This window comes from Ceratotherium simum, chromosome 19 (assembly GCF_057802395.1).
Source record: "Ceratotherium simum simum isolate JZ-2026a chromosome 19, ASM5780239v1, whole genome shotgun sequence".
Classification (NCBI taxonomy): Eukaryota; Metazoa; Chordata; class Mammalia; order Perissodactyla; family Rhinocerotidae; genus Ceratotherium; species Ceratotherium simum.
In genome coordinates this window covers 38,082,743-38,362,917 of record NC_141918.1, presented here as the reverse complement: position 1 = coordinate 38,362,917, position 280,175 = coordinate 38,082,743, and the positions used below count along the sequence as shown (strand labels likewise).

The 280,175-nt window shown below is 36.3% G+C and overlaps 5 protein-coding genes, 1 long non-coding RNA gene, 1 other non-coding gene and 2 pseudogenes across 12 annotated transcripts; 5 read left to right on the top strand and 4 right to left on the bottom strand.

Annotated features, from left to right (window-relative positions):
* Positions 1 to 21,040: 21,040 nt before the first annotated feature.
* GPRC6A (G protein-coupled receptor class C group 6 member A) lies at positions 21,041 to 42,828 on the top strand. Of its 3 annotated transcripts, none has more exons than XM_087443750.1 (6): positions 21,041 to 21,234; positions 23,758 to 24,061; positions 26,743 to 27,054; positions 33,828 to 34,040; positions 38,686 to 38,809; positions 41,714 to 42,828. In XM_087443750.1, the coding sequence occupies exons 1-6, from the start codon at positions 21,041 to 21,043 to the stop codon at positions 42,826 to 42,828; spliced, it is 2,262 nt and encodes a 753-aa protein (XP_087299876.1). The 3 variants fall into 3 exon arrangements, with proteins under 3 accessions (XP_087299876.1, XP_087299874.1, XP_087299875.1); XM_087443748.1 differs by having other exon boundaries at positions 26,743 to 27,579; XM_087443749.1 differs by lacking the exon at positions 33,828 to 34,040 and having other exon boundaries at positions 26,743 to 27,579.
* A 26,028-nt stretch (positions 42,829 to 68,856) lies between these two features.
* FAM162B (family with sequence similarity 162 member B) lies at positions 68,857 to 76,962 on the top strand. Its single transcript, XM_014781283.2, has 4 exons — positions 68,857 to 69,028; positions 69,172 to 69,283; positions 72,661 to 72,769; positions 75,855 to 76,962. Exons 1-4 carry the CDS (start codon positions 68,857 to 68,859, stop codon positions 75,951 to 75,953), a joined length of 492 nt encoding a protein of 163 aa, XP_014636769.1. The 3' UTR covers positions 75,954 to 76,962.
* LOC147914534 (uncharacterized) lies at positions 68,964 to 90,433 on the bottom strand. Its single transcript, XR_015555264.1, has 3 exons — positions 90,288 to 90,433; positions 83,705 to 83,766; positions 68,964 to 69,969 (listed from the first exon to the last, which is right to left on the bottom strand). It is a non-coding gene; the product is annotated as an uncharacterized LOC147914534 (long non-coding RNA).
* On the top strand, positions 78,780 to 80,066 carry LOC101401809 (ribulose-phosphate 3-epimerase-like; annotated as a pseudogene).
* Positions 81,691 to 81,796, top strand: LOC147914535 (U6 spliceosomal RNA). Its single transcript, XR_015555299.1, has one exon. It is a non-coding gene; the product is annotated as a U6 spliceosomal RNA (small nuclear RNA).
* Positions 90,434 to 90,656: 223 nt separating the features above from the next.
* On the bottom strand, positions 90,657 to 138,674 carry KPNA5 (karyopherin subunit alpha 5). The gene is made up of 14 exons (XM_004422251.3): positions 138,520 to 138,674; positions 134,662 to 134,795; positions 132,440 to 132,541; positions 132,216 to 132,315; positions 127,823 to 127,917; positions 124,261 to 124,392; positions 122,481 to 122,569; positions 117,649 to 117,748; positions 107,914 to 108,077; positions 105,874 to 105,952; positions 104,166 to 104,291; positions 103,089 to 103,216; positions 100,297 to 100,475; positions 90,657 to 95,626 (listed from the first exon to the last, which is right to left on the bottom strand). Exons 1-14 carry the CDS (start codon positions 138,521 to 138,523, stop codon positions 95,439 to 95,441), a joined length of 1,620 nt encoding a protein of 539 aa, XP_004422308.1. The 5' UTR covers positions 138,524 to 138,674; the 3' UTR covers positions 90,657 to 95,438.
* Positions 138,675 to 141,624: 2,950 nt separating this feature from the next.
* On the top strand, positions 141,625 to 170,930 carry ZUP1 (zinc finger containing ubiquitin peptidase 1). 3 transcript variants are annotated; one of them, XM_087444029.1, is made up of 10 exons: positions 141,625 to 141,643; positions 143,160 to 143,735; positions 152,915 to 153,025; positions 155,082 to 155,203; positions 157,095 to 157,263; positions 162,079 to 162,267; positions 162,568 to 162,733; positions 166,450 to 166,601; positions 167,682 to 167,902; positions 170,686 to 170,930. In XM_087444029.1, the coding sequence occupies exons 2-10, from the start codon at positions 143,174 to 143,176 to the stop codon at positions 170,731 to 170,733; spliced, it is 1,740 nt and encodes a 579-aa protein (XP_087300155.1). In that variant the 5' UTR covers positions 141,625 to 141,643; positions 143,160 to 143,173; the 3' UTR covers positions 170,734 to 170,930. The 3 variants fall into 3 exon arrangements, with proteins under 3 accessions (XP_087300155.1, XP_014636673.1, XP_087300154.1); XM_014781187.2 differs by lacking the exon at positions 141,625 to 141,643 and adding an exon at positions 141,650 to 141,855; XM_087444028.1 differs by lacking the exon at positions 141,625 to 141,643 and adding an exon at positions 141,650 to 141,907.
* LOC106800563 (eukaryotic peptide chain release factor subunit 1 pseudogene) lies at positions 151,573 to 152,302 on the bottom strand (annotated as a pseudogene).
* Positions 170,931 to 173,070: 2,140 nt separating the features above from the next.
* On the bottom strand, positions 173,071 to 186,179 carry RSPH4A (radial spoke head component 4A). Of its 2 annotated transcripts, XM_004422248.3 has the most exons (6): positions 185,346 to 186,178; positions 181,873 to 182,107; positions 177,398 to 178,129; positions 176,145 to 176,298; positions 175,467 to 175,584; positions 173,071 to 173,649 (listed from the first exon to the last, which is right to left on the bottom strand). In XM_004422248.3, the coding sequence occupies exons 1-6, from the start codon at positions 186,020 to 186,022 to the stop codon at positions 173,412 to 173,414; spliced, it is 2,154 nt and encodes a 717-aa protein (XP_004422305.1). In that variant the 5' UTR covers positions 186,023 to 186,178; the 3' UTR covers positions 173,071 to 173,411. The 2 variants fall into 2 exon arrangements, with proteins under 2 accessions (XP_004422305.1, XP_004422306.1); XM_004422249.3 differs by lacking the exon at positions 176,145 to 176,298 and having other exon boundaries at positions 173,524 to 173,649; positions 185,346 to 186,179.
* Between the last annotated feature and the right edge of the window lie 93,996 nt (positions 186,180 to 280,175).

Genomic DNA, 280,175 nt, shown 5'->3' with positions numbered 1-280,175 from the left:
ATCGGCCCTGAGTTAACATCTGCCAATCCTCCTCTTTTTGCTGAGGAAGACTGGCCCTGGGCTAACATCCATGCGCATCTTCGTCTACTATATATGGGACGCCTCCCCAGCATGGTCTGACAAGTGGTGTGCTGGTGCACGCCCAGGATCCGAACCGGCGAGCCCCAGGCCGCTGCAGTGGATCACATGCACTTAACCACTTGCGTCACCAGGCCGGCCTCAATGATTGTGGTTTTAAGCCACTAAAATTTAGGGTGGCTTGTTACACAGCAAAAACTAACTGATACAGTAATGTTATAGCCTTACATATCACAAAAAGTTGGTTCAACTTTTAGAGACATCGGAATAGCAGTAAGTAGTGGGAAAAGCAGTTTAAAGGGTGAGTGTGGAGCAATTTTTTATTTTTGCTTTTGATTTTTTTTGTTTATTTTTGCCTTTTTAGATGAGGAAGAATAGAACTCAAAGGTGACAGAGATTTTGAATAATAAGACTTACTTCAAAAGGTTCATATAATGATCAAATGCAATAGCATACACAAAAACACCAAATGAAAAATAATTGTTACCTTATAAATCTGTATATGTGTAAGCTAATTTACTTTATTTTCTACTTGACTTTTTAAGGAAACAGACAAGTGGGTATATACATACAGAGACACATGCACACATCCCATTTTGAGGAGAAACAACTTGGGGTGCCCCGATGCACTCTAATACAGCTCCCTAAAGTTCCTGGCTACAGGTGGGATGTAATTTTCACAGGCATGGCTCTCCTTCTTCCTTCATACCCAGAGAATTCTGCAGTTGCTGCTTTGAAATGAAGTGTCCACACAGAGACACACTCGATGGATATAAACAGAATAAGATATTCCAGGTGTGAACCCTAAACCCTCCAAATAAATTAAGCTCGTTCGAGGTCCAAAAAAATTCTTCTTCATTTTTGAATTTTTTATTTACAGTATTATATCTACCACATATTTTCCTAGTGGTCTTGAGGCTAAGGTGCCTATTATTTCAGATAAAAAATTATGTAACAAGATATGCTATTTTATCAAGCATTTATTTTCAAAGCATAATGTGTAGTCTATATGATGAAGATAAACTGCTTCATGTCATATCAGCATTCATTTGGGAGAAATAGGCAAAATCAGAATGATTTTTAGTCCTAATATTCCTATCACAACAAGGCAAATAATTGAAATTAAAAGACATATTTTAAGTATGGACTTTTAGTCATATTTTATCTACCGACATAGACAATACAGAATACATAAATTAGATCATTAAAAATTTAAGGCAGCATGCATGATTTATCATAAATTTGGCCTTATTTTTTTTATAATCAATAGTTGGCTCCAAACCTGTTTTTATTTTCAGTGTACCTCTGTATTTCATTGCTTAGTTGTGAAATATACTCTAAATGGTTTCTTTACTTAGAATTCTTGTTTCATGAATATTGAAGATCATAGTTTTTATTTTTCTCAGCCTTCCAATTTTTTGTATTTTATAAAGTTGACATGTGAATATGCTGATGTAGTCACTTTGCTGTATGTAATAATTTGACTAATGATCATTAGGAATTTTGATGAATACATTGCCTTTTAAATATAATATTGAAATCAATGACTTTTTTCAGAACTCATGTAATTTCTTCAAGTTAAACAGGATTAGTTTTGCTTAAATCACTAGTTTTTTAACTTGTCACTGAGAGTAATGGATAACTATGCCCACTAACTCCAGTCTGTGGTTCTAAGACTGAGTGTACAATGCATTTATTCCTCATCCCTCACTCTGTCTGAAAGCTTTTAAGCCCAATATATTATCTTTACTGAACAATTTATCAATTGGAGGAGCTGAGTAAATGCTACTTTTTCCATAGCATATTGCTTTTGGGTGCCAGTGGAGGATAAATAAGGATAGAATAGCATAATGAGTAAGTAACATTAGGTCAAGAGAAGAGGTAGTTGGTTATATCTAATGCAAGAATTAAATGGTGCTTCTTGAAGTTGGACCATCTGCATCAGAATTATCCGACGTACAAGTGAAATACGCAGATACTCACCTCAGAACCAGAGAATCACTGCATGAAATGGATTTTATCAATATAGTATCATATACTATAAATTTCTCACATCAAGACAAGGAAAATTGCCTTTTAGAAGACAAGAGAGAGGATAAGGTGTCAGAGCCTAAGCCATAGTCTAAAATCTTAGACACGTAATAAAGGATGCTTTCAGCTGGATTATCAATTAGCCTTGTCTCATTCAGAAAGGCAGTTTGGAGGAGAGAGTTAAAGGAAGGAGGAGGGGGAGAGTATGGAGGGCAAGCTGAGGAATGAGAAGATGATCGCACTCTCAGTAGTCTCGGCAGCACTTTCCTGGTTTTTTGTACCATGGCATGTGTAGAGAATGATAATGTTATATCCATCTCACGGGGGTAAACAGATGAGGCTGCTCATAGAAAGAGGTAAGCAGACCAGAGACTCTGAACACCCTCAAAGAGACAGGGGATCCATGTCATCCCCTTGTGGACACCCTGTTGGGAAAATGCTCCAAGATATACCCATCACTCTCTCTGTTAGTGTGTACATCACTACACGCTCTTAGCAATGTTGGACACTGGTTTTTCTCTTCTCTACTTTGAAGAACAAGGAGGCAATACCAGGAAGTTGCTGGGCTATTCTCCAGCTCCTTGTAAAGAAGGACCTAGGATAGTTTCTTCATTTCCACAGTCAATTAGTGAATACTATTAAATGGATATGGCGCTACATGTGGAATATTTTTCCTGATTACTGTATGTTATTAACATTCGAATGAAATAAATAATTTAATAATTGTTGTATTAGCACGTATAATTTACATATCTGGTCTTTTTAGTTAGCCATTTATGATGATGTGAAGTAAAATTTCAAGAGAATTTTTATTACTCCACATAAAATAAGAAAATATAAATATAAAATAAGAAAATGCCACATATACAGAAAGGTGATAGAATCTATTTTTATCCTTAGTTGAAAACTGTTTACTGATCATGTTGGCATCTTTAAAAATAAAAAATCATGCATTCTGAGTTAAAAAAATAAAGGTACAGAGGAGGAGTCAATAAGAGATAGAGAAGTCAAAAAGTGGCCTTTATGTTAACTTTTAAAAAACCAAAAATAGCTAAAAACATCAAATGATTAATATTTCAAATAAAAATGCTTATTGATTATTTTTCTAAATTCTGTAGTACTAAAAATATGAGTTTCCATATATGCATAAGTCAAACTATGTTGAATTTTAGCAACATATCTTTCAACATTAATTGGATGCATCAAAATAAATCAGAACATAAAACTTTGAAAATAATACATCAACTTAAAAAAATTAAATGGCACAGAGTACCAAAAGTAAACTATAGTAACATTTACACGAACATAGAAAGCAAATAATTACATGTGATTACACATTTGGGGTTGATCTATTTGTAATTTCTGTTTGCTCACGCCTCCAGAAACTTAACTCATTGACAAGTAAGGCAACATAAAATCAGACGTAAAACCAAAGTGTATATTAGGCCTATTTATAAACTACAGTAAATGTGAACTAAGCTTCAGTTTTATGAACTGAATAAATAGCCATTTCATCCTTGCAGCATAGCTATTATACCTACTAATTTATAACTTAAATCACACCAAAAAGGTAGTTGATTATCTGTCTCTAACTAGGAGTTAATTTTGAAGGGAGACGTGAGACATAAAAGTTAATTGGTCCCTCCAGAGATAGCAGGTCAATTATCCAGGTCATTATATGACTTGCTGGTAGGCCATAGAAGGAAAATTAAACTAATGGAAAATTCTCCTACAACAAGTTTCCATTAAATAATCTATGGATTCCCAGCTGCCTTGAGCATTCACTTAGTGTTAGAAATAAGAGGACAGAGGAAGACTATAAAAAAGGGAAATTGCAATAGTTGAGACAGGAAGTGATTAAGGTAAAAAGAAAGATTTTAGTAGAATTAGGGTCATGATAAGGATGCTTTCTGTTGTGACCCTGTTCCGGTGTAATGATAATTACAAGCCTATGGAGAAAAAAACCTAATTCCACAGTGCCAACAATAGGCATATGTTAGACTTCCAATTATTTCAGCACCCACTTTATGAGAATGGATCCAAATTTTAAGCTAGAAAAAATGGTACTCATGAAAATTTGTGGAAATATGAATGCTTGTCATAGACAATGATGTTCTGAGTTTAACTTAAAAGTTAAGATTGTAAAGAGCTTTTTTCCAAATTCATGACCTTCCAATGTTTTATTAAGATTCATTGCACCAGAGAATAGAAGGATATGATGTCTTCACCGCTTCATTCAGTGAGCAGTAGGCATGAAGGGCTCTTTGTATGAGTAGCTTTGTGGAAAATCCTGTAGGAAGTGAAACTCCCTTCCTGTCTGGGATGCCCTTTAACTCTTGCAGTGAGAGGACAAACCCAGGCCTGCTGAGGAAGCAGGCTGCATAGCCTCACCCAACAAGACGATCTCTGCATAACAGATGGATGACTCCAAAGAGATCTGAAACTCATATTCACCTGTGCGCAGTCCTGAGGTCCAGCAGGACATAAGAAATACTGATGAAAATATGGAGAACGAAAGAAAATTAAATGGAAAACAACAAAAACTAAGTGTTTGATATATTTGAATGCAAATTCAAGACCCAGAGGAAATAACAGAGATAAACTGAAAGGAGTAGAATTTGGCATAATTGGGAAAAACACACAGTGCAATAATAGCACATTGAATCCTATGAGCTAGAACGGAGGTGCAAGTTCCTCAGGAATGAAAGAATAAATGTAAAACATTTATCCATATCTATGTCATTAATAGTAACACTTTGCTCATAATTGGTGTTCAATATTCATTATAGGATTTAATGAATTTATTGGGTTTTAAAAATAACACATCATATACCAAACTAATTATGTGCTGGGTACTATGTTAAGTATTTGATAAGTTATGTCATTTTATCCTCATTGATTCTATTAAGTAGGTGCAAATATGACTTTTTTTTTACAAATGAAGAAACTGAGACTAGAAAAATGTAAATGACTTGCCCAAGGTCTCATGGTTAGTAAATGAGGAAACAAGGTTGAACCCATCCCTGCTTGATTTAAAGGTTCATAGTCTTAACCAGTACAATGCAAAGCTTATTAGATCTCCCACCAACACAGGGGCCAGGTCTGTCTCATACATGCTCGGACTAGCGGTACTCAGTCCTATCAACCCACATCCCCGCACTCCGATTTTATAACAAATATTTTGTAATATTCTCTTTAATCTACCAAAAAGAAATTTACAGATAACTAGACATATGTATTTAATCAATGTAATGCACTGGCTCTAATACAATATAAATACACTTTATATATATTAAGTATCATAGTAAATATAATATATAAATACAAACAGTAAACTAATATAATATGAAGAGTATAACTAATATAAGTATATTATATATTTAATATCAATATACTATAAAGAGGAATATATAAAGAGTAAACTAAAGAAAGATAATTAATAATAGTATGCATTTCAATAGATACATGATCAGGCATGACTACACTGAAACACTTTATTAAGAAATCTGATGTTTGCATGTAAAAATAGAATCACCATGAATGGAACAGTTATATATGCAGAATGCTATCAGCCTGCGGCTTCTTTGGTAACTAAAATACATGAGAGGGATTGCCATTGATGATGCGATTTTCTGAAACGGTAAACAACTCTTGTCCAAGTTTTATACAAAATATAGTGGTTATATTAGCATAAAACAGTAGCATTCAGGACAAGGAATATTGTCAGAGATAAAGAGAGACATTTCATATTGATAAAAGGATTATTCTTTAAGAACTCAATATGTATGCATCTAATAACAAAGCTCCAAAATTTATGAAGTGAAAACTGAGACAACTAGAGGAAGAAATAGAAAGTCCACAATCATAGTTAGAGTTTTTGACATTCATCTCTTAATAATGGGTAGAACAAGTAGAGAAAAAATTAGTAAGGATATAGAAGATCTGAACAAAACCACCAGGAAATATGATCTAACTGATATTTATAAACCACTGTACCCAACAACTATATATGCATTCTTTTGAAGTGTATGTGGAACACTTACCAAATGTACTATGCTATTAAGAAACAAATCTCAATATATTTCAAAAGGTTGAAATCTTACAGAGCTTGTTCTTTGAATGGAATTAAATTAGAAATTTATAATAACAGATATCTAGAAAATCCCCATATATTTGGAAATTAAATAACACACGCCTAAGTAACACATGAGTCAAAGGAAAAAATCGCAAAGGAAAAAAATATTTTGAACTGAATGATAAAAAACATAATCTATCAAAATTTGATTTTGATCAAAATTCATGAGATTCAGCTACCACAGTACTTGAAGGGAAATTTATAGTTTTAAATGACTCCACTAGTAAAGAAAAAAAGGTTTAAAATCAATGATCTAAGTTTCCATCTTAAGAAGTTAGCACAAGAAAATCAAATCAAAACTAAGTAGAAGGAAAAGGGTAATAAAGATATGAGGAAAAAATCATTTCAATAAAAAACAAACATTAAATAATCTTCAAAAAGTTGATTCTTTGAAAACATTAGTAAAATTTATAAACTCCTAGCAAGAATAACAACAACAAAACAAAGAGTGAGATAAAACACAAAGGACCAGTATCAATTATAAAATAGTGGACATCACTATAGATCACAGAAATAGTAAAAGGATAATGAGGCAATATTTATGAACAACTTTTTTTTTTTAACCTTTTGACTGGTTTTTATTTTTATTTTTATTTTTTAATTTTTTGTTTATTACAGTAACATTGGTTTATAACATTGTAAAAATTTCAGGTGTACATCATTGTACTTCTATTTCTGCATAGATTACATCATGTTCACCACCCAAATACTAATTACAACCCATCACCACACACATGTACCGAATTATCCCTTTTACCCTCCTCCCTCCCCCCTTCCCCTCTGGTAACCACCAATCCAATCTCTGTCTCTATGTGTTTGTTTATTGTTGTTATTATCTACTACTTAATGAAGGAAATCATACAGTATTTGACCTTCTCCCTCTGACTTATTTCACTTTGCATAATACCCTCAATGTCCATCCATGTTGTCACAAATGCCTGGATTTCATCGTTTGTAGTATTCCATTGTGTATATATACCATAGCTTCTTTATCCATTCGTCCCTTGATGGGCACTTAGGTTGCTTCCAAGTCTTGGCTATTGTGAATAACGCTGCAATGAACACAGGGGTGAGTGTACCTTTACAAATTGGTGTTTTCAAGTTCAGTGGATAAATACCCAACAGTGGAATAGCTGGATCATATGGTAGTTCTATCCTTGATTTTTTGAGGAATCTCCATGCTGTTTTCCATAGTGGCTGCACCAGTTTGCACTCCCACCAGCAGTGTATGAGTGTTCCCTTCTCTCCACATCCTCTCCAACACATGTTGTTTCCTGTCTTGTTAATTATAGCCATTCTGACGGGCATGAGGTGATATCTCACTGTAGTTTTGATTTGCATTTCCCTGATAGTTAGTGATTTTGAACATCTTTTTATGTGTCTGTTGACCATCTGTATATGTTCTTTGGAGAAATGTCTGTATGAACGACTATTGACAAATAAATTTAAAAATCTAGATGAAATGGATGAATTTCTTCCAAAAGACAACTCACCAACACTGATTCAACAAGAAATAGAAAACCAGAATGCCCCTATTCTATTTTTAAAAATTGAAATCACAATCAAAAACTTTTTCATAAAAAATACTTCAGGTCTGAACGGTTTAATTAGTAATTTCTATCAAATATTTAGGAAGAAATAATATCAATATCACTCACACAAATTTTCAGAAAAATAGGGCAGAAGGAATACTTTCCAGCTCATTTCACAAGGTTAGCATAACACTGCTACCAAAAGCTGACAATCACATTATAAGAAAAGAAGTTACAGACTCTCCCTCATAAGCATAGGCACAAAAATTCTCAACAAAACTGAATCCAACAATATGTTCAAAGGATGATACGTTATGACAAAAGGGTTTTATCCGAGGAATGCAAGGATACTTTGACATTCTAAAATCAATGTAATTCACTATATTAACAGAATAAAGAAAAACAAACATCTCAATAAGCACAGAAAAGGCATTTGACATAATTTAGCACCCATTCATGTAAAAGCACTCACTAACTAGGAAAAGATGGAATTTAATTGGGCTAAAAACAGAAAACTTCTTTGTTTCTTTGGCTTTAAGACTATTGCCTCTGCTATGAAATATTTAAAATCTTTTTTTTTTAAGTCTATTCAGAAACTTATTTCCTTTCTTTGTTTTTAATCACCGTTAGAAAATTAATGTCACAGCGCAGAATGGACTGGCTTGAGGAGAAACTGGAGGCAGAGAGGCCGCACAGAAGGCTGTTGCAATCCTCTAGGCATGAGATAATGCGGGTCCAAGACCCTGCTTTGTATTGAGTCAGTGCTTTGTTCTCTTGCTCAATGGTAATGCTGAAAATTATTTCTTCCTTAGGTTATATTGACTCAATCCAAAGCATAGTTTATTATTCTGTGATTTACCATATCATGAAGCTCTTGAAAAGGTCTCTAACACCTAGTAATTGCTCACTACATGTTAATCATTATCATTATCAGTACTACTTTATATCTTTAAAACTAGGAATTTTCAGTTCTTCCACTAATTGAATAATATTATCTAGAGTTACCAGTAGGTGGGGATGTTGAACAATATTTTTCTAGGTTGTCACAAGCCTTGTTCCTGACTTTAAAAAAAAAATAAAGTAGGCCTGTGAAGAAACACCTGCCCTATTATATTACATAATTTCTTTTTAATGGAAATTTTTTTCAAAAATTATGAATAACTTTTAAAAATTTCAAAATAACTATAAAAATGATAGGATTCAGCCTAGAACGTGAATTCTGGGGAAGGGCTCTTTCACTGTACGGGGTCAACATTTCAGCCTCTTGCCTCTGGGCTGCTTAGTGGACTCTAAATCAATATCTCATCTCAATTTTGGACTCAGTGTTTCAAGAGTGGATTTACAAACTACAAATGATGAATAAATGCCTCTGTCTGACCCACGTGCTGAAAATATTAGGGTAGAGCCTGACTCTACTTATTCTCCTGTTATTAATAACAGCTATTAGGTAGCTAGGGGTACCAGGTGCTAAATTAGGTGCTTTCCATACCTGGTAGTATTGAATCCTCAGAGCGGCCTTAGGAGGTCAGTATTGTTAGCCCTACTTTACAAATAAGGAAACTGAGAAATTACGTTAGTTGGCTGGGTTCATTCAACTATAGGTGGTGGGGACAGAATTTTAACTCAGGCTTGGTTGACTCTCATGTTTTGCTTCTCATCTGCCTAATAAGATATCAAAATTCATTTACTGACTTTTAAAAGAGAAGCTAACTTAAACATGTGCACTGTTGGTGACACCTCAATTTAAGGTATCTAATTGATGGCCTGTCTATGTTTTCTCCTAGGAGTCAATGTTGAGTAAAAGCCTACAGGTTAAGTGAAACTAGCAAATAATATCTCCCCTAGTGTATTCACATACAGCATTCAACGTACCCCTTTGAAAATGCAACTTCAGTCTCCTTGTGGGGTTTTGTTGGCATCTATGGAAGCTGCCAGTTTAGCAACAACAACGTTTTCCTGACTTATCCATGAAGTGCTCTCCTTGGACTAGTCATTCTGACCTAAATGGGACACTATTTTTCTCTGATACTTAAGGGAATAACAATGGAGAGAGGTTTGAGGAGACAAGATACAGAGCGTTAGAAAATATTTGTAATTCATATGTCTAGCAGAATTTGTAAAGAACTCCTTCAAATCAATTAAAAAAAAGAGGCAACCCCCATTTTTAAGTGGGCAAAACACTTAGAACATACACTTCATAAAAGATATCTCCACAGGGCTATACAGACGGTCCCCAACTTACAATGGTTCAATTTAGGATTTTTTGACTTTACCATGGTGCAAAGCGATACACATTCAGTAGAAATCGTACTTGGAATTGTGAATTTTGATCTTTTCCCGGGCTTCTGACATGTGATGTGATCCTCTTTCGTGATGCTGGGCAGCTGCAGCGAGCCACAGCTCCCTGTCAGCCACATGATCACCAGGGTAAACAACCGATACACTTGTAATCATTCTGTATCCATACAGCCTTTCTGTTTGCCACTTTCAGTGCAGTAGTCAATAAATTACATGAGATATTCAAAACTATATTATAAAGTAGGCTTTGTGTTAGATGATTTTGCCCAACTGTTGGCATGTTTCAAGTAAGCTAGGCTAAGCTATGATGTTCAGTATGTTACAAGTATTAAATGCATTTTTGACTTCCGATATTTTCAATTTACAATGGGTTTATTGGGATGTAACTCCATGGAAATCAAAGAAGATCTGTATCTCTAGGCTGAATAAAGGCTGAAAAGTGAGAGCCCTGGGAGTGAGTAAAAAGAATCTGACTACTTAATTTAACCCAGTGTTTACCATTTTATTTAGATAAAAAATTCTTTTATCAAAGGACAGCTATGAACATCTTAAGGAAGTTTGGGAAACACTGATCTAGAGATATTACTCTTTTTCTCTTTCTCTAGTAGCTCACATAAAATTCTCAGATTTTCCTGGCACCCAAACTAGGAAGTCATCAGACACCTCTCTCTTGCTAGTGTTCTATCATTCACAAAATTGTAACTCATCAGTGTTTTGTTTTTCTCGTATCTCCTAGAAGATTTTTTCTTAAGTGGAGTTAAGTTTTTGTTTACTTCATAACCACAAGAAAATGCTTTCATCATCTCTTGTTTATTAAAACAAATTATAGAGGTTTTAAACTAATCATGAAAGTGAAATACGAAAATACACTAAGAGATAGTAACAGAGTTCAAAAGTTGAAAAATATAAACTCTTATTCTTTTCCTGTGTTCCCTTTGCTGTCTTTGAAAACAAATGGAGGAAACTCTTTGATCTTTTGCATTTTCCGAGATGGATAGATTCTATTATTGTTAGGTAAACACAAAGACAGAACCATGAAGTTCAAATTAAATGTTTCAGTCACACTTCATTAAAAATAATATTTACTACATAGTAAGAGAAGAGACAAACAGTTTGCATATCTTTTATCTCATTTTATCTGAACAGCCTAAGATAAATATAAAAAATAGCACAAAAATATTGAGAAATATTATAAAATTTTGTTGAACTTTTATCTACTTCAAATTATAGTTTCTATAGCCAAGTAATTTGACTTCCTGAACCTGCCCCAGCATCCTTAGTGTATCTGTGGATGGAAACTGAGAAAGGAAAAAAATATGAATTCTAAAGCTGGCAGTTTTTCTAAGTGATTATCTCAGTAAATTCTCTTGACTCTAGTTTTTAAATATATTCAGAATTGGAGTACTTCTCACTTTCTCCGCTGCTACCAGACTCATCAGAGCCAGCATCATCTTGCCTAGATTATTGCAACAGCTACCAACTGCTCTTCAATCCAGTCTCAACACAGAGACAAAATGATTCTTTAGGGCAGGCCCCGTGGCTTAGTGGTTAAGTGCGGGCGCTCCGCTACTGGTGGCCCGGGTTTGGATCCCTGGCGCGCACGGACGCACCACTTCTCCGGCCATGCTGAGGCCACATCCCACATACAGCAACTAGAAGGATGTGCAGCTATGACATATAACTATCTAGCGGGGCTTTGGTGGGGGGGTGGGGGGGAAGGAGGAGGATTGGCAACAGATGTTAGCTCAGAGCCGGTCTTTCTCAGCAAAGAGAGGAGGATTAGCGTGGATGTTAGTTCAGGGTTGATCTTCCTCACACACACACACAAAAATGATTCTTTAAAAATGTAAATCAGAATATATCACTCTACTACTCAAAACTTTCCAATAACTTCTCATCTCGGAGTGAAAATCAAAGTCTTTACATTGACTTACAAGGCCCTCATGACATGATTCCCTGTGGTCTCTCTAATTTATCTCTCACTATTATCCTCCTTGCTCATTACTCCAAATACACAGGCCTCCTTTCTATTCTGGTGTGCTCCCTCTTCAGACCTCTGCACTCACCTCTACCTGGATCACTCTCCCCTCCCGCCTCCACAAGGTTCCCTCCCTCACCTTCTTTAAGTCTTTGCTCACCAAAATTCCAACCCCGCTCTGGAAATTTCTATGCCTCTTCACTGCTTTATTATTCTTTATAACCTTCTTAATAACTTCTAACACATTATAGAACATGTATTTTTGTTAGTATAATTGTCTGCCTCCCTCATTAGAACGTAAGCTTCGCGAGGGATGGGTTTTTTCCTCCCGTTTTGTTCCCTTCTGTTTCTCCAGCACCTAGAACAGTGCCAGACACATAGTAGACACTCAATAAGTATTTATTGAATACAAATATACTGTAGGCATGGTTTAATATACCTCTTTTCCAAGAAAGGAAAGCATTTACAGGCAAGTGAAAAGTAACTCTGATCAGTTGTCAGGTAGTTGCCTGAGGCTAGATAAAGCAAGGCTCAGAGTAGAATTCCAAGTATAAATGATCCAAATTTTCCCTACACTTCTCCAAAGCATTGAATTGCTACATGATCAGTTTACCTTTGATAGTATCTCAGGAAATTTGATAATAGTCTATCAGCACAAATATATTTGTGATTCAACCTCATTTCTTTTTTCCAATTCTCATTTTTCTACTTTACAGCTTTAGAGGATTATATACATTTATTTCTACAGGATTTGAGGACAAATTGATGGATTCAAAGAGCTAAATGGAACTACTGGTCAACTGAATCTAACCAACTAGGATTCTATACAGCAGTCGTAAGTAGAATTGTTATCTTTCTAAATTAGTTTTCTGCTACAGTGTCTTTTTTAATCATAATAGAGAGATTTTCTACCTGTTTGTTTTCAATAGCTCTACTATCTCTTTCTATAAGTAAGCCTTGAAAAAAGCTTTCAATGATTGCTTGCCAACTGAAGCAGGAGATCTGCAATAATTCACCAACTTGGTCTGACTAAAGTTGTCTGCCTTTGTTTGAGGGATTAAGCCTGTTTGTCTGGCATCTCAAGGGAGAAGATCTGATCTTGTCTCTTACACAATGTCCTATTTCCCACTCAACATCACCAAGCTCTTATTTTTGCTTATATTGATGTGAAACTTACAAAGGCAAATACTCGTATTCCTGAGCAATCTTGCAGTCTTTTTACAGATAACCTGTCCTTATGACAGAGTTTGAGTTTGTTGTCTAACTACTTATCATTTACTTTCGCTTTTTCCTTGTTGCTGAATTGAACCTAAGAGCTGCATACGCAACATACAAAAAGTTATTTATCCTTAAAACACAAACATGTGACACTCACCACATGAGCTGCAAACCTGATGGAGTATGTTGAAAACAAATAAACAAGTCAGTAGTGAACAGACTGTTGGGTCTACAATCAGCCAGGTGCTTACTATACTGCCTCCTTAGGAGTGGAGAGCGGAGAATGAATAAATAGGGAAGCAGGTGTCACTGATTCCCCAAACAAATCTTCATTCTGATACCACATACTGGAGAAAACCAAGGTGAACTTGGACTTTCTGCATTTAGCTTGAGTGGTCTTTGTCAATATTCAGCTTTCAGAGTTCCTCCAGATGCTACATGCTCCTGAGCCACATCCACCCAGCTAAGAAGGGCAGTCTAAGCTGTAATCACCCATTTCTGTGCTCGCCTATGTACTCATTCATTTGTTCTACGACTAGTTATTGAGTGTCTACCATGTGCTAGATGCTGTATAAGATACCGGATATATTCAAGTAAACATATGGACATAATCTCTATCCTTATAGAGCTTTAAAATAAAGCGGAGGAGATGGACAGTGAACAAACAACTAACAGGACAGATGTTAATAAGTACTGTAAAGAAAATGAATAACTCCTCTAAGGAAGTGACATTTAAGCTAAAGTCAAATAGAAGAAGGTTAAAAACACTCTAGAATCAACATCTGCAGGGTAAAAAGAATTATTTTTATACTTTTTCAATTTTGAGCCCAACACAGCAACCTGGATAAGAAGGAACAGGTTTATCAACAATGTTAGCATCTGTTGTTTGCAGAATGTTTATTAGGGAAAGTGGGCATAAAGGGACACAGTTTGTAAATTCCTGAATAAAATTTATCTTATAAATTATGCATTATTTATTTACCACGGAGAAAAGAGAGCTAAGTGTTTGACTTGGACTGTATCTATACACATCAAAAAACTGACTGAGAAGTGGGAAGTTCACTCAATCGATTAATTGTATCAATAGCACTGAAGAAGTGATTTGGCGCATTTGTTTTTTCCATTGAATTTACAATTTAGCTTAATATTAAAAATGGCTTTCAAGCATATGCAACTTGTTATACAAAAGACTAAAGCCTTTTAGATTTTTTTATAGCTTCACTGAAAATAAAATATACTTTGCAATATGAGAGATTCAGTTAATGCATAAAAAGAAAGTTGAGGCAATGATTAGATACTGAAGAAAATCCTTTGGGATTTCAATTTCCTTGCCTATTTTACAATTAGTGATGAGATAAGTGAAAGAAGTACTTTTGTAACTGGAACTGTAGTCTCAGAGCTAAGGGAGATGATGAAATGCTGCATTACCATTCTATGTGGGACTATGAAAGGTAGATATTAAAGTTCTTCCCTTAAGAGATGGGGCCAGGAGAACTAGGTTATATATATACACACACTCATACTCACTATCAAGTTACAATAAAATTATTTTAATAACAGCATTTTTTGTATGATTGGTGGAAAAAGAAAAGGGAAAGTGAAAGTAACATTGGAAAATGAACACTTGGCTTGTTCTGAACTAATGAAACACTATAGTCTGCTTCTGCTTAACTTCACCAGAAAGCAACCATCCTTCACTTCATTTTGTGGTGAGTAGGGCTGGTCTTCTTAGGGTAGTGATCTAGTTGTGTTCTACTCTGAGATGGATGAGAAGAGATTTGTGGGTAATAATGCTTTGCTCACATAGTCCTTTGACTGGTGATATTAAATCGTGATGAGTATTAAGCAAATAACAAAGTTGTTGGTGGAAGATTAGTGAGGATGATTTGATTTACAAATGAGTAACAACAAAGGCAGGATCATTATCTTAGAAAACGTTCCTGTGTTTCCTAGGAAGCAAGGCTCAACTCTATTCTACTAGGCAGTTCTTAACTTTTCTGGGGGCAACAGACCCCTTTGATAATCTGATAAAAGCACCAAACACCCTACCCAGAAAGTGAGCATATGCATGCTCACTCGAAATTTTTATACAACTTTAAGGGATTCACAGACTTCCATGGAGTCCATGCATAGAGCTCCTGAGGTGCCCTACATAGGATAATATCCCTTGTGTTGAAAGTTAAAGAAAATTAATTACCTACTCTTAAAACTATATATTAAATCAAAAATGCTAGGAGAGAAATTTCAATTGCAGACAGGAGTACAGCAGAGCAGACGGTGTGTGATGGAGCAGAAGTGTTGCAGTAATAAATGACAATTCAACATGCCACAGCACAGCGATGGACTACTGAATGAAGGTCAGTAAATACAGGGGAACAGGGGATCTGAAAGGAGAAAGAATGCAAGAGAACCAAAATATGACTCTATTATTTTATAACCTTGTTAAGGACCAACCCTGATCTTATTGATATATTTGAAAACCGATTAAATGAAATAAGTTCTTGGCTATGCACCCAATTGGGTCCATTGGTGATTTATATATTTGTTGAACTTTGTGATTTACAGTACAATGGTATCCTTCTGGCACTCAATCCTGCTTAAGTAATATGAATTGATATTTTGATTTTTACAAGTGAATGACAACAGTAATAGACTGTAAAAGATGCTGATCGTGTCTAGTGAGTACTGTAGCTCGGATTAGCTTTCTGGGGCTCATTTATCTGCTATGAGCTTAATGAGGCCTTGGTAAGATGATCAAACTGAGCAATATATTTGTAATGTAGTTAAATACATCACAAAACTGTATTTTTTTTAGACACTGAATTATGAGATGTACAAAGGTCTATAAAACCCTATCTCAGCCTTCAATAAGATTCTATCTAGTTGAAGATAATAGTTAAGCACATGAAAAATTAGGAAACAATAAGAGAAGTAAGTAAACACGTAAGACATTAGCACAATAGATGCCAGTTGAAAGTGCCTAATCATAGGATTCATGGCTCAGAGTTGTGTTCTTAAGGCTACAATCTCTCCTCTATGACTTTTGGATAACTTGGAAGAGAAGCACACTACAAACATAAAAAGGCGTTCAAATTTAATGTTGATCAAATAAAATGTAGCCGTGGCATCGTGCTTTGAATAGCTGCTTGTTTAGCTAAATATAATTTTGTTTGTGTAACCCTAAAAAAAAAACAAACAAAAACTGAAAGAGATTGACAATGTGGACTGATGGATAAGAACTCATTCTTAGGCTCTGTTTATTTTTCCCCTAGGCTGTAGGTATTGGCACCTACCTTCATAACATTGGTGTTGGCTTCTTTTGTTTCAGAGTCAGCACTCTGACCTGTTCCATCAGGCTGTCTCTGTGTGCAGACAGTCACCAGCTGCCTGTGTGGTGTGGTCCAAAGGATCCCCCTGAACCCCTGCCATACGGAACACTTTCCCCAACTGCTCTTGCAGATTACTGAAATTCCACTGTTTAAATTTCTTCCTTTAATTTTAAAGACAGTTCTGTTTTCAAAATCTCATTGCAGATGCAAATAACACTGAAAACATCTTTGTGGTATCATTATTCGTATGAAATTTAATGAAGTGTGAAGGAAAGGTATAGAGTTGGGGAGGGTAGATGGGAAACTATGATAACAGGAGGGAAAACTAAAGTGCTAAAAGACGGCAGGTGTCAAACCTCACTAGTTAAAAGCTTCCTGGAGTGCTGATGCTGTATTCTGACCTCTGGTCCCAGAGTGCTATTCCCAGCCTGACCCAGTCTTCATTTGCCTTTCATCATAGGGGGAGTCATCCCATCGACAGTGCTGCAAACTAATAATAATAGAACAAAGCATCCTTACTCATTGATTGTATGTCCCTTCTGTACTTGACCAAGCAAAGTGGTGATGTCTTTACAAGAATTACTTGGGTAGTGATATCACTTCTGTGCTATTCTCTTTAAATCATATTAACCATTTACCTCTTCACATAAAGATAGTTACAAAGAAATACAGAACCTTGAGATCAAAAGGAGGAACAAGCTAGTGCCATCAGTAATTTATCTCTCAAAATTTTTTCAAAAGTTTTTATCCTCCGGAAACAGTTGCTTAAGGTAAAAGAAACCAAAAATCTTTTGGAATAATAACAGTTATTGTCATTTTTTTTTTTTTTTTTTTGGCTTAGGAATATTCTCCCAGAGCTAACATCTGTGCCAATCTTCCTTTATTTTGCATGTGGTTCGCTGCCACGGCATGGCCACCAACGAGTGGTATAGGTCCACGCCCAGGAACTGAACCCAGGCCGCTGAAGTAATGCATGCCAAGCTTAACCACTAGGCCACAAGGCCACCCCTATTTTCATTTTTAAGTGTTTTTAAATAGCAGAAAATATGTAGTAACTATAGATTCTAAATTATGGCTAAAAGTTCTGTCCCTGGTCCAAAATTAAATCTTGAGAATGATAGAAACTACAATAATGAAGATAATGTGTCCAATGGAATTCTGAAGTAATCAATATACAGTCATGCCATGCTTAATGATGGGGATATGTTCCGAGAAATGTATCATTAGAAAATTTCACCATTGTGACAGCGTCATAGAGCTGGAGTGTACTTACACAAACTTAGGTGGTATAGCCTACTGCACACCTAGGCTATGTGGTACCAATCTTATGAGACCACTGTCGTATATGCAGTCTGCCATTGACCAAAACGTCATTATGCGGTGCATGGCTGTACTCTGTATCTTCCTTCAAGCTTAACTCAGTAACAGATTTACAATCTAGGGAGACAATAACCAACTAGTGGTAATTTTACAAACATCATCATTTCTACTAGGCACGTTTTAAGGTGTTTGAGGAATTGCTTTAAACAATGGTGTAGCCAACTATTAGAAAGCACTCCAAATTTAGGAATTAATTACCTTAAGTTTGGTCTGGGGAAGGAAAAGGAGGGATCTGCTATCGTCTGAATGTTTGTGTCCTCCCGAAATTCATATGTTGAAATCTAACCCCCAAAGGTGATGGTATTAGGAGGTGGGGCCCTTGGGAGGTGACTAGGTCATGAGGGCAGAGGCATCCTGAATGGGATTAGTGCCCTTATAAAAACAGCCTTGAGAAAGCTCCCTTGCCCCTTCTGCCATGTAACGTTTATAGTGGGCAGACATAGAATCTGCTGGGGCCGTGATCTTGGACTTCCCAGCCCCAGAACTGCAAGAAATAAATGTTTGCTGATTATAAGCTATCAGTTTATGGTATTTTTGTTATAGCATCCCTAACGGACTGAGACAAGAGCTAATTGCTGAGTACCTACTAGAATATAGGAGCTTTTTTACAAATGGATTCAGCTCAAGTCTCAAAACATACCCCTGAGATAAAGTATCTTTCCTATTTTATAAATGAGAAAATTATTGTCCAGAAAAATTAAGTAACTCATTCATGGTCATATGTTAAGTGGTAGGCAGAGCCATGCAGATCTGTCAGCTTCCAAAGCTTGAGCCCTTTCTGCCACATGACACTTCATTTTACAGGGCAAGGGCTTTTGAAACCTTTTGTTCTCCTACCTTCAGAAAGCTCCTTTATAGAAATAGATTTTCAAATTTAGATTATATTTATTAAAATAAGAAAATGTGGTTTATTTTTGAGTTTTGTCAGATTATAGAGACCCTAAATATTGTTTAAATTGCACCTTAAGAGAAATCGTTGGTACACCCTTTGTCACTGATCTTTCAAGTAAATGTCAGGTCTGAGCAATATGGTCACATGAGAGTCATAGCTTCAGAATCACTCTGAGTTGCTTAATACCTATTATATACTTTTGCTGGGCAATTATCTGAATTTCTTATGTTTTAGTATATCTTTATCAACATTATCTTTGAACTTATAATTACATCAGACCTTAGAGGTTATCTAAGCAAAATAACTAAAGTCATGAAAACATAAATTTATCCAATTGCACACACACACACACACACACATGCACACACATTCACAAATGGATAATAAGATTAAGATAGGCAAAATGCAATCGTGAAACATTTGAAGAGTCTTCAAACTCATGTATGTTTATTGAAATTTTTGGACAACTGAAGTTAACTGGTTTGGGTCTTAAGGGGAAATCCTGCCACTGATTAAAATGGTAAGACTTAAGGAAACATGTGACACTGTGTAAAGAGCTGTGACTTCTCCACATTTCAATTGGGATAACCCCACATGTCAATGGAATCTAAGGCTAATTTGGATTATGAATAATGCTCTAATTGCCATTGTATTTTTTTTATTTTCTGAAATTCCTTTAAATGTGTCTGCTACCCATCAAACAAGCTGGATGTATTGGATTTGGAACTGCTTGCCCATGATATTCCTTCTTAATCCAATGTCTGAAAAAGATTGATTTTAAAAATGAAGTGAGGGCCGGCCCCGTGGCTTAGCGGTTAAGTGCGTGCGCTCCGCTGCCGGCGGCCCGGGTTCAGATCCCGGGTGCGCACCGAGGCACCGCTCCTCCAGCCATGCTGAGGCCGCGTCCCACATACAGCAACTAGAAGGATGTGCAGCTATGACAGACAACTATGTACTGGGGCTTTGGGGGAAAAATAAATAAATAAAATCTTTAAAAAAAAAAAAAAATGAAGTGAAAAACTTTCAACTTATTCTTTTTTGTGTGTGTGAGGAAGATCAGCCCTGAGCTAACAGCCATGCCAATCCTCTTCTTTTTGCTGAGGAAGACCGGCTCTGAGCTAACATCTATTGCCAATCCTCCTCGTTTTTTTTTCCCCAAAGCCCCAGTAGATAGTTGCATGTCATAGTTGCACATCCTTCTAGTTGCTGTATGTGGCACACTGCCTCAGCATGGCCGGAGAAGTGGTGCGTCCATGCGTGCCCGGGATCCGAACCCGGGCTGCCAGTAGCGGAGCACGTGCACTTAACCGCTAAGCCATGGGGCCGGCCCCCTCAACTTATTCTTAATGGTGCCTAAGTTACTGAAGTTTATCTATCTCCTGTTAAATTCCAAAAGATATCCATAAAGTCATTTTAGTGCAGATTCCTAAGCTTTTAAGAACATATAGCTTGAAATTAGTCCCAAATTTATAAAAATCAAATCCACAAACAACTTTGGAGATGTCAATTATCTATGAAGACCTTTCTTGTTCAAAGCAAAACACTATATCAGACAAGTTTCATCTCATAATTTTAGTTTTGCCCATCACCACAAAAACTACTTATTTCTAACACATGTAAACTGAAGGTGATAAATACCTAAACTTAATTGAATTTCATTTTTTTAGGTAGAGCTTTTCTGGAAAAATAAAAGCACGATGCTACTTTTCTAAACAGTTTATAAACTACATGGAAGTCTTTGCGCCTTGAATGTGATACCTTTGGAAATGCAGAAATAACCATTTCTTAGGTGGGAAAACTTTCCCAAACAGCTCCCTTGTAAGATTCTACATTCTGCTTCAAAAGAAAAGCCAATGTGACTCAAAGTCTTGACATATCAGTGGAGTGAAAGAGTGCTGTCACAGTGAGACCTATGTTTCTCATTCTACCAGCTAGTGTTACTGCTCTCGTACATCTCCAATGTTAGAGTGTTAGAGAGTCTGATATGTTCTTATTGGTGAAGAACTGTTTTGACTATCATCAAGTATCTGAATACTGAGTGTTTCTGGCCCTTACACTGTCCTATACCTTACATGGTGTTTACAGGTGAAATAGGAACCATGTTGTTGGCATTCTCTGAGCTTAGTGATTCCTAAGAACTCATATGAAATGAGCAGATGAGATAGAAACATGGCATTATTGATTATACTGATTACCTGCTTTGTGATTTTTCTTGTTACTTCCCAGCCTTGCCAGACCCCTGATGACTTTGTGGCTGCCACTTCTCCGGGACATATCATGATTGGAGGTTTGTTTGCCATTCATGAAAAAATGCTATCCTCAGAAGACTATCCCAGACGACCAGAAATCCAGAAGTGTGTTGGGTGAGTAAAGCCTCACAGAACGTGTTTAGTTTTCAAGCCTATACTGTGAGACTTGAGCAGAAATGATGTCCTGTATTAACATCTAAATAGTTTTAATAAAGTTTAAACTCATATATTTTGAATTGCATATAGTTAATCTTAGTTACTTTAAGGAAGCCAATCCTTCCTTACAAGAGAGATATATCAGCACTATATGTATAATCAATCTCCAAGTGCAGAGGAAATTAATGCTTTTCATTAATATGTTTATTTGGATTTTGCCTTAAAAAAAATCCCTGAAGTCACTTGAGAAAACCAATAAGACACTGTAGCCTGTCCACCACAGCATACATAGCACATTAATATTTCTGTCACCCACAACATACATTGTTATAAACATGGACCTGTTATTTAATTCTTTGTCTAAAATAGACTACATTAAAAAATTTTCTCTACACTAATATTTTTGTCAACATTGTCTTCATTTCATTCTTGAAATAATCTAATTATTTCATGATAAATTAAGACCACAACTAAACTCAAACTATTCCTTCTTCCTTCATGAACACTTTACATTGTAAAAGCTTAACTATAGAAAAAACATTTGGCACAGTGTAATATGGAAAAGTAAAGTTAGGTGGGGTGTGTTACAAATGGGTTGTCTTTAACAAGAGCAGGATATATGAATTCTAATTTCATTTTGGGGACAAATTAATTTTGTAAACTTAGGTAAATCACTTAAACTCTGAGTTCCAGTTTCCAATATTCTCATCTGTAAAATAAGGGCCTAGATAACCTCTAAGGACACAGGCAGCATCCGCCTCCATTGCTATGGCAATGTGCTCCTCATGCTTCCTTCTAACTCTAAAATCCTGATTTCCATCTTGAAGTTTTTGTATGTAAATTTAATCTCCTCTTTTCTCCTCCCTTTTTTTCTTTCTTTATCAAAAAGTATTTACCAAGCCCTTTAAGAATGCTTTCAGATGAAACGGGATCTCACATCACACCGAGATTCCTTCCTGGCATTCTCCCCAGAAGGTGGGCACATACGGTCCTCATAATTGTTGACTATCAGGACACCCAAAGAATGACTGAAAATTTAGACCCACAATTCTAAGCCAACAATTAAGGATGGAAAACAGTAAAGAATCATTTGATCTAATAAGCAAATTTATTCTGGAAAAAATCACCGAATCAAACATCCTTTCACCTTATTGTCACTCCTAGAGAGAAATAGTATTCAGTCAACATTAAACAAGTATTTACTAAATGCTGACATTACCTAAGCCCAATTCTAGGCACTGGGATACTGAGGTAAGTACACCAAGGAGGTTCAGACTGTCGTGGATCTAACATGTGTGAGACTCTGAAAATATACATTTTAATTGGCAGACAATTCTTTACTTCAACTTTTCTCTCTTTCTTTCTTTTTTTTTTGCGGGGGGGTTAAGGAAGATTGGCCTTGAGCTAACATCCACTGCCAATCTTCCTCTTTTTGCTTGAGGAAGATTGTCTCTGACTGAGCTAACAACTGTGCCAATCTTCCTCCATTTTGTATGTGGGATGATGCCACAGCGCAGCCTGATGAGTGGTCTGTAGGTCTGCACCCAGGATCCAAACCCATGAATTCCGGGCCTCTGTAGTAGAGCACGTACGCCATCAGGCTGGCCCCTCTTCTTTGTTTCTTTCTTTAAATTAGAAACTTCATGCTGATTTGTCAAACTTCACATTTAGATAGCCCACAATCGACAAATACTAGTGTTCAAATAGTTTTATTTAATTTGTCATAACAATGAGTTAAAAGGAAATCTTAGAATATCAAAACCCTCAATAATAATATCCTCCTTTATTCATTTAAAAACATTTATTGAACGTTTACTATGTATTAGGCACTGTCTGTAACCTTTTGTATACCATGTGGGATGAAATAAACTTAATAGTAAATCAGTAATCAAACAACTAGTGCTCTGGAATAATCACAAATCAAGAAGTCAGTTGGAAAAGCTTTCTAGAAGAGGGAATATATATGCCTTGGAACTAAAATAGTGCATTTTATCTAGAAGAAGGCTATTGGGCTTTTACCCAGAGTCTGTTTTATATGTAATTTTTAAAAGTCTTATTAATCTGATTTTCAGCCACAATAGATTAGAATCAGAAAAGTAAAAGATAAGCTTGTGGGTCTAAAAAGCCGGTACTTGGACGGCAGTAAAATACTGACATTTACCTACAAAAAGGAACAAAAATCAGACACATCTTCATACAGCAGAACGCTAAACTGGGTGAGCAAAATGATCCCAAAATTCATTAAGAAATGGTTAAATCCTGTTCCATAGACTCCAATTGAGAAACTGTGGGTTCACATATACCCTTTAAAATTTCCATCAGAAATTATTTTCAAATAAATAAAGTTTAGACTCATCAAGAGGTAAGCTTCACTGATCCAGAAATTGTCTATTATAAGGCAGAGACGTGGATAAAATGAGATATCACCATGTCTGGAGAAGGGTTATGTTCCAATTTCAAAAAATACTTGTTTCTCAACAGCTTTGACATATCAATCTTTCTTCATACTCTTGCCATGATACACAGCATTGAGATGATCAATAATTCAACACTATTATCTGGAGTCAAACTGGGCTACGAAATCTACGACACTTGTACAGATGTCACAGTGGCAATGGCAGCTACTCTGAGGTTTCTTTCTAAGTTCAACTGCTCCAGAGAAATCGTGGAGTTAAAGTGTGACTATTCCGGCTACATGCCAAGGGTTAAGGCTGTCATAGGTGCTGGCTACTCAGAAATAACCATGGCTGTCTCCAGGATGTTGAATTTACAGCTCATGCCACAGGTAGGTTTTGTTCTACCTCCATATATTGGTTTTTAAGGTCCCCCCCCTCAAAGCCCCAGTAGATAGTTGTACGTCATAGCTGCACATCCTTCTAGTTGCTGTATGTGGGATGCGGCCTCAGCATGGCCGGAGAAGCAGTGCGTCGGTGCGCACCCGGGATCCGAACCCGGGCCGCTAGTAGCGGAGTGCTCGCACTTAACCGCTAAGCCGCGGGGCCGGCCCCATATATTGGTTTTGATCATATTCTTTATTATGAAAGGATCAGGGTAACCTGGGAGACTAGATAGCTAGTTGCCTTTACTTTACTTTAACCTTCATTCTCCTCAGTCAAAGAAAGGATGTGCCCTATCATGGATAGTAAAGTGGACAAAGCACTAAGGGTATAGTCACCCCTCAATCTGTCAGGTCTAGTTTCTGACAGTTTTCAGAGTGATTTGGATAAGACACAAACCTCTGAGGACCTCAACTGCCTTGTTTCTGAAATAATGTCAGTCCGGTGCTATGAAGAAAACAAAAGAGAGACAGTGAGAGGTAAGGGAGTATGGAGGTCAAGGAAGACTTCTCGAGGAGGTGACATTTAGCCTGAAACTTGAATGAGAAGTATCAGCCAGTGGAAGAAGGGGGAGGGGAGGAGAGTGTCTAGGTCAGGAAAACGGCAAGTGCAACATTGAAATGTCCAAAGAATAACAAAAGGTCAACATGGCCAGATCAGTTTGAGCAGAAAGGAGAAGAGTAAGAGAGACATTTGTAGAGACAGGCAAGGGCTGGGTCAGGTGGCACCTTGTAAGCTGTGGTATGGTTTGCATTTTTTCCAAGTATGATGGGAATGCTTTGAGCAGAGACTGTGGAGCTACATATCTCCCGTAATGCCAGCCAATAACCAGGAAATAAGCAAAAAGGTCTCTGAAAGACCAAAACAGACACTAGAAAGCCCTGCACTAAGTGCTTACACATTACTCAGAGTCCAGCAAGTCCCCTTGGCTTTCATTTTGAGCCTACTTACCTTTATATCACATCACTCTGTAACTTACTAGGTCACTGCTTTCTAAGCTCAAGGAAGATTAGAAGCCAAAAGTTATAAAGGAAAAAGCCTTATAGTTGATTATCAAGAAATGGCCATTTGATAGAAGTTACCAGAGGGACAGGGGGTGGGAAGAAGGTGAAAGGGGTAAAGAGGCGCATTTGAATGGTGACAGATGGCAACTAGACTTTTGGTGGTGAACACAATGTAAGCTACACAGAAGGTGAAATATATACTCTCTGGAGCTAGCTAGAGTAAATAAATGCATATATCCATGAAAGACTCTGAGAGTTCCATTATATTATAGCCTAGTGACCTTGGTAATGAAAAATTTAAGTCCAAAATGACAAAACAAAAGAATTATTCCCCCAAACATCTCAGAGATAAGGCTTTGGCTCAAAATTTCTAGAATGTGTATAATGCAAGTTAGGTGATAAGTAAGAAAAGTAGACTATTTTTAACAATGCTAGTTTAAAAATGTAATTTCCATGATAGACAGCACAAAGGAAAGGAGACTCTCCATGGGTAACACTGATTTTACAGAAGCCCAGCTCTCACAATGTAGGTGAGTATTGCAATGTCAGGTACTGGGAAGGGAACTAAAGTTTTAGTGACTGTCCACCATGTGCTAATATCCATTTAAATTTTCTCCTTTAAGCTTCACAAGAATCCTATCACTTTATAGGTAAAGAAATGTTAACTAACTTTCCCAAATTTACTGAAGTCAGGATTCTAATGGTTTGTCTGACTCCAAAGCCTATTGTCTTTCTACTGCACCATGTGGCTGCTGTAAATAGTAAAAAAAAAAAAAAAAAAATTCACTAAGCAAGTGACACAGTGCAATTGCAACTATGGATGATAATAATTCTCCCTACAATAAAATCACAAAAGCTGTAAATCAGGCAAAACTCTGCACACATTAGGTAGGATTCCCAAAATGCTGATGCTTATTATACCAGATCAGGGGACAAAAACTATAGTCTGCGGACCAAATGTGACTCTCAACCTCTTGAGTTATCAAGCTAAGGATGATTTTTACATTTTTTAAAAGGTTGTAACAAAAAAAAAATACAAAAAAAAAAGAATATATAACAGAGACCATATGTGACCAACAAAACTTAAAATATTTATCTAGTCCTTTACAGAAAAAGTTTGCTGACCTCTGGACCAGATGATTATTTGGCTGGATGATTTATTTTACCTAGAATAAAAATCACCAAAGTTATAAATGAGGTAAAATTTTGAACATAGTAGGTGTCCCAAAATGAATTTTGCTTATTTGACTGGCTGTATTTTTTCTGTATTTATCTCTAAGTATTGAGATAATTTCACAATTTGTCCTGGCCTGAGATATAAGATAAATATAGATGGATATAGAAGTGTCAATGGGGATATAAGACAGAGCCTGAACCCTTGAAGGGCTTATGCTATACATGATATGAAATGATTGGAAAGCAATGACTGTAAACAGTCACCAGTACTGAATACCATGATGTAAGCTATTTGTAAAGTAGGAGTTCATTGAAAGGGAAGAATGGAAAGAATCAGAAAATTTAGGAAAAGGTTATGGAAACTCACCGAAATCAAAAAAGGAGCATCTACACAAACAGCCACCTGGAGTTCATCAACACCATAACTAAAAGATTCTGTCCATTTCCAGGTGAGTTATGAATCAACTGCAGAAATTCTAAGTGACAAAATTCGCTTTCCTTCATTTTTACGGACTGTGCCCAGTGACTTCTATCAAACTAAAGCAATGGTCCACCTGATTCAGAAATCTGGATGGAACTGGATTGGCATCATAACCACAGACGATGACTATGGACGACTGGCTCTCAACACTTTTGCAATTCAGACCTTGGCAAACAACGTGTGCATAGCTTTCAAAGAAGTTCTCCCGGCCTTCCTCTCAGATGATACCATCGAAGTCAGGATCAATCAGACACTTGAGAAAATCATAGCAGAAGCCCAGGTTAACGTCATTGTGGTATTTCTGAGGCAATTCCATGTGTTCAATCTCTTCAATAGAGCCATTCAAAGGAATATAAATAAGACCTGGATTGCTAGTGATATTTGGTCAACTGCCACCAAGATTACCACCATTCCTAACATTAAAAGGATTGGCCAAGTTGTGGGGTTTACCTTTAGAAGAGGGAATATGTCCTCTTTCCATGCCTTTCTTCAAAGTCTGCCTGTATTTCCCAGTGATAATAACAAGCCCTTAAATGAATATGCCACGCTCTTGTCTGCCTGTGCATATGTCAAAGACAGTGATTTGAGTCAATGCATTTCCAACCATTCGCAGGGGACTTTGGCCTACAAGGCTAACGAGGATATAGAAAGGAACTTCTCTCTGAGGAATGACTTTCTGTGGGATTACACTGAGCCCGGATTTGTTCACAGTATTCAGCTCGCAGTGTTTGCCCTTGGCTATGCCATTCGGGATCTGTGCCAAGCTCGAGACTGTCAGAACTCCAATGCCTTTCAGCCATGGGAGGTACTAGCTCACACATCCAAGAAAATCCCCCTACCCTCATTTCCTCCATATCCCTCCCTGCTTCGATTTGCAAGTAGTTATATTAACTGCTCTTAATCGTATTCCTTTTAGAAGTAGACACCTTCAGTGTTTGAATAACCTCCATTTCTACCATTAGCTCTTTGTTCTTGAGGATGATGGAGTTGTTATTTTACCTTCACCTCCTATTTTGACCCACAAAGTTATGTTCTTTTATTGTCCAAGAAGATACCGGTGATAGTGTTATTTTCCTTGAGTTTATGGATTTATCTGATATTGCAGTTTTTCAATGCTTCATATGAATTACCTCTTTTAATGCTCTTAACAAACACAAGACCAGGCATGTTTAATGATCCTTTTTATTATTACTACATATTTTGGACCAGGAAACTAAAGCTAGGAAGTACCAGAAATGTGACTCCAGTCTCAGCCTTCTGATTCCGTGCCCTTTGCTTCTCATGGTGTCTCTGGTGGCTGATAGTCCCAAAGCCTCCAGTTATGACCCTTACTTAGGGCCGTCTCCCTAGGACTCCGTTTTTCTTCCAATGAATATTGTTAGGTCAGTCAGAGTAATTCCTATGATATCTCACATTTACATGAACCACTAATTGTGTGTAAAAGAAGACTTTCCCTTTCTTCTCTTTGATTAATTTGAAAACCTCAAATTAAAGTTCAATGTGGCCCTATTCAGTGAAAAATCTCCGTTATGTTTTTTAAACGCCCATGAACAAGGCATTTAAAAGCAAATTGCTGCTTCATAGGGTGATAAATTTTACTCATTAGAAACAAATTCCTCAATAATGTGTATTCAAAGACAAATTTGAATGTCTTGAGGCAGAAGCATGTTCCAAAAATATATTTATTTTAAATTTGTAAGGAAAAAGAAGTGAAAGGGAATAAGACTCAATTCTCCTGATCATATAAATAAGTATCCAGGACAGGCTATTTCTGCTTTTGTCATTTTTACTTTAAACACCCACCAACACAAGCTCCAAGGTCTGAGGTGACCAGCTTATATTTGGGTGGATCATGTGATGGTCATAGAGTGTTTTAAATTGCTCATTTTAAAACTAGTTTTCAGCTTGTAAATGCATTGCCAAAAACCTAATGAAGAGATAAGACTAGAGATTAGGATCTTTTTTTAATTAAAACTCTCTTTTTAAAAAAATATTTACAGGCTTAATAATTTTAAGATGCCTATTTGAAAGCATACTCTTTGCAGTGTAAACTTTTCATGAAGGATTGGTAAAACTATAAATTAAGTGGATGACTATAATGAAACTATGACATGGAATTTTTAGGAATGAGAGACTGAGAAAGAGTAATGGAGAGAAAATAGACAATCATAGAGACAGACAGGACAAAGAGGAGGGGATATAAAGAGCCTCAAAAGGAAAGAGAAATACAAACAGCAAGAGCTATTTATCTGCTAAAGATCTGGGAAAGTATTTTAAGTCAGGAAGAAGTCTCAAACATTCTGAGGAAAAGACTTGAGAAAGTAATCTAAGCAGAGTCTTCTAAAATGTTTTATTTAAACACTAGGAGCGTGGGGTCGTTCTTTATGCCCTTGGGAGCCTGTTTATCTAGAAACAAACAGAAACAGTTTGGAAAGGAGGAATAGGGGAGTGACTTGCTCCTTTGATCTCCATGTGAGTGAGCCACATCTGTGCTAGATTCAGTAGGACAAATAAGGCAAACAACTGTTTTCATGAAGAAATCTCCTTAAACATTAAATTTAAAAGATCAGCAACCCTTAGGGTCACTAATCAAAGATGCATTTCTAAAGATTATTTTGTCCCCTGGCAAAATTCACTATTGTTTAAATGATAGTTTCTAAATGATTTTAGATTCAAATAACTTTAAAGGGGTTAGTTTTTCCCAATATTTGAGGATAGTCCTTACTTTGTCTCTATATTTGTTTATATCTGTGAGTGGTATTCAGGGGCAGCACAGTCATATTTGTTCTACTTTAACAGATTTTCAATGTTTCTCAGATGTGTGCAAGGATACCACCTCCTTGTTGTGACTAGTGCTTTTGGTTTTCTTCTTTGTCTTCGTTTACTTCTGAGCATATACAAGGTAGTAAGTAATGTGTGTGGGATGAGAGAATGTCTAATAGTCAAACTTCTATTCATACATTTATTTAGCAAATATTTATTGGATGTCTCAATGTTCCAGGCATTGCACTGAGTGCTAAAAATATTATACAGAACAAGACAGTTCTCCCCCTAAAGGAGTCATCTTTCTAGTAGGGTATACAATCAAACAATTAAGGAGCTGATTACAATGCAGGATGATGCGTTACAATGTTTCATATAAACACAAGATGGCAGAGAAGCACATAATTGAGGCAACTAATCCAGTATTAGCGATTCAGAGAACATTCTCCAAAGATCATGACATCTCTGGTGAATATGATGGATGGGTAGGAGTTAGCCAGGACAGAAATATTCCACCAAAGTCTCAAAAGGGAGAGAGCATGGCATCTTCAGGGAGCAGAAAATCATGCCATAGAACTAGAGTCTTTTGTGGAAACTATAAGCAAATGAGACTGGAGGGATTAGTAAAGAATCCATTGTTAGGGCCTTGTCAATCAGAGCATCTCAAACTTTGATGTGCAGTTGAATTTCCTGGGAATCTTATGCAGACACTAATAGTTCCGGGGGGACCTGAAAGTCTGTACTTCTAACAAGCTCTCGGGTGATGCTGATACTGCTGGTACAGGGATTATCCTTGAAACAGGAAGTCTGCAAACTATGTTTAAAGGTTTAGACTTTGTAGAGCAAAAGGGAGCCAATTAAAGACACTTTTACACAGGAGAGTAATGTGATCTGCTTTCCATTGTAGAAATAGCATTCCCACTGCAGTGTGCATTGATTAGAGGGACAAAGGGCTAGAGGCAGAAAGATCAATTTGGCAATCCAGGCGTAAGATAAGGATGCCTTGTACTACAGCTGTGACAGTGAGGATGGAGAAACATATACATGGATATTTAAGAGGAAGAAAGGGGGGTATTAGGAGAGAGATTTGATGTAAAGGATGATAGAGAGAAGCAAAGATGTTGCAAATAATTCAAAAATTTGGACAACTGGCGCCATTTGTTGAGATGGAAACACAGAGAAAGGTGGAGGTCTGGTAGGGAGAGGAAATATTAAGCATTCCATTTTGGAGATGTTGAATTTGAAGAACTTATGAGACATCCTAGTGTAGCAATGAAGGTTGAATATTAGTCCAGAAGTCAGAAGAGACATGTTCCAAGAAGAGAGTGATTTTGTAGTGATAGGGAAAATAATAAGTAAAAATTTGTAAGGCCTACTGTACTAGGCACTAACATATATGATCTCTAATCTTTATAATATTATGGTAGGTCTACAGGACTCATTTTCTTTACACTCCATCCTAAACAAGTGGCAAGAGGAAGTATTACTGGTTACTGAGACTTGCAGCAATTTAGGCACGGAGGGGACCTCAGCGATAAGGATCTGGCCCGCGGTCACCCACATAGTTAGCAATCTGTCCGAGCTTTAGTCCAGTGGGCTTTCTACTACACCACGAAAAACTTCACAAAAGAAAAAGACATAGGCTAGGCACCAGACAGAGATGCGAAGCTGCTTCCTCTGCTTTTCTCTAGTTTACTCACACAGATATTCTTTTCACAGGCACAGCTTACTTATAGAGATACAGCGGGCATCAGAGCAGCTATGGAAGTAGAAGCATCAATCACATCACCTTAATTGACATGGCCTCCTTGCCTTGTGCTCTCAAATACAGGTCATTACCAGACAGAGGTGTATTATATAATAATGGAAATGCAAATCCTACTCTCTACATTTTGCAGTGTCAATTATAGTGAATTTCAGAGTCTCAATGAAAAACAAATAAATAATTGATGGGAAAGCATTTAGTAGCTTAACAACTGGAGCGTTAATGTTCAAAATTTACCTTTATCCAAAGCAAATGTTCTATCATATTTAACAAGTCATGAATGCACTGTTTTATTTGCCTCCACCCTCTTTCCTGTAAGAACAAGCATAGAATTGTGCTAGTTTATTTATGTCATATAAAGTTATCATTATTTACAGAACATCTATATGTCAGAACTTTACCCTGTAAAACCTAATTAAATGCAGAGAAAAAACAGGTGGAAATTATAGCTCAAATGCAAGAGTGGAAGAGGATATGCTCCCTCTTACGTGTGTATATTGCTTAAGGAAGGAACAGAAGAAAAATCAATACACAGATAGAGGTGAGAACATTGATAGATAGAACATTGATAAGAAGGTTCTTACTTATTCTTTTATTTTTGTTCCCTCCGTTTTTATCTTCCAGGCAATTGCTAGAATAAGATTTTGTTGGTTAATCCCACCATGTTAGATTTGATATCCTGCGTCTTTAATGTAATACTAATTAATTTACATTCATTAAAAGAACTATGAAGTCTGTAGGGATGTATAATAAAATCAATACACACACTTAGACATTTTGCTAAAGTGACATTTGGTCATTGACATGACTATTATAGCTAATATATTTACCTTAAAATATAACTTGATTTTCTTATATTCTATTGACAAAAATTGAAAGAAAGAAACATTCATAAAAGATTAACTCAGAAGGAATAGAATAGGAATAATTCTATCCAAATAGAACAATTTGTGACTCATTCCATAGATTTTGCACTCAATAGAAGCCACATGGCCCCATACATTTAGATAATGAAGGGGCCTGATGTCTTCAGAAAGGATATTTACTTAGCCATGATTATATAGCAAGTTAACAGTGGAGCCAGAACGGCAATCTGTTTTCCTCCCTCCTGTTCCAGTGTTCTTCCTCTGCAGCACAAGCTGCATGTGGCTGCCTCATTGTCAGTTAAACGTTTCCTGTCCTAGCTGTACTACATACAAATTCTCACTGTACAATTGTGTAACAAGTAATTTTTCATTGCATTTCTTTTCTTTCGAGTCAAAAAAAAAATCATTTTATGAATTAAATTAGAAATAGAATTTACAAGTCATTTTACTATGCACTCAATCACTGAAACAGACTTGAAAACCATTGGAGATAATAAGATCCACACCTCCCACCAACTGAGTAACAAAGTATGGACTTAGATGGCAGGCTCTAGAAGCTACCTTACTTACGACCATCAACTAACTTCTCTGGGGGGGACGCTCTTCAGTACACGCCCAAGAGCAGGGTGCTGCTGTTACTGGACTGTCTCCCAGGTTGGTAGCTCTGTCCCGTCAGCCTTCATTTTGGGGATGATGGGCCTGACAACTATTGGCTTGGATTACCTACTCAGACTTGGCCAAAGACCCTGGCTGATTGTGACTCTAGAAGGAAAAGATGAATTTTCCTGCCTACCATAGTTCCAGATGGCACATTGATGATTGCTTTTGAGTCAGAAAGAAAAACTAGTGAGGAGATTTTGAATTAATATATTGTTAGGTGCAATGGAAAGGTCTCATAATGAAAGTCAAGGTGCTTGTCCTCAAATAAGTTCCTTCACCCCTTGCCTGGGGCTCCTCATCTAAGAAAAGAGGAAGATGATCCTTGCTCATCTTGCTTCACTGAGTTGTTACAGAGTAAAAGGATATCACAGATTTGAGTATTAGCAAGTAACATATGAATGTCAAGTGACATTATTAGTTGATAGACTCAAAGCATTTTTTATTTATTTGCACAATATCCCTATTAGCTAATAACAGGTATTAACAGATATTAATCTAACCTTTATTAATCCTTCATCTGTGCCAGATACGGAGCTAAACTCTTTACATGCATAATTACATTTAACCCTTACAATAACCCTATAGGGTTGGTTTCATTTACCTCATTTTACAGACGAGGAAACTGAGGCCTAGAAAGAAATTGTAACTGTCAAGATCACATCACTAATGAGGTATGGAACCAGAATTAGAGCCCAGACATCTGACCCAGAGGACGCAAAAATCAAGATGCTCAGATTTCAATTTTGTAGGCTAGAGAAACTACCCTCTATAAACATTTACTTGATTTCTCAAATTGACATAGCAAGACTTTGGCAGAAATGAGGCTAGAATTCTCAAATTGTTGCCAGGTAGTTAAGAACCTTCTCAACTAGTTACCATACTCACTGATCCAGAACATCCTTTTTCTAATGCTTAAGTGTTATTCTTATAAGGCAGTGTTATAATGGATACACTTACAATATTTCTATTAGTGTTTGTTTCTATTTTTATTTTTTGTAGTTACTTGATGTCCTGAAAAATGTGACATTCACTGATGGAGGGAATTCATTTCATTTTGATGACCATGGGGATATGAATACTGGATATGACGTGGTGCTCTGGAAGGAGATCAGTGGCCACATGACTATCACCAAGCTGGCACAATATGACCTGAAGAGTGATGTCTTCATTGTCGCAGACCAAGAAACAAAAAACGAGTTCAGGAATCTCAAGGTAATTTTGCTGTAACATTCAAATCAATTGGTACCTCAACTGCAAATGTCCTTGACCCCACCAGGACCTCCAGTGATTCTATGGCCTGTTCACTGTCCCCAACTTCTCTCCTTAAATTCCATGAACAACTTGTTTATCAATCTCTTGTACACCCTCAATTCCCTTCCCCTCTCTCTCCCTTCATCGTATTCATTCAACCAAAGCATAATCCTGGTTAAATTCAACTCTCTGTCTAATCAGTGTAGCCCCCATGTAGCTGAACTTGGCAAAAAAAAAACGAAAAACCTTGCTGACTGTTCTCATTTTAAATTCACGATCTCTAACCTCCAGTGGGCCCTTAATGCTGCTGGACAATCAGACTATCACTTTAGTTCATTCACTTGCCCACCTTCCTAGATGGCTATTTTATACTTTATCTTGTCTCCTCTGACTCAAGCACATTTTCCCCATCTTCCCTTTCAGTTGATCCTGCTTCCTGTTTCACTAACAAAACTGAAACAGTCAGTGTTCCCCCGCCAGCACGTCTGTGCCCACATCCCGGCCTTCCATCTGGCACTGTGGATGGACTGTCTGTGCTCCTAGACCAAGCCAGATCCTCCTCTTGATCTCCAGATCCCAACTGCGTTCACTTACTCAAGGATATTGCTCTGGCAATTCTCCACTTTCTCCTGCATCCTCAAGTATTTTCTCTTCTGCATTACTTAAATGATGATACAAATATGCTGTTATTCCCCCCTTCTTAAAAAAAAAAAAGGAAGAGGGGCAGATCCGATGGTGTAGTGGTTAAGTTCGGCACAGTCCGTTTTGGTGGCCTGGCTTCACAGGTTTGGATCCCAGACACGAACCTACACCACTCATCAAGCCATGCTGTGGCAGCGACCCACATACAAAATAGAGGAAGATTGGCATGGATGTTAGCTCAAGGCCAAGCTTCCTTAAGCAAAAAAAGAGGAATATTGGCAACAGATGTTAGCTCAGGGCCAATCTTCCAGAAAGAAAGAAAGAAAGAAAGAAAGAAAGAAAGAAGGAAAGAAGGAAAGAAGGAAAGAAGGAAAGAAGGAAGGAAGGAAGGAAGGAAGGAAGGAAGGAAAGAAGGAAAGAAGGAAGGAAGGAGAGAAAAAGAAAGAGAGAGAGGGAGGGGGGAGGGAGGGAGGGAGAGAGAAAGAGAGAGAGAGAGAAAGAAAGAAACTTTATTGATCCCCTACTTCTCCCTCCATATACTGCCCATCCCTCTATTTCTCTTTACAGCAAAACTCCTTGAAAAAGTTGAATATATTCACTGGCCCCAATTTCTCTCCTCCCATAATTCTTTTGAACTCTTTCCAATCCATAAAAATCCTTTCTGTCTAGTTCACCAATGTTGATAAATCAGAACAACATCTTACTTCACTCACGGGCCAATTATTCTTCCCTCCATGAAATGCTTTCTTTCTTTGTTTCCACAACACCACACTCCCTTGACTTTCTTCCTCCGTCTCTCGCCACTGCTTCTCAATCTCTTTTGCTGGTTCCTCGTCATTCCCACTGCCTATAAATATTGGTGTGCCCAGAGCTCAGAACTGCTCCTCTTTTTTGTCTGCACTTTTCCTTAGTGATCTCATCCAGGCTTGTGGCTTTAAAAAATGTCATTATATAGAAGGCAAATGACTCCCAGATTTTTATCTTCTGAATTTCAACCGAAATCAATATACAACTGCCTAACTGACATCTCTACCTGGGTGTCTAATAGTCAGCTTAACTGATTATTCCAAAACTGATTAGTTCCCAAATCTACCCTCATCTCAATAAATGGCAATACCCTTGTCTTAGTTGCTCATGGAAAAACCTGGTGGGATGTTTATCACTTCTCTTTCTGTCACACTTCATATCCCATCTAAGTTTTACTTTCAAAATGGGTCCAGATTCTGACCACTTTTTGTCCTCTACTCCATTGCTGCCACCCCACTCCAAGTGACAATCACCTCTCACCCAGATTAAGACAGTAGGTTTCTAAGTGCTCTCTGCCTCCACTCTTACCCACTTCAGTCTGTTCTTTTTTTTTTTTAATGAGAAGATCAGTCCTGAACTAACATCCATGCCAATCCTCCTCTTTTTGCTGAGGAAGACTGGCCCTGAGCTAACATCTGTGCCCATCTGCCTCCACTTTATATGTGACGCCGCCACAGCATGGCCTGACAAGCAGTGCATTGGTGCGTGCCCGGGATCCGAACCTGGGCCGCCAGCAGTGGAGTGCCAGAACTTAACCGCTACGCCACAGGGCCGGCCCCCTCTTCAGTCTGTTCTTAACACAGCAGCCAGAGTAATCCTGTAAAATATAATACTCTGCTCAGAGCTCTCCTTATATATATCCTAGAAATAGATATATCCTGTTTCTCTCAGCGTAAAAGCCAATGTCTTTGAAAACCTTCCAGGACCTGCCACCAGTCCTCATCTCCTACCACCTTCCGCTTACCCTTGCCACTTCCTACAACCCCACAGGCCTTCTCACTCTTCCATACAGGCTTTCCTTATCCTAGCTCAAGGCCTTTCATCTGCTGTTTCTTTTGCCTGTAATAATCTTCTCTGATGTCCACGTGGTTCGCTTTCTCACTCCCATTCTGTCTTTCTTAAAACGTCACATCTCAGGGAGGCATTCCTCCGTCACCCTATTTAAAATTGCAATGTCAACGTAATACTTCTTATATACCCTCCTGTCTTTACCTTTCTCCCTAACATTTATCACTATCTAGCATTCTGTGCATTTTGCTTATCTTTATCTTGTTTATTGTCAACCATGGTAACTAGAACTGAAGGTTTATGAGAGTGTGGATTTTTGTGTTTTGTTCCCTGCTGTGGCTCCAACAATTACAACAGTGCCTGACATATAACAGGCACTCAAAAAATATCTGTTGAATGAAGGAATGAATATAGTAATGCTTTAAGCCACTCTTTTTATTCTCATTTTCCCTGTGATAAGTTTCAGTAAAGCCAGAAACTTTTTCCTTGAAAGAGAAATGTAGCCATCCTTCTGTGTTCTCAAACTTTCATCATTGGTGTTATCATCACCACCATCCTCACAACCACACTGTGAACCCAGCACTCTGCTAAACACTGTAACTCATACTGGGTCTCTTAAATCATGCTGTGAGTCATTTTCTTATTGAATTCAGAGAGGATTCCCTATTATAATTTCTGCAAGAAGCACTGCTTTTATTGTTACCAAGAGTTGTCTTCAGACTTTGTAGGGGAGACAGTCAATGAGCGGGAGGTGATAGGAAGACAAATAACTGAGTAGGGCTTTTGGTGACTAAATGGAAGGGGCTGACCACCATGAAAAGAGAGACAACCTTTCCTTTCTGGTGGAAACAACCATAAATACTTCAAGAAGTTTGTAGAAACCAACAGTATCTGAGATCAATTAGGTCAGATTTCAAGATCTGCTTGTCAATATGCAGGCTCGTTGGAGTATCAGCATTCCTGGTAAGTCATCAAAAATCATAGTCCAAAACATCAGGTAATCCTAAATCTATTGCTATCCCAAAGTTATCAATACTAGACTTTAGAATGTCTTTGCTATCTCTTATGTGGGGGAGAGGAGGGACCGTGTTGCTGGAAAGAAAGGTTTCACTTTTATCCCCCTAATGATGTCCAGCTTTATCTCATAGTTAAATCCTTTTGTGTCCTCTGAGCACCCTCCAGGAGTGTGGATACTTCCAATTAAAAGTTTGCCCTGGGGAATCCACAAGGCAGATATGCTACCTGCTGAAAACCTAGGTCAGCAATAATTATGTTGAGAAGAAGAAAGCCAGTGCCTGTGGACACAGGGCTACTGAATCTTGGCTGCTCTTCTCTCTCAGCCAGACCATTTTAATCTCCCAGAAAAAACACTGGTTAGCTTAGTACTTAGACTGTATTCCAGGCTCAGGAATAGCTGTTAAGGGAATCGAGAGAAAGTCTCACTTACTTACCCATTCTGCTTTGGCTTCCCAAGGGTAAAAGTAAGACGATAACAGATTATCTCGCAAGACGTGCCATGAGAAAGGGACTGTGAATGGAAAAAATAACACAGCTGAAGTGCAAAAATTATTAGCTAGATTGGAAGCAGAGGGTTCCATGAAAGTAGAATGTTACGTGTGATCTACAGTGGAAAATGCAGAATTATGACCTAAATTCTCAGGATGATTTTGTCTTTTCAACTGATACTTTAATAGTTTTGAATTCAGAATTTTTCACTGTTTCATTTTTTAAGATTAGATTGGACATGGTCCTTGGACAGCATGATTAATAACCTTCTTCTAAAGAATATAAAAGTCCAACAATATACTATTTTCTTATATAGTTGAACTCTTTATACAGCACAGGATTGGAAATTTTTAAACCATCATTCCCTTCTTTAATTCCACCACTACACATTTCTCCCTCTGCCAGGGGCTTTTTGAAAGAGCTAATTTCCCTTGTTTGCTTACAGAAGTTATTAATGTGACAAAAACTGTGTTCTTCCTAAAGCAGTTTCACTGTCCGAAATATTTTTTGCCTCTTAAACTTGTTCACATTCCTCCAGATGACAAAATAATTCTATTATACTATGAAAAAAAAAGACCAAAATACAATGTTAGTTAAGATAAATCTTTTAAATATCTATTTGGGATTTCTTTTCACTTTACAGCAAGTTCAATCTAAATGCTCCAAGGAATGCAGGCCTGGGCAAATGAAGAAAACTACAAGAAGTCAACATATCTGCTGCTATGAATGTGTGAACTGTCCTGAAAATCACTACAGTAACCAGACAGGTAATTACAGTCACTACGACATGTACAGTGATACACCTGAACCATTCCTTTTAGGCTGATTTTTTTTTTACATGAATTCTTTTGGCTTATTTTTTCATTTGGGGGAAAAAAAAGCATCTCATGCTCTTGCTAGATTAAATTCCAGTGAGATTTCATTGTATTTTGAAATTTTCTCTATTATATAAGCAGATGCACAGCTAATACATAACAGAGATGTAAAAGGAACTTCACTTCCCAGGGACAAAGTCATGCCCCCAACTGGACTTCCTCTCCAGCACCTCTTAAAACAATGAGAGTTCTCCGTCAATTTGTGTCCACGTGTCCCCCACACAGACATGTGTGACTTGTAATTGGGGCACAATAACTCTAAATAAATAAATGCTACATTAACTAATCTGAGCATGATAGAAACCTAGAGGTGTGCACACCCGGGAGATCTCATTATTCCTACCAAGAGGCAACAGTGAAGCCTAAAAAGAAATAATTTTCTGTGAGATGAGGGGATGAACTGTTGACAGACATAAGATGCTGCTAACTGATTGTTTGTCAAACCTGTCTATAACAATTTGATGAGGTCAGAGCAAAATACACAAATTAAAGAATAAGAGTGAGGTCAGCAGCCTTCGAAGCCCTAAAAGGGGCCGTCAGCACTTTTCCTGGAGTTAAGCCTGCTTTAAAAGCATCATATTCCCCTGTTTATTGCAGCATTTCTATTCATCTTCTATAAAAGCTGAGAATCCCAGAGCCGGAATAGTTCCCAAATGCTTATTCTTTTTTCTTATTGGCTCCAAGGGAAGATGTATCCCACTGTAAACATTCCAATATTCGTGTTCGTCATTGTCTCACAAAAGTGCCATTTATCCCAACCTGAGATGGGCTGTGCTGTGTAAATAATTAGGTCATGGAGGGGAGGGGGTTTCCAGGCAATATGGTATCTAGCAACTGTCTACCAAGTGGATAAATAAAAACACCGAGAGAGTATGGAGCATTGATTTCCCATAAAGGTGTCCAAGAGTCCTTTAAGGTACAATCTGAGTTGGCTTTTGATAACCAGAGCAAGTTGCTTCCAAGAACAAGTATAGAAAAGTGAGGACAATTTTGGAGGAAAAGCAAGGATTTAGGGTAATCGGAAAGGACATAATCTATTCTCTATGGCTCCAGCACATGGACAATGCCAATAACTGTTCTTTGAACTAATGAAATGGCAGACATTAGCAGCAGTGGGTAAGGGGAGGACAGAGAAGAATGGGTATTTGTAGGGAAATAGGGTTTGGAAAGAGGAGGATGCTGGAAAGCTAGTGAAGTTTATAAACAGAAACGCAACCTGACTTTGAGGGTAATGAAGAAGCAAACACAGTCGCTGTATAAAGTTGAGTGGGCTCTGTGGCGTGTAATCAGATGGATGCCCAGAGAGAGGCTTTTTGGAAGTAGCTGGGACGCTATCTTTAAGGGGGTGGGAATGGGGAGCAAATGCAATTACACTCCCAGAGACTCCACTCTGATATCAACTATTCATGCCACCCTGCAGTCAGCATCAGCATAAATCATTTTCAAGCTTATTACTGCCTCTGTGAGAGGCTCACTTTTACTAGCCTCCTGGGGAAAAAATAAACTTTAATTCTTCATCAACTGTCATTGATTACCATCTTGTGATTATCTCACTTATGGAAAGCTTTTAGGGTGACATAGCCACATTGTCGCCACTTTTAAAAGAACTGCAGCTTTATTTATAATAGCAGCTCCCACCGTATTGAGTGTCTACCATGTGCAATGCTCCATGCTAAGTATTTTATATTTATGATCTCACTGAATGCAGCACCCAAATAAGGCAGTCTTTTTTTTTTTTTTTTTAAAGAGGTTCAGAAAGGGGCCGGCCCGGTGGCTTAGCGGTTGAGTGTGTGCGCTCTGCTACTGGCGGCCCGGGTTCGTATCCCAGGCGCGTACCAACGCACCGCTTCTCCGGCCATGCTGAAGCCGCGTCCCACATACAGCAACTAGAAGGATGTGCAGCTATGACATACAACTATCTACTGGGGCTTTGAGGAAGAAAAAAAGGAGGAGGATTGGTAATAGATGTTAGCTCAGAGCCAGTCTTCCTCAGCAAAAAGAGGAGGATTAGCACGGATGTTAGCTCAGGGCTGATCTTCCTTACCAAAAAAATAAAAAATAAAAAAATAAAAATAAAGAGGTTCAGAAATAGGCTCAGAAAATTCAATTAGCTTGTTCAAGATTACAAGAATCAGGGGCCGGCCCGGTGGTGCAAGCAGTTAAGTGGGCGTGTTCCACTTCAGCGGCCCTGGGTTCATGGGTTCGTGGGTTCGTGGGTTCAGATCCCGGGTGCACACCGATGCACCACTTGTCATGCCATGCTGTGGTGGCGTCCCATATAAAGTAGAGGAAGATGGGCACGGATGTTAGCTCAGGGCCAATCTTCCTCGGCAAAAAAAAAAACAGGTGGATTGGCATCGGATGTTAGTTCGGGCTGATCTTCCTCACAAAAAAAAATAAAAAGGATTACAGAATCATAAGTGATAGAGAAAGGAACTTGAAATATGTCTGATTCCAAAGCCCTTATTCTTAACAGAGTCGCTGAAGTGCCACCAGCAAGTTATTAAGAGGCTAGCATCTATCTTGTGTATATTAATTTCCTAAAGACTCACAGCCCAGCTGGCTTTTTTTCTTTCTCTTTTTTTCTCTTCCCCTCTTCTTCCCTCACCTTTACCCTTTCTCTCTTACCTTCTTTGAGTTCTGTGCATGCTTTATTTTAATAAGTAACCAATGTGTCAATTATCTATATCCATTTTCTAGTTGAGACTATTATGGGAAGGAGTCTCATTTGTAGCCTTGTGGACAATTACCTGTTTTAAATGTTTGCAGTGTAACTGAATCTCCTCTGTCTTTTAGACATGGATCGCTGCCTTTTATGCAACAACGAAACTCACTGGGCCCCTGTAGGGAGCACGATGTGCTTTGAAAAGGAAGTGGAGTATCTCAACTGGAATGACTCCTTGGCTATCCTACTGCTGGCCCTCTCCCTTCTGGGAATCATGCTTGTTCTGGCCATCGGCATAATATTTACAAGAAACCTGAACACACCCGTTGTGAAATCGTCCGGGGGACTGACAGTCTGCTGTGTGATCCTCCTCTGCCATTTCCTCAACTTTGCTAACACAGGCTTTTTCATTGGAGAACCACAAGATTTCACCTGTAAAACCAGGCAGACGCTGTTTGGTGTGAGCTTTACTCTCTGCATCTCCTGCATTTTGATGAAGTCTCTGAAAATCCTGCTAGCCTTCAGCTTCGATCCCAAGTTGCAGAACTTTTTGAAGTGCCTCTATAAACCGATCCCCATCATCTTCGCTTGCACAGGTATCCAGGTTGTCATTTGCACACTCTGGCTCATCTTAGCAGCACCTACTGTGGAAGAGAATGTGTCCTTTCCCAGAGTCATTATCCTGGAATGTGAAGAGGGATCCATCCTAGCATTTGGAACCATGCTGGCCTATATCGCTATTCTGGCCTTCATTTGCTTCATATTTGCCTTCAAAGGCAGGAAATTACCTGAGAATTACAATGAAGCCAAATTCATAACATTTGGCATGCTCATTTACTTCATAGCTTGGATCACATTCATCCCTGTCTATGCTACCACATTTGGCAAACATTTGCCAGCTGTGGAGATTATCGTTATTTTAATATCTAACTATGGGATCCTGTGTTGCACATTCTTCCCCAAGTGCTATGTCATTCTTTGTAAGCAAGAGACAAACACAAAATCTGCCTTTCTCAAGATGATTTACAGTTACTCTTCCCACAGTGCAGGCAGCCTTGCTATGAGTCATGTTTCACTGGACTCCTCTAACAGCAATATCCCAATGACCAATCCCAGCTCTGGTCATAAGTCTGCAGTCTGGCAGACAAGCAAAGATCTTCAGGCACGAGCATTTGCATACATCTGCAGAGAAAATGCTACAAGAGCATCTAAAACTTTGCCTCGAAAGAGAATTTCAAGTATTTGAATGAGTCCTTAAGAGATGGCACGTTCCTGAATAAAATGTTTCTAGGGTCTTTGCGTTTAAAATGTACATTTACTTTCCAAGAAAATATATCCTATGTGTTTCTTCACTGCCCTTACCTTCACCAAGTTTTGGTTGAACACTCTCTCTGTCCAACCACCCATTTAGCAAAGAAAATAGAGCCCTCAGCCTGAAATTCCCTTCATTCCTTCCCACCTCCATCTGTCTCCCTCTTTACCTCCTTCGTCTTAGGCACATAGTTAAAGGTCTCTCTTCTATTCAAAATTAGCCCATAATATATCATCCTTAGTCTATCCTCTACCACCTCTTCTCAAACCGCTTTGTATGGGGTCGCCTTCTGTCGTGAGCATCTTTACCTTCCCACCCCCACTGCTTAGTTCCGTTGAACAAGCATTCGAGCAGTTACCGTGTGCCAGGTGATATGCTAAATACAAAGGTACAAGAAGGATCAAGGCATCATTTCTGACCTCAAGGAGCTCAAAATCCAGGGGGAGACAGTCACATATGGATATCTTCCATTCAGTGTGGGGAATGCTATGATTGTAGTGTGTGAAGGGCAGTATAGCAGTATAGTGAAGTGGTCCTTAGCCACTCTGGGGTTTCAGAAAAGGCTAAATAAAGGGTATGATGTTTAGGGGAAGTCCTGAAAGATGACTAAGAGTTAGCTAAGCAAAGAGAGTACAGAAAGCTCTTCCAGATAAAGGGGGCAAGCAGGAGCAGCAGCAGAAAGTGTGTCGAGAAGATATATTCAGGGAAGTACAGTTGTTTGGGGATTACTAGAGAGAAGTCCTCTTTTGTTATGTTGAGGTTAGGTCATGAATGAAAGCCACAGACTAGAGTTCTTTTTTAAGGAACTTAGGTCTTTATCCTGTGGGCAGAGGGTGGCCAAGAAAATGTCTGGCAGAAATGTGACAGATTCAAAGTCCCATTTTAGGAAGATCACCTTGATACAGGGTGGAGGATGGAGTCTCGTTGAGAAAGAATTAGGATCTATACCAGGGGATAGTAAGGAGGATAACTATATGCATTTAAACTATACACAAGGTGGTCATTTATATGAAGTACTTGGTGAAGGATGAGGTATAGCCTTCTGGTTTGGTTTATTGAGAGGTGACATGGATATGGGAGGAAGACAGGTTTAGAGTAGAAGACGGAATACTGAATTTGAGGTACCTGGAGTAATTTCAAGATGTATAAAGCATTCAGATGGATATAAGACTGAGCTCAGGGGATAGGTCAGGGCTCGTGATAAGGATTTGGGTGCCACATTCACATCACTCCCATCTTTATAAAACAGATAAACATACAAAATAACATTGTCTCTGATCTTAACTTTCTCTTTCGCTACCACTCTCTTTCTCCCTCCTTTTCACAGCTGGATGTTTGAAAGAATAGCGTCATTGACTTATGACCCGTTAGTTCTGAGCCCATGAAATCTGGCTTTTAGTTGCACCACTCTGCCGAAATAGTTTACAGAAAAGTTACCTGTGACTTTTTATCTGTCTAATTCAATGGTCATCTTTATTTGTTCATCTCCCTTGAATCTTAATGGCATTTGTGGTATAATTCCTCCTCCTTGAAATTCTCCTTCTTCATTCCTTCCATTATTTTTTAAAGCTTTCGTTTATTCAGAACTCTTCAATTTGATGCAAAGGCTCTTCTGGTTCTACTCTGACATCCCTGGCCATTCAGTTTTGGTCTCTGTTGCTGGTATGTCTTCCTCCACTTGGCTCTTAAATGTGGGTATTCCCCAGAGATCCACCCTCAATCTAAATCTCTTTTTTCTCAACACACTCACTCAACATAATATTATCCATCTTTATGTCTTAACTTTGACCCAGACAACTTTCAAAACCACACCTCTGGTCCAGATCTCTCTCTAACCAACCCACCTTTAACACTTCAAAGCCAATATGCCTAAAATTTAACCCATTATTTTCTTCTCCTAACTCCTCCTCTTGTTTTTCATTTTTCAGCATGTGGTACCACCTTTGGACTAGTCGGAACCCTGGGATTCATCCTATTCATCCTTGACTCCACTATCTGCTTTGCCCTTCTATGCCTTTATTCATCATCTGTATTTTATTTTCTAACTCCTGCATTTTCTCAAAACTTTGCCATGATTTCTATCCCTGTCATTACTTCCTTTAACTAGGCCTTCATCACCTTTTTCATAGATTGTTGCAATAGCCTCCCAATTTGATTCTGGTCTCTCAATGTTTTATACTAAGTATAAAGAAGGTCTTGCAAAATCTTCTGCTCGTTTCCACTAGCTATATCTCTATAGTAAAAACCTCTTTATGTTACTCAATTGTTTTAAAAGCTGCAATAAGTCAAAAATCCTTATCCTGATGCCCAGGCTCTTCAAGTCAAGCACCATTGTCTACCCCTTCCTGCCTGGTGCATTACCCTGGAGAAATGGCCAACTGCTGGTGATTGTCTGTACACACACCATGCTGTTTCACGCCTCAGAGCCTGTCTCTTCTCTCTGCCTTGATTTCCTCTCCACTCCTTGTCCTCCTGGAACACTCTAGCTAATCCACCAGACACAATTCAAGCACCTCCCCTTCTACCATGCCTTCCTTTCTGCTTCTGTCACAGCACCTATTACACTTTATAGCATTTACTTGTTTTTATTTTAATTTTTTCAACTAACATTTATCAAGTGCCTGCTATATACCGGGCGTAATTCTATGCATGGGGAATATAAAAATGATAAAAGACAGACAAATTCTCTCCTCTCAAGGAGTTTACATTCTGGCGTTTTCACCATTTTGCAGCGAGCAGTCAAGTCTTCTTTAGTAACAGCTCTCGCAACTGTTCTTTCCTCTCTACTTCCACCTCTCTCATCACCACGATTGAAGCTTTTATGACTTCACACCTCTGTTGTTGAAAGATTCCAAACAAGTCACCTGCCCCGGGATTCCCCTTCTAATACACAGAATACATCATCACAGATCAATCTTTCTCAAGTTAGTTCCAAGACTATCATTCTCCTAGTCAGAAAAATTTAATGACCTCTTATGGCCTTCAGAATTAAGTTAAATTCCCCTACCTTGCTAAGCAAGACCTTCCACAGTCTTACCTCAGTATGGACTGAATGTTTTGGGGTTTTTTTTTTGTTTTTTTTTGTGTGTGTGTGTGAGGAGATCAGCCCTGTGCTAACATCTGCCAATCCTCCTCCTTTTTTTTTTTTTTTTTTGCTGAGGAAGACTGGCCCTGGGCTAACATCTGTGCCCATCTTCCTCCACTTTATGTGGGACGCCGCCACAGCATGGGACACCGCCACAGCATGGCTCGCCAAGCAGTGCGTCGGTGCGCGCCCGGGATCCGAACCGGCGAACCCCGGGCCACCACAGCGGAGCGCGCGCACTTAACTGCTTGTGCCACTGGGCCAGCCCCTGGACTGACTGGTTTAAAAAAAAAGAAAAAAATCCAAGATATTAATCCTAGTTTACTGCTTAGCCTAAATGTAGTCTCATATAATATGGTGATAATATCTCATAAAATTGTTATGGGTATACAATATTCTGGTGTTCATGAAAGTGTTAAGTAATGAGTATTCTGTTTGTGATTTCACTGATTCATTGCTCTGTTGATATGAAAACAGTTTCTCCTATTGACATGAGAGCAAAGTTGTAGGAGAGCTTCCAGATTCTTGATTGTGATCACACAAAACAGAAATCCCGGCACTGTTATGCCAATAGAACAATAAAAGAAATATTGTTTCATAAGAGTTGTGAGTTTTACTACAGTTACATAGCTTTCAACAATTATTCCAGAAGAAAGAAAATGCTATTCAATGTAAGAAATTAGGTTCTGAATTCCTTGAAGTCAAAACTACATCCTTGCCATCATGGAAAACAAACAACTAAGAGAATGACTATTGTACTTTTCATTTTTCTGTTAAATTTTTAGGCTTTTAAATTCAATTGAGTGTTAGTTAAATGATTTTCTTACTCTTTCTGGAATAAAGGGTTTCCTCTTTTTTAATATAAAGGCAATATCTAAATATTATAAAGAAATAAGAAAATAAAAATAAGCACAAAGAACTCACACAAAAGGACCCGTAATTTTATAACCAACCAACAATCTTCCATTATATAAGTAGTCAACTCTTTACAGTTTGCCTTAATCAAGTCCAAATCATTATTCAGACAGAAACTTTCCCATTGGTCAAGACAAACTGATCTGGGGAGGAAAAAAGGTATTTAGAGTTCAGTGACAGACTGATTCATATGGTTATCCCCTTACCCTGTACACAGAGACACACATACTAAAATATTTTATTGCTAAAATACAGGGTGAGGGAATAATATACACTGCACCACAGCCTTTACTGGTAGCATAAAATCAGACTTGAATGTTCTCACAAAGATTCTTGATATCTTAGTCAGCACAGTATCTCAATGATTTTCTTCCAACCTTCCCCTCTAACGTTAGAATCTCCACAGCTCTTGAGCTGTCTTTAAACTAAACTTTCAGATAGGCCCTTACTGCCATTGTCAGCAAAATAAGACTTCCAGAAAGTTAGAGTAGAAAACAATTAATTGCATACTTCTTAAAACTTAGATTAAAAGAAGGTGGAGAAGAAACATGTGAACAATTAAACATGGAAGTGATAAGTGGAACTTCCATTGTGACATAAAAAGGAAAGGAGTATTGGAGCTGGCCTGGTGGTGTAATGGTTAATTTCTCGCGCCCCATTTCAGCAGCCCAGGGTTTGCGGATTCAGATCCCAGGCAAGGACCTACATTGCACATCAAGCCATGCTGTGGTGGTGACCCACATACAAAATAGAAGAAGACTGGCACAAATGTTAGCTCAGAGCCAGTCTTCCTCAATCAAAAGGAGGAAGATTGGCAACAGATGTTAGCTCAGAGCCAATATATCTTCCTCACCAAAAAGAAAAAAAGTAAAGGAGTATGCCCTCCTCCTACTTCTTTTCCTCTTCTTACTGGCTGTTATACAGAATGACTATGAAATGGAATCTGCAAGTCGAAGATAGTAGAGCAACAAAACTGAAGAAGCCTTGGTCCCCAACACTCTGGAGCTGCTGTTTCAGCCCTGGATTGCTTATGCTTAGAGAATACGTAAGAAAAGCAAACAGCCTGATAAATTAATGTGTAGGCTGCCTGTCTGCTTCAATGAGAGGCCCAGCACACAAACAATGCAAAGAGTTGGAAGATTGAACACAGAAAGTAGATGCATTCACATCCAGAGCCCCTTGTAGGAAGATCTCAGGTGCCTGAAATTTCTCACATTTCGCTACTTCTTCTCGTATGTAATTTTTCTGGTACCCGGCATTACATTTCTAGCCAAAACCAGATTATCAGAAAATGAAAATTTGAGATTTCCAGACCTAAAAACAAATTAATCAAATAGCTTCTCATTTTTACAAATAGCTATTCTTTCACACCCACAAATAATTGTTTCTTGTTTGTTAGACATAGAAGGCATGACTAGAAAATGTACAAGCTGAAAGTGTGAAATCCAGTCTTCAGTCAACCGGGGGTCTGTGTTAGAGTAGTTCGCATCTAAAGAGCTATCCGTTGTAAATACGCAGATAAACAGAAAACCTGGAAGCCAGATTCTGGGAGTTACCAGCATAAAACTACTGGAATCCAGCATGTTAGAAAAATTGCTATGTCCTTACACGAGATGGAACAGAAGTGGGAACAGCTAGTAAGTAAGAGATCCTCATGTTGGTAAAAATCACATGGAAAGCGAGGTGTTGCTGGGTACAATTTATTTATTATATTTGCAGCCAACCCTTTCCATAAGGGATCTGAAGTGAATTTTATAATAAAATCTTCAAATCAATATTTTAAAAATCAAATATATAGTGGAACAAGGCAGATAATAACTTAAATTGAGGCAAGGAATAGTGGTTGCTCTTGTACAAAATTTAGCTCTGGGCGTCATGGCAGACAAGAGAAGTGGACACCATAGCCCTCAACAGGCATATCTTGCAGCAATGTTGGAAAGTTCGTAGTCCAGGAAACTGATTTTCTGGTCCCAGCTCCTTCTGTATTTATCATGTAACCTGATAAGCCCCCACCCCTCTTCGCAATTCTTGGAGGAATTATTCACTCTATGTGCCCCCTGAAGGATTGTCAATCCGGGAGCACCACAGTGGTGGGAAGGTGGCTCATGCTGAGCCCTGAGAGTATTTCTGGGTCCTCTCTGCCCTTGGAGGGAGACAGGAAGACCTTCCCTGATTTTGGTTTATGAATGACAGGGCTTCCAACCATCATCTTTCCTGTCACATGAAGGGAATGCAAAGTGAAGCAGAACCAAGGATGGAGAGGAGGAAGGGAGGTAGAGAGGAAGGGGCAGGGGCAGGAGGGGAGGAGACAGGAGGGGGAGGATGGGGGAGGGGGGAAAGGAGAGGGAGAGAATCATTTGAACACCTTGATCCAGTTGTGCCTAAAGCTGAACTATCCTTAGACTCTTGGCTGTGAGAGCCAATAAATTTTCCTCTTTTTTCTTCAGCTTATTTTTCTTGGATTTCTATTATTTGAAACTAAAGAATCATGACTAAAACACTTGTGCTTCACATCATTGGTTACATTTTTCCATCCGTAAAACGAAAGGGATGGAATAAATTCATCTCTAACTTCCCTTTTGTGTCTAAAACCCTACAGTTCTAACTAGATTAATATGTGAACTCCTTCTGGACAGGGGTATTATCTCACATATTTTGGTATCCAGATTTTCTGACACTTAGTAGACTCTCAATACTACTTCTTATAGTCAAATGAAAAACAGTCTGGCCACTCTCTAAACCTATCCTTTTATAAAGCATTTACCTTTGTTATTTTTGCTTACTTACTTATTATGATCCGAATCCCCAATAAAGCAGTGTCAGATACACGTTCACAGGTTTCTCTTTCCTGGGAAGGGAGCTAAATAATGTAGTTAAATTGCCAAATAATAAAATGTGTTTAATCCTCAAGTGAGAAATACACATGTACTGTAAATCTACTTCCATGGGAAATATAATAATCCAAAAGAATGATTTATTATTGACAGAGTCCAAGCTAGAGAGAAAAATTATTAATCATTCCATTCATAATGAACTTCAAGATTTGATATTTCTTGCTTTCTGTTTGTGGAAAACAGGGAAAATGTAAAAGGATTTATTGTATCAGTAGATTAAAAAAGTATAAGCCAAGTTTTGGAAGCTTAGCTCATGTTTTTGTTAATGTCAGGACTTTCTTCTCTTTCAAGTATCCCCCTCCATCAAAAAAAATTTATATATATGTATGTGTATAAAAATATATAAGTATATATATACACCACTTGACCCTCCAGGATGGGGGAGAAAATAACAAATCACTCTGCTAAGACACACAAGAGAGGATCCTTTTCCTGTTCTCCTCTAAGACACAGTGTTTATTGTGTTCTGGGGCTAACCTTAATAACCTAGTGAGCAACTCACCTAGAATGAGGTTAGCAAGGCCCCAAATCAGTGCTTGTAATAAAGTTTTAGTGGAGGCTGATAAAACAGAAGTTACAAGGCTCCCAATGGTGATGGAGGGAAGAAAATTTGACTTTCCTATTTTCATTGGACATGGTGAGACGAATTGCTATATAAAAGCAGACTATCCAATCATTTTCAGTATATATATAATGTAGACATATATAAATTACACACCCATTTCTGTTTTCTAGTAATTAAACTTTTCTTTACAACCATACACAAAGAATCTTGGTGGAAAATGTGGGGGGAGAAAGGTTGGTCACAGACCATTCTTTTCCTCATAGTAAACATCCTTAGGAACGTTGGAAGAAGAAATGCCGTACACGCACAGTATTCTCTGAAGCTCCTTGCCAGGAACTCTTATGTAAGTGTTTCTTTGTCCTTGGCATCATCTCTGTGTAGTAACTTTAACTTCTCAAAGAAACATTTCTTAGTATTGTTACCAAATCTTAACTGTGCCTTAGTTTTCTTTTGTGAAAAAATCACGATAAAAATGCTTGTCCCATCCCCAATATAAGGTTATTATAAAGATCAAAAGAGAGAATGCACATTAAAGTGCTTTGAATGCTGTAAATCACTATTCAAAATATTATTACTATTCTCATCACTGTTATTATTTGTTTTCACAACAATCTTGTGAGGTTGGTAACCATAACTAAGGAGGAAATTAAGGAACAGTAACATTGAGCGTCTTGCCTAAAGTCACACAGCTATTTGGCTGCCAGTTGATATGAATTCAGATGCCCTAACTTGCTACTAGACCATACATATGCATGTACAGTGAAAATCAGGAAGAGAAAAGATTTCCAGAGTTGTATTTGAACACTTTTTTTCATGCGTTGGACCTAAAATGTTTAAACTTTTAAAGAGATATATTAGATAATCTTACAGACATCCCAGTCAAAATATCAGGTTAGACAAGGAGGTGAATGACCTATACAATGAGAACTACAAGACATTATTGAAAGAAATCGATGATGACATAAAGAAATGGAAAGATATCCCATGCACATGGATTGGAAGAATAAACATAGTTAAAATGTCTATATTACCTAAAGCAATCTACAGATTCAATGCAATCCCAATCAGAATCCCAATGACATTCTTCACAGAAATAGAAAAAAGAATACTAAAATTTATATGGGACAACAAAAGACCCCGGATAGCTAAAGCAATCCTAAGAAAAAAGAACAAAGCAGGAGGCATCACAATCCCTGACTTCAAAACATACTACAAAGTAATAATAATCAAAACAGCATGGTACTGGCACAAAAACAGACACACAGATCAATGGAACAGAATTGAAAGCCCAGAAATAAAACCACACATATACGGACAGCTAATTTTCGACAAAGGTGCTAAGAACATACAATGGAGAAAGGAAGGTCTCTTCAATAAATGGTGTTGGGAAAACTGGACAGCCACATGCAAAAGAGTTAAAGTGGACTATCCGCTGTCACCATTCACAAAAATTAACTCAAAATGGATCAAAGACCTGAAGGCGAGACCTGAAACGATAAAACTCATAGAAGAAAATATAGGCAACACACTATTTGACATTGGTCATAAAGGAATCTTTTCAGATGACATGTCTACCCAGACTAGGGAAACTAAAGAAAAAATAAACAAGTGGGACCTTATCAGATTAAAGAGCTTCTACAAGACAAACGAAACCAGAATCAAGAAGAGCAGACAACCCACCAGCTGGGAGAGAATATTTGCAAAACATACATCTGACAAGGGGTTGATCTCCATAATATATAAAGAACTCACACAATTAAACAACAAAAAAACAAACAACCCGATGAAAAAATGGGCAGAGGAAATGAACAGACACTTCTCCAAAGAAGATATACAGATGGCCAATAGGCACATGAAAAGATGTTCAACATCACTAATCATCAGGGAAATGCAAATCAAAACAACACTAAGGTATCACCTCACACCCATTAGAATGGCTATAATCACCAAGACAAAAAACAACAAGTGTTGGAGAGGATGTGGAGAAACAGGAACCCTCATACACAGCTGGTGGGAATGCAAACTGGTGCAGCCTCTTTGGAAAACGGTATGGAGATTCCTCAAAGAATTAAAAATAGAGATGCCCTATGACCCAGCCATCCCACTACTGGGAATCTATCCAACAAACCTGAAATCAACAATCCAAAGAGGCTTATGCACCCCTATGTTCATTGCAGCATTATTCACCATAGCCAAGAAGTGGAAGCAACCTAAGTGGCCCTCGACTGACAATTGGATTAAGAAAATGTGGTATATATATATACAATGGAATACTACTCAGCCATAAAAAAGGATAAAATCGTCCCATTTGCAACAACATGGATGGGCCTGGAGCGTATTATGTTAAGTGATGTAAGCCAGAAAGAGAAAGACAAACACTGTATGATCTCACTCATATGTGGAATATAAACCAGCACATGGACAGAGAAAACTGTATTGTGGTTACCAGGGGCAATGGGGTGGGGGGTGGGCACAAGGAGTGAAGGGAGTCATATATATGGTGATGGACAAACAAAAATGTACAACCCAAAATTTCACAATGTTAAAAACTATTAAAACAGCAATAAAAAAAAATATCAGGTTAGAATCATAAACCTGTTTCTCCAGTGAATCAATCAAAACCAGATACGGAACAAGAGGAAAAGGTGTGTTCCACAGAGTGTTTATGCAACCAGAAAGAGACGGATATTCTCAGATCTTCAAAATTTGTTACATGGACTAGTTTAGAATAAGAATTATGATACATTGTAGACAGAAGGATAATTCAGAGCAACTTTTTGGAGGCCAATTTATCAATATCTATCACAATTAAAGGAACAGTCTCTGACTTAGCAATGTCCCTGCTAGGAATTTAAAAAAATTTAGAAATAATTTTTCAGCTACACAGAGATGTATTATTTACAGGACGTTCTTTGCAACAATCATTATAACAATAAAATTTTTTAAACTTCAAACAATTTAAATGTCCATAAAGAATCTGCTAAATAAACTATGGTACATTTGTTCAATAGAAGACTGTTAAGCCATTTGAAAAAGAGGAGTTAGGTTATAGGAAAAGATATTAAAAAGACCCTGCCATCCATTGTGAATGATGGAAACCAGTTGCAGAATAGTATAGGTTTTGCATATATGATGTATATAAAGATTGGAAAGACAAGTATCTAACTGATAATACTAGTTTAAAAATGCGTGATTGAGTAGATTGCACTTTCTAGGTTTCATTATTTTTTGAATTTTCATTACAATGTGCATGTTTTATTTCAGAATAAAATTTAAATAAAAATAATTTCTTAACCAGTCTGTTTGCTGATGTGGTGTTATCCCAATAAAAATCATAAGAAGATGTTTCATATAACAAAAATAGAAAAATAAATGGTAAAGAAAATTCTAGAAGAGAATAATAACGATAAAGGTGGGAGGAGTGCCAAGAATCACTAGTCCTTCCAGATAAAGTAACAATAATTAAATGATGCAATACTGACACAAAAACAAACATAAATAAAGTGGAATTTTAAAACCCAAATAAACCCTTTATATACTATATTTAAACATTCAATGAAATAAGAATCACATAATTCCAGGAAAGTGAACATTAATAGAGAGGGATAATTGTAGTACAATATAGAGAAAATTAGTTTAGATCTAAAACTCATACTCCTAAAGAACTCCATGTCTATTATTTGGTTATAGAAATGTGAAAAGAAAAAAAAGAAAAGCATTAGTTACAAAAAAGAAAGTTATGTTAACATTCCCAGAATTTAAATAGTGTATGAAGAAACATCATAACATTGTATTACTCAGACATTTGTTTTTGTTTGAACTAGTTCCTTAAGTCAATTTCCCAGAGTAAAACTGTTGGCAAACACACACACACACACACACACACACACACACACACACATTTACATGGTTCTTGACAAGTGTTGGGAATCAAATTCAGAACACGTTTTGACAAATATGAGAGTATTTACAAACAGAATGAAACAAAATATCTGAACTCAAGCCCATCCAGAACGCCATACATTCTGTAATTAATTACAACAGATAACATTAGGAAAAAACCTGTGTCCACCACAGAAATAAAATAAATTATAACATATCTTTATAACTAAATATTAAGATGCCACATAAAAAGATAAATATAAAGATTAAGCTGCAACATGGAAATGGTTTATGAACTAATTGAAAATTTTTAAATGTTATGGTACTCTAATTAGAACTCTGTATAAATGTGGATAGGAATTCTAAGGAAGCATGGAGAAATAGAAAACATTTGTGTTCAGGATGTGAGAAAGTGGGATCATTTTATGTTACCTTTAATGTTATTTTAACAATGTATCTTTCAATAACCTAACAGAGTACAGATGATAAGAGTAAGAGGATTCTCATCAACCTGCAACTCTATTGCCGCGGGGGCAAAAGCAGACTATAAAGTAGATGTAATAAATGTGAATTGGATGCCCTAAAAGCACAATTTCTTTCTAATAAATAAATGCCAGTTTCAAATGTCTGGAGGCTGAGAAAAACCATGAAAAAATGCAATGCCTGAAACCACATACATTTTTACTGGAAAGACTATCATAGAATGTCTATCAGATTAATGTGGTGTGGGGGGAGTGACACTAAGGTCATAATTTGATTCCAGGCGTGTCACACATAACCGCTGGGCAGCTCAGGCTCCACACGGGCGAAATGACTATAGGAGCCTCACCTTTTCTTCTGACACTTGAGAATAGTCTATACTTAGAATTTTTAACTACCAAAAGAAAAATTAAAAAGACAGAAGGAAAGTACATATATTTGAACTGCAGAATACAGACTGTGCGTTAGTTGAGGGCAAGGACAGAATTCATTCTCTTCATATCCCAAGAATTGGGTAAGGTGCCCCTACTCCGTAGGTGTGTTTGTAGAACAATTTGAAATCTGCTGCCACCTGGTGGGAAATTATTATATTTTCACTTTTGGTTATAGACAGTAGTATAACTGAAATTAACACTCTCATGGAACACTTTTAGAACAATTTCATGATTAACACTAATACTGATATTTCCATTTAGTCCAACACTGATGAATACAGGCATTAAACTAAAAACTATATTTTATTAGTTTACCGTACCTAAGTAATTCAGAAATGGTAATGTAAAGATATATTCTTAGAAGCAAAGAATTTGCTAATTGATTCTTTAAAAAAAATTACAATTTTTAATTTTGACAGGGCAATAATCTCTCATTTTCAACTTTTATACATTTTGCTTCCTTCGGGAAAAGTGGTTATAGAAATTGTCCTTTCTTCCCAAATATTCTAATTATAATGCATATTAAAAAAATCTTCACTGAAACATTTTAAACTTTTTCACCATTTATTCACTCATTCAACATTTCCATTGCTTACAATATTCACCCTTGGTGCAAGCAACAAAAAAAATTATTTCAAAATTTCAAACATGTTCCATAATTCATACCCTGGCTCACTGATTGTTAAAATAAACGTTAAACACCATCTGGTGTTCCTAGCTTAACTCTTTGTGCTAACTCAGAACTAAATCCAAGTGTTTGATGCTAAAGAAGCACCTGTGTTGTCAACATATAAATGAAAGAAAATTTAAAATGGCAAAATTTTTAACAATCTTTATTCTAAATTTTTTGCTTCTTATAAATTTGATTTCATGGGGGCAAAGCCTCAGTTGCCCCACCCTGATCGTGGCTATGATTTACACGGCGTCTAGGGAATTACGTGAGGTGCTGGGGCTTCAGAGACGAATAAGACCTGGTGAGAAACACAGGCTTATCTCACATCAGGCCAAAAACATGCTCCAGGTGCTATGGCACTGGTTACTGGGGATGGATCTACTCTCAGCTATAACCAGCTGAGCTGACGATACGGGACCACAAGAGAGTTTGCAGTTCCCCAGATGCAAACTCTGCTCTTCCTGGAGTATTAGAAGAGGAGCATAGGGCATAACCAAATGAAGAACAGATGTGTCTGAAGTATATATTCTCAAGTGATTTGCAGCTGGGTTCTCGATGAGCTAAGAAATATGCCTAGTGTTTGCCTTAGACTAGAGAAGCAAAGGAGAAAACTACTAAACTGGGCATCTATTAATCATTAATTACCAAAATTTAAGATTAAAAACAAAGTAAAAGTTGCTTATTTAATATTTGAGGAGTTTTCTGCTCTGTCACTTGTATTTAAAATTTCCTTTCAAGAGATATTTATATTCTCTGTCTCCAATTGCTCTCCTTTGGGGTAAACATACATTTTTTTCACCCAAACAGGAAGCTTATGAGAGTGAAAGAGAGCACTAATAATAATTACACCAGGAGAGTAGGCACCCCAAATTTTTCAGGGATTCTAGGACACTACCCACCTTCCACTCTCTCCGAAACCCACTTCAATCAGGCTTTATCCCCCACGACTACACCAAAAGCACTCTTGGTAAGGTACCATGTTGCTAAATACAATTATCAATTCTTGATCTTAATTTTATCTGACCTTTAGAAGCACAGTCATGTGCTGCATAAGGGTGTTTCGGTCAACGATTGACCACATGACAATGGTCCCACAAGATTGCTACCATATAGCCTAGGTGTGTAGTAGGTTAAACCAACTAGGTTTGATGTTAACACAACAGCAAAATCATCTAACAACACATTTCTCAGAGCATATCCTCATTGTTAAGCAACGCATGACTGTATTTAATACAGTCGATCATGTCTCCTCCTTAATACTTTCTTCACTTGGCTTCAAGAACACTACACTCCTTTTTCCTTCTTCCTCCAATCTAAGTAGATGCTTGTTTCACTTTCCTTTGCTGGTTCTTCCTCTAAACCTGATCTCTTAATGTTGGAAGTTCCCAGGACTCAGTCCTTGGTCCTCCTCTCTATCTACACTCACTCTTTCAGTGATCTCTTCCAACCCCTGATTTTTAACACCATTAAAATGCTGAAGCTCTCCCATTCATCTCCTAAATTCTAGACTTGTATATTCATATGTCTATTTCACATCTCCACTTGAATGTCTAATAGATATCTGTGATGGTTAATTTTATGTGTCAACTTTGCTAGGCTGTGATACCCAGATATTTGGTCAGACACCAGTCTAGATTTCACCATAAAGACATTTTTTTAGATGAGAATAACTTTTAAATCAGTAGACTTTGAGTAAAGCAGGTTACCCTCCATAATGTGAATGGGCCTCATTCAATCAGTTTAAGGTCTTATGAGAAAAAGACTCAGGTCCCCCAAACAAGAGGGAAATCTACCTCCAGACTGTCTTCAGATTCAAGCTGCAACATAAACTCTTTCCTGGGTCTCCAGTCTGCTAACTTTCCCTGCAGATTTTGGAGTTGTCGGTTCCCACAATCACATGAGCCATGAGCAATTTCCTTAAAATGAATCATTTTCTCTCTCTTTCATTCTTCCTCTGTCTTTTCTTTCTTTCTTTTTCTCTCTCTCTCTTTATACACACACACACACACACACACATGCATATGCATATACCTACATACATATGTATCATTTCTCAGGAGAACTCTAATATAACATCTCAAACTCAAAATATCCAAAACTGAACTATAGATCTTGCCCCCCAAAACCCTTTTCAACCTACAGTCCTATAGTCTTCCCATTTAATGGCAACTACATCTTTCAGTTTTCTTAATTTTTGAATCTTCCCTTTACCTCATACTCCATCACCATTCCATCCAGAAATTTTGTTGACTGAATATTCAAAATATATCCACTCTATGTAAAACTGCACTCGATCTCCTATCCCGGCATTCTGAATTCTTCTTAACTTTACATTTAAAATTTTTTTTCATAGTACTTGTAACATACTCATTTTCCTATGAGTGTTTATTTTTTTTACTGTTTGTCTCAACCAAATAGACTATGAACTTGAAAAGAGCAGAGATTTTTGTTTTATTCACTGATGTTATCACAGTGTTTAGAATTGTTTTGTCATATAGTAGGCAATCAATAAATATTTTAAAATAAATAGTAGAATTGAAAAATAAAGCTGAGAAAATCTCCAAAAAGTAAGTTAAAAGACAAAGAGATGAAAAATAGTAGAAAGAAAGTTAGAAGACCTTTCTAAGAGATCCACATCCAAATAAAGTCTCCAGAAATAGAGTACAGAGAAAATAATGAATGGAATTTATCAGAGAAATATTTCAAGAAATTGTCCATTACTCTCATTATTAAACAATACGGGTTTTCAAAAATAGAGTCCAAAAAATGTCAAGTGCTTTGGATGAGATGAGGTCCATGGCAAAGCACCTCATTTTGAAATTTCAAATCACTAGAGCCAAAGAGAAGATTCCAAAAGTTTTTTTGGAAAAAAAAAAAAAAAAAAAAGGTTTACTTTTAAAGATTAACAGCAGATATCTCAGTAGCGACACTGGATGTTAGAGTTTGATGGAATGATCTTCAAAATTCTGAATTTTTTTTCTATTTTAGAATTCTATGTCCAGCCAAGCTTTTGATTAAGGATAAGCATCCTTTTAAGAAATATATTGGTTAAATAAAATTAATCAGTGTATCAAAAACAATATAACATGACAAGCAGCTTTTAATCCAAGCATCCAAACTCTGTTAATGTAATACTCCCATTTTACCTGAAAAAATGTAGAATCTCTTTTAATGAGGTAATACTCTTTTATTATTTAAAAAATATCCTTGCAAATTTATAATAAGAGAAACAGTCTTAACCTAATCAAGTCTATCTACCCGTACTGGGTTGAACAGCATCCCTCCCTCCAAATTCGTGTCCATGAAATCTGTGAATGTGAGCTTATTTGGAAATGGGGTCCTTGCAGATGTAATCTCATTAAGACACAGTCATACTGGGTTACGGTGGACCCTAAATCCAATATGGCTGGTGTACTTATAAGAAGAAGGAAATTTGGACACAGAGACAAACACACAGGGGAGAAGGCCATGTGAAGGTAGAGGCAGAGATTGCAGCGAGGCATTTAATAAGCCAAGGAACACCAATAATTGCTGGCAGCCACCAGAAGCTAGAAGAGGCAAGGAAGGATTCTTTCCTAGATCCTTTGAAGGGAGCATGGCCCTGCCAACTCCTTGACTTTTAACTTCTAGCCTCCAGAACTGAGAGAGAATAAATTGCTGTTGTTTTAAGGCACTAAGTTTGTGTTAATTTGCCATGGTAGCCCTAGGAAACTAATATACCACCCAAACTTTCACGCTAATTGTCTTAGTCCACTTGGGCTGCTACAGCAAAAATACCATAAACTGAGTGGCTTATAAATGACAAACATTTATTTCTCGTAGTTCTGATGGCTGGGAAGTCCAAGATAAGGTGTTGGCAGATTCTGTTCTTGGTAAGAACCCAATTCCTAGATGGCCATCTTTTCACTGTAACCTCACATGGTGGAAGAGACAAGGGAGCTTTCTTAGGCCTCTTTAATAAAGGCAGTAATCCCATTCATGAGGGCTTCACCCTCATGACCTAATGACCTCCCAAAGGCCCCACCTCATAATACCACCATCTTGGTGGTTAGGACTACAACATATGAATTTGCAGGGGACACAAACATTCAGACCATAGAACCAATATTAGACTTCATGATGAAACTTTAAAAGTATTTGCGTTAAATTCAGGGACAAAATCCACTATCATGTCTTCTTATAAACATTGTTCTGGAGGTCACAGGCAATGATTACAAGGAGGTATGAAAGTGGGAAAGAAACAAATTGAAATGCCTTATTTTTTGATAATATAATTATATAAATAGAAAATTCAAGAATATGTACAAATCAATTAACAGAAATATAATAAAGTTCATCAGGATTGATGGATAGAAGATCAGCATAGAAAATTCAATAGCATTTCCATACATTGATAATAACCCATCAGAAACTATCATTGAAAAAATATTCATTTCCCAAAGCAACAAAAACTATAAGGAACCTAGGAATAAGTGAACTGAAGTGCAGTATTACTTTTATGGAAAAATAATCAAATGTTTATGAAGAATATAAAAGAAAACCTGAATAAATGGAGGCTTCTAATCATGGATTAGAAGACTAGCTATCATAGGGATGTCAATTCTCCACAAAGTAATTTCAACACATCTCCAATAAAAATCTCAACGGGACTGACAAACAGATTCTAAGATGTATAGGGAAAAACAAAGAGTTAAGATACTCTTGAAGAACAAGTTAAGAGAGCTTAAGGCAGCATGACGCTGGTGAAGAGATGGGCAACCTGACCAATGAAACACAGAAATGAAATAGATATATGTTTTGGCCACATCAAAAATCAATGCAGAAATATTGATGGTTCATTAAATGATGGCAGGAAAAATGACTCTCCTTATTGGAAAACATAAATTAGACCTCTAACTCACAACATATACAAAACAATAGATACTAAATATCTGCATATCTCAAAGCAAGGTGCTGGGCCATCTGTGAAGACATGAAAAAGAAATCAGCAAAAAGAACTTTATGTCTTATAGTGGACATGTGGACATACACATGCATACCCATTGTGAATGCTGCCTTTCTAAAATAAAAAATAACAAGAACATATATTACCCATTCTCCCTGCTGCTGCTATGCCCCCATATGAGATTTTGGTTTAGCAGTGACAAATGTGAAGAAACAGGCAGAGGCAATGTGTTCTGGGGTCAACAGTGGCTGCATCAGCTGCCAAACCAGGGCAGAGGCAGGGTGGCTCTAGGGTTGGAGGAGGTAGAATTAGGACCAGGCCAATTCCCTGGATGGTTCCAAGAGCAGTTACTGCAAATTCGGTTGACAGCCCACTCTTCCAGCATTCCCATGATACCATGAGTTTTATAATATCCTTACTAATCCCTCAAGTTTAGACAAATTAGAAAGAATTCTTTCATATGCAGAAGACATAGGATCATTATCACTTACCTTATAAATATTTAAGATGTTGGAGAAGCCAGGAGAGAGAGATGGTCTAAGAGAGAAATTTTTGGAGAAAGCTGTTGAAGTGCTTTGGAATTTCCCTCACTCCCATTCTGGGATTGGCGGGAGGGGGATAGGAGAGGGATTCTTTTCTCTCACCTCAAATCAAGAAAGAAAAGTTTTGAAAGAACCACTTGCAGAACTTGACACATGTACCCTGGGGTTTAACCCATGACTGCGAAATTTAAAGGCAAAAGGTTGCAACCAAAGTCCAGCAGCAGAGAACAGATGTGGCTGCACCAGGAGCAAGCTCTAATTCCATTGACATGGTGGGGGGCGGGGGAGGGTATTTCCCAGAAACCTACAAAAATCAGCCACCCTAAGAAAAAGAGTCATCTTCTGACACCGTTCAAAGACAAAGAATGTCAACATCAGATCAAAGGAGAATTTATCTAGTAAGTCCTTTCTTGTCCCTTTCCTCCTCCCACCGCTTCTCCTTTCCAAATTTGAGGGAGCCTAGAGGACCTAGCAAAGGGAGTGAAGGGTTAGGGCCAATCAGAGGTTGAAGAGAAGCATAAAACGGGGAAGTGATAGAAAAGAAACTGACCACACACTCCTTTCCCCATAACAAGTTTTCATCCTGAAATAGACTTGAGCTTAGAAAAGGAGGCAAGTTAGTTCAGAATATCTATCATTACACTAAATTAGACATTTAATTTCTAAAGTGAGACTATTCTTAAGACTAAAATGACTAGTGGACTCAAAAAATAATTTAAAAGGTTTAGAACCTGCCCAAGATTTCATCCAAGGGGAAAGAACAAATAGTCCACAGGATGGATTTAAAGGGATATCATGGGGGAGTTAGGAGAATAAAGTTACTTTATTACTGTGCCCTATCAGGTTAAACTTTTTAACCTATAATGGATACAATAAAGATTTTCATTCACGTTGATGCAGAAATTTCACTTCTAGGTAAAATACCTCAAGATAAGCTACTGCACATGTACCCAAAGAGACATGTCAAGAACATTCATTGCAGCATAGTTTATAATAATGAAAATTGGAAAACAAGATATTAGATAAACAATGGATAAAAAACGGACAAGTACACAGCAGGTAAAATGAATGAACTGCTGATACAGGTAGTAATATAGATGCATTTTAAAGAGATTGTTGAGTAATGAAAATATTTGTTAGAAAGTTAAGTACTCTATGATCTCACCCTAGGTGAGCCTCCTCAATGGAAAAATTGAGAGGAAAAAACTGAATCTGCCTGGCCCAGCTCCTTCCTCTATGAATCTTGCTGCCTGCAGAGAGCACACATTCTGTTCTGCTCCCACTGTCATATATCTCACAAGGTGGACTCTGGTGCAGTTGGGAGATCTGCAGGTCCAGGTGGCCTGGGATTTGATGAGTCAGTCCATTTAATTGTGGGGTTCACTATTAGGAGATCCACTTGGCTACAGATGGATGACATATCCTCCAATCAATGTGATGAATAATACAGGTAAAACTTTGGTGTCCTGTCAGCAGACTCTTTTATTTCTCAATTGGTTTAAAATTGGCAGGAAATCGAGGTGTCATTTATCGGGCCTCCTCAAATACCCTGATATTCTATAGTTAGAACAGAAGCCATAAGTCTGTATTTAGGGATCTGCTACTGACTTTAACATTTTTCTTTTTGTATTTTATTATATGATTCACATTTTAGTCTTTCTCTAAAATTTCATATTCTTCTCCTTTGTGAATTTTTTGTACATTTTTTGTGCATTTTGTACATATGATAGAGATTCATCCTGTGCTTAATTGCAGCCTATTACTAAACGAGGCAGGATATTTTTCATTTATATGTAACTAAGTTTATTTTATAAAGGCAATTGAGACAGTATATATAAAAGTGACCTTACAGTTCAAGTTTTTAATAAAACATTTACACGACTAGCAAATGCTGCAAGCACTTCTTTAACGGCCTCTCAGAGCAGTTTAGCTTTTTATGAACTAGCTTTCAAGATTTTAGATGACTACTAGAGGAAGCTAGGAAATGATTAAACTCAGAACATAATGCTTGTAACAGAAGTAAAGACTATTTAACACTTAGGTACATATGTCTCCATCCCCATTTAATCTTTTTGGCATGATCTAAACAGATCTTTATTATTGAATCAATACATCTCATCCCGTCACTGTTATAAATCCTTTTGTTTCAGAGTTAGCATTTAGTCAAAGTACACATACACATGCCAATAACAATTAAGTATACATTCACAAAGACTTTTTTTTATATTTTTAATGTTTGATTTTTGGATAGCCTAGTATGGATAACTCTTGGATATTTAGCAGAACTAAGCTTCTGAGAATAGATGTTGAAATCCACACTTTCGGGTTGAATGAAAGGAATTAAGGAACAAATAAAATAGCTGATTTTTAACCTCTATAACTTTCTGTTTCTTAGGTTATCCAGTTTCAACCTTAAAAAATTTCCCTAGATTTTGGTTCTTGAACCCAACCCAGACCTCTTGTTGGAGAGCCCTGATAATTCAAATGATTTGTGGTAATAGTGCGCTGCCAATTATCTTTAACAAATTCTGTTGTAAATCTTCATTATCATGATCATAAATAACAATTGTTTCCATTTGTAGATGGTAGTATAATGAGAAATATGCAAAAAAACTCCTTAGTCTCTGCCCTTTTAATAAGCTATGGCTAGATATTTTATATTTCACACTGAAAATCAGAAATCAGCATGAGTAGCCTCAAGTAAAATGGTTTGAAAGAGAAAAGAGAAAATTCTTTTGATAAGTTGATTTTTTTATCCCTAAATGGACAAAACATTCAAATAGGCCAGTTCCCAATTTCTGAGAAAACATGGCCACATAAGCCAAGAGAGTGGCAAGCAGCTGAGAGAAGCTGAATAATTATACAGGAACCAGCCTGGTGGTGCGGTGGTTAAGTTTTCACACTCCACTTTGGTGGCCTGAGGTTTGCAGGTTCGGATCCTGGGTGTGGACCTATGCACTGCTCAAGCCATGCTGTGGCGGCGTCCCACACACAAAATAGAGGAAGATAGGCACAGATCTTCCTCAGCGGGAAAAAAAAAAAAGAATTGTACAAACACATGTAGGATAAGAGGTAATTGTCTTAAGGGAATTTGGGGTAGCATCATCCACATCATGGTTGTGAAAGAACAACCTTCTTTAATTGTAACTATGCAAGTAAGGGATTATCTTGTACATTTATTATGGGTATGATTAATTTTGCAAGACCACTTCCTTACATGTGTATGAGGAGGATGGCGTGGGACAGGGAGCTGGAGAAGCACTAGTAAGTCATCATAAAATTCTATCGAAGCATTCAGATTTGAACCCTGTAAAGTCATTATTGGGCCTCAAGGGTGAAAATTCTGTAGCAGATTTAGTTCTTGGGACCATAAAATGCTAATTTAGTCATACAAAATTGTTATTAGGAACTCCAGAGTTTGAAATTGATCATTGGGGCCTGAGGCTCCTCCAACATCAAGTGATTAGGTGATTGCATATAATCTGACATACATAAAAATCTTAGTAGACATTGAAGTAGACTACAAATATAACCTTTCAGCCAATGAATGTGAGACATGGCCATTGCAGATGCCCCTTCATTGTCCTGGGGGCAGTTTGCATAAACAGTACTTCATAAGTATGCACACATTTCAGATGTGCTATTTTTAGAACAAATAAAAGCTTCGTGTTATTGAAAATAGAAAGGCTTTGAACAGTGCAGGGCAGTTAATCCAACCTGTTGTCTTCTTTTTTTTTTTTATGTAAGGAAGATCAGCCCTGAGCTAACATCCATGTCAATCCTCCTCTTTTTGCTGAGGAAGACGGGCCCAGAGCTAACATCCGTGCCTATCTTCCTCCATTTTATGTGGGACGCGGCCACAGCATGGCCCAAGCGGTGCCTCAGCGTTGCCCGGGATCCCCACCCGGCCGCCAGCAGCAGAGCTCAGGCACTTAACTGCTACGCCACAGGCCGGCCCAATCTGCTTTCTTCTGGATGTGATTCTAAGACTAATGTTTAGAACAATGGGACAACAAGCAACTCAAGCCTGATGAGGACTGGTTATACACATGGTGCCTACCCCGCCGTCCAAGCCAGAAATGAACTGTGATGTTAGTTGATAGCTGTTGTGTATCATTACCAGCACAGAGTAATTCAATGTAACCTACCTACCTGTGGTTAGACATTTTAAACGTCTAGGAATATGAGGATGGCAGAGAATTTGAATCAGACTACGCAAATTATCAAAGCAGGAGACTTTGAAAGAGTCCTCTCTGCCTCATTATGATTTTTTTTCAGGGTCGTTTTTGTAGTCTGTGGACAGGGATGTAGGGTACAAAGTTAGAGAAGGAATAGGGAAGAGATTGGCACCATGAGAGTCTTACGCGATTACATCCATGTTTTAGAAAACTATCTTTGGAGGCCAGGCAGAGGAAGAATTGGAGAAAGAATTGACCAGAGATGGGGAAAATATTTTGAAGGTTATTATAATAGGATGGTTGAGAAAGAACGAGACACTGAATTACAGCAATGAAAATGGGAATTAAGAGGAATAACATGAACATCTGTATGTAGGAGCTCATTAATGGTTTCTGAGATCTCATTTAGAGCCTTTACTGGTGTCCTAAGTGCATGCTTAGTACCTAGTGTGGAATCAGGCCCTCGCCTAGACCACCCACTTGGTAAGATTGCCCGTAGCACTGGAGACCACTGTGAGCTGGGTCTGCAGGTAAACTGTCACTTTACAACTTTCCCTACTGAGAGACTAGTAGGGGATTGGAAAACAAATTAGTTAAGGTCCCTCCCACTCCCTCCTTTGGGAGGAAGGCATTTCCTGACGAGTGAGTATCAGCCCAGCCAGACTGGGAGCTTCGCAGGGACAGCTCTGCGGCAATCTTTGCATCTCTTATCATAGTGCAGTGCTGAGCACACAGCAGCTTTCAATAATAAAAAAAATAAAAATTACCCACTCTCTCCACTCAGTCTACATTTATTTAAAATGTCTTCCTTGTTATAACAGTATATCTTAAGAAGTAACTAAATTAACTGTAGGAAATGGAAACATAAACCATACTAATAAAAACCAAGCTTTGAACGAACAAAACTGAAAATAGCATATACAAATTAGACGAACCATTGGATTGAACAATAATATAGAACTGAATGGGTAAGCTGAAACCACCATGGATTAATAATAAGCTCTGTGAGGTGCAAAGATTTTTGTTTGCTTTCCTGTTGTAACCTCACAGCTTAGAACTGTGCCCAGCACCTAAGAGGCACTCAATAAATTTTTGCTGAATCAATAAATGAGCTGTCCTGGTTTAAAAAAAAGAAATAAAAGAATACAATTAGTTTTTTCTTCTATTAGAAGTTGATTCGAGTTTGTTGTTGTTGTTGTTGTTCCAATTTTAGAACTAAAGAAAATATCTCTCATGCAGCTGTAAGTAATTTTTTTATGTAGACCACTGCCAAACAGTGATAGTTTAACCCCATTAGGAATAGAGAATAGAATGCGAATTGTTCTTTCTCTCATGACACAAGCCTGTATTCTCATGCCCTGTCGTTCTGCAATACGAGAGAAGCTTGAGACAGAAAATCATGTGTGGATGCCTCACATTTGGATATCTCCAGGGAAATAAACTTATTTCACTAGTTTAATATCCCTTGGTGAACTACTAATGATTGATTATTTCACAGAGATGTTTTCCTCTAGCTCTACGATATTTCTTCTCAGTGACGTGAAGAAAAATAAACTATTAAAAGAAAAAATAACACATTTGAATAATGGGAGAATTTTCAAGTAGTAAATTCCTAGAATAATCAGACATTATCTATGGCAACATTCTCTCTCAGGTAGTAATTCGTTTCGTTCTTCATGTAGCATATCCTCTAGTATTTCAGTCTTCTCTTAAACTAGCCCTGATGGAGTCTATTTTAGTATTGAAGACTTGCATTTATTTATTTAACAAATACTTATTAAGTATCTACTAGGTACCAATTTTTCAGCTATATCCTGGGGATACAGTGGTGAATAAGAGACAATCTTTACTCTCAGGGAGCTCATAGCCTCCTACAATTCCCTACAGGAGATTAAATGAATTCAAATGCCCTTGTGTTTTGGGACTAGTTAAACAAAGAATGTGAGGAGAAAGAAACGGTAACATCTTTTGCAGTGTTATTATGTGCCAGGCACACTTAGAAGGGTGTCCCTAACCATCCTTTCTAAATAACTTCCACCCATCCCTGCTTACTTTTTTTTTTCATCCTGCTTTTTTTTCTTCATCTACTAATCCCCACTTGACATTGTTCACTGCTCTATCCCCAGCTCTGAGAAGTGGCTGGCAAATAGTAGGTTTTTCTGTAGTCGTTGCATGAATGAACTTGAAAGGTAGGCATTCTTGTTTTATAAATGAGACCAAGGCTGATGACTTACAAATGATATCCTCATGGTTGTGCAACTCTTAAGTCACAACTCTGGGTTTTAAACGTTGGTATGACGGCAAAGCCCAAGTTCTTTCCAAAATCACTCCTCTAAATGCATATGTCTTTACAGACCTGTTAGTCTGTCTTCTTTTGTTAAACCCATTATGTGAAAGACACTCAGAATTACAAAGAAGTTCTTGCCTTTAAGAGCCTGACCATCTAGTTAGGAAGAAAAGCAATATCTGGAAATCCAACTAAACGTAGCAGTGTCTGGGAATGGCAGGAAACTCAGAGACAGTAGACAGGAGAGGAGGGTGAGCTGGTCTGGCGCTGGGTCCTGAAAACCACTTTCCCCCGGCTGGGGTCTGTTGTCCCTGGAATATGAGTACATAGAATAAATGAATTCCTTCAGAGTAGACAGATTTCCTCCAAGCCCTCTCTCAGACTCCCTCTTCCCATTTAGAAGCCAGGTAATAGCAGATCCCCCTTTTAGCAGATGGTGGAAGGCAGAAGAAGAAAGGCTCCTTTTGAAAGGAGTTTGGAGAGTCTGTGCTATTACTAAGAGATGAAAATGTGGAGAAAAACAATTGTAGACACTGAGACTGTTTTGCTTAGAAAAGAGAACAAGTATGGGAGTGGAGGCCGGGGTGAGGAGTTAACTTGAAAAAATCTCCTCATGGGAAAATGAGAAGTTTGCTGAATGTCCTTACACTAACTTGGCAAACATTTGAAGTGGCCTGCACTTGAAGGACTTTTGGCTCTTCCTGAAGGAGAGGGATTGGATTTATTCCCTTGGGCGCCAGACAGGAACCAAAGGGTGAGAGCCTGATGGAAACACGTTTCTACTCAATACAAAGAAATGCGTTTAAAATGAGCTGCAGAGAAGCTGTCTCAAGAGGTGGTGAGTCTCAGCGCCCGGAGTTTTCAAGCAGAGGCAGCAGCTCTCTGGGCCCTCCTAGGGAGGAGTCAGTCCCTAAGGTCGTGACTCTCTGGTCCGGGGTCGCCGGCCGGAAGCGGGGACCAGGAGTCGAGGATGCGCGTGTCAGAGGCTGCAGCTGCGCTGGGAGCTCCGCGGGGAGGGGCGGGGGTGGAGGGAGCTCCGCTCTGGCTCGGCACGCGGGGCGGGTGCAGGCACAGGGCGCAGCATGCTCGGGGCCGTCGGGAGCCTTCTGCGCCTCCGCCCGGGGCGCATCCTTAGCTGCGTCCCGGGGGCGCCTGGAGAAGCGGCGCGGTGGCCGTTCGCGCCTCTTGGGCCTCGGGGTCTTCCCCGCTACTCCAGCGACGGGGCCCCCAGCGGCTCTGGGCCCCAAGGACCCGGTGAGCCAGGACTGGGAATGGCCTGCGAGGGAGGGGGCTGCGGAGGAGCGGGCGAGGAGCCGGGGGTTGGAGGCGTGAGCGCGCAGTGATCCACTGTGCCATCGCTATGTCCGTTTCTCTGTCCGTCTCTGTCGCTTTCGCAGCAGGGAAAGTTCACAGGGTCCCCGCCGAGCACAAGCCTTCGCAATTCGACAAGAAAATCCTGCTGTGGACCGGACGTTTCAAAACGATGGAGGAGATCCCCCCTCGGGTGCCGTAAGTGTGGCCTGTGAGGCGGCGGGGGTATCGCGCGCCGGGGAGCGTCGGGTCGGGCCGGGCCTGGAGGGGAGCCGAGTCCATCCACCTCCTGACGCCGGCGCACCGTGGAGCGAAGGCGGCGCAGTGCCGCACAGTTCTTCACAGTAACACCGCCCACCTTAGGCACTTTACCTGAGCCCGCCTAGTGTGGGTAAATGTCAAGTTCTTTGACCGGACAGTGGGCAGCTAAGCTACAGGGAGCTGTTGAAGTTGGGTGAAAACCAGTTCAGCGGGCACTTCCACCAGCGCCCAGATACCAGTCCCCGGGGAGCGCCAAGGCGCGAGGCAGTGGAGCACTGAGCTGAAACAGAAGGCACGGTCCTCGCGGGGGCGCCAAAGAGGGAGAGGGGCTCTGGCCGGGAGGGTGGCGGCTCCCTCTTCACCCAAGGAAGGAGTCCGTCAATCATGGCTCGTGGGGCGCCTGGAGGGTCTCTGGGAAGAAGCTGCATCCACGCGGCCTCCTCTTCTGGGGCGGGAGACGCCTGGCGGACGCGGTTCGGCAGCGTCTGAGCGCCAGGTTTACTTGCGCTAGGACCCTCGGGGTTGGCGGAGTCACAGACCTCCTATCTGTTCTGAATCCAAGATAGAGGGTCGCTAAGTGATAAAACCAAAGCTACCAACTTCATCTCCAGGGTAAAAGTAACCTGTAAAAAAAAAAAAAAAAAGTAAATGCAACCTGTAAAAAAACCCATCTTTCTACGGTTTCCGTTTCTACCAAGCCCCAAATCTTTCCCAGCACTTTTACAGAGGGGTGGGTAAAAAGGAAAGGAAGGAAACTAACAATAAAATCAATCTACTTTTTAAACTGATCTTTAAAAGAAGGGATATTAGAACTATAATTATCAAATAACGATTGCAAATATTCTGTATATTATATTTATACAATGTAATCAATGCCTGTTAGAACGGAAAATGGAAACTGGGCCATCTTGTTTTGCACTTAGTGCCAGCACTTTTATGACTTACTAGTTTACCAGGTACCAAAAGCATCTCATATAAATGGAAAAAGGCATGTGGTGGGAAATGTTCACTCAATGACTTCTCAAACATTTTTATTCCATTCATAGATCAAATTATTTAATGAGGAATGGACATGGAATTTGAAATAACATGGAATTTGAAATCTGTTTTCAACATTAATCAACCACAGAGACATTTTTTAGTATTATAAAACAAATTTTGTTTTCCTTGAGATCTGTAGTCTCCAAGCTACAGACAGCCCAAGGCAGAAATGAGCCTCAGAAAAGCCTTTATCATCACAAGCTCTGGTTGTCAAATTTTAATTGATAAGTTTAATTGATGCGTGAGGATTTTATACTTTAAATGCAAAATGAAGAAGGAAAGAGAACATAAACAAAATGAAAAGTAAAACACCACCCTCAATTTGGGGGAATTTTGAGTTCTAGTGCTGTACCAGAGTAATCAAGAATGTAAAAAACCAGCATTATGATACATTAATGCTTGTGCAGAGACACTACTATGTCCAGTACTGCATTAACATAGCTGTATGTGTGAAGAGACCCATTTTAGAGAAATGGTTTAATTTCCACAGGATCACAGTCAAAAGAAGTATTAAAAGGGCGGGCCCCATGGCTTAGCGGTTAAGTGCGCGCACTCCGCTGCTGGTGGCCTGGGTTCCAATCAGGGGCCCGCACCAACGCACCGCTTCTCCGGCCATGCTGAGGTGGCGTCCCACATGCAGCAACTAGAAGGATGTGCAGCTATGACATACAACTATCTACTGGGGCTTTGGGGGAAAAAATAAATAAATAAATAAAATTATAAAAACAAAAAAGAAGTATTATAAACAGGAAAATATAACTATGAACAAGATGCCTATGAAAAGTATTGTAGTTCGGGGTTAGAAACATGAATGTGTTTGAATATTTATCATCTTATTATTTTCTATAATTTGTTAAAGCATTACTGTTTAGGAGAGAGATGCCTCCTAAGCTAAGTTTTAGACTTACAATGTGAACAGCTTTCACTTTTCATGCTCTTAATGGACATGTAATTAACAAGTGACCTATAATTTTTCTACCATACACTAATGATATTTAATAATAACGGTACTTTTTCTTGTTTTTTTCAGTGCTAAACTAATTTGATATAGCAGATCAAAGCCAGATGGATGGGTAAAAAAGATCAGATCTTTTGAGTTCCATCTGGAACAAAAGTCAACAACAAATATAATCTAATAATGTCTCCATATTCATGTTTGCAGCTAACATCTTAAAAGTTGGGTTAATCTGCCTAAAATCTAAGGAAAACAGGCAAAATATTTGGTTTTCTGTGCTTTTTCAACTAGTGGAAAAGTTAAAGAAAAAGTTTTTCATTTTTAAGAGAAATTGCAACTTGTCTTCCTGGAATTTTTTTTATGTAACTACATTCTATTTAAACTTGACATTAGATAAGAAAGATTGCTGCTGAATACATTCTCAAGAGTCACGTGCTTTAACTATGTGTATTTATAAACTGCCACTTCATATTATTGCAAATTGTTAAAGTTTATTTCAATATAAAAGGCTCACAGGCGTGATTACCTTTATAACACTACTTTGTAAGTAGTATTGCTAAAATCATGGACGACTTGCATATAACTTGATTAGTAAATAAGACTACCCAGTATTCGAATAAGCATATAATATTTCAGAATACTAATAACAAGAAAACGAAGATGACAAATTACCGTGATTTTGATCACTCCTTTTGAAAACCTATGCAAAAACCATGAAAGAAACACCCTTTCTCTAACCGTCATTCTCACAAAATGTATAATGTATAATAAGAGTATAATAACAGATATCCTCACAAAATGTATAATAGTCTCTTTAATCGGGATAGGACTTTAATCAGGGTGGGATGGGAGGGGGCAAGAAGAGATTGAAAGGCCAGTGAAAAAACAAAATGATTAAAATGAATTTTAAAAAATTAACTTGTTCAAAACTGAAAACAAAGCTTACTTAATAACACAGGGCCAAATGGACACAAGTCATAGACATGCATATGCTTTAATTCTTAACCTTTACCCCAATCAGTGAAAAAAAAAACAATGGGGAGTCAGGCCATAATCTCTAGTAGTTATAGTTTGAGCAATTAGAAGGTAAATATACTACACTGTGGCTTCATAGTGGTTAGAATTAGTTAAGACCTGAATAAATATCTGTTAATTTGGAATTGGTAAGATAATGGGCTAGCGTTCGAAATTCTTTCACATCAGCAGTTTGCATTCAGGGAAATTTTTGGAATATTTACATAACAAATCATTGTGTATTATCCCAGTGAGAAAATCATATTACTTTAATATAATTAATAAAATACACATCTTGGTTTAGGCCAGAAATGATAGACGCTGCAAGAAACAGAGCTCGGGTGAAAGCATGTTACATAATGATCGGATTCACAATTATCGCCTGCTTTGCAGTGATCGCGTCAGCCAAAAGGGTGAGTACCGCTTTAAAATAGAGACTTGTGAATTTTAAGAAATATTATGGGCTTTGTTCTCTGTTCAGGGATTATTGCCATTCTTATGATGTAAGAACAGTTTCGTCTTAGACACCTAGAGCCACCCATGCATAGCTATCATATTGAAAACAAATTTGCCCGTGAAAACTTGAGTCAACAAATTAACTATATGTCCAGGAGGGACAAAAGCTTGTTTCCACTTATAAGATAAACAAAAACAGGACAGTTTACAACCTGGTTAAAATCTGCACAAGAAGGAGAACTTTGTTGTGTGAAAGTTATCCAGACTAGATCATTCCCTAAATCACGAGCTCAACTAGCCATTGCATAGAATCAAGAAATATGCAAAAGCTGGAATGGATCACCAAAGTCAACTAGTTTGTCTATATCCTGTAGATGAGCCCTTTCCTTGCCATCTCCAATGTGTGGTTTCTGATTAATACCTCTAGAGAGAAATTAAGAGCTGATTACTCTCTAATTTTGGTTTCTGCTTCCCCAAATCCTTCCATCTGCTGATCACTTTTTACCACAAAGAGCAGCCCCACAAATATTGGGGAGATATCTAACACCTCCCTAGGAGTCTTCTCTTCTCCACTCTTAATTTCTCCATCCCTAACAACTTTTTGAGCTCTCCTCTAGATACACTCCAGTTTATCAGTGTTCCTCTTCATTGTGGCCCCTGCAGCTGAACCCATTAGGGTGTGGTTATAACTTCCTTATTTATGAACGTTGCATTTTAGTAGTGCAGCCACAGTTGAAACTAGATTTTGGCAGCCACATCATGCAGAACAGTTTGCTTGGATCCATACATCTTCACACTCTAGGCATGTTTAGCCAATTACCATTCTGCCTTGTCCTATGATTCCTTCTTTGCTTCTCATGTTTTCAAGAGTATTTGAGCCCAGTAATTTACATAGGAACTAGAGCCTCTGAGCTCACTAATGTTATGTACATGTCCATTCATTTCTGTTAGCTTGGCCAAAAACTTATGTTTTGAAATTGTTCTCATCAAATGGGAAGTTTCTTAAATATTTGCTGGGCTGAACACTTAAACATAGATATAAAGAAATTTGATCATCTCTTGGTTTTAACCTACCCTTGATAAAATGACTGCACACCAAGTTGATGATTCTCTAGCTCCTAAATGACAGATTGGAGCCTGACACTGTCTGGACCCTCCCTGTCCCATACCATCTTCTTTGTGTACGTTGTATGCTTCATCCACACTAGTTCTTTTCTATTTTTTAATACACCAAGCCCTTTCTCCTCTCTAGGCTTTCCTTCCTTCCACTGGTCTTGCTGTAGCTGGCTTATTCTTCTCCTCAGAAAGAGCTTCCCTGACCACCTCTTCTAAAATGGCCTTGCCCAGGTACTCAGTATTTTATCAACTTTCAAGCTGCTCCTGAGTAAGTCATCATACATCAGCAATCCTGTTGGCTCCACTTTAAAATATATCCACAATTGGACCACTCACTCATCACCGTCCCTCCTGATATCACCCTCGTGTAAGATAACCAACGTCTGTTGCCTAGTTTATTTGCAGTATCTTCTAAATGGTCTCACTGCTGTCCCTCTTGCCTCTCTCTAATTCACCTTTCATTTTGGATAATGAATGCATGTATCTTAAATTTTATTTATTTATTTATTTATTTACTTTATTTTCCCCAAGCCCCAGTAGATAGTTGTATGTCATAGCTGCACATCCTTCTAGTTGCTGTATGTGGGACGCAGCCTCAGCATGGCCGGCGAAGCGGTGCGCGCCCAGGATCCAAACCCGGGCCGCCAGCAGTGGAGCGCCCGCCCTTAACTGCTAAGCCACGGGGCCGGCCCCAGAATGCATGTATCTTAACTAAGATTGTGGCAGATGGAGATGGAGAAAAGGTTAGCAATTCGAGATATATTTGGGGAGGTAGAAAGGATAGAACTTGGTGGTAAATTCAGTGTCAGAGGAGGAGAGAAAATGGAAGAAAGAAACCAAAAAGCCTGGGTTTTTGACTTGAGTAACTAGACAGACGATGGTGCCATTTGTTGAGATATGTAAGGCTAAGGAAAGAACTGGTAGGCATGAAAGGTAAAATATATGGAGTCCTCCTTTTTGGTTATATTAAGTGTGAGGTGCATATTAGAAATCCGTCAACGTCTATTAAATTTTTATTTATTCTTCTAAGGACTTTGTATGCTCTTCAGTCTGAGGACTGGCTTTGCTCTCTTCTGAAAAAGTCTAAATTGTCATAATTTCAGATGTGGCCCCTTCTCCCATTCTATCTATTCTCTCCACCAATTATGAATATATGTTGGAACTTCTAATTCTATCCTCCATGACTCTTAACTTCCCTTTTCTATTTTTTGTATCTTTATCTCTGTGCTGCATTTAGATTATTTCTTCAGATCTATTTTCGAGCTAGAGGTCTTACCTCCTCATTATGATGCTGATTATCTTTTCTTTGCACAGGTGCTCTTTCCCCTAGATAAATGCCTAGTTTCTTTGCCAGTTCCTTGGGCTGCTGAGAGGAGTTTTAGTCATTTCATAAGAGTACCTTTCCCTGATGCCTCCAACTTTCTGTTGGTAGTTCCGCTCCATGCCCAAGATCCAAACTGGACTCCCCTGTTGGTGAAGAGATTAAACTCCCAGCCTACGGCTGTTAAAGCCAATGTTTTTCCCTAATTCCCTTGACTGAACCATTTCCTTCCATCCCGACTTCAGTCCTTCTCATTCCACATCAATTCACACCTTTTGAGCTCTTTCCATTTCTGTTACCTGAGGATTTCCCTTTCTCAATTTTGAGCTTAATTATTTGAAAACATTTTTGTTACTTTTTATCTAACAAATATGTCTATGTATGCCAAGAGAGGGTGGGCCCAGCTGTCCTGTTGGCTGGAAGTCTAGCAGCTTAAGTCATTTTTGTTCTATACCTAAAGACCATTTTTCTTGGATACTATCTGAGACAGATGTTTTAAGTTACTTTTATCCTTTCCTTTTCACAGAGTCTGCCCGATGAATGGCTACCTAAAACACACATTCTTTCCAGAGAGTCACAATGCTTTGCTTTGTTTTTTTTTGCAGGCTGTGGAACGACATGAATCCTTAACAAGTTGGAACCTGGCAAAGAAGGCTAAGTGGCGTGAAGAGGCTGCGTTGGCTGCACAGGCTAAGGCTAAATGATATTCTGAAGTGTTCATTGGAATATCATCACTATTATCAGCAACAATAAAAGATAGGTAAAATAGAATATCTAACAAAATATTTGCCATGGTTTTATTTTGGTGACAAGAAGTACAGAGTCTTTTATATTTTTGCTTTTTAGTAAACTTTTATTGATAGAGTGCACACATTTAGAAAAGTGCACAAAAGTGTATACAGCTTGATAAATTTGTACATAGTGAACACACCTGCGTAACCACTGCCCAGGTCAAGATGTAGACCATCAACAGCACCTCAGAAGCCTCCTTTCTGCCCTCTGTCAGTCATTACCCTTCAAAGGTAACCGTTGTTCTGAGTTTTATCACCATAGCTTAGTTTTGCCTGTTTTTGAACTTTATATAAATGGAATTACACAGTATGCGATTGTGAGTGTGGATTCTTACACTCAACGTTATGTTGTGAGATTCATCCACAAATTATGTGTAGCATGAGTTCATTCATTTTTATTTTGATACAGTATTCCATTGTACGACTATGCCACAATTTATCTGGATATTTGGTCCAGTTTTTGGCCATTACAGATAATGCTAAAATGAGCACTCTGTGCTTGTCATTAAAATAAGGTTGAACTAAATCACCAATGGCTCTTTAAAATCTAAACTAATTTTCAGCCAAAGTAGTACTGTATTTGGTAATTGGTCAGTCTCTCTGGTTATTCTTTTCATAGTTTGCAATTAGGTGAAATAGATTTGAAAAGTCTTACAAATCAAGAACTATTAATTTCAAAAGCTATTCTAAAATGATAAAAGTACTGAAACAGTGATTGCAAAAGCAATTTAAAAAAGACAAAAACATTAGAGAAAGAAAAATTTTGTGTATCAACAGTCTTCAAACTTGTTTAAGTAGGGCCCAAAGCAACTTTAAAATTATATATCTTCTCACACATTTTTAATTTGGCATCTATATTTTTTAAAATCATAAACATAAGTAGTGGAAAAGATACAATTTCCAGTTTATTGTATATTAAATGTTCTTTAAATATATTTTCCATCATAACCTTGAAGTTGCATAGTTAGTGCATTTGGTTTATGGAGGGTATTTGCTTTGTAATTTTAAGGACAAAGCCAGTCCTCATTGTCAAACTAATGAGCCAAATAAAACTTACACATACTTTCTGTTAGAAAAAGTCTTACTTTGATTTTGGAAAAAATCCATGAGCATTAGCTAACCACAAGTTTATCACATGGATTTGGAGCTAGAATTTATGCATCTGTGTTATCTCCACCCCTCAATAAATCTACACCAAATATTTGGTTAAAAGTGCTCACAACAGAACGTATTGAGGTGATGAAAGTGTTCTAAAACTGGATTGTAGTAATGCGCAACTTCGTAAATTTATGAAAACTCAAACTGTACACTTAAAATGGGTGAATTTCATGGTATGTAAATTACACCACAGTAAAGCTGCTAGTCTTTACACAACAGTAAAGCTGCTAAAAAAAAAAGGTGACCTGAACAACATACTGTGTTTCCAAGGTTGTGAGAAGGGAGGTATTCTCATATGTTGCTGTTCAAAATGAAAGATAATATGGTCCCTACAGAGGGAAATTTGACAATATCTAGCAAAATTGCATATGTATTTATTGAGCCATAAATTTACAGCGATATTCATTGCCACACTATTTACAATGGTAAAGACTGAGGACAATTTAAATGTCCATCAATAGGGGATTAACTGAATGGTGTGTCCACAAAATGGAGTACTATGCAGGTACAGTAAGGAATAAAGAACTCTATATTTTGCCAGGGAATGAGCTACAGAACATAGTTGAGTGAAAAAAGCACATTGGAGAAAGCATATGTAGTATGCTATTGTTTATCCAGTAAGGGAGGAGATATGTAAATGTATTTCTACATTAAAACATAATGGAAGAATAAACCAAAACAAATTTTTTAATGTTATTTATAGGAGAAGGGAGGAAGTATGTTGGAGGGGTCAGTGATAGAAGCTAAACTTTTCTGAATATATCTTGTTTTATATATTTGACTTTAGAACAGTATAAATGTTTTTTGGTTTTTCTTTGAGGAAGATCAGCCCTGAGCTAACATCCAATGCCAATCCTCCTGTTTTTGCCAAGGAAGATTGGCCCTGGGCTAACATCCATGCCCATCTTCCTCCACTTTATATGGGACGTGGCCACAGCATGGCTTGACAAGCGGTGTGTCGGTGCGCCCCTGGGATCCGAACCTGTGAACCCTCAAGCTGCCGAAGCAGAGCACACACACTTAACCGCTACGCCACTGGGCCGGCCCCAATATAAATGTTTTATATAATTATAACACATTCAGTTATACAAAAGGCAATCAACTTTTAAAAAGAAAATCAAACAAATAAACTTGTGTATCAAGTGGGCACATGGAGAGTAAATATTTCAAGTGATTTTAAAATATTTCTAGTGGAATATACTTAACCTTTAAAAAGAAGTCCCCTCCTTGGAACATCTGGCCATATCAGAAAATAAAGGAGCTAGTAAAGCTATGAGGCTATGACCAAGGATAAGAATAAGACAAGCAATCTATATTGGAAGATCTAAGGTTTAAAAAGGAATGAGTGAGAAAGAAAAAAAAAGTAAAAATGGTTAAATCAAAATAAACATTGGCTGTATAGTCTAAAAGTATCTAACTTCCGGGTCAGAAAAAAAATCTAGCATGTAAGTTGTAGAGGAGTAAGGATCTTGCATTGATTGAGAGGAAGGTAAAGATATCAATTAACTTTAGATTTTGTTAAGTTAAATATATATGTTAAAATTCATAGGGTAACATAAAAATAAAAACTTTCAACAAAGCAAAGAGATTTTAAAAATACAAAGGTGAATGAAATTAGTCAAAAGATAAGAAGGAAGAGAGAGAGAAGGAGAGAATAGAAAAAACAAGAGAAATATGACAAAATGAATCCAGATATATCAGTACTCAGAATAAGTGAACTCAGCTATGGTGAGTAAAGACAAAGACACTCAGAATGTATTAAAACAATAATATGCTGCATACAAAGGATACAACTAAAACAATAGAATATAGAGTTGAAGGAAAATGATGGAGAAAATATATAGCAGACAATTCTTAACCCAAATATTGCTACAACAGCTATATAACATCAAATGAAATAAACTTTAAGAGAATGGATTGCTGGAGATAAAGAAGGTCACAACATATTGGTAAAAGGTTCAGTTCATCAAAAGATACCCTTCTGTTGGTAACAAGTACCATGGTATCCAGCTGCAAGATTGGCCTGTCCAGCCTCAACAGCAACCGGGCAAATTTAGAGGCTGACAGCCCCTGGACGCCGGACTCAGTGGGCCGATTTTCTGCACTTGGATGCATTTTGTCGCCAATGTCACCTTTGGTCACCCTGTGGTAGGAAGCCTCCAGCTAGGCTTTGACATGCACATGATAGTGTCCAGCTTGGAACAGTGGGTAAAGCCAATGGCTATAGCAGGAACCAATCAATATACCTTTAATCTCAAAGTTACTGAGACACCAGGGGCTTTGGCTAAAGACGTTTGTGAGAACGAGATTAAGTTGAACTTGCCATCAAACCAGGAACTACAGGTGAGCATTTGGCACCTGGGCTAATCAGATAGAGATAGCCTTGGCTATGCAGTGGAACCTGGGTTTGGAAGGCAAAAATTCATGGAGGATATGATGCCACAGGTTCACTGGTTGAGGATCCAGTTCCCATCTTTGGACTTAGAGGTTGATTGTGAAGTGGGTCCTGACACAGTCCATAAATGTTCAGTCATGAGGTAACATGATTGTGTCTGGTAGTGTCATTTTGAGGAGTGAAGATATATCTGTGACCAATGTGTTAACAAATGTTTTCTCAGGGGCTGCCCAGAAACATTCTCTTGGTCAATGAAACATCAAAGAGCCCAATGTTTTTGCTCATGCTTCTGCTTTTAACTGGAAAGCAAGAATGTTAACTACCAAATCATATTGCAATCGAGGCAATGTTGCTTTTCTGAACAATTATTCATTCCAGTGACTAAAATCTATTTTACAGGATGTTCTGAGAGGTTGGAAATTGGTGTATATGTTATAACTACATTTTTAGTGTGGTGGATGTTCTGCTTTTACTTGGTGACTTGATTTTTATAAAGAGTAAATATATTGCTTTATTATTAAGGTTACAAACATTATGTCGTAATGACTAAGGAAGGCATATTAGTTACTATTAGAAAATTATTTTTCCTTCTTTCCTCAAAAGAATTTTGTTGTTTCTGAGATGTTTTCCAAAAGCAAAGGAAGTCCTTATGTTTTTTCTGTTTTGTGTCATTTGTGATTTGTCTACATGCTTGATAGTGGTTAGAATGAAACATGAAAAGTTAAGCTTGGACCTGGCTGGATGGGATACCATATTTTTATTGTGTCTAAAACATCTATTTTTTATGCATCTTACACTTGATGCATCAAAACTATTAAAAAATATATGAAGTACAGGGGTTTTCAGGTAGTGTGTGGTCTACTCTAAAATGTAAGTATAGGTTTTATCTGACAGCTTTATTGGAGGGGCAGGGTATTCAGTGATTTTTTTTCCCTTTTATTTAACCCACTTACCATTCTTAAGGACATTAAATAATGCTGTTGCCTTAGTTCTGAGTAGAAAGGAAAAGTAAAGTCTCTATTTGGAAGTAATATCTAGTTGAATCCTGACTATGCCCTTTCCAGCTATTTTACCTTAGCAAATCACTCAAATCACTCTGAGCTTCTATTAATTTATTTATAAGCAGAATGTAATTATAACAACCTCACAGGGTTGTGTGGAGGATTAAAAGAGGTAACATTATACATGTAAACCGTCCACTACTATTCCTAGAACTTAGATGATGTTCAATACAAAGTAGTTATTGTTATATAAATTTAAGTTTGGTAGGTTACAGAGTACTTTGATATAATTTCATTAAATCTATAAGTCACTCTTATGAGTGTTGGAACAGGTATTTTTGTCCCTATTCAAAAAATGAAGAAAATAAAAGTCAGCAACAGGCTGATACCCTGGAAAGGATATAGTGGACATAGGATTTTTGGTTTGTACTCTTTTTACAAATGGAGCCTTGGGAGGTGGGTTAGGCAAAGCAAGCTGCTTTTACTTAACATTGTCTTATTTCCAAACTAACTTTATTCTATAGCAGAAGCAGATAGCTGAGAATATTCTGGAACTATAGATCTTGGCCCCAAGGATATGTATTTTATTATTCCAAGAAAGACCAGGTAGGCTAGTAGATGACAGAGTTAATCTATAAACTAAAAGTTTTGTGTGTGTTCTAAAATATACTTAGACAACAAATATGTATTGACCCTTTTCATTTGTAATAAATATGGCAAGAAATAACAGGGCTGGTGTCCTTAAACTTCTCAAGATTACTATGACTTTTGAGAAATAAGATTTGAAAAATAAAAATGCTGACACTTAAGCATATAATAGAGCTTGCTTTTTTTTCCTTTAACATTATAAGGTAAAATTTTGTTTCTTAATATGTTTTTATTTAGGTCTAGGACAGGGTTGTATCATGAATAAGTGGCATTTTACCCAAATCAGACAATATAGGCATATAGAAACATCTTAACTTAAAAGTTTACACAGAAAATTATAATATCAGACATGGTAGAAAGATTTGAGTTTATTGCCTGGACAACTTGGGCTTTGTCCAGCTTTTGTTTTCTTTTTCTTTAAAAATAAATGTACAGTGAAAATATAAGAATGCTCGTTTGGCAGCATGTATACTAAAATTGGAATGATACAGAGAAGATTAGCATGCTCTTTGCACAAGGATGACTTGCAAATTCGTGAAGTGTTCTGTATTTTTTTGTCACAAGGAAAAAAACATTTTTTTCTTTTTTTGCATCTCTTTGAGATGATGGATGTTAGTTAAACTTGTGGCAATCATTTCATAATATATGTAAGTCCAGTCATTATGCTGTACACCTTAAACAGTGCTGTATGTCAATTATATCTCAATAAAACTGGAAAAAGTATTGAAAATTGAAAAAAAAAAGAAATCATGTCATAGGGAAAAATTCCAAGAAGTTGTAGAAAAGACTGAAAAAAACAAAAAAAAGGGACCAGTATAATTTCCAATCCCTAACAAAAACCTCACAGACTAGGCCAGCCAGCCAGGATTGTCAGTTACATGGTACAACTTGAATATCCTTTTTTACGTGAGAAAAACGTAGTTCATACAAATTGTCCTCAACTGTCACGTAGAAAAAGTGTTGTAATAGGCTCAAAAGGAATTCTCCTCAATGTATACTCCAGTATCCAACACTGAAGCATTATTCTGTGAGAAATTTTAACTCTAGGATGCAAGTAGGGATAGAGGTTTTTTTAAAATACAGTAAGCTACGGCGAGGACAACCAAATTAATTAGCTAGAAATAAAACTATTTTGTACTTTACACTAATGATATTTTTCTGTTTGTTGCTCATTTTAAATTGGTATTTTCTCTTTATGAGATATATCAAAATTCTTAGGACACAGTGAGAGCTGATAGAAAGCAGATAAAATCCTAGTTGAGTTTTCAAAGATGTGGTAGTTTTAAAACACATCAGCATTTGTCTGCACTCTTCTTGTCTTCTGTTAGGAGTAAACAGAAAATAGCCTGTGGTTAGTCCAACAGAAATCAGTGATTTCAAACAAAGGAGTATTGCTATCCCGTATAGGAATTTCCATAAATGACTTCCATTAATGATTTGGTTAAACACATTTAAAAGAAAAAAAAACAACTCCCTCTCCATAGTCAAGACTTTTAGATGTCTGTTATCAGTGGAAACCTGTGGTTCTTTATATTGCAGCTTACATTTTATGGGTAATTCATACATGCATTTTCAGAGTGAGTCATTGCCAGTATTTTTTTTAAAACTACATATATAAATGTGTTTATGTATGCATGTATGCAGGCATATTCAATATACACATAATATGTGTATTTTAATATATTTCTGAGGCAATTTTAATGAATTATCATATGTATAGAAAAAATAATAACTGTCATTTGACCTACAGGTGTGTGTGTGTGTGTTTGTATAACCTCTTAAAAGTTATTTACCCAGTAATGTGGTCTGACATCAAATTGCTGCAGTTAATTTCTTGGTGCTAGTGATTTGCATGATTAACACAAATGACTAGCACTTGTCTGTGGGTGAAAAGCTAGTTACTCCCGTGGTTCAAGAAGGAAAAAAAAAAAAAAGATTTATGGGGACCAACCCAGTGACGTAGTGATTAAGTTCACGCTCTCCGCTTTGGCAGTCCAGGGTTTGCAGGTTCAAATCCTGGGCGCAGACCGATGCACCACTCATCAAGCCATGCTGTGAATGTGTCTCACATAAAAATAGAGGAAGATGGGCACAGATGTTAGCTCAGAGCCAATCTTCCAAAAGATTTACCTTGCCTTTTTCATAGACAGCCTAAAGGATTAATACATGAAGTACATGTTCTTATTCTGGAATTGTGTGAGTAGGGGGAGTGGGGGATTGAGAACAGAGCTTTTTGGTTGTTAATCCTGTTTTCCCTTAAGTTACATCATTTTATTAACCAACCTGTTCCCTGTTATCTATTTTTTTTTAAACACTAGTAAATCCTAGACCAAAGGTTTTGTACACCTCCATTCCATCTACTAATGGCTGTTTTGGATGGTGGCTATTCTCTGGTGCACTGCTACAGAAGATTTCACCATGGAAAGCGTGACTTTTCAATCTGAACATACTTTTCATCTTACCGTAATAAGGCTGCAGTGTCTTCAACCTTCAGCAGAAAAGTCCATTGTTCCCATCACAAAGACTGAAAGGGAAAACATTTTCAGTTAAGTTGCAACTAGTTTGTTTTATTTAAATTCACCTATCACATAATCTGAAAATGCCAAATTTGTAATAACTATCATTCTGTTCTTTTAACACATAAATGTAAGAATTCTCATTGGAATCTGAAAAATGATATAATTCTAAATTTGTATGTACAAAATAATGTCGCATCTAAATACACAAAAATTGCCAAAACAACAAGAAATGGACAAACCCACCATCATCTTGGAAATTTTAACACACTTATCTTAGAAATTGACAAATTAAGTTGATTAGTAAAGATATAAAAGATGATTCAATTCATAATACACATTCTTTTCTAGCATGCATGGAACATTTCACTACAACTGAGCACATACTAGGCCATAAAGCATATTTCATCAACTTTCAAACTACATATTGTTATATCACAACTCAGAAATGATTGGTATAATGTTTTTAAAGTTTGAAGATTTAAAAACATTTCTAAATGACTCATAGGTCAAAGAGTAAATCATAATAGAAGTTTTAAAATGCTTAGAGCTGAATAAGAAAAAGCTATATATCAAAACTTGTGGAATGCAGCTGAAGTGATACTTCAAAGTAAATTGTTAGCCTCAAAAAATGCTTTTCTTAGAAAAGAAAGGTTTATAACAAATGTGTTAAACATCTCTAAGAAATCAGAAAAAGAAAAAGGAATAAATACAAAGAGAATAAAAGATTGGAAATTATAAAATTAAGAGCAGAAACTAATGAAGTAAATACAAACATAGAATATAGAAGATCAATATAACTGAATATGGCAAGACTTATTGAGATAAAAGTAAGAAGATACAAGAAAACAATATTAGAAATGATAAAAGGTATGAAAGCCAATGTACAGCAGAGATTTTAGAAAGAACATTATGAATTGGTATGCTCATCTTCCACTCTGGCCAAAATGGAAGAATAGGGACAAGATTTACTTTCCTGCCTGAAATAACTAAAAAATCAGACAAAAGTATGAAACGACAGTTTCCGGACACTGGACATCAGGCAATGAAGGACAATGATCCATGAAATACAGGAAATAAATTAGCTGGACCCTTTGATTCTTATACTTTACTGCCTAGAGAGTTTTAAGATTGCAGGGCATAGAGGGGAGACCCAGGTGAAGCCTAGAAGTCTCTCTGGGTTGAGGAGAAAGAGTTGGGCAGAGAAGATAAGACAATCAGATTTCACTAGGCAGATTACCAAGGTGACAGAGCTGCACAGAGAGCTCCAGAGATCTGCAGCTGAGTATTGATGATGACATGTGATCACTACCCAAGGCCATGAAAAGAACCACCTGAAACAAGGAGAAACAATTTGTGGAGCTCACACAACACCAAGAATAGTTTGACTTCCACTAGCCAAAGTGGAAACCCTTGTATTTGACAGAGTAGCAGAGCACTCAGAAGGCTATTGCCTCAGTAGTAAAATAAAGACTGCTCCGTGCCTGCCTTAAAAAGTTTAAAAGCAAGGCTGTAAAAGATCAATTGTCTCCAAGTAACTTAATTGTGTCCCATAACAAAGCTCAAGAATACATATATAGGAAATCCAATATCTAAGAACCAACAAAGTAAAATTCATAATGCCTGGTATCCAATAAAAAATTACCAAACATTCAAAGAATGAATGCAAATGGAAAATACAATCTATTATGAGGAGAAAAGTCAAAAAGAAATAGACCAAGAATGACACACATGATAGAATTAGCAGACAAGGACAATATAACAGCTATAATTATATTGACGTGTTCAACACAGTAGAGGAAAGTTTGAGCATGATAAGAAGAAACATGGAAGATATAAAACAGACCCAAACAGAACTTCTAGAGATAAAATACACAAAGTCTGATATGAAAAATACACTAATGGAATTAAGAGAAGATTAGATACAACAGAAGACAAGATTAGTGAACTTGAAGACAAAGCAATGAAAACTATCCAAAATGAAACACAGAGAAAAACAAGTGAAAGAGAAACAAACAAAACATCACTAAGCTGTATGGCTATTTTGAGCAGCCTAATATAAGTGGAAGTGAAACTGAAAAAATATTTGAAGAAATAATGGTTGAAATGTTTCCAAATTTGATGAAAACTATAAACTCACAGACCCAAGAAGCTCAGTTAACTGCAAGAACAAGAAACATGAGAAAAGGCACACCAATGCATATCATAATCAAATTGCTTAAAATCAGTGATCAAGAAAAAAATATAAAGGCAGCCAGAGAAAAAATTAACATCACATACAAAGGAACGAAGATAAGAATGACAGCAAAACTCCTGTCAGAAAGAAGGCAAGTCAGAAGACAGTGGAGCAACATCTTGAAAGAACAAAATGTATTTAGAATTCTATACCCAGTAAAAATATATTTCAGAAATGAAGGTGAAATAAAGACTTATTCAGGCATTCAAAAGCTGGCAAAATTCATCACTAGCAAACTTACAATACAAAAATATTAAAGTCCTTCTTGCAGAAGGAAAATGATACCAGATAGAAATCTAGATATACAGAGAATTGAAGAGCACTAGAGATGATTACTATGTAGGCAAATATAAAAAACTTTATAATTTTTTTAAACCTCTTTTAAAAATAATTGACTATTTAAAGAGAAAAATTTTAAAATGTATTTTGGAGTTTATAACATATGTAGAAGTAAAATGTAGGACAACAATAGCTTAAAGGCAGAGAGGGAGAAAATGGAAGTATTAAGCTTCTTATACCAGTGTTGTTGAATAGAAAAATCATGCCACATATATAATTTACAATTTTCTAATAGTCATGTTAAAAATTAAAAATAATCAGTGAAATTAAATTTAATAGAACATTTTATTAATCCAATATGTCCAAAATATTATTTCAGCAAGTAATCATAATATAAAAATTATTAATAAGATATTTTACATTATTTTCCTCTATACATCTTTGAAACCCAATGTACAGTTTACATCTCAACTCAAAGGCTAAATCTTGATTGAAAATACTTGGTCTATCTTTAGATTTCATAAAATTTATAATAAAAAAAGATTCCCATACTTGTTCCAAATATATTTAGGTTTTCTAATAACTGAGTAAAGTTATCAGTTTTTAATTTTAATTTAAATTAATTGAAATGAAATACTAAAACTTCAGTTTTTCAGTGGCATTAGCCACATTTCAAGTGCTCAGAAGGAAAGTGCGGTGTTATATGTAATATGCTTTTATATTACCTGAGAGTAGACTAAGTTAAAAATGCCTATTTTAAGCCCAAAACAACCAATAAAAAACAGAGTTATAGCTAATAAGCGAACAAAGTAGATAAAATGGAGTCATAAAAAATACTTAGTTAATCCAAAACTAGGCAGAAAATGATGAAAAAGAAGACAAAAAAATGAGACAAAAAGCAAAATGGCAGATCTAAACTCAAATCAATAATCACAGTAATTGTTAATGATTTAAACACTTCAATTAAAATAGAGATTGTCAGAATATAAAAGCAAGACCCATTTGTTGCCTACAAAAAAATCCACTTTATAAAGAAGCAAACTGATTAAAAGTAAAAGGATGGAAAAGACATACTGTGCTAACACATGTCAAAAGTAAGTAGCAGTGGCTATATGAATATCAGACAAAGTAGATTCCAGAGCAAAGAATATTACCAAAGAAAGTCATTTGAAAAAGAGGTCAATTCATTCATTTCCTCAAAATGTGGAAACAACCCGAATGCCCATGAATGAATGAATGAACTGATGAATGAATAAAATGTGTCATATCCCTACAATGAAATATTCATAATAAAAATGAAATACTGATATATGCTACAACATGGATGAACACTGAAAACATTATACTAATGAACGAAGCCAGTTACAAAATAAAAATGTTCTATAATTGATTGTGGTGATAGTTAGATTTCTGTGACTATAGAAACCACTGAAACCACTGAATTGTACACTTTTGAGTGAATTGTGTGGTATGCATGTGAATTATATCTCAGTAAAATTTTTTTTTAAAAAGAAAGCATGTCTCTCATATCTGAAAGGTCAGTATAAAAATGGAAAATTATATGCTAAGCTCATTTATTATAAATAATATGCACCAAGAATCCTACAAGAAAAATATTACATTAGCAAACCAAAGACAGCAACATACAAAAAGTATATACATCACGACTATGTTGGTATATCAGTCAGGATCAAGTCAGAAGACAAAAATGACAGTTATTTGAACAGGGAAAGTTTAATGTGAAAAGATTAGTAATAAGGGATTAGCTACTAAGAGATAAAAAGAAGTCTGATAAATAACAGGAATAGCAAATGTAGGGAATAGCCGCTACCTCTGAGACAAAATGAGCATCCAAGGAAGGAACAAATTTAGAAGACAGTCCCCTCCTCCAAGGCTGAGATTCAGACCCTGTTGGTGTGTAGCATTGACTGGATGACAGAAAAGTTCTTTGATGTGTCCCAGGCTGAGGCTGGCAAGCAGAAAACTGTCCCCCGGGGTGCCAACAATACTCACCAGGAAGCTGCTCTCAGGGGTGCTGGGAGGACTCCCTGAAAGTTACCTGCAAGGTGCTGCTTAACTTCACTGAGAAGTTGCCTACTGGGGTGCCTGTGAGGCTCTCTGGAAGCCAGTGAGACTTGCTGAGAAGCCACCAAATGGGTGCCTATACAACGTTAGAAAACCAGATGGGTCACTGGGGTAACTCGCCAGTGAGCTGCCCATGGAAGTGTCATTGAACTTGCTGGGAAGCTGATTGGAGGTGCCAATGAAACCTTACCATGAAGCTGCCTGCAGAGATGCCACTGAAACTACACTGGGGTGAGCCCCACTGAGTCTTCTGCACAATGACTGAGCATCACAGGAGCAAAAAGAGAGAAAAGCACACTAGGAATAGGTCGAGAAAACTCTTCCTCCTTCAAAGTCCCTCCAATGCCTTCTACTGACAAAGCTTAATATCATGCCACCTAGCAAAGGAGAACTGTTTACAGGGTCCAGTGCCAATATGACAAAGTAGGTTGATGAAGAGTGCATTTGGAGCTTAAAGCAATAAAATGATAAGTGGCACATTGGGTATATCTTAAAATGGGTTCAATGCTGAAAAGCCTATTTTTCAACACTTTAAAGGTGGAAAACTATATGCTTATTCATGATGCAGAAAAAACAATGGATGAATTTCAACTCCATTCAGGTTAAAAACAAAACAAAATAAAAATGTTATAGTAAACTGGAATAAAAGAGTACTTTTTTAATCTGATAAAAGTTACCTACAAAAATACAGTTGATTCTTATTATTCAGGGTAGTTATGTTCTATAAAGTTGCTGCAAATGCTGAACTAGCAAATACTGAACTATTATTGCTCCTAGGGGAAATGAAGGGTTAGGTTCCTGTGAGCCTCTGGTCACATTTTTGTCAACCAATCAATATATAACTTATTTTACATGTTTCTGTTTGAAGACACCTTATATATATTTTTGATTCATTAATGTTGAACTCACAGCCTACAGAACTATAACTCATGCCTAAATGAAGCCTAGCTAACATATGTATTTTCTGTTAAGAAACATCACAGCCTTCTTGCATTTTGGAGCACTAGACAGCACTTCAGCACTACACGTGGGGGCCACTTTAAACAGCAAAATCACCAACAAAAAGGAAAAAAAAAATTGTAGCCCTAAACAGATCACAAAAGATAGTTATCAGTATGAGAGCTAAAACAAGAAAGGAAGAGCATTGCCTGTTCAACCTCAGCTGGGAACACGTGCCCTGGGTGATTGCAATTTTTCACCACTCTGCACAATGTCCACAAATAACCATGACAATGCCCTGAGTAATGATTTTGGGAAGTAGGCAAATTTGATAAAACAGAATCTGCAAATAATCAAGATCAACTGTACCTACTATATTATATTCAATGGTGAAACATTAAAAGAATTTCTTTTTAAATCAGGAAGAAATTTAAAATGCCTGCCGTTATCACTTCTAATCAATATTGTACTGAGATCCTACCTAAGCAATAAAGAAAAAGAAATAAGGATTTGAAATAAATGCCACTATTCAGTTAATATTATTATCTACAAAGAAAACCCAAATCATCTACAAGTTGAAATTAATTTAGCAAGGCTGTTAGATAGGAATAATATACAAAAATCAATTACATTTCTATACCCCAGCAACAATTTGGAAAATTTTAGGTAATAAAATATATTGTTTACAATAATGAAAAACATAAGCATCCTACCTTGGAGTAAATGTAAAAGATGTGAATAATCTTTATGAAGAAAATTGTAAAATTTTGTTGAAATACAGTAAGGAAGATCTAAATAAATGGTGAGCTATAACTTGTTTATGGAAAGAGTATCATTAAGATGTTAATTCCTCCAAAATTGTCCTACAGATTAAATATAATTTCATCCAAAATCTCTGAGGCTTTTCATGGAATTTGACAAGTGGCTTCTACATTTATGTGGAAATGCAAAGAGGCAAGACAGTCTTGAAGAACAAGATAGAAGACTCACCTTGCCAGATATCATGATGTAGTCACAAAATGGAATAGTATACAGCTACGAAAATGACCCACAGATATATGCATCAATATGAATGAATCTCAAAAAATGTTAACATTGAGCTAAAAAAAAAATCACAGAACATATTAAATATTACATTTTATACATTTCAAAAACAGACAAGTGAAGCTATATATTTTAGGCATACATACACGTGAGATAAAATAATGAGGAAAAGCACAGGAATTATTAATAAAATCCAGAGTAATGATTACAAGGGACTGACTGATAATAATTTATTAAGCTGGGTGGTGAATACATAAGTGTTCATTTTATTATTCAAATTGTCTTCTTATACATTATTCTCTTTGTGTATACTTTATAATAATTTAAAAGATTGAATGCTTAGAAAATAGTGAGTCATGTTGAAACCCTAAATAAAGAGTATATTAAATTTTGCCATGCTGTTTTAGATAATAGTTCTAAAAACAGGTTAAATGTAACTGAAAGGGAACAGGAAGGATCCCTCAAACCTGAAACTGTCCAAAAGTTTAAAACATTCAATTTTTAAATAACAGGCACTTTTGGACATTACACAATAAATTCCCTAAATTGCCCGCTGTTTCCAAATTTAAATGTTTGTGCATTAGCTACTGAGGATTTCAAGTTCTTTACTTGGTAGGGTTGTCGTCCCTAACCAAAATTGCAGTTCTGGTGGTGCTGTACAGCAGCGCTTGTCAGTGCAATTATTTGAAATTTTTATTTCATAACAGAGTGGAAAATTGAAATGTTAAAGTGCTATTAATAATGATGCAATGTATATATCTCCTAAAACTTAAACTATTGAAACAAACAAAAAATCATTAGATGGATTAAAAGTGGGGAATCACATGCTCACTGAACTTAACTAGTCAACAGTTCAAATATGAAAGGAAAGAACATTAAAGAACATATAGAAAATTGAGCAAACACATCATTAAAAGGTGTAATTAGGGACTTCTGGGAAGGGAACTCCACTGCATATTTAAGTCTTATTGTCTGACCTGTACATTGTATTTTCAACAATTCATTTGCCATTAAAGGTGCAGACTGCCTAGACTCAGAGCAAGGTACTCTAAAGATAACTGATCCAATTACTTTCACTACTCTGTGACTAACATAGTTTCAAATAGTGAAGGAAATGAAGCCAGCCAAAGCAGAAAACATGGTAGCTAAACAAGAAAAAACAAAAACAAAAACACTAGGCTGGGGGGGCGTAGGCTTGGTTACTATGTGACCTGGGGTTCTAGAATACATTAAGAAAGTTAAATCAGACATTCCTTCCAATTTCTATTAGGCTTAAAACTTCACTCCTTAAATAAGTGCATTATATTGCATTAAAATAACCAAAAAGAAAAAAATAATCTCAATTTAAAACATGACTATCCACTAATTGCCAAGGCTTGAGATATGAAGATAAATTAGACATGTTTCCCATTATAGCAGAATATATAAGTTCTAAAGTAAAAGCAACATACTGCTTTATCTGATACACTACAAACAAAAATCTTACTGATTTTAGAAAGTGGGTGGAATTTTAATTGATGAGGGCATCTGTTTTTGCTCCGTTAGAAATATACAATCACAAATGAAATAGACACATTTATATAAATCCAATTGTAAAATAGTATTTTATTATTTTTAATATAGTGCTGTAACATTTCATAATATTGCATACTGCTCAAATGTTGGTTAATTTAATTAGGTAGAATATCCTTCCCTCACCCCACTCCCCAATCAGAATTTAAAGATGCATTATCCTTTTAGAGCCCTATCATATTGACTCCTAATATGTCACATTTCAGAAAACAGTAATGCTATGAACTGAGTAAAGGCTAACAACAATTACTTTGATTTCACAGTTTCACAAAGCAGCCAGTAGATTGCTGAATTTATAACAGCAAGAAAACTCCACTAAGACTTGGTTTTATAGTTACTTTTTCCATAATGCTCCCTTTTTAAGAGAAGAAAAAATAGGAAGGTAAAGGTAATGCTTTTTTTAGTCATTTATCCAACAAGTCAACCTTTAACTGCAAACAGGTTTTACAGTTACCAACTGATATGTTATTTCCGTGCCAGCAGATTTCATTACCTTTTTTTTTTTTTTTGCTTTCCTGTTCTGGTGCTACCAGTAAGTGAACAAAATGACACTAAAAGTTAAGTTCCAGAAAAATCTTTCAAAATAAACCTTATAGTAAAAAAACCAGGCCAGAGAGTCAAGTACTTACAAGTATAAAATAAGTAAGCATAATTGCATAGATTAACTAGTAAAAATTCAAATTCAGACAAAACACCGAATTTAATTAAATAAATGAAAAGAACTCTTTCAAGTATTTTCTTGATTTTTGCATTAATGTTGCCTGCATTCCTCTTTACAACGTGTTTTAATTTTTTTTTTTTTTTTGGCACAGTTTCTCTTGGATTTAAATGTAATAAATCTTAGGAAAGCAAGTTAAAAAAATTTTTTTCACAAGGGTCAGTGAAGATTAACGAAAATACATTTTGGAGCATTTTAAATAGCACATTTGAAAAGAGTGGTCATATTTAAAAAAAGTTTTTAAGAAGAAAATATTTGCTAGTCTTGGTTCAATAAAGTCATCACCACACCAACAGCTAGCCCCAACTAATAAATATACTCCTTGCATTTTAAATCTAATCAAATTAATTACCCAACTAACAGATCCAAGAAATTAAATATAATTTTATATTTAAATGCTTAAAATATGGTCATATTCTGTACTTAAGAGATATAATGTCTGTTTTACTGGCAAAAATTTAAAAATTCTCCCCTCAAAGGTCATTCTTTATGTGTGTATGGGTACACACACACACACATATTATTTTTCCTTCTATAAGAACTATTTTGTTTGAAAGACTTGGCTTAGAGATTCATTAATGTGACTACAGGGTCCTCAAAATAAAAGCAGGCACAGCTGGTTAGTTTATGAATTATGCTGCATTATCAAGTTCAATTGATTACAAAGAGTGGAATACCCTGTCACCTGATACTCAGAACCATCTGCACCACAAAAAAGCATTTATCTGATAAATTCACCATCAATTTGGTAATCTTTAATATAACTACCCTGTTCTTTTGAATATACATAATGCAAAAGAAAAACTGTATACTAACCTTCATAACTTCCACTACAATAAAAAGGGCACAGACACAATCCTCTACTTAACAATATAAAAGAGGTTTGGCATATGCAGTCAGCATTATGGACGCCATTTAAAGCTGTATTTTATCGCTGTAGGCTTTAAGTGTCTTGCCAAAAGCTTCGTTTCATGATATATAATTGACAAAGTGTCATATTATTTAAAAGTACTCCTACATACATTTTCTTCTTGTAACATGCCTCTGATTTCCAGCAGAAACATTATAAATGCTATCATAAATGAAATCTTTCTTTACAGAATAGACTATGAATCATATCAAAAATGCTTTAGTTCCCATCTTAAAACAGTTGTAAACTAACTTTAAATAAGTATATTAGGTATATAACTGGAAATGTAAATAGCCTGCATATAAGTATAAATGAAAAGACTGAGTTCAACAGTACCATATCTGCTTAGAAAACTCTACCAAGTATAGTACTGTAAAAATAACACATAGACACATGAATATACATGTATCTGTAAATAAATATATACATAATTTTTCTATTGAAACTTTTTTTTAAAGTTTCACAGTTTGAAGAGGTTTTTGCTGTTAATACATAAAATACACACATTATATTGACCAATCTGATACAAATGTAATTTAATACAATGGTAACAAGCAGCAGTATGATCCTCTGAGTATTACCAAAACCAAAAATTCCTAATACAGTCATGTGTTGCTGAACGACAGGGATATGTTCTGAGAACCGTGTTGTTCGGCGATTTTGTTGTTGTGCGAACACTGTAGGGTGTATTTACACAAATCTATATGGTATAGCCTACTACACACCTAGGCTGTATGGTACTTATGGAACCACTGTCGTATATGCAGTCCATCATTGACCAAAACGTTGTTATGCAGAGCATGACTGTATAGATTTCAATCATATTAAAGAATCCTTAACAATTTTCATTAATATCATCCTTTAGGGTCCAAACATTGTTTAAGTACATTTAATAAAATTTAACATATAACATGGTGATTTCTTCAGAATAATTTTGCCATTCAAGTACCTAAGTTCATTATAAGAAGAAAGTGAAACTTCAATTACTGCTCTGAAAAAATCAGAGACAGAATTACAGTATTTTTTGCTATACAGCACTACTTTAGATTCATAATGGCATCTCTATCATGATGCTTTTTAAAATGAAGAGTGAAAAAATAATAAAACTATTTCAAAAATGGTAGCATATTTGGTTGAAATACAAAATATACTAATATAATAGCATTTATAAGTTAAAAACACAAATATTTAAACGTTGTGTAATCATTTTAATGTGTTCAACATGAAGAACAGCTTCTCTCTTCACAATTGCCACATTTTAATTGATTATCAGTACAGTATTTCTTCTATGTTTTATAAATAAATTTTACAGGTTTTCTGTTGTCTTTTTTTTTTTTTTTTTGCAAAGTATAACCTACAGCACAGTGATTTATAATTTAAGGTAATAAATATTTTCACCTTCTAATTTAGCTTTTACACTATTTCATGCTTCTGAAGCTTTTTTGTTTTGTTTTTGCTTCAAGATAGAGGTAGATTTAGTAGAGATTGGGCATGTCAGACTTACTGCCAAAATGCAATTATCAATAGCTGTACTGCTAATGTGCAGTTTCCAAGAGTGCTAGAAAAAATTCAGAACCATTATCTAATACTTTACCAAAGTTCTCCTTTTCAAGCTTAAAATATTAAATAATTTCACATAATCTATTTAATTGCTCACAAATAGATACAAAAAAATAGATAAAACAGTAAAAGACAAAAATACAGGCACACCAAAATAAAAACAAAACTATAACGAAAGGTTGCATCTGAATGGAAACTTTTGTTTTGCTTTTTAAAAGTGCATCAACTTCTTTCTTTTCTGTTCTACATAAAAACACATCAAACATTCCTACTGACACTGCAACAGAGAAGATATCTGAAGCTACCCTTTTTAGCTATTAATATTTCTCCTACCAAGTTAAAGTTGAAACCCTTCCATTGGTGCTTCCTGCTGCTGAAATACAAACTGTTGTTGGTTTTCATCCACCTGAGGTGCAATGCTGGGGTCGTCGTCTTCTACACCAAAGTAATGTTCAATCAGATCAAAAGCCTTTTGGTATATTTCCTGATTTTCATGACTTTGTAGAAATTCAATTTTATCCAGACCTATTATACAAAGCATAGACATATAAACAAAATTCTTACTCAAGTTTCAACATATATTTAAATCAAAATAATCAACAGCATCCACCAGTCTATCAGCAGTGGGACTGTTATTTTTATCTAATTTTTGCACACACTGATAGCCAACACTTATACCTTATACTGCAAGAATGAGAGTAGGGGCAGTGTGGTACGAGGAAGTAGCACAGGCCTGGGAGTAAGAAGATCATAGACTCAATCCTGCTAGATGTGTGATTTTGCCCAAATAAGTTTGGTTCTTCTGTACTTTAGTTTCTCAATTTTAAAATGACAGTTTTAGATTATGTAACTCCACAAGTACTTTCCAGAGTAAATATGCTAACTAATAATCACAAAAAGGGAAAGAAACAAAAAAAACTAATGAACAAACTAAAACGCAAGCAAACTAATACACATACATTCTCTCATAGAATGAGCCAGAGGGTATCAATATGGAATAAATGAGTATATTTGCAAATCCAATATAGCTACTCTATAATTTACAAAAAGTACAATCTATAAGTGAAACAGAAAAAGCTCATTTTGAAAGTATGAGGAGAATCTATAGCACTCTATTTTACTGCTTACAAGAAAATAATCTACACAAGTCTGACTGATGCTGAAAGTATTTTTCATTTAATTACAGATAAACGTCTTCAATTATATTACTATAGGATAGGAAGAATAACCAAAGTAGTCATATCTATGTACAATAACAGAATAGCCCAAACTCTAGTATGGGGTCAAAATAACGACAGTAGTAAGGAAATATTCTTAAATCAGTGATTAATATCTTGTATTTATATAACATCTTAACCAGTGACATTATATAATTTGAAATAAAGGCAAGGCAAAGTGATATCCCAGGCTTGGTTTAAGAATCATCAATAAAAACTTGAATCAACCATATAACATAATAGGACTTAATAAAGACAGAAAAGTGAATATTTAATGGAAATATATTAAAAGGAAAAAAAATCAACTTAGATTCATGCCTTATCCTAAAATAAACTGATGTGAGTTAAGTTAAATGTTTTAAGAAACCAATCAGAAAAATCTAGCCAATAAAAAACATTAATTTTCATCAAATCTCTGTGGGGGCAATAACTGTAAACTTTGAAGGAACAGAAGGTTAGATTGAGTCATTTATTAAATATAAATGAACACAGTTTGTCTTATTAAAATAAAAAGGTAAAAAGGAATGGGAGAAAAGCCAAACTAAAATAAACAACTATAAAATAAAATTAATTCAAATTTTTAAGAGTCAAATAGGTAACTGGACAAAATACAATAAATATTCAATTCAGATGAAGAAATACATTAACACATGGAAAACACAACCTTCTACAAGAAATAAGTCAAAAACACATAAAAGCAATTTGGTGATACCATTTTACATGTGCTAAATAAACAAAACAAGTAAGAGACTGTGGAGTAGATTCATACAATGCTAGTGACACTGTCAAGTAATATGCCATTCGTTGGAAAACAAAATGAGAAAACATATCAAAAGTTTAAAAAGAAGTTTGTGCCCAAGCCTCAGCAGTAGCATTCCTAAAAATTTATATTCAGAAAGATACTTATTTTGGCATATGTTAAGTGGTAAACAAATTGGAAACAAACTAATGGTCAACTACAAGAGTATGGATAAAACTGTACTCAATATGGCTAAAATGGCATGCGATATTCGCTCAATATAACATTATGATTTTAATACAAATCATAAAAATTATGTAGAAATGTATAATTTCTCCAAAATGTTAGAAAGTAGAACATAAAACTACACATGCACTGCAATTATATCGATGTAAAGTATTTGTGCATAAGGATAATGTAAAGAAAGGCAAATAATGAAAATAAATTGTTAAGGTAATAGAATCAAAGGTAACTTTTAAAAAACATTTTTTAACTATTATACTGCTTTTACAACAAAATATTTTTATGGAATTAGAGGGGAAAAATGCCTTTGGCAGATAATTAAGAAGGGACTAACTCTCAACAAAGTGCGTATAGAGGGAATATCCCTCAACATAATGAAGGTCATAATGACAAGCCCACAGCTAACATCATACTCAACCTGGAAAGCTGAAAGCTTTTCATTTAAGATTAGAAACAAGACAACAATGCTCACTCTTACCACTTTTATTCAACATAGAATTAGAAGTCCTAGCCAGAGCAATTAGGCAAGAAAAAGAAAGAAAAGACATTCAATTAAGAAAGGAAGAAGCAAAACTGTCACTACTTGCAGACTGCATGATATCATATATAGAAAACTCTAAAGACTCCACCAAAAAACTCTTAGGGCTAATAAACAAATTCAGTAAACTTGCAGGAGGCAAAATCATTATTCAAAAATCAGTTTCATTTTTATACCTTAATAGTGAACTATCAGAAAAAGAAATTAAGTAAACAATCCCATGTACAATTGTATCAAAAAGAATAAAATACCTAGGAATAAATTTAACCAAGGAAGTGAAAGACCTGTACACTGAAAACTATGATGCAAGAAACTGAAGAAGACATAAATAAAATCGAAAGATATTCTGTGCTCATGGATTGGAAGAGTTAATATTGTTAAAATATCCAAACTACCCACAGCAATCTACAGATTCCATGCAATCTCTATTAAAATTCCAATGGCATCTTTCACAGAAATAGAACAAACAATCCCAAAATTTGTATGGAACCACAAAAGACCCTAAATAGTCAAAGCTATCTTGAGAAAAAAGACCAAAGCTGGAGGCATCATGCTCCCTGATTTCAAATTATATTACAAAGTAAGTACAAAACCACATGGTATTGGCATACGAAGAGACACATAGATCAATGGAACAGAATTGAGTGTCCAGAAATGAACCCACGCATATATGGCCAATTAATTTATGACAAATGATCAAAGAATATACAAAGGAGAAAGGATAGTCTTGTCAATAAATGGTGTTGGGAAAACTAGACAGCCATATGCAAAAAATGAAACTGGGGTTGGCCCCATGGCATAGTGATTAGGTTTGGTGCGCTCCACTTCCGTGGCCTGGGTTCATGCGTTCAGATCTGGGCATGGACCTACACCACTTGACAGCCATGCTGTGACCGCGACCCACATACAAAAAATAGAGGAAGACTGGCACGTATGTTAGCTCAGGGCTAATGGGCTAATAGTCCTTAAGCAAAAAAAGAGGAAGATTGGCAACAGATGTCAGCTCAGGGAGAATCTTCCTCAGCAAATAAAAAGAATGAAACTGGACCACTATCTTACACTATACACAAAAATCTACTCAAAATGGATTAAAAAGATTTGAATGTAAGACCTGAAACCATAAAACTCCTAAAGAAAACATAGGCATTAAGCTCCCTGATATTGGTTTTTGCAATAATTTTTTTGGATATGACCCAAAAAGCAAATGAAACAAAAGCAAAAATAAATAAACAAATGGGACTACATCAAACTAAAAAGTTTCTTTACAGTAAAGGAAACCATCAAAAAATGAAAAGGCAACCTACAGAATGGGAGAAAATATTTGCAAATCACATACCTGATAAGGAATTAATATCCAAAATATATAAAGAACTCACACAACTCAATAGCAAAAATAAACAATCCAATTAAAAAATGGGCAGAGGATCTGAATACACATTTTTCCAAAGAAGACATACAAATGGCCAAGAGTTATAGGGAAAGGTGCTTAGCATCACTATTCATCAGGGAAATGCAAATCAAAAGCACAATAAGATATCACCTGACACCTGTTAGAATGACTGTCATCAAAAAGATGAGAGATAATAAGTGTTGGCGAGGATGTGGGGAAGAGAGAACCCTTGCACACTAGTTGTGGAAATGTACATTGATGCAGCCACTATGGAAAACAGTATAGAGGCTCCCCCAAAAATTAAAAACAGAACTACCATATGATCCAGCAATTCCACTTTTACGTATATATCGGAAGGAAACAAAGTCACTAACTTCAAAAGATATATGTACCACCATGTTCATTGCAGGATTATTTACAATAGCTAAGATATCGAAACAACCTAAGGGTCCACTGAGGGATGAATGGATCAAGAATATATGGTGTATGTATATTATACCATGAAATATTATTTGGCCATAAAAAAGAAGGAAATCCTGCCATTTGTGACACAGATGGACCTTGAGGGCATTATGCTAAATGAAATAAGTGAGACAGAGAAAGACAAATACCCTATGATCTCACTTATGTGTCAAATCTAAAAAACAAAAACAAAACCAAGAGAACAGATTGGTGGTTGCCAGAGGCAGAGTGGGCGTGAGTGAAATGGGTGAAGGGGGTCTAAAGGTACAAACTTACAATTTGTACAAACAAATTTATTTTATTTATAAAATAAATAAGTCATGGTGATGTAATGTAGAGCAAGGTGACTATGGTTAATAATACTGTATTATATATTTGAGCATTGCTAACAGAGTAAATCTTAAAACTTCTCACAAGAAAAAAAAAGTTTTATAACTATGTAAGGTTGATGGTCGTTAACTTGTTATTGGGGTGATCATTTCACAGTATATACAAACATTGAATCATTATGTTGTACACCTGTGACCAATATAATGCCATATGTCAATTATATCTCAATTAAAAAAAGAATTGACTGTAATTATAAATTTTTAACTGACTGCTTACCATATGCTTCTTCAATGAGAGCGCAGTATGGATTAATGCCTATTCCATTCTGCTTAGATTCTTGTTCTCCAAGACGTAAAATATTTTCAAGTCCATTTAAAGCCACTTGGACTATTTTAGAGTCCATAACAGTCAAAAGGTCACAAAGTGGTTTAATGCAGCCTAAGGCTACCAAATACCTTCAGAGTAATTTGAAAAAGGAAAGTGAGGGGAAAAAAACATTTAAAATGACTTAAATAAATATTATTTATAGCAATGACATGAAAATATTTTTCATAGTGAAATGTTATATAAACAATAAAGAAAAGTATTCTTATACAAACTCAAACATTAAAAACATTTAAATTTGCATAGGAACCTGAAAATTTTTTTACTCTCTTGTTCTCATAATTTAACATAATTACTAATAAGTGGTATTGCATTTATTACAAAAATACATACACAAGCAAATTGGTACTTGGGCCTGTTTTTGCATGGCATATGAACACTAAGAATAGTGGGTTCGAGGTGTTTTGCTTTTTCTTTTTTAAAGATGAGCCTATGTATACAGATAGGGGTCACCTGGGAGTAGGTAGAAATAAAGAGGGAGAAGGGAGATCTAAATCAAACTTTAGGAAATTTCCCACAAAAATAATCAGAGCTAATGTTCAGAAACATCTGCTGTTACAAATAGGCCATGTTACAAATAATTTTAATAAATAATGTTCACAAAAATTACTCCACTCATTTCTTAATGCTTTGTCCTTTTCCATTAGCTCTTTTTCCAGAATGTAAATAAAGTAACTGATTTGTTCACTTAGCAAAAACTCCATATTAAGCATTAAAAAAACACGCTCTGAAGCCAGACTGCATGGTTCCAAGTCCCAAGTCCACTCCTTATTAGTTGTGTGACCTTGAGTAACTGCTTTGTGCCTCAGTTTCCCCATCTTAAAATGGGGATAATAATAGTACCAACCTCAGAAGGTTGCTGTGAGAATACAGTAGGCATTCAATAAAAGTTAGTTTCCATCCCTTTTTTTAAAAAAATGTACATGCCTTCACTGCAACACTCACTTCCCATATATACTTCACTGTAATTGATCAAATATATTTGTTGAATGAATAACTATCTTATAGAGTTATGAGGTTAAAGGAGATGAAATACACGAAAGTACCTAATACACTATTGGCACTCAATAACAGCAATGACTTAGCACAACAACTGGCAATATTAGATAGTCAATAAATATTAGTGGTATGCACGCTGAACCTAACCTGAGATCAAGAAGACCTCTTCCCATATATGTGGAGTTAATGCAATGGTGAAAATGGTTAGAAAAATAATGATCCTAGTTTGGACACTTGATTCATACTAATAAATTTAAGGAATAATACACGCAATAAACATGATGAAAATAAATTTTAAAAGTACAACTGTTTGTAGGTGAAGAAACTTTGGGCCCCAAAGCAGATAAAAGTAACATGAGTATTAAAAAAAAAACAAGCCAGAACAAAGAAAAGATCTTGTTTTGTTACTGCTTGTATTCATGAAACAAATGAAATGGAAATATTGTTGAAAGCAGAGATGTGGAATGGAAAGTAAAAAGCAGAGACAGATGTTATCAACATAGAGATATATGAATCTGAGAGAGCAAGACAACAGTACAAATGAAGGCAATAACAGACAATGATCTCACAATAGGTAGATTTCAAAATCTTCTAAGTGATTTGTAAAATAGCATAGTAGCCTGACTTCTTGATTCATAAATTAAGAAATAAATCAAATATTCATTGCAAAATACTTCCTAAATAGTCACTTCAATAAACCTAAAAAATCCTGAGTTTCATGGAGGGATCCTCTGACCAAGAAGATTCTGGTGGAAGTCAGGCTTTTATAGAAGTGCAAAGTGGAACTCTGCTATAGGGGAAAAAAGAATAAAGCACAAGATAGACTTAGGAAGCAATACTGATAATAAAAATTATGATGATTACAAATAATGATAATAGCAGCTAATCTTAATTGAGAACTTAATGTTTAGGCACCATACTAAGCACTTGACATGTATAAACTGCATTTAAGTGTCAAGATACTACCATAAGATACTATCCATTATAGAATCCATTTAAAAAATGAAGAAACCGTGGATGAGAAAGGTTAAATGACTTTGTCAAGGTCACACAACTTTTACCAAAGGAGTAGGATTTGAAAGCAGGCTGACTTCAGAGCCTATGTACCTACTATTTAGGTTGTTAGTAAAAGAACAAGTACATAAACAACAAAAGGCCTAGATTCAAAAAGCTAACATAAAAAAGAAAAAAAAAAAATACTATTATAGAAAAATAAAAGTAAGATACTATCCACAGCCAAGGCTAACAATCAAATAGGAGAACATCACTATATAAACAAATGTCTATTTTAATTTTATTTTAGATAAGTGGATATTCAAATTTATTAGCTACTTCTATATAATAAAGTTACATTTATGTGATTTTAATGGTCTAAAAAATAATGTCCTTGATCGTACATTTTTCAAATTAACATAAACTGTTCCTTTTTCAGATTTTTAATCTCTGATTTTTCATTAATAGTCTGCCCAGGAGAATGATGTTAATTATACGTTAAATGAAAAAAATAAACCACTGTGAATGAATGATATAACTGATATAACAAACACCATCATTTCACATTAGAAATACTTCTTAAACTGACTTAGAAACAATATTTTAGTTTCATCAACAAAAAAAATAAGTATTATTTCAAATTTTCTCCCATTTACATTTAAAAAACAATTTAAAAAAATCTGTTATCACACCTTATTTGTTCTGGAGTGCCTCCTGATGTTGCATTAGTTATAGCCCAAGCTGCTTCTTTTCTGGTGCGAAACTCCGCTTTCTGAAGAACCTCAATCAAAACAGGAAAAATATTTGCATCTATAACAGCCTGAGGAGGAAAAATGATATAGAATAAGCAATGCAAATATTGTTTTAAAAATATAAGTAAGTAGAGGAATCTTGAAACTCAATAGCTTTAAAATATCAGGCTTTTTGGAAATACCTTTGGAAATATTTTATTTCTAATCTATCAACAAACTTTCATATACTTTCCTTTTAAGACTAGAGAATATATTAGCAGAATATAAATTTATTTTTCCCCCCCGAGGAAGATCAGCCCTGAGCTAACATCCGTGCTAATCCTCGCCTTTTTGCTGAGGAAGACCGGCCCTGAGCTAACATCTATTGCCAATCCTCCTCCTTTTTTTTTCCTTTTTCTCCCCAAAGCCCCAGGAGATAGTTGTATGTCATAGTTGCACATCCTTCTAGTTGCTGTATGTGGGACGCGGCCTCAGCATGGCCGGACAAGCAGTGCGTCGGTGCGCACCTGGGATCCGAACCCGGGCCGCCAGTAGCGGAGCGCGCACACTTAACCACTAAGCCACGGGGCCGGCACCCAGAACATACATTTTAAAGCTGATAAAGCACAAGGCAGATGACAGATCAAAATGGTTAGGTAATTACCAGCTCAAGGAGCTTGACAGGACCCTAATAAATCATTATTTAAAATCTGTGAGAGGAAGATCATTGCCTAACTTATTTAAAACTAATGAAAATCAATCCCCTTTTAGAGACTAACCATTATGTGTCAGGCACTATTCTGGGCAATTATATACATGTAATTGCTATTCCTCACTAGAATACTACAAGTAAATGTCATTATTTTAGAGGAGAAAAGGCCATGTTCTTTAAAATCTTTAAAAAAGATTTGTCCAGAATCTTTTTTTTAAATCTTTTTCAGTAACTCACTAAAAAACATCACTGATAAAATGCTGATTTTTGTCCAAACTGAATTCTGAGATCTTCCAGTTCTATTCTCAGATCTGAAAGGTATTTACCTGAATCTGAGCTCTATTTCCAGCAGTGATGTTAGAAACAGTCCAGCAGGATTCTTTTCTAATTGACTCCTTTTGGCTACTCAATAAGTGTAAGAGACAGGGCAATGCAGAGCAATTCAAAATTACCTAAAACAAAAGTTAGAAATGGGAACAGAAAGTTTTATAGCAAATAAACTATACAAAAATATACTAACGAATTATTTAGAAATCCAAAAACCATTCTGAAAGACTAAATTAAGAAAAAAGTAATTCCTCTCAAAGTAAAACTTGGGCACTTAACGTCTTCTAATCTCCCACTTTGCCAAAACTTGTCTAACGTTGGTGTAATGAAGTGCCCTGTTCTCAATCCACCAAAACACGAATAAGCAGGACACTCAGAGGTGTGTCCCTCAAGTTTACAAATGCCCTCAGAGTTCACCTGATATAACTATTTGAAGAGAGATTTAGTGACTGGTCAGGATCTAACCTAGTTTTTCCAAATGAATTGATAAAAAAAAAAAACACAACAAATAGTTTAAAGTACCTAATTCCATAACTGTTAAGAGACGTTAATGTGTAGAATAAGTCTATTTGTTTCATCAAATTTTTTTACTGATTCACTTTTCTTTTGTAAAAAGTATATTCTGCTTTGTCCCTTTATATTCTTGATTTCATGGCAAGATTAATTATGTTCCTATTTGCAAAACAGCCACAATGATTCACATTAAATTTACTTGGTGAAGAACGTATGAAGCAGTGCACCGAAATTCTGCTGAAAACAGTGTGCTTAGAAGGGCATTTTCATTTAAAGAGCTATTTTAAATTAATAACTATCAATTACTATGAATTAACTTTAATAACTAAATAGGACTTTAAAAGATTAAAACTGAAAGAATAAAATGTTTACTTTATGGCAGCAAAGGATAATGTGTTACAGAGTTTAAGTTTCTATCTTCAAGAAAGACTGTACCCCAGATCTGAAGTCAGTCTTGACATTACACCTTTTTTTGATATCTCACCATCCTCCAAAAGACAAACAGAGAAAGACACAAACACACAGTTAATTACCAATCTGGGAAATGTTTCCTTGCTATCCTTCCTTCTATTCCCATAATCTCAGTCTTCAATCTACTATAAAAAGCCCTCCCATTTTCAAGCCCACTTCTAACCTATTTATAATCAAACACCTTCTCACTAACAGTTTCTTTTCCAGTCAAGTCTAATGTCTCTAAAACACATATCTGCCTCTGTACCTATCGTCACATAAATCTCTTCCAGTCTATTTAAATTGTTCTTTACTTTTAAGATCTAGCTTTAGTTCTAACTTGTTTATGGAATCTACAAAGATTTCTCAGCACACTGAATTCTTTTTAAAAATTTTATAGCATTTACTGACCAATCTGCTCACAGCAAACATATACTATCTTGGGTAAAATTTGCTTTGTTTTAATGTATATTTTCTCCCCAATTGAACTATAAATCCCTCAAAAACTGAACTCCTATCTTGTACTTCTTTAGACTGATATAGGTCTAGGATAGTGTTTTCACATGAATGTATTTGAGGTTAATCACTTATTATCAAGAATATGCTTACTGTCACATTACAGATGCTTGTATAATTATGGTAATGCTAAAGTCTTAATTAATATGTAATCAAGGGTATGAAACATGATAAACTTCTTAAAGTCCATTACGTTAAATAATTTATCATATTAAAGTCTGAACTCACCTGTGTTTGAATATCATCACCAGTCACAATATTACCAACTGCTCTTAATGCAGGTGATACAACTTTATAATCATTGTGCCTAAAAATAATAAAAACATGAGCTTACATACTATATAAGAATTTTAAATTTGCAGAAAATTTTCAAAAATAGTACAAAAAATTCCCATATATTCTTTAACCAGAGATCCCACTCAAGTTTCACTAATTATCGTAGTATAGTCTTTCTTAATTTTCATGATCTTGACATTTTTGACAATCACAAGTCAGTTATTTGGTTTTGTCCAATGTTTCCTCATGATTAAGACACAAGTTATATACTTTTAGCTGATATCACAAATGCTATATAGTCTTTTCATCACATAGTATTGGCTAGCATATGGTACCTGTTTTGTCCATATCAGTGATGCTGAACTCTGGTCACTTAATTAAGATGGTGTCTGCCAGAATTCTCCACTTTAGCATTACTGTTTTTCCCTTTATAATTAATATTTTTTGAGGAAATACTTTTAAACTATGTAAAATCCCATTTCTTAACCCACTTTCACTACTAGTTTTAGCATCTTTTGATGATTATTGTCTGAATTACTAATATTAGTATTGTTGCCAATGATGATTTTCTAATACTATCAATTCCAACTGTGTGCCTTATCTACCGCTTGATCGATCTGCTTATTTTAGTGTGGACTCATGGATCGCTATTTTATTCAATAAGTTGTAAAATATTACTGTAATTTATTTCAATGCTCAAATCATCCTAGGTTTGAACAGTAAGCAGCCCCCTTCAAGTGGGCTTCTGTGTCCTTTTGACATTTCTCCATTTGTTGAGGACTTATTAATTTTTGGGTTCATCTTATTTTTTCTCAGTCCCAGTCTGGAATCAGCCATTTCTCTAAGAAGCCTGGTTTCCTTTTAATGGAGAGTGGTATTTAAAAACCAAGATTTGGGCACTCAGTGTGTTCAGCTTATTAGTATAGATGTGTCACTGCTCCCAGGCCCTTTAAGACAGACACACACACATACACACACACATGCACATACATATTTATTTCTAAGTCTATTTCTTTACGTTGAAAGCCATGAGTTCACATTGATACCTTTAATTCTAATCTAATACTACAAGACTGTTCTGGCTTTCCTCTCTTCCATATTTATATCTCCATTCTCTGAGAATAAGAAACTGGCTTCTATTATCATCATGGCCATATAAATGGCCAATCTTCTGATCCAGCTATGCTGCTGTCCTGTAGTGTGTTGGCTCCAACCCTTTGCTGTAGCCGGCTTGTCTGCTCCGCTCTAGTGGGTGCCATCCTCAGGCTTGGGCCCTGATCGCCGCATTGGACCTGCCTGCCCACCCTCCTCTGATGCTGTCCTCACACTGGGGCCACAACTCCTTATTAGACCTCTCTTCTTTGTGCAATCCATCTTGTTTGGGCCTACCTAATAGCTTTCTGATGAAAGAAGAAAGGAAGGAAGATGATAAATTTTTTTAAATAAGAGGATGAAAAAACTATAATATCTTTTTAAAACAAGTTTTCTTACAACTTTTTAACTTCTTGGTATAGGAAATCTGTTCTTTTTAAAGACGGTAGCAATGAGAAATATATTCTCCTTAACACACGTGAAATGATTTTCACTACATGGACTTGCACACAAATTAATTATGGTAATGAACAATTAACTAGATTATTGGTTCTGTGAGAGCAGGAACTATGTTCTATACTTCATTAAAAATGTCTTATACAACACTCTAGCAGGTCACAGGCATTCCATAAATACTTCTTGAATTAAGTCCCTCTCGTTCATAAAGAAATCATATCAAATTAAGGAAATTCATTAACAAAATAATTAGTCCTAACTATAGGATATAAGATACACGTTTAAGGGTCAATTTTTCAGTATTATAGCTATTCTGCAAAGTTGGGTTGGTAGCTTTTCAATCCTTCCTGAAGACAGTGATTCTTGAGATGTTTATGAGGCCATTACCCTAATTGCTAAACTTAATACATAATCATACAATTATTAATCATAAATTATACTTACATCAAAAGTTCCACCAATCTTCGACAGACTCCAGAATCAATGACTGCTTGAATTTTATCATTGGGTCCATCAGAGAGATAAGAAAGGGCCCAACACACATCTGCTAATACATCTGGGTCACTGCTAAACAACAATCGTGACAGGACACTTAAGCAAGGTGAAACCTGGAAGGGAAGAAAGAGCCAATATTTAAAATTTTCTTCTATCTAAAACCAAGTTTCTTTAGGAAAATATGGAATTCATTTCAAAACAAAAATTTAATGCTACAAAAATACCAAAGAAATTAAAACAGTCTATTTTAATATTATGATCAGATATATGAACATGAATTGATTCCTATTATCTTATACTGAATAAAGTATGTAGTAATTTAAAGTTTTTTAAAAAATAATGAAATATGTATTTAGGATCCTCTGTCTATTTCTAAACCATATACACACATCTCCAAAAAAGGCATAGCAAAACTGAGAGAAGCCAAAATATTTCAGTTAAATGTTTAATATAATGATCATGGAATATGATCTAACTTAAAAGAACCTCACTTTACTTATTATATGTACCTTACTGGAAATAAATCTAATAATCATTTGATGACTGAAGGTATAGAAAATATAAAAAGAAATCTGAAGGGTTTTTAAATGGAAGTCACTAATAAACTGTACTTCCTCTTAATGTATTGAAACCCTAAATCTTCAATTAAAAAAATATACATATGACAATAAAGATTTTTAATCCCTCCGGCATTAACACTATAATTAATTAGTTGTGAGGGGAGTAAGTCACTTCACCTCTCTGAGACTCAGTTTCCAAATCTGTGAAACAAAGAGGGCTGAATTAGATAAAGTCTATGATCTTCCCTGTCTCAAATCAGACAGACCTAGGTTCAATCACTACTCACTAGTTGTGAGACCTTGGGCAAATTACCTAACATCTCTAAATCCCAATTTCTTCATTTCATAAAACAGGGATAACATGGTACTGTTAAATCAGTAAGCACGCACATGGCATCTTAGAACGGTGCCTGGCATATAGTAAGCACTCAGATGTTGGCTCTTTTTATTGCCATGATCAGTATTGATTCTACATTTCTTAGTTTTTTTTAAAATCAGCAACCAAACATATCCCTTAGTCTCTCTCCTCAGATAAGAGCTCTATGTTAAATGTTAGATATGCTACAAATAAAAAGTGATGTCTTATGTCTAACATTCTAGATAAATTTTCTCTTTACCTCTATTTTAAAGATTGCCCGTATATAAACTATAATCTTCTGAAAATACTTATCTTCTCTCCTGGGCCCTTCCTGTAAGGATGACTCTAGGGTCCAGGAATAGAAATCAGTTGTCTCACAAAGTAGATGTGTTCATCCATAAGTTAGTAAATAGAATCTGCACAACTGGAACCTTCCCTAAAAATCATGCCTCCACCCTTGCCAACTATCTCCTCCTCCTTGAACACAGAAATGTGAAAATCAGTTTTTTAAAGCAAATATAAAGTTTTGAGCAAAAAAAAAAAAAAAATCAGTGTAGTTGATACATATCTTTTTACTGATTTAAAAAAATAATGTACTACAGATTTCTAGTTTTAAGAGAGCAAAATAAAAATACTTCTGCCCCCACTGTCTTCTGAAAACAAGGAAAAGAAGAAATAGAAATACAAATCTCATCTTTGAGGAGACCAGTAGACATTTATAATCCTGCACACAATATATGAAGATGAAGGCGAATAAAGGGAGATAATCTGACTTAGGTAATTTATCCTCCAACCATCACCCTAAAGCGCCTTAGGAATCCGAGGTACCAGGTATTACAGAAGGCAGGGAAGAGGCGTGGTGCTAAAATAGAAGGAAAGATTAAAAATCTAAATGAGAAGCAGGTTAGACTCTGGGTCCCTACCACACAGGTAGGTGTCTAACATTCTCAATGCTACCAAAGACTAGAGGTTTATTTTAAGGAGAAACTGAACAACAAAAAGTAAACTACAGAAACTGAACTTTCAGGTATCAGGCATAGGAAAAGCTGAAATGAAGCACCGGAGTCAAAACTAGAGAGATTAAGTAAAAGTTCACATCTTGATTGATGAAAACCTCTAGCCCTCTTCCAATGCCCAGCTCCCAGAGCTCCAGGAGTATTACCTACTCCATACCTCACCCCAATCTACCCGCCTTCCAGCAGGAAACTGGAAAACCTGTCTCTGGAGAAACAGAACAGTCTCAGAAAACATAATGAAATTTGGAGTTCCTCAAACAAAATATGGTTTTGCTGCCCAATTACTCTACAACAAAGCCCAGGAGATGATGAGCATATACACCCACCTACACACATCTTCCTATCAGTTTTTCAGCCTGCCTCCTAAGTATGTCCAGAATGCCAGATGTATGAGAATCTCCAGCAGGAAAAAGACTAAGACAAACAAACCATAAACAAAACAAAAACGTACAAAGAAATAGAGACACCAGAAAAAAGAAAACTTCAAAAAAATTATCAATCCTCAGAGAGATAAGACAATTTGCTGAGTCTATAAAAGAACAGAATTCTATATAAAGGTGAGCAATCAGAGAACAAGAAAAATGATTCTGGAAAATATAAAAATATGATTGTGGAAATGAAAATTTCAAAAATAATTGAATGAGGGCCGGCCCCGTGGCTTAGCGGTTAAGTGTGCGCACTCAGCTACTGGCGGCCCGGGTTCGGATCCCAGGTGCGCACCGACGTACCGCTTCTCCGGCTGTGTTGAGGCAGTGTCCCACATGGAGCCACCAGAAGGATGTACAACTATGACATACAACTATCTACTGGGGCTTTGGGGAGAAAAAAGGAAAAAAGGAGGAAGATTGGCAACAGATGTTAGCTCAGGGCCTATCTTCCTCAAAAAAATAAATAAAAAAAAAAAGAAAATTTACCTAACAAAAGTCTTAAGCCCTGTTAATGTGACATTACACTGTAAGTTTGGAATACATAAGTAAACGAGAGACAAGGATCCTAACTCTAAGGAGTTTATATTTTAGTGGAAGAAAGATATTTTAAAAATAGTAATAAACAGAAAAACATACTATGTTAAAAGGTGATGAGGAAAATTAGAGTAAAGTGTGGGGCTCAGTGGCTGGGGGTAGTGACAGATTATATTATTAAATATAGCAGTCAGAATAGAGGTCACAGAAAAGCTGACTTCTAAGCAAGCACTTAAAGAGATGAAGGAATCAGGTAGATATTAAGTAGTGTTGTAGGGCAATGGTTCTCAAAGTATGGTCTGTGGACCCCTGGGGGATTGCTGAAACCTTTAGGTGGTCTCTGATGCCAAAACTATTTTCATAATTATACTAACACATAATTGGTCTTTTTCATTTTGTTGACATTTGCAATGAAGGTAAAAAAGCAACAGCAGGTAAAACTATTAGCAATTTAGCACAAATCAAGGCAGTAGTACCAAAACGTGCTATAGATCTTTGTATTCTTTACCTCCACACATCTGCAGTTAAACGGGAGGAAGGAAGCCAGTTTCATTTAAGAATTTCCTTGAGGAAGCAGTAAAAATTACTAATTTTATTAAATCTCAACTCTTAAATATGTCTTTTGAATATATTGCGAGATGAAATGTGAGATATGCACAAAGCTCTTCTGCATACCAAAGTATGATGGTGGACTCCAAGAAAAGCATTTGTTTGAGTTGCAAGCTGAATTAGCCATTTTTTCCCCATGGAACACTATTTTTACTTGAAAGAGTGACTTTTTTTTTTTTTTTTTTTTTGGTGAGGAAGACCAGCCCTGAGCTAACATCTGATACCAATCCTCCTGTTTTTTGCTGAGGAAGACTGGCCCTGGGCTTACATCTGTGCCTATCTTCCTCTACTTTATACGGGACACCACCACAGCATGGCTTAACAAGCGGTGCGTCGGTGCGCACCCAGGATCCAAACCAGCAAACCCCGGGCCGCCGCAGCAGAGCACGTGTACTTAACCGAGTGCACCACTGGGTCGGCCCCTTGAAAGTTTGACTTTTAATCTTTATTCAGTCTTAGATATTTAGCAGACATTTTATTTTTTTAGAAAATAAACAAAATGAGCCTATCACATCAAGGAAAATAGTTGAAATACTTGTTGCCAATGATAAATTTTGAGATTCCAAACAAAAATAAGAATTTTAGAAAATCTGTATCCACCATTGTTAAGTCTGACAGCTTCCTGATACTGGTGGTGATATTGTGATTTTTCAAAAATATTGTATAATGAAATGTGTCAACTTTTGGGACAGCTGCATAATTCAGTGAGGATATTTTCCAAACGACCAGTGTATGATGCTACAAAAATCATGCATGAGAAAAAGATCCATTCAAAGTGCAAGAAAGACCAATGGATTTTAATGTAAGAGCATACAAAAGGTTCAATGATATGTTTTCAGATTCCTTAATGCAACCAACCTTTAAAAAACTACCACCTAAATTTTGGAGTAGTATCAAAGAATATATATGATTATCTGAAAAGACTTCATCTACTTCCACTAAAACAACATATCACAACAGATTGAATGCAGAATCAGAAATCAGAATCCAGCTGTCTCCAGATATTAAAGAGATCTGCAAAAATGTAAATCAATACTATTCTTCTCACAAAAATTTTCTTGTTTTGAAAAACATTTCTCATAAAAATGTTACTTAACATGTAACAGGTTTGTTATTGTTATTTTTATTTTTTTCCAAAGATTCGCTCTGAGCTAACATCTGCCAATCTTCCTCTCTTTTTTTTTTTAATTATCTCCCCAAAGCCCCTGTACATATTGTATATTCTAGTCGTAAGTCCTTCTAGTTCTTCTGTGTGAGCCGCCACTACAGCGTGGCTACTGACAGATACGTGGTGTGATTCCATGCCCAGGAAGTAAACCCAAGCCACCAAAACGGAGTGTGCTGAACTTGAACCCACTAGGCCATCAGGGCTGGCTCTATTGTTATTTTTAAATGAATAAATATTTAAAATTTTTCTCAGCTTTAATTTCTAATATAGTAAATATCACTAGATATAAACCACATAAACAAAAACTTTGGGTCATCATAATTTTTAAGCGTGGAAAGAGGTCCTGAGACCAAAAATTTTGAGAACCACTGCTCTAGGCAGAAGGAACAACTAGAGCAAAGGCAAGAGCGTGCTTTGTGAATTTGAGGAACAGCAGAGGCCAGTGTGGCTGGAGTGAAATGAGATGGAAAAAAGTAGGAGATGAATAAGAGATAACAAAAGGGCCAAATGATGAAAATTCTTGTAGGATATTTAACAATTTTATCTTTTACTCTGAATAAAATATAGGTAGCCATTGCAGGGTTCTGAACAGAGATGTGGTATGAACCAACATTTTAGCAGGATCATCCTGGCTGCTACCTTGGGAATAGAAAATGATGAGTGAGCAGAGAGAGAGGCAAGATTTGTTAGCCTCCTGACAAATAACCCAGGTGACAGAGAGATGGTAGCATGGTCCAAGTGGTATCAAGGGAGGTGATTTATTTCCTTCCTTAGTATGCTATTTTTAAAAATTCAAAACCCATAGAAAATTTGCAAAAAACAAAAAGTACAAAGAACACCCAAATGCTACTCACCTAGATTCACCAGTTAACATTTTGTTACATTTGCGCTGTCTCTCCACATTCATATATATATATATATATATATATATATATATATATATATATATATATTTAAAAACAAATTTCTACTGGCCTATTTGAGAACCAACTACAGACATCATTATGATACTTCACTCCTAAATACTTCAGCATATATCTCCTAAGAAAAACGGCATTCTTCTACATTCTTTTATCACAATATAATTATCACAACCAGGGAATTTTACACTGATGAAATACTATTATCTAAGGTATAAAGCAAATTCAAATTTTTTAAGCTAAAACTTAATTTTGATTCATGATCTAATCAATAATTAAACATTGCATTTATTTGTTATGTCTCAGTGTCTTTTTAAAAAATCAGGTTTATTGAGGTATAAATTACATACAGTAAAATTAACTCTTTTCAGGTGTACAGTTTTGTGTTTTTTTCCTGTCAGGAAGATCAGCCCTGAGCTAACATCCATGCCAATCCTCCTCCACTTTATGTGGGACACTGCCACAGCATGGCCTGACAAGCGGGGCGTTGGTGTGCGCCTGGGATCCGAACCTGGGCCGCCAGCAGCTGAGCATGCGCACTTAACAGCTACGCCACGGGGCCAGCCCATCAGGTGTACAAGTTTTAACGAGAGTATTGACAAATGTATACAGTTGTAAGGCTACAACTCAATCAAGATACAGACTATTTCTATCACCCTGAAAAGTTCTCTTCTGCCCCTTTATAATCAATTCCTTCCCCTCAGGCAATCACCAATCTGGTTTTTTGTTTCTCAAGTTTTGTCTTTTCCAAAATATTGGAATCAATGTCTTTTCCAAAAAATGGAATCATACAAGGTGCATCATTTGCACGTGGCTTCTTTCATTTAGCTTAATGTTTGTGAGATTCATTCATGTTGTTGCCCGTATCAGTAGTTTGTTCCTTTTATTGTTGAGTTGTATTCCATCATATGAATGAACCATAATCTGTTTATCCATACACCAATAGATGTACATTTGGGCTGTTTCCAATTTTTAGTGATTATGAATAAAGCTGCCATAAACATTTACATATAGGTCTTTTTGTAGACATACTATTTCATATTTCTTGGGTAAGTGCCGTATTGCCAGAAATTATAGGAAGAAACTGCCTGTTAACAGTGTCTATACCATTTTACATTCCGATTAGAATATATAAGAGTTTCAGTTGCTCTGCATCTTGTCAGCACTTGGTATTGTCAGTTTTTCAGATTCTAACCATTCTAATAGGTGTGTATCTTTACTGCTTTTTAATCTTGAATAGTTCCCAGCCTATCTGTGGTCTTTCATAACACTGATATTTTTAAAGAGACCAGGACATTTATTTTGTAGAATATCCCTCAATCTTGATTTGTCTTGTTGTTTCCTCATTACTAAGTTCAGGTTAAACATTTCTGGCAGCTGTCTTACATAGGTAATGATGTGTTCCTTTTAGTCACATCACATTTGAAGGCACATGTCAGTTTTCCCTTTATTAGTGATGTCAAGTTTAATCACGTAAGGTTAAGGTGGTTGGTGTCTGCTGGAATTCTCAACAGCAAATATAATTCCCTCCTAACTCCTGTGTAATTAATAGATACTCTGTAGGGTGATATTTTTAGATTATGTGAATATCCAGTTCCCTAATAATCTTTCACCTGAAGGTTTTAGAACTCATTGATGATTTTTGCCTAAATCAATTACTGTGGTGGTTGTCTTTTCTAATAGTCCTTCTACATGTATAAGTTGGTATTTTTCTGTAAAAAAGAGCTTCCCTTTTTCCATTTTAATTTTAGTAATAGGAAAGACCTGTGTATTATTTTTTTGCCCAATCTGTTAAAAATCTTTCCTTTCTTTTCAAAATATTCATTTTGATCCTCAAATAGTACCAAATTTGGCTAGAGGGATCCCTACTTGAATATATTTCAGAAGTAGAGACAAAAGAATTTTCTGATGGAGTGGATGAAGACTGTGAGATAAAAGAAGGCGAAAAATTATAAAAGTTTTTCATCTGAGTAATGGAAGATAGAAGTGCCACTAACTGACACAGGAAAGACTGCTGGCAGAGCAGGATTTGGGGGGAAAAGAACAGGAGTTATGTTTTAGATATGTTGAGTATAAGATGCCTATTAGATATCCAAATAAAGATGCTGAGTTTGGAGCTCAGAAGATCTGAGCCAAACATTGAAATTTGAAAGTTGCTGGCATGTGGATGATATTTAAAGTCACAGAATGGATGAAATGAACAAGAAAGTAAGTGTAAATAAAGACAAGAAAAAGCTGAACCATACACTTTGTACTGTCAACTTTAGGAGGTAAAAGAGAAGAGGCAGAACTAACAAATGAAATTGAAAAGGAGCAGTCACTGAGGTAGAAGGAAACCAAGAGAGTATAGTGGCCTGAAATCCAAGTGAAAAAAGGTTGTATCGGTGGAAAGAGTGATCAGTTGTGTCACTTGCAGGCAACACACCAGGTAACATGAAGACTGAGAAATGACCACTGTACTTTAGCAAGTCAAGTAAGATGAGGTCTAACCATTGACCCCTGAACTTCACAATGTGGAGACATTTGTGTCCTTGATGAAGGCAGTTTCAGTGCAGTGACTGAGGGAAAATCCTGATTGGAGTGGATTCAAGAAACAATGCAAGGAGAGAAAAAGTAGACAATGCAAACAGAGATAAATAAGTAGTCTTGCTGTAAAATGGAGCAAAGAAATGGGGTGGTGGTTAACAAAGAAACTGATAGGAGCCCCCAGGCATTAAGAAAAGATTTAACGAGGAAGAAATAATGGCATATTTTTATAGGAATGAGAATGATGTAGGAGAGAAGAAAATAATTGTTAATGTTGGAGAGAGAAAAGGAAATTGCTGGAGTGATGACTCTGAACAGAGAAGACAGAAAATTATGCAGCATAGAAGCAGATGAATTAAGTTTATAGAGCAGCATGGGAAAAATAACCAACAATGACAAAAAGTATAATAAATAGGTACACATGATGACAGGATGGTAAATGTGGTGACAGTTACCTACGCAAGTTCACTTTTGAGTGCTTCAATTTTCTCAGTGAAGTAGGAAGCAAGGTCATAAGCTGAGAGTAAGGATGAAGGAGAAGGAAGTAGAGGTAAGAGGACAGAAGAGAAAATAAGAAACAGTCTCCCAATCGATATTCCTTTTTTTGCCAGCTATTAAATAATGTCTATTAACCAATATTATAAATATGAATTCGCCTGAAATCCAGATTACAACACGACTTTTCAAAATCTGTGTAACTTCTCTAAGTCCTTAATGTTCCATGAGATGTTTCACAAAGTTAATCACTTTAAAACAAAAGCCTAGAAAAATGTGGTTTAGACTATCACATAAGTATATAATTTATAAATTTATAAATTTCAGTATCTTTCAAATAATCAAATTCTCCAGGAAAACATACTAGATAAATATCAAAGGTATTATCATCAATATGAGAAAAACTTTTAAAAAATGAATTATTTATAGAAAGTGCTTGTTATTACAAAATTTTTCACTGCCTGCCTATGGGTAAAGAACTCGTAAAAACCATGTAATATAATTAAAACAAAAAGATCTCAAAATGTAAATATTTACTCAAATTCTAACAACACCTTATTGGTAAGACAATAGAACTAGATTGGGAATTTATTAATAACCTATTCTTCTAGCAGCAGAGTATTAGTAGATGAGGAAAAAGATATTCTAACAGATAAAAAGTACAGTGAGAAGGTACAAGCCACTCTGGACTAGTTACTATTCCAATTTTGTAACTAACAATGGACCAAGATGAATTACCTTAATCTTCTGGGGGGCTTCAATTTCCTATAAATGAAAAGAACTAGACCAGAAGATTGTTAAAGTCAACTCTAAGATACATAAACATCTAGTGACAGTGGTTGCCTCTGAGGACAGGAATTCATGGGGACTGGGGATAAGAGGAGAAGACAAACTTTCTTTTCACTGTATATCCTTTGATTTTATATATGTGCAAATACTTATTTATCTAGTCAATAAAGAAAATAATTACAAAAAAAAGAATAAAGTCCCTTCAATCTCTAAAAATCTATTATAAGGAGACTTAAAAGTTTAAGTAGACAGATTCCTTAATTTGTTTATTTTACTCATACCTTACTGAAGTTTGGAGGAGGGTTTTTGCCTCTACATAAATTTGAGAGGGCCCATACAGCATTTCTGGTTGTTGTAAGTCTGTTTGAATTTGTTAATAACCTGCCAAGAAAAAAAAAAAAGGAATTGTCACTTTACATTCATTTTTCCTCTTTAGCTATTTTCTACCATAATATAAAAATTCTCAATATATTTTATAAGGCAGTCAAACTGATCTGGCAAAACAGGAAAAAAAGTTTTTAAAATTCATTATATTTCCAGAAACAAAAATAAACATATCACAGCTCTATTTTTAAAATTTTGATTCTATAATAAGGATGAATTCTTAAAAGACATAAAAACATGTTCAAAATAAAGGGTGTCATGGGAAATTGACTTACTTATTTCTATATACTTTAAAAAGAGTATTAGATTACTTTTGCTTTGACCATAAAAAGAATACATTATACAAATTCAGGAAGAAAGGAATCGGTCAAATTGAATGAAAATAAGTTGTTGAGAAGGGAAATTGTTTTCTTTTGGACAGATTGCTTGTCTTAGTATGTCTGACCTGCAACCTGCTAGAAGTATAGAGAACTTAGGTTTAAAAAAAAAAATCTCGGTTCTGGAGTGATATCAGCAAAAACGGTAGAGAAGGGAACTCTGGGTCTATCCTTCCCCAGAAATATCAAAAAAAACATGCAAACCCTGTCAGAATCAACTTGATTGGAACTCTCAAAGATAGTCAAAAGTTTACAGTAACCAAGAAAACTTTTAACCAGGAAAAGTCTGAAACACGGTAGGATAGCTTTAGGTATTTTAACTTATCCTTGCCCAGCCCCCTCCCCAGTCTAGCAGCAGACAGGAAGACAACAGCCTGAGTTCCCACTGTGAGTTTTTGGTTCCAAAGGAAGCAAAAGAGTTTCTGTTTCTAAGGAATTGTGTGTGTTTGTTTTGACCTGCCTGGGGGCTCCCTGAAGGACTGATGCAAGGGGCTTGCCTTTGTTTTGCTTAACTGGGAACTCTCTCAGGGTGGAGAAGTAACTACATAAAGAATGTTCCTCAAAAATATTGAAAGGCAAATGAACAAGGTACTGAAACCTAGAGCAAAGGATATAGTTGAGGCAAACAATAGACACGCTCAAAGCCCAGGTGGAAAAGCTGGGGAATGAAATACTTTGGGGAATAAAGGATTTGAAAAGTTCTCACATATACCAGACAATCTAGAAGGCCACACAGATGCCCAGGGAAAAGTGCATACTCAGAAAAAACTTGACAAGACTGTAAGCTTTCACTCTAGCTGACCTTTAGGCTCAATGCAAGCAGTAAGCGAAGGCTAAGTCATAGTTGCTGGTCTTGTTAAGCACTGAAAGAATGGCCCAACCCAAAGCCAACCTGTAAACACCTGGAGAGTTTTTTCTCTTTCTCTCTCTCTTTTTTCTTTTGTTTCCAGACATTTAAGGCAATCTCTGCTGTCAAACCATTAGCTAACCACTAAGTTAAAGGACCAGAGACTTCAGAAACTGCAGATGACAAAGAATACAGGCTTTAGAAAATTCATTCAAAAAAGTTCCTAAACAAACAAACAACTACAACAAGCAGCAACAATAAACCCTGGGGAGAGGGGAGAATCTGATTTCCAAAGTTGCCACATTATAATAATCAAAATGTCCAGTTTTCAATGAGAAATTATAAGGCATGAAAAGAAATAAGAAAGTATGGCCTATTAACAGTAGAAAATATAAATGAAAAGAAACTGTCCTTGAGGAACCACAGACATTGGATTTACTACACAAAGACTTTAAATCCACTGTCTTAAATACGCTTAAAAGAGCTAAAGAACTCATTGACAAAGAATGAAAGGAAATTAGAAGAATGATGTCTCAGCAACTGAAGAATTATCAATAAAAAAATCAAAATGAAAAGGAACTAAATTATAGAGCTTAAAAGTACAATAATTGAAATAAAAAATTTACTAGAGAGGTTCAATAGTAGATTTGAGCAGACGGAAGAAATAATTAGCAAATTTGAAAATAGGTAAATTGAAATTATTGTGTCTGAGGAGGGGAAGGAAAAAGAATGATTAAAAATGAACACAGTCTAAGAGACTTGTGGGACACCATCAAACATACCAAATACACATAATAGGAGTATGAAAAGGAGAGGAGAAAAAAGAGTAGAAAGAATATTTGAAGAAATAATGACTGAAACATCAAATTTGATAAAAGATATGAATCTACACACTTAAGAAGCTAAATGAAATGCAAGTAAGACACTCTCAAAGAGATCCACACCAAGACACAATAATCAAACTATCAAAAGCCAAAGACAAAGAGAGAATCTGAAAGCAGTGAGAGAAGTGACCCATCATGTACAAGGATTCCTCATTAAGATCAGGAGCTGATTTCTCATCAAAAACCATGGAGGACAGAAGGCAACGAGATTACATATTTGAAGTGCCGAAAGAAAAAAAACTGTCAACCAAGAATTTTATACCCAGCAAAACTATCCTTCAAAAATGAAGGCGAAAGTAAAAGATTCCCAGAATAACAAAAGCTGAGGAAATTCATCACTAGTAGATCTGCTTTGTAAGGGTAACTAAAAGGAGTCCTTTAGGCTGAAATAAAAGGATAATAAATAATAACTCAAAACTAGACAAAGAAATAAAGAACACTGCTAAAGATAACTACATAGGTAAATATAAAAGGCAGTATCACTATACTTTGGTTTGTAATGTTTCTTTTTTTCTATATGATTTAAAAGACAAATGCATTATGAATTATAAATCTATGTTAACGAGCACATAATGTATAATGACGTAATTTGTGACAATAACAACTAAAGGGGGTGGGACAGAGGTGTATAGGAATAGAACTTCTGTATATTATTGAAACTATATTGGTATCACAAATTGGATAAGTGGATCACAAAGCAAGTCTGATATATTTAAAAAGACTGAAATCATACAAAGTACCTTCTCTGACCACAATGGAATGAAACTATAAATCACTAATAGAAGAAAAAATGGAAAATTCACAAATATGTGGAAATTAAGTAAACATACTCTTAAATAACCCATGGGTCAAAAAAACTCTCAGGAAAACTAGAAAATACTTTGAAATAAATGAAAAAGAAAACACAATATACTAAAACTTATAGATTTGCTATATTATAAATTAAATTTGAATTAAATTAAATTTGAATTAAATTAAAAAAACAAAGTTGTGTCAGTATATAAAATCTACAGTAGTAAAAAGGTTTACATTTACGAAGAATCAAATGATTTACAATAAAACAAATTAAAACTCAAACAGAATTGATAAAATCATACATTAATAGAAGTTTTATATTTACTTAAGCATTAGCTGAATGTGAATTTCAATGTGAACAACAGATAATCCGTAATCTTTAAAAGCTAATAACAAACTTTTCTCCTTTTGTCCAACTAAAGTGAGAGTATCTGGGAGCTAACTTGACATACTTTATTATCTTTCTCAATTTTTTAAATGAAACTTTGAAACTTTCCAACTTTGTAAGCCCACTCTTTCCTGATATGATATATTCATAACAAGCACTACATACCTGGGTACTGTTTGTTCTCCATTAGAGTTTTATTTTTTAGTTTGGTTTCTTTGGTCATGATTAAAAGCTCCTTAGAATATTTAAAAGAATTAGACGTAAGAAATGCTTACTTACTATTTCATAAACCATTACCAACTTGAGACATTAACAAATAATAAAATGAACTAGAGACAGAGAAGCAGAAATGAAAAGACAAACAAAGAGCTCAGTCAATCTACAAACCACAGAATCAGGCCAGAAAAATCTCAAATTGAAAATTTAAAAGATGTCTTTAATAATACAAACTTCAAAATGACTCTGATATTAAACTGTAAACCAGTATTTATATATTTCAGTTAAATTCTCAAATACTATGGAATGTTAACTTTGGATAAGCCCAAAATAAATGAAATTATAGTGAGTGGTTCAGTGGCCTGCACAAAGTAGGTATTCAATGTTAGTTGAATGAAATCTTGCTGAGAAATCACTTCTGTTCACAGGAAGCTACTCTCTCTATAAGAATAAAATCTCTCTTGCAAACTAGTATCTACAAATTACTCTTTCTACTCAATTCCTCAGCTTGGAGAGGCTGGAGAATGGCACAGAAATAATAAGAGTAAAATTTTTCTTTCAAACATCTCCCCAATTATTTCTTTTTTCCTACTACTTGCCATTGGCATTTAGCCTAAATAAAGATCCTCTTAGTGAATGATAACCAAGGTGGATAAAGAAACCTATCTTTCAAATAATTTTATGTCATTTCTGTAAAGGACTTTATATTGTAGAGTAATTTCTTTAAAAAAAATGCAAAGTATTTGAAAAAAACCACCAGATAAGTCATTTTAAGTAAAATTCTAATTTTGAAAAGAAAAATCTTTTATGATCTTTATTCTCAACATTTCAAAATCAAATATAAAAACCTACTGACATTCTAAATATACCATCTGTTCATGTATTAGAGTCTCCATTTTAGCAATATTTAAATTTTTATTGTATTAAAAACTACTACATATCCTTGTTTTGTAGAATAATTATGTTAGCACAGTAAGCATCAAGTAAGCAATGACCACTATGAGTATAGCTTAAGAGGACATAAAAGACACAGACATGATACAATTTGAAAAGTTTTTTTTGTTGTACCTACTTTCAAGCTATTGCAGGCATGGTTGAACATAAGCCAAATTTAAAAGCATCACTGAAGAACTTAATTGTATATGTAAAAATATAGTGGAGACTATAGTTTTCTTTTCCAAAAGTAGTAGTAATTTAATTATGATAAATTTAGAGTACTTACTCTAAAAGAGGTGGAAGTATGTCACAATTCAAAACAAAATCTCTGCACTCTGCATTGTCACCAGCAATATTACCAAGTGCCCAAACAGCCTTAGAAAAATAAGAAAAAGATATTCTCTTAGGACAATATCCTAAATAAGATGCTCTATGTTAAGAATGAGATTTTGGTACAAAATGAACCAAGTGATAGTTTTCAAGATGTGGAAAAAAATGCTAGTAGGGTGGTAAGAAAGGAAAACTTTAAAAATGCCATTTAATAATATTTTTAATCAAATTGAAAGAAAGCATTTTAAAAATTTTCCTTACATACTAGTGAAATGTTTATTCTGCTCAACAAAGAGCATAGTTTGTCGACTCCGAATCTACGTGGAGAGGCACAATATATCTATTTGGTGAACTTTCTAGTTACCTATACTAGAGGTTTGCTCCTATGCCAAGAAATCCACTCACTGGGAAGGGATGATTTGTAAAAGAAGAAGGGAAGGAGAAACAAAATGTAGAAAAGTGAGGTAAAGCTAACTTGAGAATTAGTTTGGATTGATCCTTGAAAATAAGTTTAGAATTAGTCCAGGTTCATTATAATTTTTAAAATAAATGGCATTAAAGATGATTCACTTATAAATTTCAATTAGATGAGAAATTATACAAATGCAAATTATCATTTTATTATATTCTCATTTCAAATTTTTCATGTAAGTACAAAATTAACACAAGTTACTTTTTCAATTGGGAAAATTCTGTTTTAACATTTAAAATATGAGTTAATATTTTTAACATCTACCCTAGACCTAAGTTGATTTTCTATTTTTTTATGAAAAATTTTGAAAGTAATGACATTTTCCCCCCTGTGAAGTCTAATATTCTGTTGGTGGGGATATCAACTGGTACAACTCTTTTGGAGGTCAACTTTGAAATATGTAATATGAACTTTAAAAAAATTTATCTTTTGACCAGGTAAAGTCATTTTTCCCTAATGAAATAATCAAAAGGCACATAAAGACTAATATATAATGATGTTCATCACAATATTATTAATAATACTAATAACCTAAAAATAACTCAAACATAAATTGAGGAATAGATAAATTATGGTACATACTTGAATGGATATTGAGTAATCAGTAAAATTTTCTTGGAAGAATAATTAATGCTATAAAACAAGGCTCCTAATGTTAGTGTTAAGTGGGAAAAAAATTACATAAAACTGAATGGATGAATGGAACAGTAGAAAGATCAACAGATCAATTTGCATAAAAATAATTCAAAACAAAAATACCAAAACACTGAATTTTCTTTAAATGGTACAAATTATATGTAATTAAATCTTCCTTCTTACAACAATTATGAGAATTTATTCACTAAGTTTATTTAAAAATGGTTCTATTTAAAATAATGTGATATTTTTAAAAGAAACAACAAAATAATCTATGCACATGCAAAAAATAAGGAGTCAGATGGGCCCAAGTTTAAAACCTGGTTCAGCCATTCACTGTGACTTTGAGTAAGCTACTAACTTTTCCGGGTCTCAGTATGCTCTTTTATAAATGGGAATAGTAATTCCTATGATAGCTGACATCGCACTTATAGAGAACACAGGATTATTCTGGAGACAGTTCATTTTTCCTCCCTCTAATTTGACGCTGAATAGAAATGACTGCATTTTAACAAATGCAATGATTAGGCAATTTGGCACAAAATGAATTTCAAATCATAATCACAAATGGTACTTTCAGGAAAAAATTAAAATCTAGTAAATATAACAGTTCAAATTAGAAACTTACCTGTTCCTGAACATCTTCATGCTCTGAATTAAGAAGTTTGATGAAAATTGGAACAGCCCCTGTTTCAATCACTACCTTGGTATGCAGAAAAGTTCCAGATGCTATATTAGTTAATGCCCACGCAGCTTCAAACTAAGGAAAAATAAAAGTAGAATAAATGAAAGCACCAAAGAAACATCAGAAAGGGGAAGAAGAGAGGGAGTAAAGACTGCAGTGGACAACTCTGAGAAAGACTGACTTATGATTAGTAAGATTCAATGTGAAATCAGATTTCATAGATGCAAATCTTTAAAAAAAAATGATTCCTCAATCTGGTAAAACAAGAACTGAGAAAGAACATAATGAAAATTTACAAAATCATTAACAATAAATGAACACATTTGAACTTATAATTCACAAAACTCCTAATGTTTACTATTAGAGAGCCAGGTGTTCTAAAGCAAGCAGTTTAAAAATAAATGAGACACTACTTAATAGAGCAATAGTAAATTTATGGAACTCAGAATCATAAAAGGTACTTCTATTTCCCTAGGGATCATCTACTCCTAACCTCCCCATTTAAGAAACAAGAAAATTAGAAGTCCAGAGATTTAGGTGATTTATTCAAGGTCAAAGAGTTAATTATTAGCAGAGCCAGGACTAGAACTTGTGGTATTCTTTTAAGCAGCAGAGCCTCTGGAAAGTTATTCATATCAATTCAATTAGAGTTTGAATATACTCATACATGATGAATTTATAACAGAAGCAACTGAGAAAATTCAACCCATGGCTCCCAAACAATAAATCAGCAAATTATTGAAAATTACCAACAAATCCACAGGCAAACTAAGGAGTTCTTATAGTTTTAAAAATATTTGACATACATAGCCAACTTTTCACATGAAGGTAGATATCATTATGATTCATAAAATTAAAATGCACCCAAAAGCATTACTGAAAGGCATGAAAACTACAGTTACTATTACGTATGAGACTGAGAAAAATATTTAAGGGAGGGATTTATATTAAAAAAAAAAAGGAGATCATAGTCCTAACCAATTGTAGATAATGAAATAAACTAAAGGACAAATAAAAAGTTACTCCATAAAATTATTCTTGGTATCCCCAGGAGAAAGCATTAGTGAAGAGTGGTGAATTCACAAGCCTAGAGAACAGACAATTAACATAAAAAGAGTGATATCAGTAAGCGGGGAACTGTGGCAAACTAGAAGAGCACGTCTATGATTAAAAAAGAAAAAAAAAAGGAAGGAGGGGCCGGCTGGTGGCGTACTAGTTAAGTTCACGTGCTCCGCATAGGTGGCAGGGTTCGCAGGTTCGGATCCCGCACGTAGACCTACACACCGCTTATCAAGCCATGCTGTGGCAGCCTTCCATATACAAAATAGAGGAAGGTGGGCATAGATGTTAGCTCAGGGCCAATCTTCCTCACCAAAAAAAAAAGGGGGGGAGGGATAAAGAACTTTCTAATTAAAAATAAACAGGCAGAGCTCCCATTCAGTGCCACTCGATCTCTACAATGTAGCAACAACATTAACTTTTCTGATTTGGCAAAAACCTAGATTTTCATTTGAAATTCCCCAATTTTTTAAAGGCCTATATCTAATTCATGTTTTAAAATATGTGCAGGCCAAACAAAACTTGTTTGTGGCCTAATCTGGCCTTAGGCCCCCAGGTGGCCGCCTATTAGTTAAACCAACGTTTTGAACTAGCATATTTCATATGAACTTGGGTAATATGGCACAGCATATTGCTGCTCTAAGACAATATTGATGAATTTCATTAGGTTTTAATTATAGTGATTAATAAATGCTCCAGTTCTCAATGTTCTTGAATATACTATACTCTCTACACATGCTATTCTCACAACCTGAAATTAATTTTCCTCTTTTCAGCCTGCCAAACTCTCATTCATTCTCGAGACTAGCCAAGCAACACTACCTTTGTGTAGTCTTCCTAGACTTCTCCTAAACAGATAAGTTGCCACAGTCTCTGTGCTCCCAAAGCACTTTATTTATTTATTTTTTTGTGAGGAAGATCAGCCCTGAGCTAACACCTGTTGCCAATCCTCCTCTTTTTTGCTGAGGAGACTGACCCTGGGCTAACATCTGTGCCCATCTTCCCCTCATTTATATGGGACGCTGCCACAGCATGGCTTGACAAGCGGTGTGTCGGTGCACACCTGGGATCTGAACCTGCGAACCCTGGACCCCCAAAGTGGAGCACAGGCACTTAACCTCTATGCCACTGGCTCGGCCCCCCAAAACATTTTATTTATAGTTCTGTTATAGCACTAAGCATACTATGTTATTGCAGATCTGTTTATGTGTTTGTCTTCCTCAACAAACAGTGAAGAACTTTTGCAGAGTGACAATCTCTTACTCAATATCGTAACTTCAATTCCTTACACAGTGTATGGCTCAAACTAGCATTCAATTTTATTTATTCATATTCACTCATTTCCTCTTTCATTCATTTAGAATTAAAGAGCCAAATAATAAACTAGATATCAGGAGGCTTCAATTTTAGTCTGGACTCAGAGCTTATATATAAAGGAAAGGGACTAGATGTCCTGAGCTCCAGTCCTTACAGCACTAACACCGAAAGACTTTGAAAACTAATTGACAGTAAGACTAAAACACTAATAAAGTGGGCTTTCCCTCAGAGACCCTTATTGTAAATATTCTGAACAATTTTTCAGCATAAAACTCATGATGGGTGACATTCATGTGTACAAGAGATTCCTTTGCTTATATCGAAAATGTGAGGACCTTTCCCAAATTATTCAGATGAGTGGAACACGATTCTAAGTTGTAATTTCAACAACTATTACTGGAATACCAGTTAACAGCTGTTCATTCTGACACCACCACTGATAAGTGAAGTGTAGGTCTTGGGCAATTCCTGATAAACAGATACAATTCCACTCCATACTCTTATTTAAAAATATATATAGCAATGAAAGTCAGGAATAAAAATCTTTTTATTAACAGTAAAGTAATTATAAACTTCAGTAATTTACTATTAGTAGCCAATTATTTGGAAGACATCTTAAAACTGTCACTATAGTATAATCGAGAAGCAACGCTCTTTTGGACAAACCTAACTTTGGTAACATTTTTAGCAAATTATACAAACTTGTTCTTTTTTTCAAAAAAAGAACTAATCAATCAGATAAAAATGTTTTAAGAGGTAAAAGAGTTGATACTAAAAAGTTACGACTAGTTAACTACAAGCCAAAATAAATTTAGCCATTAAATTAACATTTTAGTTTGAGATTTTCTAAAACAGTTATTAAAGGTTGACAACTACAAAATTTTCATTAAAATTAGGAATGATTTTATACACTTTTCCAAAAATTGTTTAATAAAATAACAGTTCCTAGAAGACACTAGCAGTGCAACCAGGATCAAGGAAAGACAGGTGACACTACCTTTTCCTTAGTTGCCAAGTATTTACTCAATGCTTACAATATATTCAGTATTGTAGAAGTATCACTTTCACTAGAAATTTAATCATATGTCATTTCTAGAAAGAGATTAAGAAAGAAAACTATAAAACTCACTTGTAAAGTACAATTTTCATTTCTTTCAAGAAATTTCACAAATCTCTGTACAACTCCTGGTTTCTGTATAACTTGATCTATTGGTGGATTAGGTTCTAAAAATTAAAAAAAGAATGAAGTTATTATAAAGACACAAAAAGACAACTATCAGGTCTCTGTGTCAATTAACAGGACACAGAAAATAACTCTTTCCTAGGTTTCACTGACTAAGTTTAAACCCTTAGCTGGATGTAACTGAAGAAGACAAATGTTCTCATAATTGTAATGCTTACTGCAAAGTAAATTATTTCTCATTAACCATAATGATAAGAAAATTCTAAAATATTTCCTACACAAATATTTAAATTTTATAAGTTGAAGGCTATTTAGGAGGTCACCTTCACAACATGAGAGTATTTCAGTCCAATACTCAAAACGCCAACTGAGGGCCGGCTCCGTGGCTTAGCAGTTAAGTGCGCGCGCTCTGATGCTGGCGGCCCGGGTTCGGATCCCGGGAGCGCCCCGAGGCACCACTTCTCCGTCCAACGTGAGGCCGAGTCCCACGTACAGCAACTAGAAGGATGTGAACCTATGACATACAACTATCTACTGGGGCTTTGGGGGGAAAAAACTGAATAAATAAAATCTTTAAAAAAAAAAAAAAAACGCCAACTGAGGGATATAGTTCCCACTAATTCTTTATAACACAAACCTCAGTTTCCAAGGATGTCTCCTTCACTATCAACCATGAATTGCTTGTCTCAGCCAAATGAGGTTTTATTCTGCCAGGGTATTTATTTACAGAATGCTACTGGACTATCTAGAACTCTTGATATGTCTTCATGAAATGCAGAGGGCTTTTGAAAATCAACAAATCTCTAAGAAATTTTAAAACAAAGATATGCAAAATTAAAACAAAGATATTTCAGCTACTGGCAATCTAAGGACCAAGAACTCTTTCTTCTCCCTTGGTTTCAGCACAAAGTATCCTCTTGTGGGTCTCCAATAACTTCTCTCTTGTGTTCCTTTGGGTTAGTTTTCTTTCCATCATTTAGTCTCTTCCTAGAACATTTACCTATTTTGCTAATTCAATTATTACTTATGATTATCATTTGTGACAATTCACAAATTTAACTTTCATAACTGACTTCTTCTCTCCTCGATTCTAGACCATATTTTTAACTGCCTATTGGCCATGTTTTTTTTTCACACCCTCTTTAAAATGTAGTATAACCAAAACCAAACTCATAATATCACTATGCTTATTCCTTCCCCTTGTCCTATGCCCACCACCCAAATCTGTCTATTACTGAGGTATGTGTCCACCTACCTAGACACACAAGAGAAATCTCATTTCCACTTTGACTCTTTCTTTTCTTCATTCCTCTGTTTGACTATGTTACTGAACGTAAATAACTCACATATAACCATTAATATATTGTGTTTATTCAGCAGAATGAATAAATAAAATGGTAACCATAAACCTCTGCACAAATCTTGCTTGTCTGATATAGAAAAACTTTATTATTAAGTTTTAAACAGGCTTAAATCTTAGAAATCATGTTCTCGATTGTTAAGAAAGGTTTTCTTAGGAATGGACTTATTTCTTCCTTTTCTTCTTTTTTCTACAAATTTGCTATCCTTCTAACTTGATCAAAAATTAGAGATTTCCACAAAGTTAGTAAAGCTATACCCATAAAGCTTTATTTGGGTGTTCTAAATGAAATATCTGGATTCTTCAAAACGCAAATTTCAGACCCTAGCTTAAACTGTTGTTATGGTTATAAAATAGCAACAGGATAAAACAATATATATTATTAATGCTTTTACTCCCCACCTTTAAAAATATCAAAACTAAATTATAAGGTTGTAGTTACCATCTTCACCTTCTAGTTTTTTCTTTTTCCAAAGGAAAATTCTAAATCTACTATCCTCTTTTTTTTTTTAAGGGACAAAAATTTTGTCTTGCTCTTTTTATTGGAGGGGAGAGGGAGGGGAGGTTGAGAGAAGGAAGTAAATGTAGGATTTCCTGGTTAGAGGGTGAGAACTGGGTATTGAGACTGTTAGCTATATCTATAATATAGATAGATATACAGAGATATGATACATACATAGATGAAAGAACTCAAATATAGTATCTTCCTGGAGAATTGAAAGCAACACATTTATGGTTACTTTCATCTAAAAGAAAACAATTAAAGTGCACTTGGAACATCAGCTAAACTAACAGGTATCATGAACTATTAACTTTCACATTGGCATTATACTGACAGAATAATAGCCTATATAATCGTATAAAGGTGATAAACTATTACAGAGAAGAGTTTTAGTCAACATGGCAATGTAAACATAAGTAATATAGAGGAATACCTGCTTCAGCACTGAAAACTAAGGAAGAGTCATCCACAAGAAAAAAGACTTGGAGAAATTTCTATAAAACTAGGATTGAAGAAAAGGACAACTTGTAATTTACATCCACAAGAGAGGCCATGACAGGGAAGTAAATAAGAGATTCTAGCAAAATGTCACTATCATGACTTAGAGGAGTTACATTTTAGCTCCAGTTCTAATTCTGGCTCCTTTCCCATGTTTTCTACAGAGATGGATCAAGTAAAATGACAGTAAATCTAATATTTTTCTAGGCCTGATGAATTTGACAGGAACACACATCAATCAGTAAAAGAAAACATCTATAACTCCTGTTGTATGCCCGACCTGGGCAAGCATAATCCCACTATGAAGAAACAGAAAAAAGTCATTGACTTATGAAAAGACAATACAGTTTAAAAGAAACAGAATATCCGGAGGAATTAGGGCAAATAAGGATAAAATTTTATGACCAAAGAATTCAGTAATAGGGGAGCTGTGGTATGAAAACACCAGTGGCAAATTGTAACATCCTTAAACAGAATTAAATCTAAATAAATTCTGTTAATAGGTTATAATATAATGCATATGTCAAAAAGAAATCTTGAAAGAGAATATGATTATGTAAAAAAGAATTTTACAACATTAATCTGACTCAAAAATAATCCCAATTACAAAAAAAACTGTGGAGTATGGTGAGGAAGAGGAAGCTATTCTTGAGTGTATAAGGATTTCCTAACACTGCTAAGCTACTTTAGCTTGGAAAACAAGGAAACAAAACTTAAAAGTATTTATGAACAAGAACTACAATGAGAAAGCAAAGGCAAAAGCCTTGTAACCTGTGCTGACCTGAACACAAGATTTCTTTCATTTCTCATGTGTTACTAAATTCTGTCTCTCTTAGGAAGAGAAGGCGGCTGCGCCAAGGCATTTTCAAAATCTTATTGGTTCATGTATACAACTCAACATAACTAGAATTACTAACTCTATAAATTCCACATATGAAACGTAAGATAAGAAATTTTTATAAACTCAATATAAAATTGAACAAATAACATAAATAGGCAATTATGAATTACAAGTCAATAATTAAAGAAAAATGTTCAACCTGAGTACCCAAAAAGTGCGACACAATGAGCTACCATTACATAAGCATTTTTTTCTTTTTTAAAGATAATTGTGTTGGTAAGAATATAGTGAAATGAATACCTGTCAAACTGAAGATTAGAGTATAAATTAATACATTGTTTATTCCCTTTGATACATAATTCACTTTTATGAATTTATACTAAGGAAATTTTAGGTTGTACAAGGATTTATGTAGCATTGTTTATGAAAATCAAAAATTGGGAAAAACTGATTACATTATTTTATTATTGTATAATAATGTAAATTATTTTACATTCATACTTTAATGTTATGCTGTCATTTAAAAAAATCACGTCTGAAAAATATTTCTACAAGAATTTAAAAATATGTACCCCTAACTTGGTTTCTTGGTAGCAGGACTAATGATTTTTATATTGGCTTTTTAAAATTCTTTTATCTTTGTTGGGACCAGCCCGGTGGCGCAAGCAATTAAGTGCGCATGCACCACTGCGGCGGCTCAGGGTTCGTGGGTTTGGATCCCGGGTGCACACTGATGCACCACTTGGCACGACACACCGTGGCAGCATCCCATATAAAGTGGAGGAAGATGGGCATGGATGTTAGCCCAGGGCCAGTCTTCCTCAGCAAAAAGAGGAGGACTGGCAGATGTTAGCTCAGGGCCTATCTTCCTCACAAAAAAAATTAAATAAATAAAATTCTTTTATTTTTGCAAATATTATACAATCAACATGTTACTCTGATAATATAATGTTTAAAAAATAGAGGTTATTTAAAAATATATTTTAAAGAAAAATTAAGACCTACCGGCAAAGAAAAGTGTCTTAAAATAAAACATATCTAATAATACTAAGTACAATTACTAAGTACTAAAATATCTAATAAAACTCTACTACAGAATCTTGTAATATCCAATAAGCATATTGAAAATAATTCTTGCCTTTAGAAAGGAGCTTTCTAAATTTCTGTGTTGCTGTTAGTTGTTGTTCAGCATTATTAGAAAAAATCATCTGAACCATATCTGTGGTGATAACTTCTTCCTAAAACACACAAAAGAAAATACAATTTATCATTTAAATATTTTGCATGAATAATATTTGCTGTATCCACTGTCTCTGAAATATTATTGAAGTATAATTTGAAATACATTTTTGTAATATCTACCTCTGGAACAGGTACAGTGGAACTGATATCCGGATCCTGGATAGGACTTTCTAGCATAGATTCATCATTTCTGGGCAAAGAGACATTTCTGCGTTTGAACAACTGTAATAAAGAGAAATCACTTTATACATTGAGCTTTCCATAAAACACTGAATTCCCATAAAATTACATTTTTCATTTAAGTGAACAAAACAAACTAATAATTTTATCATTTAAAATTCTGAATATTTCAGTATTTTCCAATCATACCAGGAAGACCCAAATTATCTATGAGAAGTTAAACTTTCTGGGCTAGGTTAGCTCCTGCCCTGCAGACTGCTTTGGGCCATTCTTTTTTTTTTTTTTTTTTTTTTTTTTTTTTTTAAAGGTTTTATTTATTTATTTTTTCCCCCAAAGCCCCAGTAGATAGTTGTGTGTCACAGCTGCACATCCTTCTAGTTGCTGTATGTGGGACGCGGCCTCAGCATGGCCGGACAAGCAGCGCGCCGGTGGGAGCCCGGGATCCGAACCCGGGTCGCCAGCAGTGGAGCGCGCTCACTTAACCACCAAGCCACGGGGCCGGCCCTGGGCCATTCTTAATCTCCAATCTTTTACCAACTGCCCGGCCCATAAGTAGAGTACACAATTACATTTTACAGCATTTGAAAAAGCACATATGCTCACACTGGATTATGAAATGTCTAAGAATTTTTCCAAGAAAATCTTAATTAAAAAGCAAATCTGTTCCATGAGAGAGAGAACATATGGTATCTTAACAAACTTAGTATATCAGATTAACAAGGAATAGAGAATAACTTGCAGGGAAAGATGGCCCTATGCTTATTAATTCAGTAGTGGATAAACACAAAGGAAAAAAGAGACCACAAGAAAAAAAATTTGTAACTATGTGTGATGATAGATGATAACTAGATTTACTATGACAATCATTTTACAATATATACAAATATTGAATTATGTTGTACACCTGAAACTAATGTAATGTCAATTTTACAGCAATAAAAAAATACAGTTTAAACATCAAGTTTTATTTAGCACTTTTTATTAAAAAATATAAAGCTGAACAAATAATATAAATAGGTAATTATGAATTACAAAGTTACTTTTCATTGAAAAGTCTGGAGGAAATGGTTATAGTTATCCTGTTTCCAAACGGTTATTTTTTAAGTAGTTCAGAAATATCCATTGATAATTTTTATTGTTTTTGCCATAATTTTAGTACCTAGTACAGTTCCGAGCACCTCATGGATGCTTAAGAACTAGAAGTTAAATCCACGAACAAATAACTGTTCTGTTTTAAAAAAAAAAAAAAAAGGAGAAAAGAGACATGGTAAGGTAACTGAGAGAGATTTATAGGTACATCTTCTAAATCAATTAAGGAAAAAAAATCTGGCATCATATTCTTTTTGACAGATACAAAAATAACTGCTCTTCAATCTGTACACAGTTCTCTTTCTAATCATTCATTCAACAGATTTTTTTTGAGTACCTACTATAATATAGTAAGGACTGTGCTAGATACTACAGATAGAGAGATGACAAATTATAATCATGTTTCTAAAACAGGCCTTCCTCCACTTTCTTAATTGCTAGTCCTTTTCATATACTAGATTTAATTTGTGTGAGGACAACACCCTCCTAATTATTTATGAATACTTCTAAATTTAAGTATATCCTAGAATGAAAAATGTTGAAATGCAATCTTTTAAATGACTTTTCTATTCCATATATTATAGATACAAAGTTCAAACAGAGCAGGCTGAGATCTAGATGATGACACTATAGGAGGAACAATATGAATAGCATAGGAAGATGCTTATAATTAACTTAGGGGCAAGAGCTATGAAAACTGCAAAGCAACAAATGAATATAAGTAATGTTTTTTAGGGGGCAAATTTTACAATGACAAATGGAAGTGACCTAAATAGGCTCAAGAGTAAAAATTTCTTAGCAGTGGGGTAGAAATATGATTAACATAAACGGTTTATCAATGCAACAGAAAAGCCATTCCTGTCAGTGATTAAAATAGCACAGGATTCTGATTCATGAATTTGCTAATGTTAATCCTGGAGACTAATAAATTAAAGAATAGATTTACGTATATTCAATGTCCTAAAATACTTTTTCATTTAAAATTATCCAAAAATTAACAACAATAAAACTTTTAAAATCTGTACATAATAATGTTTTGTATTAAACAGAATTAAATATTTTAAAACACCTACCTGTTCTTCTCTCTTTTGTTTTCGAAGCTGTATTCCTTCTTCTTCTCTTCGTCTACGCATTTCTTGAGGATTTAGGGCTTTATTCTTATAACTTTTCATTCTGTAGTTATCTTTCCCTGGACTAGCCATGGCATCTTAAGGTTAGGAGAGAAGAAAACAGATACTGATAACTCTGAAAGCAACACGGAATATTTACTGTAGGGCTGCTAAACTCAGGCTCACGGATTAAAGAGATCGGCAAAACCCACTCTGAAAATGAGGCACAAAGAATATCCTCTCACTCCCATATCAAAATTGGAACAAAACGGCAAAATATTTTAGGAATAAACTATCAAACAAATAATAGATTTTCTAAACACAAAGTCATTATCTTAATTTCACTGATTCTAAGATGCACTCCCCCATCCCTGGTATTTTAAACTTTCTGAAGTGGAATCCATCTTAAAATCACTGTCAGCCAGGAAATAATCATGACACAGTTGGGTAAAAAACTTCTCAATTACAGCTTCAGGCAAGATCAGGAAACAGCCAGAATTGAAGTGTCTTAAATTCAGTGAAATATGGTATTAGGCTTCAATAAGCACACCTCAAAGATTTATTGAGGTCTGGCTTCTTTCATTTACTTAAGGCCCTCAGTAAATAAGGCTACACGGGTCATGATGTGAGTCATGACTTTGATACCGGTTTTCAGAACTTTAGTATAATTACTTCTTTTTAAATATTGAAATACTTCTATACTGTATTGTTAAACAGTTTTATTACAGATGTATTTAAAAACATTAACATTCACATAAACATTATATTGTTAGTATATTTAAAATATTTATTTTATATAAATATGAAATTTTATATTTGAAATATATGTAATTTTTACTTTTAGAAAACGAATTATAAACACTTTTTAATAATAGTATTATACTGATATTTTGCTATTATCTGAAATGAATACTAAATTACTGATATTATAACCTATTCTAGATTTACACATAAAAAAATCAATCTAAAGCAGGGTTTCAACTTGACTTTAACATGAGAGATAATTAGTGGCTACCTAGAATGTTACTCTGATAAATTCTGAGGACAAACCCATGTCCGTCCAGAGAGAATGCTGTGATCAATTAGCACTTATGAAGTAAACACAGGAGAAGGAGAGGCTGACATTTATCTGCCATCTCTGACGTAGAAGAGATAGACTAATGAACTTGCAAATTATATTGTTAGTAGTAAAGTACACTAAAACATATGCATTAAATCCTGTGAGAGCACAGAAGACATAGCAAGTAACTGTGCCTTAGGGAGCTCTGAAAGGCTTCATAGTTATCCCATCTTAAAAGACAAGCAAGAATTTGCCAGGGAAAAGCATATAAAGGGAAGGGGGAAGGAACAAGCATTTCAAGCAGAGAGAATATATGCAAAGGCAGAGATCCTGAAAAAGCCTAGTAGAACTACACAACAGTAAGTAATTGAGTGTGCCTGAACAAGAGGATGCACGGCAGAACGGACAGAACATAAAGCTAGAAAGGTAGGTAAGATCACATATGGTTCCTGTAATCTGGTTGAGAAATTTGGACTTGAGGCTAAGGAACAGAATTAAAGAAATTAAAGAGATGGTTGTTGATGAAGCCCTAAACTAAATTAATAGTTGCATTGCAGATACAGAAGACAGACTGGATTCCAAAAACACTTCTGAACTTAATTCAATAAGAATTTTAGGCCAAATGAATATAAGGCATATGTGGTGAAGAAGAAAAGGGAGTCAAGGATGACTCCATGGTTTTTAGCTTGAACTATTTCAGCATGATGCCAAATAACCCAAGACAATGAATACAAATGGAGGATCAGAGTGGTGGGTTTGTTTGCTTACCTGCTTGTTTTTGAGACAAGAATAATGAATTCAATCGTTTTATTTTTTAATTTACATACAGTAAAAATCACTCTTTTGGTATGCAGTTCTATGTATTTGACAAACGCAAAGGCATATAACCATTATCCCCAAAAGACTTCCTCATGCTGCTCCCATTAGCCCTCCTCCTACCCTTAATACCTGGCAACCACTGATTTGTTCTCCATCTCCATAATTCTGCCTTGTCCTGAACTTCACATAAATGGAATAATACAGTATGTAGTCTTGAGTTGGCTTCTTTCACTTAATATAGTGTATCTGTGAGTCATCCATGTTGTTGCTATTTATCAACAGTTCATTCCTTCTTAATGTTGAGTAGTATTCTATTGTATGGATATACCACAGTTTATCCATTCATTAGTAGAAGGACATTTAGGTTGTTTCTCGTTTTGGACAATTATGAATAAATCTGCTATAAACATTCATGTACAGGTTTTTGGGTAAATGTAAGTTTTCATTTTTCTCGGGTAAATATCTAGGAGTAGAACTGATGGGTAATATGGCAAGTACATGCTTCACACTATAAGAAACTGCCAAACTGCTTTGCAAATTCCACCTGTGCCCCCCCCAACATACACACTAGACACTACTTCTAAGACCATTAATCTAGGCGACTACACTAAAATCTTTCAATATAAATGTTAACCAAATAAAATCTAGCCCCAACAACTCATATTATTTGTTCCTTTTTCTTCTATAGACTAACTTCCTGCCTGTTATTTAACTTGCATCCATTCTCACTGCAGCTGCTTTCAAGGGGACGTTAAGTCCAAGGAAAATGATCTCTAAAGATACCTCACCCAATGAGATTGTTTCGTTCTCTGGAAAATAACGTTCAAGACTGTATTCAAAGGCTGCTGTCTCATACAAGTTATTTTAAATATAAGAAATGCTATTCAGACACTTCAAAGTTGCAGAGCAGAGAAATTTTTTTTCAGTCATAAGCTTGTTTTTTACCCAGCTCTTTGAAAAGCTGTATTGACGTTAGGCACATAACTGGAATCTGAACTGGATTCTAATATCTATTAAAGGAATTTCTTGTGTCCATCAAGCCTCCATTTCTAGGGTTTGGGTGCCTATTAGCAAAATTACAAGACCACACAAAGAGGGGAAGTGTGCTGACTTGAGCCCCTGCAACCAAACTAGCAGGGGACTTAAAGATCTAAAGGACAGAGCTTTTTCTTGTTTACCAGGAAAGAAAGTCCCTTTCCTACAAACTATGAATCACTGAGTGTTGTAATTAAGAGACATCAAGTCAGAAGTCTTTGAATGTGTTCAAAAAGCCACGAGTAAACGCCAATATCATATTCTTTTGAAGTATCACGATCCCGTTTCCCAGCTTCCAAATTCTTTTCATGTCTTATGCATTATCGAGGAAACACTATTAACTCTTCACCTTGGAAGGGACCTGACAGGATAACCGTCTAACCCCGGCGTGGGGACGTCGGGACCGAGCTCTTCGAGCACCTGCCTCGCGGTGGAGGAGTGCAGCTGGCGGAGAAGAGGGTGCGGCATGTAGGCCCCCGGGGCCGGACCTGCCCTATTCTGGACACCGTGGAACTTCTAATAAGCCGCCGGACGCACACAGACGCTGAGTCCCGGGAGTGAGCGGCAACGTTTGGCAAGACCATGCACCGAGAAGAGGAAGGACCGAGAACGGGGAAGCAGGGCGGCGAGAGGATGAGAGCGGCTGCCCGAAACTCCTTCCGAGGAGCAGCCCGGCTGTCAGAGGATCTGGACTCCCCGCGCCTTCGCGTCCGCACGGGAAAGGTCCGGCTGCCACGCCCCCGTCACCGCTGTCTCCCGCAGGGGAACCTGAGAAAAGCCTCGGTACGGCATGGTCCTCAACCCTCCGCAAGGAAAGGGGTGAACAGACAGTGGCCCCAGGCACTAGTAGCTCCCACAGGGACCAAACCCGAGGCTCACCCAACCTGGCCTGTGTCACTCCCACTTACCCATTAATGTGGCACTAACCCGTGCCCCGACTTCCCAGTCGCCGGCTGCGACGTCTGCTGCAGATAACAGTAGAGTCGCCACTCCGCCCCTAGCGTGGAGCCCAACGACCAGGTTCGCAATTCAAGATGGCGGCCATCTGCGCCCCTTCCCCGAGACCCCGAGGCTCGGCTCCCAGAAGCCCTTGCACGCGGCGGCGGCGGCGGCGGCGGCGGCTGCAGGGACCGGCGGAGGGGCGGAGAGAAGCGCGCGCCCCAGCCCCCCCCACCGAAGGCGGAGCCGGCGCCTGCGCCGACTCCGGTATTTTAACCCGACTGCGGCAGGAGTGTGTCCTACCGTCCTAGTCTTCCATGGAGCTATCTTCGTTCATCACTCACTGTTCGTTAGTTCGTTCATTCATTCATTGGTTCATTCATTCCTTCATTCTACAACCTAGTATTGATTGAAGGCCTAATCTGTGCCCGGCACTGTTTTAGGTACTGGAGCTACAACATTGTACACAACGGATAAAAATCCCAACATCATCGAATTTTACAGAGACTCTTTCTTTCTTCAGCTTCATTAACTTTTTCGTATATGCTCTTCTCGTTTGTTTCAAGCTTTTCAATTTGCCATTCAATTATAATATTGGATTCTATGTAACATCTGGATTTTTGACAACAAAGTAGTCACTGATATATGGAATGAATAACTCCAGATAAAGTACTCTAAATTATTATAACACACATATAGCCTTGTAACTCACCCTGGAGTTCAACAAACAGTATTAATAACATTGTTTTCCAGGTGCAATGCTAGGCACAGAATACAAGGTTAACATATAATTCCTGTCCTGAAGAAGCTCCTATTTTCCATCTCTTGTTCTTTTTGTTCTCTTTTCTGAGAAATTTCGTGGGTTCTTTCAACTCTTTATTGATATATATATCTAAGTAATCCTGCTGTTGTATTTTTTAATCCCAAGAGCTATTTCCTATTTTTGATTCAGGGATTAAATATCTTCTCTTGTCTCGCTGAAGACGTTAATTGTGGTTTCCTTGAAGTTTTTTTTTTTCTCCTTCATTCATTTTCTCCGTTTCTTCAGAGTTCATTTTTTTTTTTCTTTTTGATCCCTTTGGTTTTCATCTTTCCTGGTGATTGTTGAGTATTCATTCATATTTAAGTGAGACACTAAAGAAACCTATTGTAAGTCTACATATCAGTGGGGCTTGTTTACTCACCAGTTGTTGACCTCCCTACAGAGTGATAAAATGGGACTGGGTGCTTTCATTGGAGGACTTTCTAAAAGTCATGATCTGTAGGTCTTTTCTCTTGGACGAATGGTTTTCCCTGGAGAAGAATTTTCCAATCTCCTGACTTGGAGGCACAAATCAGACATCAGAATGTGATGGGGGAAAATGGGTAGGGGCCTCATAATTCAGAATTTAGTTTTCACTATTCTCCATTTTCAGTCCAACACCTTGACTCCCACCCTTAGCTGTGCACTTTGGACTTCGTAGCCTTTCCAGTTCATTTTCTTTATAAACTAAAGCTGTATCCTTCTGTCTGGGAGGGAAAAATGAGTCACTTGGCAACCAGGTAATAGAGGAAATCTGGAGGTAGGGTTCAAACTGCTCCTTATTCAGACTTTTCAGCAAAATGTCCCTCATTTCAGGCCCAAATTTAATATATTTTTCAGAAGTATCTAGTCTTTAATTTCTGAACATTTCCAGCATTGTGGTGTATGAATTAACCTGTTTTTTGTTGACTTCTGTTGTTAGCTAAGTTAGTTACTACTCATCCATCCTTTCTCTAGCTTTCAAAATTTGTTAAAATTGGGCTGGCCTGTGGCTTAGCGCTTAAGTGCGCTTGCTCCGCTACTGGCGGCCAGGGTTCGCATCCAGGGCGCACACTGACGCATCGCTTCTCCAGCCATGCTGAGGCCGCATCCCACATACAGCAACTAGAAGGATGTGCAACTATGACATACAACTATCTACTGGGGCTTTGGGGGAAAAAAAAAAGGAGAAGGATTGGCAATAGATGTTAGCTGAAGAGCTGGTCTTCCTCAGCAAAAAGAGGAGGATTAGCATGGATGTTAGCTCAGGGCTGATCTTCCTCACACACACAAAAAAAATGTTAAAATATCATTAGTTTATTTTTATTATTATTATTGCTTTGTCATTATAGTAGATTTTGAAAGGCAGGGAATATAAATGTACATGTTCAATCTGCCATGTTTAAGCACTCAACCCACAGAATGATTTTTAAAAATATACTGTATATCATCAGATCATGCCACTCTCCTATTTAAATACTCCAATAGCTTTCTACAAAGCCCTACATGATTTGGCCCCTGTCTACAACTCTGACCGCATATTGTAGCCACTCTTCCTTCTAGAACATTATACTCAGGTCACAAAATGTTCTTTTTCTTCCAGCCTTAGAGACTTTGTTCTTATTATATTCTCTGCCTGGAACACTCTTCCTCCTGTTGGTGCAAGGTTTGTTCATTAGCACACTCACCTCCTCAGAGAGACTTTTTCTAACTACATTAGTCCTTTCTATAAATAACCAAGCTTTATTTCCTTCATAGCACTTATCATGATCAGTTTATTTACTTATTTTTTCTCTGCCTCACTAGAATGTGTTTCAAATGGCCTGTGTATTTTGATTAGTGCTGCAGCCCCATTTCCAAGCAGAATGCCTTTCTAACAGACACTCATTAAATATTTGTTGAATGAAATAAGGACTGAACAGTAAAAATAAGGTACGTGTGATCTTGTGATTCTGAGGCAAGAACCTGGCTTAGTCATCCCCCATCTGCAGAGCATAGTTTGGAGTTTGACACCTAGTAGCATTATAAGCCCTTTAGTGATAATAGAATGGAGTGCTACTTAATCAGGCCCTAGACAACGGATATCGTGGACTCGAATAATGCCCTAGGACCAGCCCTGGGAATTCATTCAGAAAGACCTCAGAGCCTAGTGTCTCTCCTGGTAAATCTGGCGTCGGAACCCTGATGGGAGGATGCAAAAATGACTACGACTCCCAGAATGCACTACAACCCAGACCGGCGAGGAGCGGTGCATGCCGGGAGTCCTTCCCTTCTGGGGAAGAGGAAGAACATTTTTAAATGTGAAAGTGGAGGTCGGAGTTTTTGTTTTTTAGTCGCTGGGTCTTTTCCTGGTTAACTGTGTATCTCTGGGGGTAGGGAGGGCCTGCCTCAGTGTTTCAGGCCGGGAAAGGTAATCGACGCTGCGCACGCACTCCTCTGCCGGCGAGCCAGAAGGCGGCAGCGGCGGGACCCGGAGAGGAAGCCCAGCGTAGAGCAGTGTGGCCGCGGCCGGATCTCCGGGCCGGTAGGAACGGACAGTCCCAGCCCTCATTCCTCAGGCCCACAGCTTTCCCCCAGTTAGTGTCCGTCCTGGTTTCGTGCCCTGGCTCGGGACGTTGGCGCGGAACTTCGGGCAGACTCGGCCTTGGGGCATTCCGGCCCTGTCACCGGCCTCTTTATGTCTCACGCACTTTTTCTGATCAAGGTGTTTGGGAGGTCAAGTGTATCCTTCTGTGTCCAGCTTTGTTTTAGCCGCGGGAAAAGAGGAAGCTCTCTGGGTGTGACGTTCTTTCCTCTGGGGGTTTGAGAGAATTTCCTTTTAAACTCAGAGACTATTTTCACTTGTCTGAAGAAAAATGAGAAAATAAGGGCAATGTAGGGAGCTCTTGTAAAGCTAAATTTATTTAAATAGTTCTCTTATTTTTCTTTTCCTGTTTGTTTTTAACTAGTCCTTAGCCAAACGATGGTCTGTAGTAGGAAGTACGAAGATTGTGGCGGTGTTTGCTTTTTAAAGATGATTTCTTAGCAAAATCACCTTTTTGTCGGTAGCCAGTACTTTATTAGTCCATAAAACCCAAAGTGACTGCTGATTTAGTGCCACTCATTTTATAGACCGAACCTCAGAGAGGTGAGGTGTCTTATCCAAAATTCTAAAACCTGAGATTATAACCCAATTCTCTTGTCTCTGGAATCAGTGCTCTTTTCAACTATGCTCACTCTGCTTTTATTCTTTCGGTTGAGAGTACAGCCTCTGGAACCGGAATAGATTAGCAGTTTGGCTAACCGTTTTCTGGCTGTGGTGACATATCTCAGCTAGGGCTTTCGCCATACAGATTAATTGTAATGGTACTTAAATGAGTTTGATATATGTAAAGCTCTTTAACTGGTAACTGCTATTAATTATGATGTTTTTATTTAGCCTCCGCATTGTTAACAACTTTAAGGTTTTGTACTTAGATACATCAGTTGATAAGATTTCTTCTCTTTATTTTCTCTTACCTGAGTCATCATACCTGGGCAATTTTATAAACGTTATTTTATCTCTACCTTAAACCAGACACACTTTTTGAAATATTTTAAAAATTATTTATTTTGCATTATTACTGCATTTGTTTTGTTGAAACCATAAACTTGAAATACAATAGTGAGTAGTTGAGATTTATAAATAAGTTTGTAAATTTGAGGAACAAAAAGTACATTGAAAATTTCTTCATCTAAATAATCCAGTTTTAAATAACAAGCATCATTCTTCTAAATCATTCTACAAAATGCATTTTCTTTTTCTTCAACTCTTACTTTCAAACTTAAAATAATATTGTTTTTTTCTAGCTACCTGATGTACCATGCTTTCTTGTGATATCTGTGGTGAAACAGTAACCTCAGAACCAGACATGAAGGCTCACCTCCTGATTGTTCACATGGAAAACGAAGTTGTATGTCCATTTTGCAAGTTGTCGGGTGTGAATTATGATGAAATGTGTTTTCATATTGAAACTGCTCATTTTGAAGAAAATGAACTAGAAAGAAACTTTGAGAGGATCAATACAGTGCAGTACGGAACTTCAGATAATAGCGAGGACAACACCCTACAGTGTAGATCGGAAGTTAATTCAGGTATTCATTCAGCTTGTGCATCTAATCATCCGAAAATTTCAACTCAAAGCTTGCCTAAAGATGGTACTTTAAAACATAACGCTTTTTATTCAGAAGACTTAACTGGATCTAGAAAATTCCTAAAAAGTAAAGAAAAAGAGTGTGACCTATCCAAAATAAAAGGATCAATTTATGAAACAATGTATAGTCCTCCCGAATGTCCATTCTGTGGAAAAATAGAAGATTGTAGTCAAGATATGGAAACTCATGTGAAAACAAAGCATGCCAATCTTTTAGACACTCCATTAGAAGGTAAAGTGTTCATTTTCTATAATAAGTAACAGTAGTCTCAGTTTAATATGTGGAATCCTGAAAGTTAGTTTGTAAATCAGGTTACTACAAATGTGTTTTTAAATTCACTTTATATCTATAAGTTTGGTTCATTTGCCATTATTGTAATATAAAAATACAATAATGGAAAAGAATTGTGATGCAGATAATAAATGTTTCAGCTACATTAGAGTAGTTGTAGAACCTTTCTGAGGAGAAATAGACTCAGAGTCCAGTTTCCAGAGGGCGTTGTTTTATTTACCACCAGCCCAATGGCATCTGGATTGTTTTGGATTTTGATTTTCTGTAACTGAGTTCACACTCTATGATTTCTGTTCTTTTAAGTTTGTTGAAATTTGTTTTATGGCTTAAGATACAGTATATGGTCTATCTTGGTATATGTTCATGGACACTTGGGGAAAAAAGTGTATTCTGCTATTCTTAGGTGGAGTGTTCTATATTTCTCAGTTAGATCGTGTTGAGTGTGTTCAGATCTTCTATATCCTTGCTGACTTCCTGTCTAGAAGTTCTACCAGTTTTTGAAAGGAGATTTTTGAAGTCCCCAATTATAGTTGTATATTTGTCTATTTTTCCTTTCAGCTCTATCAAGTTTTGTTTCATGTATTTTGAATCTCTGTTGTTGGTGCACACACATTTAGAATCATATGTCTTTCTCTTACTGTTGAGTTTTAAGAGTAATTTGTATATTTTGGATACAAGTCCTTTATCAGATATGTGTTTTGCAAATATTTTCTTCCAGTCTGGGGCTTGTCTTTTCCTTCTCTTAACAGTGTCTTTTGCAGAACAGAAGTTTTTACTTTAATGAAGTGCAAATTATTTGATTTCTTCTTCCATGGATTGTGCTTTTGGTGTTTTATCTAAAAAGTCATTGCCAAATCCAAGGTCACCTTTCCTATGTTATCTTCTAGAAGTTTTGTAGTTTTGAATTTTACATTTAAGTCTATGATTCATTTGAGTTAATTTTATAAAAGATGTAAGGAGAGTGTCTAGATTCATTTTTTTAAATTAATAAATATTATTTTTTGGAGCAGTTTCAGGTTCACAGCAAAATTGAGCAGAAAGTACAGAGAGTACTCGTGTACCCCCCGTCCCTATATACTCACAGCCTCCTCCACTATTGACATCATTTGTACCAAGTGATGCGTTTGTTACAATCAATGAACCTATATTGACACATCATTATCACCCAAAGTCCATAGTTTACATTAGGGTTCACTCTTGGTGTTGTATATTCTACAGGTTTTGTCAAATGTATGATGACATATACCCACCATGGTAGTATCATTCAGAATAGTTTCACTGCCCTAAAAATCCTCTGTGCTCCAGCTGTTCATCCCGTCCTCCCCCCAACCCCTGGCAACCACTGATCTTTCACTGTCTCCATAGTTTGCTTTTTCCAGAATGTCATATAACTGGAATCATACAGTATATTGCTTTCTCAGATTGATTTCTTTCACGTAGTAATATGCATTTAAGTTTCCTCCATGTCTTTTCATAGCTTGCTAGTTCATTTCTTTTTAGTACTGAATAATATTCCATTGTCTAGGTGTACCACGGTTTATCCATTCACCTACTTGGTTGCTTCCAAGTTTTGGCAATTATCAGTAAAACTGCTATAAACATCTGTGTGCAGGTTTTTGTGTGGACAGAAGTTTTCAATTCATTTGAGTAAATACCAAATTCTGTATCATTACTAGATCATATGGTATCAGTGTGTATAGTTTTATAATAAACTGCCAAACTCTTCCAAATTAGCTATCCCATTTTGCATTAACACCAGCAGTGAATGAAAGTGCCTGTTGCTCCACATCCTCCCCAGCATTTGGTGGTGTGAGTGTTCCAGTCCAGATTTGGCCATTTTAATGTGGGTATAGTGGTATCTCATTTTAATTTGCAATTCTCTAGTAACATATGATGAACATCTTTTAATATGCTTACTTACAATCTGTATATCTTCTTTGGTGAAGTGTCTGTGAAGGTCTTTGGCCCATTTTTTAATCTGGCTTTTGGTTTCTTATTGTTGATTTTTAAGAGTTGTTTTATATTTTGGATAACAGATCCTTATCACGTGTCTTTTGCAAATATTTTCTCCGTTCCTGTGGCTTGTGTTCTCATTGTCTTGACATTGTCTTTTGCAGGGCAGAGGTTTTTTATTTTAATGAAATTCACTTTATCACTTATTTCATACATTGATCATGCCTTTGGTGTTGTATCTTAAAAGTCATCGCCATACCCAAGGTCATTTAAATTTTCTCCTATGTTATCTTCTAGGAATTTTATAGATTTGCAATTATCATCTAGATCTGTGATCTATTTTCAAGTTACTTTTTGTGAAGGATGTGAGGTCTATTTCTAGATTCATTTTCTTTTCATGTTGATATCCAGATGTTCCAGCACCATTTGTTGAAAAGACTGTCTTTGCTCTATTTTACTGCCTTTGCTTCTTTTTTTTTTTTTTTAAAGATTTTTACTTATTTATTTTTTCCCCCCAAAGCCCCAGTAGATAGTTGTATGTCATAGCTGCACATCCTTCTAGTTGCTGTATGTGGGACGCGGCCGAGGCCGGAGAAGCGGTGCATCTGTGCGCGCCCGGGATCCGAACCCGGGCCGCCAGCAGTGGAGTGCGCGCACTTAACCGCTAAGCCACGGCCGGCCCTGCCTTTGCTTCTTTGTCAAAGATCAGTTCACTATATTTATGTCAGTTTGTTTCTGGGCTCTCTATTGTGTTCCACTGATCTATTTGTCTGTTCTTTTTCCAGTACTACACTGTCTTGATGCTGTAGGTTTATAGTAAGTTTTGAAGTCAGATAGTGCCACTCCTCCAACTTTGTTCTTTAATATCGTGTTGGCTATTCTGGATCTTTTGTTTCTCCATATAAACTTTAGAATCAATTTGTCGATATCCACAAAATAGCTTGCTGGGATTTTGATTGGGATGGCATTGAATCTACAGATCAAGTTGGGAAGAACTAACATCTTGACAATATTGAATCTTCCTATCATGAACAAGAAATATCTCTCCATTTATTTAGTTGTTCTTTGATTTCCTTCATCAGAATTTTGTATTTTTTTCTCATCATTAAGTATGATGTTAGCTGTAGGTTTTTGCAGATATTCTTTATCAAGTTAAAGAAGTGCCCTCCATTTCTAGTTTGCTGAGAGTTTCTATCATGAATAGGTGTTGCGTTTTGTCAAATGTTTTTTCTGCATCCATTGATGTGATCATGTGATTTTTCTTTTTTAGCCTGTTGATGTGATGAATTACATTATTTGATTTTTAAATGTTGGATTAGCCTTGCATACTTGGGATAAATCCCACTTGATCACAGTGGGATTCTTTTTATACATTATTGGAGTCAATTTGCTGGTGTAATTGGGAATTTTGCATCTCTGTTAATGAGAGAGATTGGTCTGTAGTTTTTTTTTCTTGATTGTCATTGTCTGGTTTTGGTAATAAGGTAATGCTGGCCTCATTTCGTGAGTTAGGAAATCTCGTTGCTTCTGTTTTCTGGAAGAGGTTGTAGGAATTGGTATAACTTCCTCCTTAAGTCTTTGGTAGAATTCATCAGTTAACCCATCTGGGCCAGGTGCCCACGAATGTTATTCATCCAATTTCTTTAATATATAGGCTTATTCAGATTGTCTGTTTTCTTCTTGTGTGACTTTTGCCTCATTGTGTCTTTAAAGGAATTGGTCTATTTCATCTAGGTTATCAAATTTGTGGGCATAGTTGTTCATAATAGTCCTTTATTATACTTTTTAACGTTCATGGGACGTATAGTGATGTCCCCTCTTTTATTTGTGATATTAGTAATTTGTTTTCTCTCCTTTTTTCTTAGTTAGCTTGGCTAGAGGCTTATTGATTTTATTGATTTTTTTCATAGAAACAGCTTTTGGCCTCTTTGGTTTTCTCTATTGATTTTCTGTTTTCAATTTCATTGATATCTACTCTGATTTTTATTATTTTTTTATTCTGCTTACCTTGGATTTAATTTGTTCTTGTTTCCTGAAGTGGAAGTTTAGATGATTGGTTTTAGATTTTTCTTCTTTTCTGATCTATGCATTCAATGTTGTAAATTTCCTTCTACGCAATGCTTTTGCTGCATTGTACAAATTTTAAGTTGTATTTTAATTTTCATTTAGTTCAAAATATTTTTTAATTTCGCTTGAGATTTCTTCCTTATGTGTTGTTATTTAGATGTGTGTTGTTTATTCTCCAACTGTTTTGTGATTTTCCAGCTATCTTTTTGTTAATTGATTTCTAGTTTAATTCCGTTGTGGTCTGAGAGCAGACATTGTGTGATTTCTGTTCTTTAAATTTCTTAAGGTTTAATGGCCTAGAATGTGTTTTATGGCCTAGAATATGGTCTCTCTTGGTGAGTGTTTTATATGAGCTTGAGCAGAATGTGTATTCTGCTGTTGTTGGATGGAGAGGTATAGAGGTGTTCACTATATCCGGTTGATTGATGGTACTGTTGAGTTCAACTGTATCCTAACGTATTTTCTGGCTGCTGGATCTTTCCACTTCTGATAGAGAAGTGTTGAAAATTCTCTAACTGTATAATAGCTGATTCACCTGTTTCTCTTTGCAGTTCTGTCAGTTTTTACCTCACATATTTTTATACTCTGTTGTTAGGTACATACACGTTAAGGATTGTTATGTCTTCGTGGAGTATTGAAGCCTTTATCATTTATGTAATGCCCCACTTTATCCCTGATAACATTCCTGGTTCTGAAATCTGCTCTCTCTGAAGTTAATATAGCTACTCCTGCTTTTTTTTGATTAGTGTCAGCAGCGTGTATTTTTCTCTATCCCTTTACTTTTCACCTATATGTGTGTTTATGTTTAAAGTGGGTATCTTCTAGGTAGCATATAAGTCAGTCTTGTTTTTTGATCCACTGTGGCAATCTCTGTCTCTTAATTGGTGCATTATTCTAGTAGGTGGATTAATATCTACTATATTTGTTACTGTTTTCTATTTGTTGCCCTTGTTCTTTGTTCCTCTTTTTTGTCTACTACTCTTTTTCTGCCTTTTATGGTTTTAATCAAGGATTTTATATGATTCCATTTTCTTCTGTTGGGAAGGACAGTTCATGCATCCAGTCTTTGGACCCCTACTTGGCCATATAAGAATAGGCCTTAGGCCTGGAACACTTCCTTATCAAGATATAAAGAGTCCTCACAGCCTGTGCTGGACTTACCCCTTTGTGTGGAAAAATCTTTCCCTGTTTCAGACAACAATGTGTACTCCTTTATTCTGCTTAAGTGTGGGTGTCATATGGCACCTGCCCAGCCTTACTGCTATATCTGTCTGTCCCCTGTGGGAAGGGGATGAGGTCCTTCATTCTGCGGCACAAGAGGGATGTGTGCCGACCAATTGCTCTGTGTTGGCTTCTGGGAGTGACCCGCTGGCCATGACAGACCAGTGTTTAATACTGAAGTTGATCTTGTTCTGTCTCTTTTCTATGTGTTTTTCTATGTTTACTATGAGTAAAGTGTTCTTCCATCCAGTGCTTAGCTGTATTATGTCTTCCTTGGCGATTCTGATACCAAGATGCGGTGTTCAGACTTCTACTCCAGATAATAGGTAACAGATGCCACTTGCTCAACACTCTCCTTTCTTAGCGTATCAATTATATTTCTGTGTTTACTTTTGTTAGTGGTTGGCCTAGAGTTTGCAGTATACGTTAAGAACTAATCCAAGTCTCCTTTGGAATAACACTATACTGCTGCATGGGTTCTGCAAATACCTTATTATAACAAAATATTCCTCATTCCTCCCCCTGCCCCTTGTATCACCGCTGTCATTCATTTCACATAAACATAAACATATATATGCATACATTATTGAATACATTGTTGCTATTTTTGTTTTGAATAAACTTATCTATTATGTCAATTAAGAATAAATAAAAGTTTTTATTTTACCTTCACTTATTTCTTCTCTGATGCTCTTCTTTTATATTTACACATGTTTCTGGCCTGTATCATTTTCCTTCTCTCTAAAGAACTTCTTTTAATGTTTCTTGCAAGGCAGGTCTACTGGCAACAAATTCCCTCAATTTTTGTTTGAGAAATTCTTTATTTCTCCTTTACTTTTGAAGGATAATTTTGAAGGTTACAGAATTCTAGGTTTGGTGGGGTATTTTTCCTCTGGACACTTTAAATATTTCACTCCCCTTTCTCATTGCTCACCTGGTTTCTGAGAAGAAGTCAGATGTAATTCTTTGCTCTTCTATAGGTAAAGTGGTTTTTTTCCTTTGGCCTCTTTCAAGATTTTTTTTTTTTTTGAGGAAGACTGGCTCTGAGCTAACATCCATTGCCAGTCCTCCTCTTTTTGCTGAGGAAGATTAACCCTCTGCCCATCTTCCTCCATTTTGCATATGGGATGCTGCCACAACATGGCTTGATGAATGGTGTGTTCGTCTGCGCCTGGGATCCAAACCTGCAAACCCCAGGCCGCCAAAGCAGAGCGCGCAAACCCAGCCACTACGCCACCGGGCCGGCCCCTCAAGATATTTTTTATCTTTGATTTTTTTAAGTTTGAATATGCTATTCCTAGGTACAGTTTTTTTGACATTTATCCTGCTTGGGTGTTTTCTGAGCTTCCTAGAGCTGTGATTTGGTGTCTGACGTTAATTTGAGGAAATTCTCAGTCATTATTGCTTCAGATATTACTTCTGTTCCTTTCTTTCTTCTTCTGGTATTCACATTATATGTATATGACACCTTTTGTAGTTCTCCCACAGTTTTTGGATATTTTGTTCTGTTTTTTTTTTCGTCTTTTTTCTTTTTACACTTTAGTTTGGGAAGTATCTCTTGTTATATCTTCAAGCTCAGAGATTCTTTTCCTCAGCCATGTCTAACCTGCTAATGAGCACTAACTTCTGTGTTTTTTATCTCTAGTGTTTCTATTTCTTTTATAATGTCACTTCTATTAATTCTTTTTTTTTTTTTTTTGTGAGGAAGATCAGCCCTGAGCTAACATCCATGCTAATCCTCCTCTTTTCGCTGAGGAAGACCGGCTCTGAGATAACATCTATTGCCAATCCTCCTTTTTTTTTCCCCCCCAAAGTCCCAGTAGATAGTTGTACGTCATAGTTGCACGTCCTTCTAGTTGTTGTATGTGGGACACGGCCTCAGCATGGCCGGAGAAGCGGTGCCTCGGTGTGTGCCTGGGATCCGAACCCAGGCCGACAGTAGCGGAGTGCACGCACTTAACTGCTACACCACGGGGCCGGCCCTCTATTAACTCTTGAAGGTTTATAGCCCTTAAAGTGTTTTTTCTTGTATGTGTGAAAGTTAAAAAAATCATTTTTTTCATAAAATACAAGAGCAACCAATTTCACTGTCAAGTAAAAGTAAAAACTGGGTTTCTTTTTAAAATTAGTCCAAAGTGGCATTTAGAAACTTTGTAGGCTAGTGTGCTGACGCCATGACAAACCAAAGTTTAGAGTTGGGTCCGGTTTTGTTTTGGTTTTCTTTTTTCTTTTTTTTTCCACCCAAAGCCCCAGTAGATAGTTGTATGTCATAGCTGCACATCCTTCTAGTTGCTGTATGTGGGACGCGGCCTCAGCACGGCCAGACAAGCGGTGCGTCGTGTGCGCCCGGGATCCGAACCCGGGCCACCAGCAGCGGAGCGCGCGCACTTAACCGCTAAGCCACGGGGCTGGCCCTGCTTTTCTTTTCAATATCTGATGCTCATGGATTAAATTCTGGAAATAGTACAATTTTAAGGCAGGGATCTGTTTGGATTCCACCACAAGTATGCTCCTTGGGTTGAATGCTGCAGGGTAAGGCACATTTTGAGGGACCCATGTCAACTACCTAGTAGTCATCAAGTTCAAAAAATGTATCATGTCCTCCTTGGTATTCCGTTCCCTGGAGGTCTACTTGGTACTGCACGATACCTCCAACTCCACCAAATCCTTTCTCAGACTGGGATCCTTGTGACTTATCTGTGACAGTTTCCAGTGTAGTTCCAAATTTTTTATAATTGTTAGCAAACCATTTCAGCAGGAGTGTGTTTTTAATCAGCTCAGGTTCCTGTCCTGTCTGTGAAATGAGATTTATTCTTCTCTTTTTCTGCAGTTAGGTAGAGAATTTTCTCCTCTTCTGTGCCTTGGCAATGAAGAACATATCTCATTATATTCAGATTTTCATAAACTATTGGGATCTCTATAGCTCCCATTTCCAAAGCCTTTAGTGTATCTTCAGCTCCAAAACAGTGCTTGTCTGTGTCCTGGCTGATTTTATCAAAGTGTCATTGAATTAATTTCTTCTTTTGAATGAATTTCATCTTGGAGAGGACATCAGTAGGTAACTCAATAGCTTCGTTTCCATTTTCACCACCATACGATATATCAACTAATTTCAGAACTTTTTATTAAAACCTCCAGTCAGACGTATTAGATTGACTTAGTTCAGTTTTGAAGTCAGCTGATCCAGCTAAAATGAAACCAGTTATATTCACTTTGTCTGCAGAAATAAACAGCTGCACAGCAGTCTCAGCTACTTTCCGAACAGAGTTATTTCACTTCCAAACCAGGCCTTACATGTATGAATTGCTCAGTGCTTTCACTCCGCACACCGGCTTCCTCTTCTGTGCCCAGTATCACCCAGGTCTTGGGCTTGCAGAGGTGCTGCTGCTTCTGTCCTGAGCAAGCTACACCTATCTGCCTGCAGTGCCGATTGATGCATGCAGCTCTTTGATCTCCTGCTCCCAGCTACACAGTATGATCCCAGTTCCCAGCTTTATGCTGGAGGCTTGAATTCTGTATTTAGTTTGGAGGATGCTGAGGATTTAGCCCCTAAAGTCCATACCTAGACTGGCCTCTACTTACCATTTTGATTTTCCTTCCTACTTTTCTTGTTTTGACTACAGATCTGAATGTTTATTATTAGTGTTGTCAAGACTTTAATGTTGTCAAGACTTTCTTTCACTGTAGTGGTAAGAGAGGTTTGTGTTTATGTTCAGTCTTCCATCTTGACCCTGAAGTAGAAAAATAGATTTAAATCCAACTACAAAGAGCTCTTATTTATTTAATAAGGTTGGTGGGTAGTAGGCCGTCTTTGACTTGGTGTGAAAAATCTAACAGTTTTAAAAATAAAATCAATTGAATTATATCTCTTAATACAGACTGTGATCAACCACTGTATGACTGCCCTATGTGTGGGCTCGTCTGTACACATTACCATATTCTCCAGGAACATGTCAACTTGCATTTGGAAGAAAGTAACTTTGGGCAAGGTATGTTTACATGTTTAAAAATAAGAATTTTATGATTTAATTTCCACTTACTAGGACACATGTCTAATTTTTAGATCAGTGATATAGAAAAAACAAAGCATATTGGTTAAAAGTAAATATGTCCCTGTAAAGAATTTTAATTTAGCTTCAACTTGTTTTTTAAAAGTTGTTTCACAGAAAAGTTGTAAGGGATGAACTATTGTGACTTACAGCTGAACTAGGGGTGTGCATCCAGGGCTTTGCCCCAGAGCATCCTTATTTAGAAGACAATGAAATGCTGTGCAATCTTAAAAATCTGTTTTATTTATAAGTTGAGGCCCCTCTTTCAGCAGCTAGAAGTAACTGAAGTTAGCATCTGGCCAGAAAAAATTATTGATGAACTAAGAAGCTGCCATATGGCACATAGAATTTTTAAAAAGAATGTGAACTATGTGACTTAAAAGTTTTTCAAGAGCGTTTCCAGCTGCTTGCCCAGCTTCTTTCATTACCACTTACTAGTTTTGTAAGTGATTGTATAAGAGTTTTCCTCTGTCCCCTTTTTTTTTTTGTATTTATAAGGTTTAATATCAGGTAACATATGCTCTGTGTGATCAAAAACGTACATACATTTACATAGATAGACACATGCAGGTATATATGCGTGCATATATATACATACATACATGCACACACACACACACACAAAGAAAAAACAAACCTAGAATGATATATGCTTAAATGCAACAGTAATGAGTTTTAAATGTATATGTCTAATTTTTCTAACTTTAAGCAAGTGTGAAAAAGAATAAATGATGTGGACATATATTTGAAAATGAGTTACGTATACTATCATATCTATATATACGTACTGTCCCCTATCTTTTTTAATAGTGGCATTGGTTAAGTAATCATTGTGGTGCCTTAGAAGTGGGAAGATCCTATATGAGTTTCACAATCCGACTGAAACAAAATATAAAGTAGACCCTAAGAGAAACCAGTTGTGTTCTACTGGATTTCAGTTTCTTAGAGTGGTACATAGATCTTTCCTGTTAATGCAAGGGTCTTTAGTGTCCAGTATTAGTATCTTAGTTCCAGTCAATGATCTCTGGACTGCGTTACTCGATCACTCAGCCTAGTCCCAAGATGAGAATTCCTGGAGCAAAGATGGAACAGTCCTCTACTCTGGTGGCTCTCTACTAACTACTGTGGAAGAATAACCCTCTGAAGCTGAATGTCTGATAATTCTTACTTTGTTTTTGATAAGCTTTGTGTGGGTGCATAAATTATTCTGTAAGTCTATAGTAGGTAATGAGAGAAAGATATGGTCTGAGTAAATCACTGTAGATAGCCTCAGAAGTATGTAAAAAGTCAGTTGTGAATTGCATATCTCCAACAATGGAAGTAGGGACTAAATAGGAAGATGTAACAGAGGCTGAGAGATTTGAAAGGAAAGAAAGAATGTTCAAATGCGTAGTTAAACTATCAAATTGGGAGATCAAGGAGACAAGATGCTGGCCAGAAGCCACTGACTAATGGATCTGTGGGACACTGGGTAGAGAGGAAAAAGACCAAGATGTTGCAAAGTTGTAGTATTTGTTTGGGGCCAGACTTTAATTAAGTTATTATCTAATACCTGTACTTTGCAAACATATAATTTTATGGTCGTTATTATTTCCTTTTTCCTCCTTAGTATTTCTTTTAAAAACCAATCTGCCTTATTTGTGTTAATAAGGAACACCAGTGAAGGATGTTAATTTCTCTAAGTTCTGGTTTCCTCAGTAGATCATAATACCTAACTTCCTAAGGTTGTTATGAGGATCAAATGAGATAATTAATGAAAAGTGCTTGTCACAGCCTAAACTCTCAGTGAATATTAGTGATTTAGATGTAGGTTATACCCTTCCAGAAGCAGTTCAAGTTCTGCTAGATTTGTACTCAGTGTTTCCATGACATCATAGTCATGAATAAATGACAAAATAATAGTATTTACTCCATTTAGAAAATATATGTTAACATGTAATAAGTAAGCTTTGATTTTAGTAGTTATTTTATTCTAAAGATTAAAAATATCTAATAGGCATGGATAGAATCCAGTGTTCTAGAGATCTAGAATTGGCTCACCAGCTTCAACAAGAAGAAGACAGAAAGAGGAGATCTGAAGAATCAAGACAAGAAATGGAAGAATTTCAGAAGCTGCAGGTACAAAGATTAATAACAATTATAATATTTTGGTTTAGTAGAGTTCTTATTTTTCATTCATGTTGTCAAGACTTCAGCCTATTATTTTTATCCTTGTTATTATACAAAATATTTTTTAACATATATATTTTATAGTTCATAACAGCCACCATTTATAAGTACTCATTCTGGTAATGTACTGGGGTAAGCACTTCATATATAGTATCTCAAAATACTCACAACTCCATGAAAAAGTTATTTTAGACTTTTATTTTTTTAAAGGTAAGAAACGGAGACAAAGAGTGCTTAAGTAACTTAACTTGCTCAAGATCAGGCAGTTTTATATGGTAAAGCCTGGATTCAAACCTCTGTTAAGTTGATGGGGCAAATTAGGAAACCAAGACTCAGAATTTAAGTATATAGATACGGAAAAGATAAACAGAATTAATGTCTCCTGTCTGAGTCTTAAATTCTTTTAATGGTTGCAATTCAGGCATTTAGAAAGAACCATTTTTAATGAAAAATGCTTTTTGATGATATTTGAGATGTCATTTATGTTAGGTGAGTGGTGGTATCTGTTGAACTAAATTGGTGGTATCTATTATATTTTTAATGAATTTATATTTTTAATAGATTTTTCTACATTTTTCAGTCCTAATTTGCTGTGGACTATGATGTCATCTGTGCAAATAATGCTCATAGAGTATTTAAATGTTCTTTTTCCATGTGTTAATGGGATAATGTGTGAATAAAAAGGGTTTATATGGCTTAGCGGTTAAGTGCGCGCGCTCTGCTACTTGCGGCCCGGGTTCGGATCCTGGGCGCGCAACAACGCACCGCTTCTCTGGCCACGCTGAGGCCGCGTCCCACATACAGCAACTAGAAGGATGTGCAACTATGACATACAACTATCTACTGGAACTTTGGGGGGGAAAAAAAAGGAGGGGAGGCTTGGCAATAGATGTTAGCTCAGAGCCGGTCTTCCTCAGCAAAAAGAGGAGGATTAGCACGGATGTTAGCTCAGGGCTGATCTTCCTCACAAAAAAAAAAAAAAGGCTTATAATGGAATAGAATTGAAAGTGTTCAGTTAAACAGGTTTGTATACTTTAGGACTTCTCAAGCCTTTAATATACTAATGTGTATTGTGCGTGTTATAATTTTCCGAGACTTATTTGACCTCTGATTTTCTTTTCTCAGACCGCTCACATGTGGCTGTGTGTGAGAATATCTAATTCTCACATTGGAATATCTAATTTAGGCTATTTTTGCAAAATATTTTCCCACCAGGATTCAGAGGAGAAAAGAAAGTTGGCTCTTCTTAAATCTTTTTTGCCTTATGTAATTTCGAACATTATTAGTACAAAAAGTTTTCAGTATTTAAGGGGAGTTTGTTCTGTAACTTTGGAAGTTAGTTGTTTAGATCTCAGAAACTTTCTCCATAGAGGCTGTTTGATACATATTTTTTGAGATTCTGTGTCCAGTGTGCAAAAACATAGTTCATTTACTATGTAGAATGATTGCCTGAATGAATTACAGGTTAAGTAGGCCTTTATAGGCTAGCCCAGGAACCAAAGAACAAGTACTGACAAGTTTTCTTGAAAAAATCAGCATTATGTTCAGAACTCATCTGCCTCAATACCTTTAGTGGGAGGACAGGATTCTCTACTTTCCCTAGGGCGAGGAAGCAAGTCTCTTGCCACAGTGGTGGTTTATAGAGAAAGACTGTTAATAACTCAGAGATTTTTTTTGCGTGTGATTTATTTTTCTTAAAAATCTTTAAGTTGACTTGTATAAAAGTCTATAAATTGGAATGTTTCAAAATACATTTCCAAATAAATAAAATTGTGGTAAGTTTCCATCATTGAGGTAAAGGGACATGAAAACTAAGTCATTTTGTTTTTATGTTCAATAGAGACAATATGGTTTAGATAATTCTGGAGGGTACAAACAACAGCAACTACGAAATATGGAGATAGAAGTAAATAGGGGAAGAATGCATCCATCTGAATTTCATAGAAGGAAAGCTGATATGATGGAATCACTAGCTATTGGTATTGACGATGGAAAAACAAAAACTTCTGGTGAGTACGTCAAAATCATGGTGTTAATGTTCCATATGTCACTGAAGTCATAATCAGAATTATTTGAATTTTGCTTAATTTTCATAATCCACAGTTTATATAGTTTTAGGTGAGGCTGTGTGTTCAAATAATTTTTAAAAATGTGTTGTTTTGAAAGTTCTACATCTCTATTTTTACAGTAAATAATTCACTTAAGAATAATTCACTTTTATATTGTGTTAATTTACTTGACATTTGAAAACGAACCTTTTAGAAAACTTTTTGTTGCGGGCTTACTGTGTCCTAAACCAATGCTGTAAAATAGAAATATAAGTGAGCCACATATATAGTTTTAAATTTCCAATAGTTACATTAGAAAAAATAAAAGGGACCAGGTGAAATTACTTTTAATATTTTAAACCCAGTGTGTCCATAATATTATTATTTCAACATATAATCAATAATAAAACTATTAATGAGATATTTTGCAGTCTTTGTACATTCTTCAAAATCCAATGTGTATTTTATACTTTACAGAACATCTCAGTTGGACAACCCACATTTCAAGTGCTTAATAGCCACTTGTAGATAGTGGCTACCATATTGTTCAGTACAGTTTTAGACACTAAGACCTTTATATATATTATATTATTTAATTCTCAAAACAAACATTCTGTTGTGTACTGTTACATTTTTCTGGATAAGGTAATTGTGACATAGAGAGGTTAAATTACTTTCCCAAAGTAAGGTTACATAGCTAGTTATTGGCCCAGCTAGTACTCACAGTCAGATCTGCCTTGCTCCAAAGAATGCCTTTTTTCCTGATGTTTTTAATTTCTTTTTTTAAATATATCTCTTAGTGTAGTAAAAAAAACATTATATGGGAACAGCTTTGTTCCCACCACCCAGCTTTTTTGAATCTTAATGTTTTAAAGCTGTAAAACCTTTCATATGTATTTTAAACCACTTATATACTCCTCTCTGATTCTATTTCTTTCCCTCCACAAAGGGAACCATTATCCTGAATTTGGTATTTATCGGTCTTGTATATGTTTTAATACTTTTGCCATAAATAATATATAATATTCTATGTGTTTAAACTACATATAAATTGGTATACAATGTCTGTGCTCTAATTTGATTTGCTCACATATGTTGATTCTTACAGCTGTAGTTCATTCATGTTGATTGCTGTATAGTATTTCCTTGTATGAATTATGCACAACTTATTTATCTGTTTTCATGTTTACAGACATTTAGGTTGTTTCCAGTTTTTAACTCTCACAACTTATGAATAGGTCTCCTTCAAGAGTTTCTCTAGCATCCAGAACTGGAAATACTAGGTTAAACGGCACGTGCCTCTTTCACTTTGTTAAGGTTATTGTGGAATTGTTTTCCAAAATGGTCGTAATGTACATTTGTATCACTATATTCTCACTAACACTTTGTTTGGTGACACTTTAATTTTTGCAATTTAATACGGCATGAGATGATATATATCTTAATGTACATTTCCCTGACTACTCCTGAGTTAGTTTCTTGGAACCTATTCCCTTTCTTCATTCTCTATTGGGTGGTTTGTCTTTTTCTTATTGATTTGTGGGAGTCCTTTAAGTATTCAGGAAACTAATTCTTTGTTGATTATTTGAGATGCAAATTTCTTCTTCAAGTCTATGATTTGCCTTTAAATTTTGTATATGGTGTCGTTAATTAGAGTTTTAAATTAGAATATAATCACATTTCTCAATCTTTCCCTTTATTTGTACCCTATCTTATTTAAGAAACTCCCCCATCTTTGAGATAGTAAACATATTCCTTTATATTTTCTTTAAATATTTATACTTTGCTTTTCATATTTTGACTTTTAATCCACTTGGAATATATTTGTGCACTTGTGTGTGTGAGACAGGGAGGGAGAGAAAGAGAAAGAAGGTATGAATCTAATTTTTTCCCCTTATTTATAACCATACTTCTTGTTAAGCTTTTATTGCTTATTTATCTCAGTACCATTTAGTGAATTTGTGCTTTTCTCACTTATACTGTATGTTATATATTTTTATATATCCATGAGTCTGTTTCTGAAGGCTGCTTTATAATTCTTGAGTGGTCTCCACGTAAAAAGGTTTCTGTGTGGGGGCCAGCCAGTGGTGTAGTGGTTAAATTCATGTGCTCCGCTTTGGTGGCCCAGGGGTCACGGGCTTCGGATCCTAGACGCAGACCTATACAGTGCTCATTAAGCCATGCCGTGGAGGCATCCTGCATGCAAAATAGAGGAGGATTGGCACAGATGTTAGCTCAGGGCCAATCTTCCTCACCAAAAAAAAAAAAAAAAAAAAAGTTTTCTGTGTGGGGTAGGATATCCCAGAAGATGTGTAATATAATTCATTAAGGTATACAGGAAGAAAATACTAGAATATCTATTTGTTTTTAATTTATGTCATCCTTTAATTTCTATTCATGCATATATTTTAGAGTTACTATAGAATACAGTAGTGTATATAGAATTTAAAATAAATATATCTGCAAAAGATTAAAGGACACTACCCTATAGTATACTATGTCTTTTTTATAAGCTACCTTGAAATTTAGAAGTGATTGATTTAGTGGCAAAGATTTTTATTTTTTGTTAATTATGCAACTGTTAATCGAAGCAGCAGTCTCTTGTTATAATTTTTGTGTGTGTGTGTGTGTGAAGATCAGCCCTGAGCTAAGATCCATGCCAATCCTCCTCTTTTTTTGCTGAGGAAGACTGGCCCTGGGCTAACATCTGTGCCCATCTTCTTCCACTTTATATGGGATGCTGCCACAGCATGGCCTGACAAGCAGTGCATCGGTGCACGCCTGGGATCTGAACCCAGGCTGCCAGCAGTGGAGCGCGCTCACTTAACCACTACACCACAGGGCCAGCCCCTCTTGTTATAATTTTAACAATGAAATATAATTTAACAAAAGATAGATTCATCTTGTAAAATATCTAAAGAGATTTAGATCTAAGGAATAAAAAGCTTTGTTATCAATAAGATATTGTATGCCAATTATACCTCAATTAAGAAAAAAACCGTAAACTTTATTATGAGGAAATTTTTCCTTAAAGCAGTTATATGATGTGGTTGTTAGGACAGCATTACCTAGACAGTGCGGCACCCTCATGTTAGTAATAAGTATGCCGAAGTATACTAGAGTATACAATACTTTCTTTTCTTTTTTCTTGGAGGTTCCCCCCTCATTCTTAAAAGTCTCTCTCAGATCTCAATTTCTTCATTGAAGTCTATGATATCTTCTCTGAATTCCTGTAGTACCCATTCCATGCTACCACATTTACTACTCAATTGTATGGTGTTTTAAGTGTCCCTTTTTTTGATAGTAAGTCTTATCTTTCTAAGTTCCTTGGAAATGGTTATAAAGATCTATATTTCTTTCTTTCATGGTGATAGGCACAGCTACAACTCTTGGTTCATTTAATTATTTTGGTTTATTGACTCTATCTTCTTAAAGACAAAAACCCATTTTCCTATAGTATACCCTTCATTCAAGGGAGAAGCATTTAGTGATTGTCTTTTTGGTGCCACATGCTGTATGAGAAAGTATGGGCTATCCAAATAAGACATCCCTGCCAATAAGCTTCACAGAGTCCGTAGAGTAAATAAAGTATACACAAATAACTGTATTATTCCACCGTGAGAGAATATGGCTAGTACCTAGGGGGAACAATACGTAAATATAGTGAGTGTTCAGAGAAAGAGGACCTTTTTGTTTGGGGTTTTGGAATCAAGAGAAAGGTCTATGAAGACAGTAGCATTTGATCCTTGGAGTATCTGTAGGATGTTGAAACATAAGGAGAGTATACTAGAAGGAGGAAAGGGACAGAGTCAGATGTACCCTGTCCTAACACCTTGTTTATCCATTTTATGGCACTTATTATAGTCTAGGTCCCTGAGATTTCAAGGAATATTGTCATATTCATCTTTTGTATCCTTAGTGTTAGCATAGTGCTAGGCATATTAAAAAAGTGCTTAACAAATATTGTAATTGAATGAAAACTCCATGGGCAAAATCATGTTTAATGCATCCAGTTAGGCCACAGCCAAAATTATGGCAAGAAGAGTGGTTTGAAATAAAGGTAAGTTAGAGGATAGCTTGCTGTGGGCTACATATACCCTGGATTAAACCTATTCCATAGGTAATAGGAAGCTATTGAGGTTTTTTAATTGGGAGCAGATTAGGACTGAGCTTCAGAGACAGTGATGTCCAGCAGTATGTATAATAAAATGTAGAGACAAGAGGAGCTTTCATTCAACAGTGTACTTTTATGTGCTGGGCCCTGCAGATGCAGAGATGAAAGATGCAGACAATTTCCATTCAGTGTAATAAGTAATATGCTAGTGTTAGGAAACCTGCATAATAGTAACAAGAGGCCGTGAACTAAGGTTATATCAGTAAGAAGATGAAGATGAGGGCCGGCCCCGTGGCTTAGCGGTTAAGTGCGCACGCTCCGCTGCTGGCGGCCCGGGTTCGGATCCCCGGTGCGCACCGACGCACTGCTTCTCCGGCCATGCTGAGGCTGCGTCCCACATACAGCAACTAGAAGAATGTGCAGCTATGACATACAACTATCTACTGGGGCTTTGGGGAAAAAAAAAGGAGGAGGATTGGCAATATATGTTAGCTCAGAGCTGGTCTTCCTCAGCACAAACAAGGAGAATTAGCATGGATGTTAGCTCAGGGCTGATCTTCCTCACGCACAAAAAAAAAAAAAAAAAAAGAAAGAAATACATGAAACAGCCATAGAAAGATGATAACTAATCCCAAATCTTCTAAATCTCTTTTCTGCTTTAGGAATTATTGAAGCACTTTGTAGGTATTATCAGAATGCTGCCACAGATGTGAGGCGTGTGTGGCTTTCTGCAGTGGTGGATCACTTTCATTCATCTTTTGGTGACAAAGGTTGGGGTTGTGGTTACAGAAATTTCCAAATGCTACTTTCATCATTATTACAAAATGATGCTTATGATGATTGCTTGAAAGGTATGTATTCAGAAATATAATACTCTGAACTTATCATCTGATAAAGTGCATATGATATGGAATGAATTAATATATGGTAGGCACAATTAATAGCTTTAATGAAGAAGTAGTTTAGTGGATATTTACATTAAAAACCTGAATTCTGGTTGGAGGAAGAGAAAAGGATACAATAGAAGATGTGAGGAATAACTCTCTTAAAAACTGTGTTGTAGGTTCCTCTAGAGTATATGGTGTACTGCTAAATGATGTTATTTAGTACTTTAGTAACTGTCGTGTAATATGTTTGCTGTATAATTTTAGGTATGTCAGTTCCTTGCATTCCAAAAATTCAGTCTATGATTGAAGATGCATGGAAGGAAGGTTTTGATCCTCAGGGTGCCTCTCAACTTAATAACAGGTTACAGGGAACAAAGGCCTGGATTGGAGCATGTGAGGTGTATACACTTCTGACCTCCCTAAGGATAAAGTATGTACCTAAAAACCCAAGTTCATGTTATTGTCAGATCTGGGAGGTTTTTTTGTTGTTGTTGGTTTTGTTTTTGTTTTTGTCAAAGAGACAGTTAAAAAGTAAAATTTAAGTAGCACTGAAAGGATTATAATGAAAACCAGCAATTCATTCCCTATCTTATGCCCCTCTCTGTTTTCAAGTCTTGTTTCTTGGAGGCAGCTGATACTTCTGTTGCTTTTAAATAATATGCTTTCATGGCTTTTTCTTCTTGGTTTATCAGTTTTAGACATTGTCTATTGCATTCCCCTTGTGTCTCCCACCTGTTCACCCTCAGTCCTTCTAATAGGGTTAAATCTCAGTTTTTATTAAGTTAAAGTCAGAGTTTACATCATGACTGCGTAAGTATTATTCATTGCTGATTTTATTTCCTCTCCTGAAAAGCTTTTTAAAATTTTCCTCGAGTTAAGAATTACCTTTCCGTTTCCCTTTTACTATTTGACTGCTTCGTGGTCTCACATTTTTTTCAGACACTCCACTTTTGTCACGTATCTGAGGTACTCCTTATTCCTAAACACCTCCTTCTTGAAGCCATCTGCCCTTTTTGCTCCAGTCTGGATTATTTGCCTTGTAGATCTTCTCCACAGCTATAATCGTGTAGCATTTCTTCACTGCTTTCTTGAATTGGAGCCTGGATTTTTCCTGGATTCCATGTTTTTCTCTTTTTTAGATTACTCTATTTTGCTTGAAAACTTCTTTCATTAGCTTCCTAAGAAAGAGTGCCTAGTCCTTATTACTTAAATGATAGTTTGGGTGGCTATATTATTCTAAATTCAAATTGTTTCAGATCAAATTAAGTTTTTACTCTGTTGACTTGTAGCAGTTAGTATTACTATTGAGAAGGTAAGATGCCATCTGATTTTCATTCCTTTGCATATAACTTGTTTATTTTCTCTGGAAGTTTTTTCTGCCTTTTCTTAGCCCTGATATTATGAGATTTCACCATGGGATGTTGGGCTTTGATTCACTGCGTTTGACATTTGTTTTTCCTTTTGAATCTGAAATTGTGAGTTGTCAGATCTCAGTATATTAGTTAAGAGCTTGGACTTTGGAGTCAGATTACCTGCAATTGATTCTAGCTTTTCTACCAGCTCTATAACTTAACTTGTCTGTACTATAGTTCCACCATTGGTGAAAGAACATGTAGATAGTAACTGCTTCATAGAGTTGTAGTGATAATTAAAGGAGATAATAAAGTGCTTAGAACTGTGACTGGCATGTAATAAGAGCCCAGAGGTAAACTGTTGTTGTTTGATAAATATGACCCCTCCCATTTTCATTTTTTTCTTTCTGGAACTCCTATTAGTTGGCCATTGAACTTCTTTGACTTTATAAGTTTATTGGTCCTGCCTCATTTTTTATGTTTGCTTTTTGTTTGACTATCTAGATTTACTCAACTTTATCTCCCAGCTATTCAATTGACATTTTTATTTTAGCAATAATGTTTTTAATTTTAAGAGGTAATTTCATAGCATTGTAGTCTTTCATGGTTGCAAAATTTTTTTCCACCATTTTGTTTCTTTCTATTCCTTGCATTTTTCTGTTTCCTCTATGTTAATTTGTTTTCATGTCTATTTATTTTAGTCTTTTCCCTTTTGAATGCTTTCTTCTAAATTCTTTAAATCTTTAGTTGTCTATTCGTAAAGTGAGGAATGAGCTGCCAAAAAGCTGATTGGCGGTGCTGTAGGATTGTATGGAGCTTGCAGATTAGCAGACTTCATTTAAGAGGCTTAGGTGGAAGCTTGCTGTTTGGCTGGAGAACTCTCAGATGTCATTATAGAGACATCTTTTCTCAGAGGCTATTCAAAGGAGTTCTCCACTCCTGCCTACAGCTCCTGTATTAGTGGAGGGGGCATTGAGGAGTGATTTGCCTTCTTTTATGCAAACTTTCAATTAATCTCATATTTTTAGCTCCACTACTCCTCCTCTCAATACATGTTGCTTCTAAGATTTCAACCTCTCTGGGGTTGCAAGACAATTGTTTCTATTTCTTTGCATTCACTTTTATGTTTCCTCTCTTACTTTCCATTTTTCAAAAATATGTGGCAGTTTCTTGCCTGTCCTCATTCCCTTGTCCTTGGGTATTTAAATCCTTTTCTCCTTCAGTATTTTACATCTTTCTACCATATTAACTGATTAGATTCAGAGGTAAAAATATTTCTTAAATTTTAAATCGAAAAACTGAGGTGTATATAATAAATTTCTTGATTATTTAAATTGAAAGGACTATTTTAATACCTCCTAAATTTATTTTTCCTCTTTTTATTTTTTCCATCTGTTCACACCTTCAGATTATGTATACTATTGCATGTTCTGAGCTTTTAAATAATTTTTTTTTTTTTTTTTTTGTGAGGAGGACCAGCGCTGAGCTAACATCCAATGCCAATCCTCCTGTTTTTTGCTCAGGAAGACTGGCCCTGGGCTAATATCTGTGGCCATCTTCCTCTACTTTATATGGGACGCCGCCACAGCACGGCTTAACAAGCTGTGTGTCGGTGCACGCCCAGGATCCTAACTGGCAAACCCCGGGCCGCCACAGTGGAGCGCCCACACTTAACCGCTTGCGCCACCGGGCCGGCCCCTAAATAATTTTTAATTAAGGAAAATTTTCATCTAAAATACCAGATATATCCAGCTTTTTTCTTGGTAGCTGAAATTTAGTCTTTTATAAAGCCCCTTTATTACTGTACCCTGAATTTGTGTACTAGTTATTTAAATGTCTTCCTTTTGTTCTCTATGAATTATGCTCTGTAGGGTACTATTCAGATTCTAAATCTAAACATGCAGTCAACTGCTAACCCAAAAGCACTGTTCCTGCTTTTTAACAGTTTATCCAGAAGTTCATTTCAACACTTAAAACTCATTGATAATCAGTTGAAACTTATCAACATTAAACTTGCTGAGGCTAAAGATAGCAACCTTTACAATTTGGGTGTATTTGGAGATTTTATTGCCAAGAGAGACAAGGACAGGATATCTGTGCTATGTTTTAAAGTGAAAATAAAGCTTTTAATTGCTTTTGCTTATGCCTGACTTTTTAAAAATAGTTGTTGAGAAGTGTAGAGAGTGCTTCTGGTTAAAAGAATTTTGTTTGTTCAAGGTTGACTTCCTCTTAAGGAAAGAATACCACCGTGGTCTGGTGCCAAATAGGAGATAGATATATGTATAGATAGAGGTACATAGAAGTTTTTCTATGATCTTTACAGGTATTCTTTTCTTGTCTATTATTGGAATTTGAGAGACCTGACAGGAAAAATATGCAGGATATTTTTGATAGACTCGAATGGCTGTTGAGGAATTAAAATTAGAAGTTGGCTTCTAATTGATTATCAAGTTTAGAATAAACCTTAGAATAAAAGCTGTGACTCAGTTTATATGTAGATGACTTAAAAATCAAGTATGGTCCTCATTTACTGTTCATGGAGATTTTGTATATCAGAAAATGTAACTTTTAGATCAGTCATCAACCATATTATGAAGTTATTTAAATAATTATTTCCTCATAAAATGATAGTTTTCCATATAAATAGTAAAATTTTTGTTTTCTTTTTTCTTAGGAAAATAATAATGAGGTAAAATTACTTCTAAACTTAGAATTTTTTGTGTTTGATAACTTGATTGATGACAATATTTTTAAAAATATTCTCTAAATAATCCATTTTGTCAATTTTTTATAGGTGCCATATTGTTGATTTTCACAAGGCAACTGGTCCTTTGGGTACACACCCTCGCTTATTTGAGTGGATATTGAACTATTATTCTTCAGAGAGGGAAGGGAGTCCAAAAGTAGTGTGTACATCTAAGCCTCCTATCTATCTTCAGCATCAAGGTTAGTATAACTGATAGATAATAAGTATAACTTATGAGACAGCTAATTGGCTTTAGCTTTAGGACAGGTTAAGATTCTGATAATGGGGAGGAGGGGAGTATTGTGACATTAGTCTCTCCGATTTCCAGAGCTATATTGTCATTCTAGTACATTCTTGGGTCATGAAGGATGATATCCCTGGCATCTTCAGGGCCACCTGGTTCACTCTTCCTTTATTGTTCATCCCTTACTATTTTCAGGTCTTTACCCATATATCACTTCAATGCGGTCTTCCCTGACCACTTTATTTAAAGTTTCATCTCATTATCCCACACCTCCACAACTGGCATTTTCTGTTCCTCTTCCCTGCTTTATTTTTCTATATCTAACATAATGTATACTTCACTTACTTACCTTGGTTATAGAGTATTTCTTCAGATTAGAATATAAGCTCCATGAAGGCAGGAATGTTTGTTTCTTTTGCTTCTGTATCACTAACTACCTATAATAGTGCCTGGGCACATGGATGTGTGATAAATTTTGTTGAATGGATGATTTGGATTGACAGGAATCAGAGCAAGTAAATGTTAGGAATTTCATTGTTTAGGAATGTAAGCTGTAAAGGTTAAGCCCTCTTCTTCGAAATTCTAGTATATATAAATTTAATTTTGTTTACCTTTTGAGACCATAAGAGTTTTTGTTCTATAGTAGGTAAATTTCAAATCCTGTCATTTCAGATAATTTGTATAAGAAGGATCAAGGGATTAGGAAAGAAAAACTAAAATATATGGCACAGTAGAAGTAAGATTTTTTGTAATAAAGACTTTAGAAAACTAAAATTGAATAAAATAAAACTGAAGATTAGGAAGTAGAACTAAACTCTTGTGTCTTAGGAGTGAGAGAGCTCAGACACCTACATGTCAGAGGGACTGACTCTATTAGTATTCTAAACACACGTGCGCGTATACTATATACAGAGAGAGAGAATATATTGTGTATATGTGTGTATATATATATATTAACTTACATCTGTGTATATATCTATAGGTAGATATATATGACACACACATATATATAGCTGTTATTTTATTTTTTTGATAGGTCATAGTCGAACAGTTGTTGGAATTGAAGAGAAAAAAAACCGAACATTATGTTTACTAATATTTGATCCTGGATGTCCTTCTCGAGAAATGCAGAAACTATTAAAGCAAGACATGGAGGCTAGCAGTCTCAAGCAACTTCGGAAATTTGTGGGAAATTTAAAACATAAGCAATACCAGATAGTGGCAGTAGAGGGTGTTCTTTCTTCAGAGGAGAAAGTTGTAAGTTTCTAAATATTTATCGTGTGAAGCTTGAACAGATTGAACCTCAGAGTTTAAAATTTTTAGTTAATATTAAGGTTGTCGCTTTGTATCTCCTAACACCTCATTCTTTATCACTAAGTAGGCAAAGATACTTTGTTTTTAATGTCATTTAATTTCTGAAATGGACATCTTTCAATTTCAAATGGTACCTAATGACTTGCAAGTACTTTATTCAGAGCTTCATAAAAATATTTAATTTTATAATATAATTTAATTTTTAATGTCAGGTGAGTGATGAAAAATGGCAACATATAAGGTAAGAAAATCTAACTTAATCCAAGGAAACCCAATTCATATTGGTCTTGTAATTATTGTTTACTAAATATAATTCTTGTGATTCCTGAAGCTCTATGTTAATGCACTTGGGCTTATTGGATAAATACAGTTCTAGAATTTAACTTCAGTACAATTGCCTCTTTATCCCTTGCACTTAAGTGATGAGTGGTACATTATAAAAAAGTTTCTAGGAATTGAAAACCCTCCACTTGGTATAAACTGAAGCTGTGTGGTGGCATATCAAGTCTAGAAAATACACAGTTCCCAGAATCTTAAAGAAAAAAAAATGTGTCTGTTAGAGTACTTCACATTGATTTGTTTCCCTCTAAAGAGAGAAGAGACAGAAGACTAGAGAGGAACATTTGTGAAGAATAACAGGATCATGGGGGAAAGGACTAAAATTGTTTGAAATGAGAGGTAGAGCTAGAGTAATCTTTTCAGCCTCACAACTTGAGGTATAAAGGCAAAGATTATTTACAAGATTGTTCAGTTTATTATGATATATTTAAAGGTTTCTTTGCAATGACTTAAATACCGAAATTACATTCATTTTTTTCATCCTATCGTTAATTTAACTGGCTAAAGTTAGAGGTTAATTTTAATTATTATAAAATACCAAGATGCTTGTTTACCAATATACAGATAACTTTTCAGAGCATAATTGGGGTTAAATATTTTCATGGAGTCTAGCTGAACATTTTAGTTAGCTGTGCTCTTTCTGGTTTTGGAAACTGAGACCTTGGTGGTGTTAGAATACTAAAAATGTGCATTTGCTACTGTTCTGTTTTTTCTTGAGTCATGGAGAGTAGCTATGTCTTTAACCATAAGAATCAGAACTTGGCTGACAATGAATAATACTGAATACATTGGATAAAGAAGGAATAATAATAATAAATATGATTATAATTGTAATATTAATAAAAGTTACACTTGTATAATGCTTACTTTATGCTAGGTGCTATCCTAAGCACTTTATATATGTTAACTAATTTAATCTACACAACTGCCCTGTAAGGTAGGCCCTGTTATTCCCATTTTACAGATGAGGATACCTAGGCTCAGAGAAGTTGTATTCTTAAAGTCACACAGCTACTAAGTAAGAGAGTCAGGCTTCTGATTCGGGCAATTTACTTCCAGAGCCCTGCCCTGCATTGCTTCTTTTGTGAGGATACCAAGTCTCATAGTTTCAAGTTTGCTAAGCTTTTGTGTGAACAATATCACATCTATTGTTGAAAATATAGGATATTATATTTTGAAAAATGAAAAAAAAATTCTTAGCAATTCAACATAACATTGTTTTTGCATATTGCTTTAAAGCCTTTGTTTTGCTTTTTCTTTTTTACTGTCTGTGTGTTATAGTTATTCTGTCCTTTTTAATAGTGCTTTATACATTGTAGGAATTCAGCAAATATTGTTGTGCTTATTGACCTACATATCATCAGATAGAAATCTGAAGTTTTAAACAAGGGCAAAATAATGTTTCTACTTTTATTTCATGTGTATTTATTTGTGTAGCTCATACTTAAAATGTCTTTTTCTTTCTAAGTGATAACTACAGTTTTAATTGTAGGAACTTCAGAACAAATTTGGTATTTTAAAGTATCCCGAAATACAGATATTTATAACTGCATTTTACACTTTGTTCTTCATATTTGAACTTAATTATTTTAATAATCATGCAGCTGTTACTCAAGGAGAACAATCAGTTTTCAAAAAAAAATTTTTTATCCTGGCACTGTCTTATCATCACTGTAAGACATTTCTGCCATAAATATATTTTGAGTATCTGCTAATTCCAAACTCTGTTCTAGATGCTGGAACACTTGTTTAGGTGAAAGGATTTATTTTACAAAATACCTCCTAATGAAATTCAGTTAAATAGCCCTGTTCCTCGATTCTTTTTACATTTGGTATGTGGTAGTTAAATTACATCACTGCATTCTTTGTTTTTCATTGTGTAATCCTTGTACTCTTAACGCTGTTTTAACTGAGCTTGGTATAATATGCCTTGATTTGTAACTCAAGTTGTGAAAATAGCACAAACATTTAAAAGTTTTTTAAAGTGACATTTTTAAGGACATAATGAAGGAGATAATTTTCCTAAAGGTTCTCTGCTCATAGCCCTATCTCTGTCTTTCCTTCCCTCTGTTTTTACGTGTCTGTCTCTGACTTTGAGCCAGCGTTTTTACTTTTGACTCATTATTTCATAAAAAAGTGACATTTTCTTTTTACTTCTTTGTGTTTTGTCTTTATTTGGAATTTTCTCTACTTTTTTTATGATTTGGCTTTAAAAATGTTTATTCCTAATTTCCTAAATTAGAAGTTGTACTTTTCCTTAAGGAATTTTCATTATCTTGAAAAAATTTCCAGATTTTAGTTTTTAATATTAGAATGATAATTAATACTTATTCTAATTAATTGACTTCTTGCTTACAATTAACAGTTTTTTTTAATTCCTTTTCAAGGCCAGGAGACAAGCTTCTCAACTCTTTACAGCCGAGAAGATTCCTTGAAGAATTAAGCATTTCAGTGATTGTGGAATTTTACTTTGTATTTCAAATTCAGATGTTAAACTCCTTAATACAATTATGAATCTGTAAATTCTCTAAAATTCTCTAAATACTCTTGTAATTGAATTTCTAAAATGTCTAAATTATACCTTTAGCGCTCCATTGTTCAGTAATAATTTCAATAAAATATTTTCTTTACATTGTGGGTTTTCTATTTCTTTTCTTATCCATGTTTCAGAAACTGGTTTTGTATTGTCATATGTCATATGTAATATTTATTGGGTCCTTGCTTGTGTTAGATAGTCTTACTGTTTTCCATATATTAGTTTAATCTTCAAAATAGTTCTGTGAGATAAGTACTAAATTAGCCCTGTGAGGAAGTTGAAGCTCTGTGAGATTAGTAATTTGCCCAAGAAAATGATCATAGCCAGGATATGAACCCAGGCTGTCTCACTTCCAAGCTCTTACTGTTATAGCATTCTGCTTTCTTCTGTTGTAAAACAGATACAATAATATTTCCTCTTCATCACTTAGAAATAACCATAATATTTAACAGGCATAGCTCTAAAAAGAGGGATTTGCTTTTGTTAAATATTTACACTCTTACCTATGCAACTGTGATTTGGAATCTTGTGTTTAGTGTGTAGGAAGGAAACTTTCAGATTGATGTTGGCTGTGCCATGTAAAGTTGCAAACAAGAATCCTACTCTGGCCAATTTAAGCAGAAAGGAATTCATTGAAAGATTATCAGAAGCTCACAGTATACACAGGTAACAGGGAACTGTGCCAGAACCAAGGCAGCTCTAGAGGCTAGAATATGGTCTAATTTATAGCAGGAACAATCAGGTTAGGAGCCGAGGTATATTGTCTCTGCTCAAAATTCAGATTCCAGAGAAGGCACATTGGACTGGCATGAGACTGTATGCCATGGGACAGAGGCAGTTTCTCAAAAAAAAATCAGGGTAGATGAGGAACTGGATATTAAACCTCAAAAAAGAAAAGCCACAAATGTTTACTGCACCATGAAAAAATGAACATGAATGTACTTGAGTGAAGTTTTATAAATATTAGCTACTCCATCAAGTATTGACAGTTGCACTCCAAGAATGAATAATATTGCCAACTGGAAAATTCTAGAAACCATCATTTCTAACATTCTGTCCCTCAGACTAGTAATCAGGTTTCTACTTTATATCCCCATGTAGTTATCCTATTTCATGCCATCATTCTCTCTTACCTGTATAATGTAATAACCTCCTAACTTGTCTCCGTGTGTTGATTCTCTGTCATCCACTTTCTACACTGAAGCCAAGATATTCAATATAAATGTGATTTTGTGACTTCCTAGTTGAGTCCTCCTTGTTGCTCATGGATAAAATCCAGACATCCTACAGAATCTGGGCCCTGCTTACCTCTCCAGGCTCATCTCTCACCACTCTCGAAGCTTCACTCCTTTCAGCCTAAAGTCCTTTGCCAAAATATAGCTGGTGTTGCCTAGGACCCTTCTCCCCTTAGTTCTCCACTTCTTAGAAGGGCTTCCTTGCAGAAGTGCTTCCTGAACTGCTCAACTCTGGATTAAACGCACCTTCTAAGTGTTTGATAAGCAATGTTTCTCAAGGTGTAGATCGGTGATCTGCAAACTGCCAGTTTGTGACAAGACAATTACAGAATTTAGAATTGCTGAGACATTTTTATTTTATTTTACAAAAATAATAGCAATGGATTAGAAATCTTTTTTTAATTGGTCCTTCACCACAGTGTTCGAAAAACACTATTCTATGGTACCCTGTAATATTTGTATCACAATACTTGCTAAGTTGCAATCTATTCTCATTTTCTATTTACCTTTTTATATTCTCCCCCTTGATTGTAAGCTCTGAAATTTCAGGAGCTATGTCTAGTTTTTAATGAGAGCCTCAGGGTGCCTGGCACATAAAGGACTTAAAAATACTTTTTTAGTGAATGAAAATAACTAGTTTTAGAGAAACAGTGGTAGAAAATATAAGTCTGAGGTCTCTGGATATCCCAGCTAGCCATCTCTATGCAAATCATTTTTTCCCAGTCAGATCAAAACTTTTCTATAGGATCAAAGAAGAATCAGATTGAGAAAGTCCTTTAAGAAGTAACAAGAAGAGTGTTAAAAATTTGTGTTCCCACAGTCTTTGAACAGGCTATGGAATTATAAACCTCCTTAGCAAAAAAAAAAAAATATATATATATACACAATATTTGCATACAGTATCACAGACTGGTTAAGAATCCATGCTCTAATGTAGTGATTATCGATATTTTTTGGTGTCAGTACCCCTTGACACTTGAAAAATATTGAAGTCCCAAAGAAGCTTTTGTAGGTTGTATATTTCCATGTTTGGAAATTTCTGTTTCATTAGAAATTAGACCTGAGTCTTAAAAAATACAGAAGCACATATTCCATTAGCAGTAGTCAAGAGAAGACTGATGTAAGAAAATGTCATTTAGCCTCTGGAAAATCTGTGGAGAATCTTTTTATAAGTCCATATTAACAGTTCCACATAGGAAAGTCCAAATTTGAAATTTTCACGGAGTAACATTTTGCACATCAATAGTTGCCAATTTGTGTGTGTGTGTATATATAAAATCAGTCCCACAGAAGGAGTATGTATATATCAGTCTCACATAAGACTGGGCTGATTGTACTTTTATTAGTCATAATCATCTTCCTCATCTTCCTCTTCCTCGGTTTCTTCGCCTTCCTCAGCTGGAAGTACAGCCGCTTCTTGGGCAGCCCTGAAAGCCTGTTCATCTTCCACACTAGGGTCATCCATTTCTGTAATTGCTGGTCCGCTGGGATATTCTTGATAAACTGATGGTGGAGCTGGAGGTGTATAGCTGTCTGGACTGTATTTATGACCCCAGCCTATGTAGAAATTTTCAAACTTTCTGTAAGTTAAAAAAAAATGTAGATGATCATTATATAATTTTTCAGTAAGAAAAGTTGATCCTCCTATTCTGCAATGATAAAGTACTTAAGAGGATCAGAGTCCCATAGTTTTAAAACAGAACGTTTAAAATACTTGAGAGATGAAACATCCCTAAATGTTTCTTCTACCACGGGGATTTACTATGATCCCAACTGCTTAAACTGGTGAAGAAAACCACGGAAGCCAGACCCTGACAAAATGTACCCTACGCCTAGACCACAGTCTTTGATCCATTTAATTATTTTCAGCAAAACAAAACAACTAAGTTAAAAAGTTACTACCTTCCTTAGAAAGAATTAAAAAGTTGCCAGCCTAACAAATGCTTGGTCGGGTGAGGAGTCTGGCTTATGGTTAAAAAGCTATGTGTTGGGGCCGGCCCGGTGGCACGGTGGTTAAGTGTGCGCGCTCCACTTGGGCAGCCTGGGGTTCCCAGGTTCAGATGCCAGGCGTGGACCTACGCACCACTTGTCAAGCCATGCTGTGGCAGGCGTCCCATATAAAGTAGAGGAGGATGGGCACAGATGTTAGCCCAGGGCCAATCTTCCTTAGCAAAAAAAGAGGAGGATTGGCATCGGATGTTAGCTTAGGGCTGATCTTACACACACACACACACACACACACACACACACACACACACACACACACACACACACACAAAAAGCTATGTGTGATTTTTCAGGTCCAACCATGGCCAATTACAAAGGCTTTGCCTGGCAGGCCTCACAGGGGAAAACTGCCCTCTCCACACCAGACTTGGTGCACAGCCAATGCACTGCAGTTTCCAAGGGGAGTTGCGGTCAAGGACTCTGGCCCCTTTGACCTGTCATGCTCTTCACATATTTGCCTTCCTAACCCTGGTGCCTTCGTTCCTAGATCTCCTTATCTGAGGCCTTCAGCAGGGGTCTTCAGGTGCGTCTACCAAGGCCTCCTTATGGGGGTTGGGGAACAGAAGGGGGAAACCGTAAAGATACTTTTCCCCACTCTGACTCAGTACCCAATATTTTTCCCTAGCCCTGCCCCACTTCCCCTGACCCCCAGGTCCATAAAACTACAAGAGCCTTATGTCTGGGACTCCCTGGTCAGAGATGACCCCCACATCTGCACCAATCCACCTGACCTTCCACTGGTGTGCCATACCATGGGGGAAAATGGAATGTGGGAATCAGTGCTGTCTCCTGCTTATACCATCAAGTAAGTGATTAAAAGCCTCATGCTTTCATTTTTGGCTTGTTGCTTTAATGGCTACTCCGACATTTGGCAGCTCAGCTGAGCTTCTGACACTGGGCTATTAGCTAAGAATGGAAGCATAAGATAAATGGAAGTGTATGCTCTGGGTGAGGGATAAAAGGACATTTAGTATCCTCTTCATCCTAATTTTCTTGAAAGTTATAGCCTAAATAGTACATATTTTTAATTATCTTTTATCAAGATGTCCAACAAAAATGATAGAAGATTTAAGCTAATTTAAACACTGCTTAGAATTACCCCCATTAAGTGAATAAGTCAATTACTCAAGTAATCTTAGAGGAAAAACCATATTTTAGCTCCAGTAATTGGATAATTCCGATGAAAAGGCAGAAGTCTGAACTACTCTAATGTTCTAAATGTGATGCTTTACTGTGTAATACAGATGCTGTTTGAATAAATCTTATGCCATACACACTTGACATGCCACAGATGAGTTAAAACAATAGTAACGTAACATTCCAGTGATAACTTAAAATTTCCAGAACTTAATAATTACAATAATAGCTTTGTAAGTTGTCAGAGACTCACTTGCCATTGGAAAAGGCATATGCTCCTGGCCAAAGGTTGGATCTAAGAACAGCAACAGCATATTGAGGAATGAGATGTGAGGACAGCCGTGTTGTCCAAGGTGGTATATTCTGGATCTCTGTCAACCAAACAGAAATTCAAAAACTTAACTCCTAAATAGACAAGGATATACTGTGTAACCAGGAAGCTATTTTTATGTCTTAAAACACACGCTTGACATAGAAAGAAAAGTTAAAGCAACAACAGCTTAACATAAAATCAGGAGGGTATTTTATGAACATGTGGAACAATGAAATTTGAATATTGATATATATACTATAACTATGTTGTGTGTTTATGGTCTGAAGAATGACAAGACAAGAATGATACACAAGATAACTGTCAGCATTTCAAGTAATAGCTACAGCCGACTTATGTTTCCTCCCTGCATCACACTCCTTCAACCTGTCAGAGAAAGTTGGTGGTGTGGCTGGCTATATTCTTTACTCTCCGCCATATACTACAGTGTGTGTATTTGTGTGTGTGTATGTGTGGATATGTGTGTGTGTGTGTGTATATATATATGCATAGTATACATACATATATATGTATATAATATACTATATACAATATAGTGTACATTATGTATATACTATGTATATATATGTATAGTATATTATATAGTTTGTATAAAATTACCTAAATCTTCAGAGACTGGTGTCAAGAGAGGAGGCCCTACTTCCTGTTCTATGTAGTCAGGCTCTTCTCCTTTTTCTTCTTCTTCTTTTTCTTCATCTTCTTCTTCTTCTTCTTCTTCACTTTTTTGTATGGGGTTGAACCAATTACAGCGACCCTGGGTGTGAGTATTGCAAGATTTAGTAGTTTAATGAGGACCTTAAAATATCAGAATATTCATTTGGATTGAAGCAATTGCACTAAGTCCCACTGTGTGGGAATTCAATCATTCATTCAACATACATTTGCCAAGTGCTATTTTGATCTAGGTTATTTCAAGCAAAAGATTGTACTATTTATTTCAAGAATTTGCCAACTTCTTGAAGTTACAGAACATTTATATTTTACAATTAGCAGAACCTTAGTGAAAAAGGTAATAGCATTTACTAATTTGTAATAAATAACTTATATGAAAGAGGTAAGGTGCTATTATTACTAACAAAAGTTAAAATGTGATAAGATTAGGTATGTAGTTTGGGGTCATAATTTCTCATTTAACTCTGATCTAGAGATATACAATAATATCTCTTATGTAGATCAAAGTATAATGCAGATTTTCTACCTGCTGATGAGCTGTATAGCAGAATGACTAAGAGGATGGACTCTGCATCCATTCTGCCCATTGACATCTGACCCTGTTGCTTATTAGCTATATTCCCTTTGCCACATTTCCTAAACTCTCTGCCTCAGTTTCCTCATCTGTAAAACAAGGATAATATTAGTCTTTCATACAGTTGTGAGGATTAAATGAGATAATACATATAAAGTGCTATTAAGAACCTGGCAGAATAGGTGCTTTATAACTGCTATATAGCACTATTTGCTTGTTTTTCTTGTAATTTTGTATTGTTCCTGGCATAAAAGCTCCATGTACTCTAAATAGAATAAAAGAACCGTTCCCAAAATTAACGCACCCATCTATATTCAACATATAAAAAATAATTTCACGACACACATAAGTCTAAATCCTTACATAACTTGTTAAATACTCCATAGAAATATTTATTTTACTTCCATTTGGAAATAAAAATCTGTTTGAAGATCTCGGGTTTATACTACTTGCAATTATATAGTACTCTGTGTTTTTACTTGATTTTTTAATGGTCTCTTTGTCTAGAGTCTGAAGGCCTTCATTTTGTATATATGTGTGCATTGTAGACAGAATTTAAGAAATATTTGCTGATTAACTGATAGATTGAGAACAGCAAAGCCCCTACCTGAGGGAGAATATGTTGCACATGATGAACCCAATTGGATAGGGATTCCACTAGATCAATCACTCGAACGCCTTCAAAATCAGGGTTTTCTTCAAAGCTATCTCTCCCACCTTCCACCTCTTCCTCTTCCTCTCCTTCCTCTTCACCGAACTGATAGAATCCTAGAGGGCTGACATGGGTCCCTGCTGAAATTCTGGCTATTTGTGCTCGTAAGTAATTGCTCTCATTTCCTGGGAAAGGTGGGTAGCTTACAATGGGAGTATCTAATCGCCCAGTGAAAAATTTCTTGATTTTTCTTGCAATAACAATTTGTGCAGGCGTAACCGATGGTAACTTCACCCACGGCCTTCCTGGTTCATTGCAAACAAAATAGACATATTTGTTGGCACCTGTTCTACTTTCTTCTTTTGGAATAGCCTGTGGGGCCTTGTAAAAGGACTTTGGTAATTCATCTTCATCAGCGTCACTATTCCCATTGTCCCTCTCCTCAGTTACATCTTCCTCTTCTAGCTCCTCTTCATCTTCTCCCTCACGAAATTCCACTTCAGCTACAATATAATTCATTTCCAGACCTAAGATCTTGCCCCAGAAACGGCATCTTTGGATTGGGTGAGTGTCAGTAAGCTGCTTGAGGGCAAGAAATATGCGATAAGTCTCATCAGTGCCCAAACCAACTCCAGCTTGTTCAAAATAAAAAGCTGACTCCATGACATTTGGAAGAGAGATTTCTGCCTGGGAATACAAATGCTGTGGTTAACATTTTATCTGTAAGAGAACTGCTTACTTCCCTTTTCCTTTTTAAACATCTTCATATTAGCTCTACTTTCTCCACCACTTCTTTGACATTTCTTTCAAGATTTAGATCAAACTCTGATAGTTCCTGAATTTCAATTCTTCTTTCTTACTTACAAATGTAGCTTCTACTATTGTGTCTTATACTCATCAATATATTATAATAGTTATCTTGTTGTATGTGTGTGTCTTAGGCAGAAATAATTTAATAGCCACTATGAATAACAAAAATTCAACATCCCCTTTTCATACAAAATATTTAAATGGCCCCTTTACTATCCTAAAATCATAAAATGTAGTATAACTAACACATATATTTAGAAAAAATATGTTTATGTATGTTTATATATATTACTATATTTTTTCTAAATAAATATTTTTAGATACATATGGTAGTATATAGGGTAAATAAAAATCAATATGGTACCCTATATATAGGATAATACTAGGATAACTAAAAGGAACGTATAATAAAATAATTGCTCAGGCATGTCTACATTTGAAGACATAATTTAGTCAGATGTTTGCCTTGATTTATAATAATTTTGGATTTAAAATAAGGAAGAAAATCAGAAATCATTCCATGAAAGAAATACAGAAAAATGAAAAAGTGGAGTCTTAAGTGCACTCTAGAAAAACATTTGTAAGAAAGTAGAAAATAACCTTATCTGAGGTAGGGATCACTTGCAGTTTATAGACAAATTTTAGACCTTCAAGATGGACAAATTGAGAGCACTTAGCTATTCTTACAAATGATCTGCTTTTGCTTGTATTGTAATTTTAGTGTTAAAATAAGGATAATGACTTTTATCAAGCTTCATCTCTATGATGTAGGATTGTAAGACTCTTTCCATGGCATCTATTGTGCCGCCCACTCTTGATCCTACTCTGTAACAATTTCTTCTTAGTGTCTAATTAGTTCCTTTTTCTTAACTGAGCCCTAAATATTGGTGTCCTCAAAATTTTCATCATCTCATCACTCAGGACTTTATGTTTGGAAGATTTCTCCTGCACCACCTCAAGTGATATGTGGTTGTTTAAAATCCACCTCTTACTCTGATTTTCTCCTATGTTCTGCACCCATGTTTCTAGCCATCTGTGAGAAATTTCTATCTGAATAGTCTACATATACATCAAGTTAAGATTGAATTAATATTTCTTTCCAAGTCTTCCCTTTTTTTCTACGTACCATGTCATCGTCAGTGACATTACCATTCACTCAGTTTCTCAAACTAGAAAATTTAGTCATCCTTGCTTCCTCTGACTCTCTTGACTTTCATATTTAATTAGAGTCGTATTGATTCTACCATCTAAAAAGCTATTGGCATTATCCCCTCTTCTTTAACTCATTTCTATCATACTATTCTCCCCCAGTTTGTCCTGTCACAGGAGGCTTCTGATGCCCTCCTCTTTGCCTCTGTTCTAACCTTTCTTCTTTCATTCTCCTCCACGTCACTATCAGTTATCTTTCTAAACCAAAAGTCAGACCATGCTATTCTCTATTAAAAGCTTCTGCTGACTTTCCATTGTACACAAGGAAGAAATTTCTTGTCAATGCACAAAGAGCATCTGGCCTTAGGTACCTTGTTTGCTTCATTTCCTTTACTCAATTCTCAAACTCATGCTTCACTTTCCCAAATATTAAATAATGTTTCCTGACTTTTTATTGTTCTTTTTGCCCAGACTTTTATTCCTTATAGTCTTTACCTGGTGAACTTCTATGTATTTTTCATGACCCAAAAGAGATAGCACGTCCACTACAGAGCCTTGCCCAGTTCCCAGTAGCAGAGGTAGTTGCTCCATTCTGTCTCCTAGGTTGTCAAAACAATATAATAATAATTGCTACTATTTATTAAGTTCCTAGTATGTGTCAGACCCTTTATATATAGTACTTCTACTCCTTAAGTTGTTGCCATGTGATTATCCCTGAGGCTTGGAGAGGTTTACTCACTTCAAGTCACACAGTGAGTAAGTGATTGAGCTAGGATTCTGTTTTTTTCACCAAGGGAGGCTATCTCTGTTATTGTGCTAATCAAATAGCTTTACAGTCTCTTTTACCTCTTTCACTAGATTGTGAGCGACTTAAAGTCAGAAAAGTCTTTTTCATTTGTATATCTCAGTACCTGGTATGCAGTAAGCAGTCACAATATTTGTGAATTAATGAGGGAGTGAATAAATGAATGCTGAAGACTAAGAACAGGAATTCTGGTGTGGCCAAAGATAGGAATAGAAACCTGAACATTCTATACATATGAGTCTGGGACAGAGTCAGTTACACACGTCATGTTTCAATGCTTCCAAGACCTGCCTGTCTTCCTTTTCCTGCATCTTTCTACTCTCTGAAGTATAGCTTTTGATCTTCATCTGATAACTCCATCCTTCCTGGCTCTAAAACCATTCCTATTCTTTATTAGAAAGAATTAATGGAATCTGGGTAAGGGGCTCAGGTTCCAGGATCAAAACACCTTATTTGTGTTCTCACCCCACACCCTAGTTTTAGTACACAGATCCCAGCCTTGTAACGCTCTACCTATAGAGAGCCCAATGTCCCATTCTCATACTGGAGTTCGACTTTTCTATGAAAACTCCTCCATGAGAGTGTCTGCCTATCTGCTTGATCCCCACATGCTAATTGCCCCTGACTCGTCATCACTGTATGTGGCCATATAACCAAATGTTTGGAGTAAGATATTTTCAGAAAAGGGCAGTCGATGTCAACTCCTTGACACTTATCACCTGTTCCTTCTGAGTACCCTGGATCCCACTGTGTCAGGCTGAGTCTCCCCACAAAGCTTGCTGAGCCCTAGAGAGAGGACTGACTTTCTAGATCCCTACCCCTCCTATCTTTTCCCTGACTGAACTCTCCACCCTTTTCTGAAAATATCTTATTCAAAACATCAAATTTGCGAGTATATAGACAGATTTTAAATAGTCTAGTATTAACAGAACATGGCAGCTCAGTAGATGTATAGTATAAATTACTCAGTGGTATATAAATTGCAAGCATACAGGCATTTAGGAAACAATACTGGATACTATTTTTGAAATATTTGGAGCTAAAAATTTCTGTCATACAACGAATTTTATTATTCTAATGATATCTTCTGATCTCTGTCACCAACTTTCTCTGTAAATATTTTTAACAATTTATCTATAGAGATTCAAAGAAATATTTTATCCCTCTCCTCTTATATTATGTCCCTTTGACATAATATGCATAATATATAATAGAGGAAGTTGCCTTGGAAGAGAATGCAAATGACATTAGAGGTACTTCTAATTTTTCTAGTAAATTAAAGGAAAAAATATACAACTTGTTTTAAAGCCTAATTTTTAATTATCTGACATTAACTCATTCATTCAACAAATATTTAACAAGAAGCAGCTATAGGCCCAGATCTGTACCTGACACTTTGGAGAATATAAAAGATGGAGAAGTGATTTTCTCTGATATCAAGAAGCTCAACCTCACAAACATATAACAAAGAGCTAATTCTGTGAAATATTAAAGCACAATGTGAAAAAATAAGAAACTCTAAACAAGGAAATGAGTGGTGTGAAATGAGGTTACAAATCCTGTTTAGAAAGCTATAAAAGACAATTGGTTGAATTTAAAGCCACACCCCACTCACCTCAAATAAAACCCTAAGATTGAACTATTCAAATTTATAACAGTGACTTACTATTTCATCTTCTAGTTCTTGGTCAGCTCCTTCCAAATTTCCTTGGAGAAAAAGAGCCTTTTGCTTCTCTGCTATTTCATATATTGGAAGCATTTCACATTCATCTTGGAGTGTATCTAATTTTTTGCTAAAATGTGCCATCTTCACATCTTGGCTAATATTTTCAATGATATCCACAGCATTTTCGGGATGCTCATCTAAGATCTTGCTCAGCATATTAGAAAGATGATCATATCTACCCGAAAAGAGAAAATTCCAGATAATATCCATGTCAAAAGCATTTGAAAAAACATTTCATGCAAACTCAGTTAGTTGGCTTTTAGGAAACTTTAACAGCTCAAAGCCTTCAGAAATTGTAATTGGATACACACAGTAACTTTCACTACTGCCAGAAAGAATCTATCCTAGAATTTTCTTTAGGAAATGCCTCCAATATGAATATTTAACTTATTAAAGAAAAACATATTACAGCAAGATAAGTCTTCTGCATCAGGTACATTTTCACATTTTATTTGAGATTGAATTCTCTTGGTTAGATATTTAAAAGTGATTAACCTTTTGATTCTTTGACCTTAACTTCTATTCCATCCCCCTTCCCCTACCCTCACCAAATCCAATTTTATTTCTAAATCCTGTTGACTCTTTTAAGATATGTTCTTTTCCTTTTCATTTCCTAGGCTAATTATGTACTTCAGTGTTTTTAGACCTATAAGAAATACATTTCATGTTGCAACCCACACCCACACACAACTGAAAGAAAAGTGTCATCAAATATTACCCACTTTCATTAAACTGTGATACACTCTAATATTTTTGTTCTATTCTATTAAAAACACTGTCCCTTGCTTTTTATTTCATAACTGAATTAGTCAAACTGCCTCTAACCTCTCGTTAATTCATTACATTTTATACATAATTGCTAGGGTTGCTTTTTCAAATATCAGATTTAGAATATGAATTTACTATTTAAGAGCCAAAAATGTCTGTCAAAGTGCTGTTAGGTTAAATAGAAGCTCCTTTGTCCAGTATGGCGACTTGGATCAATTTCCTCTCCAGTGGATAAGCATTGTATCTCTCCAATTTCATTTCTAATAATTAGTTCAATTAGAATCTACTAAAAATCACTTTCATACGGTTGCTAAGTCCTACCCAAGAGCCTTTGCTTGCTGTGTCCCATATACATCATTTCTCTCAAGAAATAATTTAAAACGCACTTCATCCTCAAAGCCTTCCACTCAAGTCATTCCTGAAAACCATTCTTCCTCGGTTTAGAGAAAGCTTTTTTGAGATCAATGATATGTTGCCATGTAATTGTGTACATTATATATTTCCCATTCAGCAACTGCATTAGGTTCTCATATGGCCCAAATTAGGTTTTTGTTTTTGTTTGTTTGTTTGTTGGTATTTTAATCTTTCTCTTCCCATTATCATAGTGAAACAAAATAGATGCTCAATAATTGCCTACTTTCTGTTAATTGACCCCAGGTATTATGTTTTGTTTTTTCTTTAATATCTGGATTTATCTAATGGATCTTAGGAATGTCAAAGAAAAATATCTAGATTATATGGACAATTAATGTGAAGGGCAGTTTAAAAATATTATATATGGAAAATATTTCATTCTTTCCCAAAATATTGCTATTCTTGTAAATGAGCAGAAATGTTATGACTAGCAGTTTGTTTAAAACTTCTTCAAGCTTCCTTAATATCCGTTCAGCGTAGAAACTCAAGGAGAAGCCTTCAGGCTAAAAATATTGTAGCTTACTAGGCACTAGCTGGGGTTGTAACTGGAGTCTTTGATTTGCTCAAATAGGGGCCATGTATGCCATCAAATCAAGAACTCTAAGTCCAAATTTTTATTTTATTTTTCAGGTTTTACTATAATGTCTATATATGCTTTATTCATATTTCTTCAGGCAAGATATTGCATCAATGTTTTTTAAGATGTCCACACCTGAAAATTCCTTTGTGTCCAATTATGAAATATGTTCATTAGATTTTAATTCATAATTATAGCTTTTTCAATTTGGAGTATTAATAATTTGTTTTAATAGAATGACAGAAAAGGAGGAAGCATTTCTTTCCTGTAGGCTATTTATTCAACAACGTAAAAACCAATGTCAGATCCTGTATTTTAATCAAAGATTGTTTTAATTGCAACAACAAAAAAAGTAGCTTTCATGTCTGTCAAATAAGATCTGCACATAAGAGATGGAGTTAAAGTCATTCTTTACTAAGCAGTTTTTTTTTTTTTTTGTGAGGGAGATTAGCCTTGAGCTAACATCCGGTGCCAATCCTCCTCTTTTTCGCTGAGGAAGATTGGCCCTGGGCTAACATCGGTGCCCATCTTCCTCTATTTTATACAGGACGCCGCCACAGCATGGCTTGACTATTGGTGCGTCTGTGCGCGCCCGGGATCCGAACCTGCGAACCCTGGGCCACTGAAGCAGAGTGCGCCCACTTAACCGCTATGCCACCGGGCCGGCCCTTTTACTAAGCAGTTTTTAACTGCAGGCTCTAAAGTACTTAGACGATAATAGTGAATATTATAGTAGATATTCATTTATTACCTCAGAGACTTAGCATTTGGAAAAAAAATAAAATTTAGATATTTAATATCAGTTATAAAATAATTCAATAAAGGACATTTTCCCATTTTTATGTTTTTGTATTCAGTTTTAAATTGTTAATGAACTCTCATTTATAAGGAGCTCTTTTGGAATTTTAACAAAGTTTGTTAAATTTATGCTTGTCATTTAATGCAGGGCATTATGACAAGAAATTTATATCAGAAATTCAAGTAGAATCCACTACTGAGTAGCAGATCACATCCTTAAGCTTAAGTAAGTTGTAGTTTAAAACAGTAATTTGTAGGTAATATTTTAAATTGTCAATCTCAGGTTTTGTGCAATATTTCTCACATTAAATATTGTTTTTTTCATTTTTCAAATCTTAAAATTATAGTGACCAATTCTCCTGGTTTGCCCAGGACTGAGGGGTTTCTCAGGATGCAGAACTTTCAGTGTTCAAATCAGGACAGGGGAATAACTGTAATAGTTTGTCATCCCAGCACTGGCCTGGGTGGGAACGCAAAACCAAGCCATACAAGGTCTAGAATGCTTAGATGAGAGCCACGTGCTCCCTATCACTGGTAGACAATTACTTTTTACCAACATCTTAGAGAAATGCTTAGACTTCACTATCTTTACGGTCTCTTTCAAAACCAAGATTCCATAATTCCTAGGTTTTATATCTATGTGCTAAGGGTTTTTAAAGAAGCTAGAATCCCCACCAATCACCTATTTTGAGTCCTGTAATACAAAGAGTTATTAAGTCAGTCTTTCTTACTAATACAGACTTTTCAAATATATTTCCATTCACCCACAGAAACACAGTCTCACACAGAGATACTCACACCCCCTTTTCTTTGCCAAACTTTTTCTCTCTCTCTTTTCTTTTCCTCCAAGACTTACGTATTTAAGCCCGACTTGCTACTGGTCTTCAGTAGGTAAGCCTTAGCATTCTGAATGGCAATCTCAAGCATGCTGGGGGTCACTTCAGAAGCCCCAGGTTCAGGCTGATCCAGATCAGCGTTGCTGTTTGAGTCTTCCTCCCGAAAAATGTCAAATCTCGGCTCTTTTCGTTTAGAGTTTTTATGGCTCACATCCTTTGGTCCATGCACGTGGTGTTTGGTTTGCTGAGACTGTTGGAAGGTGTTTCCCTCTGATTGACATGTTTGATGAGGAGTTAATTCTCCTTTATCAGATGATTGTTCCAAATGGCCAGAGTGAACTGTCCCAGCTTCAGGAATCACATTAGTGGTCGTGTCTGACTGCCATGGTGAGCCAATGTCCTGTCTGGCCAGAGCCGGGAGAGAAGGAGTGGAAAAGGATTCCTGAGGAAAGGAAGGTGGGGATGGTGTACCTGGTCCTGTGAGGTCAGCCAGAGCTGTGCTAGCTCTAGAGTGGGGGCTTTGAGGAGGGCTGCTTCTGGGCTGTGATCCAGTTTCTGGCCTCTGCTCTGATTCCCGGGGCTCAGATAACCCAGGCTCAGGATCTTGGGAAGAAGCTGCCATTTCCTGCCATGGCTGCCCTGTTTCCTCAGGTTCTTCATTTTCTTTTTCTTGCTTCAGGGAGATCAAGTCTTCCATGGAAGTAGTCAAAAAAAGAAACAAAGTTCTGGATGAAGGAGGCGTGCAGATATGGAAGGAGGCAACGCAAGGCAGGCGCTTTGCTGAGATCTGCTAAGGGATTTCTGTGTCCTAGCTGTTCTGCAAGTTGCAGCGTCCTCTCTCCATAGCAACCCCAGGCAAGTTTCCTCTCAGAGAAACTAGGCACAACGGTTACCAGGATTCTAGGGAGGAGACCAAGAAAGATGAAAATCCTGGATCTGTGATTTGGTGGAGCCTCTGCTCCTCTTCCTAGCTCAGCCAATCCGACCTGCAGTTGACCAGTCTTGGTTGAAACCTGAGAACTAACTGGTCGGTGCGCGAGCGCAAAGGAGCAGGAGCTGTGACCCTGCACCGGAGGAGCTGATAGTTTGAGTCAGGTTGCGGTGAAGAGCGAGTTGTGCATTAGCGGAGAGATAATGCATTTACAGAGCGTGTGTGTGTGCGTGTGTGTGTGTATGTGTGTGTGTGTGTGCGCGCGCGCGCGTGTGAAAGGGAGGGGGAAAGGGAGAGGGAGGGAGGGAGAGAGGGAAAGACCTTGGGAATCTTGAGGTGCAGATGACAATGAGACTCCAGTGTGCAGACCAGAAAAGTCCAAGATTCACGCTTAGAGGCAAAGATGTCTCATCTGCGCCAACCAAACTCGGGAGACTTTTGGAGAATAAATAACGAAGTCCTGATTTTTGCTTTTCCTCCTCATATAGAATAGATAAGTAAGCAGAATAGTACCTTCAAGGAGAAGGCAACACAAAAGGTTACCCTATATAGACAGTTCATGTGTTAACTGTTTTCTAATAATTGAAATTCAAATTAACTTTAAAACTACATTGGCATAATATAATCTTTATTTGATAATATAAATGTGAATTCATAATTTTGCAATATTTAACGTCATGGCTATGACTATTAATTCACATTATTCAGTCTCCACCATGAAGAAGGTATAGAGGATGGGACTATATCTGGTCTTGACTATAAACTGTAAATTAATTGAGGGCTTTAATGTTAATTTGTTCTGTATCTCTTTCTTTTTTTAAATAAACCAACTAATACTTGGTATTTGGCACTTTACATTGATACGACTTCCAATTAGCAAGATGTTGGTTATAAATTCTAACTTCATGGAAGAACACAACACTTACCTCCCCTCACCCCCAATTTGGTAGGAGAATCACAGAACCCTTAAGTAATTTGATAAAAGCTGTGGACCTTTACTCTTCCCCAAATGCACATGTGTGCACGCACACAAAATGTTGCATATAATTTCTGCTGGTTCAAGGGCTCCTTGAAGTCAGATTCCCCAGATTAGAACACTTGGAATAGACCCAAAAACGAGATGAAAGATAAACTAGAATTATAAATTGGGGATTTTTTGTAATTGGTGCAAGGGTTGAAGGGGTTAGCATTTTTTCCCTTCATGGTTCTTTTCTCTCCTCCCTTGCAGCTGGCATGATAAGATGGAGGCTTTTTTCTTGGACAGACAAACCAGAGCAGGGTGGTAGCGCCAGGAGAAAGGAAGGATGAATGAACAGACTTAGTGCTTGCTTCTCTCTCCACTTTAGAAGAGAAGAGCAACTGAAAACAAAAGCCTAAGAAAATGTCTATTATTATTCCTGCTCCATTTTCAGCCCAAAGCTCTATCTAGACTTGACTCTAGTAATCCTAATGTTGCTTCTCATTGTTTGTAGAATAATGGCCAGAGCTCTTACCCTACTTATTTTGCCAACTTCATCTTGAGCCATTCTCCCCTGTCTTTCTGCAATCTAGTCATCCTGATTTTTCTTTCATTTACTCAAATGTTCCATGTTTCTTCCTACCTTAGAGCAATTGCTCATTTCCTCTGCCTGAAATGTTTTCCTCTGTTCTTTCACTTTGTTCTTTTCCTTAGGAAAACCTTCCCTGATCCCACAGACAATCGCAATTTCCCTTATTATGTGCAGTCATAATACCCTGTATTTTCATTCTTAGCATCGATCACAATTTGTCATTATAATGAACTGTAAGTGAGTTTTACCTCCAGAAGCCCCACTAGGCTCTCACTGTGAAGATCAGAGAAAAAGACCTTCCTGCTTTTGGCAGGGGAGGAGGAAAAGTAACCATTAAAAAAAACTCCCAGAGTTCTCTGTTCTCCTTAACAAATCCGGCCCTCAAGGGAAATTTACCAGAGCATAATCAATTTTTTCTAGAGTTGGTTTAGGGTTTTACTAAAGCCTAACTGACCTGAAGGGAGATACCAAAATCTAGTCCTCTTTAGCTTTCCTGTACCACCTAAGTTTGGAGAGGGGGAAGGAAGCTGAGAAGCACTTGTGAAGGTTACACCCCAGAAACACAAATTTAGAAAAGACTGAGATCTAATCACAGGATTATGAAATGCTCTCCCTCCTCCCACACCTTACCACAACATCAACAGGGCTCCTGTATCATAACAGGAGATTAGAGCTGGAAGAACTGCAAACCTGAGACCCTATTTAATAAGGAGTCTCTAGGGAAACCCAAAGACAGCAGAGGACACAAAAATAAGGACACTAGAGGAAATTTTAGCCTTTAAAACCACAGCGGCAGCAAACAGTAAACACAGCCTAACTCCTAGCAAGATAAATATAATACCTCATACTAAAGCTCTATCTATCTCAGTTCCTTCTACTTGATACATCATTCCAGCTTTCAACAAAAAATTACACTGCATTCCAGAAGACAATGAACTCAGTCTGAAGAGATAAATGAGCATCAGAACCAGATTCATATATGGCAGAGATTTTGGAATTATCAGACCCAGAAATTAAAATAACTATAATTAATAAGTTAAAGGCTCTAATGGAAAAAGTGGACAACATGGAAGAACAGTTGGATACTCTAAGCAGAGAGATGGAAACTCTAAGAATCAAAAGAAAATGCTGGAAATCAAAAACAATGTAAAAGAAATGAAGACTGTATTTGGTGGGCACATCAGTACAATGGACATGGCTGAGGAAAGAATCAATGAGCTTGAAGAAACTTATCAAACTGAAAGGCAAAGAGAAAAAAGAGTGAAAAGAAAAAAAGGAACAGAATATGCAAAACCTGTGAGATAATAGCCAAAGGTGTAAAATACACTTAATGGAAATACCAAAGAGAGAAGAAAGAGAGAAAGGAACAGAAGAAATATTTGAAGTAATAATGACTGAGAATTTACAATATTAATTGTGAACACCAAACCACAGATCCAGGAAGCTAAGAGAACATGCAGGATAAATACCAAAAAATCTTTATCTAGGCATAGCATATTAAATTTCACAAAACCAAGAAAAAGAGGATATCTTGAAAGAAGCCAGAGGAAAAGAAACACTTTACATGTTTCTATAGGAACAAGGATAAGAATTACATCAGAATTCGCTTTGGAAATCATATAAGCAAGAAGAGAGTGGAGTGAAATATTTAAAGTGTTGAAAGAAAAAACCTGACTAACTTAGACTTCAGTATCCAATGAAATTATCCTTCACAAGTGAAGGAGACATAAGGACTCTCTCAGACAAAGATTTGCTGCCAGTAGACCTACCTTGCAAGAAATGTTAAAAGAAGTTCTTCAGAGAGGAGGAAAATGATATAGGTCAGAAAGTTAGATTTACACAAAGAAAGGAAAAGCATTAGAGATGGAATACATGAAGATATTTTATTACTTTCAATTTTAGTACTTTTAATTTTAGTACTTTTAATTGATCTAACAGATAACAGTTTGTTCAAAATAATAATAGCAATAATGTATTGGATGAATATAGCTTTTGGATAAATGAGATGTATGACAGTAATGTAATAAGGAACAAGAGAGAGGAATTGAAAATACTCTTTTAAAGATACTTGCACTGTCTGGAGAAGTACTATAGTCTTATTTGAAAGTGGGCTTAGATTAGTTGTAAATGTTTATTGCGGACTCTAGGGCAACTCCTAAAAAATTTTTTTTAAGTATTATTGATATATCAAGAGAGGAAATAAAATGAAATCATATAAAATGCTCAATTAAAAATAGGAGAAAGCAGAAAAAGGGTGGAAGAGAGAAAAAGAAGCAAAGGCAATGAATAGAAAACAGTTACAAATATGGTGGATATTAATCCAACTATATCAAATAAATCTGCTGTGAATATTCATGCACAGCTTCTGTGTGAAAGACAGTTTTTCTTTCTCTAGGGTAAACACCAGGAGTAGGATTCCTGGGTCATATGGTAAGTGTATATTTAGCTTTATAAGAAACTGCCAAATTATTTTTCAGAGTACCTGTATCGTTTTACATTCCCACCAACAATGCATGAGAGATGAATTTTATCAGTTTGAGGAAGTTCTCTTCTATCTCTTGTCTGCTGAGATGCAAATGCCACACCCCGTGGGAAGGGGATAAAATGGGGTACCACCTCTGCTTGTGTTCTTGCAGGGAGGGAATGGTCAACAGGCTGCAACCCACTGACTGTGCAATACTGAGTGTGGAGGAGGCAGTGTGGGGCTTATTCCTGGATGTTTGCCTGGAGGAGAGTGAGTATAGTCAAAAAGACTGTTCTCCATGGTGTCTCTACTCCAAGTACTTTGTCTAGGGAGAATAGACCTTTCTTAAGGCTTTTAAAAGTCTGTGCCCATTGGAATTTCTGGATGTGGACTGCTCCAGCATCCAGGCTTATATATATAGGAGGGGAAAAAAACCCAGAGAACTCACCACTGGGTCATCCCTCGAGTTCTGTGATCTCTGGCCAGTCTACCTTCTTTTCTCCACCTTTCAGAATCACCTGATAGTTGCTTTATATATTTTATTCAGGGTTTCTAGTTGTAATTAGTGGGAGTAATAGGGTGGAATGTGCCTACTCTATCTTTCAGTGATCAAGGAGCTAGAATCTTAAAAGAATGAGAAGATTGACCTAGAAGTTGGCAGCTTGTTACGGAACACAAAAACAGGTTTGTTTGCATGTCTCACAGGAGAGCCAATAACTGGAATGCCAGGTCTTGTGGCAAGGAAAGAGGTTTATGATTGAAAGGCAGCCAGATGAGGAGATGGAGTTAAAACTCAGATCCACCTCCTTGACGGGAAAAAGGTAGGGGTTTTTAGCTGGTGTTTTAGGTGGGGGGGGGGGAGCATGTGGCCTTGCTGGTTGGCACCTTCCTGTCAGCTGGCATTTGGCTTTGAAGGCTGAATTTCTTTTCCCTTGACTGTCTGGACTTTTCTGGTTAGTTTTCATTTTTAGCCTGCATTTGGCCTTGTGACATCTGGACCTTGAGTTCCTGTGAAAGACAGCTCACTCATATACTAAGGAGGGACAGAAAGACCTGGTTAGTTTTGAAGAACAGTTGATTATGCTGAGTATACACAGCTGCAGTTAACAAAGCTTATCTCAAAGTTTTTGCTCTAGGGAAGATTTTAACTTCTTTGTTCTTGGTTTCAAGCTGACTATACTGAAGATGGATAATGGGTGATACGGGTAGATGACATGAAACTCAAAGCTGTATATTTTTATGGAAGAAGGTGTGCTAATAGTCTGAAAGCAGCAATAAGAAGGAAGGAAGATGAAATCCCACGTATGGGAGAGAAAACAGCCACTTATTGAGAGAGTTGCAGGGAAAGCATTATCTGCACAGGGGAGAGACAAGTTTCAGTTACAGCAAGAAGGTGAAGGGCATCTTCCCCAGAGGACAGTTTCCCCAAAGAAGTTTAGATTACAGAGTATTTGGCTGATAATTGACCATGAATTTCAAAGGCACAAGAGATAGTGTTTCATGAGATGGGAAAGTGTAGAATATGTACTCAGAGCAGGAAGATGAAGGACAGATTCCTAGAAGAGAATGAGATTTCAGAGGATTTGATTAATAATTGACCATGAATTTCAAAGGGAACAGAGATAGAGTTTCATGATGTGGGGAAGGGTGGAGTATGTGCTCAACAATAATAATAATGTCCAGAGCTTGGTGGGTGCATGTCTGCCTGAAGAAGTTGGTTATTCTGAGTGTGGAGAAATGCCCTCTGGAACTTAGCTGGCAGAAGATTGGTTTTATCTGATTGTGCTGGCCCTAACTTGAAGGGGGCCTGCTGATGACAACGAAATTTTCATAAATTAAAATTTTATCAATGAAAATTCATAACCGTAAGTGCTTTTATTATAACACCTAGGAATGAAAGCAATAAACTAAGCATTTTACTCAAGAAGCTAGCAAATGGAAAAGAAGTAAAGCATTAACAAAGATAAAAACTGAAACTAATCTTTTGAAAATAGACTAACAGTGGGATTGATAAATAAATAAAAATGTTCATCTTCCTGCTGTTTTCCTGCAGAGATTATTGGCAAAACCTGGCAGACTAATTAAAAGGGAAAATACACACAAGGAAGAGTAAGTTATATGACCACAGTTGAAGAGTTGATTAAATGTCTACTCTTTACAACTCCAGGTTAATAAACTGTAAAATATTGGTGGCATTAACACTGTTTCTGAGAAAATATGAATGACCAAAATTGAATTAAGGATAGATAGAATCAGTAAGTAATTCAAAAACTGTAGAGGACGTTAAAAATACGTTATTAAGTGTATTCATTTCCTAGGGCTGCCATAGCAAAGTACCACAAAATGGGTAAACAACTTACAACAACAGAAACTTATTCTCTACCTTTTTGGCGTCTAGAAGTCTGAAATCAAGGTATTGGCAGGGAGGGGCCATACTCTCTCTGAAACCTAAAGAGGAAAATATTCCTTGCCTCTCCAGTTTCTGGTAGCCCCAAGCATTCCTTGGCTTGCAGCCTCATCACTCCAATCTCTGCATCCTCCCTGTGTGTCTGTGTCTTCACAAGCCCTTCACCTCTGTGTGTGTGTCTAGGTTTGTCTCTTTTCTTCTTATAAGGACACTACTTCATATTGGATTAAGGGCCCACCCTACTCATATTAACTAATTACATCTGCAACAACTCTGTTTCCAAATAAGATCATGCTCTGAGGTTCCAGGAAGGATATACACTTTCAGGGAATATAATTCCACCCAGTACACCAAAGAACTAGCCACAAAATACCCTGGATCTAGAGTGTCTTTCAAACTTTTGAAGGTCAGATAATCTCTCCTATTTAAACTTTCCAGAGTATTGTAAGTGATTCTTGACCGTGTTAGGTCAGAAATTTTTAATTTTAGTGAAATCCGACTTATCTGTTATTTCTTTCATAGATTATGACTCTGGTGTTGTATCTTAAAAGTCATGGACAAACCCAAGGTTACCTAGATTTTCTCCTATGTTATCTTTTTGGAATTTTATTGTTTTATCTTTTACATTTAGTTCTATGATCCATTTTTGAGTTGATTTTTTTGAAGGGTGTAAGGTGTATGTCTAGATTCATATTTTTGTGTGTGGATGTCCAGTTGTTCTGGCACCATTTGTTGAAAGAGTTGGCTTTGCTCCATTGTATTGCCTTTGCTACTTTGTCAAATATCAATTCATGATGTTTATGTGGGTCTATTTCTGCTCTCTCTATTCTGTTCTATTGGTTAGTTGTTCTATTCTTTCACCAAAACCACACTATCTTCATACTGTAGCTTTATAGTAAACCTTGAAGTTGAGTAGTGTCAGTCCTCTAACTCCAATTCTACTCCAGTATTGTGTTGGCTATTCTGGGTCTTTTGCCTCTCCATATAAACTTTAGAATCATTTTTTCAGTATTTACAAAATAACTTTCTGGGATTTTGATTGAAATTGTATTGAATCTAAAGATCAGGTTGGGAAGAACTGACATCTTGGCAATATTGAGTCTTCTTATTGTGAACAAGAAATATCTCTTCATTTATTTAGCTCTTCCTTGATTTCTTTCATCAGAGTCTCGTATTTTTTCTCATATATATTGCGTACATATTTACATAAGTATTTTATTTTTTTGGTATTAAAGTGAATGGTAATGTGTTTTCAATCTTGAATTCCACTTGTTCATTGCTGGTAATAGGAAAGTGATTGACTTTTGTATATTAACCGATATCTTGCAACCTTGCTATAATCACTTATTACTTCTAAGAGGGTTTTTTTTTGTCAATTCTTTAAGATTTTCTACATGGACAATCATGTCATCTGCAAACAAAGACCACTTTATTTCTTCCTTTCCAATGTCTATACCCTTATTTTCTTTTCTTGTCTTACTGCATTAACTAGAATTTCCAGTACAATGTTGAAAAGTGGTGGTTAGACAGGACATCCTTTCCTAGTTCCTGATCTTAGCTGGAAAGCTTTGAGTTTCTCACCATTAAGTATCATGTTAGCTTTAGGTTTTTTGTAGATATTCTTTATCAAGTTCAGGAAGTCCTCATCTATTCCTAGTTTACTGAGAGATTTTATTATTAATGAATGTTGGACTTAGTCAAATGCTTTTCCACATCTATTGATGTAATCTTGTGATGTTTCTTCTTTAGCCTGTTGATATGATGAATTACATTATTTGATTTTTGAATGTTAGATTAGCCTTGCATACTAGGGGTAAATCCCACTTGGCCATAATGTATAATTCATTTTATACATTGTTGGATTTGATTTACTAATATTTTGTTGAGAATTTTTGCATCTATATTTATGAGAGATATTTGTCTATAGTTTTCTTTCCCTGTAATGTCTTTGGCTTTGTTATTAGAGTAATTCTGGCTTCATAGAATGAGTTAGGAAGTATTCTCCCTGCTTCTGTCTTCTAGAAGAGATTGTAGAGAACTGATATAATTCTTCCTTTAATATTTGGTAGAATTCACCAGTGAACCCATCTTGGCCTGGTACTTTCTCTATTGGAAGATTGTTAATTATTGATTCAATTTCTTCATATATATATAGGCCTATTCAGATAGTGTAATTCTTGTGTGAGTTTTGGCAGATTGTGAATTTCAAGGAATTGGTCCATTTTATCTAGGTTATCAAATATATGGGGTATAGAGTTGTTCATAGTATTCTTTTTTTACCCTTTTAATTCTTATGGGATCTCTAGTGATGTTACCTCTTTCATTTCTGATTTAGTAACTGTATGTTCTTTTTTTTTTTCTTAGCCTGGCTAGAGGCTTATTGATTTAATTAATCTTTTCATAGGACCAGCTTTTGGTTTTGTTGATTTTCTCTGTTGTTTTTCTGTTTTCAATTTTATTGATTTCTGCTCTAATTTTTATTATTTCTTTTCTTTTGCTTACTTTGGGTTTAATTTGCTCTTATTTTTCTAGTTTTCTAAGGAGGAAGCTTAGATGATTAATTTTAGATCTTTATTCTTTTCTGATATATGCATTCAAGGCTATAAATTTCCCTCTAAGCACTGCTTTTGTTGCATCTCACAAATTTTGATAAGCTGTGTTTTTGTTTTCATTTATTTCAAAATATTTTGAGAATTGCCAGCTCTCTTTCTATTATTAATTTCTAGTTCAATTCCTTTGTGGTCTTGTTACCACACAAAAGGCATGATCTGCTCACCGTGAGACAAAAGCCAATCATCAAGAGGCAAGATGGTGGAAAAGAAAGGGCAATTTTATTACAGCTTGCTAGCAAGGGGGAAGATGGCTGACTAATTTCTGAAAGAACCATCTTAAGGGGGCACAAAATCTTACAGCAGTTACATAGGCCATTGGGTTATAGGAGAGGGGGTTAGGAATATTGACCTTCTGGTGTTACAGACTGGGAGTGCACACCAGATCTTTCAGTTTTCATTGATGATGGCTATCAGCATAGATTCTCTGTTCTGGGGTCATCACATCCCTAAGGAACGCAAAAGGATAAAGTTATCATTTCATTACAGCTGGGAGGTACATGCACAAGCAGGGGTCATAAAATCTACAGAGCAGTTAGATATCCTGGAGGGTGCATATCTAGCTGGGTTAGTTTGTCAGTGGTCATTCAAAGTTACAACAGGGCTTCTTTTATACAATATGGCTTCCCTCATGTCAACCTCGTGTTGAGCTGGTATCAGTCTGAAAGCAGATGTCGTATGATTTCTATTCTTTTAAATTTGTTAAAGTGTGTTTTATGGCCCATAATGCAGTCTATCTTTGTGAATGTTCTCTTTGAGCTTAAGCGGAATGTGTATTCTGCTATTGTTGGATGAAGTAGTCTGTAGATGTCAATTACAGTCAGTTGATTGATGGTGTTGTTGAGTTCAACCATATACTTATTGATTTTCTGCTTGCTGGATTTGTCCATTGTGATAGAGAGGTGTTGAAATCTCCAACCATAATAGTGGATTCATTTATTTATCCCTACAGCTCTGACAGTTTTTACCTCATGTATTTGGACACTCTGTTGTTAGGCACATACCCATTAAGGATTGTTATGTCTTCTTGGAGAATTGACCCCTTATCATTATGTAATGTCTTTCTTTATCTCTGATAAGTTTCCTTTCCCTGAAGTCTGCTTTGTCTGAAATTAATATAGTTACTCCTACTTTGTTTCAATTAGCGTTAGTGTGGTATATGTTTGTCCATTCATTTACTTTTAATCCCTATCTCTCTTTATATTTAAAGTGAATATCTTGTAGATATCATAAAGTTGAGTTTGTTTACTTTTTATAATTGTAACTGATATGGTCAATATATAAATAAAAACATTGGCATATATAGGAGGCTAACACCTCTAACTATTTGAGCTTTAGTTCAATACCATTATTCTTTGTCCATGTTATCAAGTATTAGTATCAAGTAGTCAAAAACAAAACAAAACAAAACAAAAAACCAAGCTTCCAATCTATTGATCTATTCTTGGTATAAAACAAATCTCAGCATCCCCCCACTTGCTTATTTCTAGTACCTGTCATGCAACCAGTTTCACTGCAGAATAAAAGTACTGGAAGAATACAAAAAGACAAAAAGGACTAATCTTGCATCTCAATGACCTCTGACATTATAACAGCCTATCCTATTAGCTAACTCAGACTACACATTATCTAGGACTTTAGAAACAAACCAGTTCTTCTCTGGTGGTGCTATGTCTCACCACGTGGTTAAAGAAGAGTTTATGAGTTACAAACTCCCATCCCAAATTAGTGCCAGATAACTCTTAACTCTTGAAGAGGGGCTTCTAATTCTTTTTTAGTTATCAAGTTACCTTGCAAAAAAACACCTTTGCAGACTATCAATATACAACTTAATACCAAGTTATTTGTTGGGTGCTCCTTATATAACATGGGCCCCAGGTTCTAAATTTTTTAGTTTCATAGCCACTTTACACTATTAAAATTAATGAGAATCTGAAAGAGCTTTTGTTAATGTGGGAAATATATATGAAATTAAAGCTGAGAAAATTAATTTAAAATAATAATAAGAAACTCATTTTATGTGAACACAAAGAAAATATTTCTTATGAAAAATAGTTATGTTTTCCAAAACAACAAAACTATAAAGAATTGCATTTATTTATTTATTTATTTATTTTATTTATTTATTTTTAGAAAATATCTTTATTGTCTAGATTAGTATAACCTATCTGGATCTTCGTATCTGCTTCTGTATCCAAACTGTAGTCTCTGAAAAACTCCACTGTACATTCATGAGAGAATAAGAGTAAAAAAGGCAAATGGTATCTTAGTATTATTATAAAAATAGTTTTGAACTTAGAGGACACCTGAAAAGTTCTTGGGGACCTACTAGGCATCTCCAGACCATACTTTGAGAATGACTGACACAGGCCCTGTCTCTTAATCTGAATGAAGGTGTTTAATATGTCCTTGAATGAATGATGATCACATATCAATATCAATATCACAAATAATATTGTGGCTAAGCTTAGAAAAATTCAACATTTGTAAAGGAACAGGAAGGAGAAGATTGACTGCTATTGTTTTTAGTCTTCAACATTTCTGCATGAGCTTTTAACAACAGAGCAATTGGTGTAGTTCCCTGAGTGTATAGACTGGTAGAGAAATACCTTATTTTGTCAGATACTCAAGAAAATCCTCAATCTTTTTTCCCTGAACAAAAGGTATACTAGTTTTCAATTGACTCATAGTAGAGGAAATAACATAATTTCTTTCATGTAATCTCTTTTTTTCTTTGAAAATACCTTGGGAAATCTGTTGATAACTTCTTTGGTTGGATTTTTTTTTTGGTTGAATTGTTTTTATTGACTGCTTTTGCTGTGACATTAAAATGGAATGAATTAATTTCTTAAAAACAGTTTTCTTTTTAACTCTTCTTACGATAGAGTTTTTCTATGAAATCTAAGGAAAGGACTACACTGTTATTATATAAATTTTATTTTACTTTATTTTATTTATCTGAATATTTAAACTCTCTACAGTGACCATATATTATTTATGCAAATTGAGAGAAAAGTTAGAAAGAATATATAGAAAAGGAACAAAAATCCAAATAATGAGTAAGAAAATGATAGCTATGAAAGACAAAAATAGAGAACCTCCAAATGAGTGAAAACCAATAGCCAACATAGAAGAAAGACCTCTATGGGAAAATTGACAGGTTCCTATAGTTCATGAGAAAGTAAATTAAAAACAAAACAAAACAGGTATTTGTGAAATATATGAATTATTGGAGTAAAGAAAAAAAATCCCATCCCCCCAAATTGAGGTAAAATAAAGGAGGACAATCATTCTAGTAGGTGTAAAGTGACATCTCGTGGTCCTAATTTGCATTTTCCTAGTGACTAATGATGTTGAATATCTTTTCATGTGCTTACTAGTCATTCATACATATACTTTTCTGATATGTGTATTCAAGTATTTTGTCCACTTTTAAATTGGGTCATTTGTTTAATTTTTGAATTGTAAGTGTGTTTTATATATTCTGGATATAAGTCCTTCATCAGATTTATGATTTGAAAATATCTTTTCCCATTTTGTGGCTTGTCTTTCCATTTTGTTAATATCTTTTGATGAGCAAGTCTTAAATTTTGGTATAAGTCCAACTTATCATTTTTCTCTTTATTGAATGAGCTTTTGGTATTGGATTTGAAAATCTATGCCCGGCCCAAGGGCATGAAGATTTTCTCCTAAATTTTCTTCTAAGAGTTTTGTTGTTATTGTCCTCTTTTATTGTTGATAAGTATATGTAGGAAGTAGATGCCTTATAGATTGCTGGTGGGAATGTAAAATGATACACTACTTTGAAGAGGTTTGACAGTTTCTTTAGAACTTAAACATAAATTTACCATACAATCCAGCAATTACTCTATTTGTACATATATGTTCATAGCAGCATAATTTATAATAGCAAAAAGGTGGGAAAAAATATACATCCATCAGCTGTGAATGGATAAACAAAATACGGTATATCCATAAAATAAATTTTATTGTAAAAAAGAATGAAGTACTGATATATGCTACAACATAGAAGGATCTCAAAAAAATTTTAAGTAAAAGAAGCCAGATGCAAAATACCACATATCATATGATCTCATTTATATGAAATGTCCAGTAAAGGCAAACCTATAGAGACAGAAGATATATTAGAGGTAGCTTGGGGATAGGAGTAGGACAAGAGAGTGGCAGCAAATGGTCACAAGGAATCTCTTTAGAGCAATATAAAACTAATAAGTTTGAACATTTTTTTATATGCTTATTGGCCTTTTGTATATCTTCTTTTGTGAAGAGTCTGTTTAAATCTTTTGCCCATATTTTAAATTATGTCGTTTATCTTATTATTGAGTATTAAACCTCTTTATATATTCTGGATATAAACTAGAATTTAAGGCACTATTTGTCAGTAAAGATAAAAAGGATCACTACATACTAATAAATGATTCAATTCACTAGGAAGACATAACTGTAAACTTGTAGGCACCAAAGGACTTAGCTTCAAAATATGTAAAGCAAATATTGACAGAATATCAAGATAAATCTGTTCTCATGGTGGGAGATAACACACTTGTCCTAGTGATCAATAGAACAAGAAGACCAAACAATCATTAAGATTTAGAAGATGTGAATCACAAAACTAACAGGTTTAAGCTAATGGACATATATGCAATATTTCACTTAACAATTGGAGGAGAATACACATTGTTTTCAAGCACACATGGGACATTTACAAAAATGAGTCATATACTAGGAAACAAAGCAAGTTTTAATAAAGCAGACAACAATAACTATCCATAGGCAAATAAGTTGAAAAGCATACTATATATGAATTTTATAGCATAATATTCTGGCATTTGCTTGGAAATCTAGTGTTAAATATTATTTTCAAACATATGTTTGTTAGGTAAATAAAAAGTTTTAAATAACCCATAGATTAAAGAAGAAATAATAAAGGCTGGATTGTAATTAGTCTTTTGGTGGTGAATATGATGTAATCTATGCAGAAATAGAAGTATAATGATGTACACCTGAAAATTATGTATTGTTATAAACCAATGGTACCACAATAAAAATAAGTCATAAAAGAAGTTAAGAATTATATAGTACTAAATGTACTTCAAAACAATACATGTCAAACTTATGAATACAGCTAATGCTGAACTTAGAGGACCACCTATAGCTTTAAAATGTTAATTTAAATAAGGAAAAACGGCTTATAATAAATGATCTAAGCATTTAGCTTTTAAAAATTAAAAGAACAACATAATAAACCCAGAGAAATTAGAAGAAATGAACAAATAAAGAACAGTCATTAATAACATAGGTGGAAAACAGTCAAAAGAAGGGATAAAAAAATCAAGTCTGTTTTCTGAAAGATCTAAATAAATTCATAAAAATCACTCTGACAAAACTGAGCAAGAAAAAGAATAAAAGGCACAAACAAATAATACTAAGAAGGAAAATGGAGACCTAACTATAAATATAGGAGAAAAGACCATAAAAGATATTATTAGCAACTTATCATTAATACATTTTTATTTTATTATTATTTAATAATTTATTATTATTTTTATTATTATTAAATTTTAGGTAAAATTATTACATTTTTAGAAAAAGTAAGTTACAAAACTGATTCAAGAAAAAGTAGAATACCCAAATGGTTTTATATCTATAAGGAGAAAATTAATTAACTATTAAAAACTTTCTCACAAAAGAATAATTGGGGATTATATTTTGCATACTGCTCTCAGGGAAGTAACTTCTGGGAAGTACGTTTGAAATGAGTTCTGAATTATGTTAGAGGTAAAGAACCATGAAAATATCTAGGAGAACATCATTCAAGCAGAGGGAACAGCTACTGGGGAGGCGTTATATAGAGATAGCTTAGAGTATTTGAAGAGAAGCAAGTACTAGTATACCTGGACTACAGGGAGTCAGAGGGACAGTAGCTGGAGTATAAGGTCAAGGAGGCAGAAAGAGAACTCTTAGGTAGAGCTTTTTGTGTCATGGCTTACAGTAGAAATAAATGCTCTGTATAGGAATTTAAGTTTTATTCTGCATGCCATAAAAAGTCATTAGAGGATTTTATGTAAAGAAATGATGTGGTTTGATTTATATTTTTAAAAGATAATTCTGTTTTCTTGTGAATACACTATAGAGGGCGAGAATGGAAGAGGACATATAAGTTAGCAGGCTATCACAACATTCCAGGTAAGCACAGTTAGAGGTATGGTCAAAGGTCATAACGGAAGGGGAATATACATGCACAGATTTGGGATAAATTTTGGAGGAATACCTGACAGATGTAGTGGATATGAGGATTGCAAAATGAGAAAGTTAAAATGAGATAACATTTTCAAATGTGTCTAGAATATAATAAAATTTCAGAAGTAGCCAGTTTATAATACAGCCTGAATATATTTTAATTAATTCATAAAGTAGGGAAGATCATATAATGAATGACTTTTTGCATCAAATAACCATAAACATTTAGAAAATATATAGTTATAGGTGAATCAGAAGAGATTTCTAAGGTCCATTTCTAAGGCCAAAGAATGACAAATGCAGGACCTTCTATCAGTTGGAATTCTTTGAGGAATAGAATTTTTTTGAAACAATATTATTCACTTTTAGGACAACCAAGATGAATTTAGGGCCTTACCTAGAAAAATGTCTAGCTTTCAATGAGAAACACCATGTGTTGTGAAACCAGGGTTTACATGGAGGACCACAGCAATTCCCTTGCTCTCTTGGGATTGCTGAGGACAGAAGGCAGAGATGGTTTACACCACGACTTTAGTGAGAACTTGGCCATCAGTCTAACTAATTTAAATTAAAAATCACTTGCTTCAAAATACTTCTCTTGATTATTAAGGATTAGAAATGAGAATTGTAGGGTAGATTTTTTAAAAAATAGAAAAGACCGAAGTTCAATTATTACTAATCTAGATACTAGAATTCACTATAACAGAGCTCATGTTTGATTTCATATTTGTACTATATTCATTTGGAAAATAACTGTTCAACTTTGGGACCTCTGCTCAGGTGATAAAAAGAATGGTGAACATAAAAAGCGGCAAGAAATTCCATTGCCTGGAAGCCTAAGATGAGTTCCTGTTTATTGGGCTGTGTCTGTTACCTTAATTATAAGGTAAGTGGAAATATTTGCAAAGAAACAACCAATCTAATGCCACGAAGAGGCTAAATTATGCTTACAGTAATCATTAAAGACAATGACTACATGATTTAGTGATAAGTATATGCCAAGCATATTTATTACTGAGTGCTTGTATATTCAATTTTGTTATATTTTTTTTCAGTTTAACTAATATGTCAAAACTTTAGGTTATTATGTAATTATGACATTTAATCTATTGTCAAATGAGAAAATTATATAGAAATTTTCTGTTTTGTGGGAGTTTGGGTATATAACAATTCTTTACCTGAAAAGGTTATTGGCCCTATGCACAAAATTTCATTTTCCAATTCACTTCACTGGTTCAGTGCCAACCAATGCCTATCCACCACCAACCATCTGAAAGAAAGTGAAACACGATCTAATAATGTAAGACTTACTGGATGTTTGTCGTTGTGGAGAGAGTCTTCTGAGATAATCCATCAATTTCCTCTGAGATAATCCATCAATTTCCTTGTCTCTTACATGTCACGGTAATGGGAAGACAAAAACTTACAATTTTTCTATTTACCAATTGTTTTTCTTATGTTTATTTAAAAAAATCTTCCTTAACTAGATGTATCTGTTATAAAATTTTAGTCGTATAAGCTAATGTTGATTTAGATGATAATCTTGTAACAAAGCACCACCTTATTAATTTAGATTTACTTTAAAGTTTATTATACTTAGACGTGGATTGAATTTATACACCTCTGTGAGCTTTCTACGCAAAAAAAATTAAAATAAAATTACTAAGCAAATTAATGTGGGCATTTCATGAGCCAGGTACCATGCATAAGAAAAGCATTCTTAAGGGTGTGTTTATAATAAAGAAATCACAAAAGGAGGTCAAACAGGTTCTTCATTTAAGGACATTTTGCAGATGATAGGTATACCAAAAAAATCTGCTTTTCTTTAGAGGTATTGGATATTTCTACATTTTATTTTATTTATTTATTTTTATTGCCATAACATTAGTTTATAACATTATATAAATATCAGGTGTACATCATTATATTTTGATTTCTATATGGATTATATTATGTTCACCACCCAAAGACTAATTACAATCCATCACCACACGTATGTGTCTAATCAACCGTTTTGCCATCATCCCTCCCCCACTCCCCTCTGGTAAGCACCAATCCAGTCTCTGTCTGTATGTGATTGTTTGTTCTTGTTTTTATCTTCTACTTATGAGTGAGATCATACAATATTTGACTTTCTCCCTCTGACTTATTTCGCTTAGCATAATACCCTCAAAGTCCATCATGTTGTCACAATTGGCTGGATTTCATCGTTTCTTATGGCTGAGTAGTATTCCATTGTGTGTATATACCACATCTTCTTTATCCATTGGTCCCTTGATGGGCACTTAGGTTGCTTCCAAATCTTGGCTATTGTGAATAATGCTCCAATGAACATAGGGGTGCGTGTAGTTCTATGCATTCATGTTTTCATGTTCTTTGGATAAATACTCAGCAGTGGAATAGCTGGCTCATATGGTAGCTCTATTCTTAATTTTTTGAGGAGTCTTCATACTGTTTTCCATAGTGGCTGCACCAGTTTGCATTCCCACTAGCAGTGTATGAGAGTTCCCTTCTCTCCACATGCTCTCCAACACTTGATCCTGTCTTGTTATTTATAGCCATTCTGACCGGAGTGAGGTGATAACTCATTGTAGTTTTGATTTGCATTTCCCTGATAGTTAATGATGTTGAACATCTTTTCATGTGCCTGTTGGCCATCTGTATATCTTCTTTGGAGAAGTGTCTGTTCAAGTCTTTTGCCCATTTTTTAATTGGGTGGTTAGTTTTTTTGTTGTTGAGATGTATGAGTTCTTTATATATTTTTGATATTAACTCCTTATCAGATATATGGTTTGCAAATATTTCCTCCCAATTGTTAGGTTTTCTTTTCGTTTTGTTGATGATTTCCTTTGCTATGCAGAAGCTTTTTAGTTAGATGTAGTCCCATTTGTTTATTTTTTTTATTGTTTCCCTTGCCTGGTCAGACACGGTGCTTGAAAATATGTTGCCAAGACTGCTGTCTAAGAGCGTACTGCCTGTGTTTTCTTCTAGAAGTTTCATGGTTTCAGGTCTTACATTCAAGTCTTTAATCCATTTCTTGAGTTAATTTTTGTGTATGGTGTAACATTATGTTCTACTTTCTTTTTTTTTCATGTGGCTGATCAGTTTTCCCAACACCAGTTATTGAAGAGACATTCCTTTCTCCATTGTATGTTCTTGGCTCCTCTGTCAAAAATTAGCTCTCCATAGATGTGTGGGCTTATTTCTGGGCTCTCAATTCTGTTCCATTGATCTCTGTGTCTGTTTTAGTGCCAGTGCCATGCTGTTTTGGTTATTATAGCTTGGTAGTATATTTTGAAATCAGGGAGTGTGATACCTCCAGCTTTGTTCGTTTTTCTCAGGATTCCTTTGGCTATTTGGGGTCTTTTGTTGTTTCGTACAAATTTTAGGATTCTTTGCTCTATTTCTGTGAAAAATGTTGTTGGGACTTTGATAGGGATTGCATTGAATCTGTAGATTGCTTTAGGAAGTATGGACATTTTAACTATGTTAATTCTTCTAATCCAAGAGCATGGAATATGTTTCTATTTCTTTGTGTCTTCTTCAATTTCTTTCAACAATGTTTTATACTTTTCATTGTACAGTTTTTTTACCTCTTTGGTTAAGTTTATTCCTAGGTATTTTATTCTTTCTGTTGCAATTGTAAATGGGATTGTATTCTTAATTTCTCTTTCTGCTACTTCATTGTTAGTGTATAGAAGTGCAACTGATTTTTTATGTTGATTTAGTATCCTTCAACTTGACTGTATTCATTTATTATTTCTAAAAGTTTTTTGGTGGATTCTTCAGGGTTTTCTACATATGAAATCATGTCATCTACAAATAGTGACAGTTTCACTTCTTCCTTTCCAATTTGGACCCCTTTTATTTATTTTTCTTGGCTGATTGCTCTGGCTAGGACTTCCAATACTATGTTGAATAGGAGTGGTGGAAGTGGGCATCCTTGTCTGGTTCCTATTCTTAGAGGGATACTTTTCAGTTTTTCACCATTGAGAATGATATTAGTTCTGGGTTTGTCATATATGGCCTTTATTATGTTGAGGTACTTTCTTTCTATACCCATTTTATTCAGAGTTTTTATAATAAATGGATGCTGTATCTTGTCAAATTCTTTCTCTGCATCAATTGAGATTATAATGTGATTTTTATTCTTCATTTTGTTAATGTGGTGTATGAAATTGATTGATTTGCAGATGTTGAACCATCCCTGCATCCCTGGAATAAATCCCACTTGGTCATGGTGTATGATCTTTTTGATGTATTGTATTTGATTTCCTAGTATTCTCTTGAGGATTTTTGCATCAATGTTCATCAGTGATATTGGCCTGTAATTTTCTTTTTTTGTGTTGTTCTTGTCTGGTTTTGGTATCAGGGTGATTCTGGCCTTGTAAAATGAGTTAGGAAGCTTCCCTTCCTTTTTTCTCTGTGATCAGGTTCACCTCTGGAATAAAGTTTACACTATTGACCTTAGTTGGATCTTTGATTCCTAAATTGACATTCTCTAACTAACATTGCACCAATTAACTGTGCAATATATAACAGATTGTATATATTCAAAAAGCTCTTCCTTTATATCACTGAGTCCCTTATAATATTAGTTATTCATGTTGAAATTGTGGTGGACTTTTTACTGGTTGCTTTTCCAATAGACTTTTCGGTATATTCTGTGGTTTCTAATAAGAGGGAGGATTATGATGATGCTATCAGAGCCCAAACAACTTACAGCTCATATTATCTTTGTTCTTTTAGCAAAATTTGATATATCGTAAACTAATATTTATAAATTTATCATTTTTCCCCATTCATTACGTGTCTGGGCACATAATATAGTACCCATGGAAGATCACCAAGCTCTTTTTTTAACTTGGGTACGTTTTGTTTATCCTAAGGTTAACACACTTGAGAGTATCTTTCTTCCCCTTTATCAATTGCCAATATTCTCGTCCAGAAAATACACTCTATCTCTTACAACTCTAAGTGCATATCCTTTAACTATAGCACTTCAGAAAGTATTTCCTTTTATAGGATGATATCCTTTACGCTGCTTGAGAAACCATGACTGCTTTCTCAATTGTTACCTTTAATCTAGAGCCACAGCCTTAACTGCAGACATATCCCCACATTCAGTCCTTTTCTCTAGATCCTCACTTCACCTTCTGTATCAGAGCCACATTGACTATGAAGCTAACGAGGCTTAAGCTTCAGGGCCCCACCCTTGTATAGGCCCCTTGCCATGCCCTGCATTTAATTTTGAACTTATAACTTTTTATCTTTCTTCTTTTTTTAAAAAAATTTTTTATGCCTAGTTAGTGGCATATTTAGGCCTAGAATCTAGAGTCCCTTCCTCCCAAGCCAGTTTTGTTTCCCTAGATCATTGATTCTTTTTTTGTGTGTGTGAGGAAGATCAGCCCTGAGCTAACATCCATGTCAATCCTCCTTTTTTTGCTGAGGAAGACCAGCCCTGAGCTAACATCTATTGCCAATCCTCTACTTTTTTTTTTACCCTTTTTCTCCTTACAGCCCCAGTAGATAGTTGTATGTCATAGTTGCACATTCTTCTAGTTGCTGTATGTGGGATGCTGCCTCAGCATGGCCGGACAAGCGGTGCTTCGGTGCACACCCGGGATCCGAACCCGGGCTGTCAGTAGCAGAGCACGTGCACTTAACGGCTAAGCCACGAGGCTGGCCCTATCCTTCTTCTTAAGAGACCCCTCCAAATTATATAAGCTTCAGTCCCACAAATCCTGGATCTGTCCTATTCCTATAGAGGCTTACCTCATTTTATTGCACTTCACTTTATTGTGCTTTGCAGATACTGTGTTTTTTACAAGACCCTCCCCAGCAAAAAGATTATGATTTGCTGAAGACTCAACTGATGGTCAGCAGTTTTTAGCAATAAAATATTTTTAAATTAATGTATGTACATTGTTTTTTAGACATAATGCTATTGCACACTTAATAGGCTATAGTATAGTGTAAACATAACTTTTATATGCACTGGGAAACCAAAAAATTTGTGCGACTTGCTTTATCGTGATAGTCACTTTATTGCTGTGTTCTGGAAGCGAACCTGCAATATTTCTGAGGTCTGCCTGTATAGGATTAAAGAGGAGAAGGCTCATACAAATAAAAAACAACCCAGTGTCATGATTTAAACTGAGAATATAACTTTACAGATTAGCAGTCTAAATCTCTTCAGTGGCCAACTTTCCGAGGTTAGCTTGAAGTGAATGGAAGCAATTCACTTTTCGCTTTAGTTAATTTTATGCCCAATCTTCATGGAGCCCTATTTTACAGTGAGGAATTCAAGCTTTTGGGAACACCTATGTGCCAGGTGTTGTTGATACAAAATACTTTATTTGACCCTTACTGAAACCCAAAACAGTAGGAGATACAGTAAAATTATCCAGAGACCTGAAGGCTCTCAACAAAATATACCTTATTTGAGCAAAATTCACCTGCAGCTGACCTTTTCTCTGTTTTCCCTCATCTGTACTCATCACTTTTATTTACAATTATTGGCAACTGAAAGCAACAAAATCAGGTTTTACTATGTGTCCCCCTCCGTTTAGCATGTATAGCAGATATATTATGAGTAACTAAAATATATTTAGAGAACTGTGTCTATCCTGCTGTCAACAACGTGTGTGTGTGTGTTCACTCTATTCCACGTGATAATATATGGGTAAATGCATGTTCTGTTCTCTTTCCAGGCACAATTGGAGACTGGAAAAATCATATGAATATGTCACAGAATGAGAGATTTGACAGATTTCTCAGGAAAAGATGAAAGACCTTCCTATTAAATTTATCTGGAATATTAATGAAGAACTTTAAATTCAAGGCAGAGGAAAATTACCCACAACATTTGTGCATTAGAATTACACAAATATGTAAAACCAATGCAGATGCATTTTTGATTCTTTGATTTTTTTTTTGCCCTACATTTGCTTCTTTTAAACTTTGAATTCAATCTTAAGCACAAAGGTGTAAAGTTAGGTTGTTTATTTGAGATCTTTCCAGTTTTAATATATGAGTTTATTGTTATAAACTTTCCATTCAGAACAGCTTTTGCTGCGTCCCATAAGATTTGATATGTTGTACTTCCATTTTCATTTGTTTTGAGATAGTTTTTTATTTCCCTTTTGACTTCTTCTTTGACCCAAAAGTTGCTCAATCCACCCACTTTCAGATGCACAGATGGATGGATCTCTCGAGTGTCCTGTGTGTTGTGCAGAGGCTCTTTTATTCGGGATGGATGTCCCGAATACATACATCGTTATGGATGTGGAAACGATTGTAAATCTAAGGGCAGGGGAAAAAGGAATGAGTTACTCCACCAAGATGCTGACGTTACTCCCTAGTTCTCTTATTTCAGTGGGGGTGATTGACAGATTGAAAATAAGAAATCTCTTCTCTCTGGAATGGGGATTGAGATGGGGTTTAAATGCAGTACAATTGTTATCTGGAAAAAGTAGAGATTCAGGAAAAGTTAGGCAGGGAAGCTAAGAAAGGCCATGTTCCCAGGAACAACTACAGTGCCTGTTTTTCTGTATAAAATATTACTCATACTAGAAGAGAGAGAGACTCCTGCCTGGGAGGTCAGGGTTTTGTCTGAGACCAAGCCAGTCTAGAGGAGCTTTTAAGCTCATTGTGGTTGCCCAAAGATCCATAAAATCCTAGACTCAAAACTCTTTCACTCAAATTCTGGTCCCAGTATGACAGTGTAAACCCCTTTCAGTCAAACTTTCAAACATCTGTAAACTCTGGAAGAAAACCAAAAAACCTCACAACTGGCTGAGGACACTAGAGAGTAAGCAAAGGCAGGCATTTTGTGGAGGGGAGACAAAACTTCAAGAAGTGGCCAGGACAAGGGATATGTTTTCCTGGGTTTTGTTTGTTTTGGTTTTTGCCCCCTTGGTCCCTGGAGTCGGCCTAAGTTGCAAACAGTACTGGTGACTAAAAACGCAATAGATTCATTTACCACTAGATGGCACTCATGAACAGAGTATATTTCAAGACAATTTACTCAATTTGGTTGATAGGTGGCGATAGTGTCCTTTTCATGATCAAGAGTTATTTAAATTTAATATCATTTACGTATTCACTAGTACAAGCAGTCTGAAGAAGACACCCTGTGCTTAGCAAAAGGATTGTATTATGAGCAAAACATTTCTTACAAAATTACAATAATGTATTTGTATCATATGGTATTCAGAATGAAATTCACACAAATCTCATTTCTGCCATTCACAAACATGTCAGATAAACTTGGACGTGTGTTTATATTTGCTTATTTTTTCATTAAAAAATGTGGAACCATGAAAAGAAAAAAACTCTCCTCACTTGCTCTAACACAAACACTGCTGTTTTTTTGATATAGAAAACACAATGTTCTTGAGGTATCACTTCAGGACCTATGTGATTTTCATATTCACAGGTATCTTTAGTAGAATATCCTCTATGCTTATGCATTAGCTAAGGGATTTGCTCCCTCGAATCCACCTGCTACCACTGATTCATATTCAAGACAAGGCTTTAAGTATATTATCTCATTTAATTCTCCTACAACCCAATAAAGGGGTTACACTCTATAACTCATTGGTGGGTGCAAAAAACAAAATAAACAGTTTATTTTCCCATTTTCTATAACCAATCTCATCTTATTCTCCAGTCCTCCTTCTCGCTGTCAAAAAAATAAATTACACCTATGCATTAAAGAAAACATAGCTCCTCCAGCGTTAAACAGTGAATTGAGGTAAATTTAATTAAGATAATTTAAACTCCCTTTCAGCGATGTTTGCCCCCTCTCAAACATCTCCCCTCTTATTCCTCCTTCCCAAAATGGCGTAATGGCATACAGCAGGGAAGTAGCTTAGTGTCCACATATTGGTGGAGGGAGGCTCTTCAAGTCTGGCTCATGTCTTCTTGATCTTGGCTGACCTCCATTAAGATGTCTCTCATTCCACCTGAGCATCCATCGCAGGTGTCTGTTGCATGAAACTGGCAACTACTGCTGGTGACCATGCTTTGCTTAAGGTCTCAAGTTTTTCCTACTCAGGAGCCTCCTTATCCCTACCCCAGGGCTCTTCTCAGTTGATTTTCTTAGCACTTCTTCATCCTTTACAGGAGCTTCGTGGAACTACTTTTTTTTTTTTTCCGTGAGGAAGATTGGCCCTGAGCTAACATTTGCCAATCCTCCTCTTTTTGCTGAAGATGACTGGCCCTGGGCTAACATCCATGCCCATTTTCCTCTACTTTATATGGGACACAGCCACAGCACGGCTTGACAAGTGCTGCGTTGGGTGTGTGCCCGGGATCCGAACCAGCAAACTCCGGGCCACCACAGCAGAGGGCGCGCACTTAACCGCTTGCGCCACCGGGCTGGCCCCATGGAACTTCTTTATATCCTAGAAAAACAGTCCTCAACCCAATCATACCCCCACCTCTTTCGTTGCTTTTTTTTTGCTTTTTTTCCCCCACAATAATCTTTGTTTACAATGAGATGTAGTTTACATACTGTAAAATTCATGAATCTTAAGTATACAGTTGGTAGATTTCGTAAAATATATAAATTTCTATCAACCCAGAAAGTTCTCACACACCCTATTCCAGTAAATCTCCCATACTTCAGAGGCCACCATTGTTTTGATTTTCTTAATCAACATAGATTAGTTTTTCCTGTTCTGCACTTCATATAAATGGCATCAATTGTCTTTTGCTAAATATAACATTGTTGCAATTCATCCATTTTAATGTGTATTGGTAGTTCTTTTTATTTCTGAGTAGCATTGTGTTGTATAAATATAACACAATCTTTCTATTTACCAGTTGATGGGCATTTAGCTGTTTCTAGTTTCAGCCAATGATGAACAAAGCTCCTATGAATATTTTGATACAAAGTTTTCTTTTGGACATACATTTTTATATCTCTGTGTAAAAACTTAGGAATAAAATTACTGGGTCCTAGAGTAGATGTATGGTTTACTTGATAAGAAACTTCCAGTTTTCCAAAGTACTTGTACCATTTTCCACTCCCAGAATCAACGTGAGAGAGTTCCAGTTGCTCTACGTCCTCGTCAACATTGGGAATGTCGGTCTTTTTAATCTTAGACTTTCTAGTAAGTGTAAAGCATTTTACGGTGATTTTTTTTTAAAATGTGATTCCTTTAGTTTCCTAAGATAAAATCCACAGATAACTTGACCTAACTACTTATGAAATTTGAAAAGAATCTATATAATGCCCTAATTATGAAGAATTTAAAAAGTAACAAAATAAAATAATATATATGTTCACATGAAATACTCAATATTACTACACTCTAGGAGATAATAAAGTAGCCAAATCTTTGCACCTATAAGTAGAATCACCATAAATGCAACAACTATGAATACATACAATACATACATTGCCTTGGCAGTTCATGTGTAATATGAGGCAATGTTATCAGCAATGTCATTTTTTTAAATGTTGAAAAGCTCTTGATAAATTTTTGAACATAACAAAGTACAATCCTTCCTCAATTTACATGGTGACTGCATTCTTATGACATTCAGCGGTTATTAAAACTGTGTAAAACGAAGTTGGAGGTTACATGCAGAATGAGATTAGTTCAACACTAAGGTAGTTACATGGACTTTTCACGCCATGAGTGTCCAGAGGAACGTTAGAAATTTGTGCACGATTCAGAACAACATTTCATGTTGTGGGACTATCCTCACATCAGAAAATGTCTAGTTTCCTCAGAATCTGCCCACTCTGATATATTGTGACAACCAAAAATGCTCCCACACATTTCCCATCCCCACCCAGAACCACTTCTCAAGCAAGACTTGAGATGTGTGAGTAGCCAAGGGCACAAGCTCAAGACCCATCCCCCCAAACTCTGACCTCAGCTGGTTCTGCTATATTGTTGTTCTGCCATTGGGTCATTGTGTTGCTTTAATTTAAATCATTTTGGAAGATGTTTCACGTTGAGTTCTCACAGGAAACAGATTGAGATTTGCATGTAGACTGGAAAACACTCCCTGGAACAACACCTATGAGTGAGTGAAAGGAGCACGACTGGGCAGAGGGAGAAGTTGAGCTGCAACGAAGTTACAACAAAAAACACAGCTTATCAAATAGGGAGCTTGGGGGTAGGCCCCGTGGCTTAGTGGTTGAGCACACGCGCTCTGCTACTGACTGCCCGGGTTCAGATCCCCGGCGCACACTGACGCACTGCTTCTCCGGCCGTGCTGGGGCGGCATCCCACATACAGCAACTAGAAGGATGTGCAACTATAACATACAACTATCTGCTGGGGCTTTAGGGAAAAGAAAAAAGGAGGAGGATTGGCAATAGATGTTAGCTCAGAGCTGGTCTTCCTCAGCAAAAAGAGGAGGATTGGCATGGATGTTAGCTCAGGGCTGATCTTCCTCACAAAAAAAAAAAACAAATAATGGTGAAAGGAAGATGGAGGCATATTTGTCTTCATCTACTGAGACTGCTAAAACAAAATACCATGGACAGGGTAGCTCATAAACAACAGAAATTTATTTCTCACAGTTCTGGAGGTTGAGAAGCCCAAGATAATGACACCAGGAGATTCCTGTCTGCTGAGAACCCACTTCCTTGGCTGTCTTCTCTCAGCAACCTCACAGGGTGGAGGGGGCAAGGGAGCTTTCGAAGACCTCTTTTATAAGGGCACTAATCCTATTCATCATCTCCCAAATGCTCCACCTCCTAATACCTTCATGTTGAGGGTGAGGATTTCAACATATGAATTTCTGGAGAACACAAACATTCACTCCACTGTAGTGTACTTCTTCACTATAATTTGACTGTGTAGGGCAGATGGAATAATGTGGAGGGGGAAAGCTGCCAGAGATTTGTACACAAAGCCCTGTGAAGAACTTCACTGGTAACTGACCAATTTTGAACATGTTTAGTAATTTTCCTTTTTAAATAAATTTTTCATATTAAGGAAGGCTTATAATCCCCGCCTTACAGATGAAGAAATTGAGGATCAGAGGTTAAGTGAATTTTTTTCAAGCTCCCACAGTTAGTAGAAGAACCTATTATTCCAATTATGACCCTTTTTTCACCAGAACCATACCATATATTTTCATTTTCAGCAACGTGTTAAATTTCAGTGGTGAACTAAAATATTAAGTATTAAATATTAAATCTTCTCTTTTTTCCCCTTGTGCTCAAGTTTCCTGGGGCTGGCTCACAGTGTGCTGGTTCATTATCAGTTAAGCACCAATGTCAGAAAGAGAGAGATTCCAACCCGCCTACGCGAAAAACACGTATGTACAGAGACGCTTCCCATCTCAAATAGAATCCCATAAGATTGCTCAAATATAGTTAGGTGGGACAAGACACTAAAAGCATATCTTTGAGAATTCGCCTAACTCTCTCCTTTCATGTCATTTTCAAGTTCCTTGGCATCAATATTTAACTTTTAAAACAAGCACCTTTAGTCTGAGATCCCAATGTCTTGAGGGCCTTTAGATAAATAGAGATGGATCTCTCTGATACTTAAAAATAAAATGAAATGTCAGAAGATACGTCCAAATTAATATCAAAATTTCTTTACAAAAACACTTTATCCCAAAAGTATAGGTGGAAAATGTTCTGGATTCATTTTTTCGAAACAGTCTGAGTTTCACAAGAATCAATCTATTAAAGATACCACCAAATTTGTAGTATACAATTCATTTTGATTTAATGATTATATCATAATCATATATATTTAGATGTGTTTGGACTGTTTTGGTCAAAGCCAGTAACCTATTTTTTAACATCTTGGGCATGTGGCCGTAGCCCACACTCCAGTAATTTCTAGATCTTTAATTGTTTTAGCTTAACTATCTGCTTGGGGCTGACAATAACACGGCTTCATTTTGTTTGTCCACTGAGCATCTTCATTTATGCAAATAGCTCCCCCTACCTGAAAGCTCCACATGATTCCACCTCCAGGCCTTTCTACCTAAAGTTCTTCCAGATGGAGGCCAGGAAATGATGAAAACTTTTTGAACTACCGAGGACTAGGGTGAGGTGAGTGAGGCACTTAGCTTGGGTGCAAAATTTAAGGAGGCACCAAAACACAATAATCAAGATAAATAATATATTAACAGAATATTTTAAAAAATAAAAGTTAATGTATAATTCACGATAAACAAAATATCCAAATTTTAAAAAATTATTGATATTCTCTTTGCCTCAGGTACCAATATGGCTCTGCACAGCACTGTTATTTAAATTTTGACTTGGTAACCCTTTCGGATATTCTTCTTTTTTTTAAATTTTATTTTATTGAAGTCACATTACTTTATAAAATTGTTTAAATTTCAGGTGTACATCATTATATTTAAACTTCTGGATAGACTGCATCATGTTCACCACCAGAAGTCTAGTTTCCATCCATCCCCATAGCTCTGTGCCCCTTTACCCCTCTCACCCTCCCCCAAACCCCTTCCCCTCTGGTAATCATGAATCTGTTCTCCATATCTATGTGTTTGTTTATCTTCCATAAATGAGTGAAATCACGAATATAGATAAATGTAGATGCAAAAATTCTCACCAAAACATTAGGAAGCCAAATTCAAGAACACATTAAAAGGATTATATACTATGACAACGTGGGATTTATCCCTAGGATGCAAGGATGGTTCAACATATGCAAATCAATAAATGTAATATATCACATCAATAAAATGAAAGATAAAAAATCACACATTCATCTCAACAGATGCAGAAAAAGCATTTAACAAAATGCAACATCCTTTCATAATAAAAACCCTTAACAGATTGGATACAAAAGGAACATACATCAACATAGTGAAGGCCACATATGACAAACCCACAGCTAACATCACACTCAGTGGTGAAAGATTGAAAGCCTCTCTCTAAGATCAGGAACAAGACAGGGATGTCCACTCTTACCACTCCTATTCCGTAGAGTAGTGGAAGTCCTAGTCAGAGCAATTACACAAGACAAAGAAATAAAAGACACTCAAATCAGAAAGGAAGAAGTAAAATTGTTGCTCTTTGAAAATGATATGATTTTATGTACAGAAAATCCCAAAGAGTCAATCAATAAACTGCTAGAACTCAATGATAAACTCAGTAAAGCTGCAAGATACAAAATCAATATACAGAAATCAGTTGTATTCCTTCACAATAATGACGAAACAGCTGAAAAAATATTTTAAAAAAAACTATCCCATTCACAATAGCATCAAAAACGATAAGATACTTGGAAATAAATTTAACCAAGAAAGTGAAAGATCTGTACAAAAGAAAAGCTACAAGATTTTGCCAAAAGAAATCAGAAAATACACCAACAAGTGGAATGACAGTCCGTGTTCATGGATTGGAAGAATTAACATCATTAAAATGTCCATACTAGCTAAAGACATCTACAAATTCAATGCAATTCCCATCAAAATAGCAAAGGCATTCTTCACAGAAATAAAAGACACAATCCTAAAGTTGTGTTTCAGTACTTTGACAATGATATGCCTTGGTGTAGATCTTTTCATGTTTATCCTACTTGTGGTTTGTTGAGCTTCATGGATGTGTAGATTAACGTTTTTCATCAAACTAGGCAAGCTTGGGGCCATAATTTCTCCAAATATTTTTTTGTGTGTGAGAGGAAGATCAGCCCTGAGCTAACATCTGATGCCAATCCCCACTTTTTTTTTTTTTTCCCGAAGAAGACTGGCCCTGAGCTAACATCCATGCCCATATTCCTCTACTCTATATGGGATGCCGCCACAGCATGGCTTAACAAGCAGTGCGTCGGTGCACGCCCAGGATCCGAACCAGCAAACCCTGGGCCGCCGCAGCAGAGCATGCACATTTAACCGCTTGTGCCACCAGGCCAGCCCCTCTCCAAATATTTTTTTATGCCCTTATTTCTCTTCTTCTTATACATATGTTGGGATGCTTGATGTTTTCCACAGGTCTCTCTTCATCTTTCTTCATTCTTTTGTCTTTCTGTTCTTCAGACTGGATAATCTCCATTGACCTATCTTCATGTTCCCTAATACTTTCTTCTGCCAGATCAAACTTAATGTTGAGCTCTTCTAGTGACTCTTCAAATAGGACATATTTTTAATAGCTGCTTTGTTTGCTATATCCAGCATCCAGGTCCATTCAGAGACAGTTTTTATTAAGTGCTCTTTTTTCCCGCATATATGTCACTTTACCTGTTTCTTGGCATATGGTACTTTTTGTTGAAAACTGGACATTTTAGGTAACATATTACAGCTTCTCTGGATTCTAATCTCCTCCTGGAGGTGGTTGTTTTTCTGATTTTTTTGCATTGTTTTCTTTTTAATTTTTTGTTTTAGTGTGTTTCTAGAACTAATCATGTGGTATCTGTTTCCTCAGCAGTATGCAGCCTTTGATGTCTCCACTCAGATTTTTTTTTTTTTAATTCATGTTTTATATTTGAGTCTGGTCCACAATAGCTTAGTGGTCAGGTAATAAGGTCAGAGGTTGTATTTAAACACCTTCAGCTGGTAAGTTTTTTCTCTTTAAACACTTATAAGATTAGCAAAAAAATTAAAAGTTCAACAACAGTGAGTTTTCATTTTATTTTCTCAGGTTATTCATTTTAGTTAGAGAATCACAATTATTCTTTGCTATGTGTTAACAAACTTTGTCTTCATGAAATGGGTTATTTTTTTAAATTAAGACACTTTTACCAGATATATACCCAGGTTCTTTACCCACCACACATGAGGGGCCAAATAAAACTGGAACGCCAAGCTTATGGCAAGGAAAGAGTTTTTATTTGGGGTGACGTCAGCCAGGAGACGAGAGCTCTCAAATTTGTCCAGTCTCCCTGAAAGATGGGGGGCAAGGGGTTTTAAAGGTTGTGAGGAATGTGGCTGCTTGCAGGGAGGGGGAGCCTGTGGCCTTGCTGGTCAGCACTTTCCCATCAGCCTGCATTTGTCATTGTGAGGCTGCTGGCAGGGAGGAGGATGGTGAGATAAGAGAAGCACAGGTGGGTGTCCTTCAACCGTCTCTGTCTCTGTGGTGGATGGTGGATTCTGGCACCAGGAAGCCAAGGAGTTGAGGTGTGAGAAGCTTTAGCTTCTTGATATCAGTTTCCCTGTAACAAACCTCAAGAACTGATAATTAGCCAAAACATCAGCGTGAGCCCAGCTTGAGGCCACCTGGGTTTTTGTGTGTGTGTGTGTGTGTGTGTGAGGAAGATCAGCCCTGAGCTAACATCATGCTAATCCTCCTCTTTTTGCTGAGGAAGACCGGCTCTGAACTAACATCTGTTGCCAATCCTCCTCCTTTTTTTTCCCCCAAAGCCCCAGTAGATAGTTGTATGTCACAGTTGCACATCCTTCTAGTTGCTGTATGTGGGACGCAGCCTCAGCATGGCCGGAGAAGCGGTGCATCATTGCGCGCCCAGGATCCGAACCCAGGCCACCAGCAGCGGAGCACGCGCACTTAACCACTAAGTCACTGGGCCGGCCCCCACCTGGGCTTTTAACAATTAGTAACTTCTATCTGCTTTGTGAAGTTCAGGGATTCAAAGGTTTTAAAAAACCAATAGTTACATATGAATGTAACTTAGAGAAACAGGGATAGAGGATAAGTCCTTTTGGTTTTAACTCTATATATTCTGGGTTTAATGTAGGGGAACTGACATCAGGGCCGGTACCAAAATCACTGTGAGAAAAAGAAGTCTGAATAATTACGAGGTCAAATTTCTGTATCATTAAACTCTTATTTTCTTAGCAGTAAAAATTTCTCCATAAAAGGGATTGAAACCTTCCTTTGGATCAAATTTTTATTTAATGAAAGCTGGCAAGAGGAAAGATAAAGCCATGAACTCCAAAGCTACTGAGAGTAGTTCTATGTAAGAAATACAAGCTGGCATTGCCTGGTGCAGTGCCTAAAAATAGAGGTGAGTGGACCCCCGTGTTCATTGCAGCGTGATTCACAATAGCCAAGACTTGGCAGCAACCTAAGTGCCCATCAAGGGACGAATGGATAAAGAAGATGTGGTATATATACACAATGGAATACAACTCAGCCATAAGAAACGATGAAATCCAGCCATTTGTGACAACATGGATGGACATTGAGGGTATTATGCAAAGTGAAATAAGTCAGAGGGAGAAGGTCAAATACCGTATGATTTCCTTCATTAAGTAGTAGATGATAACAACCATAAACAAACACATAGAGACAGAGATTGGATTGGTGGTTACCAGAGGGGAAGGGGGGAGGGAGGAGGGCAAAAGGGATAATTCAGCACATGTGTGTGGTGATGGGTTGTAATTAGTATTTGGGTGGTAAACATGATGTAATCTATGCAGAAATAGAAGTATAATGATGTACACCTGAAATTTATACAATGTTATAAACCAACGTTACTGCAATAAACAAAAAATTAAAAAAAATAAATTAAATTAAAAAAAAATAGAGGTGAGTGGAAATGTGTTAGGGAGGGCTTAAGTTATGTTCCAAATCAGATCGCGTGCTCAGTGTAAAATCAACAGATGCAAAACAGTCATGATTTATCTTAGCATATTGGAAGAAATATTTCTTATTCAAGAAGCACTAACTAATAGAAGAGAAGCAGCACCTAAAGTCAATAACCCAAGTGAATATACAGGGAATTTGAATAAACCATAGAATATTTATCCTTAATGGCCATTCTATTTAGAAGACAAACTGACTAGAGAGAGTGTGGAACCCACAAAAAATATGGCACAAAACAGGACCTGAAGAACCAACCCCAGGACCTATCTCTACCTCTGTGATACAGTGGTTTGAAGACCTTACTAACATTTCCCCAACTGAAGGGGATAATGGCAGAGAAGTGGTGATAGGTAGTTAAATGGGTATTACATTTGTGTCAAGCATATTGCAGAATTTAGGAAAATGCCTAATTCTTCAAAGGAAATCTATTTACTAATTGCAGATATGGTTTTCTTCCCTCATCTTCTCAGTTCTTCACATTATACTTATTCTCAATTTTGTTTCATAAAAAACAACACAAATGGGGGCCCAGCCCAGTGGCGTAGTGGTTAAGTGCGAGCGCTTCGCTGTGGCGGCCCAGGGTTTGGATCCTGGGCACGCATCGACGCACCGCTTGTCAAGCCATGCTGTGGCAGTGTCCCATATAAAGTGGAGGAAGATGGGCACGGATGTTAGCCCAGGGTCAGTGTTCCTCAGCTAAAAGAGGAGGACTGGTGACAGATGTTAGCTCAGGGCTGATCTTCCTCACACACACATACACACAAAACACAAACATTTAAAGTTCCCAGTAGTAGTGATACTGAAGTAGAAGCAACTCAATCCATTGTACTGGTGATCTATGGACATAAGAGGGTCATGGTGGGACAGCAAGTAAAAATATCCTTACTTTCTGGAGTTATTCCAAAGCAGAGACTTTGAACCCTACCCAGCAGCCCTGAGTACCTTTGAGCTGGTTGAACCATTTACCATCCACTATTTCTGTTAATTGGATGAGGCCTTTGCACCAGTCTATTGTGAGATCTATGTGTCAGCATCAGCCTAATTGCTCCTCTTGAGTGAATTATTGATTCTGGAAGCACTGCTAACTGGTCAATCTTTAAATCTCTGTGGAATATTTAGTCTTCATTTGTATCTTTCTTCATCGGCAGCAACACAGTTACACTTCTCACTTGCTTTGTATCAGAATTAACTCTTCATTTCAGCTAACCCTTAAGGTGAACAGTTTTATTCTTGTGTGGGGTAGAAAACATTTTCCTTCTCTTCTAGGTTCTTTGCTGGCCTAATAATGAAATTGACATAAAACAGTTAACAGAAGAAAAACAAATTGAGTTATGTACATGCAGGAGCTCTGCAAAGACATGAAGACTCAAAGACAGTCTGGCGATTGAGGCTCATATATCATCTTGAGCTAAGGAGAAGGGGGTAGGGATCTGGGGGTTCAAAGGAGAGGAAGACAATTCACAGGAAGGTGAGAAGCGCAAATGTTTGGTACGCAGATGTTTGCCCTGCCATGCAGATAAGTCTTCTGATAAAAAATGTGATCCCTGGTAATAGCTCTCTTCCTAGTACAGGCCCCCTATCTGAATTGCTTCTGGCAGTTATGGGAGAGGTAAAAGGCTTTTCCAGAGTCTACTGGGTCTTAATTGCCTTCAGCTCAAAGCAATCCACATGCCCAAGTGGCATAGTTCGGGGTGACGTATTGTGCTCCCCCTAACTTGTCTGTACTGTACTAGTTATGTAGTTTTAGTTGTTTGGTGATTTTTCTAAACACGAGGCTAAATATACGTAAGACATCTCATCTTGTATAGGAAGGAAAATTATTTTGTAAGTGTTTTGCTTTGATTTTCAATAAACCTAGCCACGATATGGCTCCAAAATTTTTATTTAGATATTTATGAACATGTTATACTAAAACAAATATATAATTCACCATGACAGTAGTATTTGTACTAGGTTCTAATATAAATAGAATGTAAAACAGCAGAATTTATATTATGCATGATAGTAAAATGAGACCTTAGGTCTAACTTGTTTTCTATTCTCCTCTCCCTTATGATCACACTAAACTTTTCCATATCTTTCTAAACATTTTATCTCTGCAGGAAAAAGAACCCATTCACCTTACGTCCCCTTCTATCTTGTTATTTTGTTTCTTTTTTCCCTATTAGTGCAGTAAAATGTTAGAAGAAAAATAACATTTCCTGTTATTATAATGTCCACACAACTCTACATAAGCTCCCAGCAGCCAAATCTCTTCTTCATCAGGTCTCCCTCTTTACGGGGCTCAATTGCTATGCTCAGAAGCAATATATTTTGGCTATAGTAAATATTTTTAATCTATTCATTTGTCCCACTTTTTAATGTGTATTCACATCCTCTCTGCCACTACCCAAAGTATTTTTAATTGCTGTGCCACTTCCTTTAGATATGAATATTCTAGTTCCTTAACTATCTGTTGCTAAATGCAGTTCCCTTATTTTCATTGCATTTCATGGTGCTCTTGAACATCAAGAATTAGATACTGACGAACAGTTTAAAATAGCCTTAATGGGCCATTTGAACAGATGGTGATTCATCACAATTATAATTATAATTCTCCTCTCTTGTATAATAGTTCTTAATATTCCATATTGTGCAATTTTACACATGTCACATGCCCAGTGTTCCTTCCAATCCAATTTACAGTCAGGTAGAAGCTCAGATGTGGGGCATGTGCATTCCCTCAAAGTCTACTCCATACATTTCTCTACTCTTGGGGGCATATGAGCCATTTGAACTAGGGGACCATGTGACATTGAGACCACGATCAATCGCTGTCTCAGATGCATCTCTTTCAATATTTCAGCCCAAGTACCCAAAATATACAGTACTGTTACACTCTTGTGAAAAGAGAGCAAAGGACAAACATTCACTCCTCAACATTCCTGTATCTTTTGCATGAGTCTTTCATAACTTTTTATCTCACTGTTAGAAGCTACTCTGAATTTTCCATATTGTTCTTATTAGTAATTCTCATTATTCCTCCATCTAAACTCATAAGCGATGGATGTATAGTTTAAATTGCATCCTAAGCATGTCCTCCCTACCTTTGCTAGCAATCTATAATTGATTACCCGGTTGTTGATTAGATTTTCACATGAAAATCTAGTTACATAATTTCTATTAGGTTTTTTTAGAAATGTGTTGTGCATCACATCAAGTTTGTTTACTTTCCTTTTAATAGTATCATCATGTACTCACACTTCTTCAAATCATCTTTACTTTTTCTAACTAATTGTAGTCATTATTTGTCCTCTGATGCTTAAAATGTCCCTTGGGGTCACTAGCAGTCCTCAGTTTGTTCTCTTTGTCCCTTTAGCTCTATCCCTAACAGCACTAAAATTATATTTGCTTTATGAAAAGATCAAGAGGTTACTGGCTCATCATTATTGGTTTGATCCCAAGACATGGAATTGGATGCTCTTTAAGGAGCACTGCTGTTTTTTAATGGAAGTTAATATTAGAGCCCACATATGGGTATCAAACTGTAAATTAGGTTGTTCCTCTCGATCACTAGAGGACAGAAACGAAGAGACTCCTTAAATAACTTTAGTGACAGAATAACTCTCTCTTATCCTCCACATTCACCTTTGTGGCTCCCCTACTCTCCTTCCTGGTGGTGAATTCATGTTGATGATTCCAACTGACTTTTGCCCTTCATGAATCTCATTTTATGAAAGGCTATCAAACCTAGATTTTCCAGTTGCAGTGTGACTATCAAAATATATTTAAAAAATTGTTTGTTTTTCTTTTTCTTATAATGATTCTTGACCCAGTCTTCCTGGAATTACTTTCAAATTGTGAAATTCTTTTGTCCTTTTGTTTCAGCTATTCCTGTGACCAACTATTGGGGAAAAAGAAAAAAACAAACTTGAGATTCCCCTGACAAAACGCCCAGATCAACGAAAATGTCAGAGTTCTTAGCATTGAAATAGATTTTTCCATGTGGCTAGTGACAGAAAACAACAAAAGACAAAATGTATGCATAAATGATGAGTTACAAGGCTCGGCTTGCACTCCCTAGGGGTGAGCTATAATTTGAACGTTTTCTTTCCTGCTTTCATTTTGTGCCATCGTTTACTCTGTCGTTATGAACAAGTTAATTACTCGCCCGCAATTTCTCAGGCTTCCTGGATACAATCATGTCTGTTACTTCATAGTTGTACTCCATCAATTGCTCTAAACAAATTGCAAGTCAGGAAATAAACTAAAATTTAAATAAAAACTTATCAAAATATATATATATATATATATTTTTTATAATTTTATTTATTTTTCCCCCAAAGCCCCGGTAGATAGTTGTATGTCATAGCTGCACATCCTTTTAGTTGCGGTATGTGGGACGCGGCCCTAGCATGGCCGGAGAAGCGGTGCGTCGGTGCATGCCTGGGACCCGAACCCGGGCCGCCAGCAGTGGAGCGTACGCACTTAACCACTAAGCCACGGGGCCGGCCCTCAAAATATATTTTAAACTGATAACTCTCACCCAGAAATTATACAAAGAAAAGCTTCTATAAACCTGGTAAAATCGAAGTCATTGTAATTCAGTTACAGAAAAAAAAAAGGCCTGTCTGATGAAGGACTGTCTGACTAGTCTAATAGACAAGTATTTCTGAAGCCTGTTTAAGTCTATTACCCTGTTAATATATATCAGATTTCTGATTAAAAGCACCGTTATTGAAATTATTACAATAATTCCTTTGTAACTATTCCTTGTACCCACCTGAATGGGGCACACACACACAAGCAAGGCCCAGCCCATGAACAGCAGGCTCCTGGGCACTAGAGCAGACCCCACATATCCAGAATCTGGGATAGAAGCTTCAGAGCCAGCAGGTTATCAGTGTGTGTGGAGAAACAAGAAATCAATTTCTTTTCTGAATACATGGCCAACAACAAAGATATGAAACTGAGGAAGATATAAAATTCTAATAAATTTCTTTTGAACAATTTTATCTGTCTTTTACAGGAAAATGAATTATGGAAGACACAGGAACACGTTTATTGAAATTGAAAGGATATTATTTTAAACTTGTTGGATTTGACGTCGACATTTTAGAAAATTTAGGTGATTTTGAAATTAGAGATGATGAGGTCTTCATAATCTCCTACCCCAAATCTGGTAAGTTTCATATTCAATAGCTAATCTAATAAATAAAATGATACTTTTAAAATATGAGAACTTAGTCCTTTTACTAATACTATATTTGGGCATGTACTCTTAATCTGTTGTATATTATGAACTTAACTGAATTTAATATTCTGTGTAATAAGGGCATTTACAATGCAGCTAAGTTATTTCTGACTTTGGCGAGTTAAAGGAACAAAATATTGAAGGATTAAATTGAAGACAACATATCAAAGACTGAGTTGCTGAAGTGGGCTGGGAAAGGAAGCAGGAATAGTTACCATTAGGCAGCTAATGGTCCCAATATACTGAGGCATATTCTTGAAGCTTTATTTAATGACAAAGGGCATTAGTAGGAGGACATTTACCTTATACTCATCACCAGAATATGGATAATCCCCAAATATTTTTAATTAATCTCTGGGTCATAGAATGGCTGGTCCCATTAGAGTAAAATTCTAAGTAGTGATCTGAATGGGGAAGACCTTAAGGAGCTGCCCTTTTTCTCGCTTCTCTCCCAAGGTTCTGCCTCAGGGCCTGGTGCCTTCATCCCCTACCTGTGCCTGCCTTTTTCCTGCTGATGACCCCATATGACTAAGGCCTGATTTTTATTTCATTTTCTATTCTGTTTGTTCCTCTCAGACAGCTCAGTTTTATTTCTGTACTATATTCTGAGGATATTTTTTTGCCCCTTCCCACCCCCATTCATTCATTCTGCTTGATAGCTCACCGTACTAAGCCCATTTCCAACGCCATGGGTTCCTGATTGCCTCAAATGGGGTCATCAAATGGTGACTCTTTCAGCTTTTAAAAAATATTGTATCTAAACCATAGAAACCAATCAGCATTTGTAAGAGCAGAGATATTTTAAATAATCTTTGAATATAGGTAAAACATAAATTCTTAGCAAAAAGTTGTCCTGGTATTTAAAAGGTTTTTTAGCTTCCAATAAAAAAAAAACAGTGCATAATTGTAAATTAGAGGGGTCCACAGAAGGAGAATGAAGGGTGTGAGTACTTTAACAATATTTTTGTTACTCCAGCTGAGTCTGTTGGACCCCGCAGTGAGCACTGCAGCTCTAAGGGAGCCCTAAAGGTCCTGTGTGCTCCTCCTGTAACCTTCCTAGATGAAAGCCAAGCCAGCACTTGATGAGCCAGTAGTAGGGGCTTTTTTTGAGGATAACCTTCAGTTTCATTTGAAGGTAAGTGTACCTCCCAATTAACTAAATATTGAGATTGTCCTGGTGTAGCTGGGCAGCCAACACCCCACAGGGAAAATATCTACATTCAGGTTACCCTCTTGTGGATCTGTGAGAGATGTGGGATGTACAGTTGGACAGTGGTGGCCCAGAAAGTCCCTTTAATATATTAAGTTACCTTAATGGCTGTCAAGGGATTCAGCGTGAGACCTTGGGAGTGGGTTCCAGATACCATATTATTTGCTTCTTATGGGGAAGGGAGGATAAGATATACATTATATATACATTGATATATATTGTTATGGTCTGAATGTTTATGTGCCCCCAAAACTCATATGTTGAAATCTTAACCCTCAAAGGTGATGGTGTTAGGAGGAGGGCCTTTGGGAGGCAATTAGGTCATGAGAGTGGAACCTTCATGAAAGAGATTAGTGCTCTTATAAAAGGCTCCAGAGAGATTCCCTAGCTCCTCGTACCATGTGAGGACACAGTGAGAAGGTCTCAGCTGTGAACCAGGAAGACAGCTCTCACCAGACACTGAATCTGCTGGACACATGCCCTTGGACTTCTAGCTTCCAGTGCTGTGAAATAGATTTCTGTTTTTTTGAGGTACCCAGGCTGTGGTATCTTCTTATAGCCCCCTGAATGGACTAAGACATATATTGGTGTGTATATATATATATGTACAAATGTATATATATATATGCACACACACACTGTCATGGAAAAATACTTATAATGAATTGGTGAATTCAAAAAGCAAGTTGTAGAAAATAGCTATTCTATGATCCCATACTTGTTATTAAAAGAGAAAGAAGAAAGAGAGACAGAGACAGAAACAGAAAGAAAAATAACACAAAATGCATAATTTGAGTGTAGAAAAATGATGAATGTAGGGATGCGTATTTGGGTGTATTGTAGTGGGGGAAGAACTTCCTTCTACCCTCTCAGGTTCTGTGGCTGGCCTAAGAAATTGACGTGAGACAGATTAACAGAAGAAAACATGCACACTTATTTAATATTTTTATGTGTACGTGTGATTTTTTAGAAGGTGAATGAAGACCCAGAGAAGCTGTTAGGCCTAAAAGCTTATATATCTTTTTACACAAAGAACAATAAAAACGTGGGGATGTGACTAGAAAAAGGGGCTTGTGTTAAGGGCAATAAATTGTAGGATGGTGAGTAGGAAATACACGGGGAATCTAATGGAAGGTGAGGGTTATTTTAGTAGGTTTGTTGTACAGATCTGCCTTGGGGTTGACTCTCATTCTCTGGTGATAAAAATGTGCTTTTCTTCCTGGTCCAGGGAGGCACTTTTCTCATGGGAAATTGTATGACCTCCTTTTAGGTGAAAGGGAGAGGTCACAGAGTCCTTCTTGCATCTGCTGTTTCTCACACACCTTCAGCTGAAAATTATCGATATGCCAAGTGGCATATTTGGGGTAGAATGTTTGGAACCCATTCAGTATAAAAAAAATTTGAAGTATACATACCAACTGTTAGTAGTACTTTTGTATAGGCAGTGGATGAGGATATTCAGCTGAACAGATTTTAACCTTTAGATTTTACTTTATATGTATCACTAAGGTTTTCTCAAAAAAATATTTTCATTAGATTTATTGAGATATAATCGACATGTAATATAATCAACATTGTACTAAAGTGTACAACGTAATGATTTGATATATGTATATATTGTGAAACAATTACCACAAGTTTACCACAACATGCATCACTGTAAATAGTTACAAATTTTTTTTTCCTGAGAACTTTTAAGATTTGCTCTCTTAGCAACTTTCAAATATATAACACAGTATTGTTAACTATAGTCACCATGCTCTACATTACATCCCCGTGATTTATTAATCTTATAACTGGAAGTTTGTACCTTTTGACTATCCTCACCCATTTCCTCCACTCCCAACCCCCCATCTCTGGCAATCACAAATCTGTTCTTTGTTTCTATGAGTTTGTTGGTTTTTTAGATTCCACATATCAATGAGATCATATTGTATTTTTCTTTCTCTGTCTGACTTATTTCACTTAGCATAATGCCCTTGAATTCCATCCACGTTGTCCAAAATGGCAAGATTTCCTACTTTTTTCTGGCTGAATTATATTCCACAGTATATATACATATACGCATATATATATATATATAAATATATATAGCATATTTATTATTCCATTCATCCATCACTGGACTTCTAGGTTGTTTCCATATCTTGGCTATTATAAATAATGCTGCAAAGAACATAAGGGTGCATACGTCTTTTTGAGTTAGTTTTTGTTTCCTTCAGATATGTACCCAGAAGTGGAATTGCTGGATCATATTGTAGTTCTATTTTTAACTTTTTGGGGAACCTCCACATTGTTTTACATGGCGGCTGTATCAATTTACATTGCCACCAACAGTGTACAATGTTGCCTTTTCTCTATATCCTCACCAACACTTGTTATCTCCTGTCTTTTTGATGATAGCTATTCTAACAGCTGTGAAGTGATATCTCACTGTGGTTTTGACTTTCATTTCCCTGACAATTAATGTTGCTGAGCACCTTTCCATGTATCTGATGGCTATTTGTATGTCTTCTTTGGAAAGATGTCTATTCAAGTCTCTGCCCATTTTTTAAGTGAATTGTTTGTTCTTTTGATATTGAGTCATATGAATTCTTTATATATTTTTTATATTAACCCCTTATCTGATATATGATTTGCAAATATTTTCTCCTATTCTGAGGGTTGTCTTTTCATTTCGTAGATGGGTTCCTTTGCTATACAGAAGCTTTTCTGTTGCATTTGCCTTTGGTGTCGTATCCAAAAAAATCATTGCAAAGACCAATGCCAAGGAGCTCACTGCCTATATTTTCTTCTGGAAGTTTTATGGTTTCAGGCCTTATGTTCAAGTCTTTAATCCATTTTGAGTTGACTTTTGTGTAAAGTGTAAGGTAGTGGTCTAGTTTTTTTCTTTTGCATGTGTTTGTCCAGTTCCCAACACTATATATTGAAGAGACCATCCTTTCCCCATTGTATATTCTTGGCTCCTTTGTCATATGTTAATTGACCATATATGTGTGGGTTTATTTCTGGACTCTCTCTTCTGTTCCATTGATCTATGTGTCTGTTTTTGTGCCAATACCATATTGCTTAGATTACTATAAATTTGTAATACAACTTGAAATCAAGAAGTGTGATACCTCCAGCTTTGTTCTCTCTCAAGAAAGCTTTGACTTTTTGGGGTCTTTTGTGATTCCATACACAATTTGGGATTGTTTGGTCTATTTCTGTAAAAAATGCAGTTGGAATTTTGGCAGGGATAGTGTTAAATCTGTAGAGTGCTTTGTGTAGTATGGACATTTTAACAATATGAAATCTTCCAATCCATGAGCACGGAATGTCTTTCCATTCATTTGTGTCTTCTTCAGTTTCTTTCATCAACATCTTATATTTTTCACTGTACAGGTCTTTAACCTCCTTGGTTAAATTTATTCCTAGGTATTTTATTTTTTGATACTATTATAAATGAGGTTGTTTTCTTAATTTCTCTTCCTGATAATTTGTTGTTAGTGTATAGAAATTCAACATATATATATATATATATTTTTTTTTGCTGAGGAAGATTGGCCCTGAGCTAACGTTTGTTCACAATCTTCTTCTTTTTGCTTGAGGAAGACTGGCTCTGAGCTAACATCTGTGCCATATTCCTCTATTTTGTACATGGGACACTGCCACAAAATGGTTTGATGAATGGTGTACGTTTACCCCTAAGAACTGAACTTGTGAACCTCAGGCCACCTAAGTGGAGTGTGCAGAACTCAACCACTGCACCGCTTGGCCATCCCCTCAACTTATTTATTTATTTGTTTTTTGGTGAGGAAGATGGGCCCTGAGCTAACAGCTGTGCCAATCTTCCTCTGTTTTGTATACAAGATGCCACCAGAGCATGGCTTGATGAGCAGTGCGTAGGTCCACACCTGGAATTCAAACCCACGGACCCCGGGTCACTGAAGCAGAGTGCGCAAACTTAACCACTATGCCACTGGGCCAAACCCTTCCCCCAACTTATTTTTTATATAGATTTTATATAGTTCAACTTTACTGAATTAATTTATTAGTTCTAACAGTTTTTGAGTGGAGTCTTTAGGTTTTTCTCTATATAATATTGTATCATCCCCAAATTGAGACAGTTTTACCATTTCCTTTATTATGTGGATGCCTTCTATTTCTTTTTCTTAGCTAATTGCTCTGCCTAGGATTTCCAATGAAATTAGTGGGAGTGGGCATCCTTGTCTTGTTCCTCATCTTAGAGGAAAGCTTTCACTTGTTTACCATTGAGCATGATGTTAGCTGTGGGCTTGTCATATGTGACCTTTATTATGTTGAGATATGTTTCCTCTACATTCACTTTCGTGAGAATTTATATCATGAATGGATGTTTAATTGTGTCAAATGCTTTTTCTGCATATATTGAGGTGATGATATGGCTTTTATCCTTCTATTTGTTAATGTGGTATATCACATTGATTGATTTGTGGATGTTGAACCATCCTTGAATCCCTCGAATAAATCACACTTGATTACAGTGTATAATTTTTTAAATGTATTATTGAATTTTAGTTTGCTAATATTTTGTTGAGGATTTTTGCCTCTGTGTTTGTCAGGAATAGTCATCTGTAGTTATTCTTTTCTTGTAATGTTTTTGTCTGCTTTTGGTATCAGAGTAATGGTGGCCATGTAAAATGCGTTTGGAAGTGTTCCCTCCTGTTCTATTTTTTGGAAGAATTTGAGAAGGATTGGTACTAATTCTCCTTTAAGTTTTTGGTAGAAAAAAATATTTTTAATATTTTTACCAGTGTAAATTGGTTTTCTTGCTGGTAATCATATATAATAGGCATGTTTCTGCTTCAGGCTCCTTGCATGCATTGTTTCTCTTTGCTCTAATGCTCTTTCCCCAGATATCTGCATGAGTTACACTTTCCCTTCCTTTGGGTCCCTATTTAAATATTACAGTCTTGGTGAAGCCATTCTGGATGGTCATGTTTAAAAACTCACCCTCACTCAAAAACCTTGCATTTTCTTTGCTGCTTTATTTTCCCTCCACAACATAATATTTATCACCTTATAATATAACACATATTGGCACATTTAATTTGTTTATCTTTACAAGGCCATAGTTAGGAAAAACTGTATGGTATTCACACAAGAACAATTAAGCCAGAGGAACAGGAGAGATCTGAGAAACAAGTTCTTATGTATAAGAGAACTCAATAGAAATTAAACACAGTTCACCTATTAATGGGGAAAGGATGGGTTCTTTAGTGTTGGGAAAGCTTGCACACCATATGGAAGAAATACAACTGGATCCTTAGCACCACATACAAGAGTAAACTCTACTTGTATTTAAGACATTAATGTCAAAGATAAAACTAACTATTTATACTAGAGAAAACATAGGAGAAAAATCATTGTGGCCTAGGGGTGGGAAGAGCTCCTTAAACAAATGTTCAAAGAGAAAATTTGGGTAAAACATTTGATAAATTGAATTATATCGAAACTAAGGATTTTGGATTTTGCTCAACAAAGAATTCCATGGGCAAATTTAATAGGCGACAGAATGAGAGAAAATATTTTCAATGCCAAAAAAAAAAATAAAAGATTAATATCTAGAATATATGAGGACTACAAATCAACAAGAAGAGGAGAGCAATCTGAGTATAAAAATAGCCAAAGAAAAGAACTGAAAATTTGTAGAAGAAAATCACCCCCCACCAAATAAACAAGAAACACAAAATTGTAAACAATGAGATATTACTTTACATTTATTAGACTGATAAGAATTAGAAATGTGAGTAATGCTGAATGCTCGCAAGGAGTGGATCGAGACCTACATGCATTGGCATATTACCGATGGGAAAGTAAAGTCAAGCAGCCATTCTCTGGAGAGCAGTTTGACACTATCCGGACAAATAAGGTACAGACATACCATTGATTCCTCTCCTGAATTTTTATCCTAAACAAAATCTCATACAGGTCCATAGGGAACATGAGTAAGAGGCTCACTGCAGTGTTGTTTGTGGTGGGGTGTCCACCTGTGAGAAAGTGGATAGGTCAATGCAGGGATGCACACCCTGAAATATTAGGCAGCATATATTAGAACCAATGGATCAGAGGTAGTGCATAAATGGATCTTAAAATCATAGTGCATGGGAAAAAAAGTAAGAAATGATGCACATAGATTGAAAATACAAGAACACACAACAATACACATTTCATAAGAATACATTCAAACAAAAGGATGCACTTTAAATCCCAAATACTGGTTGCCTATGGATAGGTAGGGGTAGGAATGGAGGTAGGAAATGAGAATAAAAGGAATAAACAGATAGGAGAGGGCCTGGAATGAATGAGTAATGTTAATATGGTATGAACTGAAAAGAATGATTAATACCACATTCCACTAACATCTGACGTCCAAAAAGGGCAAAAAAAAAAAAAAAGAGTAAGACAACAAGGGATAGGGAGAGAGGAAAGGGGGAGGGGAAACAAGATGAAGGAAGAAGAGGAAAGAGAGAAGAAGATGCAGCACATTTTGCCTTGGGAGCATATTCTTCCAGTCCTCATTTGGTTGAATCTCTGCACACCTGTGGCCCCCTCAGGTCACGACTGTAACCCCTCAGCCCCCCTGAAGCTGTGATTCCTCCTGCAGAAGCAGTATCTCTTATCTAGGAAAGGAGGAAGGATGTAAGAAATCCCTTTAGAGCTTTGTAACAGTGAGTTTTCGTTGAGTTTTAGCTCCAGCTGTGATACCACGTAGGCACATGTGGTCATAGTCTTCCTTGCACAACACTGGAAAACTACAACCACCAAGATTAAGGCACTGAGAGGACCAGATAAAGCACACACCAGCTGCACCTGCCAGCAAGGAATGTATGCCCAACAATGATCTTGATCACCAGGTGCATCTGCTCAGTATGGGTGATGGGATGGTCTTTGGGAAGGAAAGCTAGAATGGGAATTGATGAGGAACCAGTAGGTTTTTCTCATTTCAGAAATCTGATTAGTATTCCCGCTGGGACTTGTGACTTTTTGGTGGGGTAAGTCTTTTTAAAGCATTGGAATGGAACATCAGAAGCATGACCTTTATAGGAAGTGTGTTTTATGTCTTGAGTCCCATATATAAAGCATCTGAAAGAAATTTAAGGAAACTAAAGCACTTTCACTCACATATTTGGTCACAAATGTCCATTCTAATTGAAATTAACTGTAATAGCCATCATAAGAATTTCTCACATCCCACTAAAAGCCAAAGATCCCACTTTAGGTATCATCTTTTCCTTTCTATATATGTCTATATGTGGGTGTCACAGGTTCTCCTTTAGGTCTTTATAATAAAAACTTTTTCCTTAAGTAGAGATCATGGGCAAAGTGAGAAAACATGGGGAAGGTGGGAAATATTAAAAGTTACTTATTCAATGGATTCCATTTTCCTTTGTTTATATTAGCTAATGCTCTAGGAGAAGGACTGAAGAGGAAACTACAGAGGTAGGCATAGGAGGTAATTTAAAGGTACTATATATGAAGGAGAAGAAAGCACAGAGAAGGAGGCAAGAATAAAATTTGTGACAAATATGCATGGAGTTTTGAATGGGACTTCTCCATAAAAGGAAAAATAAAAGGAATATTTTCATCCACAGTGCACTTTAAAGAAAAAAACAAAATTACAAAATCCAGAAAACACAACATACCAAAACTTATGGGATACAGCAAAAGTGGTGCTAAGAGCAATAAGTGCCTACCTGAAGAAACATGAAAAATATCAAATAAAAAATCTTATACTATACCTAAATGAACTAGAGAGGGAAGAGCAAAGCTCAAAGTCAGTAGAAGGAAGGAAACAATAAAAATCAGGGAAAAATAAATGAAATAGAGGCAAAGAAAAAACAGAAATAAACAATGAAACTAAGAACTGGATTTCGAGAAGGTAAACAAAATTGGCACACCCTTAGCCAGACTAACTAAGACAAAAAGAAAGATGATTCCAATAAATAAAATCTAGAAGTGAAAGAGGAGAACTTACAATGGACACCACAGAAATACAAAAGATGATAAGAGAATGCTGTGACAAGCTGTACACCAACAATTTGGATAATCTAGAAGAAATGGATAAATTCTTAGAAGCATACAACCTGCAAAACTGAATCAAGAAGGAATAGAGAATCAGAATAGATCAATCACAAGTAAAGAGATTGAAATCATAAGGAAAAACCTCCCCAAAATTGAAGAGTACATGACTCTTCCTAGCTCATTTTATGAGTCCAGCATTACCCTGATACCAAAACCAGAGACAGGCAATACAAAAAAGGAAAATTACAGGCCAATATCGCTGTTGAAAACAGATGCAAAAATCCTCAACAAAATATTAGCAAATCGAATACAACAATATATCAAAAAGATCATATACCTTGATCAAGTGGGATTTATTCTAGGGGATGCAGGGGTCATTCAACATCCGCAAATCAATCAATGTGATGCACCACAGTAACAAAATGAAGAATAAAAATCACATGATCATCTCAATAGATGCAGAGAAAGCATTTGACAAGATCCAACATCAATTTGTGATAAAAACTCTTAGTAAAATGGGTATAGAAAGGAAATTACCTCAGCGTAAAAAAGCCCCCATATAACAAACCCACAGAGAACTTCATACTCAATAGTGAAAATCTGAAAGCTATTCCACTGAAAACAGGAACAAGACAAGGGTGCACACTCTCTTATACAACATAGTACTGGAAGTTTTGGTCTGAGCAATTAGGCAAGAAATAGAAATAAAAGACATCCTAATGGGAAAGGGAGAAGTAAAACTGTCACTGTTTGGAGATGACATGATTCTATTTATAGAAATCCCTAAAGAATCCACCAAATTTTTTTTGAAATAATCAATCAAAACAGTAAAGTTGCAAAGTACAAAATCAACATACAAAAATCACCTGAACTTCTATACACTAAAAACAAACTAACAGAAAGAGAAATCCGGAATACAACCTATTTACAATCACAATGAAAAGAATAAAATACCTAGGAATAAATTTAACCAAGGAGGTGAAAGACCCACACACTGAAAATTATAAGACATTGTTGAAAGAAATCAAAGATGACATAAAGAAACGGAAAGAGATTTCATGCTCATGGATTAGAAGACTTAACAGAGTTAAAATGTCCATATTACCTAAAGCAATCCACAGATTCAGTGCAATCCCAATCAGAATCCCAATGACATACTTCACAGAAATAGAACAATCCTAAAATCTAGATGGAACAACAAAAGACCCTGAATAAACAAAGAAATTCTGAGAAAAAACAACAAAGCTGGAGGTATCATGCTCCCTGACTTCAAAATGTACTACAAAGCTATAGCAATCAAAATGGCATGGTACTGGCAGAAAAACAGACACAAAGTCAGTGAAATAGAACTGAGAGCCCAGAAATAAAACCACATATCTATGGACAGCTAATCTTCAACAAAGAAGCCAAGAACATACAATGGAGAAAGGAAAGTCTCTTCAATAAATGGTGTTGGGAAAACTGGACAACTATATGTAAAAGAATGAAAGTAGACCATTATCTCCCACCATATGTAGAAATTAACTCAAAATGGATTAAAGACTTGAATGTAAGACCTGAAACCATAAAATTCCTAGAAGAAAACATAACGTGGGTTGCTCTTTAACATTGGCCTTAGCAGCACCTTTTTTGAATACCATGCCTAGTCAGGCAAGGGAAACAAAGAAAAAATAAATGAATGAGATGACATCAGACTAAAAACCTTCTGCATGACAAAGGAAACTATCAACAAAATGAAAAGGCAGCCCACCAACTGGGAGAAAATATTTACAAATCATATATATGACAAGGGGTTAATTTCCAAAATATATAAAGAACTCATACAACTAAACAACAATAAAATGAACAACCTGATTAAAAAATTGGCAGTGGATATGAACAGGTATTTTTCCAAAGAAGATATACAGCTGATCAACAGGCCCAGGAAAAGATGTTCAACATCACTAATTATTAGGGAAATGCAAATCTAAACTACAATGAACTACTAGCACACACCCATCCGAATGACTGTAGTTAACAAGACAAGAAATATGAATTGTTGGAGAGGATGTGGAGAAAAGGGAATCCTCATACACTGCTGGTGGGAATGCAAACTGGTGCAGCCACTATGAAAAACAGTATGGACATTTCTCAAAAAGTTAAAAACAGAAATACCATATGATCCAGCTATTCCACTACTGGGTATTTATCCAAAGAACATGAAATCAATAATTCAAAAAGATTTATGCACCTCTTTGTTCATCACAGCATTATTCACAATAGCCAAGACTTGGAAGCAATCCCATCAATGAAGGAATGCATAAAAAAGATGTGGTACATACATATATAGAATGGAATCCTATTCAGCCATGAAAAATTCAAAATCATGAGGTTTGCAGAAACATGGATGGTGCTTGAAGGTATTTTGCTATGTGAAATAAGCCAGACAGAGAAAGACAAACACAGTATGATTTCACTCATATGTGGAAGATAAACAAACAAACACATAGATAAGGAGAACAGATTGATGGTTACCAGAGGGGAAGGAAGTGGGGGGAGGGCAAAAGGGGTAAAGGGGCACATATGTATGGCGATGGATAAAAAGTAGACTATTGGTGGTGAACATGATGCAGTCTATACAGAAACTGAAATATAATAATGTATACCTGAAATTTACAGAATGTTATAAACCAATATGACCTCAATAAAATAATTGAAATGAATCCATCAAGTTGAAATTATCATTATACCTAGCATAATAACAAACTTTATATGATTTAAAAACATGGCATGCTATCTACATTTTTGAGAAATTCCTGCGTTATTGAAAATAATTTTTTTTTCTTTTAGAGGAAAAATTAAGTATTAAACTTGATTTATTTTGGAGAACACTGCAAAGGAACTGAAAATCCGGAAACAGTTGATTTCCTGCAGTTGAGTACAACTTTTGAAAATTGGATTTTGGTGAAGGACCATCTCCTCCTCTATTCTCTACCCACTTCCCACACTACTTGGTTCTAAGAGGACTGCAGAACAAAAAAATCAAAGCAGGAAATAGGCTGTGACTGCTGAAAGATGACTGCTCTTTTTCATTAATTCCTTTTATCTCATTACATTGATACTACATTCATCCAGCATGTGGCAAATGTGGTATTTTATATACTTTAATTTTCAGTAGCCAGTTGAATTTCTATTTTATAATGTTTGAATTTTATTTTTTATCTTGTCTTTTTTTTCTGATTATATAAGTACTACAGGCAATTTAAAAATTAAAGAACATATGTACTTGTAATTAATTTACATTAAAGAGTATATTAGAATATGTATTAAATATGATATATATACTCTTTAATTAGCTGTATCTCTAACTCAGCTATGGGCAGTTCCTTACCTCCTTTGCTCCTAGTGTCCTCCCTGCATCCCTTTGACATTTCTAGCCTGTTTTGTCCCCTTTCTCCCTCAAAGTGCCTAGTTCCTTTGAAGTTCAAAGGAATTTCAGACCAAATCACTGTGTTCTACAGAGTGACTCTCCCTCTCTCCCATCCTTCCCTGGATCAGTCACCTCCATCCATTGATAATGTCAGCTCTTGGCTCATTACCTTCCTCTCTACCTCGATTCCTGTCGCTCATGGATTATTTCAAAGTTCACGTGAATAGTCTTCTGGCAGGGCCAATAAGGGTGAGGCAAACAAGGCACCCGGGCACACACTTAAAGGAGGCACTTACTCTCAGGACTGTGCAAGTGCAGGATTGGCCTCCTTTATGTTTATTGCTCAGGCACAGCCCTTGCCTTCCTCTCATCCTAGCCCTGCTGGCCTCTCAGAACTGTTGACTTCTTCACCTCCAGTGACCTTCTCCTCCACTGACCTCAGCCACCCTCGTCTATAACCCACTTGTTATAAGCTTGCCTTTATTTAGAGCACTTATTACCCACTGATGTAATATATATGTATTTGTTTATTCATTTTCTAGCTTCCGGACCAGAATGTAAAACCCATGAGAGAGGTGGAGGTTCATTCATCTGCTGTATTCACGGTGCCTAGAATAGTGCCCAGCAGGTAGTAGTTTGAATGAATGAATAAATAAATCAGCAGTAAGGGCCCTAACATAAATCATGACTTCAAGCACATTGTTATCTGACTGCTGCCTCCTGTTCTTCCTAGTCCTTTTCTGGTGTTTCCATTCCACTGATGTGTCAGCATCATTCAGATCTCCAGTCCCCTCACCCTACACTTCTCTCTCTCTCATCACCCTCATATATCCTCACTTTTCTCATTAACCACAGTAGACTCCGTATTTTAGCACTATAACCCTTTTTGTCTAAATTCCCTTGCTCCATTGATCTCTATTATAATCAGCCGTCAAGCCCTAACTCTGGTTAAACACAGTTGTTATGTATCTATACCTGTGTTCAAGAATCTGATAGTGATTGGGAAAAAAACACCGAACACTTAAAAGTTGTGCCTGATTTTTAAATTTATGGCTACAATTCTCAAATTCTTCTCTAAAATTTTTGCTTTCTCACTTTCCACAATGATTATTTGATACTTCTCTCTTAACAAACCTCAAAACATTCATTCCATCTATCCACCACTTTCAGTTAATGACCTACAAAGCAGAAACTCAACTCTTACTGGTGTCGACTCACTGTCATCTCTCATTAAGAATAAAAAGTGCAATGTGTGAACTGTCTCTGCTTTTATTAGAGATCAGCCCTTCCACTCATGGTTAGGATCTCTTTTGTCTACACCAGTGGTTCTCAAATGGCAGTGATTTTGTTCCCCACAGGATATTTGGAACTCTCAAGAGGCATTTTTGGCTAGGATGGTGGTGGTGCTACCGGCATTTAGTGGGTTGAGGCCGGGGATGCTGTTAAATACCCTACAATGCACAGGGCAACTCCTCACAACAAAGAGTTATCTGGTCAGAAATGTCAATAGTGCCTCTGTTGAGAATTGTTCTATCCTCAGAGTTTTGCTTGAGCAATTATTTTATTTTTTGCATTCATCGCCAATTTCCATCTCTTTACTGAATCATTCCCTTTGGCCCATAATCATTTTTTTTCATGTTGCACATCTTTAAAATAAAGTAGAACTCCTGTGGCTCCAATGTAGTATTTTAAGATACTGCCTTTCTGTTCCTCTTTTGACCTAAACTTCTAAAAATATTGAACTTCTATCCCAACTCCTTCATTGAAGCCTCAATGTCAATGTCATTTATTTGTTATAAGTTTTCAAATTGAAGGGTCACTTTTCTATCATCCTACTTGGCTTAACAAGGACATCTGATATAGTTGATCACTTTCTCCTTCTTTAAACATTTTCTTTTCCTACCTTACCAGACACCACATTCCTGGTGTTCAGTTTGCCTCAATGGACACTTACAGTAGGTACTCCTGGTTGCCTACTCAATGACCATTCCTTCTCCTCTTCTTTCATGTCAACAGGACTCCCATTTTGTTTGCAAATCTCTCATCTATGTGCTTCAGGCCAGATGGTTTAACCTCCAGGTGAAGGGGTACAATTGGGCTGGTCCCAACCAATTGTGTTGGTCTCAGTCTCTTGGCAGTGATTGTTTTGGGTACAGGTAAGGCATATATCACTGGCCAATGACACAAGAGAAGTACTTTGTTGAGTGCCTTCTGGGAAAAGTTTTCTTCACTGTTTTAGAGAGACCCTGGGGAAGCAAAAGTGGTAACCATATGGGACTTGGAGGAGGGTTAGCATGTCAAAGTAGAAAAGTGGGACGATTACAACTCCTTGATGACAATATTGAGATGATGAGTTAACCTACTTATTCCAGTATAATCTTGGGCCTTCATGGTTTGTGAGAAAAATCAATCCTTTTGTTATTTTGGAAACGTTATTTGGGGTTTTCTCTAACTTATGCAACGGCATTCTTAGACATGGTTCCTTCCTCCTTACTGGCTTCTCCTCTGTCCAACTTCCGAGTGATGATGATTCCCAGGTATTTGGTCTGATCTTGTCCTCTTCTCCCTCTACAGTTAGTCCCTAGGTAATATTATCCAATCACATAACTTTAAATACAATTGCTATATAGTTGACTTCTCCACTTAATTCTGGAGTGATATTTGATATCTTCTGTTCTATGTCTAATTGAGATCTCAAATTTAAAATATCCAAATGGAAGTTTTTATTTTTGTCTCAAACCTTTCCCCTTCTCAGTTTCCCTATATTAATAACTTGTATCATTGTCTACCTTAGATGGATAGGACCAAGACACGTGGCATAAGTTATTTGGTGATACTACTGTCACTTTTATATAAGCAAATGGATGTATGACAAGAAGCCATTTTCTCAAACCCAAAGCTAGAGACATGAAGGGAATCACAGCAAGGGACTGAGGGGACTCCTTTCCCCCATGTGCAGCAGGGTCATTCATTTCTTTACAGAACTATCAATCATTGTGGATATTTGTTTGATATTATCACCCACTTTGTTGTTATTATCAAAGTCCCATGGCTGAAGGACTCTCTTTCCAGTGCAGTGGGTCACTAGGGAATGAGGAGAGCCTCAGATACACTCAGCATCCATCAGCTCATCTCCCAGCATTAAAGGTTGGCTCCAGACAGTGTGCAGGGAGGTGTTATGTGGATGAAAGCTTCCCTGTACCTAACTTGGATGTCTCCCAAGAGGAGTAACAAAAGATAGACATGACATTTCACAATGAAGATGCGGGACGTGAGTTTTATTCAGAGCCCCTGAATGTTCTGTATAGACACTGAACGAGTCACTTATCCACGGGTTGGGACGGATATTGATGCTATTTTGTATTTCAGTATGATAGGGCTGCTTAATTGTTATTATGAAACTATTTTTTCTGGTTGGTTACAATAACCAATTTTTAAAAGGAATCCTCTATTCCTTCAATGTAGAAACTGTTTAAGAAGTAACTTCTGTGTGCCAAGCACCTGTGTTTTACTATATGAGGATATAAAGATAAGGAATATATAAACTGGACACTGAAGGATGAGAAAAATACATTCTCAATTTTATAATATATTTTCAAAATATTTTGGTAACTTATTCCTATTCTCACATAATTTTATAGTTTATGAAGCATTTTCACGTGTTAGCTAGTGATGTAGGGGCAAGAGAATGAAGTTGCTCTCTCTGCCTGGAGCAGTTAAGAAGAGGGAACTTCTGAGATGTGTCTTGAAGAGTAATTGATAGTCCCTAGACCAAACAAGGAAGGAGAGGCATTGCAGGGAAGGGGAAACCCAAAATTCAAAGGAGAGTGCTGAGCATGGACATGACATGGTTAGGAAATTGTGAAAGCTCAAAATAATAGGCTTCAACCAATTAAAATGTATTCAGGTGAAAATACGACGGAATGAAAGCCTCAGAAACAATGACTCCTTTCTTTCTTTGCAGATTTTTTACATATACAGAAAGCCTAAGGATGTTATGTGCTCATATTTTTATTTTTCAAACAAGTTGACAGAATATAAAGCTACACTACCATTGAGGAATTCCAGGAAATATTTCTAGAAGGAAAAGGTAACTGAACTTATAAACCAAGCAATAAGTTTGCTGTCTGTGATGAGTTCCAAGGTTAGTTAATTTGGCAGAGGGAAAAGACAAATGTGAAAGAGAGGAGAATCGGGGTCAGTGGTCAGTTTATGAAGCCAGTTGGTAGGACTGTCTTGGATGACCATGTCCTGCCATTCATAGAAATTCTACTCACTCTCACTCACTCTCAGGAGATGTCTAGATTACAAAGTCCTGTCACCAAGGAAGGTTTAGATCTAACCATGAAAAGAGAGAGAAAAGATTAGTATTTCACTAGCACAGATGTTTCTGTTCCAGCTCAGCTGATAAGAGAGCTCAGTTTAGATCACAGTATGTTTGGTGCTTTGGTGCTGCATATCGCGTGTGGTGCCTCCCAGAAGCTTCCATTTGACAAAACGCTGTTCCACATTCTTTTCTAAGGAGCCAATGTAGCTGGTTGAGCAGAAGGGAGGCCTGCTGAGATAGATGATGATCTCCCAAAGAGAACTAAGATTAGGATCTAATCCAGTGTGCAGAGCTGAAGTGACTCTTCAGGGAGCCTACAGTGGTCCATGGAGTGGGAAATAGCTGTATGTGTGTTTGGGGACAGGGGAGGAGCAGGAAGGAGAGGATTTGTTTCTCTGACTCTTCTTCGATTTTGGTTCTTCCTAGCAACTCTTTAAGCTACTTTTATGTTTATACAAAATACTCTTCTAGGATACTGATTTATCCTTGAATTCATGCAATTGTTTCCTGGTGGCGGCTGGAGGATTCTCCCAGAACCATGTGACAGGGAAAATCTTGAATCTAGAAACCGACTTCCTTTTCCATCTGTTCTTACTAAAGATTTCTATACCCCATAAGAAGACTATAACTTATATTTCAGCCTGTTCAATGTGGTTGCCCAATTACTTATGTATTTTTCCCACAGTGATAGGAAGCTTTGGTTTGACCATGTCAGAGGTTGTAGGAGAACAGAAGCCACTTCAATATTCACTTCATGATGGATGAGGAGATGAAGAAGGTGAGATGAGATTACATTTGTGATTTAACCTAAGCTGTAACCCAGCCTGGCCTAATGAATTGTTTGTATCCAGAACATCCAAAGAACAATATCAAATTTGTGATCCAAGATTGAGTGTAGCATGAGACTTATTTCCTGTATCACTTCTGTATTTTGTTTACCAGGTTTCCATTTACAATTAATGCCAAAATTTCATTAAAAGAATTGTGGTCTGTGAGGGATTGTCTGTGTAGGTATGTGGGCCTGCAAACGTTTGATTTTTTGATCCAGACTATTGGTCTCTTAGTCACGGATGGTCCTTTTTTCTGCATTATTCATCCTTCTAACATTCTAGACTTTATGTTCATCACATTGGGATGCGTTTCTTGTGAACTTTAGTCTTGTCTGTCCTGTGTTCCTTTAAGTATTGCATGATAAATTAAATGAAAATGTCTGTGTATCTTCTGGAAGAATACCGCTCCCAATAACAGTCAGCTATATGTGGCTTAAAACATGAGAACATCTGCTGTTTATTGACTGAAATACAGAGGTAGGCTATCATGAGGCTGGGTAGTGCAACTCAAGGATGCTGTGAGTGTCCCAAGCACTTTTTATCTTTCCTTTTTATCATATTTGGTGTGGCAATGATGCCTTCTCTCATAGCTGCAAAGTGGTTGTCATGGATCCAAACTCATGTCCTCATATGATAGCATCTAAAGCAGCAAGAGGAGAAACTGGGGCAAAAGGCCTTTCTCCTTGCTTTGTTGCCACCTTTTTTCCAGGAAGAAAATCAATCTCAGAAGCTTCTATTGGACTTCCTCTCTCTGTTTCAATGCCAAAATTGGGCCATGTGACCATCATAGACCAAATTCATAAAAGAGAATGGGATTGCCATGGAGATTGTAGATCAATCAGGATCATTCTTGGAATGGGCTGGGCCCTGCTGCCAGGACACAACCTGGGATGTTTTAGCAAGAAAGAAGACAAGAGCTGCAATGCAGGCAATGACTAATGGCTGCCACCTGCTGAATATTTATAACTAGCTTTTATTAAAATCTTCCCCTACATCATGATGTTAAGCCTAGACTCTCCTGTTGAGTCCACATCCCCTACCAAAGAAATGTTCCAGTATCTGGCTGGTTTTGCAACCCTCCTCACAATATGGCCCAGTGCCTGACTTTCACATCCCAAGCCTGTTCCCATCAAGCTCCAGGGATATTCACCTTCTAACTTTTCAATGACATGATATCTCACGCATTCCATGCAACTATAGTATTTCATATACAGGTTCTTTTTTCTAGATTATATATCTCCAATTTTGTCTATCTAGGAAATTCCTATTTTTCCTGTAAGATCCAGAACAAATATTTCTTCTTTGCTGGAACTTTCTGTGAATTCTGTTACACAATTACTCTCTCCCCATAGATCCTTACTCAACTCCCAGCACTGATTCCATTGTTATCCCTCTGTTCAGTTGAACCATCACCCACGGCAGTGTCTGACGTTTAATAGCTACTCCCCAAAAAATGTTTGCTGAGTTAACACAGATAAAATGAAATATGAGCACTCCTAAAATGAACCCAAATAAGCACTAAAATGGCAGAGAAATGAAAGATTAACGTACCAAGAAGGAATAGGAAAGTCATTTCTCACTGTCCAACTACAAATTTATAACCAGCCTAAGTACCTAAATTTTTCCCTCTGACAATGATATTTAGCTGTGATATTCGTATAAGTCTTTTTTGTTATAATTTGCAGAATTTATCATACCCTGATTTATTTCAGGATCTCAGAAGTTCTGTGTTAAAAGTCTGAAAATTTCTGTGGAAAGAGCTGAGTGAGGAGGCCATGGCTGCAGTTGTGAGACAGGCCATGTTTCTGAACATGAAGTATGACCCACTAGAAAATTGTGAAAATATACTAAAAAGCCAACCTGAGTTCAAAGGAAAATAAAGCCATTTCCTTCACAAAGGTGAAGTTCAGCAGTGAACGTTGTCTTGGACTGTGGTGCAAATGGACCAAAGTGTAGCCTCTGGCATTCTTGGCAGAGTTTCCAAAAATGGAGCCCTGCTGGTCCTCTTCCCTTCTCTAGAGAGTTGACATTCCATGACTTGTGCTTGATCCTCTTCCTGAGACTACATTATTTGGTCCTTTAATGTATCTGATGGGTAACCTAAAATCGCAAGGTCTTTTACATGGCCCCTGAAAATCTACCAATGTCTAGCACAGTGCCTGCCACAAAATGGATGTTCATTTAGTGTTAGACTCCCCCCCTCATTAACATGCCACAGCATTTGATGATGTGGCAATGGTGAATCTGTTGGACATCACACCTCTGTGATTTATCCTTAACCTCCCCCTGGGTTGAATTAATAACCCACATTTGTTCTTCTTCTGTTATTGGGAGGCACTATAACAGGTCTTTTATTAAACTAGAATCTCATATCATAAAAATTTATACTAATATTTAATTTATCTGGCCTCTGGTGATAGAGTTTTTAGAAAGAATGTATTCTTCATACAACTGTCAAATTTGGACATATGAAAATATTTTTATTATTTTATAAAATCACTCTAAGTTATATTTTATGATTTTCTAACTTAGTACAAGGATATTGTATAATATAAAATTATAGATATAGATTTTGCACTTAATTATAGGGTTATATGCCTGTATGTCAAGTAGTGATAAATATTAGTTTTGTATTTCTCTAAGTCAGTATTTTTTACCCTTCCTCTATTGGGCATGTATTTCCCTTTCTTTGAAAAATATGAAGCACTGGTAACACTGAACCAACCTGAAGAGGGGACGTGTCCTTTACCGTTACCCCTAGCTCACCCTGTTATCTCCTAGATACTAAGCTCGTCGTCATTGGATGTTCATTTAGTGTTAGACTCCCCCCCTCATTAACATGACGAGATGCCATTATTGTTGCTCTTGCGTTTGTTTTTCTTAAAAAACATTTTCTGTATTCCTATGTCTTTAACAAGCCTGAAAATGAAACCCTGAAATGGCTAATGAGAAAACTTTGAGCCTACGAAATTTCTTTGTGGAGGTGAAGCATTTTCCCACGTTTATTTTGTAGATCCACAAACACGTCTCTCTTTGATGTTCCTACCTGAACGGCACTTGCATTGGCTTCACACTTCTGTACTAAGCTTTTGTTTGTGTTTTTAGTTTGTTCAGTGTCTCGGTTTGTTTCAGTTGTTTATTTTCAGTTCAGTATGTTTTCAAAATCGGTGTATTTCTTGTCTTTCCTTCTATTGACTGTTATTTGTCATCACAACTCTGTATCTCTGTAAGTTTAATTTAACGCTATCTCACACCCAAATTGGGTAAAGATAGAGTAATTTTGGCTCTGCCATTATGAACTGTATGACTTTGGGCTGTTTTTAAAAATGTACACCTGAAACTTTTACAATGTTATAAACCAATGTTACTGCAATAAACAAAAAATTAAAAAAAAAAAAATAGAAATGAGACAAAGAAAGGCTTGACAAATTCCAAATAAATATAAATAATTTCCCTAAAAAAAAAAAAAAAAAAAAAAAAAAAAATGTCTCTGAGCGTCCATGTCATTTTTCATAAATATTATTTCAATGTTATCCGATCTCATGGAATTTTTAAAAGACTTCTGTAAAATTCAGTAATCAATGTAAGCCTAGAACAAAATAGTGATCAAGCTATGGTAATTTTCAATTTTCTCAGGTGGCTGACAACTGATAAGGTGGGTTAATTATATCTAATTACACTATAATTGCAAAGATAAGTTTATTTATCTGCTTCCCATAAAGTCAGAGAGTAAAGAGTCATAGCCATGTGGAGGAGTAACCGAGAACTTAGTGGGGAGAAAAATATGAGTCTCCCAAGACAAAGTTATCATGCCTTGCCCCCTAAACTGCCTTGAAGCAATTTCTTTGTTTTTCCTCCCAGGTAGCATGGAGACTGGAAAAGTCACATGAATATGGAGTAGAATGAAAGGTTTGACAAGATTACCCAAAGGAGGATGAAAGATTTTCCCTTACAGTTCATCTGGGATATCAATGAAGAATAGAATTCTAAGCTCAGCCCAAAGAGTCCCTTGAAAGCACTGTCAGAGGAAATAGATTTAATTATATACTTTCATCTAGGACTATTATTGGATCATTATTGAAAAAACTTCAGTGTTTAATAAATATTAATACAGTAGTTTTTACATCTTTTGCTGTCTATGGACCATTTTCTTTTCAGGGATTCCTCAGTTTCTGATCGAAAGAGGATTCCCCTTATTATTTTGGTATATAATTATGGAATATTTTTTATTTTACTTTCAGTAATTCCTAAATTCTTGAGGAAAAGGGCAGTCAGAATATGTGAGCAATTTGCTATTTGGAAATGGAAGCCTTATCAATTTTAAAAAATTGTTTATGATCTTTATTCATATTTAAGATTTTAATTTTTATGCAATAAAATGTCAACCTTTTATTTTATGGCTCCTAGCTTTTGTGTTTTACTTAGGAGGATCACTATGCCAATTATTTTTATTTGTTCATAAATCATATCTTGATTTAATTGGGATATGATTGTTATGTTGTAAGAAAACTATTTTTTGAAATAAATAGCAAATTGACCCAGCATCATTTATTGAATAGTCCATTATTTTCTTACTGATTAAAATAGACGTTATCACGTTCTAAATAATTGTGTGGGCATGAGTTGACTCACGTATAATGACTTATTATTCTGCTGATATACTTACCTTTTCTTTTGTCAAGACCATGACGTTTTAATATCTAGGATAAATTCATGAAGTCTCATAAAGAATCATGTGGGAATTTTGCGAAGTATTGCTTTACACTTTAAAAGTAATTAAAAAACTGACATCATTACAGATTGAGGCTTCCCTTCCAGAAATATTGCACTCTCACCATTTATTTGTGTTTTCTTTCAGGTCATTGGATAAAGGTACATGGTCTTCACAAAAGCCTTTCTCATTTCTTGTTAAGTTTATTCCCATGCATGTGTAGACAGTATTTGTAGCTATTGTGAGTAGGATATTTTTTCAGTTATATTTTCAAACTGCTTATTGCTGCTCATAGACTTTTGCCTGCTCACCCATAAATAGGTTACTGGTATGAAGTCTGGTTGAGGGGGAAGCAATGCAGTTAGTCTGAGGCCGGCAGTATTGCGGATGCTGCCACCACCAACCATCAGATTCTGCAGACCCACTGGTATGTCTCTGCTTAATGTGCCCAACTTAGGCTTGCTGCTGCCTCATCTGCACAATTTTATATCAACTTGATCATCACTCTGTTCATATTTCCTAAGAAACACACACAATTTCTTTTATAAGCTGCTGTTTTAAATAAAGACATAAATGTCCCTGATTCTTCACTGGGAGGATTTCTCCTTCCGGTGCCCCCTCCTGGCACACCACCTCCTGCCTCTGAGCTCCGTTGTTTCCAGGGCTCTTAACTTCCACAGGTGCGGGCTTAGAAACATTCCTTTTCTCCTCCTTTCTCCTTTTTAGTTAATCTAGTTCTTATTGTTTCCAGAAATCTAAGGTTTTATAAAAGATAATTTTTGTACTTTATCTATTTTTTACTTGTTTTCCATGGGAGCATTGGCCTCTCATGACCTACTATATCCTTCCTTCTCAGGAGAGGAAGTCTTATCCAGATTTTTAATGATGATTTGTAGTAAGTTTTATCACCATAACTACCCATCTAGCTGTTATAATTGACCAGGTTTCGTGGCCACCCTCCAATTCTGAAGAGTCCAGGTTGTCTAGACTTTCAATTGTAGCAATAAAAGCCGCCTAACACTTCGTAGTAGTAATTTCACTCTTGGTGCTTTTAACTCTCAAATACATTTGTGGGACAACATGAGCGTGAAGTGAGAATCACAGCCTATAAGTAAATTCAGCAGTCCAAGTGTATAACCCTACTGATGGCATGAGTTTTGTACCAAATGATTCCCAAAGCTGTGACACAATTTATTATATGAAATCATTCCTCTGATCACATTCCCTGAGTCTGGTCCAGTTGTCTTATTACCATAATAGCACTTTACATGGTATGTTCTTGAGTTATCGTGTCTTCTAGGAAGAAAGATAAACTGATGAACCTACATCCATCTGTGGAAAACAAACATCTGACATGTAATCTGGAAAAACTTTTTGTTAACATTCAGCTGATTAACTAGGTTAAATTATTTTGCAATACATACAGTCGCTCCTGTCTACATGAAAAACATATTTCCTACGGAGTTTTACATAAATCCATTCCAAAATTGACCTTCCCTAATGTCCCTTTCTGAGTTGAGGCAAAGCTTTTATTCCAACCAAGATATACATTTACTGTGACATCAGAGTTTTAAAACTTAAAGTATATAGAAATTTCTTGGTTTGTGTGTTAAAATACAGATGTCCTGCCCCACAGAGGTTCTGATTTCACAGGCTTTGGGTAAGGTCCAGAAGTCTGAGATTTGTGGGTCATCTGCAGCCACACTTTAAGTGATATTAATTTGTGGCTTCCTTATATTTATCAGAGTAGTTATCTGATGTGTGTGTGTGTATCTATGTCTCTCTTTCTATGAAACCATTTCACATTGTTTATTGAAAAATTTAATCACTGACCAACTGCTTTAAGTCTGTTAATTTTCCGTGATAATCCCACTGTCCTGCTTTTCGTCTGCAGAATTAACACTCTCATGTGCAGCAGTGTGTTAGGGAGTGGAAGCTGGTTTGTTTTGTCAGTAAACATCATATGTCTTGAAATATTGTGAAGTTTGCTCCAGAAATTCCTGTAGACTGTGCTTATGCCAAAGCAACCTCTCTATCTCCATGGACACCCTGCTCATGTGGCTACACACACACCTGTGTGGTGTTAACCTCTGAAATTACTAGACTTGCCGTAGTATCATACCAACTGTTCCAAAAGAAATTCCTACCAATTGCTTTGGGGCCATACACAAGGCAAAATGGAATTTGATTCTTCGTAGAAATGGCAGACAATTGAAGCCATAGGTTTTGGATAATACAGGTTGTACTTAATTCTCAATCCATAGCCACAGCTATTGGCCAAACCATTAGTTACATGCCAGGTGTTTGTGTCAACAAGGCTCATGTCTTATTTTAACTCTTGACCTGGTTATACACCGTTAGATATACCTTCAATCCTGCCTTTTGGGACAAAGCTCCCTCACCATCCTCTCATGGCTTCTATCAATAGTCCTGATCTAAATCTTTCCCATCAAAAATACATTGTGTAAGTTAAATGTGAATGAATTATCATTCACGTGCTGAAAAATAAATCCCACCTCAGTTTGTAACCCAGTGCTATAAAATTTCAATGTGCCAGTAGTAGGAGAAATTATTCTCCCTAAAAAGTGAAGGCAATCCAGTGTTGAGTTTGAAATCTCTTTGTCCTTATTCAAAACTGAAGACAAAGTGAATGGGCAGAACCCGGGATGAGGCAGACCTGAATATCCTCCCTTCTCTTGACCCTAGTACCTTTCTTCAGCTTCTGAGGATAATTGATGGTGTTGAAAATTTTACCATTCTCCTTGTTCCAGATTTCTATATTGAACTTTTGTTTCAGCACAGTCCTTACTCTTATGCTATCAGGTTGTTATTCAACCTCACATCCTTTTCAAAAGGTACTCTTGTGGTACTGTTCCTCTTCCTTTGCTTTATAAATATTTTCGGCTCTATTGAGGTATAATTGACAAATAACATTGTATATGTCTGAATTGTACAATGTGATGATTTGATATCTGTATACATTGTGAAATATTTACCACAGTCAAGTTAATCAACACACTCATCACCTCATAGGTACCTTTTTTTGATGATAGCACTCAATTCTACTTTCTCAGTAACTTTCAAGTGTACAATACAGTATTCTTAACTAACGTCACCATGCTGTGTATTAGATTCTCAGAAATTACTCATCTTACAACTAAGAGTTTGTACCCTTTGACTAACATCTTCCCATTTTCCCACCTCCCAGCCCCAGTCAACTACCATTATACTCTCTGTTCCTATGAGTTCAACTTTTCATTTTTAAAGATTCCACATTTAAGTGATACCACACAGTATCTGTCTGGCTTATCTCACTTAGCATGATGCCCTCTAGCATCATCCATGTTGTTGAAAATCACAGGATTTCCTTCTTTTAAATGGTTGCATAATATTCCATTGTGTTTGTTTGTGTATGTGTGTGTGTATATATATGTGTGTGTATATATATGTGTAATATATATACATGTAACACTACATTTTCTGTGCCCATTCATTTGTCAATGGACACTTAGGTTGTTTCCAATAACATGTTCCTCATTTCCCTCTGAGGCTAAATTTCAAACAGTGAAGACATGATTAGCCTCTCCCCCTGTCCTGCCCTCCATCTCATTCTACAACGTTTAGGAGAGGTGGACAAATAGAGGTTCATCAACAGTTAATGTCTGAAAAGGCCAAGTCTTAAGGGTCTATGACCTCCAAGTGATGGATGTTAAATCTGCTGCTGCCATGATGAAGGAAGGATCATGACAAGTGGCCAGGAAGCTTGTCTATGAAGGAGAAAAGTAGATTGACAGAGATATTGCTGAAGTATTCAGAAATAGAAATGATTATATGTTATAATCCAACAGATTTAACAATAGATACAGTAAACAAATTAGCAGGAACCTTTGCACTCATCCTGTTTAGCCCATCATTCCAAAGATTATGAACACAAGGAGCCAAAACTCAAATAATCCATGACCTTCCTATACTTATTGTATTAGTTTGCTAAGGCTGTCAGAATCAAGTACCGCAGATTGGGCGGCTTAAACAACAGAAATTTATTTTCTCTATTCTGAGGCTAGAAGTCCAAGATCAGGTGTTGGCAGGGTTGGTTTCTTCTGAGGTCTCCCTCTTTGACTAACAAATGGCCATCTTCTCTTTGTCTCCATGTCATCTTCCCTCTGTGTGTGTTTCTCCGTCCTAATCTTTTCTTCCTATGTGGACACCAGTATATCGGATTAGGGCCCATACCAGTGACCTCATTTTAACTTAATTACCTCTTGAAAGGCCCTATCTCCAAATGTAGTCACATTCTGAGATACTGGGTGTTAGAGCTTCAACATATAAATTTGAGGGGGGACACAATTGAGCCTATATCTTATCCAGCTTGTTAATGGACAGAGTTAGGAGCAGAAACTGGTTTTCTGACTGACTGGCCACTGAACCTTTTTTTTTTATAATCCAAAAAACTAGTAGATGTGGAAATCAACAGTAGTGGAATACAAAAGAATATAGATTAAAATAGCTAACATTTAACGCCGCCTTACCATATTCCAGGCGTTGTTTCAAAAGCTCAATTGTGTTTCCCCATTTAATCCTCAACATCAACCATCTGATGTGGTTATACTCTTATTATCCTCATTGCACATTACCACAGGTGACAATATTTGAATTTAAGATGCCTGGTTCCAGTATACGCTCTTAACATTTCCCTATAGTACCTCCTTAAAGCCTAAAAGTACAGTAATTTTCTTTAAATATTTCTGAAGAATTTGGACCCACGATATAACTGCTACAGCAGAAATATGGGAGAAGGAACAAGAGAAAATATCTATTGTTTATAAGGTATTTTACATGTGTAGACCCAGATCACTTTCTGAGTGCATACACTCAACAATGCCGTAAGATGACTGCGTTAGTTCCATTTGCTCCATTATATTGACTTTCTACCATTCTTGACTCTGCTCTTAACCGAGAGCTGTCACTATATCAATGGGCAACCTTGCCTTCAGGCTTTTGGTTTGATTCTACCAATTGCCCTGGATGAAGCTTTGAGGGAGGGGGGAGGCTGAATTGGGAGTGCTTATTCCTGGTTCCCTGCTTGGAATGTCTCAGAGGCCTAGCTGTGTCCCATCAGGAAGCTCCCTCACACAGCTCTCTGTGTTCTCTTTATAGATATTTTCTCTTGTCTCTGTTAGTCCTTGGGTACCCTGGAGGTTTCCCTGCTGCCAGCCCACGTCAGTGTGAAGAGTCTCTATTAATCATTCATCAATTTGAATGTGCCATCTAGTTCCTGTGGGTAAAAGAGTAATATGTGCTATTATGATTCCAATTTAAAAGGGCGTTATTTGTGATTATCATAAGGAACTTGGGGTTTAGATTAGGTACACATGTAGCCCAAGGCACAGTGAGTTGCAGAATTGAGATTCAAACACAGTCTTAGTGCTTAATCATCATACTGGACAGAAATATAGAATATGTTGGAAATAGAATCAAATAACATATAATGAATTGCATTAACTATAATAATTTTAAAATTTTTAAGAGAAGTACGGTGATATAGAATCTTTGTGGGTAAATGTTTTATAGATTTGCCATCTTGATTAGAAGGTAATGATTACAGTAATTGATTTATTTGTTTATTTCTGATGAACAAGTATTTACCAGCTTCTTATTCTGTACTAGACCCTGAGGTGATAATGGGAACATACAACTAGACCCTGCCCTCAAGGAAATTAAAACCTACACTCAAAATGATTGTGCAAGCATTGAAACAGATATAAATTAGATAAGTAAGAGAAAGTGAACAAGTGAAAAAACTTAAGCCACATGATAAATAAAGTATCAAATTATGGAGTTGTTTCAATTTATTGCAAAAAATTTGGACAGATGGTTTTGGGATATTACTAAGAACTGATTCTAAGAACATCTAGCTTTAGAACCATAGACCTGACACTAAAGAATATTTTAATTTGCAACCTTTTACAGTAGTGGAAACTGAGATTTAGATTGGTTAAATAACCTGCCATTCAATTAGTAATCCATAGAACTAAGACACCAGGGCTGTTCTTCACCTGAAGCCTAAGTTGTTCTTATCTACTACCTAATCCCTAGTCCTGAATATACACATGGCAGTCAGGGAGAACTTTGTACCAATGTCCCTAAGTTCTCACCTCTACCTTTGTCTTATATCAATTTCCTCCCCACCAATGGAAGGATAGGGTGAATGGGAGCTCCTGTAAATCCTCAATTAATATCCTTTGCATATAAAATGCTTTTTTACAAAAACACCTGAGACTTAGCTAAGGCACTAATAAAACTAAAGAGAAAATTTAGTAAGATAGCTGAAAATAAAATATACAAAAATTGATTTTTTTGCTTGGGCATGTGTTATTTGGGTTCTCTATAAAGTGATTACCAAAAAGTTAGAATTAGACACTCAAGAGATTTATTGGGGATATACCTGAGAAGGATAAAGACAAGAGAGAATAGGAGCAGGTGGGGAGTCCTACTATGGTGCAGTTCTGATACCTGTGAAAGGAGAAAGGAAAAGAAGGGGACAGAGGACCTCAAACTTAGATGCAGCTCTGAAAAAGGCTTGTCAAGGCCAATGAGAGGGCCAGATCAAGATTTTCCATGAGAGGAGTCCTATGTCAGGAAGAAAGGGCTTGGAACTAACACCATTTCCATATTCCGTCATTGTCTTGAAGCAGCCAGGGGACAGTGTGACTTCAACGTGGAAGCTGTGACAGATCCAAAGTGGAGAAATTGGACGCCTTCAGCCAAGTAGAATCTCCATAGTAGGTTCTCTTGAAGAACAATCTAAAAGGTGCACTTCCAGGGTTGAGAAAGAGCAATTCCAGTTGGAAATAGAAATGGGGGAAAATACAAAAATGCAAAAACTATAAAATACCTAAAAAGTAATTTCACAAAAATGCTATAAGGACTTTATGAAGATAACTAGAAAAATCAAAAACAAACCTGATAAAATGTTGAGATGTACTTCCTCTAGAGAGAGCATTAAGATTAAAAAGGAAGTTATTAACATTTCTTATAGTTACATAAACATCTCCTTTAATGGCAGTCAGACACCTAACAAGACTTTTGAGAAACTAAACTCAAAGTAAACATTAAAAATGCATGTGTAAGACTATTCCAGGACATTTCAAAAAGAGTGATTATCAGTGTACCTGCAATAGGCAACATATCCTACTACGTATTTAAAATACTATGAAACAAGTAATATCAACATAGTGCACCACTAGGACAAAAATAGATAAAAATCTAGAAATGAATCTTAGTACACATATGAAATAATATATGACTTCAAATCATAGGGGCATTTACTCATACTCATAGATTGAATACTCAATGTATGTGATATAAAATTAATTCCTAATGACATTATCAATTATGAAGCTAGTATTCATGATAAACTAAACATCTAAAATTGAAAAAAAATAACTGTAACGGAAAGAGAAGTAAATGTATCATGCTGTTTTTTATATTCTTAAGGTAGGTTAGATTCTTCTAAGCAAGACATCAAATCTACATGCCATAAATACAAAAGATTAATAGATCTGATTACTTAAAAATGTAAAATTTCTATTCACCGAAAGATATCATAAATAACATGAAATGACACACCACCAGCTGACAGGGTTTAATGACTACGTCACCTTCAATATCCAGATCTCAGCCCTATCAAAGAAACCACACAGCCAATGAGAGGAAAATGAGGAAAATTTAAAGAAAAAGTAGTTAAAAGATTCAGCATTCAAAGTATATATATATATATATATACATATTTGTTTTAAGTCCCTCTGGAACTTAAAATGTAGTTATACAATTAATGAATTTAATATGAATTGGAAGAGAAACGGATCATCAAAATTGAGACAAGAATTAGATAAAAAACAAAATGTTCAAAGCACAGACAGAAATAGAAATCAAGAGATAAAGATTCGAGAGTTTTTAAATTTGAGAATAGGTCCAGGAGAGCTGCTGGGATAGCAATAATTTGAGAAGGAGCTGTATTAAGAGTCTAGTTTCTCAGACAGATCAGTTTCTAAACCAATTAGGCTGCTTGTCAGTTGTCTGACTGATAGTTAATATCTGGACACCTCACTTTTAATGGTAATATTGGTAACATAAAAATCACTGGGTTATTTTGAAGGCTAAATAACATAATGAGTATTTGTTTTCTATTGCTGCATAACTAATTATCATAAGTTTACACTTTAAAACATCACCCATTTATTATCTTAGAGTTCTGTGGATCGGAGGTCCAGCATGGCATGGCTGGGTTCTTTGCTTAGGGTCTCACAAGGTTGAAATCAAGGTGTTGGCAGGGCAGTGTTCCTTTTTGAAGGCTCTGGAGAAGAATCCACTTTCAAGCTCATTCAGGATGTTGGAAGAATTTAGTTCCTTGTGGTTATAGGACTGAGGTTTCTGTTTCCTTGACACATGGTCTCCTCCATCTTCAAGCCAGCAGTGGTCTGTTGAATTCTTGTGCTTCAAATCTCTGATTTTTCCTTCTGCCTTTCAGGTTCATTGGATCACACTGGGCCCACCTGGAAAATCCCAGATAGTCTCCCAACTCTAAGGTCAACTAATTATTAACCGTAATTACAACTGTCAAGTCCTTTTTGCCATGTATGGCCACACATGCACAGTTGTGGGGAATAGGTCATGGAAACTTCTTAGGAGAGGGTCATAACTCTGCTTATGACAGAATGGGTGATTTAAGCCAAATGTTTACCGTATGGCAAGTGTTCATCATTTTTTATGAGGTAACAAGATATATTTTTGTTCATTCTTCTCTGCCTTTTATAGGGATGTCTAGAGAAGGACGTGGGGAAAGTCCTCTTCTTAACCAAATCTCTCTTTTTCTCCATTCTGAATCTTTAAACTCTAGGAGCAACAGAATCCAGGAAGGCAGTAGGTGATGGGTGGAAAAGTAGCGCAAAAGGTCAAATACGGAAAGGAGGAAAGCCACAAAATGAGCACACTTCACAACTGAAGAATGGCATGGCCTCCTTTTGCCCGCTGAATATTAAAGATGGATGTTCCTGAAGGATTCCTTTGCAATAAAGACCACAGTAAAGTAAATCACTTAAGTGGAAAGTGGGAAGCTAGTCAGAAAGGCGCAGTCTGGCAAAGGGAGCCTAGTGGGGCTGTGGGCTCAGATGGCCAGTAACATCATCAATATTCTGGACTAGTGACAAGGTATTACAACACATGTATTACCTTCCACACTCCCAAGTGACAAACTGGACCTCTCACCTGCAGCCTGTGTAGGTACCAGTGGGAGAGACTCAGGAGCCTGGGGTGTGTGAACATGGATGATCATGGTGATAGAGAACATTAGGTTGTCTTTCATTGTTTGATTATGAAATACAAAAAGAAGAAATAATACTATAGTGAACAATGTACCCACCAACTAGCTTTAGAAATAAAATATAACCCCATCCTATTGTATTCCTCTCCTCATGACCCCAACCACCTCACACAGAGAAAAGTAACTACTTTACTGCCATTGGTTCACAGATGTGTGTTTCTTCAACTTGATCAGCTATTGTCAAGTTGCTCTCCAAATTGATTGTACTCATTTTTATTTCCACTGTTAATACCTGCGAGTTCCTAAGGCTCCACATCCTCTCCTACGTTTAGTGTCATCACTTACTTTCTGCCAATCAAATGGGTGTGAAGCAGTTTAAATTTGTATTTTCATGATATTAGCAAATAGAGTGTTTAAAAATATTTTTTAATTTCTCTGTTAATTCCTTTTCCATATTGCCTATTCATAATTTTTGCCCTTTGTTCTATTGTGTTATTTATATTTTTCTTACTAATTTATAGGAACATTTACACATAAAAAATTCTACTCTTTGATAGTTATAAGCATTACAAATTACTTCTATTCTGTGGGATTTGGGTGAAATTTTGTTTTTTATGTGGTCTCAAGCAAATAAAAGTTATAATAATAAGATAAGTAATTCTGTGTACCCTTTACCCATAATCCCCGATTATTTTTATTATGCCCCAATTGCTTTACCCTGGTCTCTCTCTCTCTCTCTTTCTCTCTCTATTATTTGTGAAATCATGCCCCTTTATTCCTAATTACTTGTGTGTATATTTCCTGTGACTAAAGACATTCTCTTATATAAACACAGTATAGTTACCAAAATCAAGCAATGTAACATTGACACATTATATAATCTACAAATATATATTTAAAATTTTTAAATTTTCACAGTAATGGCCTTTATATATATTTTTTTCCTTGGATAGGATCAAATTCAGGATCAGGCGTTACATTTAGTTGTCATGTCTTTCTAGTCCCCTTTAATCTGGAATAGTTTCTTTCCTTTCTTGGTGTTACTTTACCTTGGTATTTCTGAATAGTACGTGTCAGAATGTTGTTCATTTTGAGTTTGTCTGATGTTTACTCATGATAGAGTAAGGCTGTACATTTTGACAGGTGTATACTAAAGTTATGTGTCCGCAGTGATTATAATAAGAGGCCCATTAAATTAGTATATCTTCATATTAGTGATGTTAGCTCTGATAACTAGGTTAAAGTGATGTCTGCCAGGGTTTTACACTGTAAATTTTGCTTTTGCCTTTTGTTACCAACAAATTAATAATTGTGGGGATACATTATCAGAACATGTAAATACCCTGTTCCTTGTTCAAACATTTACTCACTAGTTTTAGCATAAATAGACAATTTTCCCTATCATTTCTTCTATATTTATTACTTGGGATTCTAGTCCAAAGAAGGTAGTTCTCTTCTCATTCATTCATTCCTTCATTCATTTATATCATTATAGATCAGGGATTGTCAAATAACAGTTGTGGGTCAAATCCAGGCCGTCACTTGTTTTTGAATGTATGGCCTGTGAACTGAGTGCTTTTACATTTTCAGTGATTTAAAAATTATTAAAAGAAGAATAATAATTTGTGACACGTAGAAATTATATCAAATTCAAATTTCAGTGTAAAAGAATAAAGTTTTATTGGCACATATGCTCATTCATTTACGTATGTCTACGGCTGCCTTTGCACTACAATGGCCCAGTGGAGTGACGTGGCAGAGACCGTATGTGGCACTCTACATGCTCATTGCTTCATACTGCTGCTTGTCCCACCACAAATCACAACGATGTCATTGTAAATCAACAGCATTTCATATGCCATGTGTACGGTCATACTCTGATGTTATTTTTGAATTACCAGTGCATGCCTATCACAGGAAATAAGAAAAGAAAAGAAAAGTAGACTTTGAATGTCATACTTTGAAGGCTCAGTGGAGTATGGATTTCCTTTATTGAAGAAGTTAGTAAAGCATTGTGTTTATTATACAATGTCACTAGATGTGCTAAAAGAATATGACACATCAATATTACCAAAGTTAGCAGTCATCATAATATTGGCCAGAAAAGAATGGCCAGAAAAATTTAAAACTGTTAAACAGAATATCTCATCACAGCAGAATTGCTTCACAAAAATAAAAATGAAAATGAAGCTACAATCAAAATAAATTAGTCACAGATTTATTTGATAGCCAAGCATGGTAAGCTATTTACTGATGTTGAGTTAATTACATTGAGTTTGAGTAAAGCACCTAAAGAAATGTGTCCAGAGAAAATAAACTTCACAAAGTCTATAAAAAATTTAAAACTCACGTTCACTGAGTATGCTGGAGTTGTCTTATTACCATAAATAACACTTTACATGTTATGTTATTGAGCTGTCAGGTGTTCTAGGAAGAGACAGAAACTGACGAAAGTAAATTCATTTGTGGAAAAACCAAGATGTGATATGTAATCTAAAAAATCTTTTATTGTATCTCAGTTGATTAACTAGGTTAAATTATTTCACAATATATACAGATGCTCCTGCGTACATGAAAACCATTTCTTACAGATTTTTACGTAAGTCCATTCCAAAATTTACCTTCCTAATGACCTTTCCTGAGTTGAGGCAAAGGTTTTAGTCCAACCAAGATACACATTTACTATGACAGTGGTTTTTTTAACTTGACAGCATACAGAAATTTCCTGGTTTGTATGTTAAAATACAGATTTCAAGGCCCTGTCTAACAGAGATTCTGATTTCACAGGTTTGGGGTAAGGTCTTTAAGTCTAAGACTTGTAGGTTGTCTGCCACCACACTTTACATGATATCATTCTATGGCTTCCTTGTATTTATCAGAGTAGTCATCTGAGGGGTGTGTGTGTGTGTGTGTGTGTTGGTGTGTGTATTCATGTCTCTTTCTATGAAATCATTTTAAATTGTTTGCTTATTCATTCATTTTATTTTATTATTTTATGGAAGTCATAGTGGCTTATAATATTGTGTAATTTCAGGTGTACATTATTATATGCCAGTTTCTACGTAGTCTGCATTGTGCTTACAACCAATAGTCTGGTTTTTATCAGTCACCATACATCTGTGCCCCTTTACTCCTTTTGCTTTCCCCCTTCCCCTTCCCCTCTGGTCGCTGCCAATCTGTTCTCCTTATCCATGTGTTTGTTTATCTTCCACATATGAGTGAAATCATACAGTGTTTGTCTTTCTCTGTTTGGCTTATTTCGCTTAGCATAGTATCCTCAAGGTCCATCCATGTTGTTGCAAATGGCATGATTTTGTCTTTTGTGTGGCTGAGTAGGATTCCATTTTATCTCTATACCACTCTTCTTTACCCATTCATCCATTGATGGGTACTCGGGTTGCTTTCACATCTTGGCTACTGTTAATAATGCTGTGATGAACATAGGGATTCATAAATCTCTTTGAACTGTTAATTTCATATTCTTTGGCTAAATACCCAGTAGTGGGATAGCTAGATTGTATGGTATTTGTATTTTTAATTTTTTGAGAAATCTCCATACTGTTTTCCACAGTGGATGCACCAGTTCCCACCAGTGGCTGTAAGAGTTACGTTTTCTCCACATCCCCTCCAATATTTATCATTTCTTGTCTTTGTAATAATTGCCTCTCTACTACTCATTGTAGTTTTGATATGCATTTCCCTACTAATTAGTGACGTTGAACATCTTTTCATGTGCCTATTGGGCATTTGTATATCTTCTTTGGAAAAACGTCTGTTCATATCCTCTGCCCATTTTGATCGGATTTTTTGTTTTTTTGGTTGTTGAGTTGTATGAGTTCTTTATATATTTGGAAATTAGCCCATTGTTGGATATATGATCTGTAATATTGTCTCTTAGCTGGTGGGTTACCTTTCTGTTTTGTTCATGGGTTCCTTTGCCTTCTCGAAGCTTTTTAGTCTGATGTAGTCCCATTTGTTTATTTTTTCTTTTATTTCCCTTCACATTGTTTATTTTTAAAAATTTAATCAGTGACTTCTATAGAGACTCTAAAACTAACTTTATTAGAATTTTCTTGACCTCTTTATCTTGAAGGCAGCCCTGGTGGTCTAGTAGTTAAGATTGAGCACTCTCACCGCCATGGTCTGCGTTCATTTTCTGGTCAGGGAACCTCATCACCTTTCTGTCAATTGTCATACGGTGGCAGCTGCATGTTGCCATGGTGCTGAAAGCTAGGACACTGGTATTTCAAATACCAGTAGGGTCACCCATGGAGGACAAGTTTCAGTGGAGTTTCCAGAGTAAGACAGACTAGGAAGAAGGACCTGGCCACCCACTTCCAAAAAAATTGGCTATGAAAACAATATGAATAGCAGCAGAGCATTGTCTGATATAGTGCCAAAAGATGAGAGAATAGTACAAAAAGACCAGGCAGGGTGGCTGTATATAGGGTGGCTAGGAGTCAGAATTGTCTCAATGGCACCAACAACAACTTTATCTTGAACACTCTGAAGTAGGTTTTGATGGCATCAGGTAGTGGAGGACTTTTAGATGTTTTGTTTTTGTTTTTAATAATTTTATTTATTTATTTTTTTACCCCCAAAGCCCCAGTAGATAGTTGTATGTCATAGCTGCACGTCCTTCTAGTTGCTGTATGTGGGACGCGGCCTCAGCATGGCCGGAGAAGCGGTGCGTCGGTGCGCGCCGGAGATCCGAACCCTGGCCGCCAGCAGCGGAGTGTGCGCACTTAACCGCTAAGCCACGGGGCCGGCCCTAGAAGTTTTAATTTATGGATTTTGTTTTCTTATCCGATGTGTTCCTTATATTCATTTTGATTTCCATATTGAGATTATATTTCTGGCCAAAAAGAAAAATTGATGTTGAAAGTTATTGTAAAAAGTGCATCTTAGTATCTGAACAGTACCTAAACACACACAGTTTTAAAACACAAACCAAAGTGACTGTCTAGGTGAAATAAATCAACATTGCAGACAGAGCCAATTATTATTATCGTTTGTTTACTTGAATGATGGCTGCATGGGTGTTCACTTATACATTTATGGTTTATGAACTTTAAAAATTTATTTTATTTAACTAAACCAATTAAAAAGAGAGAGAGAGAAAGAGAAACAACATCAGACAAGTGAGAAAGGTTGGTCTATTCACAAATACGAGTCTCAGCAGTAAAACCCCGAGGATTCTTTCTGAACCTGTTACCAGGGATCTCTCACATGTACCTGCCAGGGCTTCCTGATGCCCTTAAGGAAAAGGAGCAGGCCAGGCCCCACTGTCCGCTCTGATGAGTTCCTCAGTGAGACAAACATTACTTGGGTCCTGAGAGAATCTGATGGGGAACCAAGTATCGCAGGAGCTTAAATCAGGATCCAGAGAATTTACAGGGCCCAGGATAGTGTCTGCACATAGGGAATAATGGATAAACAAAAGATTCAATCCTCCCCTCCTAACAAGATCAGATCACCTGAGGATGTAGTGGTAACTGGCCAATTAGTCATTACTGACACATTTTGTTCTGCACAACATTCCCTGACCTTTACCAAGAGTTAATTAGTTACTGTCACATTTGTAAGTTTTTGCAGTGCTGTATGCCCCCTCTCAACAACTCCCTATCACATCATGAAAAAGTTACAGTGATACTAATCCACTTTAAAATTTACTTCTTTAGCCATATTAATCATTTTACTGCCCTTTCCAGATACACAGTCAATATTTACTGTTCCCAAGCACTACTTCTTCCTGTTGTGTTTTGTCCTTCTTGTATGTAAATCCATAACTTCCCTGTGGTATGGTCAATGGTGATTCTCAATATTTACAGTAACCTTTCTGATAAACTGTAAAGTCCAAAATTATTTTAATGATTTATTCAGTAAATTGTCATCAACTTAATTCCTTAGATTATATAAATCAAAAGTAGGTTTATTCGTAGAGATTTTCCCAATCTAATTTCAAATCTTCATCTGAATCTAGTATATGAGGCAGTTCTAACTGTACTCATCTTTGTGCTTTAACAAGAAACGTTCTGATCTTTCTACTGACATTTGATGAGTAGTTGGACACGGGCATTACACTTGGGAGTATACCTAATTAATTAACACTTTTTTTGGTGAGACTGTTGCTTATTCTCCAACATTGTATCCAATTATTGATTTCACTCCATTTGACACGTCAGTGGGCCATATAATAAAAGGAACAACTATTAAGAAGACAAAAATTTTGTGACAGAACTAAGGGCTATCATGCTAAAATTTCAGTTAGTGTGAATCCTGAGCTGAACTACAAGTCTCTTCCATCATTCTATTATACCCGATTTTTGGATGTGAAAGGGGGAAAGTAAGTTACCTCCAAATTTAGAGCTTATCTAGAAACTGTGTTAGCAGTGAAAAATAGTTGTTATATTCCGAGTTGTATATCAGATAAACATTCTCTGGGCTCTTTATTTAACAGTTTTATTCAGGGATTATTTATATATCACAAAATTCATCCATTTTAATGGTATGAGTCAATGATTTTTAGTAATTTACAGAGTTGTGCAACATTTCAGTCTTAGAACAATTCCATCAACTCCCTAAAGTCCCTATCTCCTTCGACAGTTTATCCCCATTCCCACGCCCCAGACCTAGGCACATACTAGGCTCCTCTCTGCCTCTATTGATTAGTCTTTTCTGGACATTGAAGTTCATTCATGTTGTAGGGTGTCTTCATATTTTGTTCATTTTTATTCCTGAAGAGTATCTCATTGCATGGATATACCACTTTTTGTTTATTCACCAGTCAATAAACATTTGAATTGTTTCCACACTTAGCTATTGCGAATAATGCCACTACGAACATTCATGGACGAGTCTCTGACAGACATACATTTTCAGTTTTGGGGGCTAGATATCTAGAAGTGGAAATGCCAAACTGCTTTTTCTAGAGACTGTAGCATTTATATCACCACCATATTTGAAGATTCTCATTGCTTCACACCCTTGCTAACGCTCGCTACTGTCAGTCTTTTTTTTTTTTTTTGGTGAGGAACATTGCCCATGAGCTAACATCTGTGTCCATCTTCCTCTATTTTGTCTATGGGATGCCGCCACAGCATGGCTTGATGAGCAGTGCATAGGTCCATGCCTGGGATCTGAACCCCCGAAACCCCGGGCCGCTGAAGCAGGAGCGCGTCAACTTAACCACTATGCCACCAGGACAGCCCTGTCAGTCTTTTTGATGACAGCCATTGTAGGGGGTACGAAGGGGTTTTTCATTATGGTTTTACTTTTCATTTCCCTAAAAACAAAATTATGTTGATCATCTTTTCATATGCTTATTAGCCATTTGTATACCTTGGTAAAATGTCCATTAAAATCTTTTGCCCATTTCTTAGTTGGATTGCTTATCTTCTTACTATTAAGTGTAAGGGTTCTTTACATAGTCTGGATACAAGTCTTTTATCAGATGTATGATTTGCAAATACTGTCTTTGTCTTATCTCATCTCCCCATTTTCTTACCGATATGTTTTGAAGTGCAAATTTTTGAAATTTGGTAAAGACTAAATTACTGATTTTTTATTTGATGGACCTTGTTTTTTGTCCTATCTAAGAAATCTTTGCCTAACACAAGGTCAAGAAAATTTTTCCTAGGTTTATTTTACCAGTTTTATCACTTGAACTCTTGAATTAGGGTCTATGATCCATTTTGAGGTAATTTTTCGGTTTGTGAAAAAGGTCAAAATGCACCTTTTTGATGTGGCTAAGTATCCCGGCATCATTTGTTGAAAAGACTGTCCTTTCCTTCATGGAATTGCCTTGGCACCTTTGTGGAAAATAAATTGATCATAAATACAAAAATTATTTCTGCAGTCTCAATTCTACACCATTTACCTACATGTCTACCTTTATACCAGTATTATACAACCTTGATTACTGTACCTTTATATAGTTTTGAAAACAAGAAGAGTAAGTCCTCCTACTTTGTTGTTATTTTTCAAAGTTTTTTTTGGCTATTCTGGGTTCTATGCATTTCCATTAAAATTTTAGGATCAATGTCAGTAGCAGCAGTTATTTTTTTCAATGCCATGAACATGGAATCTTTCTTCACTTATTTAGATCTTTAATTTCCCTCAGTAGTGCTTTGCAGTTTTGAATGTATAAATCTTGCACTTCTTTTCAAAAATTTGTTTCTAAGTATTTAATTCTTTTTGCTGTTATTGTGAATGGAACTGCTTTCATTGCATTGTTTGTTGCTAGTAGGTAGACATGCACTTGATTTTTGTATAATGACCTTGCTTTCTGGTGACAACCTCTAGTACAACATTGAATAGAAGTTGTAAGAGTGGAAATACTCACCTGGTTCCTAAACTTAGGCAAAGAGCATTCAGGTTTTCATCATTATGTACAACAATAGGTTTTTCCAGACATACTCTTTATCAAGTTGAGGAAGTTCCCTTCTATTCCAAATGTGCTGAGAGTTTCGTTTGTTTGTTTTTATCATGAAGGGGTGTTGAATTTTGTCAAATGCTTTTTCTGTATCAATTGAGATGATCATGTGGTTTTTGTCACTTATTCTATTAGCACAATGTATTATACTAGTAGATTTCCAGATGTGAAAACAGCATTGCATTCTTGAGCTAAATTACATTGGGTTTTAATTTATAACATTTTTATGTGTTGCTGGATTCATTTTGCTAGAAATGGGTTGAGGATTTCCTGTCTTTATTTACTAGCGATATTGGTTTGTAGCTTTCTTTTCTTGTAATGTCTTTCTCTGGCTTGAGTTGGGCAGTGTTCCATCTTCTTTATTTCCTGGAAGAATGTGGAAGTTCTTTTTTAAATGTCTAAAAGAACCAACCCAAGAAGCCATATGAGACTGGGTTTTTCTTTCAGGAAAAAGATGTGTAATTACTAATTCAGTTTCTTTATTTGTTAAACATCCCAATTGTCTTTCCTCCCCTTGCCCCCTCTGCCATGTTTTGTGTGAAAATCTTGAGCCAGGAAGGTTTCCAACTTTTTGCCGAGGTATACGTGTGTAGATTTGGTGTGTACATTCTAAATTCAGGAAGTTTACAAATCTTCCATGGTTTGCTTTTTATTCTTGCACAAGACTTCATGTTTATCCAGGGAAAAGTTATTAGTTGATGACCACTTCTACCTCTCTTGTGTGTGCATGCGCTTCTGTGCATGTGTGCAGACTTCCAGACTCCCAAGAATGTTTGGTTGTTTATCCAAGTCCACTATGACTCTCTGAAATTCTCTGGATTTCTCTGTTAAATTTCTGGCTGGTCCTTTTCTGTACCAACCAGTATCACAACTACAATACTGGTCTTTCCTGATTGCCACCAAGATTACCATTATTTTCCACAATTCCCCTGGGCATGGAGCTTTTCCAAGATCCATTTCAAATCAGGTCAGCCATCTCAAGCCAGTAGGTTGCATAGAACCTCCAAGCCACAGAGTTGGCAGGGAGGGTGAAGGACGGAATGAGCCTCATATTAAAATGCCACTGACTCCCCTGGTGTTACCGAGATTCAATAGCTGTTCTTAGAGAAATGCTTCTCAATTCATTGTATGCCTTTGGTCAATATTCAGATTTCTGAAATCGTTGTTTTTTTATAATATTTCCAGCCTTACCCATTCTTTAGGAGAGAGGATTTTCTGAGCTCCTCACTCTGCCATTTTGAAGTCCTGTTCCATTTCTCTGAGCTTGTGGAATGCCTGCTCTTATCAGCAGAACAGCCATATAAAGTGAAAAAAACCACCAGCTGCTGTCAATGGGATAATTTTGCATGATAATCCCATACTCCTGCTTTTCATATGGAGAGTTAACACTTTCAGTGTGATAGGGAGTGGAAGCTGGTTTGTTCTGCCAGTAAACCTCTTACGGCTTGGAATACTCTAAAGTGTTCTCCAGAAATTCCTGCTGTCTGTGTTTATGCCAAAGCAGCCTCTCTGCCTCCATGGACACCCTGTTCATGTAGCTATATACCCACCTGTGTGGTGTCAACCTCTCTGAGAATACTAGATTAGCTATAGGCTTGTCAAAAATGTTTCAATGTAAATTCCTACCAACTACTTCAGGGCCATACACGAGGCAAAATGGAATTGGAATCTTGTCATAAATGGCAGCCAATTGAAGCCATAGACTTTGGCTAGTATAGGTTGTACATAATTCTCAATCCACAAAAACATCTATTGGCCAAATCTATAGTTACATGCGAGGTGCTTGAGTAGATAAGGCTCACGTCTTGTTTAACTCTTGACCTGGTTATATGCCATGAGAGCTTCCTTCAATCCTGCCCATTGGGACAAATCTCCCTCACTGGCCTCTCATGGCTTCTATCAATAGTCCCCGTCTAAATCGCTCCCATCAATAATACATTATGCAAATTAAGTGTGAATGACTTATCATTCACATGCTGAGAAAATAAATCCCACCTCAGTTTATGACCCAGTGCTAGAAAATTTCAACATTCGGGCAGCTGGAGAAATCCTTATCCTTGAAAAGTGGAGGCAATCCAGTGTCAAGTTTTAAATCTCTCTGTCCTTAATCAAGGTCCAGGGCAAAGTGAATGGGCAGAATCTGAGATGAGGAGGATCTGAATACCCTCCCTTCTGCCGGCCCTAGAACACTTCTTTAGTTTCTGAAAAGAATTGGTGATGTTGAAATTCTTAACAGTTCTCATTTTTCCAGATTTCTAAATTGAACCTTTTTTCCCAGCCCAGTCTTGACTCTTACGCTGCCAGATTTTTATTCAATTTCACACCCTTTTCAAAAGGTACTTTTGAGGTACTGTTTCTCTTTCTTTGCTTTGTAAATATTTTAAAAACTCACCCTAAAATAGTATCATAAGATAATTTCTCTTCCTTTGCTCTGTAAGTGTTTAACACTCAACTTAAGTTCACACAAGATAGCACTTGTTTGGAAGTAGCAAATTATTCTCAACTTCATGACTATCTTTTAAAGCCATCACCAGGAATCAAAAGGAGCAGCCAACGTCTTAGCATTTGAATATTTTCTTGATCCTGCTCTGCACACTTTGCTTGTGCTACCTCATGGTGCTCACACCTTTTCTTAAAGTATGCTGGAATATTCTAAATTGGGGGTGCGGTTATAGTCGCGAGTACTAATCCTGTGGTTGACTACTAGCTAGGGGTCACGTTTTATTTAAGACTTTCTCTAATGAATGCCGTGTGGGTAATTCTTATTTAACAAAAGCAAAGCATTTCCTCTGGATTTTTGAATCATTTTTTAAAGATCCCCTATAGTTTTCACTTTCCTGAAGATCACCACACACTGAAAGACAAACAGGAAAGTAGAGAAAAGACAAAGTTATCTATTCAACGTAGAAAACAGAAAATTATACGGTTTCATCTCCCCGGTGATCTCCTCACAAGGAGGCAAAGCTCTCAGCTATACAAAGTAGACTGTTAACATCCCAAGTTTATTCATCACCTCATGCTGCAGTCCAAACATGCTAGAACATTTCAGGGAAATTCATGTTATTTTCCTTTTTAACTCTAAATGAATCAATCCATTCTTTTTCTGTGTCAGATTAATGAAAGAGTGAGACATACGGCAAAAAGATTTCTTGATGAAGTCTCCTGTTTTCCCTACTAAACAGAAATTGCTGGCACTGGTTTCTGGCCCTCCGCTGGTAAAGTTTGGTTTTAAAATTCTGTGTTAGTTTCCTAATACTGTTTTAAGAAGTTACCACAGACTTAGTGGCTTATAACGACGTAATTTCATGACCTTACAGTTCTATAGGCCAGAAGTCCAAATGTCTTGCGGGGATAAAGTCGAGATGTTGGCAGGGCTGAGTTCATTTCTGGAGTCCCTAGGGGAGAATTCATTTCCTTGCCTTTTCCAGCTTCTAAAGGGCCACCTGCATTCTCTACCTCATGGCTCCTCCCTCCATCTTCAAAGCCAACCATGTTCCATCTCTCGGACCTTTCTTCCTTCATCATGGGTCTCTCTGTTCCTTTTGGTGCAAGCTGGCAGTGTTTCTGCTGCTACAAATTCTTTTTTTTCCCAGCTTTATTGATGTATAATTGACAAATAAATTTGTATATATTTAAATTGTACAATGTGATGATTTGATATATGTATACATTGTGAAATGTTTACCACAATCAAGTTAATCAACGCATCCTTCACCTTTTTTTTTTTTTTTTTTTTTTTTTTGGTGAGAGCACCTGAGACCTCCTCTCAATTTCAAGAGTACAATATGATGTTATTAACTCTAGTCACCGTGCTGTATATTAGATCCTCAGAACTTACTCATAACAGAAAGTTTGTACCCTTTTTATCTTCCCATTTCCCCAACTCCCAGCCCCTAGCAACCACTATTCTACTCTCTGTTCTATGAGTTCAACTTTTCTTTTTTTAGATTTCGCATATAAATGATACCATATAGTATTTGTCATATTTGTCTTTCTCTGTCTAGCTTATCTCACTGAGCATAATGCCTCTAAGTTTATCCATGCTGTTGAAAATGGCAGAATTTCCTTCTTTTATATGGTTGAATGATATTCCACTATATATATACTGCATCATCTGTGCCCATTCTTCTGTTGATGGACACTTAGGCTGTTTTCCAGTAATAAGTTCCTCGTTTTCTTCTGAGGCTAATATTCAAATGGTTAAAACACTGTTAGCCTCCTTCCCTGACCCACTTTCCATCTCATTCTACAACATTTAGGAGGGGTGGGCAAATCAAGGTTTATCAACAGTTAATTTCTGGAATGGCCAAGGCTTGAGGATCCTTGACCTCAAAGTGATAGATGGCAAGTCTGCTGCTACTTGGATGAAGGAAGGATGATAAAATAACAATTGAACAGGCAGCTATGTCTATGAGGCAGCAAAAATGAATTGACAGAGGTATTGTGGAGGTGTCAGAAAAAAAGATGATGATAAGTTATAATCCAGCGGATTTAATAAAGGAGAGAGCAAACAAGTTAGCAGGAACCTCTGCACTCACCCTGTTTAGCCCATCATCACAGTGATTATGAACACAAGGAGCCTGAGCAAGTATTTACTGGCTGCTCATTCTGTACTAGACCCTGAGGTTATACGGAAAATAAAACTAGTTAGTTCCTGCCCTCAAGGAAATTAAAACCTACACCTGAAATGATTTTGCAACCATTGAAATGAATATAAATTAGATAAGTAAGAGAAAGTGAAGCAGTGAAAAAATTAAGCCACGTGATAAATAAGGCATCAAATTATGGAGTTTTTCCAATTTATTGAGATAAAGTTTGGGCATGGGATTTTGGGGTAGTACTAGGAGCTGATTCCAAGAACAGCTAGCTTTAGAATCGTGTACCTGGCACTAAAGTATATTGTAATTCCAAACCTTTTACAGTTGTGAAAACTGAGATTTAGATAGGTTAAATAACTTGCCATTCCATTAGTAATCCATAGAACTGAGAGAAGACACCGGGGCTGTTCTTCACGTGAAGCCTAAGTGGTTCTTACCTACTACATAATCTCTAGTCCTGAACATACACATCAGGGAGAACTTTGTACCAATGCCCACAAGTTCTCACGTCTTCCTTTGTCTTATACAACTTTCCTCCCCATCAGAAGACATATGAGAAGAATGGGAGCTCCTCCAAATTTTTAGTTAATATTCTTTGCATATAATATGCTTTTCTACCAAAACATCTGAGACTTAGCTAAAACAATAAAAGTAATGAGAAAATTTAGTAATATGACTGAAAAGAAAATATACAAAAATTGCTTCTTTTACTTGAGCAAGTGCCAGTTTGTGTTCTTTAAGGAGCAGTCACCAAAAACTCAGAGAGAATTCTGAGAGACTCTCAGAGAGACACTCAAGAGATTTGTTGGGAATATACCTGAGAGAGAGAAAGACGGAACAGCAGGAGCAGGTGGGAGTCCCTTCAGACTATGAGGCAGTTCTGACACCTGTGAAAGGAGAAAGGAAAAGTAGGGGAGGGAGGGCTTCAACTTGTACGCAGCTCTGGAAAAGGCTCGTCAAGGACAATGAGAGGGCCAGAGCCAAGATTTTCCACTAGAGAAGTCCGATGTCGGGAAGAAATGGCCTGGAACTAATGCTACTTCCATGTTCAGTCATTGCCTTGAAGCAGCCAGGGGACAGCGTGACTTCAATGTGGAAGCTGTGACAGATCCAAAGTGCAGAGACTGGAGGCCCTCAGCCAAGTGCATTCTCCATATTAGGTTCTCTCGCAGAGCAATCTGAGAGGTGCACTTTCTGGGTTGGGAGAGAGCAATTCCAGTTAGAAATAGAAATGAGGGAAAAAAATCAAAACATACAGAAGTTGCAAATACTATAAAATACTTAACAAGAAATTTAACAATAACAGTACAAAGACTTTATGAAGATAATTAGAAAAAAAAAACTGTGATAAAATGGTGAGATGTACTTTCTGTAGAGAGAACATTAAGATTAAAAAACGATGTTAACATTTCTTATATTTACGTATACATTTCACACCAAAACAATCATAAACACTATAAGCTTTTTGAGAAGCTAAACTTCAACATAAAAAAATGTGTGAGACCGTTCAAGGACATTTTCAAAAAGAGTGATTTCTGCTGTACGTAGGAAGGAGGAGAACAGGCAACGTATCCTAGTACATATTTAAAATACTATAAAACAAGTATAATCAATATAGCGTGGCACTAGGACAAAAATAGATGAAAGTCTAGAAATGAATCTTAGTACACATATGAAATAACATGTGACTTCAAATCATAGGGGGATTTATTCATAAAATCATTGAATAATTAATGTATGTGAAGGAAATTGATTCACATTGCTATTATCAATTATGCAACTAATATTCCTAATAAACTAAATATCTAAAATTGAAAAAAACTAACTGTAAAGATAACAGAAGTAAATATATCATACCGTTTTTATACTCTTAGGGCAGATTAGACTTTTCTAAGTAAGACAACAAAGCTAAATGCCATAAATCAAAAGATGGATAAATTTTATTACCTCAAAGTGTGCATCTCTGTACGTAGAAAGATATCATAAATAATATGAAATGACACACTCTAGACCACATACATAATGACTACATGACCTTCCAGCATCCAGATCTCAGCCCTATGTGAGAAACCCCAGAAACCAGTGAGGAAGAATGAGGAGAATTTAAAGAAAAAAAAAGTAAGATCACTTAGAAAAAAAATAAGCCCCTAAGGAGCTTAAACATGTTTACCCAACTAATGAATTTTTCACATGAATTGCAGGAGAAACTGATCATCACATTTGAGACTGAAATTAGTAGCCTGAATGATAAAAAACAAAATATTCAAAGCACAGACAGAAATGGAAATCAAGACATGAAGATTTGAGAGTTTGAGAATAGGTCCCGGAGAGCTGCTGTGATAGTAGTAATTCTAGAAGGAGCAGTATTAAGAGGATGATTTCTCAGACAGATCAGTGTCTAAACCAGCTAGGCTGCTTATCAGTTGTCTGATAGTTAATCTCTGGACATCTCACTTTTAATGGTGATGTTGGCAACATCTAACTCACTGGGTTATTTTAAGTCTAAATAATATAATGAGTATTACTTTTCTATTGCTGCACACCAGATTACCACAAGTTCACCTTTCAAACATCACCCGTTTATTGTCTTAGCATTCTTTGAGACAAAGGTACAGCATGGCGTGGCTGGATTCTTTGCTTAGAGTCTCACAAGGCTGAAATCAAGGTGTGAGTGGGGCTGTGTTCCTTTTTCAAGGCTCTGGGGAAGAATCCACTTCAAGCTCATTCAGGTTGTTGGAGGAATTTAGTTCCTTGTGGTAGTTCCTGAGATTTCCTAGTGCTCCACACCCTCTCCTACATTAAGATCACCACTTACTTTCTGCCAAACTAATGAGAACGAAGTAGTTTTATGTTGTATTTTCATGATTAGTAGCAAATAGAGCATTTAAAAATATTTTTAATTCCTCATTTAGTTCATTTTATGGTTGCCTATTGATAATGTTTGTTCTTTATTCTATTGTGCTGTTTATATTTTTCTTACTAATTTATAGGAATTTTTATACACAATGAATTCTACTCTGATAGTTACATGCATTTCAAATAACCTCTATTCTATGGGATTTGGGTGGAAATTTGATTGTTATATACTTTCAAACAAATAAAAGTCACAAAAATAGGACAGGGAATTCTGTGTACTCTTTACCCATAATCCACAATTATTTAAATTTTGCCCCAATTGCTTTACAATTCTCTCTCTCTCTTTTTCTCTCTCTCGACTGTTAGTGAAATCATGCCCCTTTATTCCTAATTAATTGCATGTATATGTCCTAAAATAAAGACATTCTCTTACGTAAACACAGTACAGTTACCAACATCAGGAAACATAACATTGATACAATACTATTATATAACCCAAAAATATGTATTCAAAATTTTTCAGTTGTCACAATAATGGCTTCTCTCTCTCTCTATATATATATTTTTGCTGAGACAGGGTCAAATCCCTGATCAGGCATTACATTTAGTTGTCATGTGCTTTTAGTCTCCTTTAATCTGGAGTTTCTTTCCTTTCTTGGTGTAACTTGACCTTGATATTTCTGATTAGTACATATCAGAATGTTGTTCATTTTGAGGTTGTCTGATGTTTCCTCATGACAAGATACTTTGACAGGAATATATTGAAGTTGTGTCTCCTCAATGATCATAATAAGAAGCACATTAAGTTATTATATCTCAACATTAGTGATGTTAGCTTTGATAACGTGGTTAAGTGATATCTGCCAGGGTTTTACACTGTACATTTATTCTTTTGCCTTTTGTTACTAACAAAGTAATAGCTTGTGGGGGCATGCTTTGAAAACACGTAAATATCCTGTTCCTCATTCAAACTTTTACTCACTAGTTTTAACATAAATAGGTGGTTTTCCCCGTCTTCTCTTCTATATTCATTACTTGATATTCCAGTCCAGAGAAGATATTCCTTTCTCATTCATTCATTCATTCATTCATATCATTATAGGTCAGGAGTTGTCTAACTACAGCTGTGGGACAAATCCAGCCTGTCACTTGTTTTTGAGTGGCCTCTAAGCTAAGAGTGGTTTTACAATTTTCTATAATTGAAAAATAACTAAAAGAAGAATAATATTTTGTAACACTTGCAAATCACATGAAATGAAAACTTCAGTGTAAATGGGTAGTTTCATTGACACACATGCTCAGTATGCCTATGGCTGCCTTTGCGCTACAATGACCCAGTTGAGCAATGTGACAGAGACCATATGTGGCACTCCACATGTTCATTGCTTTACGTTTTTGCTTGTCCCACTACACATCACAATGATGTCATGATAACTCAGCAGGGTTTCATGGACAATGTGTATGGTTATACTATGATATTTTATTTTTTTATTACCAGTGCATACTCATCATGTAAAACCAAGAAAATAAAAGAAAAGTAGACTTTGAATGTCATACTTTTAAGGCTCAGTGGAGTACATTTACTTTATTGAAGAAGTTGGTAAAGCGTCATGTTTCAATACAATGTCACTAGAGACGTGCTAAAAGAATTCAGTCTACTTCAATATTACCAGTCATGACAATAATCCCAACTCACAGGAAAGAAATGGTCAGAAAAATTTAGAATGGAATATCTCATTACAGCAGAATTGCTTCACAAAATAAAAAATGAAAATGAGGCTGCAATCAAAACAAATGAGTGATTCATTTGTTAGCCAAACAAGATAAGCTGTTTATTGACGTTGAGTTAATTAAATTGAGTTTGAGTAAAGCAGCTAAAGAAAAGTGTCCAGAGAAAATAAACTTACCTAAGTCTGTAAACTATTCCCCCATGAGTTTATTCTTGTCTTTAAGAGATCTGTACTACAAGGAACTGTTGTAAACTATTATTATAGTTTAAATTTGCTGTAAAAAGTTGTGAAAAATTTTTCTTTCTTATTATGTAACTACCTATGTAATATCTTTGATCTTACCACTTGGCCAGCAAAGCTAAAGCATTTACTATCTGGTCCTTTACCCCAAAATTTGCCTACTCCTGGTATAGGCTCATATTTTCTTCTTTTGTTCAAAGTGTTATAATCCATAGTATCATTATTTATTTTAATATTCAAATTGCCCAAGAATTGGTCAGATGCAATACAGCCAAGCTGGCTCTGGTGTCCTTTTGATGAGTCTCTGTATTCTTTGAGTACTTCTTTACTTTCTGGTATAGTAAGATGTTCCAGGCTCATTTGTACCTTCCTTGCCCCAGCTCTGCAATCAACCATTTCTCCTGATTCTTGTAAATACAGAAAAGTATTTAAATACATGATCTTGGCTTTTTTAAATGTGCTCATTGCTCTGACTTCTCATTGCTTTTAGGTCCCCCAGCAGACAGAGCTAGGAGATAGGACATGGTGTGATTTGATGTGATATGATACGATGTACTCCCAATGACCTCATGTCTTTGAGTTCTTAAAAGATAAAAAGAGGTAAGATGAATTGATTATGTGGAGTGAGGAAGAGGAACAAGTTATTGTACGACAATTACACAAGGCTTTCCAAATACTTTCTTCCATTTTGTCTTTAGTTAATATTTAGACAGACCATTATTGGAATAGGGCACACCCTCCAAAATCTTAGAAAACTAAGATTCACTAAGCATTGGAAAGTTCCATGGAATAACTAATATTCTTACTTGCTAGATGTGCCATGTCATTTTTTGTTGTGTAAATGAGGAAACTAAAATAATTCCTTTTGTCACAGATGCAGTAAGTACTCTCTTATTTACTCATGTTAGTACAGACTGGTCTAGAGAGACAACAGGGAGAAGATCTCAAGCATCTCAAAAGGCCTCGAAGGCATTCAATTCAAAGAAAATTTGTTTTATGAAATCAGAAGTTCTTGGTGGAGCTGTTCATGTTATAAGTAGTCTACTTCCATCGATTTCTACTTTTCAGGCTATGCCACTCTCACAAAATGGATTTTGACTTAATTTAGAACCATTACATGAAACAAAAGAAGGATGAACATTTATAAGCTTAAATCCCTTTCAGGTTAAACCCTATTTCCTTATCAGTGAGGATTTGTACATGAAAGGATTAAAAATCTCCCCTGGGATCAAATTCTGTGTCTAGTGGAAACCTGAGAATCATTATCAAAGAGCAGCTTAAGTAGGCAACAGGTGCTTGAAGAATGGGTGAAATGTCCGAGGGAGATTCTTGGATAGGTCTGAGATAAGTTTCATTTATTGTAGAATACAGAAAATGTGGGCTGGGTCTTTTGTAATGTTTACTTTGAAAAAAAGAGATACCGTGCTCATGGGTTAGAAGGATAAACATAGTTAAAATGCCCCTATTGCCTAAAGCAATCTGCAGATTCAATGCAATCCCAATCAGAATCCCAATGACATGCTTCATGAAAAAGAACAGAGAATCCTAAAATTTACGTGGAACAACAAAAGACCCCAAATAGCCAAAGAAATACTGAGGAAAAAAAGAAAACAAAGCTGCAGGTATCACTCCCTGAATTCAAAATATGCTACAAGGGTACACAAATGAAAATGGCATGGTACAAGCAGAAAAGCAGACACATAAATTAATGGAACAGAACTGTGATCCCAGAAATAAAACCATACATCATTGGGCAGCTAATCTTCCATAAAGAAGCCAAGGACATACAATGGAGAATGGAAAGTCTCTTCAAAAAATTGTGTTGGGGAAACTGGACAGCCAAATGCAAAAGAATGAACGTGGACCATTATGTTACATCAAACACAAAAATTAACTCGAAATGGATTAAAGACTCGCATGTAAGCCTGATGTCATGAAACTCCTGGAAGAAAACATAGGCAGTATGCTCTTTGACATTGGTCTTAGGAGTATCTTTTTGAATACTGTGTCTACTCAGGCAATGGAAACAAAAGAAAAAATAAAGAAACGGGGCTACACCAAACTAAAAACTTCTGCCCTTCAAAGGAAACCATCAAGGAGAAGAAAAGACAACTTCCCAACTGGGAGCAAATATTTGCAAATCATATATCCAACAAGGGGTTAATTTCCAAAAGATGTAAAGAACTCATACCACTCAACAGCAAAAAAAATGACAACCCAATCACAAAATGAGCAGTGCATATGAGCAGACATTTTTCCTAAGAAGATGTACAGATAGCCAACAGGCATATAAAAAGGCATTCAACATCACTAATTATTAAGGAAATACAAATCAAACCAAAATGAGATATCACCTTACACCCATTACAATGGTTATAATTAACAAGACAAGAAATAACAAGTGTTGGAGAGGATGTGCAGAAAATGGAACCCTCGTACACTGCTGGTGGGAATGCAATCTGGTGCAGCTACTATGGAAAACCAGTATGGAGATTTCTCAAAAAACTGAAAATAGAAATACCATATGATCCAATTAGTCCACTACTGGGTACTTACCCAAAGAGTATGAAATCAACAATTCAAAAAGATATATGCACCACTCTGTTCATTGAAATATAATTCACAATAGCCAAGACATGGAAGAAACCCAAGTGACCATCAATGGATAAATGGATAAAGAAGATGTGGTATATACATGCAATGGAATACCACTCAGCTGAGAAAAAGACAACTTCATGCCGTCAGTGACAACATGAATGGAACTTGAGGGTATTATGCTAAGGGAAATTCTTCAGACAGAGAAAGACAAATACCCTATGATTTCACTCATACGTGGAAGATAAACACATAGATAAAGAGAACAGATTGGTGGTTATCAGTGGGGAAGGTGGTAGAGGGATAGCGAAAGGGGTAAAGGGGTACATATGTATGGTGACAGATAAAAACTAGACTATTTGTGGTGAACACAACACAGTCTATACAAAAGCTGAAATACAGTAATGTACACATGAACTTTACACAATGTTATAAACCAATGTGGCCTCAATAAAATTATTAAAAAACAAAAAAAACAGGAGTGGAAGGACATCACCTAGGATGGACAACCTTGGGTGTTTTCAAAATGAATTTAAGTACTCAGTGAGTTTATAAGGCCCTTGGAAACTCCCATAGCCATAGCCACTTGTACATAGGATGGTGCATATAGAGACCTGAAGATGGAATACCAGCCCTCCAAGACAAGTCTCAAAGATTTTAATAACCATACTTCATGCCCAAGTAACTTGTTGCTTTGGCTTTCAAATTCCTCTTGTTGTTTATTGAATAGTTGCCACAGTAAAGTTAATATGACCACTGGTTTCATGCAGTTCTTTTTAGTATCTCCATCAGTTTTGACTCCTTTGCTGTTTCTGGAGTAACTTTATGTCCTTTTCCTAGTGTCAACAAAATCTTACCAAAATTTTCCATCCAAACTGAGCTACCTGCTGACTCCCTAGAACGCTAACCACTGGCCAAGACAAACATTGTAGGGAGTATTTATTTCTCAGCAACACATCAATTGCTGTCATCCCTAAACTCACATCAGAAGTGGATTTTTCTTCATTCGTTGCTCTGTAACAGTGAGTAGTAAAAGGGTAGACTTTGAGCCTCTTTCAAGTCTCACCCTCTCTTCTGCATACAAATGTATTTATTTTGTTCTCCTCAATTTTCTGTTTTTCCTTCTTTTCTTTTGGACTTCAGTACAAGAATAAGAGGGAGACACAAGACATCTTTTTCTTTTTACACAATCACTTTCTTCTCTATTCATTGAGGAGATGCAAACAATATATGACTTGCCAATGCTGAGATCCCACATGAATCCACCCCAAACCCCACTCTTTTTCCCCTGTTTCTGTGGCACAACTCTTATCATTCTCTGTCCCCTGAGACTGTGCAAGACAGACTAAATACAGTAAATAACAAAAAAGGAGTGATGTTCAGAATGTTGGTGAGAGCTGCCTGACACTCCTTCCTCTTTTTTTGGCATCCATAGTTTTAATTCCACATTCATTTGTGTGTGTGTGTGTGTGTGTGTGGAATTGTGAAGTGTCAGAGGGGTGTGATAGCGACTCACCCTTTCATCTTTCCCTTACACTTCAACTATATTTCCTATTTACTGACTTCTCCATTTGTCCACATTATACAGTGTAAATTTTCCCTTACCACACTTCAAAGGCTGAGTTCTTCAAGGTTTTTCCTGGAAAATTTGGCATGCCAATGTCAAAATAGCTCTTCATCTACCTCTATTGAAACCATTGATTGTGGTTTATCAGCCAATCTATTCTACCCTCAATTCTCATTAGTTGTGGTTGCCTGGACTTCCACTTGAGTGAGGAAACTTGTCCCAGGTTAGTAGGGCCTTAAATGGATATTTTAATTGGGAGTCAAGTAACATCCCACAAAGGCTTTTCTGGAAGTTGAGATACAACATCCATTGAAACCAAGGGAGTGCTTTATCACTATTTTGATGCTCATTTTTTGGTGTGAATAGAGGGATTGTTAAAATGCAGATTTCCAGGTAATACTTCTCAGAAATCCTGATTCCACTAGTCTGGTATAGGGCCCAGAACATGAACATTTCCCCGGAAACTCAGATGATTCTAATACAAATGATTTTCTACTCTCACTCAGCAAAATTAACCTCGGACTTCCCTCTATTGATCAGGTGAGTTATATTGTTTGCAAAGGAATTAAATATTGTTTTTTCACATGCAGTTTAGACACAGCCATATTTGTATCATTTTAAGAAATTTATTTTGTTTGTGGGCACATAAGCTTTTTTTAAGTATATAACTGTAATGTACAGGCATAAGTCGAAGATACTGTGAGATCGGTTTCAGACCACTGCAATAAAGGGAATATCACAATAAGGTGAATCCCACAAACCTTTTGGTTTCCCAGTGCATATGAAAGTTATGTTTACACTATACTGTAGTCTATTAAGTGTGCGATAGCATTATGCCTAAAAAAACAATGCACATACTTTAATTAAAAAATACTTTCTTGCTAAAAAATATTAACCATCATCTGAGCCTTCAGTGAGTCGCCTTCAGTGAGTCATAATCTTTTGGCTGGTGGACGGTCTTGCCTTGATCGTGATGGTTGCTGACTGATCAGGGTGGTGCTTGCAGAAGGTTGGGGAGGCCGTGGCAATTTCTTAAAATAAAACAACAATAAAAATCACCGCATTGATTGATTCTTCCTTTCACAAACCATTTCTCTGTAGCATGCAATGCTATTTGACAGCATTTTACCCACAGTAAAGCTTGTTTCAAAACTGGCGTCAATCCGTTCAAACTCTGCTGCTGCTTTACCAACAAAGTTTATGTAATATTCTAAATCCTTTGTTATCATTTCAACAATCTTTACAGCATCTTCACCAGGAGTAGTTTCCATCTCAAGAAACCACTTTCTTTGCTCATCCATAAGAAACCACTCTCATCCATTAATCAGAAGATCTCAGTAATTCAGTCACATCTTCAGGTTCCACTTCTAATTCTAGTTGTCTTGCTATTTCTACCACATCTGCTGTCACTTACTCCACTGAAGTCTTGAACCCCTCAAAGTCATCCAGGAGGGTTGGAATCAACCTCTTCCAAACTCCTGTTAATGTTGATATTTTGACCTCTTCCCTTGAATCATGAATGTTCTTAGTTGTTCTAGAATGGTGAATCTTTTAGAGAAGGTTTTCAATTTCAATTCCTTTGCCTAGATCCATGAGAGGAATCACTATTTATTGACAGTTATAGTCCTAAGAAATGTGTTTCTTTAATAAAAAGATCTGAAAGTCAATATTACTCCTTGATCCATGGGCTGCAGAATCGATGTTGTGTTAGCAGGCATGAAAACAACATTAATCTCATTGTACACCTCCATCAGAGGTCTTGGCTGAGCAGTAATATTTTGAAAAGAGTCTTTCTTTCTGAGCAATGTGTCTCAACAGTGGGCTTAAAATATTCAGTAAACCATATGGTGAATAGATGTACTGTCATCCAGGCTTTGTTGTTTCATGTATAGAACACAGGCAGAATACATTTAGCAAAATTCTTAAGGGCCCTAGGATTTTCAGAATGGTAAATGAGCATTGGCTTCAACTTAAAATCATCAGCTGCATTAGCCCCTAACAAGTGAGTCAGCCTGTCCTT

Coding starts and splice junctions, on each gene's coding strand:
- RSPH4A (XM_004422248.3), bottom strand. CDS start 186,022: ATGGAAGACTTGATCTCCCTGAAGCAAGAAAAAGAAAATGAAGAACCT. Junction 176,299..177,397: donor TGCAACATATTCTCCCTCAG/GTAGGGGCTTTG, acceptor ACTCACACCCAG/GGTCGCTGTAATTGGTTCAA. Junction 175,585..176,144: donor ACCAGTCTCTGAAGATTTAG/GTAATTTTATAC, acceptor TTTGGTTGACAG/AGATCCAGAATATACCACCT.
- FAM162B (XM_014781283.2), top strand. CDS start 68,857: ATGCTCGGGGCCGTCGGGAGCCTTCTGCGCCTCCGCCCGGGGCGCATC. Junction 69,284..72,660: donor GAGATCCCCCCTCGGGTGCC/GTAAGTGTGGCC, acceptor ATCTTGGTTTAG/GCCAGAAATGATAGACGCTG. Junction 72,770..75,854: donor TGATCGCGTCAGCCAAAAGG/GTGAGTACCGCT, acceptor TTTTTTTTGCAG/GCTGTGGAACGACATGAATC.
- GPRC6A (XM_087443748.1), top strand. CDS start 21,041: ATGGCATTATTGATTATACTGATTACCTGCTTTGTGATTTTTCTTGTT. Junction 27,580..33,827: donor ATGCCTTTCAGCCATGGGAG/GTACTAGCTCAC, acceptor TATTTTTTGTAG/TTACTTGATGTCCTGAAAAA. Junction 34,041..38,685: donor ACGAGTTCAGGAATCTCAAG/GTAATTTTGCTG, acceptor TTCACTTTACAG/CAAGTTCAATCTAAATGCTC.
- ZUP1 (XM_087444029.1), top strand. CDS start 143,174: ATGCTTTCTTGTGATATCTGTGGTGAAACAGTAACCTCAGAACCAGAC. Junction 155,204..157,094: donor AAGAATTTCAGAAGCTGCAG/GTACAAAGATTA, acceptor TATGTTCAATAG/AGACAATATGGTTTAGATAA. Junction 162,268..162,567: donor TTATGATGATTGCTTGAAAG/GTATGTATTCAG, acceptor GTATAATTTTAG/GTATGTCAGTTCCTTGCATT.
- KPNA5 (XM_004422251.3), bottom strand. Junction 127,918..132,215: donor TAGAAAGCTCCTTTCTAAAG/GCAAGAATTATT, acceptor TTTAATTTTTAG/AACCTAATCCACCAATAGAT. Junction 105,953..107,913: donor AGATTGGTGGAACTTTTGAT/GTAAGTATAATT, acceptor TATTATTTTTAG/GCACAATGATTATAAAGTTG.